At 40.7% G+C, this 288358-nt stretch overlaps 2 protein-coding genes across 3 annotated transcripts; one reads left to right on the top strand and one right to left on the bottom strand.

Moving 5' to 3' along the window:
* Window positions 1-82294: 82294 nt before the first annotated feature.
* Window positions 82295-225187, bottom strand: tbc1d22a (TBC1 domain family, member 22a). Of its 2 annotated transcripts, none has more exons than XM_079582775.1 (14): window positions 224984-225187; window positions 224485-224541; window positions 221804-221981; window positions 218860-219103; window positions 212077-212259; window positions 194299-194369; window positions 182534-182662; window positions 180657-180719; window positions 172461-172575; window positions 150226-150332; window positions 132908-132983; window positions 121695-121822; window positions 104834-104929; window positions 82295-83330 (listed from the first exon to the last, which is right to left on the bottom strand). In XM_079582775.1, the coding sequence occupies exons 1-14, from the start codon at window positions 225037-225039 to the stop codon at window positions 83202-83204; spliced, it is 1632 nt and encodes a 543-aa protein (XP_079438901.1). In that variant the 5' UTR covers window positions 225040-225187; the 3' UTR covers window positions 82295-83201. The 2 variants fall into 2 exon arrangements, with proteins under 2 accessions (XP_079438901.1, XP_079438900.1); XM_079582774.1 differs by lacking the exon at window positions 180657-180719 and adding an exon at window positions 180154-180219.
* A 1903-nt stretch (window positions 225188-227090) lies between these two features.
* cerk (ceramide kinase) lies at window positions 227091-278474 on the top strand. Its single transcript, XM_079582773.1, has 13 exons — window positions 227091-227292; window positions 238089-238217; window positions 241204-241326; window positions 243165-243290; window positions 243576-243642; window positions 244685-244830; window positions 249473-249547; window positions 251880-252032; window positions 252863-252968; window positions 254248-254321; window positions 258288-258493; window positions 267080-267294; window positions 278166-278474. Exons 1-13 carry the CDS (start codon window positions 227136-227138, stop codon window positions 278251-278253), a joined length of 1665 nt encoding a protein of 554 aa, XP_079438899.1. The 5' UTR covers window positions 227091-227135; the 3' UTR covers window positions 278254-278474.
* Window positions 278475-288358: the final 9884 nt, after the last annotated feature.

Below are 288358 nucleotides of genomic sequence, written 5' to 3'. Positions count from 1 at the left end.
AATGACATTGCATAAACCAGTTATTCTCAGACTGTGGTACATGTGCCACTAGATACTTGGGCAGATAGATGGTTCTCACATGGTCATTAGAGATAATAGCATTTATGCTTCAAAATGCTTTTAACTTATCAGTAGGTGTTTTTGTTTTTCTGGTTTAGACATGGTTTACACCCAGTTTAGACTTCATGCGGTGGTAGTCAAGCTAAAGAACCACTGGCATATACCAACCGCTTGCCAAAAACACGATGAAACACATGGTGCATAGAAAAAAAAACAGGTTAATTTTAACCTCCCCACTCCGGTGACCTCATTACAAGGCACCTGTGGGTTTTAACAAGCTCTCTGGAATTGTGAAGCATTGAGTGTCAAACTGAAATGGAAATAACTAGAAAGAGATGTTTGAAGAAAAGTTTTCCGAGCAGAGGTTCTATCAAAAAGAAAAATGTAACAAGCCATGTTCTGTAAGTATTTGTTGTGATTCTACTCTGAACGCACACATGTGACAGAGAAAGGTAACACATGGGCACAGGCCTGTTTGGCATAATGAAGCTTGAGGGAAATAAAAGCTGACATGCACATTACTACACCACGCAGACTCAAAGGCTACACCTTCCTGCTGAGTGCACGCCATTTTGCCCTGTACCAGCGATTGAGTCTGGTTAAAGTGTAGGGGAACATTCGGTATGCCACATGTGTCAAGGTCAAGGCCCTGGTTTAATGTGGCCTTTGAGGAGCATGAATTCCTGAGCATGTCAGAAAAAAAAAAGTCTCTAGCCCATTCCTGTGTGGAGTTATGGATTTTTTAATGAAATAACCAGTTTGCTTACTCCAGCCACTAGGGGGCAGACATAATAAGAGATCAGGATATAAACTGTACATTATAGCCACGTGATAAATTGTCAGTCGGGCAGCTGTGGCTACAATAGTAACTTACTGCCATCGAGTGGGATAAATAAAGTTTACTGAACTGAACTGAACTGAATGAATAATGAGTTTATGTAGCACTTTGAGAAACATGTGACACTGGTTGATAAAGCGCATAGTGTAAGCTGTTGTTATTTATAAGGCCACAGTCCTTTACAATACATGCGGCCCGTGACCCGCCATGGGGGCTGAATTTCGGCCCTCGACCCAAAAGAGTTCGACACCCCTGCAGTATGCAAGCAAATAGGAAGCGAAGTAAACCAATCAGCCAAGGGCGGGTGTCTCTCGTGGTTGCGGTGTTATTAGTGGTTCCATGTTAATATTCAAACAGGGTATCCGGAAAGTAATCACACCACTCCACTTTTTCCACAATTTGTTATGCTACAGCCTTATCTCAAAACACACAATACCCCATAATGACAAAGTGAAAACTAAATCCAGACATTTCTGCAAATGTATTAAAAATCAAAAACTGAAATATCACAAAAGTATTCACAACCTTTGCAATGACACTCAAACATCCTGTTTCCACAGATTGTCATTGAGATGTTTCTATAACTTAACAGGACAGTTCATGTCAGAGCAGAAACCATGCCATGACGTCAAAGGAATGGTCTGTATGTTTGTATCGAGACACAGACCTGGGTTAAGGTACAGAAAAATAGCTGCAGCATTGATGGTGACCTCCATCATTCGTAATGGAAGAAGTTCAGAACCACCAAGACTCTTCCTAAAGCTGGCTGTCCGTCCAAATGGAGCGATAGGGGGAGAATTGCATTGGCCAGGGAGGTGACCAAGAACTTGCAACGCTTCCCATCTAACCTGACAGAGCATGAGAGGATCTGCAGAAAACAAAATGGGAAAATTATGCTTGGCATACTTACAATGACTTGCAAAGTGTTTTTTTTTTTTTTTTTTTTTCACTTTGTCATTATGGGGTATTGTGTGTAAATTGATGAGGGACAAAAAGGCATCTTTATTTTTTTTTTGGAATAAGGCTGTCACATAACAAATTGTAATTACTAACCGGATGCACCGTAAACCACAATACTCACTTGCTGTTGATGTGTTTTTGGTCATTTGCCAGCAATTGGAAAAAAGCTCTCGCTCTCCCTTACGCCTCCCGTAGATTGTTATTGAGGGGACCTCTGCGTCTCAAGAGTGACTCTGCTCGCGGACAACAAGTGACCGCAAATAAATCTAATCTGATTGCACGGATCCGTTTGAGTTTGGCAGCAGCGGCAAAAGCGGGGGTCCTGCCCAGACTGATATCCCTGTGTATAAAACATACACAGAGGGGCATCTGGATTTGCAAGGCAACCTCCTGGCTGCATGCAGCAGTGAGCCATGAGGCAAATTCACACGCGCCCCCAGCAGGCTATAAGTCAGGATTTTTCCCCCCAAATATCCGGACTTTCGCAGAACTTTACTTGAGCCTGCATGTGTGAATTTGTCTCTAGTCGCCTCTTGCCCTGAGTAAGAGCCTTCTGCTGCCATGGGGATGAACTGACTGCTGCCTCAGTCCTTAAGCAGAGTGATGGAGAGAACTGGACACATGACCTGTAGGGTGATTCAAATATTTTTTTATTCTTTGAGCCCTGTATTTGTAATTATTTGGGTCTAAATTTGATGCTAATTAATTCATATGCAGAGTATTTTGTTGCACAAGAAGACTCTTGAAAGGTCTATATCTTATAACATAGCAGGCCAAACAAAAATCACTGATGGCTTGGCTCTTCAAAAACAGACAGAAACTTGCATCACATTTTTATTTAAAGTCCAGCAACCACTGTAGCGTCAGAAAATGTGTGCCTAAACCCCGGCCCCACCACTAAAATATAATCCATCCACTAATATATAAATAGAGCATCATAACGCTTTAGCGGAACCTCTGAACCTTCCTTTTCCATAATGTGGTGAACCATCAGCTTCTTCTGTTCTTGTGTCACATGTCTCATTATAATGATACGAGTGATTATTTCCCTCACTGTGACAGCTTCTTTCTAATCACTGCACTTGCGTAGATCCTGTGTATTTTTAGACACCAGATGCCTCACTCCCAGCTTCTGATTGCGACAGAGCCCTCGTCACTTCCTTTCTAAATCAACCTCAAATCTTGAGGTTCTCCATTTGTTTTGACTCTTCATCCCGCTGCCATTGTAACTTTCCCCTGTCCCTTATGTCATTTTTCACATGAATGCTTCCCACATTTTTTCTTTTTACACAGCTCCAGTCCAGTCCATGCGGGATATGTGCCCTCCCTACCTGCACTGTCTCCCAAAGTCATCCTAATTAGTGTTTAAATGCCCACTCCCCCACAGCGAGGTCGTCTGTGCCCCTAAGACAGAGGAGCAAGAGCCTTGCCACTGCCAACTCCAATAAAATGGGCCTAACTTGCCGCCATCACGTCCCAGCATGTGAGAGAGAGCGCTCAGACATTATTAACAGCATTAGGCCAATTACGCGCGGTGACAATGAGAACTTGTGGAGAGAAATGGAGACGGAGGAGGAGAGAGAGTAGTGCAGATATCGACAGAAGGGACTGAGGAAAGGAAGGAAGGACAGAGGAGACTTAAGAAGGTTAAGTGGTAAGGCCTCATTCATTTAGGTTTGGTCATGACTAAAGTTGGAGGATCAGCTTGTGCACGTTGCAGCAACCCAGACACAGGGAGCAAACAGAAAGGCCCCATGGACCAAGTATTGAACATGCTGTGCTAACCACTTAGCCATGTTGATTAAAAGAAAAGGCCGTCAGCTCTGCACACTCCCATTGAGCCTCAATGTCCATGCCAGTAACAATGGCAATGGTCCTCTTTCTACTTTTGCACTTTCTCCCCCCCCCCCCCCCCCCCATTTAAAGCTAAGCATGGTCTTTTTATTTCTCAGTAGATTTCCTCTGGGAGCGAGAAACCGAACAACAAAGGTCGAATAAAGAAGAGGCAGAAAGGAGGACATGATGGAGGTGGAGACAGCATTGGCCCACGGAGAAACGGCTACAATCAATAAAGTGAATCTACAGGGATCTGAACTGGAGCCCGGGGACAGTTTAGCAGCAGCACATCCGCCGCCAACCCCTGTGTGTGTCACCCATCGGAGCAAGGCCAGTCGGCGCTGCGCTAAAAAAAAGCAAAAAAAATCAATATTTCCTCTGCATCTTTGTCTGTGAGTAAGTGTGAGTGAGTCTGGCCACAAGATGGTATGTCAACAACAACAACACAGGGTTAGGTGAACAGATACGGGGAAATTGTGCAAGAAGACTTCTTTTTTTTTTGAACCAGTATGTAAATAAGGTGGGAAAATATTTGAATGGGCAATTTGAGCTGTAATATATTGACTATGTGGGTTTTTTTACATAGTGTAAACAATGGGCAGCACGGCGGCGCAGCTGTTAGCGCTCGAGCTTCATGTCAAGGAGGACCTGGGTTTGATATTCGGGGATTTCTCTGTGGATTGTCCATGTTCTGGCAAAGCCTGTTTCCTCCAGGTGCTCCAGCTTCCTCTACCACAAAAAAAAAAAAAAACATGTACATTAGGCCAGGAGGAGTGAGTGTGTTTGAGCGTGGTAGTGTGGGGCAACGGGTGGAAAATGCTCCTGCTACAAAGCGGTGTTTATATGTATGAGTCCCACGTGCTCATTAACATGCAACCAGAATAATAATCTACAACAATAAACTTGCTAGAACAATTTTGAAACCAAATTTGCAAAGGTCGTAGATTTAAATATGGCTTATTAGGTGAGACAAGGACAAGAATATAATTAAATACACACATTTAAAGGGTTTTCTCTATTAATACTTAGGCAGAAAGAAAGTTGAACTAATGAATAAAAAAGAGTCAATTGCCCTCCGTACAAATGTCCTCCTTACATGCCAATACTGCAAAATAAAAGTTGTTTATTGTTTTTAGATAATTTATTTAATAATAATAATAATAATATTATACAATGGACAAAAAAAAATGCAATACTGTTTATTTTCTATTTAGTTTGAATTTTTTTAGCCAACACTTTGTACAATTTGTAAACACAGCCCCAATAAAGAATGACAGATTAAAATGTCATTGTAATAGCATTTTGGTGAGCCAGCAGTAAACCACACACAAAAGCTCCGCACACTGTACTCTCTTATGCAGATCTATTCTGTGTTCATTCAACAACACTCAATTACCATACAGTACTTGAGGCAACAGCTGTGCTCCATACTCGAGCACACTGCAAACACGTGTCCTGTGCTGTTGTTTGCCAGTCACGCTCATTATTACCGTAAAGCAAAAGAGCAAGACTCAGGGCACTACATACGCGACACAAATCAGCACAAGCAATTAGCATTTACAGTTCTGTTATTGGCCTGTAACATTAACAAAGGGTGGAACGGTGGAGGATGCCGCTATACCAACGATTGGTAAGTATGTTTGGCCTTTCTGGACACTCAATGACACTTTACATTGCATTATTCATTCACTCCATACTTGGTGGTGGTAAGCTTGAAATGAACAAGCACTTTGGAGCAGGGAGTGACCGAGTGATGGAACTATACAGGAAAGTAATGCACAATGATGGACTGTTATGTACGACCTGGCAGCTCACTGTGGAGATGGACAATAGGAGGGCGACATCTTGGCAGGAAGAGGGATGAACTGTGAAGGAACTACCCGCTCTGGAGAACTGAACTTATGCTGAGACCAAGAGAAAAAAGCAAATTTATTATAAATTGATGAACTAATACTGGAATAATTCTTTTCCTCCTGAGAGGAGATTGAAGCAGCTGGACCTCATATCTCTCCTACACCGTCAGCATTCCCCACTCGAGGTCAAGTCACGGAGCTAAACCAGATATGGACTGACGCTTCTGCGACTATATTTACAAACATTCACTCACAACATTCATTTCAAGGACATGCAAATAAGTGCACACACATCCCCTCCCTAACCACACCCCAAATCCCTCTGTGTCTGTGTTCACAAACTTTTTTTTCAACTCCCCCTCCCCCACCAAACCAAAAATTCCAGCGCCTGCCCAGGTGTACTGTGTGTTTCCCCATGTCTTGATGTTTTTATTTATGTGCTTTGCCTTAACTTAACCTGATTGTAATTTCGCATATCTTCTTTTGTAAGGCGCATTGAGTTGCCTTGTGTATGAAATGCACGGTATAAATAAAGTTGCCTTGCCTTGCCTTGCCTTGCCTGCTATTGTAGCCACAGCTGCCCAGGGGTAGACTGACGGAAGCAAGGCAACCAGTCTGTGTCATCTTAGCTTCTAAGATCTGACGGGATCAGGAAGCACAAAGGCGGTATGTACTCTCTATGTCAATTTTTAGTCTCTTCATGATCAAGTTTCCATCGCACATTGCAGCACTTTGTGTTTGACTCAATAATTTCTGAAGTTCCCAACTAGTTTGACATCAGGACTCACCATCTCCCAAATATGAATGACAACCTATAGAATATTATGCAGTTTTTAAATGTGTTTTTTTCTGCAAATTACTGTTGAATTAAGCCTAAACCTAGAAGGCTAAAATGGTCCCAAAAAAAAAGGTTTTCTAGGAAAGGCTTGCAACACACGGACACATTATCCCAATAGTTGAGAACCACTGCTTTAAACTTTACTAAGTAAGGGAAATATTTATAGTGTTTTGAATGATTCCAGTTGACTCTCACCTGGGACAGAGCCGATGGAGTGCTGTGGACACACATCGCCGCTGATTCACCTCCCACTGTCCACTGGCCTATAGGTTGTAAGCTCCAGTCGAGAAGCTTTTATGATTTGGGTAAAACTGAACTGGAGGAAAAATATGCTCGAATGATGTAGGGGTTAAGAGTTAATAATCTTATAGAGTACATCAGCAGTCACATCCTGGCAAATGGCCTGGGCTAGCGAAACTAACTGTTGCAGCGAAGGTGCAGTTATGACTGTAATGCGGTCACTATCTCTCCTTCAAAGAATGCTACATGGACGCACAGGTGGTGGCTGTTTGTATGAACTCTCCTGTTCAAAATCATTCTCACTCACCCAATCACCCACATTCATTTGTACAAACGGATATCACACTCACCCCACACCCGCACACACATCCACTAAAGGACATGAGGCTGAGTACAGATGAACCAGGTAAGGAAACAGCCTAAGAAAAGCCGTCTGCAGTGGGAGCGGCACCTCAGCCACAATCACCGGGGCATCAAGCCAGGGCGCCCAAATGAGGTGTAGCGGAGACATCGAGCCCCCACCCAGGCACCAGCCAGAAGGCATCCCAACAGCCACAGCCAATCACTTCTCCTGAGGCAGAGGGAAACTGTTAAGCAATTTCTGAAGGAATAAGGATATAAATGGCAGGGCCTAATTGGCTGGAAATTATGGTAAACCACCACTTTCGAAGATTTGGAAACTCAGCCATCGTAATTCCAGAGTCTGCATGGATGTACTCTGAATGTGTGACACGGGCTTCAACTAGAAATTGAAAATCAGTCGGCTAATGCAAGAACCAAACTCACAATGGTTTGTCCTCAGTAACTACTGTTAGAGGATCAAATTAAATCGCTGTATATCATTCTGGGTCAAGCTACAGTCGTAATATCCTTGTGGGTCAAACTGTACTATCTCTGTTGTATCAGTATGACGCTCCCAGAGGGTATTTATCTCTCTTCTGTGGAAGCATGGACAGACTTGAATGGTAGGACGAGTGCAATGTCTCGAGTTCATGTCTCCGGGTCCCGCACCGATGGTAAATAAACTTCTCCTGCATAAGACATCCTGACTGCTGCCTATTCTTCATCTATCCTCTCGAACACCCTTGTTATTTCTCTAACAACTACAAGACGAGCAATTGCTCCTTGTGTAAGGGCAATATTGGCAGACTTAAAGGGCCAGATCTTGTGCCCTGTTGTCTAGTGATATCATATTTTCCGAGAGGCGGAGTTGCGCAGAGAGTATTGAGGTGTGATTTATTACAAGCGGCACTGACAGCGGAGCTCTGATGTCAGCCTCTCATTCATTTCCACATTTACATCACGCTGCCTTGTGTTCTTCCTAGCATTAAAGGCTCTCACAGGTCAAACTAAAAACTTTATTAACCCCCATCGTGAGCTAAACAATGTTCCTGTCTCAAGAGAAAGAGACAGCCTTTGCCAGTCCCACTGTGGCGCGGATCTTTCTTGGCCATAAATGCAAACAAAACAATTGCACATGTTAATGAGTCTGGTTGGAGGAAAAAGGCTCTTGTACACAACTCTGCCATTGGCTATGAGTGTTTCTCCACTCCACGTACTTCCCACTTAAATGTGCTGAGTCTGGAGTGGCAATATCTGAAAGTGCGCTCCTAGTAAGTGCAAAATGTTAAGCTGTAGTCTGCGTTTTGAAACACAAGATCAGGCCCTTAATCTCTAAAAGAGATAGATTTACCAGTGTTGTTATCTGACCAGTGCAGTGTGGATCTCTTTTTTATGATGCTAATTATAACTGTTATTTATTGCATTCCAATGGGTCCTTATGACAGCATTTCTTCTCTTTTATGAGCGGATCAATGCGTAACTGTAGATACAGGAGCCATCTTGTCACCCATGGAGACATTTCCTTTGGATTTACCATCACCCACCGACATTAAGTGCCTTAAGGTAAGTGTAAAGTGCTTTGCTCATCTCCTCCTTGGATGAAGTAGGGGAGAGACACGCTTTCTTGGTGGCATTGACGGTTGGTTCATTTAGCTGAGTAGGACAAAATGGAATTTAACCACGCATGTGTGCCAAATGGTTTCTGATGCATCTGTTTCCTTTACTTTTTTTAATAATCCATCAAAATCTGAGACATTTTATTTACAGTATATCCATTTATATACAGTGCATCTCAAAATGAAAATTATATTAGAAAAATTTTAATATGGTCTAAAACGTCAATATTCACTCTAGAGTTTAACAGTGACCAAAAGGGTTGCACATGTGACTATTTCATAGAGTGCAAATAATTTGTTTACGCAAAGATTTTTTTGATAAATCACTATTTTTGTCAGTCATGAACTGGTGTGAACCCAAATCTTTTTTTTTGGTAATAAATGCAATGATGGGTCTGACAGAAAAAGCTCAGAATGTGACAGCATTGAGGGCTCATCAACTGCATCAATTTCAGTGCATATGACACATGAGACACCGCCTAAAACATAGTGAAAAAACATTTACCCAGCTTTCTGACAGTTTGGCATTTTATGTGTGTGTTCATCGTTTCTCTTCCTTATTGGACATTGACAGGAAGTGACATAGATAGAGGCAAATGGTTTTAAACTGTTGCCATGCCAACCATGTTATGTCAATGAAAAATGTGTGAGTCAAACTTTACCTCTATCAGTGTCACTTCCTGTCATCAGCTTAGAAAAAGTCATCACTTGCAGCAGATGTTATCCATCTAAATAAGCCGTACCTCCAAGAGCATTGGTGCTGATTATTGCAGTCTCTTTTATGTTTGTTGTGTTCTTGGCACACTATTTTCTTGAATAAATGAAATGAGGGTTAATTTATACACCAAATTTAAAATGCAGTCAACTCTGCCCAAAGTGCTGCACAGATCTGAGACAAGTCAATGACTATAATAAAGCAGAAGTAATAGTATAAATGATAGTAATTAACAAAAACAAACAATGGGGTTACACAAAATGTGTTTTAGCCAAAAATGATTTCACTCAGTAGAGGAAATGCCCTGTCACCTCTAGTTAGTCTGTGCCATCAGCCCCTCCGACCACCACTCACCACTCACTCTCTACAGTCACCCAGGCTTCCTGGTGTTTCCCATCCAAGTACCGGCCAGGCCCTTCCCTGCTTAGCTTTAGGGGTCTGACGGGATCAGGCATAGCAAAGGTGCTATGGTCATTCACATGAATAAAGCAATAGTATTTGAAATTAAATTTTAATAGACACAGGGAGCCAATGAAGTGACTGCCACCCAGGAGTGATGTAATCACAATGCCGTTTCCTTGTTAGGAGGCGTTCAGCTGCATTTGTTCCAGTTGTAAGTGACGAATGGAAGCACCAAGACTGTTATACAAAGAGGTAAAGGCCTGAGAGCCTTTAGTATGTTTCATACAAACAAACTATAGGAAAGGAGGGCACATAATCGTTCAAACATTTATCTACATGCATATATTTTCCTCCTCTTTGGCAAGCATGGTCTGATAAAGATCATCGGTTTCCTCACGGGACCTACAATAGGTGAGCGTGTGTGAAAGTGTGTTTGAGAGAGTGAGTGCAGGACAACAGATAGAAATTAGCCCATGGTTACAATCTGGATCTAAACCAATGGATAAATAAATAAGAACATGCCTCAGAGCCTTTGAGGAAAGACCCACACATAAAAGTCATGATGAATAAAGGACAAATGTCCATGATTATAATTATTACTTTACTGAAGAACAAATAATTATTATTATAGCAAATCAATCTTCTTATCTGAGTCTTTGGCTTTGAAGAAATAGCCCAGTGCCTGTATTTTAAGCCTGTCTCCTTTAAATACTCCATAAATATCCTTTAAATACACACAAGCTTATTGGATTATGTTTATCTGTGATTGTCTTTAATTAAACTACATGGGACTTTGTCAATTCTCTCTTATTACTTTGACCAAAACACACACATTATTCATTTGTTTCATCACAAAACGTAGCCTTATGAAAGTTTATATCCAATACAATCTCATAATGTCCCATAAGATCCTTTTTGCACAGGGTTACATTCTTCAACTGTCATACAATGTTCAAATTACTGCTGCAAGCATTGGGTTTATTTAAAACCTCAATATGGTTGAATAATCTTAAATGACCACCTCCAGGCATTTACATATTTGTAATGTATTTGTAAAACTTGTCCTCTGTAGAAGCTCTGAAGCTGTGGGCTTTTCTACTATAAGTAGAATCACTTTGTTCTTCTCCTTGGAATGGGATTAATCGCCTCTTTATGTGCTGTGTGGACAGTGATCAGTATTAAAACAAGCTCAGCTTGCGTCTGTAGCAGTCTTAAAATTATCAATTAATATATTTTGTCTAGTGTTGGTTGAATAAATATTTGTCCGTGTATTCATCCATCCAGACTTACTGTACCTATACAAGCCCACTTCTTCAGCTCTTCTGGGGGGTCAAAGACCACGTGACAGATAGAGTCCCATCAGTGTGTCCTGGATCCTGGTTTAAATCAGATTTGTTCCGCAGTAATTTGTCAGTAAAATGTTTTGTGTGCATATTTCAAAGTGCAGCGCATGCGCTTCATAATATGTTCAATGTCCCTGTAAAGAATGGAGATGCTACAGTTTTGACTGTAAAGTTAGGAATGGGTTTGGATCACAACATTGTCAAGTGAAGTGAGATTCTTACACAGCAAAAAATATGAAGGGCTGTTGTGAACATACTATGTGTGTGTGATATGGTTGCTCTGTAAATAGATAGTTTTAGCCACATTAGCTACAGTTTGCCTCGGTTTCCAGATGGTCCTGTTTTGTGTTGGGGGACTGGCACGGCACAGTCCATAAGGCTGCCGTCTCTCGGACCCATGTACTAATCCTCATGTGTGGACTTGAATTTTTTTTTACAGGAAATTTATATTGTCTGCAACAGGCACAGCTGTCCCACAGTATGAATAATAGACAATAGAGAAGCAGTGAGTTGGGAGAATGCATTTGTATTTGTGTTACGTCTTATGAATAATGCCCAGGCCTTATGTAATAACAATGGGGAAATGAATTATAAAACAAGGTTGAACACAAAGGAAGATCCTTGTACATATAATCAACTTTTACAGTAAGTAAAGGTTAGGCTGTTACACACATGCATGCATCTATATTATTTAAGGATTCACAGTTTTAAACATGTGTACATCGGAGGCAAAGACTTCTCACAACTGTTCCCAACAAAACATCCTGTAATTTGAACAAATTGTAATAGATAAAAACGATATTGGACACTCATTTTGTGATAATTAGCAGCTTTTATGCAGAGCTGCATAAAATCTTTCAGATTTCTGTCTGCCTGACGTCATCCATATGTTAGCTCTGGTTTGCAGTGCAGAATAAATAATTTACATTTAGGGCCTTATTAACCAAGCCAGGTGCTAAACTGTGAGTAGCACCTAAAATTAACCATTGCTCTTTTGTGGGCGTGTTGCACCTGATTAGAAAATGTGCATATTATTAGAGATGCAAATGAGATATGTAAATGAGTTTACTACATGAGCAGAGGATGTGCAAAACGGCTGCTTCTCTTTACAGGGCAAGGCGGTGGCACAGTGGTTAGCCCTTGTACTTCACAACTAGAAGGTCCCAAGTTGGATCCCTAGCCTTTCTGTGTGGAGTTTGCATGGTCTCCCCATGTCTGCATAGGTTTCCTCTCGGGACCTCAAAAGTGTGTTTGAGAGAGTGAGTGCGGGACAACGGAGAGAAATTAGCCCATGGTTACAATCTGGCATCCCATAAACATGCACTGGCATCCCATAAACATGCACCAAATAAACCAATAATAAAAAAAGACATGCCTTAGAGCCTTTGAGGAAAGAGCCACATATAAAAGTCATGATGGATAAAGGACAAATGAAGCTTCTGCGCAAGTTCAACCTGGAAGACCTACCAGCTGCATTCATTCATCGCCCCATCACCGGCAGCACTCTCCTATCATCCAATCACAGTCCCAGCTCAAGCCACACCTTCACGTCAGCCAATCACCGCAGCTGCTCGTCCCTGCACAGGATCCCCTTCTTAAGCTCCCCGGACAATCACTGACCTGTTCCCAGCTGTGCTACGACCCTCCTCCACCCCTTCCTCCGCCTTGCCTCTCCTCAGCTCTGCTCGTCGTCGACTGGCCACTAAGGTCCTCTCTTCTACCACCACCAGTGTCTAGGCTCCAGGGGAAGATTCTGACAGTAATTCATCAACGCCGTGCATTTCATATATCGTTAATTCAATCTCTGAGTCTGAGCCCTAAATCATGAATCAAGTTCAATAAAACTCTCGTAACGCCATTCTGTGTCTGTGAGTCTTTTCAGGTTTAAATGTCCATTGATATTAAATATTACTTTATTAAAGAACAAATCATATTATTTTAGCAAATCAACCTTCATATCTGAGTCTTTGGCTTTAAAGAAATAGCCCAGTGCCTGTGATTTGAGTCTGTCTCCTTTAAACATTCAACCCATGTTCACACCGCACAGATAGTACATGTTTAGGCGCAGAAGAAAAACAAAACATACCCTCCACACTTATCCAGCTGTAGATAGCCGCCGGTTCTAGGGGCATCTCTCAGGTAGCCTGGCATCCCCAATGATACCACTCTGTATATATTATATACACGGAGATATCAATTGCTGCGAAACTCAAACGGAATCGTGCAATCAGATTTGTTTATTTGCTGCCCCGTGTTGTTAGCAAGCCGCATCACTCGTGGGAGTCCGGAAGTCGCCTCAATAACAATCTAAAGTATCAATATCATTTGCATTGTCTACACCTCATATTTTGCTCATTGTGGAAAAATTGCCCCGTTCTGCACATTCATTAGGTCCCATGCGCTAAATTTGCGGAGCGGCCTTGTAGTGTTTATTAGACGTGAAAATAATAGTATTTGCTTTTCCCTCCGCTTTAGTACGCACTATTGTGTTTGCCCTTAGAGCACAAACTGACAATTAATGTAAGTGGAAAAGTAGTGGATAATGTCTTTCAGTATAAAAATATGATAATGTTGTTCAGCTTAGCAAGTTATATCACTGTTAAAGGGGGGGGCCTCTTTTGACAGGGTTAATAGTGGGTGAGAAATGTGTTTAGTGCTGAATCACACATAATCTCCCTGCATGTTTTCACCTCTGGACACCGGCCCTTTAGCGAAAGCGAGCATCAGTGAAAGGCAGCGCACAAATTGGGGACATCGAACGTAAACTTCAGTATTTAGTGAAACGGCAGATCACAGTGAAGTGTATGGAGCAGGGAGGTAATTGTTATCGACATCTTGGTTAGGCTTTGCTCTTTCTTACTTTACTCCGTTTAACTGCCTTTGCCCTCCTTCTACCTCGTTTCTATTCAGAGGTCCCACTTTCAGAAGTAAGTAACTTTTCGGCTTTATTTTCTTAACTATTGGGCAAAATGTTGGCCCGAGTTGTTTCACAAATTTAGCAGAAGAAGACGCCTAACTAAAGGGGACCAGCGTTTTCTTTGGGCTCCCTCCCTCTGATGAAATTGCTATGGGGCAAAGCAGTAGAAAAGACAGATATAGCACATTTTGAAAAGCATTTGGACTTTAATGTTACCGTTCATTTATCACAATTCTCTCTATTGCCCACCTGTGATCATCCATCTCCTCCATGTCTGCTCGCCTCACTCTCTCTCCATCCATCTGTCCATCCCAGGCCCCTCCTCTAAGGCCCCACTGCTCTGACCTGTATCTGTCTGGCATGGGCTGGTCCCTGGTTCACTCTAAACGCCCCAATTATTCTCCTGAATTATGATGTCCTGCTCGGGGCCGTCTCTGTGGCGCGCTTATGAACGCTGGCAAGGTGCAACACAACCATTAACAAAGGCCAAATTAAGGGCAGACCGACGTGCGCGCCGCTCCCAGAGCTCCATGTGGAGGAACAGAGGTGGTCAGTGGAAAAATAGACACGTAGAGACTCTGACCTGCTCATGTCTACGGCGGCTGTTCTCTGACATAATGCTGTACAAACCAGGCTAATGTTAAAATCGATACTCTGGTAAGTGAATGTTTGACTGTGAAATGCAAGGCTGTGATATTTCAAAAGTGACAAAACTATAATGGAGAATAAAATTATACATGATGCAATTTCCCACACTGTAGATCGATTATCTATCTGCATACCGAGACACACGCCGAGAGTATTATTAAAACTATATATTTTTGAAAACTTTATTAAATAAGCAATGAGAAAAACTATGTTTCCATTTGCTCTGATATGTTAAAAAAAAAAAAAAACAAAAAAAAAAAGTCCAATAATAGCGGTAATAACATTTATATGGGCAATAAAAAAATTAGTTTGGTGGAAATTCCAATTCCATTTGGTCGTTCCAATCCAAAAAGTCAATGAGACCCTTGTCATATTGTTCATGGAGTTACTGTAGCGACGACCAGAACTCCCCATTTACTCGAATGGGAAAAATAATTGATCAATTTTACCAAATGACAAGGGCAAACGGAAACACTGTTTTTCTCATCGCTTATACCATAAGGTTTCCAAAGAATATATAGTTCTCATACCTTCCACGAAAAATCTAAACATAGTGAACTGGACTACATCCACTCCTCTCACACTGCTCATTTACCATGCCATGTCTCATTTGTCCCAAACCTCTCCTCTTTGGTTGTCCTCAAGGCCCTGAGTCTGGCATCTGTAATTAAAGCATAGCACCTCATCACTACACTCATCTCAATTTCATCCATAAAAAATGTTGTCTTGACCCGATCCATCCGCCTAACGTGAACATTTTGACAGAGCAATTCAAATTTTGAATTGTCACTTTAGTTGAAGCAGAGGGAGACTGAACTACGTATTTTGGTCAGCAAGAGGCTTCAGTTTGGATACTCACTCTCCTCCACTCTTATATTCCTTAGCCATTGGAGCGTAAGGACACTCCTGAGTATTAGCCACTACTTTAGTGAATACAAATCTATCCTGGCAACAAACGCGGCATTTCACTGTGACTTTTTCCAATGACTTTAGTGCCCAAACATAAAACCCTCCTCATTCTGAGCTCACACTTGGTTAAACCCAGAATAGCCTTACACTCCCATCTCTACAGGACGACTGTGTAATCCACTGGTTATAATCATAAAATTAACCTTGTCAGAATCAAGACCGCTTTTTCAAACTTTTGCTATAAATTAGATGGACTTTTTGGTCATTTTTATATTCAAGAGATTGATAGACTTTTATCTTACTTTTTTATTTGTATTGTGAGACATATATGTTGATATTTATCAGTCTACCCTCGTCCCAATAAGATTTCCTGGTGATGGTGGCTTTTGTAAGCTCTCACAGCTCTAAAGTAAAAGCACTGTGAGTTAAACACTGTCTGTGTCCGCTGTCCCGAGAGAAAGAGATGTACAACCAATCCCGCCGTGGTGCAGGTCTATGCACAGGTTGATCTGAAATAAGCGGGTGCCTGTGGTCACCTGTGGTTGCCCTTGGTTACGAGTCATCCAAAAATATTTTTGGTATGATATTCTGGTTGCGGTCAGTCGGGTTGATTGAAATAAAGATGCCAATTAAACCTTTGTCATTTATTTACTACTAGTCTAGTATAACAAAATGCGGGCCAGGAAAAATATTTCTTTTTCTTTTTTTTTTGGTCCGAGTTGCAGGCGTGTTAGTTGAAAACGTCGGTCCCAGGCAGAAAAACTTTACGCCATAGTCAGCATTTAGAAACACAAGATCAGGCCCATTGTGTTTTTATTGCTACATTGTATTGTTGGATTATTTGGTTGGGACAGTGCGTGTTAGTCTAATGAACTCACCACACCGGATTGTAGCTATGAGCTAATTTCCATTTGTTGTCCCACACTCTCACTCTCAAGCACTCTCTCTTTCATCCTGGCCTATTTTACGTGTTCTTTGTGGTGGGGGAAACCGGAGTACCCGGAGGAAACACGCAGACTCAGGGAGAACATGCAAACTCCACACAGAAAGGTGGGAATCACATCCAGGACCTTCTTGCTGCACCATGATGAATGTTACTTGTTGGTGTCATTAGTCTGAGACAGAAGAGATGTCGTGTGCCAGATTATAGCAAAAATGCTATTTTCCACCCGCAGTCCCTGATGTTATACTTACAAAAGTTCATAAAATATACACAGAATAATACATAGAAGCTAACATCATGAAAGCACTTGATACAGTATGTTTTTTTAAAAGCCACTTTCTCAAAAAACACTTGTATGGAGTGGTATTTTAGTTCGCTCGAATAGTTTTGTATAATCCTACTGCTGAATAGATATAAAATAAGATCTTCACAGGGAACCAACATAGCGGCATAAAAGGAATAGATGGAGGAATAGGAATAGGTATAAGGAACAAAAAGGGGCCAAATGCACTCAGCAAGTACAGGGGTTAAACCTAAACGCGGCAGAGTAAATCCACCCACTGCAAGGACCATGCAATATGTGACTAGAATATTAGAAACAATACTAGAATTGTAACGTAAACAGCTTGCATTTGCTCAGGTATCTGAAATGAGCTGCTTGACCAATGGAACATGTATTTAGATCTATTGTACCACATTTCTGTTCAGCCTTTTGGTTTACAAACCCTGTAAGGTCCATCAAGTGTGGTAAGAGTGGTTTGGGAATGCTTTGATGGAATTGTGGTCAAAGAGCTGTTACCCAAGGGCGCCCTGGGAGTTGGTTGCCTTTTTCACCTTGATACAAGTTTCAGAAAGAGAATGGGAGAGGGGAGTGAAGGGGAGGGAGAGAGGCACTGGGGGCAGTGGGCTATTCCAGACTCTCCCTGTCAACATTGCGCTGCATTGGAGTTGACTGGTGTTTTGGCGGGAAGGGTAAGCTCGTGGTCAAAGACACCGCTCACTAACTGGGACATCTAAACACTGCCACAGCTCTGAAATATCTCTTTATTTAGAGGAGCTGGCAGTCGTGTCCTAAAGCCAGCAATGTGCCAGGCATCTCAACTGTTTTCTTTTTCCTGTCAACAGTGGTACCCATCTTGTGAGCTGCAGCCAGAACAGTGAGAAATATGTTGCATGAGTCACTGTACTTGTGTTTCTACAGAAAGGATCTGAAAATATGTTGAAGCCACGACAGGTACAAACTCTCTCCACCTGCCCAAAGTCAACATGCTGGAATGACCTCATTTGCTGTATAAAGGAAAGAATCCTCTCTATATTCTGTTTGCATTGCGCGGCTGACATCTTCACCTCATGAGATTACCCAAATTTTGTCTTGATTAATAAATTCTTCCTCATATCACTCATTTGTGCATGTTTAATTATTTCCAAATAAATTCGCTTTCAGTGGTACTTTACAACTCGCTGCTCTTTTCTCTCACATTCTTGCTCACAAAATAAAGTCACCTTCAAGATCAAATTATTAAGATCTTATGGAGAATGCTTATTCAAATTACCAAAAGATATGTGTCTGTGCATAGATGAGTTGGCACAAGGCTCCTGCTACGGATTGAGAAGTCCGAAAAGTGGAAAGTGAACTGAGAAACTTCCACAGCAGACATGCCAGGAGCTGGGGGTCCAGTCCTGGAGGACCTGAAAGGTCAGGTTGGCATGTAGATTGAAATTTTGAGCTCAAACATTATGGCTATACTCCTGCTGCTGGTGAGCTGACAGCTTCGCCTGCCTCGCCAGTGAACTCTTAACTCGGCCACATTCCTGCACTTACAGTACTGTACTTGTCCCTGCATACTCTTTAATTGTATGGTACAGACAGGAGCCCTCCCCTCAACACGGGCTCATTATTTTCTGCTCCTTTCTTCGGCTGCTCATGTTGTCACGGAGACCCAGTGTCGCTGGCAGTGGCACTGTAGGATACTAATTGTACAGGGCTGTTCACTTTCTTTCTTATGTGTAACAATTAGAAAATTATACATGAATTCTTGTCAGTCTGCAAATTGTTATATGTCATGTATACTTGCCGAACATAAAGCATTTACAACTTTTTAAAACTTTTCTTAGAATGCCATTAATTTGCTGCAACAGAAACAAGGGCATGTGTGGACTATTAATGCTGCAGTCAATGTCAGCTTCGCAATATAGCTTTTACCTCAATAGTTCCCACTATACAAGTTTTTTCAAGAGAACTGAATCCTAAAATGTGGAGATAGGTTTCAACAAAAAAAAAAAAATGCATTCCACTTTTTTCCCCCATTGTTATGACAGTGCAACAAATACAAATGATTTCACTACGCAGATGGTAAAAAAAACAACAACAACAGTGTGGGTATACTTATGATCTCATAAACAATGTTACAAATCGGTTATAGAGTTAGCTGTTAGCTCTTGTTGTCATTTCCCCGTGGTGGATGTTAGCAATAATAGTATCGCACAGCAAAACAGCGCCGTGTAATGGTAAATGGTTAAGAACACAAGGAATATAAAAATATTGTAGCGTGATGTTTTTTACATACTTATTTGTAAAAAGATCCACGTTGGAAATACGGGCTTGGTGGGAGTTGAAATTTCGGTATCGCAGAAGTATTAATAAGGCACTAATAAGCATTAATAATATGCTTGTAAATTATTAACACACTGCTTATTGTACTTTTATCTGTTAACATAGATACAGACGGCATCTCTGGAATCGCCCATATATGGTCATGTTTGAAAACAGTTAAGGGGGAAAACAATTTTGAAAAAATCTAAACTTTCTCTAATTATTCAAAAACGACTTTAACAAATGCAGAATTATTAATATAGTTTTCTACTAAATAAAGATACAAAGACATGGAGAGGAGCAAAGTAGTTCAACAGCCCATAAATACATCATGTTAGCAACGGTTAGCTAGCACTAGCTACAACTGCCATTTTTGTCACTTCTACAGAACAATCTGCTGTGAGAAAATATCCATATGGACCCGATTTACACTTGACTTTATTTGTATGTGATAAATAAGTTCATATTCCACCAGAAAAATGGCTAAAAAGAGTGAAAAATTGTGTTTCCCAAAATATTCTATTTTCCCCCTTGGCGAGGCCACGCCCCCTTCTATGGCGAGATGCCGTCTGTATCTATAGGCTATTAATAGTCAGCTTATTCATAGCCAGCCCTAAACCTAACACTAACCTTAAACCTTAAAATGATTAGTAATGCTTATTAATACTTAATGAATACCTTAATCTAAAACGATACCAAAATTTCCTGTTCGTAGCTCGGAAATTTTGACTTCCGAGGTTAACTGGCACGCAGAAATAGCGCCGCTGTTTATTTTCAAAGCCCACCATCAATGAGCTTTTAATTTCAGATAACGTAATAGACTTCAAAGGTAAAGCAGCTTTTACACTTTGCAGTGAGGACAAGATGTTACTTTTTGTATTGAACTCTATGATTTAATTTTGGGGGGAGTTAGTGCAAGTGGTGTGTGGCTGGACACATGGCTGCTGTTCTTGGCTGCAGACATGCACTAGAGCCAATGAGCAGAGAGGCAGAGAAACAGAGAATGATAATGAAAAGACCATCAGAACGCTTTCTTACTTTGAGTCTAATCAATGATGAAAATTGCACAACAGAATTCCCTTTTCTCTAATAGGAATAATACAATGTAGTTCTGAATAAAGAACATATTTACTACTTGGATGCTGCTGTCGTAGGAACACTATTATACAGAGACCGCACTGTACATGGGGTGCATTACCGGGACATTATGTGCAGATTAGAGCGGAGCACCTTCATTACTGCTGGCATTTAGCAGCTGGAACCTAGTCCCTTCTCCAGACAAACGCCCGTGTGTGATGCTGAGAGCCACCTTTTATTCCCTGACACGTGTGGAAAGGTTAATGCAGCCTTTAAGTGAGGAAGGGCCCAGCTGCTCAGGACAGTCCACATTTATTAGACCATGTACTGCACTGCCACAAAGAAAAAAACGATCCACAGTGAATAACCTGCCTTTATCTAACCCTACGCTCTGCATCCTCTTCTCTCACACCGACTCATTTATTCTCTTGAAAGGCATTTCTACAAAAGATTGACTTCAATTCAAATTGCTTGAGTGACACATTTGTACTTACATCTAAAGGTAATAAACTTCAAAGAATGCATGGATGTATTGAGCGATACATAAAGCATTTGCTTAAAGGAACAGGCCACCGTTTTTACATACTGAGATATGTCCTTACCTGAGCTTAGAAATGTTGATGCATAACTGTCTGGTCTTTGTGTGTGCCCGTGGAAGAGCGTGGTAGCTTCCAGGAATACATTGGGAGAGGCCAAATGCTAACAACATCTTTGGTCGTTTTGCGTGACTGAAGACCAGACAGGTACGCATCAACTCGTCTAAGCTCAGGCAACATATGTATTTAACATATGTCAGTATGTTAAAATGGTGGCCTGGTCCTTTAAAGCAGCAGTAACTGAAACACATTCACACACTCTGAATTCTTCAACAAATGCTGTTGAAGAATTCAGATCTGAAACTTCAGTAAGTCCTACTTCCTCACTCAGATCTATTAAAGCAGTACTAAGTAACTCTTCCCCCTAAAGGCCATAAGCGCAACTGCAGGTGTAGTAGCAAGTTACGATTTTTTAATTTATTAATTGTCTTGGAGAGTAGACAGGAAAGGCAAAGGGAGAGAGGGTTACTGTGCATCCAATTATACAATAGAAATATTTTTTTTCACTCAAACTTGGCTGTAAATACTGTTTAAAGTGACGTTAGCCCGCAGTTAGCTTTGCCCGTTAGCATGTTAGCTTCTTCTTCGTAATTCCATTAGTGTGTATTGCTTTCTCCGCACCGGGGGCAGTCAAGTTGCAAACATGGTTTTCTGGCCAGAGACACCAGGGGGAGATGAAAGACCCTCCAATCATCCCATAAACACTTATATTACCCCCACAGGGACTACGAAAAGGATTTATTAAGGTAAATAAGTTACTTAGTACTGCTTTAAAACACTAGTATTTAGAGGACTAAAGGTCATCTCTTCAGGATAAAAGCACTCTCTGCACTTTCTGTACATAACCAATCACATCAAAAGCTAAAAACAGGTCAGGTCAGTTAAGATGATTTTTGATTCTTTGTAAAAATCTGTGTTGTAGCAATTTTAAATCTATGGTCTAGAAAGGTTGATACATTGATATTCTCACAGACATAATTCAAGCCCCTTTTTTTACTCCAAGTGTAGAGAAAGTGCAGTGTATTCCCTATAGTTTTAACTACCACCATGTCTCAGGCTAATTACGATATAAGGGAACACCTTTCACTGTTGAAAATGTCAAATGCAAATTTTTATAACCAGCTCCTAATAATTCAAAATGCGTGATCATCATAGAGAGAATGTACTATCCAAACCAATTCACTTTATTTTTATCGCCCAGTTCATAAACAAGTTTCCGATGTGCTGGCCAGAACTGATATAAAACAACTGAAGAATATTTAAGCATTAATTTACATAGATATGAGGGAGCCTTCTGCCTCGGGAGTGGTGATCGGTTGTGTTTGTGTGGGTGCTGTCCTGTGGGTGTCTCACCTACACCTCCTCTGGTCGCCCTGTGTCGGTGCCCGGGCAGCTCCAGCCGATGTGCTGCTCCTGTGTGTGTGTTCATTGTCATTTACTATTCACCTAATTCCACCTTGCCCACTTTTGCCCCATTTTGCCACGGATCGGCACTTCCGTTGCATTGACACTTCGGTAGAGCGCAAAGTCCGTTCATTAAGTGGCGAACGAGGGAAAAATAGGATGTAAAGTAGATTGATTTGCATAAAATGTCCAATGTTCATTTGCACCAACAAGTCAACACTGCTCCGTTTCTGTGGGCGGCCTGTAAGCGGTTTTGTGTCCGTGCAGTAACGGATTTGCTGTTGATGTCTGCAGTCCTATGTAAACTAATAGGGTTTGTTCCAATTCAATAGTATCAGTATTATAGATAGAACTGAAACAAATGTGATAACTGTTCTCTGCTTGTTAATAAGGTTGGCAGTTACTGGACATACTCCAGAAAGTGCAAGCAGGGTGTCACTGAAAAACAATTAAATTTAACAACGTAAAAATCACAGGACCACACAACAGTGTAACAAACCAGGCTTTAGACGAGCCTTAAAACTCTCTCTCCCTCTCTCTCTTCTCTTGGGAGAACAGCGGCACCCGAACCCTCTTGTTCTGTCTTTCTTCCTCTTTTTCAAAAACAGTGTCTTTGGTGTTTCAACAGAACTGGAAATCAAAGAAAGCATGTCAGCTGGCAACACATTAAATTACGGTGTTTTAGCTGGAGCCAGAGGGTACATCGCTCCAAGAGAGAGTGCTTCTGGGAAACTCATTCAAATGGGCACATAATGGCTTTGATCATCCTCTATTTGAAAAGAAGTGATTAATACTTGAGGTAAAAGAGTAACCTTGGTGTCACCACGTATAAAGAGGTTGTAAAAATAGCTTTTTGTTAAGTAACTTGTTTACCATAATAAATTCTTTTCGTAGTCCCTCTGGGGGTAATGCAAGTGCTAATGGTATGATTGGGGGGGCTTGGTGTCTCTGGCCAGAAGACCACAATTGCAACTTGACTGCCACCGGACTGGAGCCACCAATACACACTAATGGTATCACGAAGAAGAAGCTAACAGACTAATGGGCAAAGCTAACTGCGAGCTAGCACCACTTAAACAGTATTTACAGCCAAGTTTGAGTGAAAAAAATTATTTCCATTGTGTAATTGTATGTACAATATCCCGCTCTCCCTTTGTCTTTTCTGTCAGCGTAGTATTTACTCTCACGGACAATTAATAAGCTTTATACCATGGTCTGGGTGAATACTCGATTCTGATTGGCTGGTGGGTGCTAACAAGCGTGCATTATTTTCATATAAGCGCACACGTAGTCCGGTAGTTAAATCACTGGGATATCACTCCGCTGTGGTGGGCATCGCTATAGCAACGCATGACACAGCTGAATCAGATAAACACGTAATTAGTGACTGACAGGAACGTATGAGATGGATTTTGTTTAATTTCAACGTTTTTGGCCAAAACAAAATGTTTGATAAATGGGAAGTGGAGGAGAGTGAGAAGCTAGGTTAGCTACTGTTAATAAAATATGAGCTTTCCATTTCTATTGAAAACGGTTAAGGCACTATTCATGATTTTCAGGCGTACATAAAATGATCCTGCATTTAAACATATTTGTCTGGATTAGTAAAGTCAATCATAAAAGTTTCAGTTCGTGGGGCCCGGGTGTAAGCGGACTCCACCACAGCTGTTTCCATAAACAGTTGAGCTCGTTGAGCTAGCTAGCTAGCTTCAGGTTAAACAGCGTAAAAGTGAAATAACTCCTGCCCATGAGTGCCGCATATCGGTGTTTACTTCCACGGAAAAGTGCCGGGTTAGTCCTGTTGTGTTGTGATTCTGGCGATGCAGCGTGTGCTTATGTTGTTTGGTTGCGCCTGACTGAGATCCTCGTAATAGCTGCGGAGAATGACTCGCTCTGAGACGAGCCTTCAGTGACTGGCTAATAACCCACATAAAATAGTCCCGGTGGTCTGGCATATTTAGGAGTTTAGTAAATGAAACAAATACTTATTATAAATGTTACGTTTGTGGGACCATGGTATAAGCGGATTAAACAACGAGGAGCCGTGCTTTAGACGGTTATAATGCACGACGCGGAGTCAAGAACACCACGACGCGCAGCGGAGTGGTGTACCATGGTCTGGGTGAAAACTCGATTCTGATTGGCTGGTGGGTGCTAACAAGCGTGCATTATTTTCGTATAACCGCACACGTAGTCTGGTAGTTAAATCACTGGGATATCACTCCGCTGTGGGCATCGCCATAGCAACGCATGACACAGCTGAATCAGATGTGGTTAATTTCAACGTTTTTGGCCAAAGCAAAACCTTTGATAAATGGGAAGTAGAGAAGAGCAAGCAGCTAGGTTAGCCTACTGTTAAAAAAATGTGAGCTTTCCATTTCTATTGAAAACGGTTAAGGCACTATTCATTATTTTCAGGCATACATAAAATGATCCTGGATTAGTAAAGTCAAACGAAAAGTTTCAGTTCGTGGGGCCCAGGTGTAAGCGGACTCCACCGCAGCTGTTTTCATACAGTTTGTTGAGCTAGCTAGCTAGCTTCAGGTTAAACAGCGCAAAAGTGAAATAACTCCTGCCAACGAATGCCACACATCAGTGTTTACTTCCACGGAAAAGTGCCGGGTTAGTCCTGTTGTGTTGTGACTGTGGCGATGCAGTGTGTGCTGATGTTGTTGCGCCTGACGGAGATCCTTGTAGCAGCGGAGAATGGCTCGCTCTGGCGCGTCGTGGTGTTCTTGACTCCGCGTCGTGCATTAAAACCGTCTTATGCACGGCTCCTCGTTGTTTAATCCTCACATAGTATTATAGCTGTATTATAACTCTATTGTGTGGGCTTCTCTTGTTGACATTGACATTGACATTGACATAAAATCGCAACTTGCTACAACACCTGCAGTTGCACTTATGGCCTCTAGGGGCAAGAGTTACTTAGTACTGCTTTAAAGCAGTACTAAGTAACTTATTTACCTTAATAAATCCTTTTCGTAGTCCCTGTGGGGGTAATACAAGTGTTTATGGGATGATTGGAGGGTCTTTCATCTCCCCCTGGTATCTCTGGCCAGAAAACCATGTTTGCAACTTGACTGCCCCCGGTGCGGAGAAAGCAATACACACTAATGTAATCACGAAGAAGAAGCTAACATGCTAACGGGCAAAGCTAACTGCGGGCTAACGTCACTTTAAACAGTATTTACAGCCAAGTTTGAGTGAAAAAAAATATTTCTATTGTATAATTGGATGCACAGTAACCCTCTCTCCCTTCGCCTTTCCTGTCTACTCTCCAAGACAATTAATAAATTAAAAAATCGTAACTTGCTACTACACCTGCAGTTGCGCTTATGGCCTCTAGGGGGAAGAGTTACTTAGTACTGCTTTAAAGGGGGCCTATTATGCAAAATCGACTTTTTCAAGCTTTACATCATGTTATTAAGTCATTCCCTCATTAAAACCATGCCTGAAGTGTTGCCTTGGCACATTCACGTATTTTCGAGTAATCTGTAGAAACTCTGATGGCAGCCATTTTAGGGATAAAACGCCTGATTCCTTCAGGAAACGCCCTCGACCTCCAGGATACGCCTCCGACCTTTCGTCACCAGCCGAGTAACCAACCACCGCTCCTCAGCAGAACCCCCTCCCCGCAGTGTCTAGCCCTAAGATGTAAACAGAGTCATCATGGATGATTAGCTTCATGTGTTGTGAACCGGAGCCACAGCAGACTTTTACAAAGACACACATCAGTGTTTCTGTTACCGAAACACCCAGGATTAAAACCGGTGACAAGAACACTTATTTCAGTGTCTGGTTCTGCGCTGGGCCTTGATGATGCACAGAGCCTCCGGAGAAAGCTAATGCTAAGCTAAACCTCGAGTCATCACGTGAAAACGAGAAATATGCACAAATAAAGTCAATAAAACCACCACACACATAAAGAACCGTTTAACAATGATCACACACGGAGCCAGGCTTGTTGATTTGGAAGTTTATTGCTCACATTTCATCTACAATGGGTCATAGCCGAGTGGTTTTCTCCCGGAGCTAACAAGCTAGCCGCGACAAGCTAACGGGAAAATTCACTGAATACAAGCATATTATGCATTGAAAACGTCACTAAAACAGGCAACTGCTTGAAGCAGCCTTTATGATGATCACACACGGAGCCTGGCTTGTTGATTGTGTAGTTTATTGCTCACATTTCATCTACAGTGAGTCGTAGCCGAGTGGTTTCTCTCGGAGCTAAGGCACTATTAGCCGCGACAAGCTAACAACCTTCACCTTCACAACATTCATTGAAAACAGGCAGCATATTATGCACAAATAACGTCAATAAAGCAGGCAACTACTCGAAGCAGCCTTTACGATGATCACACAATGAGCCTGGCTTTACACATTTGTGGTTTATTACAGACTTTTCATCAACAATGAGCTGTAGTCGATTATAACAAGCTAACGGGTAACCTCGAAAAACCATTGTCCACTTGCACAGATAATGTCCGTCTTTGAATCGTATGGGCTCCTGCAGATCCTGGTGTCGTCCATGGGGGTATAGTTAGAGATCCATAGGGCATGGCAGATGCAAAGAGATAGCCTCCAAACAGCAGTTATTTTTCAGGCAAGAGCCCCTTCCAAGCGTCCGGTGTGGAAGGTTTGTTTCCAAATAATATCCTGTGTGGCCATTGTTCACAAAGTGATAAACAGTAGGTCCTTTCCAACAATAAAAATTAAAATGCACCGATCGTAGTTTCAATACTTGAGACAACGAGCGGAGTGTTGTTGTGATGCCACAGACAGCGTGTGGAGGGGGCGTGTCGGAAAGGGTCAGAGGTTCTTAAAGAGACAGGGGCCTATTTCAAGTCATTTGCTAACGCCATTTTGAAAGAGCAATTTTATACAAGGCAGTTATTCTAATTTACTGCATTGACAGACCAACAGAAGGTTTCGTCATCATTGTAGTGTCCTATAGACTGGTGCTATGTGGCTGAAAAAAGCATAATACCCCCTCTTTAATGTTCCTCCAAGTTAACTTACAGTACATTTTTGTAAATAAAATAAAAACAGATTTACTTTGATGTTCTTCCATGATGCCATCATAATAAGGACACTCACGCTATTGTACACTGAAGAAATTGACTGAGAATGTATATGTCAATTAAAAGTTCTGGCGTCTTGTGAACCTCGCCAGTATTGCATCTCAAATATCCAAAGAAGTATTAATAAGGCACTAATAAGCATTAATAATATGCTTGTAAATTATTAACACACTGCTTATTATACTTTTATCTGTTAACATAGATACAGACGGCATCTCTGGAATCGCCCATATATGGTCATGTTTGAAAACAGTTAAGGGGGAAAACAATTTTGAAAAAATCTAAACTTTCTCTAATTATTCAAAAACGACTTTAACAAATGCAGAATTATGGCTATAGTTTTCTACTAAATAAAGATACAAAGACATGGATAGGAGCAAAGTAGTTCAACAGCCCATAACTACATCATGTTAGCAACGGTTAGCTAGCACTAGCTACAACTGCCATTTTTGTCACTTCTACAGAACAATCTGCTGTGAGAAAATATCCATATGGACCTGATTTACACTTGACCTTATTTGTATGTGATAAATAAGTTCATATTCCACCAGAAAAATGGCTAAAAAGAGTGAAAAATTGTGTTTCCCAAAAGATTCAATTTCCCCCTTGGCGAGGCCACGCCCCCTTCTATGACAAGATGCCATCTGTATCTATAGGCTATTAATAGTCAGCTTATTCATAGCCAGCCCTAAACCTAACACTAACCTTAACCCTTAAAATGATTAGTAATGCTTGTGTAATTGTATGTACAATATCCCGCTCTCCCTTTGTCTTTTCTGTCAGCGTAGTATTTACTCTCACGGACAATTAATAAGCTTTATACCATGGTCTGGGTGAATACTCGATTCTGATTGGCTGGTGGGTGCTAACAAGCGTGCATTATTTTCATATAAGCGCACACGTAGTCCGGTAGTTAAATCACTGGGATATCACTCCGCTGTGGTGGGCATCGCTATAGCAACGCATGACACAGCTGAATCAGATAAACACGTAATTAGTGACTGACAGGAACGTATGAGATGGATTTTGTTTAATTTCAACGTTTTTGGCCAAAACAAAATGTTTGATAAATGGGAAGTGGAGGAGAGTGAGAAGCTAGGTTAGCTACTGTTAATAAAATATGAGCTTTCCATTTCTATTGAAAACGGTTAAGGCACTATTCATGATTTTCAGGCGTACATAAAATGATCCTGCATTTAAACATATTTGTCTGGATTAGTAAAGTCAATCATAAAAGTTTCAGTTCGTGGGGCCCGGGTGTAAGCGGACTCCACCACAGCTGTTTCCATAAACAGTTGAGCTCGTTGAGCTAGCTAGCTAGCTTCAGGTTAAACAGCGTAAAAGTGAAATAACTCCTGCCCATGAGTGCCGCATATCGGTGTTTACTTCCACGGAAAAGTGCCGGGTTAGTCCTGTTGTGTTGTGATTCTGGCGATGCAGCGTGTGCTTATGTTGTTTGGTTGCGCCTGACTGAGATCCTCGTAATAGCTGCGGAGAATGACTCGCTCTGAGACGAGCCTTCAGTGACTGGCTAATAACCCACATAAAATAGTCCCGGTGGTCTGGCATATTTAGGAGTTTAGTAAATGAAACAAATACTTATTATAAATGTTACGTTTGTGGGACCATGGTATAAGCGGATTAAACAACGAGGAGCCGTGCTTTAGACGGTTATAATGCACGACGCGGAGTCAAGAACACCACGACGCGCAGCGGAGTGGTGTACCATGGTCTGGGTGAAAACTCGATTCTGATTGGCTGGTGGGTGCTAACAAGCGTGCATTATTTTCGTATAACCGCACACGTAGTCTGGTAGTTAAATCACTGGGATATCACTCCGCTGTGGGCATCGCCATAGCAACGCATGACACAGCTGAATCAGATGTGGTTAATTTCAACGTTTTTGGCCAAAGCAAAACCTTTGATAAATGGGAAGTAGAGAAGAGCAAGCAGCTAGGTTAGCCTACTGTTAAAAAAATGTGAGCTTTCCATTTCTATTGAAAACGGTTAAGGCACTATTCATTATTTTCAGGCATACATAAAATGATCCTGGATTAGTAAAGTCAAACGAAAAGTTTCAGTTCGTGGGGCCCAGGTGTAAGCGGACTCCACCGCAGCTGTTTTCATACAGTTTGTTGAGCTAGCTAGCTAGCTTCAGGTTAAACAGCGCAAAAGTGAAATAACTCCTGCCAACGAATGCCACACATCAGTGTTTACTTCCACGGAAAAGTGCCGGGTTAGTCCTGTTGTGTTGTGACTGTGGCGATGCAGTGTGTGCTGATGTTGTTGCGCCTGACGGAGATCCTTGTAGCAGCGGAGAATGGCTCGCTCTGGCGCGTCGTGGTGTTCTTGACTCCGCGTCGTGCATTAAAACCGTCTTATGCACGGCTCCTCGTTGTTTAATCCTCACATAGTATTATAGCTGTATTATAACTCTATTGTGTGGGCTTCTCTTGTTGACATTGACATTGACATTGACATAAAATCGCAACTTGCTACAACACCTGCAGTTGCACTTATGGCCTCTAGGGGCAAGAGTTACTTAGTACTGCTTTAAAGCAGTACTAAGTAACTTATTTACCTTAATAAATCCTTTTCGTAGTCCCTGTGGGGGTAATACAAGTGTTTATGGGATGATTGGAGGGTCTTTCATCTCCCCCTGGTATCTCTGGCCAGAAAACCATGTTTGCAACTTGACTGCCCCCGGTGCGGAGAAAGCAATACACACTAATGTAATCACGAAGAAGAAGCTAACATGCTAACGGGCAAAGCTAACTGCGGGCTAACGTCACTTTAAACAGTATTTACAGCCAAGTTTGAGTGAAAAAAAATATTTCTATTGTATAATTGGATGCACAGTAACCCTCTCTCCCTTCGCCTTTCCTGTCTACTCTCCAAGACAATTAATAAATTAAAAAATCGTAACTTGCTACTACACCTGCAGTTGCGCTTATGGCCTCTAGGGGGAAGAGTTACTTAGTACTGCTTTAATGTTCCTCCAAGTTAACTTACAGTACATTTTTGTAAATAAAATAAAAACAGATTTACTTTGATGTTCTTCCATGATGCCATCATAATAAGGACACTCACGCTATTGTACACTGAAGAAATTGACTGAGAATGTATATGTCAATTAAAAGTTCTGGCGTCTTGTGAACCTCGCCAGTATTGCATCTCAAATATCCAAAGAGCTATGAATCAACTCTTCTGAGAAAGCAGAGACTTACAAACAATAACAAGTTGGAAACAGCTGGCGGCTTTGAATATGCACTTAAATCCCGTTAAAATGAAATAGCTCGCACTCAGCTCAGAGCGAGTTATCCTCGATCTACAGCCATCATTTTACTGGTCCAATTGAAATTCCGACTTGAGAGACGGACACATAATGATCAGGCTTTCACATAGACCGGCGTGGTGAACCCGATGACCCTGTGGCCTAAATCAGCAAGAGAATAAAGCAAAACACTTGAGGAGAAGTTTATGGTACTGCACTTCAGTGAGCAACGTGAAGAGAAAAATAAGTAGCAATTTTACGAGGGCTGCTAAATCACGACAGCTTTTGCCGGGACGACTTTATCGCTCAATCTGTCGGTGCGCTCTGGAGGTGTGTGTGTGTGGGGGGGGGTTAGACGATCGCCCGCCTCCCCGTAACAATAATCACAGAGCTAAACTGAAGCTCACGACCTGTAAATTGATTAAGGAGTGAGCAGCGACAGAAATATTTGGTATGATGGTCTTGGTGACGATGTGCGGTGAATTGGAAGGCTGTTATTAGATGGACAGTCTGTCTGAGCGTGCCCGGTGCAGAGTAGAGATGATGAAAGGGTGCAAAGGGCTAATGGGAAAACTCCAAACTCATCCACGCTGTTTATACGAGCTGTCTCCCACCAAGAACAGGCCATGGCCCGCTTTGTCCCCGCAATGAATAAAAAAATCATCTTCTGTCTTTTTCATTACACACAATCATTTCTCCCAAATCACAGCAGATAAATCATTTAGAGGAAAACGAGGCGAGGGCTGCACCCTCCACTGGAGATGTAAGACGTTTGTGGCTGCTCTCCTCCTGTGTGTGAGGGATATGTGTTGTTGCACACTTTCAGCTCAGAGTCAGAACAGCCGTGTGTGTTGTTATTTCTGACTCCTCCAAAGAAACAGCGTTTAGGCCCTTTTCAAACATCAGTGCTGTTATGCAACTTTTTACTTATTCAACGCATCCAGACACAAATCAGACAGGGCCCATCCAAAATTCACCACTCCTATGGAAACAGCAATAGATCATAACCCATTGTATAAACCATCTGACTGCATAATCCCCACAACATCGGAACAAGACGCCTCATTGATTCAATCTAATACAGATTTTTCTAATATATGACTGGAGAGGTGGTCCTTATCTATACTGTTAGGATCTCCTTAGTCCTACTTAGTTCTACTTAGTTGTGTCCTCAAAAAAAAAAAAAAATCTGACTGGATGACAATATAACGTTGTACAATAGACAATATTTTGAGCAAAAAGAAAAAGAAGGAAGAATAGCAACCACTTTGCTCTTGGGGATCCTACCCAATTGCAATTGTAACATTGTTAGCGCACCAATGATTTCTAGACACCATCCATATACCCATTTTCTTCTGCTTAATCCGGGGCCAGTCTCAGCAGAGATGCCCAGACATCCCGATCCACGTACACCTCCTCCAGGTGTTCTGGGGGGACCCCGAGGCGACACCAGGCCAGCTCGGATACATAGTCCCGACAGCATGTCCTGAGCCTTCCACGAGGCCTAAGCCCACTAGGACATGCCTGGAACACCTCCCGAGGGAGGCGGCCAGGAGGCATCCGAAACAGATGCCCTAGCCACTTCAGCTGGCTCCTTTCGATCACCCGATCTCGAAGGGTGCGCCCAGCTACCTTGCGAAGGAAACTCATTTCGGTTGCTTGTATCCACGATCTTGTCCTTTCGGTCATTACCCAAATCTCATGGCCATAGGTGAGGGTGGGAATGTAGATTGATCGGTAAATCGAGAGCTTTGCCCCCCGACTCAGCTTCCTCTTCACCACAACAGTCCAAAACAGCGACCGCATCACTGCTGAAGACGCTGAGGAGGCAGAGGAGAAGGAGAAGAAGAAGGAGGTGGAGGAGAAGGAGAAGAAGGAGGAGAACAACAAGGAGGAGACGAAGGAGAAGGATGAGAAGACATAACTTTAAATTATCTTTATTTTTTTCTCCTCCTTTATTTGTTTACTATTATTATCGGAAAACTCGGACATGGACTGTTTTGGACCAATGTGAATGAACGCTCTTTCAATCACAGTTCTCTATGTACTACTTTTACCAGTAAACTGTTTTGTCAGCCCTGGTTTCAAAGACCTGTATACTGTATGCTATATGTCTTGAGAATAGCATGGAAAAATTGGATATGAAACACCCGCTGTATGTGGGAATCCCATTGCATAACCTCACACGTTGCATAATCTAATGCATTCAGATCACAAATATCCTTTGGAGTCGTTTATGTCTTTATGTCTCCTGGGTCCATGTGATACCAGACGCTGACAATCAGTGAGAAAAAAAAAACATGTTTGGTACAGCTTTCACTCAGATCCCATGGCATCAACGCTCCGGATAATGATTTGCTCTTGACGTGATGAGAGTGCCAAGCAATTACAAACAACATGAAAAATGTAATGCACCATATCTGCATGTGGGCCAAAGGAAGACAGGCCTGGCCTATATTGGGGGATGGATAGTAGTGCTGATAAGAGGGCTTATAAAGATGTTCTGAGCAGGAAAAATGACAAATCAATCAAAAATAGGGAGTCCAATATTATAAAATCATTAAAAAGCAATACCATAAATTAATTTTAAGCACGGTGACTGAGTGGTGAACACTCTTGTCTTACAGCTAGAAGTTCCTGGCCCGTAACATTTTGCGCATAGTAGTAGCGCACTTTGGAGAAACACCCACGGCCAATGACGATGTTATGTACAGCCTTTGTCCTCCAACCAGACTCGGCTGGGAAGGGGCGAGGGGGAGGGAGAGGAGTTGTGGTGGTAAACATTTAGTTTTGGTCATGTTAGCGCAATAACGGCCGAGCGAGTGCCGACCCGCACCACAGCAGGAGCGGGACAATCTGAATTGAATCAGAGGAGGCCAAATTGTTCTTCTGTGTTCTTGAGAATGTAACCATAGACCATGAATTAATGGACAGAGGGAAACATGTCTCCCTCCATAGTGTTCAGTGCAAGCTAACAGAAGCTCATTTCTGCTAGCTAGGCATGCTATATTTACTTAGAGTATGTAAACACTTCATATCATGTGTTTATTTCATAACAAAGCTTTGCCAGCATAGCAAGTGCTGTAGCATTGCTTCCATAGACCAACTGGCGACGGTGAGGGGGCTCTCAAGTGCAATACAGGGACCAGCACAGGGCTAATAAAACCCTGCGGACTCCACGGGAAATTGACTTTTTATGTTGTCTCATCAAATATAATTAAAAGCTGGCGTATACAGATGGGCGATGGTCAGAGTGAAGAAAATCCCTCATCTGCCATAAAGATGCAGAGGCACCTAAAGCTATTGTCTTTGCAGCAGATGATGGTTTTACATTTTACAATGACTTTCAGTATAGTGTTTCCCCTCTGAACCTTCTTTGCGCCAACATGATCATATGAACAATTGCTTTAGTGTTTTAGCCTGTATGTACCTGTAGTAAACATTGGTATGACCAATGCCATTATGAATCTGGTGGAAAGCAGTACTCAGTACTTCCCCTCCTGGAACTGCCACCTTTACGTGGTGGAGGGGTTTGAGCACCTGGATGATCCTGGAGCTCTGTTGTCGGGGGCTTCGTGCCCCTGGTAGGGTCTCCCATCGCAAACAGGTTCTAGGTGACGGGTCAGACAAAGAGCGGTTCAGAAGCCCCTTATGAGAGACCAACAGGCCCGGTCAGAACAATGAGGTCGTCCTTCTGTGGACCCACCACCTGCAGGATGAGCCATAAGGGGCTGGTGCAATGTGATTTGGGCAGCTCCAACAGCTGCCCCCACGACCCGGAAACGGAAAAGTGGAAGAAAATGTATGGATGGATGGATGGATACTCAGTACTTGTAACAAATACTGAAGATCAGAGAAAAAGTGTCATAACCAGACTCAGAGAGACTTATCCATGCATTTGTGTCCAGTGGGTTAGATTACTGTAACAGCCTACTCTCTGGCCTCTCTAAACAAGCTGCAGTACATCTAGAACACTGCTGCTCGAGTCCTGACAAGAACTAAGAAATACGACCATATTAGTCCAGTGCTCCGGCCACTGCAATGGCTTCCTGTCACTCAGAGAATAGAATAGGGGTGTCAAACTCATTTGGGTTGTGGGCCGAAATTCAGCTCCCTCGGCAGGTCGTGGGCGCATATAATGTAAACAGGGAAATACTAATTAATGAATAATAATGAGCTGCGATTTTAAAATAGTGCTGATTTGGTCAAAAGGACAACAGGACTGTAATGAATAATACTAATGGCTTACACCTATTATTGCGCTTTACAAGGCTGTGTCACAAGTTTCTCAAAATGCTACATTCATTATTCATTCTCTCCACAATCAGTGGTGGTAAGCTACTATTGTAGCCACAGCCGCCCAGGGCATGTACCAAAAGGCTATATCCTAATCTCTTATTGCATCAGTGCCCTCTGATGGACATGTGTGGATTTTTTTTCTTTTTTTAGATTTAAGTTGCCCCCTAGTGGCTGGAATGAGCATTCTGGTTATTTCCTTGAAATGTTTCAACACTGCACAGGAATGGGCTAGAGACTTACTTTTTTGACATATTCAAGAATTTATGCTCTACAGGTCAGGGGCCAGATCAAATCACCTTGCGGGCCATATTTGGTCCGCGGGCCTTGTGTTTGACTCATGTGAAATAGAATTTAAAACAGCTCTGCTTCATGGTTTAGCACCAAAGTACAAGTTAGAGTCATGAACCATCTGTCATGGTACTCCGGTTTCCCCTACCTCTAAAAACATGTGCAATAGGTGAATACTCCAGCCAGGTGTTTCTGACCACCAGCCTGGCTCCACATCTGGAGATGGGTCCCCGGGCGCAGCACTGCCGCTGCCCACTACTCCCGATGGGTCGTCCAGTGACGTCGAGGGATGGGTCAAATGCAGTGGACACTGGTTTATGACGGAGGAGAATAAGTTTTTCCGAGGAGCGAACGACATCGTAAGACGTTAGGAAAACGGTAAGTAAACAAATGTTATTTCATGACACGCTTTTCACTGGTAAAAATATCATGTTAAGTTATATATGTTTTTGACCTTTTTTTGCAATCAAAAGGTTTTTTTTTGCCTAGATATTGAAAATCCAGGTTGTCCGGAAAAAAAAAAAGAAGTATAACACTTGAAGGGTACATTGAAAGGGGGTGTTTTCACATGAATGGGAAAAAAACAGCTTGAGGCGAAAATGACCTAAAATACCAGTTAACACATACCAAAATTATGATAACACCTTTCGCCACCCCTACTTTCCACTAATATTGCTTCTCAACTAGTATCCTTTTTTCACCCCCTGGCATCGGTGCTAATAAATCCCATTTAGGGCATTCTTGTGACCCCTCAATCATGTCTGTGCCTAAAATAACACTGTGGGAACAGAGAGAAGCCCCAACGCTCGAGTTATTAATTGTTGAAAAGATGAATCTCCTTCTACAGGCAGCCTGAGCTGTGGCGATGGAGCGGAGGCTGTACAGTGATTTATGCTTTGTTCTGCCCATGCCTGATTAATTGTGAAGTGCGAGTGGGCGTTTAATCAAGACCGCACGTGATTTGATCAATTATAGGTGAAGACAGCGAGAGGTGGTGATTACTGCACCTTTTAGAGAATTTAGAACATATGTCAGCAAGGTTTCAGTGTGGTAATAATACTGTCGTAAGTGAGACTGAACTACCTCTGCTGTGTTAATAGTTCATCTGGTATAAGGCAAACTGCCAAAGCGGAGAGGAAATGCTTTTCCTCCGTGTTACTTGGTAATTTCATTGACTAATATTACATTTTAATTTTTTGGGTGTAAAATGTAATATTTCATTTCCATTCTGCAGACGTTATAATTCCTCTCAGACTCTCTAAGGCCCTCCTCCTCTCACTCCTCAGCACACTCATGTGTGATTTTACTTTTTTTCAAGGTCGGGCATGAACAACACTGAAAACTCAACACTTCTCTTTACTAATTTGCCGTCCAGTATGATGAAAGTAACTTGTTGGGGGACCAAACAATTAATGAGTCACTGAGTAAGAATAAGCCTGTTTTTTTCCTATGTCACAAAATCTACTCAGAGTTTAATTTTAGTCTCTCAACCAGGGTTCAGAAGCCCCTTATGAGAGACCGACAGGCCTGTTAGAACCATGTGACCGTCCTCCTGTGGACTCACCACCTGCAGGAGTAGCCATAGGGGCTGGTGCAATGCTCCAACAGCTGCCCCACGACCCGGCAACGGACAAGTGGAAGAAAATGGATGGATGGATGGATGAATGAATGAATGAATGGATGGATGAATGAATGGATGGATGGATGGATGGATGGATGGATGGATGGATGGATGGATGGATGGATGGATGGATGGATGGATGGATGGATGGATGGATGGATGGATGGACAACCAGGAGCTCAGCCAACCAGTACACAACAATATGATAAACTCAATTCTATCCAACAGATGCAATAGATAAAAGTGTTTTCTTTGTCTAAATCTTCATGAGCGTTTGATTTTGAAGTGCAACTGTATGAAAGATTTTAGGACATCAACAGCCTTTATAGTAGAGGTCGACTGATATATCGTCCGGCCGATGTAGTATATGGGAATTTTTCGATACCTGAGTTAGTTTTAGCCTCTGCAAAACCCCGCCCCAAAATGGTAACTGTCGATTCATACATCCAAGCAACTATTACTATGAAGCTAGGTAAACCTCTAATGCAAAACAATGGGGACATACCAGCACTGAGCAGATGCACTTTTTTTGCGGACAACCACCAAAAACCTACCAGACGAAAAAGAAGAAGAATGCTGCAAAATGGTGAAGCGATATGCCTATGGAGTATGTAAAGCGGACACTAGGTACAACTGGAGCACTGCCAGCACTGTCTACAATGGATCAAACAATGTGGATGGCCCAACGCCCAGCTAAATGTCTCGAAAATATACAAGCATGCGTCGGCTCTAAGGTAAGGTAAGGCTAGGCTATACCATAGCATGCTAGCATCTAGGTACTGACAGTCACATAATGTTACACAAAGTAGAGCTTTCACTTTAATCGGTCACACAGTTTTTATGATAAAAGATGCTGTGCTTTTTCTCACGATCTTGATAACTGGCACCAATTATCACTTTAGCGAACAAAAGGAATGCTCATATTTTTAACAACTACAAAAATAAGACAGTGCTTACCAGGCAGTGCAAGAACGAACTGGGGCTTTTGCCAAAGGTCAATTGTATTTTTAATCACCGCGCAATGATGTGGCTAGCAACAGCATGCTAATGCTAGTGGCAGGATGCTATTGCTAACGGTAAATAATCAAGACTGGGACAGAAACTCTAATTGGATCACTTAAATAAAATAGGCCTATACTGCTGCAGTGACCAAGTGTTTGTATTAGAGTTTCACTGATCTAACATAACAATGATCAGATCACTTTATGTAAATTGCTAATATTAATGCAACCCAAAAGCCAGTCACGTAGCCAAGAATATAGAAAAGTGATCCTTGTATAATGTTTTTACATTAGTATATTAATAGATGTACTAATTGATAAATGATCTGTAACATCTAGTTTGCAAGAACAAATTGAGACTGTATTGATGTCACACTGGAGAAAAAAGGACCATTCATTTTTTCACTCAGAGAAAGCCAGGACAGGGATGGTTTTAATGAATCAGTCTTATGCCCCTATAAAAAAGCCCTCTGCTGTCACAGTTCACTTTTTACAGTTTAGAATAATCAGCCAAAAATATCGATCAAAAATATTGGCCGTGCATATCGGCATCGGCCAATTAAAATCTTCAAAAATCGTCTTTGGCCAGAGATAAACTCATATCAGTCGACCTCTACTTTATAGTCAGCAATGGAATCCAACTATACCATCCTCCATAAGTTGCTTAACTACGAGGAAAGAGAGAAGAAGCCATTTCTGTCCGAACTGCCAGGCTGTCCATTATTCATACCCTGTGGATGTGAATGCTTGTGCCAGCTGGCGTGAGACCCCAACAATAAACAAACTCAACACTGTCTGGCTTGAACTAACAACCCTCCGTTTTCCCTGAGCCAACCTTTCCTCTTGCTGCCATGAATATTCACCATCCTTGCGGCCATAAATTTCTACCTTTGGGGCTGTGGCAGGTTTTCTTGGCGATTGATAAAGCTGGAAGGGGGGTTGTTCAGTGCATAATACAGCTATCGCTCAGTTTGTTGTGTCGACGAGGCTGCTGTGGATACAGATATCAACCACTGGCTGTGAGACAGAGGCTCTATTTATGAACACTGGGGGCAAAGATATGGCATTAATCACTTAAGCGCCAGACTTTATGAACCGCATGTCCAATGGTTAGAAGTTTGGGGTATTTGATATTTAAGGTAAAGGTTAGCAAAGGTACAAGGGCAGCAGTGGCATACTGTAGTGGTTAGAGCGGTCATCCACAAACGAAGGCTACGTTCAGACTGCAGACTAATGTGACCCAAATCCAATTTTTGGCCCGTTATTGGATATTTTTACTGTCTGAACAACACATCAGTTTGTTTGTTTGTTTTTTCGAATGCTACCCACTTTAGTGTGCAGTCCTAAATCTGATCCAAATGTGCGCCTTGTCCACACTTAGCAGGGCATTTATAAATCTGCCCTCCATCTAGGCAGTGACGGTCGGCCGCCCCGAAACTCTGGTTATTTTTGTCCACACTCAAAAGCTTGCCTGGCCTGCCAAACTACATGCTTTTTCATAGATATTTCAAAGACATATAGCCTGGGAGCAAGAATGGTCTCAACAATTTCCTGGTGGGCGTGATTGACAGACGGCATCAACCAATCAGAGCAACGCTACATACGTCGCAGCAACAAGCGGCAGGAAGCCTTTCCGAAAACGTCCTTATTTACGAGAAGCACTTTGAACGCTGTTTCTTGCTCCGGTTTTAGGGATTTTTTTTTTTTCAAATGATATAAAACACGAAAGAGCAGAAGAAAACATTGTATCACTAGCCGCGCAAGCCATATCTATTGTTTTGGTAGAGTGTGGTGACGGCTTCCGCCTCTTGAAGGAATGAAGTCCCGCCTCTCGGTGCGTGATTGGACCGATGTGGGTAAAATCGTGAAATGATAGGCTGCGAGGAGCTGTCCAGACGGTTCTTCTTTTGAACAGAAAGGAGGAGTGTCTGGCAGGCCAGGCAACCAACTCAAAAGCACGACTGGAGTTTTCCTAAATCTTCACTTTGGCCGGAGGTTTTGAGGGACAGATATCTGCGGTTTGGTGTGGATAACAGGTCAAATCCCAGGAAAGGGAAAAAACCTGGCTCTCTTCTTTCTTAAAATAAGATGCCGTAAATGTTTTGGTTCCAATGGCTTCACGCAACTTTAATTACCTTACCAGATCTGTAGTGCCAACAGACAATGTTTACTTTCACACTGTGTGTGAAGTTGTGTCCACAACTATGTGTTGAAAATAAGAACGACCTTGCAAAACCATTGGATTTCCCAAAAAGTCTTAAAGGAGAATCAAGCCCTTCAGTATGAATGTAATTCATGTTTCCAAAATCAATGAGGTGCGACAGAGAGAGTGACTGTTTTTTTTGGGTTACCTGGCATAGTGCATGTGTCTCAATTCCTTACATCAACAGGGCAGACAGGTAGAAAAACAAATCAGAGAAATGCATACCATACCATAAATAGGTGGAAATGAAACAAACATCACATGGGGAGTGGGAGGGGTGTGAAGGCGGCCGACCTCAAGCTAGTTACGCTTTCATTCTTCTTTATTGAGCAAAGAAAAGACTTATTTTGAATGAATACACGCTACATGACAGGACGTTAGGATTACGTCTTATTAGGGAAAAGGGATCAGCTTTATATTATCAAAGTATGTCTCTCTTCTGCCCCTCTCGCAGCCTGCTGCTGCGCTGTAAACCTTTCCTGTCTATGTGCCGATTAAGTCCTCGGTCTTGCACATCAGCCTCACTGTTTTCAACCAACAGAGAGAAACGATCACCGCGTGACATGTCGCGGCATTGACAAGGCTCTGATTGCTTCACATGGGAATAAGTTTGGCGAACAGCTGATCGTTGTCGCATGGCTGATGTCATTATGGACTGAACTATACTACTTTGAATAAATACAATTAAAACTAGAGCAGCCTCCAACAAAGCACTCCAACATGTGTGAAAAAGCCCTTAGAAACACTTCCACTTCCTTCTTCCAAATCAACAGGCAAATAACTCAACTCTGTAATTACAGGTGAAAGAAGTTATACTTTTCTGATGATACAGGATTTGAGAGTGCTCTGCATTTGAGTGACACGCTACAAACAAATAGCGGAAAAAATGTACTGTCAAAAAATGGGACAGTGGCCATCATACGCCGTGAGCAGGCTCCTGCGTTTGAACAGAAATTAGGAGTTGCTGGCTGGCTAGCCTGTTGGAGTCACAGACTGGCAGCTATATTTATATTCAGTCTAGCTGGGACATAATATGTGGTATAGTGACCAGTTTTATGACAGTTTATTGAAAAGTAGTGCAATTGATCTCAATAGAGGCCACAGACATAACTTACACAAAATAGGCTTTATATGTGCTTTATATGTATATAGTTAAACAGCTCACAGCAAATGATTGTAAAGTCTACTCATACTGCAACTTCAAAACTCTTTTACATTAGGCTATTTAGTTACTTGGTGCCCCTATGCATTTGGTAGTGAGTAACAGGTCTCCATGGTAGCGCTGACTTTCCTTTGGTGCAAACTATATGAAGGACAAAAACGGTTTTCAGCGCACTCCCTCTGAGCATATGCGTGTGGCACAGCTGTCCGATAGCGCTGCCCTGACGCAGGCCCCGCAGCCTGAGAGCAATAGCAGCTGACCAGAGCGCGGGCCTTCTAGCGAGGCCGTCTCAAGTCTAATAAGAAAATCTCATAGAGAGAGAATTTCAGAGAATCATGGAGAGGCAAAGGCGTGCTGACAACCTGTTGGGGGCAAAGGAAGACCACTGAGCTTCAGAAGAGGACCCTGCAGACCTGTAACCAATATCTGAGCAGCTAAAGATTTTGCCATCTTTAAAATAGTCAACCAAATATTCACTCTCACACTCCATCACAAGGTGTAATCCGCCCTTTCATTTCACTTGCTGAACTTGTTAACCTTTGGAAATAACAAACAGCGAGATGTCGTCCCCATCGATACATCACTGCCAAACACTTCCTTCATGCGTAAGTCGCCCCCAACAGAGACACTGTGGCCCCTGAGTGCCGATGCTCTTGAGCTATTTACCATTGAATCCCAGCGTGTTTGCTCCGCTCTGCTCCATCTGGTGCTAATGAGCTGTGTCCGAGCCCCGCTGTGTGTTGGTGACTCGTGAGCCTAAATGCAACACTCTGAGGTCTTCGCGTGATCGCCATGTGAGATAACAGTGTACAGGAGTGGCTCGGCACTGTGGAGAGAGAGAAACGTCCACACACAACACTAAATACAGAAGACAACACTCAAACACTTCAAAGAGTAGAACACCATTGGGGTTATTTTAGTTGAAATAATACACATTGCAAGAATGGACGTTTATATGAGTAAAGACTCGACTTAAGGAGGATTTGTGTAACTGTATTAAAAGCAGCATGGTGTTCAATAGGTTGCGTTCACATCACAACATTCTAAAGAGCCTATAGATACAGACGGCATCTCTGGAATCGGCCATAATATGGTCATGTTTAAAAACAGTTAAGCGGAAAATCATTTGGATAAAAATCTAAACTTTCTTTAATTATTAAAAAAATGACTTTAGCAAATGCAGAATTATGAACATAGTTTTCTACTAAATAAAGATACAAAGACATGGAGGGGAGCAAAGCGGTTCAACAGGACATAAATACATTACTGAGAATGCTAACATCATGCTTCATGTTAGCATCGTGCTAATGCTAATGATAGCTAGCGCTAGCTACGACTGCCGTGAAAAACAATCTGTTGTGAAAAAATATCCATGAACCCGATTGAGACTTGACTTTATTTAAGTGTGATAAATAAGTTTAAATTCCTCCAGAAAATGGCTAAAAAGAGTTTCCCAGAAGATTCTATTTTCCCCCTCGGTGAAGCCACACACCCTTCTATGACGCAATGCTGTCTGTATAGTTTAAAATTGAGGTAGAGGGCAACTGAAAATACCATTGTGGTAACTATGGTAACTGTGGTAACTGTGGTAACTGGCGAATTGCAGATTTTTTTGTCTTTTGGTAATAATCTCAGTCATCACTGGAAGAATCCACATGAAACAAAAACTGTTTCAGAGTTCATTGTCTCCTATGTCAACACATATAAACCAATGTCCAATTATTTTCCTCATTAAGGCGTTAAAAAGTGGAGACAATATTCAAAAACATGAGCGTGATGTTGGCCAATAGGAAGGACTTTCAGACATAAAAATAATGTGACAGGTTTGTGTATCTCATCACTGTCAAGTACTGATGAGGAAAATCAATTGTTAATTTTCGTTTTGGAGATTTCTTACAAAAACTGTCACTGTTTCTCCAATAGAGTTATATTGGCGCCTGCCCGACATTATGACATCATCACATTCTAAATCGTGAACGCCACCTATTGTGAATTTCTTTGCATGCCCGTTAGGTGGCTACATGGTGGCATCACAGCATAAAATCCCGAGTTTGAGACCAAGTGAGTTCTTTCTGGGGTATACATGCGTTTCCAATCACATCACACATAGTTCCGGCGGCCATTTTGAAAACCAAAGTAGCATTATGCAGTACTACAACATGTTAAAGTTAAGTTAAAAAACAGCCGCAGAGACGCACGTTTAATTGATATAACCAGCAAATGTCTGTCGAGCTACAGCAGGATTTACTAAAGACCTGCTTCACTCCTCAGACTAAATTAACACATCAAAGAGGAAACAGAAAACCAGATTTTTACAGTTTGTCATTTCAACAGTCTCAGTCTGAGTCAGTGTTTAAGCTGCTCAAGACGTTAGCATGCTACCGGTTAGCATTGACAGTTGATTCAATCAACTATCAATGTTTTCAACACGATAAACATGTGTGGCTCACATCTATGAACACTGAGGAAACACTAACAGTTGTTGTATCTATGGCTAGATGTTTGGAGGTCAGAGCTGAAGCGAAATGCTAACCGGTATCATGCTAGCATCTTGAGGAGCTTAAACACTGACTCACTGGTTTCTTCACATAAATGTCCGTCCCTGGGCTGTGTTTTTACTGTTATCTTCTTGAGCAATGATTACGAGTAAATAAAAATGGTATTGTCGATCAGTTGTCTCTCATTTTCATTCATGTTGTAGTAATGCATAATTCTATTTCGGTATTCAAAACAAAAGTCACATGACTGAAAAGCATGTATACTGTATCAGTTTTCTGGTGATCTGTAAATGGAAAAATGAATCAACATGTTTGGTTTGTTCATGCTAGAGAGAGAAATATTATTCTGGTCTTCATCATTAGTTGTTATTAAATGTACAGATTTATGTTTGGTATACTCATATACTTCATTCATTCATTCATTCATTCATTCATTCATTCATTCATTCATTCATTCATTTATTATATATTTATATACAGTGGGGAAAAAAAGTATTTGGTCAGTTTCACATAGACATTCTATTGGATTTTGGCCAAATACTTTTTTTCCCCACTGTACATATACTGAGGCAAGTTTTTATTAATAGATGATCAACATATTGCAACCATGAAATATTCAGTGTGTCCTGAGCAGCTACAGCTGGACTAGAAAGTAGACAGTTTTGATCTTACACTCGCAGTATTTATAATAGACTACAGCAACTACAGCAATTTTACTTCAGGAAGTTGAGGCCCAAAGAATACTTTAATGCTGAAACTGTTCAGACGTAAAGAAAGTGACAGATGATAGTCAGCAAATTTATGAATTGTATCTGTGTATTGTGCCCCCACCCGAGATTACCCGGCAAGTGATTTGAGTTTTATCGGCCCTGTGCAAGTCCAATAGGGCCTCCCATCCTCACACTGCATTCATAATGTAGCTGATGTCCCTTAACGATGAACATACAGATGTAATGTAGCACAGCGAGGACTTGCTCCAGATAAATATTTAACCGCATATTAGACGTAATGGCTGACTGGCTGATGAGCCACTGGAACAGGCGCATAACGAGCCCACTCCTCCCGCTCTGATCTCACAGACTAAAGCATTACATTATGCATGAAAGGGTGCATTGAGAAGCAGCAAATTGCCCCAAAACAGACATGTTGCTTTGCTAATGGCGGGATTTATGACACCTAATGGTCCCTGTGCAATCAGTAGCCACTCAGAATGGCCAATATGTAAAAATAAAAGTGGAGGAAACAATGTGTGGAGATGAAATGGCTCTATCATTTCCATCTTGAGTTAAGAGCATTTACAGTGATGGTAAAACACAACTGACAGTGAAAGCTTTAGTTTCGCCCTGGCAGATCACACACACAAAAGCTCAGTAAAAGTAACAGGATATTTGCCACCAAGCAAGTATCTTTACAGATACTTAATGAACTAATTGATTTTTAATTATTCCACATTCTTTTGTCGGGACTAAATTTAAATGGTGTCCTACATCTCAGTTTCTGCCTGAGTTGAGGTGTCGTGGTTGTGGGACGAAGTTTCTACAGTTTTACTCTCTGGCAAATTGGTGTCCTGAATTGTATGGGGTGGTGAAAGGTTTATGAGTCAGGCTTGGTGGAAAAGGTCTACCAGCATGACCAACACGGGCACTACCCGTGCACGTGCCATTTATACTACTGAGCTGATGCCACTGGGAATTCATAACAATGTCACACTGGTGTCTGCATGCTTATGAATCAGCTTCTATAATGTGCTTCTCCAGAATTGTAGTCTGACAAATTTGACAATGTCAGACACATTAAGTGGGGGGTGAGGATAAGGTTTGGATCCCCCCAAGAAATGTAGAGTGTCTTTATTTATCTGCATTTTTTCCCTGTAACTTTCACAATGCATCACATTATTTTAGCACTAAAGACGTTTCTGAGCAACACAGGCTCCATGTAGAGCAGGGATTGCAAAGGCACATAAATAAGACCAGGCTCCTTCATGCTCAGTGAGTGGACGTGTGTTGTACTCACACAGAGGGCAGATCCGGGTGCATTTGGTCACACTGAGAGGAAATCCCAGTGGAAGACCCCGGCAGCTCAGGGGTCAAATGGCAAGGCCACTTTTGGACTGGACATCCCTGTGGTACCATTGTACCATTGTACAATGTATAGTAGCACAAAGACATCTTATGTACCGTATTCATTCATTTCTATAGGCATCACAGCAGTATCACCAGCGCTGCCCATCACTGTCTTTCTTCTAAAACTCTGTCTGATTTGGGTCTGTCCGACGGTCAGCAGGGACTTGTTGGAGGACACTCTACCCAAATGTTACATCTGTATCTCATGGACTTGACATACATCTCCTGCAAATGTTTTGCAAATCCATGCTAATGAACTTTAATTGTAACAAATAAATTATATTTAACTAATGGAACATTTGTGCCCTTTGTCAATGGAACTTACCTGTGTGTCTTAAAACTTTAAAACTCTTAAAACTCTTTATCACTATCTTATACCTTGTTGGTTAGAAAATGTCTTATTGATCAAAAGCAGCTTTAACTAAATATTCTGTAGTTTCACTTCCTGATTTTCACATGGTCTTCCCAGAAGCCTCTCTCAACACACTTCCTCTTGCTCCCCTTTGCTACACAGCTGCTTCAATAAAGTGAGTAAAAGAAATAGATCACTGACTCGTGTTTCTGTAATGAAGCAATGATGGGTGATTTTACTTTGTGCTAAAAGTTTTGAGGAAAGCATTTCCTGGGACAACCGGAGGAGCTTTCTGGAGCTGTCACCATGCTGTCAAGAATAGCCCTGGTGAAGATCCTAAAACTACAGTCACAGCACCACACACAGGTCTGGCAGATAAATCGGAGCTGTTTTACACACAGGAGTGGCTCCATGTGGACATACACATTGACTGAGCTGGCTCCGTGTTCATAGAGAACGTTTTTGAAATTATACATGTTTTATTTTCGTGTGGATAAAGCCTTTCATCATTCAAATAGGCTAATAAAGTTTAATGGGGCAAAACCAATGACAAGGAATGGGAAAGCTTTGGATACACAAAATATGTAAAGGGAGACGGTGGCGCAGGTGGTAGATCGATCGGTAAATCGAGAGCTTTGCTCCTGACTCAGCTCCCCTTTTCACCACAACAGTCCGATACAGCGACCGCATCACTGCTGACGCCGCACCGATCTGTCTATCAATCTCAAGCTCCATCCGTCCCTCACTCGTGAACGCGACCCCGATATACTTGAACTTGAGGCAAGGACTCTCCACCGTCCCGAAGAGGGGAAGCCATCTTTTTCCGATGGAGAACCATGGCCTCTGATTTAGAGGTGCTGATCCTCATCCCGGCAGCTTCACACCCGCCTGCAAACTGCCCCAGAGCAACTGAAGGTCCTGATTTGATAAAGCCCAGAGGACCTTCATGAGGAAATGGAAATGAGACCAAAAAATGTGGAGTAAAGCTTTAATTGAGCGGGTCGTCTCATGATCAGAAGGCCATGGGTTCGAATCCCACTTCCCGCCGTTGTGTCCTTGTGTAATGGCCGGTGGGCAGTTTTACTTATTGGTTCAGTCAAGTCACTTCCAAACAACGCCACCCTGGAGTAGACTAGTGCCAGGGACACTTATAGGTACAAATAAGGCTCGCGCAGATAAGAGAGAGAGTGGACCAGTAGACCAAAATATAGAAAATATACAGTTTATTTTGTAAATGTTAAAAAAAGGGAGACAAACAAAATAGTGCAAACAGATAAAATTCAGTAGACTACTTTCTCGTTTTCAATTAAAATGACCAAGTGAACACAAGTATTGCACAGATTCCCTCAACACAGCAGCCCCAAAGTGTTCTTATGCCCGGAGGCCCTACCCGTGATGCGCGTGGGTCCACGGGCGCAGTTTCAGAACCGCCTTTTGCGGCCGCGGTCCAGCCGGCGGCGGCGTCAGTGAACTAGACCCGAGGGTCCAGCTACAGTTTATTTTGTTGTTTTCGTTGTTGTGCGTAACTAAAACGCTGAAGGAAGACTCAAATGGGCAACGGAGGCAACGGTGGGGGAGGATAGGAGAGGAGAGAAGAGACCCGCGAGTGTCCCAATCCTAGAGGTGAAATTTGGGGAATTAATATCCTGTAAGAATGTCCATAACCATACGTAGCATGAGAGGCCAAACACCAAAAAAACCTACCAAGCGCACGCAGCGCGCAGCGCGCAGCGCGTAGCCTATAGATGGCAATCCAAGAGGTGGCCGTATCCAATGTGCCACGCTACAAAAAAAATACAAAAATGAGCTAATGTAATCTACAAATTTCGTTCCGTTTGGAGGGTTAGGGTGCTTACCAGAAGTTTCTTTCAGACGAGGCACCGCACAAGAGGGGAATTACCCTACTTCGACTTGTGCGTAAAAGCCGCTTGACGCCACCACTAAAGACAGCGGGAGGTTAGAAGATGTTGACCTTAAATCAATGTTTATTTGGAAACGAGGTGGCTTACCGAAGCTTTGACTATGCCGAGCATGTAGCACGGGCCGTAGGTGTAAAGGTGGAGCGGAACCTTGTGCGCGTGCGATGCGCCACCGCAACGCAGTCAGCACGCACTCTGGATCCCAGTGTCCAAAAAGGAGTTTAGTTGTAATACGTTTTAACGTTAAAAGGATCAATCCCGTAGAACAAGGCTCCACTCCTCGTGCTCCGTGCTCAGCTCCCAAACGGCGGGTGACGTCAGAGGCGACCAAGGGGGCCGGCAGGTGAGGATACCTCCTCTTAAAGGTTCAGGTGGCACGTAATAGGCTGCCGGTGGATGTGAGGGCCTACTGCCACATTCTACCCCTCCTCCATGAATCGTCGCCCCGACGATGACTTGACAACTTGGTCCACAAAAGCCAATAACACAGTTTTAGGTTCCCAATGCTGAACGGGGCAAGTTATGAGGATTCGGGTGGCGACCAGCGGTGGTGCGCATTGTCCGACGCATACTACCATTTCCAGCGTTAACTGGGGAAGATTGCCCTGAGCTCCCTGTGGGGGTTTCCAATAGGGGGACCGCCAACCCAGGGGAGACAGGATTGGTGACCAGTTGACCTCCAAAGGTTTGATCGGGAAACCAAGGCTGCGGGGTTTCAGAAACAACCCACAAGTCCAGATCAGTAGAATCCTCTTCCGCGAAGCGGGGAGTAGCCCCCAATTGGCCCTCATCTGGACTCGGTTCAGATGGACCACCCCCAACCAAGACCTTTAACAAAGACCGATGGACTGTCTTGACCCTAGTGTGGTCATGGATAGGGGCAATGGTGTACACAGCCCCTCCGTCGTGGACTTTCAAGACAACATAAGGCAAGGAAACCCACATGTCTTGTGTTTTACGGCGGCCTCTAACACCCGTATTTCGCAACAAAACCTTCTCGCCTTCTTTCAAGATGTGCTCGCGAATATGTTGATCATGTCGCACCTTCCTGTGTCCTGCAGCTGTTCTCAAGTGTTCCTTGGCTCCTTCGAAAGCAAGCTGGAGCCGGGTCTGATGTTCCAAGATCCACTCATGGTGGTCTCCCGCAACAGGACAAACTACCTGGCCAAGCAAGAAGTCCACCGGGAGCCTAGGATCCTGGCCGAACATCAAGAAAAATGGGGACGCCCCAGTGGAGGGGTGAGGTGTGGTGTTGTAAGCGTAGAGGATTTGAGGCAGGCAAGAGCACCAATCTCGTTTGCGGGATGTGGGCAAAGTACGAAGCAAGTTGTGCAAAGTGCGATTAAATCGCTCACACTGCCCATTCCCGGCAGGGTGATAAGGTGTAGTCCGCGATTTTGCAATGTTGTAAAGGTTGCACAGCTGTTGAATCAACAAGTTCTCAAAACTGCGCCCCTGGTCAGAATGAATCCTTGCTGGCACACCGAACTTTGAAAACCACTCTGAAACCAAGATTTTTGCAACGGTCAACGCTCGCTGGTCGCGAGTTGGGAATGCCTGCGTATATTTGCTAAACACGTCGGTGACGACCAGGACGTTTTCAAATCCCCCCGACGATGGTTCCAGCAGTGTAAAATCCAAGGCGATGATTTCATTAGGCCGTGATGCTAAAAGGTGACCCATAGGAGCCCGAGCAGGAGGCCTGGTGTCTTTAGCCACCTGACAACGTAGACATTGCTGACACCACTCACGCACCGCCTTCGACATACCGGGCCAATAACACCGTGCCCACAGAAGTGCCAGCGTCCTCTCAATCCCTTGATGGCCATGTTCGTTGTGTAGTTGGGTCAGGACCTCCTCGATCATGGCGGCGGGCAAAAGGAGCTGATACACAGCCTCACCGCCGTCAGAGCGAAAGACTTTACGGTACAACAAAGAGTCACGTTCGACCAGCCGGTCCCATTGGCGAAGCAGTACCATCGCCGAGGGAGACAAACATTTCCGCTCCTCAAAGTTTGGTTTTTGCTTTTGCCTCCAGAAGACTGCCACTTCCTGGATAACAGGATCTAAGCCCTGAAGGGCCCGGATGCCTGCAGAGGAGTGACCCGGCAAAGCGGACACAACAGCCTGGGTTACTTCAACTAATGGCGGGTGGAGAACTTGCTGCAAAGGATGAGGCACGATGGTACCAGGAGCAATTGCATCCAGGTTCAAGGGGCCGTGGTCTTGTTGACGAGACAAGGCGTCCGCGTTGCGGTTACTCCGACCTGATCTATACCGTATGTCAAAATCGAAACATGCCAGCTGCGCCGCCCAACGCTGCTCGACAGCGCCAAGGTTTGCAGTGGAAAGGTAGCTCAGAGGGTTATTATCTGTGAACACGACGCACCTATGTCCCAAAAGATATTCTCTAAATTTCTCGGTCATAGCCCACTTCAGGCCAAGAAGTTCGAGTTTCATTGAGCTATAATTTGACATGTTCCGCTCTGTGGCTCGTAGCCCTCGACTGGCATAGGCTACGGGCCTCACCTTGCCACCTTGCTCCTGAGAGAGAACCGCACCCAAGCCGCAATGGCTGGCATCCACCTCCAAGATGAAGGGTAATGTGAAGTCGGCATACGCCAGCACTGGCGCGCTGGTCAACCGCTCCTTCAAGCCATCAAAGCTACTCTGACACTCTTTGTCCCATTTCTCCATGCTGAGCCTAACTGACCTCCCCTTGGACTTGCTAGTCAACTCCGCCACTTTGCGATGTAGTGGGGCGGCCAGCTTCGCGAAACCCTCCACAAACCTGCGGTAATAACTCGCAAAGCCAATGAATGAACGCAGCTCGGACACAGTGGTGGGCACGGGCCAACCTGCAACAGCCCGAATCTTCTCAGGGTCCGTTGCCACCCCTTTATCCGAGATGACGTGCCCCAAATAGTGCACCTCACGCTGAAAGAAACTGCATTTTTTCAATTTAACCTTAAGACCTTCAGAGTGGAGACGGCTCAAGACCCCGTCCAGCCTCTCTAGATGCTGGTCCAAGTTGGAAGAGAATACTATGATATCATCTAGATACAAAAGTAATGATTGACCCTGCTGACTACCGAAGATTCTTTGCATCAACCGCTGGAATGTACTTGGTGCATTGCAAAGGCCGAACGGCATTCTGTTCCATTCGAACAAACCAAAGGGCGTACAGAAAGCGGTTTTCGGACGATCCTCCTCAGAGACTGGAACTTGATTGTAACCACTTGCCAGATCTAAGGTTGAAAACCAACAAGCACCAGTGAGAGAGTCAAGAGATTCCTCTATGCGTGGAAGCGGGAAAGCATCCTTCCTAGTTACGGAATTCAACTTACGGTAATCGACACAGAGCCGTAAAGTGCCATCCTTCTTGCGGACAAGCACTATTGGCGAGGCATATGGACTTGAACTCTCACGGATGACTTGCGCCTCCAACAATTGGTTGATATGATCTTTCACAACCTCATACTCAGCGGGTGGAATACGCCGGTGTCGTTGTCTGATGGGAACATCGTCAATCAAAGGGATATCATGTGATATCAAGTTCGTACAGCCAAGGTCTTGATCAGTGGCAGAGAAGACTGAGGCATGCTGTCGAAGGAGAGACTGGGCAGCATCACGGTGTTCAGGAAGTAGACAGGACAAATCAATTGCCTCAATCTGGTCAAGGACAGGAGAAGTGGTACGCTGGCCAGCTACTTGAGCAGCCCTAGAGGAGACCTCAACAACACCGGTGGGTAAGCTGACAACCCGAGCACTGTCTAGTGTACCAATAACAGTACGGGGATAAAGAAGTACATCAGCTACACCCACGTTCACTACCGGAATGTAAGCTGTACCTCGCTTGACACGGACCAAAGCTGGTGAGGCCATGAGGCCTGCCGGTAAACCATTTTCTGGTGGTTCAAAGAGCACAGTCCCATTAGCAAACTGTTCAGAACAAGTGGCGGTAACTAGCTTCATTACACCACCCGGGATTCGACAAGCCCTCCTCCCGCGAACCCGAACACGACCTGGCTTAGGTGCTGACTGAACACTAGCAACATGGCACTTCTGCATTGCTTCTACCAGGATGGTAGGGAGTGAGCTGGACGACTTTCCAAACAAAGCAGACCCGTATTGACCAAATAGCTCAAGATAACACTTCCGGATAATGTTCATGCCAAGCACGCCTGGGACTTGAGGAGTTTGTCCAGGAGGATCCCTTACTACGAGAACACCACACTGGGGCATCAATTTCCCACTAAGGGTAACATCGAGCTCAAGGTAACCAACATATGGAATGGACAGACCATTGGCAGCTTTAAGCTCTAGCCAATGGCAAGCCTTTAGACGATCCTCTCCCCATGGCTCGAAGTTCTTCCGGAAGAAGCTCTCTGTAACTGTCGAAACCATCGACCCAGTATCCACAAGACAAGGTACGGTGGCACCACCCATACCAACATCGATGTGCGGGCAAGAGGAAATTAATTTGGAAGCGTCTTCAAGCCCTACCCAAGGATTATTTGAGCCAGTGTGTGCCCCACCCGAGCTGTGACTCGGCAACACGGTGGGCGCTAGTTTTCCGACGGCGTATGCAGCTGGGAGCCACCATGCCCCGAAGACTGTGGACGGAATGGAACCCGTTGCCCATCACATTCCCTTGCAAAGTGGCCTGGTTGTTGACAGCGCAAGCAAATTACTGGGCCTGAACGGGGAGAACGGCCACGCTGGCGGGGCTGGGAGGTCTCTAAGCGGCAGATACTCCGTGTCAGCTTGTCCAGCTGTTCCTGCTGGCGTTTCAAAAGCTCCTTCATGTCGCTGACTTCACTAGATGGTGGGTGTTGGCCCGACCGCTGATAGCCACCCTGCACCGCGTACTGTATTCCAAAGGCGGAAGGGACAGAATTGCTTCGGCCCCGCATAACCCCCGGCAGCCCCTCACGTTCCCACCTGAGGGCCTCGCCTCTGACGTCAAGTAAGGTCGCATCAGGAGACCGACGCACGTATTGCTTTAAGTCACGCCTAAGATTGCCATCCAGAACCTGTTCAACAAACTGGTCGCGCAAGAGGATTTCTGAGTTTACAATATTGTTAGGAGCGCGCGCTTTAACTTTCTCCATTAACGACAAAAGGGCAAGGGAGTACTCCAACAAACTTTCCCCTTCCTGCTGTCGGCGCGAAAAAAAAGCCTCTTGCAATGCCACATACGACTCTGAACAGCCATACAGGTCCTGCAAAATCGCAGTGATTCTGTTTGGGTCGCTCCGTTCTTCAGCGGAGCGATATTTTATCTCCTCGCGGGCCTCTCCTTCCAAATGGTCAAATAAGAAAAATGCTTCATCAGCTAAAGACAAATGTCGAGCTCTTATACACGCCTGGGCCTCTTCTAACCACTCGCTTAAACCAATGCCCGTTCTACCTCGGAACATGGGGCATTTGCGATCCCGGGGCACAAAAACAAGTCGATCTCCACCAGGATAGACTCGTGCTGGAGGCGTGGGTGGTTCAATAGCCTGACTAGATGACCCGGCGCCAGTTTCTAGATTGATTCGAGACTGTTCCTGACGCAGCTTTTCATTATCCGTTTTTAATTGTTTCACTAATTCCTGCAATTCACGCAGTTGTTCTTCCATGATTTATTTTTTTCGATTTATTAGTATTTTTGCCCAAAATAGGATACGATTTAGAACAAAGATGGGACAATGCTGCTGCTGTATTGTTCACACAGTACACCAAAGACAAGAAACACGCTGAGGTACAATAGCGTTAATGGAAATGAGCAATTCAGATAGAATCAAGGTAGCTCTAATGGTTGTAGTTAGAAGGTGCAAACAAATGAAAAGCAATCACATTTCAAAATAACCACAGCAAAAGCAAGACATGCAACATGAAAATAAACACTGCAATTCAAAACAAGCCATGCATAATTAAACAATTGACCTTTAAACCAAATGCATTTTGCGCCCTTAAATCCCAGAATAGCAGCATTCACAATGAGCTAAATGCACAACAGTCTATGCTCTAGTCTAGTCAAAATAATATGGATTAGTACAAGTTCTATAATGGTCTTGGTCACACTCAATCGAATCCTGCCAACAACGCCAAAACTGTAATGGCCGGTGGGCAGTTTTACTTATTGGTTCAGTCAAGTCACTTCCAAACAACGCCACCCTGGAGTAGACTAGTGCCAGGGACACTTATAGGTACAAATAAGGCTCGCGCAGATAAGAGAGAGAGTGGACCAGTAGACCAAAATATAGAAAATATACAGTTTATTTTGTAAATGTTAAAAAAAGGGAGACAAACAAAATAGTGCAAACAGATAAAATTCAGTAGACTACTTTCTCGTTTTCAATTAAAATGACCAAGTGAACACAAGTATTGCACAGATTCCCTCAACACAGCAGCCCCAAAGTGTTCTTATGCCCGGAGGCCCTACCCGTGATGCGCGTGGGTCCACGGGCGCAGTTTCAGAACCGCCTTTTGCGGCCGCGGTCCAGCCGGCGGCGGCGTCAGTGAACTAGACCCTAGGGTCCAGCTACAGTTTATTTTGTTGTTTTCGTTGTTGTGCGTAACTAAAACGCTGAAGGAAGACTCAAATGGGCAACGGAGGCAACGGTGGGGGAGGATAGGAGAGGAGAGAAGAGACCCGCGAGTGTCCCAATCCTAGAGGTGAAATTTGGGGAATTAATATCCTGTAAGAATGTCCATAACCATACGTAGCATGAGAGGCCAAACACCAAAAAAACCTACCAAGCGCACGCAGCGCGCAGCGCGCAGCGCGTAGCCTATAGATGGCAATCCAAGAGGTGGCCGTATCCAATGTGCCACGCTACAAAAAAATACAAAAATGAGCTAATGTAATCTACAAATTTCGTTCCGTTTGGAGGGTTAGGGTGCTTACCAGAAGTTTCTTTCAGACGAGGCACCGCACAAGAGGGGAATTACCCTACTTCGACTTGTGCGTAAAAGCCGCTTGACGCCACCACTAAAGACAGCGGGAGGTTAGAAGATGTTGACCTTAAATCAATGTTTATTTGGAAACGAGGTGGCTTACCGAAGCTTTGACTATGCCGAGCATGTAGCACGGGCCGTAGGTGTAAAGGTGGAGCGGAACCTTGTGCGCGTGCGATGCGCCACCGCAACGCAGTCAGCACGCACTCTGGATCCCAGTGTCCAAAAAGGAGTTTAGTTGTAATACGTTTTAACGTTAAAAGGATCAATCCCGTAGAACAAGGCTCCACTCCTCGTGCTCCGTGCTCAGCTCCCAAACGGCGGGTGACGTCAGAGGCGACCAAGGGGGCCGGCAGGTGAGGATACCTCCTCTTAAAGGTTCAGGTGGCACGTAATAGGCTGCCGGTGGATGTGAGGGCCTACTGCCACATTCGGGCAAGACACACTTCACCCTACTTGCCTCCAGTGTCTGCGTGCATTGGTGTATGAATGAGAGAGTGTGTGGGTAACTGGTTCCTTACTGTAAAACGCTTTGGGCCTGATAAAGGTAGAAAAGTGCTATAATTTACCAAATAATAGGCATGGAGAGAAAATGACATTTGAGGTGCATGGGGCAAAAGGGGCAGGGGTTCAAATGCCACCTCCTGTAAACTCTTTGGTGGATTATAAGTCATTTGCGTCATTGTTTTCATTCCAGAAAGTGTACTACAGTGTATGCACTAATCCACTCTTTTGTGCTATTTTGGAAGGCGCTGTGGTGCCACACACAGGCCTCGCACATTTAACACAGCGTATTCAGACATATGACTGAATTCATGCACATACTGTATTTACTAAACTTGCTTCATGTTTATAGAGAACATTTTTAAAATTATAAACGTTTATCTTTGTGTGAATATATCCTTAATGTTCCCATCTGGGCAGTAAAACATCCTAAAATTGGCTGCAATAATCTCCATCTGTTTGGTTGGAATATGCAGACGAGAGTTTACTTTTACTTTGCACAAATACGAAGAAACATAGAAAACATTTTTGATGAACTTAAAATATTTCTTCATTTCAGAAATTGAATCAAAGCTTTATTCATCTAACATAATGGAATACAATTTGTGAGGGTTTTTTCTATGCAGTTGCCACATTATCACTGTAAAAAGAGTGTGCAATCATCAATAAATACAAGACCAGCTTTATCTCCACTTTCTGAGGAGACTGAGGTCCTTTGGAGTGAGAAAGCCTCTGCTCAGGACTTTCTATGACTCTGTGGAAGCCTCTGCTATCCACTACGCAGCTCTGTGCTGGGCCCCGGGCAGCACAGAGCGGGACAATAACAGGCTGAACAAGCTGGTCAGGAGGGCAGGCTCTGTCCTGGGCTGCCCCCTGGACTCTGGGAGGACGTGAGGGACAGTGTGAATACCTGACAGAAGATGACACTGAATCCACATTTTTGCAAATTTGGCCTTTTTAAAGGCACGTGGGATTAAACTTAACGTTTATTTCATTCTATTTGCAGCTTTCAATTAAAGCTTTACTCCACACTTTTTCGGTCTCATTTCCATTTCCTTTTCCTCCTCAGTCTCCTCAGGCTTGATCAAATCTGGACCGTCGGTTGCGCAGAGGCCATGGTTCTCTACCGGAAAAAGGTGGCTCCCCCTCTTCAGGTCGGTGAGGTGTCCTTGCCTCAAGTTCAAGTATCTCGGGGTCATGTTCGCGAGTGAGGGACAGATGGAGCGTGAGATCAATAGACAGATCGGTGCGGCGTCAGCAGTGATGCGGTCGCTGTATCGGACTGTTGTGGTGAAGAGGGAGCTGAGTCGGGGGACAAAGCTCTCGATTTACCGATCGATCTACGTTCCCCCCCCTCACCTATGGCCATGAGAGCTGGGTAATGACTGAAAGGACAAGATCGCTGAAACAAGAGGCTGAAATGAGTTTCCTTCGCAGGGTGGCTGGGGACACCCTTCACGAAGAGCTTAGCTACCCGGGAGGAGCTCGGAGCAGAGTCGCTGCTTCTTCACGTCGAAAGGAGCCAGCTGAGTCTGGTCGCCTCCCTCGGGAGGTGTTACAGGCATGTCCTATTGGGAGGAGGCCTCGAGGAAGACTCAGGACACGCTGGAGGGACTATGTCTCTGAGCTGGCCTGGTGTCGCCTCGGGGTCCCCCCAGAACAGCTGCACTGTAATAAATAATATAGCAATTTAAGGGGAGACACTACAGGCAAAAAAAAAAAATCAGTTTTCAGGTTTTGGGCCAAATTGGTCTCTGAACATATAAGCTTTCACCCAGGTTCACCAAAAATATACCTAATCTTCACAATAACATGTTTAAATATTGCGCTGATTCAATGTTTGCCCAAGGGCCTTTTTCTCAAAACACACATTTCTGTCATTGTGGCGACACTATGTCCACGTCAGTCGGACCTAAAGACTTCAAATTTTCCAGCCTTGGACTGAACAATATTTGGAAGATTTTTTCAGAGGGATTTTTTATTATCTAATCTAGCCCCATAGAGTTTTGAATGTCAAAAAATAAGGCGAAAATTAAATTTTTACAAATGTTTCCACTAAAAAACAGCTTATTTTAAAACTAAACAAGAAATCCAAAATCCCCTCTGAAAAAGTCTTGGTAACACATTTATCAATAAAATGAAACCATAAATTTGAATGTAGCTCTATCCATTATTCAGATTTCGTTGCCAAAAAGATGGGAAATTTGGGGCATTTTTAGGCAAAAAAAATGCCCCAGTATGTCTTCATCAGCATTTTTTTGCCTAAAAAACAAGGTGTTTTTTAGGCAAAAAAAACACCTTGTTCTTATATGAAAAGATAAAATGACAGAAAACTTGCAATGTATTTTTTTCTCACATTTATGCCAGTGATCGACAGCAAAAGTTTCAAATTGATTTCTGTAAATATAATTTTTTTTCCCTATTCACCTGCAGTGTCTCGCCTTAATTTAAAATTCTATGTTAAATTTCTGCCATAAAGATTTGAGCTCATTGAAGGTACCAATATTGTTTCAATCAAGTAAAACCAGTAAGTTATAAATGGTCCATAAAGCATTGCTATAAATTGTTTCAACTTAACAGTTTCAGTTTTAACTAACCAACATGTTTTGTTGTGCCAACCATAAACTTGTATTGCTTCTTCATATTAACGCAAGTGTGTGTGTTTTTTAAACTCACGAGGCTAAGTTAAAAAACATCTTTGACTTATAATTGAATGTCAAAAGAAAACAATGTTTTGAGCTCTATGAACATATCAGGTTAAGTTATGAACAGATTTCAACTCATTCACTGCAGTTGAATGAAACCAAATATATTTGCTACTATAACACAAAATACTACTTTTTTAAATAATGGTACCACTTACAGTCTAATGTTAAAAGAACTCAGATGTTTATGGCAGAAATTGCACAAACACTAGTAAGTTAACAGAACATCTACTTGTAATTCCTGTTAACACAGATACAAGTGGCAAGAGACAGTTATAGTCAAGGCATTTTAATTTTCCAGTAAAAATATATACAAGTGCTTATAAAGTTACAAATGTTAAAATCTGATGAAACTTACAAATTTTTTTACACATTTAAGCAAATATATGTATATTTTTTGTATGCTCTTGTGTAGGCCTGTCACAAAAGTTCATATATATATATCAACTTATTGTTTTGAATAATTTTGCATTTTACCTAAGTAAATGTTAATTGCAACTCGTGTTATTGAAGATCTTAACACGTACTTTTAGAACAACTGCTTTCTGAGATTTTGTTTTAGTCGCATCAAATGGTCCACAATATCATTCATGGCAGTATTTTTTTTTCAATATAATGAATTTAATTGTGTGATTGTGACAGGCCTACACTTGTGTTGTAGACAAAGGGTTACACGATCCCACCTCCTGAAAGTGCACACTGTCGTTGTGTCCTTGGGCAAGACACATTGCCCCCAGTGTCTGCGTACATCGGTGTGTGAATGAGAGTATGATCCTTGCTGTAAAGCGCTTTGAGCGCCTAATGTAAGTGGAAAAGCGCTTTACAAGTTGAGACCATTTACAATTTTCAGTTTTAGCCACGTTGGTGTAATGTACCATGACCTTTGACCTGGGAAAGTGGAATCTACCTTGTAACCTAGCAACAGGTCATATTCCAAAATGTGTCATGACACATTCCTTCCTGCTCCATATGGAATGCTGTGTGTGTTGCTATGGTGAGTCCAGGTCATTTCTGCCAAACTGCTGGTTTAGTTCACATTGCGACACCGTCTTAGCAAACGCTCAGCACTTTCTCACAGTTTTGATCGACTTTTACAAACATTTCTGACATTAGCAAAATGGAAAACGCCCAAGACACTTCTGACAGTGTTACAGAAGGAGCTGAAGCGTTTTCTGAAAAAGACAAACTCAAACAAAAGATCCAGGAGCTCCATGACAGAGAGCGTCAGTGGAGAGAGGAGAGATCAGGTCTCCTTCAGAGAGACAGGAGCGTGACAGGCTCTGGCTGTCGTTCTTTCATGCCAGAGAACGACAGTGGTCAGAGACGCAATTTGAGAATGAAAGACGTTGGTGTGAAAGTCACAGTTACAAGACTTTGAAAGTGCCGCACGAGAGTCTGCAGTACGTGAGGAGCTTCTCTTAAACGTGTTAAAAGAGGATGAAAGGCATCTCATCATCGAAACTGAAAGAACATCAGAAATATTAATCCCTCAGACGACGAACACACAGGGTTCAGGAGCAGAAAACGTCCAGCAAACATTTGAGCCAGCGAACAGCACCAACATGAGCGAAGGCCACAATAACCACGCTTTGCTCACATTTGGGGATTTTCCTCCAGAACAAGAACAATTTCTGAACGATCCTTCAGTGACAGTTGTAGAAATGGTGCCACTAAGACCAAAGCATCTACAAATTAAAATGTAAATAGGTCAAAATTACTTAAACTCAAAACTTTACTATAACTTTTACTATTAAGTCAAAATATGAATATATTCTTCTCAGGGATAAACACACATCTCAGCTCCCGTTGGTTTCCTCCGCAGGCCGGAGCACTGAGGCACCAGGCGGCCGTCCCAGGAGGAGAGCGCCCCCTACAGGAGACCAGGGCCCAGATAACGTTGAGCTGAGGAAACAGCTTAATGCAGGTGCAAGGACGATGCTGCTCGAACGACAGCGGGCCACAGGGCGAGGACCTGCAACTGCGTCTGGAAGCCTCTGACCCCGAGGTCCCGCACAGTGGGGTGGGAGGGGCCTCTGCGGCGAGCGGACCCTACGAAAAGCTGATTAGTCGTCAGGGAGGTAAATTTTCTGCCATTGGTGTGACAGGGCCGGTGTTAGGACAGGTCGGTGGTTGTAGGACTTGAGGGCGGGGGGAGGATTAGGACAGGATGGTGGTCACAGGAGTAGGGGGAGGGGGGAGGTTTAGGACAGGACGGTGGTTACAGGAGTAGGGGGGGGGGGGATTAGGACAGGATGGTGGTTACAGGAGTAGGGGGGGGGGATTAGGACAGGATGGTGGTTACAGGAGTAGGGGGGGGGGGTTTAGGACAGGATGGTGGTTACAGGAGTAGGAGGGGGGGGTTTAGGACAGGATGGTGGTTACAGGAGTAGGAGGGGGCGGTTCTCTCACATCAATGGCATAAAATTTGCTTTTACTGAGCTCAGTTTGGTAGAGATTTGATAGTCCAGGGTGGGACGGCATGGGGTAAATTAGCGAGGGGTAGGACATTGCGCGAGGGGTAGGACATCGCGCGGGGCATTAGTGAGGTGTAGGAATCGCGCGGGGCACTACCGAGGGCTAGGACATTACGCGGCCTTTAGCGAGGGCTAGGACATCGCGAAAGAGGATAGGGCGTGACAGTATGGGCCGTGAGGGTACTGCGTGTAACTGGACTGGGCAGCGACAAGATAGCTTTTCTGAGTTCAGCTCTGGGACAGATGAGTCACCAAACCCCCCCATGTGCAGGACCCGGGGCAGGGCTCCACGCAGCTGCAGTGGACCTCGTTCTGTGGCTGCTGTCGCGGGCAGCATCGCTTTGTACCTGCATTTAGGTTGTTTCTTCAGCTCAACGTTGTCTGGGCCCTGGTCTCCTGTAGGGGGCGCTCTCCTCCTGGGACGGCCACTTGTTGCCTCAGAGCTCAGGCCTGCAGAGGGAAATAATGGGAACAGCTGGTGTGAGTTTAATCACTCCTTCCCTCTTGAACTCTGTACAGTTTGGGTAAGAGAGTAAGAATGTATGACAAATGTTTAGAGGTGATCAGGAACTGTCTGTTTTTGAAGTTACAAAGATGCTTTTACTCAAGTAAAGTGCTTGAACTTATTTTGATAGTAAAAGTTGTTCGGTCAAATGAAAACTGTGTCTTCTAAAACATGAATATATTCTTCTCAGGGATAAACACACATCTCAGCTCCCGTTGGTTTCCTCCGCAGGCCGGAGCACTGAGGCACCAGGCGGCCATCCCAGGAGGAGAGCGCCCCCTACAGGAGACCAGGGCCCAGATAACGTTGAGCTGAGGAAACAGCTTAATGCAGGTGCAAGGACGATGCTGCTCGAACGACAGCGGACCACAGAGCGAGGACCTGCAGCTGCGTCTGGAAGCCTCTGACCCCGAGGTCCCGCACAGTGGGGTGGGAGGGGCCTCTGCGGCGAGCGGACCCTACGAAAAGCTGATTAGTCGTCAGGGAGGTAAATTTGCTGCCATTGGTGTGACAGGGCCGGTGTTAGGACAGGTCGGTGGTTGTAGGACTTGAGGCCGGGGGGAGGATTAGGACAGGATGGTGGTCACAGGAGTAGGGGGAGGGGGGAGGTTTAGGACAGGACGGTGGTTACAGGAGTAGGGGGAGGGGGGAGGTTTAGGACAGGACGGTGGTTACAGGAGTAGGGGGGGGGAGGTTTAGGACAGGACGGTGGTTACAGGAGTAGGGAGGGGGGGAGGTTTAGGACAGGACGGTGGTTACAGGAGTAGGGGGGCGGTTCTCTCACATCAATGGCATAAAATTTGCTTTTACTGAGCTCAGTTTGGTAGAGATTTGATAGTCCAGGATGGGACGGCATGGGGTAAATTAGCGAGGGGTAGGACATCGCGCGGGGCATTAGTGAGGGGTAGGACATCGCGCGGGGCATTAGTGAGGGGTAGGACATCGCGCGGGGCATTAGTGAGGGGTAGGACATCGCGCGGGGCATTAGTGAGGGGTAGGACATCGCGCGGGACATTAGCGAGGGGTAGGACATTGCGCGAGGGGTAGGACATCGCGCAGGGCATTAGTGAGGTGTAGGAATCGCGCGGGGCACTACCGAGGGCTAGGACATTGCGCGGCCTTTAGCGAGGGCTAGGACATCGCGCGGGGCACTACTGAGGGCTAGGACATTGCGCGGCCTTTAGCGAGGGCTAGGACATCGCGAGAGAGGATAGGGCATGACGTTATGAGGCGTGAGGGTTCTGCGTGTAACCAGACTGAGCAGCGACAAGATAGCTTTTCTGAGTTCAGCTCTGGGACAGATGAGTCACCAAACCCCCCCATGTGCAGGACCCGGGGCAGGGCTCCACGCAGCTGCAGTGGACCTCGTTCTGTGGCTGCTGTCGCGGGCAGCATCGCTTTGTACCTGCATTTAGGTTGTTTCTTCAGCTCAACGTTGTCTGGGCCCTGGTCTCCTGTGTTGGGACACTCTCCTCCTGGGACGGCCACGTGTTGCCTCAGAGCTCAGGCCTGCAGAGGGAAATAAGGGGAACAGCTGGTGTGAGTTTATTCACTCCTTCCCTCTTACCCAAACTGTACAGAGTTTAAGACTGTATGACAAATGCTTAGAGGTGATCCGGAAGTGGGTCGTTTTCAGAAGTTTACCGTCATATTTTTGAAGTTACAAAGATGCTTTTACTCAAGTAATGACATAGCATAATTAATTCTTTGGGACTGAACTTAGAATTAAACTCCTAGGATCTAATCAACAAGATGGATGACTTCCATCCTCTCCAGATTGGCACTCCTTTGTTTCTCCTTTTGCCAGAAGCAAGACCCCCACTGGGATGGCAAGGAACCCGCCAAAGGTAAAAACAGGAACTGACACTAATGTTAAAACTCATTCACAAAGATGAAACTTCCTTGAGCTTTTAACATCTGCTGAAAAGCCACACTCCTCTGGATTCAGGATTGAAACCAACATCTTGGCCTTGTGTTTGAGGTCAGACAAAGTTCCCCCCACAGACAGTGGATTTCCATGCAAAGACTGTCCTATCACAAAGATTTGTTTCTTTTATGACACTCATGAAACAAGTCTGAAGCTGCTGCTGGCCATGGACCCTCTGGATGAGACCAAAGACTCTTTACTGACAATGTGACTAATGTACATATTAACTGCCTCACTATGTGTGTCACACAAATGTTTGACTCTTTGTTCAATATTTATCAGTAATTGATGGAGTATTAATGTTGCCTTCAAAATTAGAGGTACGGCCTGATCTCGCTGTCTTATAAAACTTCTCTTTGTTGTGGTGACCATCCTCGTGGTCACGCTCGTCTTCCCTCCATTTCAAACCTCGTGTTTCTCATTTATTTTTCTTTAAAAATATATACATTTTTGAGCTCAGTATAATCGTATACGCTCCTTTTAAGTCGACAATTTACCATTTGGAGCAAATCCTGGTAAAAAAAATAGCTTTACAAATTTAATTTTGTCTTTAATTTTGTAATTAATTAATTAATTGTTTTATTTAGTCGGGACAGTGCGTGTTAATTAACATACATGGGTCTCGTGCATGTAAACATGCCACACTGGATTGCAGCCTTGGGCAAATTCCATCCGTTTTTCGTGGTTGGGGAAACTGTTTTTTGATCACAATTGTTAAAAGCACTTTTTGCAACATAATGAAGCCCTGGACGGGCTCGACCAAGCGCCGGCCGCAGTAGCTTTAAAGAGCAGCTCAGCGCGGCTCCACGAGAGTACCCGCGCTGGGCCTGAGCGAGTATACTGGAGAGCCTCTGGGGACCCACACAAGGAGAGAAGTGGTCAAACCAGGCGCACCTGGCTCCTCTCGGGCGCCACCAGGCTGACCACCACGGTGCCAAACCCGTCCTCCAAAACAAGTGCTGTCCACCTCCATGGCCTCCAGGTGAAAGATCGCCTCCATCCTGCGGTGTCTGTCGGCTTGGTGTTGAGCGCAGGCTACTCCAGCTCTGACCAATGTCCCCTTTGACCTCGCCATCGCCATCTGTAACTCCGGCCAATGATTATGTCCCTACATGTTTCGTGTGGGTCTGATCTCAGTGGCCGCGTTACATCGGTTGATTTTCAACCTACCAATCAGCGAGCAGGGGAGGCGGGGCTTGTAGGTGTAGCATTTGATCGCTCTCTTCACTCACTCGGGCGCATTACATCGCCTACGTGAAATCAGATCCAATCGTCTCAAACTATAAAAGGAGTTCACCCCTACCACCGGAAAATGGAGCTCAATTGTGAAGATCCAGACCCTCTGTATGAAATGAGTATGAGGTAAGACCAGGCTACCTTTGACAATTTTTATTACATTACTTTTGAAAACCCTTTGTAAATCGATCAGGCCAAACCGTATTAAAGATAATTAGACCAATGTAACAAAGATACTCCATTCACTACTGTAATTGTCATTCACCCCATTTAAGACCTGTTATACATTAAACCTTAATAATGTTGATGCTGAAGTGTGTGTGTGACCTCAAATTTTGAATAAATATTCACATTTGCATTTAAAGTTTGGATTTCTACGTGTTATTGTGCTTTGATTTCGTCAGTATAGTTAAAAGATTCAAGATTTCATTCCTTCAGATATGTGTTAATAGATTTATATAAGACTTTCTTCCTGAATGTCCATATTACTCTGTGAAAGAACAGAGTTTGAGCGATCAACAGCTGGTGACTTCAGAGAAAGAGAAGTCCAGACCTTGTATCTCCTTTTATCCCAGTCTTGCTCCTCTGTGCTGAGAGGGTGACTGTCTATCTGTGAGTCAGTTGTTTGTGTCTATGTGTTTGCAGATTATCTGTACTTTACGTTATGTTCACAATGGTCACGTTGAAACCTCCGTACGGAGCACGGGGCTTTTACCAGCCCAGTGACCGAGACGGGTCTGTGCAGCCAGATACACTTGCAGTGACCGCAGAGCGTGGCCTGTTCTTGGGCTTGAACTGCGCTAGCTTAGCTTAGCTTAGCACCCCTGCTAGCTTAGCTTAGCACTGCCGATCCACTAAGCAGAAAAAAGTGGCGCGCAGCGTTGCACAACACAAATAATAACATAATGCGGAAATGATCGGCAGCAAAGTCATTGCTTGAGCGGTTAAAGTACTTGCTAAACAGTTAAATGACAGCTTTAGTACTAGTTTACCTTTGCACAGACACGAACTCAGATGAAACCTGTGGCCTGGCTAGCCCAGTAGCTCCCCCCTCTTCCTTGTCTCTCTCCTTTCTGGGAGACTGGCCTGGACTTCGCCTGCTGTGTTACACGAGAAAATATTACCACGAAGAAGCTTTTAGAGCAAATTAAAAACCCCACTCTAAGACAACTTTCTTCAAATAGCCCACCCCTTTTGAAGCTAGCTTTGGCACCGCATGGCTTACTTTACAAAAATATATATCCATATGTATATATATGGGCAAGACATGGCTTAGGGTGATATTGAACATATATTTTATTAGGCTAAAACACAAGTGAAAGATTGTTTCCTTACTTTAGCGCGATCCTCAGCGAAGAAATGTTCACTCCATTTGAAAACAAAACTGTTGAAATGTACCGTAGGACGGACTGATGTGGATCATTTTCTTCCGCCAGTTTTGTCCACATTGATTTTTACCAACAACATTTCTTAAGCTGTTACAGTAAGAGTTATTATTAAAAATAAGTATTCACTCTCAAAAAAGCTGAATATTATTTTATATTATTTTCTAGCACTATATGTGTGGCGCAGTAATATGGTTGTGGGGTTACAAGATCCGGTCTCTTTCTAAAACTTACCAAACTAAGTCAAGTTCATATTTAAATGCTACCCCAACACACCTCAAAGAGTTTTTCACATTTGAACTTACTGACATAAGTTAAACATTTAAAACGATCATTGTCATGTGAAGACAAACTACACTCTTACGATACAATAACAAAATGGGCATACGACGTTTAACAGTGTGGAGGAGCTGTGCGTGGATCGGGAAGTCTAGGCATCTCTGTTCAGACTGCTGCCTCCGCGACCTGGCCCCGGATAAAGCAGAAGAAAATGGATAAATGCCATTTCTTGTTGCATATGAAAGTTATATGAAGTTGATCCAACCATTTTTCAACTGGTCTTAAACGTTTAATACTATATACTGTATATATGGCCCTATCTGCACTTTCCTGGAGACTGTTGCCGTGTAAACAGCGCCTTAGTCACTTGCCTGCACAGCTGGCCTGAACGTCTACCCCCCTCTGTTCAGCTCATTTCAACTTTAAATCTGGCCTGAGAGAGCAACTGTGTGTCCTCAGTGGGGTGCCCCAAGCTTAAGACTGATTAGAATCCTGTTTCTTCTCTCTGCCCGCCCTTTTCTCTGCCATCAGCCGCTACAGCTCTCCAATGGTAATTAACAGATATGAATGTAAACATACAGCATCTGTGTGACCTCCTGCTGAGAACAGAGCAAACCCATGGCACTAGTCTAACATGTAAAGCCATTCTGACTGCAATGCAATCATAATTCACCCATATGGTGCATTTGTTATTATTCATATTACATCAAGTCTGCTGCTACATGACATAACATAGTGTTACATTCTGAGTGATTTTATCCTCCTGCAGAGGGATGATAGATAAGGCCGTGTCAGGTAGTGCTCCTGGTTGGATTAGAGCTGCCAGTGCGGGGTACATCCTGCTGTGTGGAATAAGACTCCAGGCTAAAGTCTGTCATGTGCTCAAAAGTAATGGAAAGTAATGCAGCACATTAGACTGTATTATCCTATTCCTCCAAGCTAAGGCTTATCTGAGATATATGGAAGGGGTGCAGAAACATACCTCCTCTGTTGAAATTCTGCCCAGACATAGTTACTCAAGCATATTCTAAACTGAGCCCACCTGACTATACTCAAGAGCAATTATTTTGTCCAAATTCCGTACCAGAAAAATAGAGGGCCAGACATAAGGGTTAGCCTGTGTTATACATATAATTTAGTTGTATTTTGTATAAAGCAGAGTGGCGAAGCAGTCAGCGCATGTGCTTCACAGGAGGTCCCAGGTTCAATCCCTGGATGGACTTTCTGTGTGGAGTTTGCATGTTCTCCCCGTATCTGTGTCAGTTTCCTCCAGGTATTCCGATTTCCCCTACCACAAACATGTACAATAGACCGGGTGAGAGTGAGAGTGTGTTTGTGAGTGGAAATTAAAATGGCTAAATGGATATTAGCCAATGGCTGCAATCGGGTGTGGCTTGTTTACATGCATGTGTCCGATGTATGTTCATTAACATGTTCTGTCCCCGAAATAGACAAATAAATCCAACATAAAATAAAGCTTTTTTTTTTTTCAATTTGAGTTTTTCATTTGATGGTGGGTATTATTTATTTCAAGCTTATTCAAAGTAATAACTTACATTCAAGTAATAACTTGACATTTTACTTTTTCAGTTTGATACAAGTCATACATGTGTCCACCCCCTTTCATATTCATGAAACGGCTTGAAAAGGAGTGGGAAGAAGAAAACTTTATTGGTGAAAGGTGTGAAACCCAAGCCGAAGGAATTTAAAAACATGTATTAAAAATATGAGACTCTAATAGGAAAATGGCTTGCAGCCAATAAAAGCATTTAAATAAACATTTTACCACATGGCATACAGTGAAAGGATTTGAACAGATGTCACATTTTACATTTGATGAAATCAATAGATTAAAAAAATCACTTTACTTAAAGGGACTATAGTGAGTTTAAAAATGTTAATATTATATGTTTGCCTCCACCTACATGTTCCAGCCATGTCCTAATGTGTAGGAAGACCTCAGACCTGTTCACCACAACTGCCTCTAAAATCCTGCACTGTCACTCAAAAAGGTGTCACTTCGGTCCCAAGTGCCATCATGCATGAGCTTAATATAGAAGGTGCAGTTACACGTATGGCCTGAGGTGGCAGTAGTGAGTATAAAATGGCAAACTTGCATCCAGCCCCTTTAAAGCCACACCGCGTAGAATTTTACCCAAAAAATAAAATTGAAATACAAGCTTTTGTTTTATGACATTTATGTTTATTTATGATATTGTCAGCATTGAAAAATATCTCAAACAAACATGTCATTTTGCTGTGAGCGGCCTCAGCTCACCCAAAGACGTGACATAACTTTACCGGGAGTGGGTACGTCTCCAGCTCGTTTCCATGGAGATGTGACAAAAGTCAGCAGAATTTGAGATTTAAACAGGTATGGTCCTCATCCAAATCCATTCTTTGATTTCCACTGCAGAAATGGCATTTTCTGTGTCGAGCTGGTCATTAGAAAAATGTTTTGTACTGATGGCAACAGTATAGTCTAAAATGCTACGCAGTGTGCCTTTAATGTCTTGTGATTTATGTGTCCTGCAGAGAAGAAACCCATGTGAATTCCCTGTATTTCTCCTCAGTGTTCATATAATGCTCCTGGGAGAGAGAGGACATACAGTCCATACAGTAGCTTGGGTTTACTGTATGTAGTACAGTTCTCTGTGTTTGATCAAATAAATCCAACAGAATGTCTACTAATGTGTGGTTTCTTTATCTTCATAGATGTTATAGTTATTCAAAGTTATTACTCTGTTTGTATCTGGTCATTCTTTATCCTTCCTCTAAATCTCTAAATCTCCAGCATTAGCCATCCGAGGCCTAAAATGCACGAAGCATTTTGGAGTTAAAATGATCCGTTAATACCATGGCCAAGACTCGCTGTAATTACCAGAAGCAAAGTGGTGCTCTAGAACGGTTTGATCTGAACTTTGTCATTTTACAGCAATACAATTATCACTTGTCGGCAAATGGTGGGGAATTATGGAGTTTAAACAACTAAAGCCATTGCCAAGAGTCCTAACGGCGTGAAGAAGCTTATGCATTATCGCCACGAAACCTTTTACAACACCCTGCGCATTTCAATGGTGGATGGTGCTGATGCCTGTTAGACACAAGGTTGAGGGTTCCACCCCATGAGGAGTCACATCAAAATCAAATCAAAGCCCATTGTTTTTGTGCAGCCCAGTAAATTGCCTCACAGTGCTTTACGGCAATTGCCGATTTAATCAAACAGAAGAACAGTTCAACATATGCTAAAATATCAAACAGTGAAACAGACAAACAAATGTAGTGTCCAAATGAACAGTCAGCAGTACAGCAGCAGATGGATAGCTGCCCCCAAACTTAGCCTTACCTTCACAGCAAATACAAACAATGACAGGACCTGGAGCAGAGTTCTGTGGCAGTGACTCTTACTCTCAAAAACATGCATGTTTGGGAGCAGTTCATGAAAAGGATGTCTCTCTAACTAACAAACCATCATACAAGGTATTGAACATAGTGCCCATAGTAGTTGGAACCCAAATTCCCAAAAGAAATAAAAATAACCATCTCATCAGTGTTTCCACCATTCTTCGCAAATGGCCAATTTCCACTTGTAAAAAATAAAATAGATAAGTGATAAGTGAAACTTTCAAGAGGGCACACTGGATGTTCAGTAAAACAAATAATATTTTTGGCCAAGCCCACTGAAAAAATAATGAATAGATGCGCTAAATCAATTGCGTGTTTTAATGATTCATGGTGATGTATCCTCAATCAAAAGTAAATTAGAGTGAGTCTTTTAATGACCGAATTAATAGTTTTGTGGTGCGTAAAGTGCTTTTTCATTAATTACAGTGTTTTACAGTTTTTCTCTCAAAGCCCACTCATGAGTTCCACAAAAATAATGTGCGTGGGTCTTTTAGTTAAGGGCAATTACTACGCACTCGCAAATTTCACTTCTTTGGTTTCTTGGCCATTTCGTACTGTTTAGAATCAAGTATGGGCAAACTTTTTCGGTGTAATGGCCATATGTGGTTGTTGAATTTACTCTATTTTAATACAATTCTCTTGCTTCAACACAAAAAAAAACTGCAGTTATGCGTCTTCATGACAATGGAAATATAGGCGTTGTTGATCATGTTCACCTTTAAGACAGCCAATCACTGCATTTGCTCATCCCTGCTCCAGCCATCGCTCAGGATCCTCTTTTCAAGCTCCCTGGTCAATAATTTAGCCGTTTCCTTGCCGTGCTACGACCCTCCTCCACCCCTTTTTCTGCCTGGCCTCTCCTTGGCACTGCTTGTCATCAACTGCCCAACCCAGGTCTCCTCTTCTACCACCGCCAGGGTCCAGGCTCCTCTGGCAATCATTCATCAATGCCGTGCATTTCATATCGTTCATTCAATCTTCCGCCAGAGTCTGAGCCCCAGTAATGATTCATGTTCGTTAATTAAACACTCATACCGCCATTCTGTCTCTGTGAGTCCTTTCAGGTTAAAATAATTCTGAAAATTCTAATTGACCTAAAAAAGTAAACGTTAATTCTGGTTTCATGTCAGACAGTGAGAAAAAAAAATGCATAGGTGTCTTTTCATAAAGTGTACGTAAACATCAGATTCCCACTGTAACAAGTTGTAGGATCCTATTCACATTTTTTAAGTGGTCTTTGGTGTGAAAAGTCCTCATGTGTGGGATGTGTCAGTGAGCAGAAAGATTACTTAGACATAATAAGCAAGTTCGACTGGCTGCTGAAGGACCTTGAGTTGCCAAAAAGCTGTGGAGAAGCCATTCAATGTCTATACTGGCTAGGAAAAATAGACTGTTTACTCCCTTCCCATTCTGTACTACACATACTCAAGAGCGTGGGTGTATTATGTTCAAATGCACATCTCGGAAGTAAAAAAAACAGCATCACACACTCAAGTAGCCGATGTCCAGTTTTTTATCAGGATGATCACGTTTCAGCATAGCCTTCATCAGATCATTCTTTTTTCTTTTCTTTTTCCTCTTAGTACCACAGTGTGTGAAATGCACATCTCAGGCAGTTTCATATTTCACCTGTTGCCATGGAGCAGATCCTGTATAGCATCATGCTTTATTCTTGGCCTCTTTATATTCAAAGGGGGGTCGCTGCATAGGCAACCACCTACTTGATTAACTAAAAGCATGCTGTTGTGGATTTTCTTGCTTAATAAAGCTTAAGAGATGTTTGTCTAGTCAACATGTGAAGTTTATTACACAATGCATTGCAGAGAGGGTTACACATATGGTAAGCTCTGCACCACAGACAAAGCAGCAGGACAGGGGTCATACACAACAAAGGGAAGCCCAGAAGCACATAGAAATGGTAATACCGTTGGGGATGTCACTGCAGGCAACCAAGAAGGTGCTGTACATGGTAATGCATCATGGTGGCGTTTGGAGGCAGGAGGAGATCTTTGTCATGTTGGGGAGATGGGCCATGTGGGCCCTATTGTCTCGAAGTGTGAGGGGCTCGTCTGGGGCACAGGAAGAAACCGGTCTGGTCACATAACAGGGGGCCAGGCCCGCATGGCGTTAACTTAGTTACCTGGCTTAACTTTAACCAAATTTGTCACAACAATGCTTTGTATAATGTACTGTCTTCTCTGACAAAGTCTGGAAACATTTCTTATGTTTTAACTTTTTTAAATGTTCAACACCCCTAAATTCTTCAAAATTGCCACCCTTTATTCTTGGCATTTTCTCAATGAGCTTCATCATTTGAAATGGTTTTGAACAGTCTCTGAAGTAAGATAAGATAAGATGATACTTTATTGATCTCACAGATGGAGAAATTGCATTCGATGAGAGAGCATCCGGCAGCAGCACCCATTCAGTGCGCACCACTCTTTTTTTTCTTTGGTGAAAGATCGTTGTGTCGCGGCCGCCATCTTCACTGTTTTGGTCACGTGTTTGGTCAAGTGAAAAATATTTCTACCAGAAAAGCATCAGAACATTTTTTTTTAATTAATACCTTCAATGAGAATCTACAATGACAAAAAGCAAACATTTAAACTTTCAGAGTGCTAAAATTCCTAAAGTTTTCAAAAGTCTAAAAGAGTCTATGAGTGATGTCACGGTGATGAACATCTCATAGGTTTTCTGTGACGCAGTAGGACAGATGTGAGAAAATCATTGCATGCATGTACAGTATAACAGGGCGGCCCGATGGGACAGATCCCTCCTGATAAAACAAAAACAACTTCAGTTTACATTTTTACACTCATTTTTGACTTGACTTTTACGTTTAAGGTTTCTGTCAAAATGTTTGGTCTCTTTTACTTCTTAGTTTCATTGTTTACTTCAAAGGTGCTGTCAGAAGGTCTGGTTTCAATTGAGAAACAGATAGCAACGGTTTTCTTTACATCTAAGGTTAGGTCGATCCATTTAGGGATGTTTACATTATACAACAACTTTTGACCTCTGCATTTGACCCATCCTTCAATGCTGTTAGGGAGCAGTGGGCGACCGTAGTGCAGCGCCCTGGTACCCATCTCCAGATGTCACAGCAGGCTGATGTGATGGTTAAAGTGAGGGGTGCTTAGTTGAGCCAGCTCTGTGAGATGACAAGAGGTTTGTCATGGGTCTCAGAGGGCTGACGTCCCACTTCCGGTCAGGTAGACTTGACGAGGCCATTTGGTCATGATACCAGTCTCGGATGAAGCTGCTGTGGTCTCCGAGGTGGTCCCCTCAGAGCTGGTGCAGGCAGAAGTGGGGCTCTGTCCCCGATTTGGTTGAGTACTGATGAGTCCAATAAGCTGCACCCCAGCTGATACTTGGAGAGAAAAAAAAATAAAAAATAAATCTTTGTTGGGATAAACCCATCCACCATCCATTTTCTTCTGCTTTATTTTTTATTTATTTAATTTTTTTCTGCTTTATCTGGGGCTGGGCCGCGGAGGCAGCAGTCTGAGCAGAGATGCCCAGACTTCCCGATCCACGCACAAATTAAAGCCAATTAAAGTTAGAATCACATCAAACAACACATTTGGAGCATAACTTGTAATTGTCTCAATTTTATTTTAACATCCTAACATATACATTATTTTACTTGCGTATTGATTCGTGGGTCACTCTTGCATTAAATGTTTCATCGCTATGTCATGGTCTCTTTGTAGGGCTGGACAATAAAAATCATTTTTTTATACATTTTAAGGTATTGATCGATTTTTGATCAGATTGTATTATTCATAATGGAAATACATTTATATAACTAGGTCTGTCTTGATCACTTCTATAGCGACTCATCGTTCAATAAATGACAACAATAAACATAAAACAACATATATTTGGGCTCAATATGAATCATTTGTACATGTATTTACATTATTTATCTTATCCCCCCCCCACTTTTCTAATGCAATACTTTATTTTTTACCCAAAGTAAGTTGTGTCTCATTGTATTTCATGTTCATGTGGGACTGAGAACCGACACTGGGATATTTTAAGATTAAGAACTTTTCGAACAGAGCTTTAAAGGGACTATACGGAGTTTAAAAATGTTAAAATTATATATTTTCCTCCCCCTACATGTTCCAGGCCATGTCCTAATGTATAGAATGAGCCCAGACCTGTTCACCACAGTTGCCTCTAAAATCCTGCACTGTCACTCAAAATAGGTATTAATTTGGGTCCGAAGCGCCGTCATGCACAAGGTTTAAGGTTTTTCCATACTGAGATATGTTCTTACCTGAGCTTTGACGGGTTGATACGTACCTGTCTAGTCTGTGTGTGTGCCCGTGGAAGAGCGTGGTAGCTTCCAACTTCACCCCCGTTTGGAGCTACAACATCTTTGGTTGTTTTTTTGTGACTGAGGACACGCACAAAGACCAGATAAGTACGTATCAACTCATCTAAGCTCAGGTAAGAACATGTCTCCGTATGGAAAAACAGTGGCCAATTCCTATAATATAGAAACTGCAGTTACACGTAAGACCTGAGGTGGCAGTAGTGAGTATAAAATTACCGACTTGGATCTAGCCCCTTTAACCTTTAGTTTCAGTGGCATTGTAAGGCCTTCAATAATATCCACAGTTTCCTTTCATTTCATATATTATTTATTGCTCTTCACCATATACGTGGTATGGAGCACAAACCGCTTCAATATATTGAACTGTAGATTTTGTTACAGTGACTTTCCTACATAGAGCTCATTCGTGTACTTAGACATGCCTTTTATACAAACCTAGGCTGAAACAAAAACAAATGCTTTCATCCATTTTGTGTCATGCAAAACTAGCTGTAAGCCTGATGATTATATGGTCCTATGGGGATTATTGAGACAGACCAAAGTAGAGATTGTGATTTCGATTGAATTTCGATCAAATTGCCCAGCAGTATCTCTTTGGTTAGATTGCTTTAAAAATGAGTCTCTGAAAAGGTTGCTCTTAGAAAACAAAACCTGTTTCCTACAACCTCAGTGTGATGATTGTCGGGGTTGCTTCTTTACATTTGGCGAGAAATGTTCACATGTGAGAGACAATACGCAAACAAGACTGAGTGGGATCAAAACGCATCGACTCAAACACAATAATGCTTTTAAAAAGGAAGTGAGCAAGGCTGCGAGGCTGAAAATTAGCAATGGAAATCTACTCCGCACAAGCTGCAGAGGAGAAGTGTCAAGGTAGATGCATCACTTCAATTAGCTGCAAAATGACTGCACTGGGACACGAGGAGCTCTCTCACTACATGCTTTGAGATCTGATTCTTGGCTAATATGGACAAATGGTGATACACATTTGGGTCTTGGGCCTTCTTATCTTTCAGAGCTGCTTTTACCCTATGAACGTTCGCGGCCCCTTCGCTCCTCTGGCAGGGGGTATTCCCAAAGTCAGTGCACAAACGGCGAGGCCTCTTCCCAGTACAGCCTTTGAAACATTTACCTCCATGAAAGCACAATTTCTCTCCAAACCTGCCTCACATATATGATTTGATATAATACTGTATGTTAGGGTTAGGGCCCATAGGGGTCAGTCAGTCTGGTTATTCATGCCTTTCAGTCATGTGACCTTTGTTGTTATGGCGGCCATTTTGAATACCGAAGTAGCATTACCTAGTACTACCACATGTAATCTCTTCTCTACAATGAAAATAAAACACAACTGATTGGCAGTGACATTTTTATGTACTCGTAATCATTGCTCAAGAAGATAACATGGCCCCAGAGACACACATTTATGTGAAGAAACCAGTGAGTCAGTATTTAAGATGTTAGCATTGTACCATTTAGCATTTAGCTCCAACAGCTCAGCTCCAACCTCTCCAAGAGAAAGCCCTGAACCACACTCCAAACCTTTGCTATAACTTGTGACAGAGCTCAGAGCTGAGCTGTTCTCCAGTGTTCATAGATGTGAGCCACACATGTGTTTATCATGTTGAAGCCATTGACAGTTGATTGAATCAACTGTCAATGGTTAACAGCTGCTAACCGGTAGCATGCTAATGTCTTGAGCAGCTTAAACACTGACTCAGACTGAGACTCTGTTGACATGACAAACTGTAAAAATCACAGAAAAAGGTTTTCTGTTTCCTCTTCGATGAGTTAGTTTAGCCTGCATGACGCTACTTCGGTATTCAAAATGGCCGCCGGAACTTTAACATTTGTTTTTTTTATTGCAAAGTCAAATGACAATGTATCCGTAATCAAAAAAGGCCATACAAATGACTGCTGTGCATGAAAATCTAAGCAGCATAAAAAAATAAACCAAAAAAATAAACATTTGTTACAAAAACATCAGGGCATTAGCTCATATATACAGATAATTTTTCACATAGTTTTAAGGCACTTTTACATTCTAGAATTTTAAGAGACTTATACAAGGACATCAGTTCATTTTTAAAAGGAACAAAATTGGGATTTACATTCAGAAATCTACATCTATGTAAATAAAATGTACTCAGAATTATCAAATTATTATACATATATTCTATCTTTTTGTCTTTCATAAATACTCCAAATTTGACACAATTATAATCCAACATGGGTACATTGTTCTTTACCGTCAACCAATTGTATAACTCAGCCCAAAATTTCTTCACATTGCTACATTCATAAAATAAATGTTCTTGAGATTCGATATCAATGTCATTGAAAAAGCATGTATAGCTTTTTACAGTCTGTAAGATGTACCAAACCTTACACAAAGCACCGAGAGATCTAGAATATGGACACACGCAATCCAGTATCTTTCAATATATATATCATATGAAGTAAGGGTTGTGAAGGACTTCCTCTTCAAACTTTTAAAGAAATTCTTTGAGTGGATTTGGAGTGAATGGTCAGTGACCCTATGCTGCCCACTGTGTTCAGAAATGTGGCCAGTGCTCTGAAGGGGAACTTTAAATAACTACCACATCTCACTTCAGAACGGACTGTGCGCACTGCTGTAACATACACACTATTTTCAGTGTTGGGGGCTACTTAGTAACAGTAGATTAGAGTAGATGACATTCACAGAGTAACAAGTGAAGTAACAAGTTAGTTTTGCATTTGCAGGTAATCTAGTACTAGTTTCTCTTTCAATTCAGTAAGGCGTTAGTTTAGTCCTGATTTCTCCCTCGGCTCATTCCGTCTGCAGCTGCAGTGCTGCTCAGACTGACAGCGCATTAAGTCAGTGCTAGTGTGTAAGACTGTGTCCTCCAAAACTTCACATCAGGTCAGCAACATGGCAGAGTTTTTCAGAGAGCGCGTTCACATCATGGAAGTACTTACATTATTTTGAACTTACTGGCGAAAAGAAAAATACAGACAATACAGCCAAACAGGAAAACCATGATGGAGCTGCCCTCGGCTCCCAAACAAGAATGCTTAGCTTTGGACAGTATTGGTCTTTCAATGTAATCAACAAACTTGTAGCTTATGTGGTTGAGGGAATGCTGTACAATCAGTCTTCATCAAGGTGAGTATATTGTATATTTATTATTACCCATTCAATGCACTTTGTAATGTGCAAGAGCTCTTTTACAGATGTCCTTTTTGTTGAATAACTGGCACCATTTTTGACTGGGCCAAACTGTTTACATATAGCGAAAGCTAAGCTTTTGTATGTGAAAATTAAAGGTTTCAGCTTACGAGTCACATTGTTTAAAAAACCCTCTGGCTATTGGGAAGGGGGTGCACAAGGATCATGGGGGACCCCTCACACCCCTCAAATGAACAGTCTGTCCCTCTTCCCTCTGGCAGAAGACTGAAGAGTAATAAAGCAAACACTTCTCACCTACAGTCCAGCTTCTTTCCTGAGGCCGTGAGATTAGTGAACAGTGAACAAGCCACACTAAATGTACTATTTCCCATTACTTCGAACATTTTTATGGTTTTGTGGTTTTGAAGCAGCACAACGTAAAGTACATGTCTTTGAATGAGAATTTAGCATGCACATATACATATAAATATATATACTGTATATATATATTCATACACACGCACACACCTACACACACACTATATATATAATTAAGTTACAGCAGTGTGAATAGCACAACGTCCATTTAAAAAACATAGTCTTTTGTTAGTACTTTCCTGTGTGTCTCCATCACCAGCTCGCGACTAATGGTGTGTTTTTATGTTTGTTCGCACATGCACATCTGCGAGCTCCTCGCGGGCCACATTGTTGGGTTTAATGTATTTTTAATTTCCCTAGAAGTGACTGGAGTCTTTGGTGACCAGTGCGACATAATTGGCTGTGTTCGTGAACATCACTCAGACTAACGAGGGAGTGGAGGAGCTGGGACCAAATCCACAACCACCAAATATCCTCCCCTCAATGACAACACATTCAAAGGCTTTTCCCCAACTGGAAAACCTCTGTAGGAAAACCGCCTGATTTAGAATAAAGAAGCCAGTAAATTATTATACTTTAAGGGAGCTTACAATATTGGTTCATTAAAGGTGCATTATGTAACTTTTTTTGGTGAAATAGGAGTTGATATTTGTGAGTATTTCACTTTGAAGTGACCCAGCGGCTGTATGAGTGGTCAGCATGGCGCCTTTACTTTCGATCACAGTGTTCTCTACAAAGCTCCAGGATCAATTGTTTTGTTGGTTTTCTGGGAGGAGGGTCTGTCAGCAGTGAAAACCTTCCAAACAATTGATCAATTTGAACAATTTTCGGTCGACTGAAGCACAGTTTTTCCACCAGGCTATCAGGAAGCTGAACTCCCTCCCTTCCCTGTGCTCTCACCCCTCGTTATCCAAAAACATACAATGATAATGGCACTTACCCCCCGCCCCCAATCTAAATGTCATTAATGGTTTGTAAGAGTGTGTAAAATAAAATATGCCAACAGATACAAAAAAAATAAGAGTAGAAAGAATTTAGAAAGAATTCATCATTGTTATATATAGGATTTATTTACACTTTGTATTTACAATTTCAAAAACTTCTCTGTACAGGTTTCATTTTCAAGGTTCTCTGCTCAGCCACACACGCGAGACTGCAAGACAGTTATTCAGCTTTTTTTGTTTGTCTTTGTAAACCACGTGAAAAAAAGTCAAAGTCAATAGAGAGAAAGAAAAAAAAGGAAGGAAAGGGTAGATGAATATTTTGGCTTGTGATTTTGTCCAAACATTGAAAAGTGAGCTCCAGCCAAAATGCTTTTGGGCCTTCATCGCTATGGAGACGGATGACAGTGCAGAGACAGGTTTCGCTCCCACAAATGCTCTGTGTTTGTTTACCAAAGAAAAAAGAAAAAATGGGTCGCCAATGTTGTTTTGAACTGATGTCACACTGTAGCAACACTGGAGAAACATTCAGAAATCAAAAATTGTGTTGTGACTTCCACGCTCAGAAACATTTTCACCACTCATTAAAGTCCCAGTTTAGATATTGTGAAATAATAATTATGTTCTAAGTACTGTGGGAAATCTCATCGGCCCGTCTTTGCCCGGCTTACAGACATTGACACTTTATACAGAAGTTGTTGTCAGCCTCCAGCAGTAATTGTTTCTCTATCTAAGCATATCTGCTTACTCTTTGAGACACAATGATGATTATATGTTCAATAAGGCAACACAGCTTTGGGGGAAGTAAATGCTCTGGATAATGCTGGGAAAGAGTTTCTACTTACACTTCCTTTGGGTATGGCTTTATATTTCATACCTACTGTATGCCTTGCTTATGCTACCCATAAAATATATGTTCTCAGGTCTAATGGATGGAATAATCCCCAATTTATCTCACAAAACTTTCCCAAATCTTATTTAAATAGCCTAGGGAAAAAAAAGGATTCTTCTGGTAATATGTGGTAAGCCTGGCATACAGTTAGTACCGTATTTTCTGGACTATAAGTCACACTTTTTTCATAGTTTGGCTTATATATCAAATTATATAATTTCACATGTTTGTTATTTTCACACTTAAGGAACTCTAGTAGCTGCCAAGGCTGGTGCGACTTATACTCCGGGAGGCCTAATATGTTTTTTTGTTCTTCATTATGCATTTTTGGCTGGTGCGACTCATAGCCCGGGGGGACTTATATATGTTTTTTTTCTTCTTCATTATGTATTTTTTGGCTGGTGTGACTTATATTTTGGTGCGACTTATACTCCGGAAAATACGGTATGTCTGTATAACAAAGGAGCAGGTTAGTGGGCTCACTTCAAAGCAAGAGTGTCCAGGGTTTGATCCTGGACTGGGTGGGGCCTTTCTGTGTGGAGCTTGCATGTTCTTCGGTTTGCCCTACCACTAAAACCTAGTGCCCGGTGATTCTGACCATTAGCCTGGCACATCTGGAGACGGGCCCGTTCTCTAATCACTCACTGAAAGCACACACATCTGTTCACTCATTATGATTTATCAAATAATTTTGGCTCATTGAAACACATTTCCCCAAATCTTGATCATAATTAAAACAATCCATAACATCGTGGTAACAGGAATGGGCAAAGGGAACAGTGATACTCGGTAATACAGAGTAAATTCTCTTCCACACAATTTCTAAAGTCATTGTTGTGAAGTTGATTTAAGGTCACACTATATCAGAGTGTCTTACGTCTCCAAAGTCAGGCACAACTTAATAGGCTTGTCACATCAAGAAAACCAAATAACAGAGGGAACAGTTGACAAATGCTGACAAAGAAAATACAAAATAAGGCATTACATAGTTTGTGCCTTGCTGGGAGTGCATCGCATGACAGTGGTCTGTGAAACTGAAAGAAGGGTCAGAGGGGCAGCAGCCTGTGGCACTGACTTAAAAGTCGATACAGGAGCCTATCTCTGATGACAACTAAGTCATATGGTCTCCAATCTATGCTGCTTTTACACTTTTGACACATGAGCATTACTGTTTCACTTCATGGAACTTAAAATTGGGTGATGGTGAAGTATGGTGAACATTCAGTTGGCAACGGTTTGGAGTCTGACGCAGTTTACTGTATTTTGCCGCTGAAAATGGACACCTAAGGTAAAGTTCGGGCTACAAGGTACTTTCATTAATTAAAAGCTGTATTTTGTTTTACATTATGTACTTTGCAAAGTTAATATAATTTGTAATAACTTGCACGTACAATAGCTGTGCATTGAGTGTTTTGCTCTGGCTGGTCTATACACAGCCACAGCATGTCCAATCTAATCTAATAACAGGTAAAATATTGTTAAGTTTCGGCATTAGTAGGCATTGTTTTATATTAGTAGCATAGATTTTAGTGTTGGTGCTTTAAGAAAGAAAAAAAAAAAAGCAGCAGCATAGACATGATTGTGTGGGCCACAATAAAGAAACCAGTTTGACCTTCTTATATTGAAAAGTATACTCCATACAGCACATTGTCAAAGGAATATCAAAGCACATTACACTTACCGTCCAAATGATGGGTAATTTCTAAAGTATATTGGATGTTGCAATGTAACAGCTTTTCAGACATTTTGGATGCTTTATAATTAACCACTCGACGCTGATTAGAGTCATTGCGTGAGTCAGACTAAATCAACCATTTGGTGTTCTTCTGTTACAGTGTCTTAATTAAAGCAAGTGGCTGGCAGTTTAACTAACCACTTGTACGTAACCACTCAATGCCTCATTTTACATAAATTTGCAAACGCCATTTATTTCCCCCCCAAACCACTGAATGTACTGACCCCTGTAAACAATATTGGATTATAAACAGATAAAATACACAGAAAGCATCAAATTTAACTGTCGATTTGAAATTTCCATTTGCCTGACAGTGTGCAACCCGAAAAACAGGCAACAAGACAAGTACTGCATTAGCGAGTACCGTATTTTCCGGACAATAAGTCGCCCCTTTCTTTCATAGTTTGGCTGACTTGTATATCAAAATATATAATTTCACATGTTTGCTATTTTCACACTGACAGCCGCTAGAGGGCGCTTTAGGCTTGTGTACTCCTGTACCACAAGAGATTTAAAAAACGGTAATCAAGCAGAAGAAAGAAGCGGAGGTTACTCTCACTGTAATGAAGAAAACCAAAAAAGCTAATCGCGGCCTAAAAGCTAGATGTCCACAGCTAGAGGAACGAGTTTGCAAATGAGAGCTTGTACAACGTGATGCCGGGAGAGGCTTATAAATGGTGCAGTTATGCCTCCGTGCCCAGGTAGTTGCCAATGGTGAGACTTATACTCCGACATATATGTTTTTTTCTTCTTCATTATGCATTTTTTGGCTGGTTTGACTTATACTCCGGAGCGACATTTGTTTTTTTCTTCTTCATCATGCATTTCTTGGCTGGTGCGACTTGTACTCCGGAGCGACATATAGTCCAGAAAATACGGTAGATTGGAAAACAAACAGAATTTTAAAGTTCACAGTGCACATGTTAAATTCATCAGGCATCAACTTTTAAGAGAAGAAATTAAACGTCTAAACTACAGGGTGAGAAGATTTTGTATAAAATAAGACTCAACAGAGGGAACATGTTTCTTTGGCCCGTTGTGAATTGCTAATTGCGACCATTAGAATGGCATTTTCCATTTGATTGTGATACCCTTTTCACGGAGCATGATGTTTTTCGATGAACAATCACTGAACAGATTTTACAGTGGAGACTAAATGTTCACAAAGTTAAGTGAGTTTGATTTAAAGCTTAAAGGGATATTTCAGGATTTTTGACATAGGGCCTCATTTCCTAGCTATCCAGAGTGTTGCTGGTACCTGGAGATATTTTTTTTTGTAATTCATGCAGTTCTTAGGTGCTCAGGTGCACTGTGGAGTGCGCAAGACTGTTTTTAATGCAGGCTAGCTGACATCGTAGAAATGCGCTAGCCTTGCATTAGCCTAGCGCCATGAAACTCTTCAAACATAAGAACTGCATGACTTACAAAATAAATATCTCCAGGTACCAGCAACTCTCTGGATAACTAGGAAATGAGGCCCTATGTCAAAAATCCTGAAATATCCCTTTGAGACTGTGCCACTGTTTTTAAAGTTTGCATTAGCTGTTGTGCATCATCAGTAACATGTTGCCCAACACTAAACGTTGGGTAGCAGTTCAAAAATAAGTCCATTTGTATTTTTGTTGCTTTAAACCAGAACCTTATCCTTTTAAATATTGATTGGTTTGCAATCGCCTCTATAGGAATACAATGCTGCAGGAAGACGCCCCCCCTGGCGTGTTGAATAAAACAGAGCCAATCTCATGCTTCGTGAAAAGAGCTGATTAATTTTGCAGCACAATTATCCCAGCACAACTTTGAGACAATAATAATATGGTCTAAAAATGTCTAAATCTGTGCATACATAATTTAACCAACTTTTCATTTTAAGGCCATTGGCAAAGACGTAGCATCTTGGGCATCGACTTTAATCACAAAGCAAAAAAAAACATGATAATTAACATAATGTATGTACCAAAAACATTGGCGTTCTCTCAGGTGGTGACCAGGAGAGAGCTCAGATATGTAAGCTGGAGATTTGCCCTTTCGCAGTCATGCTTTGTCTTCCTGCACTGAAAAAAAGGTCACATTTTTGCCTGAAGGGGAAAGGAGAAAACAATGTATTGTCATGGTGTCGGGATCACAATAGGCAAAGAAGAGCGTTTTCTCAGAGCGTGACAGAAACCCCCCAGGTGATGTCATGCCACAGTCCAGCTTTTACACCTGGGGTTGTATCAAAGCCTTAGCATTTCTGACATCCAAGTCTGAGTCTATGCGCCAAAGCTGATGGGAGCGATATAATTTAAAAAGATGCTAAACGTGTCCTTCACAGTCACTGGCTGATTCAATTGTGGACGGCCCAAAGCAGAAAGGATTTTAAACAAGAGGCAGTCCTTCCAGTAAACCTCTAGTTTCACAGAGAGGAGTGAGTCCGCGGCACAAGGAGCAAAAAGGCCTATCATCTCTTGTAGTGGTTAGGAGCATCAGCAAAGGCAAACTTCAACCGGTAGGCTTCAGCTAGTAGGACGCTGACTTCCTCGTTGCCCCAGTGCATGGTGGGAAGGTTTTGCAGAAGAATCATCAGTCCCTGTGGATGAGAGAAATAGAAGGCGGAATCAGAGAACTGTTTGGCAAAGCACTAATATTGAAAACGGCACGACCGAAGTGATTGCAATATTGAGCAAAGTTGACCTTTGAAACCTTTAGGTAAAGCTCGGCACAAACACAACAGAGAATGTTTGCATCTGCAATAGATTTATGACACATTTATTTGAGATCCCAACAACAAAATAAATATCTAAATGCAATTACATGCTGTGGCGAAGCAAACAGTGTTTACATTTGGGAAAGATATTCTGAGCACTCTTCTTTGTTTATCGATGACAGTGGAGGGAAAAAAAAAAGAAAAAATCTAATTTACATTCTATTCTTGTGACATTTTTCAAAGGCTAGCCACAAATTCCCTTTTTCACGGTAAGTGCAGCTTGGCGGAAAAGGTAAGAAAAACTAAAATAAACAGACATTTCGGAGAATGGATAATGTCGATTGTAAAAGCCGCAATAAATCAGCAGATGTTCACAGAGAATGACAGGAGATGGTGAAGGCAGACGGTGGTTTATTATACTCTAAAGAATAATGTCACAGAAAACGGCCTGACAAGCTCATTTTTAAATATAGCTTGAGGATAAAATCATGCTTTTATGCAAATGCTTTCATTACAGTTAATTACCAGTATACCTCTGCTGTATTTGTGTAATAAAAAAAGACATCTATCATTTCAGCAGGTGACAGGGCGTCAGTCACTAGAGAAAATTGTTTGAATTTCTAATTCACCTTAGCTATAAAAACAACTTAATTACACCCAGCGATGTGACAGGCATATGCAAAAATTATTACAAAACCCTATTTAAAATGTTTGCTTTGCTTCAATATTGCTGATTAGTCAAATGTCTATTTTATGGTGTCACAGTGATCAGCTCTACTGCTCGTGGGGCCACTGGAAAATATGGTTGATAAAGTATGCTGCCATTTTTATAAATATGTCCAAAACTCACTACAGCAGGGTTGTTTATATTTTAATGTCACTTCGAATTAAATTATTAACATTAAAAAAATTAAAGTGAAAAATATAGAGCTATTTCAGCGCACTCTGGCAGGGGATAGGTAATGGTGTCTGTGATACACCGCTATGAGTTTTGGCACGGAAAAAGCTGAGGAAAAAGTATAAATTGGGGAAAAAGTTGAGGGTTGGACAAAATTGCTTTAGCACTTCCATTTGAGAGAGAACTGAAATAAGATGAGAGCAGCTATAATATTAAAGCATGTTTGTCTAAAGTACAGGGTTAGCAAACAGTCTATTACCTATGTCAATGCAGTCTGTCATTAGATAATTTAGATTTTCATGATTGTTATGTAGACTGCATTCCTACTAAAAAGAAAAGAACATGCCGGGATTTCTTGTGAGCCCTATAATATATATACTTCAGGACCAGATGCACTTGGGTAAAACCAATACACATTTAACAAACGTTGAATCTAGAGGAAATCGGCAGAGAAAGAATAAAATGTCAAGTACAATCCAGCCGGGCTCAGGTCTATCCCCAGACCCTTGTTTTGTACATTAGAGAGTAAGTAAAAGGAAAGACAGCATGGGCCCGCAGTCCAATCACGGTCAATAACACTCTCCTTCAGAGGGAATGAGGCGGGTTAGCAGGCTCCAAATGTATGTGGCTGTCACTGCAGCGACAGCAGGGTTTACGACCAATCACCTTCTTTGATTATCACGTGGAAGGACCAATCACATCAAGGCAAATGGATGTGCACACTCCATGTCAGCTCGCAGCAGTGAGGAGATTTCCGTGCAAAGCCAAGGACGTGCAAATGACTGAACTGAGGATTGAACTACCGTCTCAACAAAGAGCTGATGTGATGCTGGGAAATGCTCCTGCATCATAATTGTTATGCTTTGAATAAAATAATAAGAATTTTACTGTACTAAGGTCAATGAATAAATTAGAAGAGCCCCTAAACACGTTATACATATATTCATGATTTTGTTTTCAAAGTTTAAAAAGTTTCATTTCATGCAGTTCTCTGTTCAGTGCATCTTTATCACAGTTTGTAAGTTGTTCATAATATTGCTGAATTATGTTCCATTTTTGGCAACTCTAGTTGCTTTCTTGTTCCAAGCACTAGTCTTCAGGGCACAACTATTGTAAAAACTCATTTCATAATGCAAATGAATGCTCTGGTTCGTTGGCACTTCTTTTTGCCAAAACAAAGAAAGGCCATTTGGTTGGACCGGGTCTGTTAGCCTTCAAACCAGAAAATTTAAAAAATGTTGGTTAAACAGCCGGTAAGTTATAAAAGGATCCTTTCTTTTTATAACTACTGTGAAAGTCATAGTACACAAAAGTTTAGGTGGAAGTACTGTATTTACTACAGCCGTGGCAGTGTGCAGTGTTCCCCTCCCACGTATTAAATTAGAGGTGTTTGGTGTCATTAATTTTTTTTCCTTCCTGGTCCATTTTAATGAGTCAGTGAAACGACCCCAGTGACTTTTCAACAAAATGCATTTGTATTCCGCGAGAGGGTGAAAAAGTGCAACTTTTCTTCGAACTAATTAGGCTCAAAGCTGCCATAAGGGCTAGCTTTGCAATAAAACGACTAACTGTGCTTCTGTAAAGTAAACATAGCTTTGGCATTTATCACAATTTTAACCCAAGGCAGACTGATGATCATTTTGTTTAGTTTAGTTTGGAAATATATAAGGTCTGGCAGCGGTCCCGAGCAGGATAAAGGTTGGGGAGCACTGAGCTACACGGTGAAAGAAGAAAACATCATAATATTGTGACTCAGTGGGTGAGCGTTTATCAAATTAAGGTCTGGCCACATTGCGACATTATACTCACCATTGCAGGTCAGGACCGAATGCCATAGTACAGGTCTGGGCTGCAGTGTTTGTATTTTATATATTATATATTTTCATCACAAATGCTCAATTGAAAAGATCATGACCTTGACTTTGACAGTTGCTTTAAAGCATCAGTCTGCACAGTGTGAGGTGGGGCCGTATCATCTGTATTCTGCGAACCGCTTTCTCATCTGTATTCAATGCAGGCCCCCTCTCAACTCTCCCCTTTCATTGCTGAGCCTTTGCTATTCACTTACATTTCAAATTCAGCAGCACACTACGAGCAGCAGGGTTATGTTTGTCTCATCACGTGAAAACAATCAGAAACCTGAATATAAAATTACTTATAAAGGGTTTGAACTATTGGTGTCCTGCAGAGCATCTGTTAGAAGCCATAGGGCGAATACAAATCAGCCGTGGCTAATAGTGTGTTTGAAAAAGAACAAAGTCAAGACAAAAAAGGGTCAAAACAAACAGATGGATTTGTACAGAGTATAGGTGTGCGTTTAGGGAACAGTTTATGAGGATCAACACTTGTTTGTGTAAATATGTATGCTGAGAGTACAGGGAACTGGTTTGGACTGCCCAAGGCTCTACAAGACCCTACTGTATCCACTGCCCCAGGCAACAACAACAACAACAAAAATACAACTACCACTGGAAACCAGCGGCAAATCTTAGAAGCTCACAGCTACAATGAACTTTTTTTTTTTTTTTTTAAATAACAACAAACTTTGAAACATTTTGGAAATATCGAGCACCAATAAGAGAAATCCCAGCACAGTGCCGAACTTGCACAAGTAGCTTGTATTATTTTGCAAGTTAGGCAGTGTGCAGGAGTTTCTTTTATCGGTGAACATTGGGTTGTTCACTCATCCCTCATACACAGACCTGCCCTAAATACTTGATGTGTGGAGTCTTGTTCTCTATGTTGTGAAAGAGCGTCGAACAGAAGACAAAATAAATCGACTAGTACAAAAGTTTATTGAAACTGTTCTGCGATATTTGAGAGTGGTCATAGAATTGTTTTAGATATATTAATAATAATGATAATGCAATCAGGCTGCAGTAAAACAATTGGATTCATGAATGGTGCACACATCAATTGAATTTGAATAATGTTTTTTCTTACAGCAATATAAAATAAAGCTGAAAAAATTAAGTAAGCCTGGTATGAAGCAAGAAAATTAAGAAATGAGCGCGGGAATGTATCGTATTATCCAGACTATAAGTTGCTTCGGAGTATAGGTCGCACCAGCTTGGGCAACTACCTGTGCATGGAGGCGTAACTGCACCGTTTACAAGCCTCTCCCGGCATCACGTTGTTCAAGCTCTCATTTGTGAACTCGTCCCTCTAGCTGTGGACATCTAGCTTTTTGCCCACAGTTAGCTTTTTTGTTTTCACCATTGCCGTAAGAGAAACCTCCGCTTTCCCTCACAAGTTTCTTGCTCACTCCAAACTTTCTTTCTGCTGCTCGATTACCATTTTTTTTTAAATCTTCAGTGGCACAGGAGAAGCAGATACTGGTACACAAGCCGATAACGCCCTCTCACGGCTTTCAGTGTGAAAATAACAAACTTGTGAAATTATATATTTTGATATAAGTCGCACCCCCAGCTGAACTATGAAAAAATATGTGACTAATAGCCCGGAAAATACGGCATTTCCTTTAATATAAGTAAAGTAACTGTATTCTATTCATCCTCAAGTGAAAGCATAACTGTGACATAATACAGTTACAGTACACAAAAGTTAGTAAAGAAGACATGAGGTATTCTGTCAGTGTCACACTACAGCTATTTGACAAGTTCAGCTCGATAATTCCTGTTCTGATACTCTTCTGGGAGTTTGATTTATTGCAGCAGTATAAAAACATTAGAAAGACCCAACTGTCACACCTCTGATTAATTATGTGTTGTTTGTGCAAGACAAGACTGAACACAAAACATAAATATGTGTAAACAAACAACAGAAACTTTTCATATTCACAGAGTGCAAAAGGCAAAACAATAATTAACCCAAACTTTGAGCCACATGTGTACTTAGTTTTTGAGAAACTAAAAATACAAAATCAGTCAATCTACTAAATCCAATACAGCTACTAAAACTAAACACTAAGCACAAAACCTTTGGGCCTTTTCCAAACTGTATGGGCATTTTAATGTGATCAAAATATTAAGGATTTTTAAAAGCGCAACATTAAAAGTACGGTTTGGCCCAACTAACAGTTTGGGAACCACCGTGATGGATGCTACAGTATTCATTTCATTCAGACGGGAACACAAAGAGGAAACCTACACACACAGAGAGAACATGTAATCTATTCAACACACATACAATACAGGTGCTTTCTTTTGTTTGGTAATTTCCATGGCTTCTGGTTCAAAACACACATTATCAGTTCCATAAGCTCCAGAGTAAACAAAGCATGTTTACCCAATGCTTCCTGTGGGGCTGTGCACTGCCTGTAAGATGAACGCATGAAATTATTTTGAATTCAGCATAACAGGAGCACGCTATTAAAAACCGCTAAGAACTTCTGGTCTCTTAGAAAATTACTCTCGTCACGGCCTTAACAGAAATCAGGGCAAGAAAAACAAAACAAAACATGTGGCTATCTAGAAATTGACAATAGGAAGAAATTACTATGCAAGGAGATGGAGCGACCATGGTCTAATCAAGCACTGCAGTTGAGCGTTACAGCTGTTAGCCACCACACAAGCCAAACCGCTCTATTGAGGGGTTTCATTAAGAGCATATTTCAGCGCAGTAACCATCTGTTGGCTATCACTTGTGTCGGGCTAATGACTTTAATATGGTTTAATTGCATACATCTCGCCGTCAGGGGGGAATGCTGCTCGCTCCACTCTACACAGGTGGCACCACTCCAATGTGAGAGGCCCAAACCGTGATAATGAAAAGAGAGAAAATTCTCCAGCACAATCAGAAGGAACAATAATTGGGATTTAAAGACCAAGCAAGCGCTCAGTACATGTATTATTATTGTTATTTAACAGTGACTAGGTTTACAGAAAATACGATTACTGGTGGAAATCAGATAAAGCATTGACCAGATCTGATGCGTAAATATTCGCTTCATCCATCCATCCATCCATCCATCCATCCATCCATCCATCCATCCATCCATCCATCCATCCATCCATCCATCCATCCATCCATCCATCCATCCATCCATCCATCCATCCATCCATCCATCCATCCATCCATCCATCCATCCACACCGTTCAGTGGAGCAATGGAGCTTCAGACAGTGCAGGGGTGTCATACAGTTCTTGACCAAAAGATCCCATCATAAAGCAGTGTGACGTTGGTTTGTGAGAGAAAAAAAAATATGGAAACCAGTTTCAAAAAAATCTAAAAGGTTGCTCACAGCTAGAGGTGCACCGATCCAGATTTTTTGCTTCCGATACAAGGTTTGAGTATCTGCCGACTTCCATTATTAACCGATACCAAGAGACTTGGAGAAAATGGCTTTCTCTGAATGAAAAAGTGTCTTATTTTCATTGTGAGATCTATAAAGTATTTACTTGCCATGATGTTGCAGATCAATTATCAATTATATCTATTAATAAACTAATGGAAAAACATTTAATAAGGATCACTGGATTTTTGACACTATCAGACTATTTTACAATAACAGCTCACATGAAGTCATCTGATCATTACAAATATCTTATATCAGTTCATCTTTAACAGCATTTCATAAAATACAAGCACTTGGCCGCTCCAGCAGTGGCCGATTTATTTTATAAGGCCACTTTAGGTATTTCTATCATAGTTTCTGACCGAGAATGATTAGCTGCCGTTAGCTCCTCTCATGGGAGGAGACATCGATGCATCCTTTATAGATCTATCACATCTAATTAGTAATCCTATTTGTTACTACTAATGTAGAAAACAAGCTTTTGTAAATGTTTCTTCTTACATGTTTCTAATAAGGCTGCTATGATTGGCATTGAGTCTGAGCAACAGCCTTTTATTGCAGTTGATTTTGAAGTGAAAAAGCACTTGTACCTATTCAGCCATGTATATCCATTTGTCCTGCAATGCTAACTAACCCATTGATTCACCATTACTGTACACGCTACACTATACCGAGAGGCAATTAGCTGCCATCTCCTACACTTGGCAGGATTTAAACTGGTTAATGGCCATTGATACTGAGAGGCAGATTGTCAATATAGGCTCAGTGCAAAGGCTTCTTTTTTTAAGAATCTGATTAGAAAAGCACTGGGCATGGAAGCTGTGAATTCTATACAGTATACTGTTAACCTCCCAAATGACCGAAATCAATTGTTTCAAAGTAGTTGGAATATCACTGACAATGTGCCTATTAAATAATAATTTTCCGAGTAACCACCGACACAATATGAAGATAACATTACAGGAGTGATCGCCATGCCGTCATGTCCGAGGCCACTGCAACTACAAAATGTATTTAAAAGAACAGGCCACCGTTTTTCCATACTGAGATAGGTTCTTACCTGAGCTTAGAAGAGTTTATTCGTACCTGTCTGGTCTTTGTGCGTGCGCTCAGGGACGCAAAACGATCAAAGATGTTGTTTGCATTTGGCCTCTCCCACTGTATTCCAAGAGCTCCAAACGGGGTGAAGATAGAAGCGAACAAGCTCTTCCACAGGCACGTACAAAGACCAGACAGGTACGTATCAACTCATCTAAGCTCAGATAAGAACATATCTCAATATGGAAAAATGGTGGCCTGTTCCTTTAATAGAAAGCATTAGTTCTATGGTGGGTCAAAACAATGTTCACAAACAGAGCATTGCTTCCCCCTTGCGTTGTAAAAGATCAGTGATTTAAATAAACTGCTCTGCACACCTGGATAAATCAGCTGTTTACCCACCACTCACCAAAACATCCGGTGAAAATCACAAACAACAACGATCCTCTCTTGTTTATTCAACAGCGTTTCTTTTTTTAAGCAGAACTAAGTAACTCATGCCCCTAGAGGCCATAAGTGCCACTGCAGGTGTTGTAGCTTGTTGTGTTTTTTTACTCATTAATTGTCATTAATTAAGAGTAAATACTACACTGACATAAAAGACAAAGGGAGAGAGGGATATTGTGCATCCAATTACACAATAAAGAATTTTTCTTTCATTCAAACTTGGCTGTAAATACTGCTAAAGTGGCGCCAGCCCGCAGTTAGCTTTGCCCGTTAGCTTCCTCTTCGTGATTCCATTAGTGTGTATTGGTGCTTTGGTCAGAGCAGGGAAAGTTGCAAGCATGGTTTTCTGGCCAGAGACACCAGGGGAGATGAAAGGAGAGGTCAAAGGATAAATAAAAAATTAAATAATGGTAAAACATTTTTGTTTCTTTGAACTCGGAATCACATTCATGGATTACTGTCACATACTTATTTTTACTTTCTAGGTTTAATACGCAGTACAAAAAAACAAAACAATATAAATGAAACAAATGACAAGCCATAATTCAACAGGAAATGTTTCCACTCTTGGCATTGGAAGCATTCTACAACATAAATATTTGTTATGAGCAGTGCAGACTTAAAGAGAAATCATCCGTCCTTCAGCTGCTATTAATACAGTCAAGTGTTACCTGTGCAATAGCTCATAAAAAAACACACAGTCTGAGATCACAGCCAGCTCAGCCGTAAACCAAATATGCTGGCAAGAATGAGCGAAGTGAAGTGGATAGAACACTATGAGGTGCGCTTTGCTGGCTTTATACAATATATTCAGCAGTGATTGACTAAAGCCTTAAAGCAATGAAGTTGTCTTAGTGTGATGTCACAAACCATGTGGATGAAATGGAATGGTATTAGGTAGTGGACGTGATAATTGGTAGCTGGGCAACTCTACTACTTTCTTTTCGAATGCAGGAGTGGCCAGAACTCTACCTCGAGCACATGATTTCCCCTTTCCGATTTTTGAACGTTCTGATCACTGTTGTTAATTTGCAATTCATCAGTCAACTGCGGTAGAAGATATTTCCTTCCAATAATCCAATATCATTTAGAGCCACCTTCAGTAGTTCTCTCACCTCCAATTGCAGCGCTTACTGTCGACTTGGCAGAAGACGGTTTCGCTTTTCAAGCCTCTCTGATTTATTCCTTCAGTCTTTTTTGCTTGTGTGAGCCGTTATAGTACAAACGGACCATGACGTTTTCTGAACTATAATCTATAATAATATATCAATCAATACCAATCATGGGCATCTGAATTGAGGTGGATAAGACAAGGCCCCACACTATATTCTGTGAACAAGACCATTAGTTTGACCATTAGTTCAAGTCGCAGTTGTCCCAGGTTTGTCATTTTTTGCTGTGGTTTAGAACTGCTGCTTGCTGTATTTAGATTCCTATATTACTCTTTGTTACACAGGTGCTCGTCGTATAATTAGAATATAATGAAAAAGTTCATTTATTTCTGTAATTCAACTTAAAATGGGAAACTAATATATGGTGTAGACTCATTACATGTAAAATGACACATATCAAGTGTTTCTTTGCTATAAGTTTGATGATTACGGCTTACAGTCCATTTTCAAAATATTCTAACTTTATGATTTTTAATTTGGGGATTTTACAAGCTGTGAGCCATAATAATCAAAATCATAACAAATAAAGACTATACATATCTAGCTTTGCATGTAATGAGTCAATATCATATATTAGTTTCACAGTGTAAGTTGAATAACAGAAGTAAATGTACTTTTTCCTGACGTTCTAATTGAGCACCTGCATTAATGGGTTTACTACTTCAAAGCTCAAAAGAGTCGCACCAGAGGCTTTACAGAGGTGCATATGGCTCTTGAGATAGGGGTTACCTACTCCGAGATAGGACATCCCCAAATTTAGACATAATTTAGTCCTTTATAAATGGCACTTGCAAAAAGCCTAATGTTTTCTAATGAGGTGCTTGGGAAGGTGCTGCGCTGTCTCACTACTGTGGTTGACAGAATCACCCTGTGGCAGTGAGTGGCCAGGACCCAGCAAAAATTAATGGGGAAGAGATGACGGGTGTTTTTTTTGCTCAATCAACAAAACACTCTCAACAAACGGCCATCATGGGACAGAACTTTTCTTTGGCAGGCATTTTTCTCATGCCTCTATCAACACATGTACATGAACACACCAACCGACCATCACCTACATGCAGGTCCATCGCGGCTGCTCCTGCCATTCGTAATGGTGTTTTGCAGCACCCTGAGGTGTAATGGGCCCGGGCGCCGCTCTGTCAGGGCCATTAGCTTGCTGTAGTTTGTATAATTACACAAAATAGGCACTCTGGCAAACAGTGGGTGCTAATGCAGGAGCGGGTGGAGGTAAGAGCCGAAGAGCAGAGCCAAACTGCCTCTGCTTAAGAGGGCCTACTGGTTACTGCTGGTAAAGAAGCAAATGGGATGTGCTAAATTAGTTTGGATTGAAAATATTTTTTAATGCATCAACTGTTTTCCCATAGCAAGACATAATTGCATCATTTCATTGAACAGTAAACTATTAACTGATAAGTGTTCACTTTTAAACAACTGCACCTCTCCATAAAAAGGTTTTCTTAAGTCTGTATAAGATCTATACTTCTCAAACTTGCATAATTGGAAATTACACAATATGATAAAAGCCATTTCAAGTGTGAATTTGCCAAATGACAAGGTCTTGACTAAGCAGGTTGTAGCACCAGGATGGGAAAGTGTGTGGGAAAAGGTAGCTTGGTGAGTGAAGGGTCCATTGGTGCAGATTGGTGCACTTCTGCAGCTGTGTCTCCGTATGTAGCTTTGCTTACCTATATTCTCCTCCCGCTTCCTTAAAAGCTCAACTAGTCTCTTCAGTGTCATGAGCATGGGCTGTTAATGAAATAATAATTATAAAAATAATGCACTAGTTATATATAGCATTTTTCCAGATTCATAAAGCCACGTAAGAAATTGGTGCATTATTCATTCGCTCCACACTCGGTGGTGGGCAGTCCCGTGGTAGACGGGCAGAAGCGAGGCTGCTATTCTGCACCAGCAACCACTCACTCATACACCTCACAGTGTCCCATTCGTCATGACTTCATCATGTATTCATCATGAAATAACATGAGTTCATCATGCTTCATGAGTAAATGCTCATAAACTATAACAGTTAATTAAGAACCCCATAACGATCATGAGTCATTGTAAACAGTCATTTTTTTGTGCGCTGAAAGTGGACCAAGCTTTAGACCAAGCATGGTTTCTGCTCCTTTTCATTCATATGTTAAATGCTGTTGTCACTTTTTAAATGAATCAAATAAATAATAAAACAAAAACTGAAGCAAAAGCTGTCTTTTTCTGGGAACCGAGTGGGACAGGCCACTTGAGAGAAGTTCGATTTGGGTTTCAATGCTTTTAGGGAAAACAGTCCACAACTCAATCTGGAGTCGCAGATGGGTGGCGCTATGGGGGGTGCCGATAGGGAAGTATTTCCTGTTTATTGCCAACTTTTCAAATTTATTTCACCTCTCTACATCTCTGATAAACATTTAAACAATTTTAACAACTTGCTTTGTTTTGCCAAACATTAAGCTCAGCATTAACTCACAGAATCCGATAAAATGGTTTTCAGTGGATTTTGTCACCAACATGTTACACATCTGGTGAGCTCTGAGGGTATACTACGAAGCTGGATTAGAGGGCTAGCGGGGTAAATTCAGGTTTAACCCTGGTTTGTACTATAAAGCTGGATAACTTTCCAGCAGGTTAGATCTCCATGGAAACATGCCATTAGCGCATAACCTGCTCTGGACCAAGTGTAGTTCCCAGCTTAGATAAGATGACGGCTCTTTGACCAATCAGAGGAGAGAATCCTCCACTTTGTCACCCAAACTCTGCGGCAAAAGTATACTCCCCTTCCTGATTTCTTATTTGTTTATGTTCATCACACTTAAATGTTTTTGATCAGGTTAGTTTTCATACCACACAGATATTACCAGTGAATACAAAATGCAGTTTCCAATTGATTATCACATTTCTTAAGGGAAAGACAAATCCAAACCTCTGTGGTAAATGCCCCCCTGAACTTAATAACTGGTTGGGCCGCCCTTTCCATCAATAACTGAGGTCAAGCGTTTGCGATAGCTGATGATGAGTCTCTCACATCGCTCGGGATTTGCTGGTTTGGAATCCTTGAGAACTTGAGCTTGATTTGAACTGATGGCCGGACGTTCTCCTCCAGGAGTTCCTGGTAGGAATTTGTCCACGTCCTGAAGCAGCAAAGCAGATCCAGACCGCCGCACTGCCACCTCCATGTATGACTTTTGGCATGGCATTCTTTTTATCAAATGTTGCGTTGCTTTTACGCATGTATTATTGTTATTATTGTTTAATGTTTTGTATATCGTAATATTGTCTTTTTACTCGTTAATTGCACTTTATAATGTTTGTCGTACAGCACTTTGGGCAGATGTAGCTGTTTTTAAATGTGCTAGATAAATAAAGTTGACACTGACATTTTACGCCAGATTCAACGAGTCGCAGACATGACAAAAAGTTAAACTTTCGTCTCGTCAATCCACAGACCATTTCTCTAAAAGTCTTGAGAATCATCCAGATGTTTTTTGGCAAATGAGAGACGAGCTGTTGCCTTCTTATTTGTCAGCAGTGGTTTTCGCCTTGGAATGATCTGTGGACGCCATTTTTGCTCAGTGTTTATCTTATAGTTGAGTCACGAACACGGACTTTGACTGAGCCCAGTGAAGCTGCAGATCTTCAGATGTCTTGGAGTCATTTCGTGGCGTTATAGGTTTTCTTATGAGATTTTGTAGCTTCCTATATTTGTCTGACCGGGCTAAATGTGATATTTCCTTGTTTCAACAAATGAAACTGAACACAGCTTTTCAAAAAGCCTGGATCACAGAGGGGACATTTACTTTTTCACACAGGGCCAGAGAGGTTTGGATCTTTCCCTTAGTAAATGTGATAATCATTTAAAAATTCATCAATGTCTTTGTATGATATAAACATTGGATTGATGATTGGAAACATTTAAGAGTGGTATAAAAAAAAAGAAATGTAAGAAATCAGGAAGGGGGCAAATACTTTCTCACAGCATAGAAGTCGAAAAGTACTTTACATGAGGCAATTTTATAGTCAGAAGTGCGACTGCACACATCTGCGCCAACAGTCCCTCTGACCACCACCATTCTTTGACGCACGCATCATTGATCCTGGCCTATTGCACATGTTTTTAGAGGAGCAGAGAGGGAAGAGGAGGAAGCACCTTGAGCAGCGGCCGACATGTCCTTTATGTTAAAGTGCGCATGGACAGTAGTGACATCATGTTGAAACTTTTACGACACATGCGGCTGATGCAGATTTGAGATGAAAAGGCTTACTTCTCATCCACATAATAGAACGAGTATTGCATTTCAGGTGTAATAAAGATTGTTAACAAATGAGAACAAACTCCTTATGTGCTGCTTGTTTAAGACACGTATTGTTCGTAGCGCTGTATAATATATTTGCTCCATGTCTGGGTTTGTCAACCCGGTTTAGAAGAACTAAGGACATGTTCAACCTGCTTCATATTATAGCCTCAGGTGCTTTAGTAGCTCCATTATCAAGGTCTAATTGTATGAGGAGAACAGTTTTATTTAGATCTTCATTCGCATGGAATCAAAGGAACTTAAAGGAACACAGTTTTTCCATACTGAGATATGTTCTTACCTGAGCTTAGACGAGTTGATACGTACCTGTCTGGTCTTTGTGCGTGCCCGTGGAAGAAGCCCGCTTCCAACATAACCCCTATTTGGAGCTATAGGAATACACTGGGAGAGGTCAAATGCTAACAACATCTTTGGTCGTTTTGCGTGACTGAGGGCAGGCACTAAGACCAGACAGGTACGTATCAACCCGTCTAAGCTCAGGTAAGAACATATTTCAGTATGTGGCCTGTTCCTTTAAGCATAAGGCAAAAATATCTAAAACATACGTTAATGAACGAGAGCAAACCTTATAGCATTTATCATGACTATTACAGGTGTTGGTATCGTAGTTAATAGGTAGGGATGCACCAATACCAGAATCGGGTATCAGGCTGATACCATATGCTTGTACTCGTACTCGTATTCATACATGAGGTCCCAATACCAGAAATCGATATCACTTAACGTGTGGCCAGTGCTCGTGTGGGTCGCAGCTCTCCGCTGAGGAGAGAAAATAGCAACAAACTTGAGAATTCTTTAGTGGAAATACAACATCCCACATAGAGCTGACTGCATTACAGACTACACTCCCTAAATCAGAGTCTGTGCTGGATTTAACCAGAGCTAAATGTTGTTAGTGCTGCTGGAGTCTGCAATGTTTACAAGATAGTCTAATATTGCTAAACTAGCCGCTAACTCGCAGCTAACAGTTCTGGTGATTGTTATGCTGTTTTATGCCAAGGGGTTTATTCATCTGAAAAACAAACCTGCCGACTAAAAAGTACTCCGAAAATCTAAATTAAAAAGATACAGCATGTCCATATTCAGCGAAAATGAGCTGCAGCAAAACAATCAAAAGTGTTGTAGGCTAAGTTGCTATAAACACATGAGAAAATCTACACGGAGCTGTAGTAAAGGTTAAAAGAGACCTTTTAGCTGCAGCAATAAGTAACCATCTCAATACTATTGTTAAATAAAAATAGATAAATGAATAAAGCACAGGCATTGAGGAGCTTTTGGACATGAGCTGTTCGGTCTGTTAACAGAGTTCAATTCTGATATAACTTCTATTAAAAGTGTAGACTACGCAAGGAAATGTAAATGAGTAAATTAACTAAATACTAACCAGTGTGCTATGAAAAAGTCAGTCTATGAACCGTCTATTCACTTCAAAAAGTAAGAAAATGCCTTGTACTCCTATCGGTATTAGAAAGTACTTCAATCAAAGTACTCGTAGCGGTTTTAGAAATAGTGGTATTGGTGCATCCCTATTAATAAGCATGAATATAATTTACACTGATGTATGTATGCAATTGTACACATGTTTTAAGCTGTGTTATGGGCCCCAGGAAGACTATAGCGACCACTTTAATGAAGAACGCTCCTAGTATTGTTGCACCATCATTCACACTTTGTCAGTTCCATGCCAAACTATGACCGATGGCCACTCACTTCCAGAGCAGCTTTGGTCATCAAAATAGTACAGTGCAATAATTCAAGCCCCTTTGCGAGTTGGCCTCACAATGAACCCTTGTTGTCAGTGATGGAGGACATATAGGTGGATACGTGCAGCCAAAGAGTGAAGTCATGCTGACAAAAACTAGAATGAAACCGAGGTGCAGATAATTACTTTCACACTATTAAGCCCTTCTGTTTTGTTCTGATTTTCTTGATTTCTGAGTTGTTTTGGCACCAAAGATTCATGTGCCACATCCGGTGCAGCGCTCAATCAAAACGATGATTATTAAAAGTTGTTTACCGGAGGTGGCCTTGTCTCACTTTGAACACTATTGACTACAACACAATCCATCAGAGCAGAGAGGGTATAAGTTAGGTAGAGGCCAAGTTTGGGAAGAAAGTTTGGCGGTACAAAATGAGGTGGCCTGGTCTTGATAAATGGGTAAAAGGACAAAATTAATCAAAGGAGGAACTAAGCTCTTTAAAAAGAAATTGCAAGGTGGTGATGTGAAAAAATGGCCCATCGCTCAAGCATTCCAGAGATACAAAATGAATTAACCACAAGTGTAAAGTACATCACTGTGTTTTTAATAGAGATCATCATGGTTTGGATACTTTTAACTGTAGGGCTGCACTGGGAAAGTACAGAGAGGGACCAGATGTCCCTATTAAACTACAAGGGACCAGCAATTTTCATACAATTTGGTGCTGGCACTATGACAGAGACACACTTTGTTTCTCATAATTATACCAGACGGTAAGTCAGTTCAACTCCAAATAAACAAATACAAAAACATAACAAATATATCAATACATGAAATATGGAGAACCAAACTTAAAGCAAAACTAAGTAACTTGTTTACCTTAATAGATCCTTTTCATAGTCCCTCTGGGGGTAATACAAGTGTTAATGGGATGATTGGGGGGTCTTTCATCTCCCCCTTGTATCTCTGGCCAGAAAATCACGCTTGCAGCTTTCCCTGCTCCGACCCGGAGGCGCAATACACACTAATGGAATCACGCAGAAGAAGCTAACAGGCAAACGGGCAAAGCTAACTGCAGGCTATCACCACTTTAGCAGTATTTAAGCAGTGGCACTTATGGCCTCTAGAGGCACAAGCTACAGATTTATGAATGAATGTGTGCATTAACTTTTGTGTATTATGATGTCACAAAAAATACAAAGTGGTAAATCAGGCATTTTAAAGAACGTCTAGTTATTCATATTCTATAGAAAATGCCGAGTCATTCTATAGAATGCCGAGGCAAAGTAGATCATGAAATATAGAATGTCTATATACTTTCCCTCTAACATCTATTGGCCAACTTTTGTATGTTTTGTTCCCCACACATTTTAAAACATTAAATTTGACATCCACTGATTTGATATGCTGCAGTGGCATATAGGGCTTTACTCAAATGCAAAAAAACACACACCAAACACAAACAAGAACTTTAATTAATTGCAGCTTGATTAACATTTAAATATGTTCACAGAGAATTAATAGCGGTAATAATTTTGAGCAAAGTTGTGCTGCTGCTCATGGCGGTGACTGAGTAGTGCTGACATTTCCAACTCCTCTGAGCTTCTCTAGGGGACTCCCCTTTGCTTCACTGCCAACAGCAGTCTAACCTAAAACACCTCGCTCACAGTTATGATCAGAGGACACACGCTGGCATTTACAAAGGTCTGCACTTTTCATAGAGCAGTAATTAAAGTGGATACAAGTCCCTGTCTATCCCCTCTATCTCATCACACTGCAGCATTGACTAGTATAAAAACATAATATGGATTGCATTATTACAGCCTTAACTTAATCATTACTCTGAACATTTCTATTGATGTATTCTTATTGTTAAAATTGAATGAAATGGTGGTCAGAGGGACCATTGGCGCACATGTACAGACTTCTGTCAGTCTACCCCAGTGGAAACTGAAGCTACTAAAACATGAAGACTGTGAACAAAACGTATTTCTCATTATAAGTCAATGACATTTGACAGCACATCTGTGCAAGCGTCACCTACAATTCATGAGTGTGCATTATTAGGCTTTTAAAGTTAAAACACATTGAACACAATGAACCAATTTAATGCTTTACCTTAGAGCCTTGATATAAATGTACTGGAGTAGAAAGTATTATATCTATCTTCCAAATGTAAAGGAGTAATTCAAGAAGTATGTTCAGAAGCAGACTACAGACCCTTGTGCCATTAGACTGCCAAGATATTTGATATGATGTACTGTTGTTACATTTTATGCTGTACATTAATGACTAAATCCATCCATCCATCCCTCTCCCTCTCAATATCTAAAGTACAGGTATGTTTGCTGAATTCTTGCAGTATACAGTAATTTCTTCTCTGGCACTTTGCATTTTCCGGCATTAAAAGCAGTGTCCAACAACATATCCCGTGTGCATATATCAGAGTATGCGTAAAGCTATCCTTGCAGACCAGGCCCACATTAAGAGCTGTGGTGCGGGCGCTGAGGTGGAACAGAGAAAGCCAGATTGCTAGGGGAGCAACGTCCTCATTTCGCAGCAGAACCAATCCAATCCCACCAAAACAAGCCGATCCTATGCACACATTACACTCTCTGTTCTATGTTGATAACAACGCATGTGATCCTCTTGAAATGACTGCTTTTTTTAAATTAAAACTGAAGTCAATCAGTCAATGGCATTGGCCTTTGAGGACACCAAGCATGTAATAGTGCAATCTTTGAGAGTCACCGCTATCACACGCTGGGACTAAAGTCAAGTGAGAATAGTTGGGAACAATATATATATTGTTAAAATTGTGGCAAGAAAATAATGTGTCTTCATTAAAATAAATAAACACACTGCAAAATAATTTACTACATGTTGATGGTCGTTGTATTGTGATGTATTACGGTATTACACCCGATAGCTCACAGCTGATACTGTGTAACTGTCAATTTATTGATTTTGACAACTGTAAGAATCACAACTGTAAGAATAAGATCCTTGTAAAATGCAGACCAGGAATCAGTCAAAACTCTAAAAGCACAGCCATAACTCACAATGTAAATGCCATTAAAGGTGAGGTAAGTGGCAGGTAACAAGTCTCCGTCTCCTTCAGGCTTGAGGGGTGCAGCTCAGTGTAATAATGAGTAGATTGATGAGAACAGGTTGCAAACCTTTATTAAATTGCTCGGAGCCTGAATGTGAGAGTGCGTGACTTCAGAGGAAGGAATTACGGCTAAACAGATGTGGTTATTACAGCAATAATGCATAGATTTGCACCAATTTGAATTGTTTTTGCAAGATGTTACTGCACTGTCTCTTTAAGATGTGCTAAAATGAGACTTCTGGATATAAAGGTTTTTTAAACCCCCAAACCCTGCTCATAATGTCAGTGATGAAGTGCCCAGTGCCAGAAAAAGAAGAGGAGAAAGTGCAAGTAATTAAATAATGAGCTAGTGCCAAAAAAGCTCAAAACTTTGACATCACTTATATTTCACTTTGGTCCCTATCTATTAGAAATAATTGAAATGAAAGATAATGTCTTGCTTTAACCTTTGCCTTTTACTTTGTTTTAAAAAATAATGGAAGAAAGAGTAAAATCACAATTACAAAACTAAAACTCTGCAAACTCTGATCCAGGCACAGTATGTTGAGAAAACGGAAATGTGCATGAAATAACCTGCACCTACTGTACACAGACCTTGAACTAAAATGACTGTGCTGTATCTGCATCAATAGCATTTGCTTTATAAATGAACATAAGCCCAGTATTACTTTGAGCATGTTAAGGTTTAACAAATAACAAAGTTTGACTTATCATCCCTTTTATATGTGAGTTGATGTATTTATAAAGAGATGCATTTTGGGATTGTGAAACTGAGCAAAGATTTGCAGATTTTATATTGAAATAGAACGGGGAATAGTAGGTGTGATTATATTGTATGTCTAGTCTAGTCTCGTCAGCAGGAAGAATAAGAACAAAGACAACATATTATGGGACAGCACCGGGTTGAAGGATGTTGCAGTGCCTTAAACAAGCTGCTTGTCCTGGCTTGAACTCTGAGGATCAGCAGATCACCAGAAGAAATCTTTAGGAATTAGACAGTGAAAAGCTAAAAGGAAATTAACTTTCCCTCCACAACTTCCCATTTAATCTGTGTCAAATGAATCACACTCAAATGCTGTGATATGCCTTGCAACAACTCGACTCAAATTGACTCAAGGGCACAATATCAAACATTGTTCAATAATTTGTACCTAAAAGACAGTTTTGAAACACTTCCTCCATGTGTTTTCTGGTGTCAAAGGTGAAGATGTTGAGGTTCTCTTACTTGACAAGTAAGGATTGGATTTGAGAGAAAACCAGTGAGGTCAGGCTGAAATGGTGTGGTCATGCATGTACAGAAGAAGGAAAATGAATAAGGATAGTGACAGACCAAAGGCCCAGACAAAGGGCAAAAAAGTCAGGGATACAGGGAAAGAGATTGATTTGAGAGGTAATATGCCATTTCTTCCCTCAGAAAGACTGGATGATGTTATTTGTTGCTCATTTTAACCTCCGTTTTTGTCTCCAAATGCTTAAAGTTTGTCTGTAGAACATTTCAAAGGTCAGTTTGTAGAGAGAGAGAACATCTGTCCAACTGTTAATCCTGCAGGTGGATCCATCATCCTTTGGGGTTGTATCGTAGCCAAGGCAGCCAATTGTTCCCTGTAGCCAGTGGCACAGGGAACAATTTTAGGTAGAACAAAGAGAAGATGAAATCAATGTCCTCCAGATTCTGAACGTGAATGTAACTCCATTTGTGAAAAAGCTGAAGTGAACAAGCAAATGGCTTCAACAAATGGGTAATGATCGTAAACACACCTCAAAATCCACAATGGATTACATAAAGAGGTGCAGTCTGAAGGCTTTACCTTGGCCTTCACAATCTCCTGACCTAAACAATATTGAAGATCTGAGGATAAACTTCAGTGCATGACAGACAGCCCAGATATCTTTGCTCAGGAAGACTTTTGGTCTTACCATACCCTCGCACTCATTTCGTACAGAGGGTCTGGATCTTCACAACTGAGCTCTGTTTTCAGGTGAGAGGGGTGAACACCTTTGGATCTAATTTTACCCAATCGCTAGCGTTTGATCATGACGTATGTAATGCGCCCGAGTGAGTGAAGCAGTCATAACTCTTGGGGACAGTAGCCTTCAATTTCAATTTCTGGATATTTGGGAGCCGAGCCAGAATGGATTGAAGATCTTCCATGACTTTCGTATCCGCCGCCATTGCCAAACTACAACCAGCAAATCCGGCGCAAATGCTTGACGGCACCTACAGCACCCGCTACCCCCACTCGCTGAATAGTAGGCTGAAATTCAACCGATGTAACGCGGCCATCAGACCCGGATGTAACATGTAGGGAAATTATAATTAACCAGAGTTTACGGATGGCTAAGGCCTTTTGTCAGGAAGAAAAGGCAAAAATTTAGTTTCAGCTGTTTTAGATCAATATTGAATTTTCTAACCTACAAAGCATAAGACAGTGATGTCTTCAACGTTAGAATTAAATGCCAGGAAGAAGCATAATAGCCCCTCATTAAAAAAGTAATAGCTGCAAAATGGACTGTAGCAAGAAATGAATGTCAATCATTTGAGCTGTAAGGTTTTAAACGTTCTTGTCAAAATTCTGCCATTGTTGTAGTACAGCTTAAAGCTTTGCTCTTATTCTCATCAGACACTTATCTGTCAGTGCAGTAGCTCAATAAGTCAGTAAAACTGTTCAATACTGCTGGAGAAGGTCAACTTTTATGTATGAAGGAGTGGGGGTTTATGAAGGGAACCAGAATGTGCTTATTACACAGTATACTGTATATGTACTTGCTAAATGCACGTGAACATAACACGGGCAATGATGAGAGTTTATCTTGTTTACTTGGTACATATAACTCCAACACACAACTATAAGCACGTTGGATTATGATTTTTCAAGTTCAAATGTTTTTGTTTAGAATCTCCTGTCATTTTGGAAACACTTCTCTAACTAGTCATTGAACAATTTCAAATAAATACATAGAGTGCCAAGCCAAGAAACATTTCATGAATTGATGCCAGATTTGAAAAGGCCATAAATGAAACCCGGCAAAGGCAGAAGTGGTGTTTGTCGATGTGCAGATGTAGCGAGTATTGCTCCTGTTAAGAGGCCAAGTCCCCCAGTGAGTTGGCAGCCAAAGTCACCTTCTGGCAGCTGTGTACTGTCATCTCCTAATGCACTCACAATGACTTTTAAACCCACAGTTAATGACCAGGGAGGCAATGGAGAGGGATGTAGGCCAGTGCGGGACACTCTTTCAGCTGGGTCCGGTCTGAACACAACCGGGACGCATTAGATTAATCTGCATGGACAGTACAGCGCTGTATATCAGCATCATTGTCAGCAGTCTTCTACATGTATGTGAAAATGCCTGTGTCCCACTTAACGTACATGTAAGCATAGGTACACTGCTTTTCATTTGTTATCTCCTTCAGGCAATAAAGGAGATCAGCAGAAGAGGTGTGTTGGTCTTACCTGAAAGTCTTTCTCTTCTAGGATCTCTTTCCGCCATCGTACCAGGAAAGCCGCACAGACATAGAGGTGGAAGTGGGAGAAGCCCTCTGGTTCAGCCTGATAATAAAAACAACAACAACAAAAAAACATGGTTAGAAGGACGATTTAGGCAATTTTCACACATTTTGGAGCGCCTTGTGGGTCGAGCTGTGACCGGACTGATTCACACTGAACTAAAAGTGCTGCTCTCGTGTCGAAAGCCCCTTTAGGTCGACCTAACTAGAGCTTGTGTGAAAACGCCCTTAGAGAGAGTGAGCCTGGAAATACAGAACTAGAAATAAGAAGAGAACCCACAAAACAAGTAATGTTATCCCCATCTTTGTGTTAACAGTATTTTGTTGTTCCTTTTTCTTTATCTTTTCTTCTAAATGTCTCGCGTGCATATAAGAAAGTACTCATGTATAAAGCCAGTCAATGACGGAATGGTAAGAGGAGCAAAACAGAAAGAGACAAAGTAGAGACAAGTTGGTATAAAGTTAAGACTCATTTACATTGATAGAGTATCAATCTACTTTGCCACAAAGTAGTCTTTTCAAAGGTAAGACTTGTTTTCTGTTTGATCAACCAACATTTTTTGTGATGCCTGGCGAAGCAACTCTGTTGTGATATTGGGCTGTACAGAATTAAAAAGAAACTCATCATAATACTGTACTGTTTTTATGCAAGGCATCTACAAATCCTTTCCTCTAGTTCAGGCTTTTCTCGTGCAGAGAAAAAATGTCCTGTGTTCACTGTCCTGTGTTTTTCCTTTATCCAGGACCAGATGGGACAATTACTAGTGTCTTTAACTTATTCAAAGACGAGAGAATGAACTATTTCGATTCATTGTGAAATAAATTGACCAAAAAAAATCTTTGAATCTTGAATCTTTGAATTTTATCAGTGTTCCTTCCAATGCACCCCGTACAAGCATAGAATATGGAATTGAATCTTATATGGGACGGTCAAAGATACAAACTCATATGGAAACAAATTCATTATTATGTCAATTCTGATGAGGTTTAAGGAAACCTTTTCTATAATAAGATGGGAGTAGAAAAGAAACAACTGTCTAGTCAAAAGGGCCTATACAGTATACTGCGAAATCAACTTCAACCATGTGTGTCAATGCCTCATCCAAAACATACCTGGAGGTGTTTTGTTTTATTCGCGCATGTTTCAGTAATCCTGTGGAGTCAGTCTGTCTCCCTCTTCCGCACTAAAAACGGTGTCCCCACCACCAGACCCGTCTGGAGATGAGTACTCGGGCGCTGCAATGCAATCGCCCACTGCTGCTTACGGGTCGCCTCAGCGGCATCGAAGGATGGGTCAAATGCAAAGGACAAATTTCCCGAGGAGGACAATAAAGTATACCTTAACCTTAACCGAGTGTTAAGACTCAACGGCACAGGAATGAACTGTGACTTAGAAGATGGGCATGAGTTCAGTATTCATGTCCTCCTACTCCTATTGAGGATATGAAAGGGAGTTTTTTGAGCCACCTTGCCTGGTGTTGCATATTGCATTACGTTATTCTAAGTCAGGGGTCCTCAAACTACGGCCCGCGGGCCGACTACGGCCCGCCACGTCCCTTTGACCGGCCCCCCACCCCCTCTGCCCCCCACCATGTAAACCGGCCCGATGAGGCCATTCGCAAAATTGGTCAAACATTTTTTTTATAAAATTAGATTCACCCTCTGTTCGCGGAGTTCGCAGCGGAGCGTGTCCTGTCGTGATGCGTCGTGGCGCTTCGTAATTCAACGTGAGAGCATTCGTACAGCATTGGTGCAGCATTCGTAGAGCAGAATCACTGTTTTCACGCACAAAATTGATGGAAACACACGCTACGCCGGGACAGCAGCTGCAGGTGCTGAAGTTGCTCCGCCGGCTTTTCCTCCTCCTGCGGTCGTTCCTCCTGATGTTTGAGAGCCAGTTCCTGCCACCCCTATTGCCCCCCCGCTGGAGAACCCCACTGTTATATATTTGTCACGATTTTCCCCGCGTTTGTGGGGAAAAAGGGACAGTAAGAAGTGCGCATCTCCCACACTGCCTCGCACCAAAACAACAGCGCGTGGTTACAGCAGCTACACCACAGATAAGTTAAGGCTTATTTACAACCTTAGACACGTAAAGCAAGCGGCGATGGGCGCGGGGCAGGTGAAGACACGCCTGTTTTTGTGGATTATAAAGTTTTGCCAACTGGAGCTGAGGACTGACCAGACGAGTGAGAATCATGGATAAAGAGGTTTAAGAGCAGCAAGTTCTACGACGGATCCCCAGAAGATCGAGTGCACAGTGAGTGTAGTGCTTTTATGCTTATTCTGTGGAGTAAAGTCAGCCCAAATTGTGCAGCTGTTGCACTGACTTATCTGACATGAAGCGCGTGCGTTTGTTGATGCGTTTGTCTTGATGCGTTTGCCCGTGTTACACGTTGACAGGAGCGGGGTTGAACTGGGGACTGTCCCATAGACTGAAAAACTATTGCTATTCTTCAGCAGGCCTATATGGACAGGCTGAGCTGGTCTATTTGCTTTTTGTTTAACCCGATTTGGCAAGAGCCCAACGAGTCAGGGGTGCACGGCGGAGCGAGACGTCCCTGCTCCGCCTCCAACCCGGTGTGCGCGGCAGGCGATCTTGTCCACATTCGCCCAATTCTTGACAGATTTTTGACAGAACGCGACAATTCCCAATAACTCGCAGCAGCTCGCAACAGCCCGCAGCAGCTCGCAGCAGCGCGGGAGCATATTCGTGACCGTGCGTAATAATTCGTGCCATTAATAGTAACACGCAGTAACAGGTCGCAACAGTTCGTGGCGGCGCGTGAAACCTCTACCCCCAATCACTCACATTCGTGATCCTCGGCCTCTGATCCGAATGCCTGGGCTCGGGGAAGGCATTTTAAAACCATAGGCTGCTTGACATAAAGATTTCATCTTTTCCGTTTCACTTGTCTCTCTTTGATGTACTAGCCTAGGGGTTGTTATGTTGGTCCAAATTCAGATGATCAATACATTTTTCGTGAATGTGCGTTTTCCCTCCGCACACCGCGCTCACGCCGCTCTGAACAGCTGACGCGCGTTGATTCCCACCGCTCTTCCGCTCTGCCTTCTCGGTCCTGATCCAACGCACATTGCTGCACTTTGTATGAAAAGCGCTTTATTAGTAAAGATGAAAGAAAGAAATAATACTGTTGTTCCATTTTTGCTGCAATTCGGGACACTACAGATCATCCAAGCACACACAGCATTGATTCAAAAGAGTTACTTCAGGATATGTTTGATTGTAATTTTTGTGACATGATAGTGAGGTATTGTAGCTGCCAACAGAAACGGGCCAGGCTAGGGGGTGCGCCAAAGGGAACTCTGGTCCCTTTGGCGCACCCAAAAATAAAAATAAATGGATTACCTGTGGTATTTCAACTTAAAACAAAGTGTGAAGACTTGATTATTGCACTATATTTTTGCAAAGCACTACAGCTAAACAAATATGTGCCTGGAATCAAGTGTTGATCTTGTGGAAATAGTAGTAGTGATGATTGTGCCAGGCGAGTAATCTCTACTTCACAGTGAGGCCTTTTGGTTTGGGTCATACAATTCTATGTTATAGTCGACCCGGCCCGGCCCCCCATCACTGTCAGGAACGATAATGTGGCCCCCAGAGAAAAAAGTTTGAGGACCCCTGTTCAAAGTTGTTGATGTTGCTGCTCAGTAAACAAACTAAACTGTTTGTTTGAGTTGTATGTTTCTCTGTGTTTTACATTCTAGTCAACAAAGTGGTTCTGATTCTGTCCGTGGCCAAATTGTTCTCCTTGTGTTGAGTTGCATGTTAGCTAGAGAGGAGGTATAAAGCTTAAAAATTGCATGGCATAGGCCTGAATGTTGAAGCATATTACACGAAGTAAGTCTCCCAAAAAGCAAGTACACATGTTTGTTGCAATCTATTACTCATCCTATTCATTCGCACTCCAAATTTAACTTCAGAGAAAAAAATAAAGTCATAGTTCTCTCACATTCTCATTTGATTCTCACAGCAAGATGGACACAATAACTCCACAGGAATCAGCATAAACTGCCTCACTACTGCGATAATTGAATATGCCTCCACGGTGGCGACGTAAACAGATTAACAATAAAAAAAAGAAGAAGAGAGAATTAACAAAAAGCCGTTGTTAAGACATTAATCACAAAGAATATTAACTTTGCTTTTGTTGTTTGGAAGACAGATTGAGCTGGCTTACTTCACCTACGGCTTATGCATGTGCATCAATTTAGAAAATACTTTATTGGAGCGAGTGTGAGATTAATAATTAAAGTGAGAGGGGAGGTGATGCGGAGATTGGGGTGCTTGTTTGTGAACAGTGGAGCGTGGCGGGATGCGAGTTGTAAACTGGCAGGTGATTGGCTTGTTGGTCTAACCTTGCAGCTTCAGTGAAAACAGCTAAAGCAAGCAAATACACACAGTTCCAATGCAGGCAAACACGAGGGAGAGGTATGACTGGCATATGGAGGTTCATTATCCCCAAAAACAAGAATTTTAGCAGAGCCAAGCCAATTTATTTGTATAGCACATTAAAAACAACTGAGTTGAACAAAAAATGCTTTATAATAGACCAACACTTTATGCATTGCATTTACCAACACGATAAGATACTGAGAGAACCCTCCCAGGCCTCTGGTACAGGACCCAAGCTTGGATGACACTGCCTGCGGGGGTGAGAAGGGCACTATTTAATCTTATACCTTTATAAATTGTTATTCTATATTTTGATATTTGAAATAATCTTCCTCCTCTTCTTCTTCTCCTTTTCCTCCTATTCATTTACTACTTCTGTGATCTCAATGTAAATACTTTTGTAATGTAAACAGCATAATTGTTGCATTTTCTCCGAGACTACTGCTGCGTAAACAAGGCCTTAGATTAAAGGCTCAAAGTCTGAACATTTTTGACTTGAATGTATTTGACTAGAATATTCTTTGAGAGCAGCAAATGTGTTCACCGGCCTGCCCTCAAACTACACTTGGAAATGAACACTTGTGCTATAAGCTGGCATAATGCATCTCTCCAGCTTGAGGCACAATATACAGTATTGTCCCCGTTTCAAATAAATAAACTAAATAAAACTAAACAAAAAATTCCCTGGCAATGTGATTTTATAGCATGAATTTTAGCTTTTTTCTTTCTTTCTTTTGTTTGTTTGTTACTTTAGACCAAAACTAACAGAGTAACAAAATAATAAAGTGAGTGCTTCAATGGGTCGGCAGACGTGATATAAAGTCAGGTGCTCTTCAAAGATCCATGCAAAACGGCAAACATGAAAAAAGAGAGTGGTGGTTCCTGGACCTTCACTCTCTTTTATTTTTATTTTCTAACATTAACTTGCTGTTTAAAAGGGGGAATGTATTATCTCACTGTTAGTGATTTTATGTGGACTCAATTTGAAAGTCTTAAATCAACTTTAATCAGCGCATAAACGAGGGACGGTTTCCTCACGAATTTTAAAGTGTTCTGGTGTATCCCCAACACCTTGTTCTACCACCAAACATAAAATACCACACTCATATATTCTCTTATTATAGTTTGGCCCTTACTGATCCCGTCAGCCATCGAATCTCTTAAAAACAGGCCCTGCTCAGTGTACTCCATAGTGTTTGTTCTCTGTTGTTCTGTCTGTCCTTTGTCAAACATACATTGTGTAAATAAAAAAGAATTTCCCCCTGGGGACAATAAAGTCCAAAGTCTAAAGTCGACTTGGCCCTCTTCACAAACCATATTTGTACAAAGCTATTTTCTATATTTGAGTCAAAACAAAGCTGCTGCAATGGTATGTAGCTTTCTGTGAATCATTTCACCTGTCCCCAGTTGTATCCCGCCCCCGCTGCTGCCCCCTACCTCCGGGGCTCACGTCATTATGATTTGCAAAATAAATTTTGTCACGGAAGTGAAGGTGACACACAGTCAAACCTGTCTGACTCCTCTCAGTTCTGTCCTCTAGCCCCGTGTGTCGCAGCAGCCATATTGGTTCAGATAAGCAATGCCCTGAATGACAAGCAGCATGGACCAAAGTGGGATGTGGGAGGGGCAAAAGGCAGGGGGTAAAAAGTGTGGCCACTTTGCAAATAGGAAGTAAAAGCTGAATGTTAAAGATTAACTCACTGCACCCCAAATACTCGAAAACGTCTAGTTTTATTCTTTACCGACCCCTAAGGACTCACTCTCAAACTTTCCCTCAACATCAACAATCACGTATTTTGCCAACAACTAGGCCTGGGCAATTAATAACATTTTAATCTAATCATAAAATCTATCGATCGCTGTATTTGGACCATGTGGATTATTCTTGAGACTGCAGCCGTGGATTAGCTGGACTTCGATGTATGTATGTCTTTTTGTACATAGTAAGTTGCTAGTGCTAAACTCTGTGAAGTCGTGGCCTTGTGCTGCGTGGGCAGGTGAAGTGACATGGGGATGTTGTACGGTGAGGCTAGAAGTTTGGAGTTTGTCTTTGCTACTGCCCGACAGAGTTCGCCGCAGATTTCAGTCTGGCAGCAGCATCTGTTCACTTGCTAGTCCAGGAAAGGCCACATTTATTGTTTTTACCAATAAAACAAAAAATATCGAATCGAAAATCGAGATCGATCAATATGAGGAAAATAATACCAACTACCAACCAAACATGTTGTCAACAAAACAGCTCTCAACAGAGTAAAACTAAACTGTAATAGTTTACTTATCAATAAAAACACACACTACATACTCATAGGCTATATGCACAGAGTCCCCACGTGACGTCTTCCTGGACAGTCAGCCAGACGCTGGACTTCCTGTCGCCGATCGTTTGCATTCACAACTAGCAGGGTCCCACACAAATATAGATAGCTCAGGATTTGGTTATGGACAACGAGTTACTGATGGACAGTCACAGCAAAGTATTACAAACATCATGTTCGCTGTGAATCCAGCACCCAAAGGAAACGCCAGCTGTCGTAAGGTAGGAGCTTTTATCTTAGAGCTAAAGACTAGTGTTGAAAAATGATAATAAAACATGTACACAAGTAAATATTATAATAATAATAATAATAACTACTAACAGGACGATTCTTTTTTGCGCAGGCTCGTTAAAAACTTTGCGCTAGTTTTATTTTTTATTTTGTTACCCGCGTTAGCCTCAAGACAAAAACATCCACCGTTATGAACACGGAGGTTTCCTCCAGTGAAGTCCTTACGTCTCATGCAATATTTTTTAACCTGCTCCAGTCACATCTTAACTTTTACTCGCTGTCCTTTACCAAATTTTAAGCTATTGCTTCATTTCTGTGGCACCTGCTAATTTTTAATGGGAAGAGATAACGGACAGGAAGGACAGCGTCTGGCTGACTGTCCAGGCGGAAATCACGTGGGGTCACTGTGCATATAGCCCATTGCTTTATTATAGTTGAATAAAGCAAAAATTGCACTTAGAGTGCTTTACAGCGTCTTAGTGTGAGCGTTTTTCCTTTTAATTTTTCTTTTTCATTCTATTCAACACAATGTCTTCATTCTTCATTCCAAATACTCCATTTTCATCTGTTTCTCTGACTGCGTGTATGATGGTTCTACTCACTTTGAATATCCTTGATTTATCTCATCTCTCCAAAGCGACGCCACCTTTTACCCGGGTCACCTTTGCAGTCAAACATCAGGATCTGTGTTTCATTGGGATGGCAGGTTTTGACTAGTCAGACAGCCAGCGCAGCAGTTTAAGTGGCTCTGACAAAGCTTCACCCCTCCCCGCTTGGTGTTGTTTAACATGGTGCATAATAAAAGTCATTTTTGATAGTTTCCAGACGCAATAAAAATAACCAGGACGACGCAGCAGCCTTGAACGTGGAAAGTTGATTAAATTGCGAGTCAAAGGTTATGCACAGTATTCTTGTACTAGCCTCCCGTCGACTGTGACAAGCACGAAATAACAGAGTAGCTTTAACCTCTTCACCTCCACCTGAAACAAGCACTTTTTCTCCAGTTCGACTTGGATGAGAAAACAGCGAAATAAGCAGCAAAACAGGCGACAAAAAAGTGGTAAAAAGCTACAAAAATGTGATAATATAGGTGGCAAACAGCGACAACAAACACACAGCAAAACAAGTGATGAAAAAGCAACAAAAACAATAAAAACACAGCAAAACAGGTGACAAAAAGCAATTAAAATGCAACAGGTGACAAAACAGACGACAAAACAGGCAACAAAAAGCAACAAACAGATGACAAAACAGGCGACAAAAAGCAACATAAATGCAAAAACAGGCGACAAAACAGATGACAAAACAGGCAACAAAAAACAACTAAAATGCAACAAACAGGTGACAAAACAGACGACAAGTCAGGCGACAAAAAGCAACATAAATGCAACAAACAGGCGACAAACAGACGACAAAACAGGCGACAAAACAGGCAACAAAAAGCAATATAAATGCAACAAACAGGCGACAAAACAGGTGACAAAAAGCAATTATAATGCAACAAACAGGTGTCAAAACAGGCCACAAAACAGGTAACAAAAAGCAACATAAATGCAACAAACAGGCGACAAACAGACGACAAAACAGGCGACAAAACAGGCAACAAAAAGCAATATAAATGCAAAAAAACGGCGACAAAACAGATGACAAAACAGGCAACAAAAAGCAATATAAATGCAAAAAACAGGCGACAAAACAGATGACAAAACAGGCAACAAAAAGCAATATAAATGCAACAAACAGGCGACAAAACAGGTGACAAAAAGCAATTATAATGCAACAAACAGGTGTCAAAATAGGCGACAAAACAGGCAACAAAAAGCAATATAAATGCAACAAAACAGGCGACAAAAAGCAACAAACAGATGACAAAACAGGCAACAAAAAGCAATTATAATGCAACAAACAGGTGTCAAAACAGACGACAAAACAGGCGACAAAACAGACGACAAAACAGTTGACAAAAAGCAACAAAAATGCAACAAACATGTGACAAAACAGGCAAAAAAAGCAACAAAAATGCAACAAACCGACGACAAAACAGACGACAAAGTAACACAAATTAGACAAACAGCAAAACAGATGACCAAAAAAACACCAAAGGTGCAACAAAAAAGTGATGACAATGTGAGAAAAAATCTTAGATCAGTTCTGTAGGTCTTAGCTTTCAAATCCCTAAAGGCTGTAAGCTCCAGTCGAAAAGCTTTTTCATTTGGGTAAAGCTGAACTTGAGAAGAAAAGTGCTTGGTTAAGGCGGGTGGAAAGAGGTAACGTAATGAGACTAACTTTAAAATATGTAAAATGTACATGAAAGTCACTGAGGGTTAGTGCAAGCGGGTACTATGACCGTTTAATATCAATGCTGGCACAATGGAATAACCAAAAACACCACATATTCTTGACGAACCTCAACATCTGAAGGGTCCCCAGGCCACTAACTGTGGTCACTTACTGCTCGCGAAAGGTGGCTCCAGTGGCCCGCAAGGATGGTTATGGACTCAAGACAAATTCTCCCCAAGAGGACAATTAAGCCTGTGTAAACCATCCCCAATAGCTGGAGAAATACCTCTGAACAGTGTGCTGGCGATAGACACAGGGGAAATACATATATGTGAAGGCAATTCATTGTATGCCAACAACAGAAACACAGCAATGAGGAATTGAGAAGCAATATTAATTAATATCGGTACATTAGGTCTGTGATGGATGTTTACTTTGTGCAAGTTTTATTGTTTATTTCCCACTGAGATTAAATGAAAAAAAAAGCAAAGGCAGAGAAATGGGGGGGAAAGGGACGTGTAAAATATGATTAACTTAGCAATGAGATCATGATCTAATGCATTGGTCAATTAAAAGTTGACTTCTGTGGATAATATTTGAACTAATAGAAATTCCTCACAGGGCTTATAGAGCGAATAAAAATTCTGTGCCTATACCACATATCTGAGATCCACTGAGTTATCATATCCACACCTTTTCTGAAGAAATGCCCTTTAAAAATGACTTGCTACCCCTTCGTGTAAATTCTTTAAATCTATTCAGACTGGGAGGTGGCCTGGTCCAGACTGCAGGGATTGTGGGTATTGTCTGCGATGACCAGGGGCCAGCCATTACCAGAGACAGGAGACAGGAGAGGCAGACAGAGTGAGAGGGGCCACTTCCCCAAAGACGACTGCTTTTCTTATTCAGCAGCACTCGCACTCGAGTCAAGTCACTTTGGGTTTGACTTCACAGCAACATTCACCCGCTTGATTTTACAAAGCTGTCAAAGAATCGAAGCTCAAAGAATACAACTGTCTGCAACAATACCTTTACATGGCACTCCATCTCAATAAGTGTGTTATGTAACAGTGTTGTTCTATACAGCAGATCAAACAAGGCAAGGCGCAGGCTCAAGTCTATGGACATTTTTGCATATCTGTTGCTATGGACGACTAATTTCCACCACAGCATGTCAACGCAATCGATGGAGTCTTAAACATACAAGCCTGTTAACAACGGAGAACAGCTCTTTGCCTGGTCAGTCTTACAGTCTGCATCGAAATCTACCATGTTTCTTAGTCTGGAAATGTCACAGGAACCCGTTAACAGGCGCGCTAATGCCGCTGCACAGAGCTACGGCTAATTTCATGCTCCACGCTTCAGGGATAATTTGGTCCCTGTCTGACAGCACGGAGGTGTGTATATGTGTGCTTGGGTGTATGTGTAAAGGGAAGGTTTCTGCACTGTTACTATGGTTTGGCTCAATTTTTGGATTGGAGGATTTAGGGTTTTGCTCTGGATATTAAATGCTAGCAGAACATATGAATAGTAGCTTATTAGCGGTTCCTTCAAACTGCAAAAATAAACAAAAACATTTTTGTGTAGGTTTTCCATCATACAGAAGGTTTATTTACAGTGGTCGCCATCAGAACAGATGACACTGTATAGCCAGCGTACACCAGTTGTGGCATGGCAACACAGACCTGTGCATCACGGCACTTTGACTTGGCTCTTATTTTACTTGTTAGTAGCGAGTTGCGAAAGAGAGAAGGTCCCCTGCTCAGAGTCCTGACAATGGCTTCTGGATTCAGCAGCTTCAAATAGTGGCGCGGGGTGGAGCGTCAGAGTGCGCAACCCTGGTGTGCTTTCATTCATAGACTATAACAGAGCCGGCTTTTTTGCCACACATCAAAGTATCTCTGTGTGTGTGTCGTCCTTTAAACATTGTCTATTAAAGCTTTGTATAACAATGATTTGCACAAACTAGTCACATTAATAACTGTGAAAATAATTCACCAGGTCAAAACTAACTTAACAATACAATTTAATACCGAAAACAGGATTCAGCCTTGACTTCAGCGTGCCATAAAGGGCCCAAAGGGTGAGACGGCAGATATGCATCTTCATTGACATCCACTTCTGAGTGCAATAATTTTCTCAATGTCCCGCTCTCCTCTTCAACCCCTCTTATGCCATGCTGAGAAAAAAAAAAAACCTGCAGGGTAAAGGTGAAGTTAAAAAGTGACTGCCTGTAGAGGTACCAGACTTACCACAGTTTGAGAAAAGGCTGGTCTGTTTCAAGCTGTTACCTCTCACAAGATCGATCATGCAGGCCATCTTAAAACCTTTTCTAAAATATCATAAATGTGGGTTTTATTTTCTATTTATTTATGTTCAGAGTGAATTGGTGAGGCAGAGGGAGAGCTGTCTCGTGTTCGAGGGACTGAACAGATGGCAGCGCCGCAGAGAGAAGCCCACAGCGGAGACTTACAACACTCAGGTTAAAATGCCCAGAGGAAGCAGACACACATCCACACAGGCTCAGAGCAAGAGGCCAAGAACTTCCCGTTTATAACCACCAAGACAGTCTGTTCAATCTGTTCAACTTGCAAAACAAGGTCAGATCACTGTATTAAGTCCCAAACAAATATGCAATTGTCTATTTAAATGTGCATCAGATTTGATACACATACATTTTCTGACATTTATCATGAATCTTCTTGGATGGAGGCTGCATGCTGCATGCCTCGGACCACTTCACTGTTCTGCTAATGCGAGGAGACAGGCCACTGGTGAGAGTCACTAACCGGTTTAGTGACTCTCACCGGTGGCCTGTGTGGCCTGTGAAACAGATTTGAGTTTGGGGTAAAGGAGATATATTTTCAAACAGGCTGCCACTCACATCTATATCCCTGACCGCAGTTTGCAGTGGCCGTCACAGCTAACATCACCAACTGCATGAATTCACAGACACTAGACCATCATTTACCGGGTACACAAGAAACCATGGTATAAAGGCGAGATCTTCGGTCCCTTGAGGGTCCCGCAGGCTGCCTTCACAGCTGGTGATGACAATAGAAGCTAAATCATTGTTTCAGTGGAAACAGACACACTTTGAGCCTGTGGAAAGGAATCCAGACTACACTACATGCACAATGTGTCAGCAAAATCTCAAAAACCATCACACTTGGGGCAGCAGTGGCGCAGAGAGTAGAGCGGGTCGTCTTATGATCGGAGTGTCGACAATTCGAATCCCGTAGGTGAACATTGTCATTGTGTCCTTGGGCAAGACATTTCACCCACCTTGTCTCCAGTGTCTGCGCACACTGGTGTATGAGTCAGAGTGTGAATGGGTGACTAGTTCCTTGATGTAAAGCGCTTTAAGTGCCTAATGGCGGATGTACACTGTGCGATTTTGGCCGTCCGCGACGTACGATTACTAGTCGTGAGAAAAATCTTAGGTCGAAGCTGAAAATTGCAGGTCTTAGGTCGTACAGTGAGACAGGGACAAAGATTATAAATAGAACAGTCATACAACCAAAGACAAGCTTGGACCAACATCAAGCAATGTCTGATATTTTGGAACACTAGTCGTAGAGTGAGCCATCCTCTCGCTGCAGAGAGGAACTCTATGAAGTGTCTCAACAACACATCAGCGCACACCGCCAGAGTCACAGGCAACAGAGGCCAGGCATAAACAAGTAAGACTCCACAGTTTACGGGACTTTCTGTGGACTTTTCCGTGGAAATAAACCCCACGAGCATGTTGCGCTCGCCTCAACTAAAGACACGCTTTCAGAAGCCTGAAACTGCTACGACAGAACTTTGATTGTAGCTATGATTGTCTCTTTGAGCTGCACACAGTGGAGGCGAGTGCAGCTCACGATTTTACCATCCCCACGTCATGCAATGTGACGTCTAAAAATCTCATACGAATGAGAGCCCAATCCTGTTTAGTCTGCCATCTTACTATCACCTTCTACTAGCCTCTTACTAATGTATTATTGTTGTATTATCAACTTTATGGATGACACAATTGCGGTGGGCAGGTGATCCCCAACCCTCCATCATCAATCTGCTGCTTTAAGGTGAAGATTGAGTACAAAATACACAATCTAAGGGGGTTTATCAAAACAAGTGCTAAAAATAAAATATGCTATTTTGTTAGCATGTTATTTTACCATTTGATTACCTGTATTACAACATTAAGGCCCCAAACCTGATATGTGAATAAGGCAATGCCGTGAGTAAAAAATGCATAAATTACCCCGTTTGTGTTCAAAAGGCAAAGTCATTGGAAGTAATTTTCTCAGCCATTTTACTCAATGAAAGCCAACAAATCTACAAGATCCTTTTCCAGGCAATATGTCATGTACTTCTCCCGCCAGCCCACAATTGGAACAGACATACAGACCTGGAGGAACAGCCCAGTGGTTAATTGCAATGATTTAGTGACAATCTTTCACAAGCTTTTAATTCAATTTGGTAATTATGGAAGGGTTTGAACACACAAGTGTTGAAGAGTCGAGAGCTGCGGAGAGACACTGCAGTTCTCACAAGTTACTGAGGGAGAGCACATTTGGCTGGGAGTAAGAATAACTTTAAATGCACATCTATCAGCATACATTCTAAAGCACCTAAAAAAGGAGAGAAAGAATGACATGATAACACTTTACTTTAAGTTGGAGATTGAAGAAAACAACAATTTCTACAGATATTTAAAAGTTGATTGATTGCAAAATTGTAAACAGTGCAACAATATACTGTATTATGATGTGTCAACTGGAGTAACTTCATTTTGAAAACATCTATTTTTGCTGTTGTCACTGACTGGGTTCATGATGTTACACTCATGCAGAATTAAGTATCTAATTAACTCCAGAAAGAAGTGAAAAAGTCAGAAACTCTACTGGAGTTTAAAAAACACATAAAAGCCACAATGTTAAAAAAGTATGAAGTACTTGGACACGAATAATGTGGGATATTTGATTTGAACAAGCATGAATACGACGGTTTGTTTCTTTTTGACCATTTGTAAACATTCAAGAATACGAAGGTTCTGTATTTTATATATTGAAAAACTGAATATAGAATATAAAACATCTGTTAATACTGTGAATATACATATGTATATACATAAGACTGTAAATATATGTATGTAGACATACCACAACAATGTGAAGTGTAAAGTGTGAAGTAACAAAAGGGGCAGATATTATAAGACTTGTTCTTCTCCTCTGCTCCGTTTCATTCATACTGTGTTGGCTTGGCGGTTTTATTGTGATTGTGAACATCACTTTTGAATGAAATAAATAAATAAAAAATAAAGAAGAAAGATGATTATCATGTGATAGATACCTATGTTATTACGTTCAAGTAACTTTTATTGGTGTCACTTAAAATGTTCTTAACCTGTTGCAACATTGTCAAATTGAGTTACTTTTGGATGTAGCGAACTGGGATTTGACATTTGACAAGACCCCTTATATTTCAAACATGGCTGAACTGTTTGGTCAATGGCCAGTGCAGCCCTGATTAGGAATGATAGATGCTTAACAATGTCATCATTCATATATGAGGTCTTCTTGTGTGTGAACGTGATGTGAATTTAATGTTTTACAATTTTCCGTTTATAAAGTTGTCCCTGTGCATTTGAAAAAGGTCAAACCTTGGCAGTCAAATGCAATATGTGAACGGTAGGGATACCAATTTAGGCTATGCGTAAAATATATCACAATTGACTGTATGTTTGCAATAATGAATCGTTGAAAATTGGGTAACACTTTATAATAACTACACCTTATTTAGCCCAAATAAATTATGAATTGACAATAAATTAGTTAAGTGTGACTAACAGTTAATGACTCCTTAACTACTACAGTTAATGCCTAACTCATAATGAATAGCACTTCACCTATTGTGAATTGTTAAAGGAACAGGCCACCGTTTTTCCATACTGAGACATGTTCTTACCTGAGCATAGGCGAGTTGATACGTACCTGTTTGGTCTTTGTGCGTGCCCGTGGAAGAGCTTGGTCACTTCTATCTTCACCCCGTTTTGGAGCTATAGGAATATGCAGGGTGAGGCCAAATGCTAACAACAATTTTAGTCGTTTTGCATGACTGAGGGCACACACAAAGACCAGACAGGTATGCATCAACTCGTCTAAACTCAGGTGAGAACATATTTCAATATGTTAAAACGGTGGCCTGTTCCTTTAGGTAGTAATTAAGTCACACTTAACTAATGAATTACTCATGATAAACTAAGTGTTAACTCATAATTTATTAAGTCTAAATAAGGTGTAGTTATTATAAAGTGTTATCCAGCATTATGCAGTGTCTGTTATGAGCATTGCCATTGAAATAAGTTAAGTGTTAACCATGAAAAAATGTCATGAATACGTGTAGTGCCCATAATGTACTACTCCATAGTTAATCAATTATGACATTCAGTAAACACCAGATTACATCGAGGAAACAACAATAAAATCATCGAATGACGGTTGAATGATTATCAACATGTAAGATTTCTATCACTTTTAGTAATTAAGTCTACATATAGATAAGTAGATCCGTCCGTCTTGCAGTTACAGACTTTGTAGCTACTGCCACTATTATCATTAACATTACTCTTTCTATTGGAATTAATGTGTAGAAATATTGCGGTTAAAGAATGTATGTAAATGTAGTGCTTTTGGTATAAAATGGGGAATGATCAACACTCAATAATAGGCTAGTTCCATCAGTCACCGTTTTAAATAGCACCGTTTCTCTACATGGAACCCTCCACCCGCTTTTCCCACACACCTTCTCAAATGCAAAAACAGCCCTCACTGACCTCTGCAGTCATCCAATATACTTTACTCTGGCCTCACAGACAGAGCTTTTGCACACACGCTGTTCGATCAATAGCAGGCATTAGAAGTTATTGATGAAACCGACGGAGGTTAACTATGCAGTGTAAGTGTCTGTCAGCCTATTAAACTCTGGTTACTTGTAAAAGACCAGGTAAAGATATAACTACAATGCTTCAGAACATCAACAGCACAAAAGGAGACCTTAGAATAAGCAAAGCACAAGCAAAAGTGCATTAGCTATAGTTCAATAGAGATGGGTCAGAAGAAGAAGAATTGTCTGACAACAACAGATCTAATTTTCAGAGGCACAAAAAATAAATTACTTGTCTTTTGGTTAACCTCTTGTGGCTGGTATTTGGACAAACACACTAATGTTTTCCTTCCTTTCAAAATTAGACTAATCAAAACTATTGTGACTTATGTGAATACTAATACTGAACTAACTGTCAAACGATTACAAATGTGTGACAATCAGTTTTTAGGCGCTTTATTTAATTCCCTTTGATTACTTTTTAAATATATCTGCTTTGAGAGAACTTCGCTTGGCTGGAGTCAAACACTGGGAACTACAGAAGCGCTTTGAGAGGTAATCATTGATGTCATTATCAGAGAACATCTCCATTGTGAGCAACCTCACGCAGAGAGACAGGCACGTTGTAGAAAGCAGGCACTTTCTCAGCGGTAGCTACACTCTTAGTGACAATGTGCTGAATGAGCTCGTACCTGGTAGGTGTCCCATAGTCTGATAGTGCAGCGCAGAGGCAGCTCTCTCATCAGGAGGTTGTTCATCCAGCGAAAGGCAAACTGTAGGTACTCCACCTCATATTGGTGCATGTGGCGGTGCACGGATTCTGCCAAAAAATTACATCTGTATTAGTAACAATTATCTTCAAATGCAGTTAAAGTAGTGATGTTATTGTGTATCAGTTTTGATTTATTCAAAAGATATTCTGGTTGGTGGGGCAAAATGTCTGTTATATTTCAAACAATGAGTGGCAAATTACCATGACTCAATTAAATATGCTGTTTTTTACATTGAAGTTTTCAAGATTGTTTGACAGTTTTTCCATTAGAAAGTTGTTCTTTATTACCAACATATATGCATAAATCAAGAAAACAAGATACTTGGTGGCATACTGTATGTTTGACAAGGGGGAAACAAAAAATTGTAGAAAAATTATTTAATGGCACAAGAATTAAAAGAAAGAAAAGCATCTTCCGATGTGTTTTCTTCTTCTGCTCATTCCACTCGTTGAGCAACAGATAATTATGATCCTTGTGGGAAAAACAGGAAAAAAAACAATCACCGTTAAATGCTTAAAGCAGAACTAAGTAACTCATGCCAGTAGAGGCCATAATCGCCACTGCAGGTGTCATAGCATGTTGCGGTTTTATACTCATTAATTATCCGTGAAAGTAAATACTACACTGACAGAAAAGACAACGGGAGAGAAGGATATTGTACATCCAATTACACAATGGAAATATTTTTTTTCACTTAAACTTGGCTGTAAATACTGTTTAAGTGGCGCTAGCCCGCAGTTAGCTTAGCCCCTTAGCTACTTCTTTGTGATTCCATTAGTATGTATTGGTGACTCTGACCCGGTGCAGCAAAGTTGCAATTGTGGTTTTCTGGCCAGAGACACCAGGAGGAGATGAAAGACCCCCCAATAATCCCACAATGACACTTATATTACCCCTAGAGGTAATACAAAGGATTTATTAGTACTGCTTTAAATTCACTTACATATCTATTAATAAGTAATATTCCTGGTTAAATAAAAGCTAATTTCAAATACACCACTCTGCAATATGTTTCATCATCACATTATTATCAATATTAATCAGGAGTATCAAATAAAAACGTAAACAAACATCTTCTAAATAAATTGTGCTTTACTCATTTTTCCAATTCCCTGATGTTTTAAGAATATGGCGCACAGTTAGAAAATCTAACCCTGTAACACCATTGTTCTCTATTGTGTCTACTGCTCTTGATATATATATATATATATATATATATAAAAAATCACATTATTGCTCAATACAGTGGCTTCCAATTTCGCAGTCATCAACCCTCTGACACTCATGCATAGTCAGAGACGCAATAACAACACAGGCATAATTATGGACCTGTCAGAGGAGCCTGTTAGGAGGCGACCCTAGAATCCTATTCTGACAGTCCTTTTTCCCTCTGACTGACAAGCTCAGCCAATGCATTAATACACTGATACACTGAACTGAAAAATGTGTAACATCATTGGCAAACATTTGAGACAGGAGAGACTTGACCCAGCATAGTCTGTGTGGTGAGTAACAGATTCTATTTTCATGGCACAAATAAGCTACACATCCAGTCATCATTTTGTTTAGAAAAGTTTATGGACAAGAAGCAATGCGAGTTGTTAGGCTGAAAGAAGGATTGTGGGTATAAATAACAACTGCAATTGATTTATCAGATTATTTTGATGAGAAGATTCGTTTCATTTTTATAATCTTTGGTTCACAGTGCATTGCAGGTTAACTAGGTTTCATACAATATAAAACCCCAATGGAGACCAGATATTAAGTGGACAGCATAATAAAGACTTTTTAAACTGTGTCTTTGATTTGATTGTAAATAATCTTGCAGCGCTATATCCTGAGCAATGTGGCTGGTCTGACTGGTTTCAATGCTTTGACAGTCAATTTTTCCATACGGGAGCTGCAATATCAGGGAACTAATCAAACTCTTAAAATTGACTGAGTATTTTCATCACATACTGTGTGTATGCTGTATGCAATGAACCAAAGTAATTTACATTTACACTCTTTCCTTTCCAAAGTTTAATTGTCACATAATTGAGTAAATGCAAGAAGCTAGTTAGCAGGGAATGCCTCCCAGTGAAGTACTGCAGAGAATTCTAGATTAGACTAATGAGGCTGTGCATACTGCCGACTATTAGCATCTTGGACACATATGTAGAGAAAGAGGTTTGTGATAGAAACTGTGGGGAAGAGAACAAAGATGGTTTGTCATGATGAATAATAAGCACTGTAGGAACAAGGAGACAAGAAAAGTGGAGTTCCAACTGCTTTGTGCACACCCTGCTAAGACGTCAGATCAAGCAATAAGCAAAATGTCAAAAAATGTTGGTAGCATTTTAGGTATACATTGTACCTAACTGATGTCATCTGCTTTGTAACAACCTGCAATAACATGTACCTATGTAGTTTATACACAATGGAATAATGTGTATTTGCTAAGACTGCATAGTAGAGATACTGGAATGAAGGAACCACAGGAGAAACCCTTACCACCCCATGCCCAAAGTAACAACTGAAAGGTGGACCTGATGAGCCGGCCAAACAGAAACAAATATAATCTAAACCCAAATCAAAAGAAACGAAAACAGGACAGGCGGTCCTACCAGGCCAAGACGGAACAAAAAGCTACAAAAAGCTAAGGACGGAGGAAGCACTCCAAAAACAAAATAAATTAGCAAAAAATACTATTAAAAACAGGACAATACGTCATAAGCCATGAGATACAATTGATACGACTGGCTATGGATACGTGCAGACACATATGATAGACATTCATAGCGCCCAAAAAACGGCTATGAACGACTGTAAACCACACCTCTCCTATTAGAAAATGAACTTGTGATGTTTTGTCTGGCAATAGCAAGCTAAGAAAAAGTGGAAAGAAGAAAACATGTACAATGTATCAGTGGTAGTGTAAAATGTCTAAAATTACTTCTCTCTATACTTCTCCCGCTCCCAGGCACGACATATAAAGAACCAATGTAATAGTGATTTATTTTTCATAATTTCACCTTTTTCTAGTACGACTGCTTCTAATTCATACCTTTTTTAAGCATCATTGCAAACAAAAATTACAGTACAATTATTGAGCACATTTGTTCTAAGTAAGTCGGCGTCTAAATAAATACTTAAAGTCTAGGAAGGAATACAGAGTGCCCCGATCCTTTTTATTTTATTAAAGTATGTTCCGGCCCTTTGATCTCGATGAGCAGCTGTTTTTCCTGTCAACCAGTGGTGATCTAGCGAGCACTCACAGCAACTTTCTCAATTGGTCTATAGAAAACATAAACAATTAGTAAAATTGTGAATTTGATCCTATTCATTTAATGTTCAACACCTTGTGTAGGTCTGTAGAGGTACTACTGTGCAAGTATAACAAGTACAACTACAAGCACTAAAACGCTAGACTTCTTCACCCTTGGCTTGAGTCCAGTCTCAGGGGCTGACACGGGCATTTTTCACGATTGGGCAATTGCTCAAGTATTTTCCAGGTTTTTCCATGATGCGTGGGAACACCAAAGAACTGCAATAAGTACAAGCTTTAAGACGTACGCCCTTTTCACCTCTGCCTGGCTCATATCCAGCTGAATGAAGAATCAAGATGGCTGACGCGGAGAGAACATGCTGGTAAACTCATGAAGGCTGAGCACAGACTATACCACTGTTTCAGTCTTAAAAGATTTTGTAAAGAATTGGGGGTCCGCACTACACTACAGAATTTTGCATAGTCATTGAACGACTGGGAGTTTTGGCCGTTGTAGGCCACACATTCCTGAGTGTGTCAAAAAACAAAGTAAGTCTCTAGCCCATTCCTGTGCGGAGTTATGATTTTTTATAAGAAATAACCAGAATGCTTACTGCAGCCACAAAGGGGAAGCTTAAAGGAAAGGAAAGAATCCTACACGTGTCCAGCAGAGGGCACTGACTAAATAAGAGATCAGGATATAAACAACACATATAGCCACGTGGTAAATGATCAGCTTGCCACAGGGCAGCTGTGCCGACAATAGCAGCTAACCACCAAGTGTGGAGTGAATGAATAATGGCTACAGTAAAGCAGAATCTTGTGAACCGCAGGGTTGTAAACTATACAAGTGTAAGCAGTTTTTATGAGGCTACTGTCCTCTCAGGCTCATTATTATTCATTTGTTGTAAAGGGTTTCCGAAGATAAGATAAGCCTTCATTGATCTCACAATGGATTTGCATTTCAGATGTCCATCAGCGACAACAACAACAACTTGGCCATCTTTTGGACACCTAAAGAGGTCCTACACTGCTGACTTCAATCGTTTTTTTGGGTGGATACAGCGCCCTTCTGCCTTGCTTAACTATCGGTGAGTTTGCGCGCTGGTTGAAGCATGAAGCAGCCAGTACGTTAGCATGAACATTTTCAGCAGTAAACCGGGGCTTCTAAAATTCTTACAGTTAACCCACCGCGTCCTTTTATAATCGTGGTAATCATAAACCCGGCACATATCATTCATTACATTACTCATTGTGATCATTCATAATTAATAACCATTCAGCCGCTATGTCTGTAGGATGTCCAGCGCACATGGATTAAAGCTGCTGTGTAGCCCGTTTGTGCGTATCATTTTCCACCAAGACTTAAAGTTTTACAGTTTTTTGCCATCTGCTCTTAATTGCGTTTCATCACAGAGAGATAGGCCTAAACTCTCTTTTTCAAACACGGATGAGCCATTCCTCTGAAGACCCAGAGATTCACCGTTTTAGCTTCTCCACTGATGTGCTAAATGGGCCCTACAAAGGAAGACTCCCCTGTTCAATAGTGCTTTCTACACATGTGAGGATAGTGCTCCATACAACAGCTTCTCTTATTTGCATAAATCCCCCTCTGGGCTATTTGCATGTTGATGAACTTGCGCTAATGCCCCCATATGCAACAAAAACAGAGACAGAGATGAGATAAAGAGATCAATGAATGATGAAAGCTTTTTGTCCTTTGAGCAGATACAACAGAAATATCAAGAAAAGCTAGGAGTTAAGGGTGCACCCTTTTACAGGCAGGAGGGTCCAAGGAAGGGACGAGTTGAAGTCTCTCAACAATGCCAGAGGAATTATTCAAAGTATAAGGAAGAAGGAAAAGCTTTAGTCCTTTACAAAAAGTGCACATGGCTAATTTTTGGGAGCTGTATTTCCCTGTGCTGTGTCAGTACTTCAGGTTTTTGTATAGGGAATAGAATTTCAAAAATTATCTTTGAACAAGAGGGACACATGCGTTTGTCCAATCAAATCAAAGCGTTTTCCTTTTTTAAAGGCTTTAAAGGCTTTATTAGACAGGACATTTCAGGACCCCAGGGTGTAATTGCCATATGCGTCATTTTACAGTTCAAGCAACAGGACTGCTAGGGTCTGAATAAGTCTTTACCATCTGAAAAAAAAAGAGAGGGGCCAGTGTGCGGATTTTTCCGACCGATAGGGGACTTTGTTTTGCAACACGAGAGCAGTGAGGCAAGCGGCCATCTTGTTCACCTCATCTATCGTGTAAACAATTCAGTTTTTTGTTGATTTGCAGCGGCACAAGAAATCATCACAGTAACACAGCAACATCCCACTTAGCCTACAGTATATGTTGTCTTTGCATTAAACGAGAACTTAAACTATTCTCATGTGTCGCTACTGGATGCAGTTTGAAAGTAACAAATAAAGGAGGGGTGGAGCCAGAACACAGCCCGGCTCCAGACCAGTGTCTGATGAAAAGCAGCAGAATTATGCTTCTTTGAGGCAAGCGCCACGTTCAACCCTACCCCTTCACACCAACAGACACAGCACAAAATACATTTCCTTTTAAAAGCAATTCAAAACAAAAGTCAGTTTCTTTTAATGGCTTTATATTTCATGAGATCTTTTTTTTATATATCTTTTCTCCCAAACATGCTTAAATTGTTAAAATGTGGAAAACACGTCTCAATAATGGTTAAACGTTTATTTTTTATTAGATGTGTGCTGCATTCACCAACAGCGCTTTCAAGTGTGTCGAGGAGGGGGTATGTGACTTGTCACCCAAAGCCTCGGGGGGTAAAGGGCTTTAAAAAATGTGTGAACCACTGCACTAGGGTGAAGTGCAGCAGTGCCAGGCTGATGTGCAGCCAAAAGCCTTGTTATCGACGACACATCAAACTGTATTTATAAAGCACTTTTCATGAGTAAAATTGCAACACAAAGTGATTTACATGATAAACAACTCATATATAACATCCTTGTATCAAGTTGAGAAAAGGGATGATATTGTATTTACATCGTTAATGCTGAAGACATTGTTCACCCATTTAAATAACTGAACTGACCGTGCAATCTCGGAATGAATGAAACAATGCAAACGGTAATATGAACAAAACAACACAAAAATGCCCTGATACAAAAGCAGTGAGTAAACCTGTGTTCAAACCTCCTGCGATATTCTGGTAATGTGTTTAAACATGTGGATTACCTTAGTGCATGTGTTATAGTCTAAAGCCGTCCTTATGTCACTGCAGCATGAAGGTGACAGACAGGGACAGACCCACTGCAGTGTCCTCGTCCCGCTGCTGCACCAAAACATAATACAATGAAACTGTGGGTCAACAAAAATCTGAACCCTGTGACCGCCCCATCCTGCCCTCGTAGGTTCAGCTCCCCGTTGCCTGAACAAATAGCCTTGTCTGCCTCAGTCTTTACTAGCAAAGTCCTAACGCTAGATACACAACTGATACAAGGCAGAGACAAAGGACTGCCTTCAGCTATTCGGAGCACTGTTTACACTTTTAAAAGGGTAAAATAAATGTGGCTTTCCTTCCATAAAACTTTTCGCTCGTTGGCTTTATTGGATCAGAGCATCAGTGATGGAGGATGACTGAGAGAACTTAAACAAATTAAAACTTAACGTATATTGCAGGTTGTATAGAGAATTTTTTTTTTTTATCTTAAAAGGTAGAAATGCTGTCAACAGTGAAAGACCCACTGAAATCTACAGTGTGCAGAGTAATATCCTTCCGGGAAACCATCAAAACAAAATTGCAGTCTTTAAGAGAAAAATACACAGTAATACTGCATATCATAGCAGATGATAGGTAATTCAAGGAAGGAGTGATAGACCATTGTCCTCAAAACAGATGGTATGTCAACAGCCGAGCGAAAAACAATCCTGCAACACAAGATAAAGGCAATGTGTGACATCATTATGAAGGTGGTAATGCTCTGGAAATGGCTCTGCCCCAACTGCGATGACAGGGCACTTACCCAATAAAACACACATCCATTATAAAGGATTTTGGGAGGAGAAAATGTGATGTAAGCAGACAGTATTTTAAAATCAGAAATTGAAAAACATGTTAAGTAATATTAGTTTGAAAGGTGCAATTTCAGTTCAGGTGAAAACTAAATACAAAATGGTAACGGTCGAACTGACATGAGCCGGATGGGACACAAATGAGGATGTAACCCCCACGGTAAACTACAAACAGCACTATATAATGTTTTTCTTTTCTTCCAACACACTGGGGCAAATTATGATGACATGATGATTTTTTGGAGTAATACTTAAACAAACGATTAAAGTGTTTTAGCCAATACATCTTATCAAACTTATATCTGAAAAAGCGGTGTTGTCATTCTGAGCACGCTCCAGGCACATTGTGTATGTACTTTGAGTTGATCACAAACACATGACTTTGTTTGACATTCACTCACTCATGTATGAGCTGAGCATGAGTCCATTTGAATGCAGGGAGCAGCTCCCCTCCCTCTGGCTGAGTGAGCGGGTGACAAGACGGGCCGGCAGCCCCAAGGTTAGTCCTCAAACATGACCATTGCACCAAATCCTGCTTTGATAGGACCTTATTCATCAGCAAGAGTCACTGTGCCAATACAGAATGACACATTTTTAAAAGCTCAATAGCAATCGGGAAAGACTGGCTTTGAAGCGATTGCTTGATCCCGCTTGTGCACGATGGACGTTGAATAAAGAAAAAATACTTTTCCAATAAGATAATATGGTAGAGACAAATTACCGTCGACCTGTTCTCCAAATCCCACTTTAGGACCCACTGTGCTATAGGAATGTCAAACCTGCCAACTGTTTGGAGGGAGCAGGAAATATACTGCTTAATTTTCTACCCCTACCGCTTCCCCTTGCCCCTTCCCTACACCTTGAATCCGAGGGCAAAGGGTGAAGGTTGAAAAGACCGTCTTAAGAAATGGGACACCCCTCCATTTCACTGCATTTACAACTAACACAGATAATTAAGGTTATGTGAGTTTGGAATGGAATCTTATTTGTATATATATATTTATCATATTTTTATTAGAACACATTTATGAAAGAAAATGTAAGAAAGCAAGCCTCTCCTGTATGTTTCTACTGAACCAGTTTATCAACTTGTAACAGACTGATGCTCGCCTAAACAACAGGACTCAGTCTCAGCCCAAACCCTACAGATTTTCATCTATTTCTGCACCATCCGGCGCTACATTCTCCTTACCCCTGTCTGTGTGTTGCTGCTTCTACTGCCGGGTCGCTGTGGCTGCAGCCTGTGAGCCAGAGCTGCGGGAGATCAGCCGATCGGCTCATATAGCGCGCTCATAGCAGGGACAGGCCTCTGCGCGGAGGCTGCCGAGGTGCGCTCAGACCGGGTCAGACTCGGACCCGGGCTCAGAGCACAGCGACTCGGGGAGACAGCGGGCGCAGCAGCGAGGCACTGAACCCCATGTGTCATGTCAATAGCGACGTATCAAAAGTTTGGAAAGAAACTCCAAAGTCAACCAAGACAGTGCAATAAACGGAGCGTTCGCAGCAGCAAAGCGAAATCGTAGAATTGACACGTTTATAGCAATGGACTTGGAACAGTCCATGCACAAAGCGAATAAAGTCACGCACGAAGAGTTCTGCAACTTTATGAATGTTGTAAGAGTGCTTATTGATGATGTTCGTGAATTTATTTCACAGCTAATTTCCGTGTTTTGTCAAACTTCTCCTACCCCTTCGTCTGTAGTGAGCATCTGAAAAACCCTCACTTTGAGGGCTATGTGGCTCTCTCCCTAACCCCTAGCCCTCGCCGCAAAATAGAATTGGGACACCCCTTCGTGTCTCGTGAATGCACAAAAGGAGGGAAAGGGCTAAGCAGAGGGCTAAGGGATAGAATTGAGATTGGGCCAGTGCCACCACAAGTGCCAACCCTTACTCAAGCTTGAGCAATACAAATCTCTTAACCATTTACCACAACTAATATTTTGGTGCGAGCGGTCAGTGTTGGAAGTAAAACGCAAATAATAAGAACCAAGTTTGTTGAGCTGAATGAGAATTGCAGTAGCCTCAATCAATTCTGGTGTCTTGTCATGACAAACTCAACTCTAAACTCTGGAAAGAATAGAGACAGAAAAACAAACGCTACATCCTGCCGTGTGCTCCACCTGACACCACAGTTTAAAGCAATCAAAGCCAGCGCTAAGCTAACGAGCACACAGAGTCAAAGTTAAGGGAAGGTTAGTCAACAAAATTACTTTCCTTTGTTCCTTTGGCAGTTTCTTTGGTTTTGTGTGGCAGGAAAATGATCAAAACAGTGGTGGCCAAACAGCAGTGTCCACAACAGACAGACATTTTTAGCGAGACATGTCAAGACCCAGTGTAATAATGGAGGTATAAAAAAAAAAATGCAACTTCAATATTGGAAAAGTGGGGCCCACTGCAGTGAACAAAGGGAGAATGCAATGAATCACGGTCATGAAATATTCATTCATGCATAGTGGGCAAAATCGTATTTTTGGATCACGCATTCAGAATTTACACTTTTATTTTCTACAAAGCAGCAAGAAATGTCTTTTATGAACTTTGAAGGAGTTGAAAAATCAGATGACACCAACTCTACAGAGCTAGAAAATTCATGTACATTTTATAGAAATGGAAGAGCTGTGAACACTATTAAGTATTTTCAAACTTAACACTCAAGAGATGCTTCAGGTGTAAAAAAAAAAAAAAAGGAAAAGGAAATGTTAAAGGAAAGGAAGTAAAAGGAAAAGTACTCTATTGCTGATGAGCCCAGATGAGTAGTTAGAGACGTGAATGAGTCATGCATTAGCAGCAGGATGTTACGCTCAGGGGCACATTGTAACTTAAAAATGCACCACAGTGATGTTTCCAACGATTAATTATTGTATATAGATATTGAATGCCCAGTGCAAACAATACTAACTAGTAAAAATCCGGATGGATGAAAAAAAAATGCAATGTCCAAGGCACTCTGATGGTATAGATAAGTCCTAACGTGTTTCGACCTGGTGAACACTTCATCAGGGCAAGTTAGGCTACTAAACAGAAATCTATCCAGGGATTTAAGTTAGACATACATTAATATCAACTTAGCACATTCCACAGGAGATTTAAACCAGCGATATTGAATGTGACACCTTCATAGTTTTTCGGTCTGAGTATACACTGTATAATCGTCGTCTTGCAAAGCTGTAGTACGAAATCAATAGCTTTCCTGAGCAGTAGGGATGGGAATCAAGAACCGGTTCTGCTTGAGCAATCCATCGGAAACCGTATGTGTCCTTTATTACCTCTTACTGATGCTGTTTTGCGCCACTGCCTCTTTATGTTATAAACCTGCAGCCCGGAGCCGCTTCCAATCCACGACAGCAAATCCACACATCTTTATTGTAAAAAAAAACGTAGTGCCTGAAGGTATTTACGGCTGGGTTCTTGAATTTTAAAACATAATATCAAATTCACTTAATTCACATAATTTTATTTTAAAACTTTCACTTCAGCACCATTTTAGGATCTACACGGATGTTGTGTATAGTCTGTTTGAGAGAAATTGTTGAAATATACAGCGACAAGAAGCATGCACATTCAAATAGCCTATTTTAATCTATTTGGAATCAATATGAGAATCGATAAAGAACCGGATCGATAAGATAAATGTTTAGTGGCCTTGATATCGATAAAAACAAATCAATTCCCATCCATACTGAGCAGTAGTGTGTAAGTGGATTGAATATTCCCCCACACACCGACCTGCTCACACTGATGTAAGGTGCTTTTCGACCTTGATGGAAGTAGAACATTGCTGTAGAATTATGAGCATAAAGCATTTTATTTATGGTTGCCTGCCTGAAGAATAGAACTCACCGTCAATCCTGCTGACCAGTTCTTCCAGTGCTTTAACTTTTCTCTGAATTCCAGGCTGTGCAAATGTGTAGTTGTCCTGCATAAAAGAGAGAAAGAAAACATGTGAATAAAGTACAGCAAGACCAAAAACCTTCAGGAAGTGTTTTATGGCTGAAGAGTGAGATATTTTGCAATCTTTCACAGCCTGAGCAACGCAGAAGCAGACAAGGCGCCATACAGTAAATGCTGCAACCAGGAAATTCCTGAGGAACAACAGGAATATGAATGCTTTCTGTGGAGTAACTCTGATAGTAGGACGTCGACTATCGGAAAGCAGTCACAAATGAGTAAACAGCGGGTAATTGGTCTACGGATATTTGGCTCTTTTCTTGTACAATTTCTCAGACAAGCTGTGAAATGGATGTCTTTGAGGGAAAAAATAGGAAGGAAGGAAGGAAGGAAGGAACGAAGGAAGGAACGAAGGAAGAGGAGGAACAGGAGAAGAACAGGAGGAGGAAGGAGGAAGAAGAGGAGGAAGAAGGAAGAAGAAGAAGAGGAAGAAGAAGAGGAAGAAGAGGAGGAAGAAGAAGAGGAAGATACTGCAATACACAAAAGTTTATGTTACAAAAAATCTTTTCTTGACTCTCATCCACATCAAGACGTTTATTTGTTTATTCTTTTAAATGACATTCAATTTAAAATTATACCAAAAATATAGAACATGTTATAGAAGCCTAAACTACTGAGTTAATGCATTAAATACTCAAAAAGCTGGAATGGAGACAGGATAGTTCTGACACCATTTCCCCACCTCTGATCCGATAACAATGCTTGGGCTAAGAGTAGTAGCAGCTACCGAGTACCAGCCCAATACCACAGCGAGTGAATAAAAAGCCAGTGAAACAAACTCCAAGACCCAGAGCACATGGCTCATTACACTAAGTCTGTGGGCAGTTACAAAGCTTTACTCTGAGCTAAGAGGGCAAAAAAAGGTAACACAAATGTATATGCTGTAGGGGTTGGAAACCATCTCAAGAGACTGGATTACAAGAGGAACATGGTACAATTCAGAAACTACACATCGTATTGTCATTGCATTGCAGCTGCTGAAGCTTTGCTGTGGCCTGTGAAGCAAGACTCGGTCTGTGAGTTATAAAAATGATACTCCTTTTGTAATCATTAAATAACTGCGTTAACCTAATTGCAAAAATAGTTTTACTTTGTATCCCTACAGGTTTTAGTGGCTGCAGAGTCAGAAACTCACAATTGGGTATTGGTTAGGTTTTGTTTCAGGTACTCGCCGATACGGATATAGTGAGAGAAAAATGTATGTGAACGCTTTGGAATATCTCACTTTTTTGCCTAAATTGGTCATAAAATGTGGTCTGATCTTCCTCAAAATCATAAGAATGAATAAACAGTGTCTGCTTAAACTAATACCACAGAAACAATTACCACAGAAGCTAACTTAACGAGTAACCCAACACTGTGCATGTCATATCTTTGTTTTTTTGTAATGTCTGTTGCGACTTTGTTTCTTTCCGTGTTCCAGTAAAGTCTTGACATTTTTCACATTTTTGTCTAAAGAGATGTATAGGGACTAAGCAGGGCAGTGACAACCCCAACTGCAGCTAAAATGATGAGGAGGATTGGACAAGAGTTGACCTGAGCAGAATACAATCTGAGTGAGAACAACACATAAGCATTTTAGGGACTTTGTGTGTAATCACTCAAACGCACACATAACAAGGATTAGGTTTCCTTGAGGGGTCATTTCAGAGTGGCTCCAGAACAGCTGAGGTGGCAAACTGTATCCAACAGATGGAGAGAGTGGCAGAGAAAATGAGAAGGAAAAAAGGGAAAGAAAAAGTGGGTGGGAGGAGTAATTTAACGGTAAACAGTCCGGGCTTGTCCTTCAGGATCAGCACAACCAGGAGGGCAAAGAGTCCGCACAGTGGCTGTGACTTGGGTCCAACAGTGGCAAGTTGGAAAGCCCCCTAAAAGGCCTTTTCCACTTTTACCTGCTTGGCTCTACACTTTTCTACTTTTGCAGATTTCCACTCAGTGCCTATACTTTGGACCAAATACTGTAGTACCACCTTCCTCCCTGAGCCAAAGCGAGCCAGTGGGTACTAAACATAACATCAACAGTCTACTGGCTGATGATTTGCCAGATGAGACACAAGCCCTCTGAAATACAAAGCCTTTTAATATTCTTCATTGTATATTTGTTTAGCTGTAACATCTTTTAACGCATGTAGGGCCCAATCTTTAGTTTCTAAACGCAGACTATAGTGTAGCCTTTTGCGCTTAGTAGAAATGCCCTGTGAGATCTGGCAGTTTCAGACCTGGCATTTCTGGCAGTGTGTGGGCAGGACTGATACCCATGGCCAACGGCGATGTTATATTGAACAACTTTTTTCCTCAAACCAGATTCCAAAGCCAGGAAGGGGCGAAGGGCAAGGGAGAGGGGTTATGGGGTGAACACGTGCTTTTATTTGTGTCGCATTAACGCAATTAGCAGTGTGCAAACCCGCACAACAGAGGGACCGGCTGTAAATCTCTTTTTCTCTGGACACTGGACACGGACAGTGTTTGACTCACAATGGCATAAATACATTTGTTGTTTGACCTGACATAGCTTATAAAAACCTATAATGCTGAAGGAAGGAAATAAAGCAGCACAATATAAAAGAGGGAAAGAAAGTAAGGCCAAAGGGGAGCAGCACTGTCGGTACGGCTTGTAATAATTTTTTTGTAACCTTAATTTAAGCATGAAGTCCCTTGAGATAAATCGTTTTTTTGAGGGAGAACCTGCTAAGAGGCACCGGTGACATGTATAAAACAACTAACAAATAATGCAACCATGCTTCAGGAACCTCTTTATTTATAAACACCACCCTCTCACCAGTGGCGCAGTCAAATAGAGCAACAGCTGCACACACGCCAGATGACTGTTGCTTTTGGAGCAATGCTGTCCTTGTGCCAGATGGAAGATCTGGCTCGCAATGTATTGTAGTAACTGTTAGCTTGCCGTAATGAGATGCAAGATGGTATTCTCCCTGTTCAGTAGTTTATGCACTGAGGTTCATCAGTCAGCTCAGCGCTGCTGTCATTCACCTTAGTCTCTTGCTAAGGCACAATCTGAAACAACTGTTTGCAGTTCAACAACCTGACCATGTTTAAAATGAGACCGAAAGAATCAAGGGCTAAATTACAAATAGAGGTGCCAATAAGCTTATTTTTGAAAAGAGCTTCAACAAAGTAGCTATTCAAAATTTGCATCTAATTCCATCTCAGCAGACATTGCAAACAACTATGATTGTGTCAAGCCAAATCGGCCACATCCATCAAGTAATCCTTCAATATGACAATAATTGAAATGCAGAAATTTCGAATCAGGACAGTGTCCAATCAGTGATTTCTTTCAATTCCTTCATTCTTGCCTCTTGCTCACATAAATTGCAAAGCAGTTTATTATTGTTTTGCCTTTTCTCTACTTGGATTTCCAGCCCCTTTGGCATTGTTGTCTCTGGCTCTATCTGCCCAGTGTTAATGTGGTTAGGTCCAATGCAAGTGTACGGCTCAGTGCCAGTAATTACATTTGCATTATTGAAGCTGCTGGCTCTAATCAACTAACCTTCGCCATGATTCTTCCCAGTTGCTCTCAACAACTTTCCTAACTGCAGTACTTCCTTTGTACGCACAGAGTCCAGGTTGAGACCCATTTTAAACCTTCATATATCTTTGCTTGGTGTTGATTTAGCCTATATGTACATATTGTATAACTTCTCAATTTTTTTCTGTTTGTGTGCCTCTCGAAAGTACTAATACACCTTGAACTTTTGCACATTTTGTCATGTTTACAACCATAAACAAAGATTTTGTTATGATTTTTTACTGAAAGTTCACACACAATGCAACCAAGTGCCCCAAGATAACTCTGGAGGAGCTGCGAAGTACTGTCGCTGAGCTGCGGGAATCTGTACATGGGACAACTATAAGTCGTAATCTACACAAATCTGGCCTTCATGGACGAGTGGCAAGAAGAAAAATGTCAGTCTCTAGATGTGCAAATCTTATAGAGTCATACCCCAAAAGACTTGCTGCTGTTATTGCAGCAAAAGGGGGTTCCACAAAGAAATAATTCATGCTGTATAGATACTTGTGCACGCCCGACTTTTAAGTTTTCTATTTTTTGAAAAATAACATCATGTATCATTATGCTTTCACTTCACAGTTGTCTGTTACTTGTGTGTGAACTTTCAGTAAAAAATTCAAACCAAATCTTTATGCTTATGGTTGTAAACATGACAAAATATGCAAAAGTTCAAGGTGTATTAGTACTTTCAAGAGGTATTGTAAACTCAGACAAATCTGAGGTTGGCACCCATGGCAAAAACGAGAACACCATCTCTAGGGTAATGTACTGTATTGGCGACTTAAAATCAAACGTCAGTAACTCTATCAGGGATGTAGGTGCTATCTTTGATGATTCATTACATTTTAAAGATCACATTCTTTGAATGAGCCGAACTTATATTTTATATTTTCCACCTGCTCCCCTACTTGCCCAAACCCATGTGAACCCGGGACATTTGTTGTTGTTTTTTTTTGGGGGGGGCATCCGACATTTTCCCCTGAGCCGATCAGTGACCAGCCTGGGCCGATTGAAATCAGATTGGTGTAGCATGTAACCGCTGAGTTGAATCAAGGCACATTAGATTATCACAAAGTAACAGTGCATGCTGTCTGTGCCACTGATTGATCATATGAAAAAATAAATAAGCCACTCAAACCATCAGCTACATTTAAAGCGGCTTTAAAAGCTGTGCTGCCCTTAAAGAATGCATAGTTTATTACACAATTCTCATCAACAGAGACGCATAGCACATTGTAGCTTAGCATCATATTGGTCAAATTAAGACACGTGACCAATGACTCAGCTGGAGGTCTCCATTTCGGCTGCATGTCATATGATACCTGTCAATCCTTGTGTTGATTGGTTTGCAGCATGGAGAGAAGGAAATCATTGCACCACATTGAGCTGAGATCTAGGCTAACTGGCTCAACCTGCCCTGGATGGCATCATTTCCACCTAGGAAACCTATAGAAATGTAGGTTTTGGTGTATTTTTTTGTCCGAACTGCTATACTTTTCGTGCAACAACCATTTTCTTACAACATACGCTTCTGTTTCACGTATATGTAAATAATCACTGTTTTAGTTAAAAGAACTTGTGTCACTTCATACTTTTAAATCACTATAGTCCTTACATGTAGCTGTTTTATCTGAGTGTATTATCATGATTTAATTATGCACTGTTTATTTGTGAATATGTGTGTATGATTGTAACTTGTGTGTAAACTTGTTCCCTTGCATCTTGGCCAGGACAGATTTTTAATGTCAATGTGTTTCATCCTGGATAAATAAAGGACAAATAAAAAATAAAAACTCAGCGTCCCACCAAGAAGAACACATTTGATGACGTCTACCGTCCACAATGGCGCGCTCCTGAATGCTGAATGCAACGTCACAATTTTTTGACTGATTACATTAGTCCTCAGCTAGCCGCTACCTGCTAACCACAGGTGCTAATCAGCATTTGTTTAATGAATTTTAGATGGATTTGAGCTTAAACACTGGGGGAGTCACTGGCGTTGACCATGTTAGTTAAAGAGCCGCAGTCCATCATGACCAAAGTGAGAGTCTGAGACTTGTTTGGCAAAGAGATCTGAGTTTGGACATAGATAAAGACACGTGGCTTACAATAATTTCCTCTATGGGATGGTTTACAAAAGAAGCTCGAGGAAAGCTCACTCATTATAAGATACTTCATCGTTTTTATTACACACCTACAAGACTTTTTAAAATGGGCATCCGTCACAAAGGCACATTTTTTCACGCTATGTGGGCTTGTCCAGTGGTTCAGCCATTTTGTAGAGCAATCATTTTAACAATACTGAGATGGCTAGGTACACCTATCCCTGAATCTGCTCAACTTTGCCTGTTAGGTGACAGATCCTGTTTACCTAATATATCTAAGAGTAAATTTGCGCTGGTCCTAACAGGTTTCATCTTAGCTGCGAGAGTTATTCTCCGTAAATGGAAAAATCCAGAAGCTCCTCCCTATAGGGAATGGGTTAAATCCATGACAGATATTACATCTTATGAGCTATTAGTTGCCAAGTTACAGAATCGGAAGGAGTCTTATTTTCAAGTCTGGGATGTGTTTATGTCTTATTTGAAAGGTCAGACACTATAAAGTCTGCATTTATTTTTGTGATGTATACTTTTGCTGTTTTGTTTAGTCTGTGCCGTTTTTGTTTTGTTGTATGTTTTGATTACGTCAAAAATCAAATAAATACTTAAATAACAAAAAAAAAGAGCCCCAGGCCATCACAATTAACTCCGGAGCAGCAGTCCGGTCTAACTGTTTGCTAACAACATGGCAGCCATCATTTCCGGATGACCTTAGGCTGCTATGCTGTTGTTAGCAAATGTTAGCCCCCAAAGAACTACTTTGATTACGGTTCAACATACAAGAAAATCTATGTACATTCTGCAATATTAATATTGAAACAACTGACCATCTATGTTTGTATTGTGACTCTGTTCAGTCATTCTGGAAAGATTTACAAAGATGGGTAAAAAAATGTGTTGCCTTGTGAGCCTTGCTCTGTGAAAGATGCTCAACAAACAAACAAAAATATATTATATTATACTTGACTTCATCAAATCGTTATTCTCGCACTATTTTACTTTTTTGTAACTCTGATTCAATGTCCCTTCTATACCACTCAACCCACCAACATGCCCCGCTTTTCCATTCACTCCTGTCGTTTCATATCAATCACTATTGCCACTGCTCGGCATAAAAAACATACTAGAAGAATGCCAGAAGTCATCATTTTACCCCCCCAAATGACATCAAAGGAGTGTGTATGGAAGGCTAAAGATATGCTGTTGCATATACCAATTTTAGTTATATATTAAAAGATATTTATAAACACTGTCTTTAACCTCAAAAAGAACATAGGTTACCTTTGGGGCATTTTATTTTAGTATTTATGGATATTACCAAAAGATAACTGAAAGGAATTCTTGTTCTGCAAGTTCAGCAGCTCCGTATCAACACAAATACAAGGACACTATGCAGACACAGAACAATTCACAAAGACATAAAAAACAATTGGCTACTCGTCACTACACACTTTGATTTTATGAGTTAAGCTCCTCATTTAGTTTCAGGATGGAGTGGTGAACAAAGGAGTTCCACAGTGCCAACGCCCAGCACATATTCTGTGGTCAGGTCAAAAGATGTACACCAGCAAATCTGATATGTGTTTACTCCCTGATGGGAGAGTTTGGAAATCAAACAACTGTCGGGTTGTGTTGTGTTGAAGGCAAGTTCTGTGCGCTCCGTGCACTTTGGGGTCACTGCAATACAATTTTAAGCCCTGATGGCGCTTGGGTCGAATACTAATAGAGCAGAGAATACTATTGACAGCAAGGCTGATGGATATGAACTGTAGTGTGGGTGACTGGCTTTTAGTGTCCGGTTGCCAACATCACGCTCTAATGTGTGTGGCTTTGGTGATAGTTAAAATAAATGAAAATAGATTAACTATAGAGGCCATATTTGCATTTATATGCTTTAGTTTGTTGGCTCTATTTATTTCTGTTGCTGATATACAGTATGATCTATGAGCAATATAATCCAGTGGTGATGCTATACATTTATTATTTGTTTCTATATTTTCTTCGCGATAAATAGAGATGATGAGGGCAATATTACATTTGTTTGGGATGTCTATTTGTGTGGTTTCTCCTAGAAGACACAGAGAAGGCCCATTCTGCAGCCCAAGATGGCGAACAGTTTGTCAATGATAGATATCCAAAAGGTATGAACCAGTTGACAATCCCAAGTAGCATGTAATTAAGTGTCTGTGCTACCTAAAGTCCGATGCTTTTTATATTTTTCCCTCCTTTTTCAATCTTTCTTTCCCTCATTGACGGCCTTTCTTTGTCGAATCCAATATGTCAGATCTTTGATCAGCTGAGGTAACAGAAGGAAATCTCCCCCTGCTTCATTATTCATACCTACATTTTCTGCCATCTGCCCATCCACTGCACCTGACCCAGTCACTACATTTAAACTTACCGTCATTTTATTGAGCGCACCTGAATATAAGCCGCACCAACAAAATGTATAAAGATTTTTATTTTTACATATATCAAATATATCATATATGTGCCCTATAAGCTATAGGTGTCCAAGCTGTTGAAGCACCATCAATGCACTAGAAATACAGGACATTTCTCTTAGTGCGTGGTCAAATATTTCAAGAAAGTGGTGCCCTTTTACATATACTTTTATTGATGTGTGTTAAGAACTTATAAATTTGATTATATTATTCTTTAACCCTGCGACACATGCGCACAGCGACTCCTTTCCGGGAGTAAAGAGCCTCAGTAGTATTTCAGCAGTAAGAGAATGAACGCATTTATTTCGCCCCCAAAGCCACGTTATGGCGCTGGAGGGCATCCTACAGCCCCGCTCCGCTGTGTAGTAAACACCACGAACAGAGGTAGAGGAAGACGGCTATAGGGTTTGCCACATGTCCAAGTTATGGTGCAGATGAGTGGAGTACGTCTAAAAGGAACTGTGTGAGCTCTCCATTGTCTCCACACGCACAACTTTATGCTTAGATTTGAAGCCGTTGTTGCATCTTTCCCACGTCGAAGTTCATTACAAATTGTCGAGTGTTTTTAGACCCACTCGTATTAAATGTAGGTGCATTGTTATTGATAACATGACACAATATTCAGTATGACCATAAAAATCTATAAATTATCTGCTTCGTTCTACAAGCCACAGTACTTCTTCTACAATGTCTTTTTTTCCTTTTCTTCAATGTCTCTGTCGGGGTTGGCGAAATAAAATCAAATTGGTACATCAATCAAGATCAGATCAATTTGGAGACTGTAATAGCAATAATGTATGACAATTTGTTATAACCCCAGACACTACTACAGCTTAAAGTAAGGGAACTCTTTGCTTAAAAATAAACAACTGCCTTTTGGTCCAAAAAGTGGAAATGCATTTTCTCATGCCTTTGGCCTTGGGGGCCTTCCTTTGGCCATCAGTTGAATCAATAGCTCCTCTTCACCTCTCTCTCCATTCTATTAGTGACAACAATAGCCCAATGGTGGACTAAGATTGCCTGCTATTGTGGCACCGGATGTCTATCAAGCACTAGGACATGGGTGCCAATGTTACGAGGCGAATGGGAGCAGTGTAAAGGTGGATGTGGGGTGGAGGGATAGAGACAGTGAAGAGTGGGATGAGATGACAGGGCAGATAAAGTCAGGATGATAATGGTGGCCCCACTGTTGTACAGGGCTCTGAAGGACGAGCCAATGATCTGGCTGTTCTAGCTGTGGGCCAATGTGAAGGGGTTAATATACGAGGGTGACAGACAGACGATAAGGTGAGGACAAAGGGAAAGCACAATCACAGGTGTTAAAACCCCCCAAAAAAGTGCAAGGAGGGAAAATGGGAGACAGTGCTTACGTCTAGATGTCTGCAGTAAGCCCAATTTGGGATTCTAATTAAAACTCTGCAGGGAGGTGATTGGATGCATGTACCAGAATTAAAAATGTATGGACTTTAAAAACAGTAGTGTGCCTTGAGAACGCAAAATTTGCCATGAACGAGTATATAATCTATCTACTACTACTTTCTTCATTAAAACATGTTTAACTCAATATCTTTAGACCAAAGTAAGGCCCATTTAGCTTCGTAAATTAAGCCCAATCCATACCTGACATTAGTTCTGAGAATAATTTCCACTAACTTTTATGCATTGGCTGAATAAAGTGAACATGATCAATGTTCTCACAGTCATAAAGACTGGTAATAAATGTTATTTTGTTGTTTCTGTGTGCAATTTTGGAGAACAAAATCTTCCACACTGCTATTGTGCCAACCTCCCTGACAAATGCAAAAACCTTGTGAATGCTCTAAACCAGTGGTTCCCAAAGGGCGGGGGTTTAAATGTTTTGCACCTAAAATGATCATAAATGCTAATTACATTTTACAGAAGGGGGTTTCGAGTAGTTGGTTGAGTGATTCTGGCGATCACAGCCAGAAAAGTTTGAGAACTTCTGTTCGAGACCAGTGCTTCTCCAGTGGTACACCAAGTACCACTTCATAAAGTATTTCAACTTCCAAGGACCACCAGGCCTACATCAAAATGATACTACTTTACTCTAAATAGAGTATAGAGGATCTAAAATACATCTAAAATATTATAGATTAAAAAAACATGACTTAAATAATAATTATTATCAATGGCCATTTGTCCTGTATCCATGAGGACCTTTTTCCTCAAAGGCGCTCAGGCGTGTAAAGAAAAGCTACAGTTTTACGATTCCTCTGCTCAACTCATTTACATATCACATTTGTGGCACTATAAATGCGCAGTGTCTAATGGTATATCAGGTGCAACATGCCCCCAAAATAGCAATGGCATATTTTAGGTACTACTCGTAATTTAACACCGGTCTTGGTAAATCAGGCCCTAAAAGTGGATTTTGGTACATTTTAAGTCACACATTTTAGTTTTTGTTTTATGTGGGCTGTGTTGGCAAAATAAACTTGTAAATCTCAGTTAGAAGGAAGAACTCAGTGATTTTTCCAATATGGATATTGTGCCACATGATATTGTGATTATGGTAATTTGGCATTATTTTGTAGGCAGCCCTAATCACATCGATCACACATTTTGTGGTGATCTTCATAGTAGAGAGTGGAAGTAAGGACATAAAAAGCACATATGTTAAAACATGTTGCTAGACATCTTTTACAAATGAACCAGCTGGACTTTTCTCTCTGTGTGGGGACTGAGCTGGTGGCACTGGAGTGACTGACAGCAGAAGGTGATGCTTAAAAACCCTTGGGAAGCAGGAACAGGACTAAACGTCTGCTTTGGTCTAGCTACCTTCTGCTTGACGTCTCTTCCCGGACCCCAGCACCCACTCCAGGGAGACCCCATCAATATCCAGAACCCTGCAAACAGATGGCTGCCTTGACAATGAGCAGACACACTTGGATTGGCTCGTAGAGTGGGCCTCCGACAAGAAGGCACAAGGGAGCAAAGATGTTTAGTTATTTTGTTGGCAACTGAACTACAGCACCTCATGAAGTAAGTGTGAGCAGAGCGGATGTTGCGAGTCTCAAGAGCATATTTCTTGGTCTCCAGATTTATTTATTTATTACTTTTGTTGTCAGAATGCCAAGACATGCATGTTTCATTGTTGTTTTTCCAACTTTAGAACAATCTATTGCTTTCAGTGAGAATAGGGAGGACTGATGGAATAGACCTCTATCACACATTAGCCAGAGGCCACTGCCTCACAGCTGGCATGGCTCATTTTAACCATAACGCCTTTTGACCCATTGTAAATAAGGAAATCCAACTCAAGATACATCTAACAATGTTTAGGCACAACTGTTAGCATTATTAGTTTCACACCAGTCACTGAAATGAGGCCTCCCTAGATTTTGCAATAATCCCAGTGAATTTAACCTCAAATGCTGATTTTGGCTCCTCCTGTTTGATGCAGAACACAAATGTATTACATGCGTCTATTAGACCATAAACTGGGGACAACTCACTGTTAAATATTAAAACTAAATATGAACAAAATCCAAATATCAATGGGGAAAATTAAATAATAGTAATGAACCAGTACATCAATCTAATAAATATGATATTGCCTACTCACTTTTTAAAACATAGTATTTTTGCCGATATGACTTCAATTCAATGCAGTTACTAAAATTGAATTAAATGTGTTACCGTATTTTCCATACAACACACTTTTAAGTTTAGATTTACTATCACACATTAAATTATGTATGCCTAAATTACTATCCAGTTGTCTTTAATCAACATCATTTTATAAAATCCTTTGAAGTTAATTGCTGCAAATGAAGAAGTGTGAAAACATTTATTTACCCTTAATGCTATTCTACACAATGAACAACTCATCTCTCTACAGGCCATTATGAACAAAAGATGCACGTCAGATATGTTCGACAAGTTCAGCTCTGACAACAAAATCAGTTCCGATCCTAGGGGTATATCAAACTGTTCAAAGTTTGCTTCTTTGCTGTGAAAATACTTTTAAGAGAGCCCCCACTGTTCAGGCCATATCTGCAGCATTAACATAAAGGCAGGTTTTCATCTGCTGCTCCTAAAACCAAGGGGCCTCAGGGGTGTGCTGGCAGAATAATGGACTTTTTAAACTTTTTGACTTCATTTCCCTCACTGACATTAGCTGTGAATGGACGCCACATATGCTTTTGATTGAATAATATGAGCTGAGAGCACTTGGGCCTGTCTATACCTGCAAAATTACAGGGGGGGGGAGAAAAAACTGACTGATGGCTTCATTGCTGGTGTTAATAATCCATTATACTTTATCTTTGGATTAACATGAAAAGCCTAAATCAACATTGCAGTATTTGGCAGAGTTGACAGTTCAATTTGAATTCATTAAAACAGCTGATAGGGGACCATTTTAATAAGTTAAATTAGTCCTGTTTGCCGGCGGCGCTGTCCAATTTAGAGCAGTGTATGACTAATTGGCTACTGAAGAAAAGGGGGTAGCATAAGGTCAATTTAACAAGAATGGTGTTGAAAAAGTGCCTCAGAGTAAGGTTCATTTTCCACTCATTTGTGTTTATAGCTCAAAGCTTTGTTACTGTAATAATAACGAAAAACTGTTGTGCTGGAAAGATACTTGATTTGTGAATGAAAACATAAAAACAACAAACCCAAATGACTAATTTTCAGGTAAAAGTTGTATCAAGCATCTGAATTTGAACTCCAGTATCAAGCATCTCAAGGTTTTTTTTTTTGTCAATAACGTGAGTTTTGCAAACCGCGTCAAATGGAAAGGTCAATCTAGAGTCTGGAGCATATGGAAAATGAATTAAAAGAGAAAGCTGCATTTGTAGGTGCCTCAGTGTTGATTGTGTGTGATGTTGGAGCTGGCCTGGGTCCTGCCTTTAATCGACTGATCTCACAAACCTCCATTTGGTCTGAGGGGAGGAGGGGAGCTGTCTGCGGTTCTGTTTTTTCCCAATTAGACTCGGAGCTCATTAAAAGGGGCTGCTTAAGAGCATTGACAACCCAAAACACCACTTAAACAATTTCAGCAAGACACTAAAAACAAAGGTAATGGCCAATTTACAGTATAATTATAGAAAACAACGGCTACAGGTTGTCCACAGAAATTCACGTAACTAAAATTGGGGGAATAAAACAAGTAAGGGCTGAGAGCAAGGGGAACTTTTACGCACAGCCCTTTTCCTCACAAGTAAAACTATACATTTAATAACTATGGTAACTTCTGGTGTAGATCTACAGGGTTCGTGGCTCTTAAGTGCTAGATTTGGTCAGCTTTAAAAATATGAGTTGCCATAACTCAACAAAAAATATATTAGCATGAGGTCAAACATGCAGTTATAGTGGTTGAATCAAAGACTTCTTAAACGTTAACTGCATTGTGACTTTTTCAAGTAGGCAACTAATCAGAGCTGTAGTAATTCAAAATATGTCAGATTTGTTTTGGTAAAAGGTGTGACATTTGGATGTTAGCTTAAAGCAGTACTAAGTAACTTGTTTATTTTAATACATCCTTTTCCTAGTCCTTCTAGGGTTAATGGGATGATTGGGGGGACTTTAATCTTCCGTTGGTGTCTCTGGCCAGAAAACCACAATTGCAGCCCGGAGGCCCCAATACACACTAATGGAATCACGAAGAAGAAGCTAACAGGCTAACGGGCAAAGCTAACTGCGGGCGGGCACCACTTAAACAGTATTTACATCCAAGTTTGAGAGAAAAAAAATATCTCCATTGTGCAATTGGATGTGCAATATCCCTCTGTCCCTTTGTCTTTTCTGTCAGCGTGGTATTTACTCTCACGGACAATTAATGAGTAAAAAAACGCAACATGCTAAAACACCTGCATTGGCGCTTATGGCCTCTTCTTTAAAGCTACTCTCCAGGAATTATGTCTGTTAGTAGGTGTCAGCAGTAAACCTTGTTTGGAGTTTGCAGATGTTTATATATTCACTATCTTCTGTAACCTTCTGTCATAATACTAAACTCTGTGTTAGCGCACTAACTGTTAATGCTTCAGCTGTAGCTCACCAGCACTCTCTAAGTAGCTCCCCAAAAGCTTTCTACATTTCTACTGTACGTACGCTTTAGAGGTCAAATTTTTTATGTATTTTCTTCTTGTTTTGAACGTGCCGAGCACATTCTCCAAACATTTAGGTAAATATAGGAAAGTATAGAAGAAGAAGAAGTTGAATTATCATCTTGGCTGCAGCTGAACTCCACCTAAGACGCATAGTTGCACGTTTTCCTTTTAAGAATGTGTAGCTCTCTGCCATTTTTGTTGCATAAAAGTAGCTCATGGGTCAAAAAAGGTTGGACTTTTTGAACAAACAGATCAATAGGCAGGCAATTACAGTGATCAGCTGTGTGTTCACCTGTTTACCCACAGGTTACAGTAGCTGTGATTAGAGGGGATGAGCCGGGCCAAGCTCAACTCCTCCTTGTGGTCTTTATCTGGGCTGCGGGCTAAGCTGAACCTTAGTTCAATGACGAAGCCTTTTAGATGAAGAGGCGAAACGTTCGAGACTTCAACTACAGAGTACAGAAGATGACTCAAGGACCTTCACTGAAGACACACAACTCCTGTGCGACTGAGAGCCTACACAGACAAACAAGCTTCTGTTGTTTTAACTGCACACTACCTTTCATTTATAATAAAGTTAATTGATAAGCACCATCTTTATCTACATTGCCCTGAACAAAATCCTTGTAACGAAAGCAGTGACACCTTTAGATTTTGTAACTCTACTACTAAAAGGAATGAAATTCAGTCAATATTTTGTACACTAGACTTATAGCAAACTGACAAACTCACACCTGCTCTAACAACCCACACCATCAAAACTAAGCAACTTGTCAACGCTATTTTGTTTCAAATACAGACTAACAATGAAAGTCAATAAACTACTTGTAAACTCTTCTCCCAGGCCAGCACCCCTTCCTCAGTTGAGAGTAACAGTGGCCAGTGTATGTGAGCGGGTCAAAGCAGGGATCACCAACTAATTACACAGCACAGGCACTCAGCCTGCGTCCGATTGTTTAGAAAGCATTAGGGGCGAAACATAGGCTTCCCCAGTGGATTGTACATAATTAGTTTGAAGCCAAGGTCGCGCGTAGACACACACACTCATGGACAAAATGCGAGGCATAAGAAAGCATACACAAGGCGGACAATGTATTCTTCTCCACAGTCCTCCCTTCAGCCTCTCTCAGGGCCACCACGCAGGCACTATTCATTTCTTAAATTAATAGCCCTGTGATTGAGAGTTATTTATGGTTATTCACACTTCATTTACAATGCACACTTATAGCTATTAATTACCTTTGCTTCAGACATAGTATTATGTATGCACCAGTAAATTGAAAGCCTTTGTGATGCTGCAATGTATTAAAAAGGCATTACAGAATATTTACTCCACAGTAAACCAAACCAGAGGACTTTGTGATAGTTCGGTAAAGATAATAATCACTGATTTGCATCACTTTTGTTGTATCATTTTTGAAAATTATTAGTACAAAATATATGTAAAATAAAATAAATCCCATTCGCTGCAAAATATGCAATTACATAAAAAAAAAAATATATAATATAAAATATATAATAATAATATGTAACCAAGATAGGGTCCAGTGGTTGTAAAACAGGCTCTTAAATATCATTAGGATGTTTCCCCCTCTTCAGCACTGATTTCCATAAAACAATAAGCATTTTGGGGGATCAATACAGATTTAAGCAGCAGTAGCCCAGTTAAGTGGTGCTTTAAATTAGGGCTATTGACCCTGCAGGTGGAGAAACTTGGCACACGCTTTGTTAATGGAGCCAGAAGGCCGTTACTGGAGAACCATCAATTCCCTGAGCCATACTGACTCGCAGATTAAAAGCCTTAAGTACTAGATATAACAAATCATCTGAAATCATGGATAAAATGTGTGGTCAATGTTGTGTTTTAGGGCTTTAAGAAGGACGTCCTGATTGGCCATTCATATTTTTTTTAGAACACTTAATTGTGGGGACAAACTAAGAGATATAGCTAGATTCAATTTAAATTTAACCAGAAGTACTGTATCTCACTTGAAAATTGTCATCTTCTGGCAAATCAACAGGCGAACGACTAACCTTTAATGGAGGGAAGTTATAAAGTTTGTTCTGAATAATACATCACTTGTCTTAGTGCAGCATTACATACAGTATTTGCATCTATGATTAGAGTCATATAAACCATGTCATGTACTGATAGGCTGCGAGCAGACCCCCCGACACTCTTGCTTTTGAACAGAAAACAGGAGCTGCTGGCTGGCCAGACTAAAAACAATTTATTGTGGGACAAAGTCACGGTTAAGTATAGCACAGAATTGTTGAATCTTGCAGGCGTGGGATTTTACAATTGACAGATGGCTGAACCGTGACCGCTGAGAGCAAGGTCGATTAGGAGAACGGGTGGGCTCGAGCTTTAGTAGGAAATGATGAAACTAAATGAAGTTTGGTGCCGCGGCCTGTGAGCAATTATCAGGTCTCCAGACACTCCACGGCTTCAGAATATGCAAGAGAATCCCATTCCTCAAACCCACACAGAAACATCGCCTCGGAGAAAAGCACCGCCCGGCACAATGTAATAAAGATTATTAATTCAATGGAGAGAAAACTGGACAACAGGCAATCCCATTCTTGTGGGAAACGTGGGCTTGTAATGATAAAAGGCATTCAAGACCGTACATTCGCACACAGAAAACAAAGTGCACCAAAAATAATGATAGTAAAAAGGCATTATCTGAAATGATCAATTTGATGTTCCACATGTTTTATGATTTCAATGCTCAGACAAAAAAATGCAGAATACTTTGCTGACTGAATGGGATGCTGTACTGCCTAAAATTAATTGTCTTTGCAACCATTCACATTGCAATTCTGATTTGATTCTGATTAATTGGCCAGCTTTAGTGTATTGTGTCATGCTTGGTTGGTTTTATGGCTGGTTAAGAAGTGGAATATGACGGAAGCATAGTTCTGCCTGTCTGCTGAAATATGCCAAGTGCATGCTCAAATATCTATAAAGATGTACGCATGTAGAGTAAACCACTCTGAAGGAATACATCTCGCTTGTGTATATTTTCTGACGAGCGGTACATGTGTTGGCGTGTACCTGTATGCCGTCCAGCAGCTTGCTCATGCACCAGAAGCTGTCGGCCTCGATGTTCCTCAGTGCCTCTTCCTCCAGACTGGACACGTCAAAATTTTCCACCTCCTCTTCTGCACAAGAACAAAGACAAAAAAGAACAAATGAAAGGAGATCAATGGAAAAAAGATGACAGTGGGGAAAAAAATGAATTAATACAAGGTAAACCAGAGCAGCACATGTCCCTTGTTTGTGATGAGAGAACAACATTGTAACATGCTTGAAAGCTCTAAAAAAAAAAAAAAAAAAGACAAATACAAAATTCTTAAATGTTTCCTTTTGCAGTGGGAATTTTGAATATCAAGGATTTTAAGCATCAACACATTTGACATCATTTAAACACACATTTTCTCTTCACAAGCATTGCTAATCTGAACACACAGGCACGATCCAGTTTGAAGTCTCCTCTGTGCGCTCCCTGTGCGCTCATGGATTCCTGTCTTCGGATCATAGTTAATCAGTCTTATCCCATCTACTCCCCGCTGGCTGTCAGGGGCTGTCAGAGACCCGTCAGAGCCATGCAGCTGTCACACCCTGCTGCCGTTAATGACATCTGATGACACCCATTGTGGAGTCACCCGCCGGAGATGACTGGGGACTCGATGTGCCTGATGCCTGCCTGGAAACAATATCTACTGTGCAACAAAGGAGTCTGCTCCAATCTGGGTGACACTGCTTCTAATTGCATAGTAACCATCAACTCACAGAATATTACTTTCAAAACTTTTGCTAGTGGTTTGGAAGCCTAAACCTAGGGCCAATTGTCCATATTAAAAAGAAAGAATTTGTGAATGTACAGCAAACATTAACGGGACTATACAGAGTTTAAAAAAGTCAAAACAAACTAAATAAAAGTATTTTCCTCCCCCTACATGTTTCAACAATGTCCTAATGTGTAGAAAGAGCCCAGACATATTCACCACAACTGCCTCTAAAATCCTGCACTGTCACTCAAAAAGGTGTTAATTCGGGTCCGAAGTGCCGTCATGCATAAGCTTAATATAGAAGGTGCAGCTACACGTATGACCTGAGGTGGCAGTAGTGAGTATAAAAAGGCTAACTTGTATCTAGCCCTTATAAGAAATTACATTGATACATTTCAAATTATGATAGTTACATACTAATATTAATGCCATGTTTTTTTAAGCCACCTTTACAGGCACCGAAAGCACTTTAAATTGCATTGTTTATTCACTCTTCACACTGTCTGGGTAAAATAAAGAAAAAACATATTTTACTCCTGCCTGTAATAAATGAATAATTCAGATTGGTCGTCCTTCTTTACACATCAAATTTTGATACTGACAATTTCAACTGTAAATAGCATTTTATAATTTTAGTCTGAAATATGTTTGTGTAACCTGTTACCCAAAAGACTTCCTCAGTCCATACGGTTCCACAGGATGACTAGCTCTAAGCACTCCTCCTGTGAGTTAGACCAACTAATGGCTCCTCCTGGTTCATATTCTAAGTAAGATTCCCTGGGGACTGCCGGGGTCCATAAATAAAAGCTCCAGTAAAATGTGTTTTAATTGGGAATATACTATTGAGGAAACTTTATTTTTCCATTTTTCCATAAATTAATAATAATGATCCTGGGACTGTAGCCTCATAAAAACAGTTTACACTTGTGTTGCACTTTACAAGCCTGTGTCACAAGTTTCTTCTACATTGTAGTTATTTTTTATTCACTCCACACTTGGTGGTGGTAAGCTACTATTGTAGCCACAGCCACCCTGGGGCAGACTGTCCCTTTACCACGTGGCTATAATGTGTTGTTTATATCTTGATCTCTTAACATGTCAGTGCCCTCTGCTGGACACATATGATATTCTTTCTTTTCATTTCCTTAAGCTGCCCCCTACTGGCTGCAGTGAGCATTCTGGTTATTTCTTTAAATATCATAACTCCGTACAGGAATGGGTTAGGGGTTAGGAATGTGCTCTGCACGAGCTGTTGAATACACCCTGTTAATGGCCTATGTGTGTGAATGGTTCGTGGAGGAGTGGTGTAATGGCAGTATACATACGCATACTGACACTGTGGCTGGTAAAATTAAAGGTTCCCAGACACGTGTTCCACTTAAAGAAACATATTTATTTGGCTCAATAACCCAATATCCATATCCACATGTGACACGGTCAAGAAGAATTGTCCCCAATTAAGCAGCACCTGGTTACATCAAACCACGCCTTACATAGGCCCAGGGAGGAAAATGAGACATAGTGCCATATAAAGGCAGCGGCAAAATCATAAAAGGCTCCTACAAGTGGTCCTGTCAGTCTACCCCAAATGCTAGCTGACCAACACTGAGTATGAAGCGACTGCAAACTGTCCCTTGTGAAGAACTTTGGGTGTAGTGTGAAAAGCACATAGAAACAACATTCTCTTCCCTCTAGTGTTCTGCTTGCAGAGACATATCACTCCATCTGAACGGGTACCTGCTCACTGGCTTTAGTGCTCTGGAGCTGGGGTGTATCTTAATTTCATTAGCATGATTATGCCCATGGCGTTGTGATTTCGGCTGAATGAGGCTACTGTCAATAGACGGTAAATCAAATCTTCAGCGTTCATTGTGTCATTTGAAATATCCCAATATTTTTTGCAATGTTAAACATGCACATTAAATATGGCATTTTCCCCTTATATCACGCAGGCCTAAATTAGTTTTCTTAGAAATCTTGTCTTTTCCTCTGAGCTTTATGTGTGTGTGTTTTTTTTATTTTTTTAAAGATACCCTGACAGACTCTCCTCTTTGTGTTGTACATTTGAAGTCAGCTGAGAGAGGTGAAGAAAAGAGTATCCGGACCAAGACCTTTCATCCTATCACACCAGACCTGACGTAGGTGTCCACATCCTCACGCACACAGACAGACACTTCTATTCTCGTAGCATTGGACAACCCATCAGATAATGGCAAAAGATATGGCCGTACCGCGCGCCTGCAGGATGATTAGATGTCAGAGTAGTTCATTTTAAACACCACGCTCACATCACTGTGGAAGCAAAATGCAACAGCCAGGGGATAGAAAATAATGGACATCAGCCGTGCCAAAATGAAGAGATAAAAATCAATGGGATGGGAGCTAAAACAACCCGCACCAATCATCAAGAAGATATTACTACAGACATTTCATGGGAATAAACTACAAAAACTGGCAGGGTGTCTCAAGCACACAGAAAAAAAGACACCTATTGAATTTTCCCAAATAAGCTCTACATTGAGATTCATTACTGGCCTTGCACTTGTTTAAAAATGCAACATCTCTTCTTCCTCAAGACGTGTCCATCCAGCCAGAGCAACTGAGAGCTTTGGGTCTAAACTAGTGGAAGATGAGCTTTTACAGACCGTACAACAGCAAAATGGAGCAATGAATTTTCTCTCACATCCACACTGTCTACAATAAAAGAAAAGTGTCTACGGACTGGAAAACAGTAATGCAAATACTACATGGAATCAAAGGGCCCTATATATGTATGATAGTCGAAGTCCATTAGGTCACCCACATGCTGCAAATTTGCAATCAATGGGCAACTGGGCAAACACCACAGCGCAGTGACCCACAATATGGGTAAACTCGATGCAAAAAAAGAAAAGAAAAAAAAAACACTGGATGAGGTAACGATTCCAAATCTCTGATTGTGAATGAGTACCACTTCTGGCTTAAAACAAAACTTTCAGCAACTTGACCCCATTGAAATTGGACCTTGTAAAAATTCAGTTATTGATTGAATTTTACAGTTTGACTGCGCATTTTAGATTGCTGAGTAAAATACAGAAGTTAGCAGCTCTAAAATAGCATTGCGAATGTCGACAATGCTGTCTTTAAAGGGGCTAGATGCAAGCCCGCCATTTTATACTCACTACTGCCACCTCAGGTCATACGTGTAACTGCACCTTATATATTAAGCTCGTGCATGACGGCAAATCGGACCCGAAGTAATACGTTATTGAGTGACAGTGCAGGATTTTAGAGGCAGTTGTGGTGAACAGGTCTGGGCTCATTCTACACATTAGGACATTGTTGGAATATGTAGGGGGGGAAAATAAATCATTTCAACATTTTTAAACTCTGTATAGTCCCTTTAAATAAGGTAGGTTTGGAAGTTATGATGGTGTAGCGGTTTAGGGCTAGAAGGACTGGAAGTAGATTCGGTCACGGAGCCAGGGTGTGAGAATAAAACACAATACAAAACAAAAAGGCTTTGCAGAAGGCAATGTCCAAAGAAGTTTTTTTTCGCTTTGTTTTTCACTTCAGTTCAGTTTGTTATGGGTTGTTCCATAACATTTGTTAGAGTTCAGAAAAAGGTTCGAGTTCTCCTACCGCATAGGCAGGTCAATAGCTCGCCATCATGAGGAGAGTTGAAAGGGTGCAGTTGTTTGAAGGGCTTGATTCAATCCAACAACCTGACCGTTGAAGACGATTCATTCATTACACATGGGGTAGAAGTGGTTCTAGTCCGAGTAGTGGAAGGTTTAGGGCTCAGGCACAGGTAGCACGAGCGCAATGCCGTGATCGGAGTTTCCAAGAGTGTGGATTAAGGCGAAATCAGCGCTTTAGATGCTGAAGACGCACGCCACCAGCCACAGTCACAGGGAGCAGGGGACGAGGGGGCAGAGGAAGTGACTTGGGAATAACCTCGCAGGTAAATGCAAAATTAAGACTGCTTCAGGAAATGCGGGTCACAATGGAGTCACTGATGTAATAGAGCAGGGGTGGCCAACCCGCGGCTCTCGAGCCGCATGCGGCTCTTGGCCAATCAGAGTGCGGCTCTTTGCATGATTGGAGATGTTTAATACAATGCGGCTCTTTGCAAAATAATTGGTAAATATTTCCCATAAACTGTAACAGTCTTTGACCAAAAATCCAACCATCGTCCTACAGACCCTGTTTCCATCTCTACACATGAATGAGAGTCTGAATCTCTCTCCTTTTCGAGGCAGCGTGTAAAAGGTGCCCGTGCGGCAGCCTCAGTCAAAGCGGGATGTAGGTTAAACAACAGGCAGGCAGATCGTGGCACTAGGATTAGCTTCTGTGCTTTTCAGGTTTCTGATCAGCTACTCTTTATTTGATGCAATTTGGCCACATATTCACAGAAAAAGATCAAAATTAGGAAATGGAAAAAAGCGGAGCTCTTTTGAAGCGTATGATGCGAAGCGCGACATCGTAACGCGGAAATACGCAAAGTCATGACTTTTCTTTCACATGTGACAGTAGCTGTAACAGATGCAACTTAAAACACAATCTCAGATCCTCCAGAGGCTCCTGGTTAAAGTTTATGAACTTTGTGCAGCCTAGAGTGCGTTCTCTGCACACTCCAGTCAGGACGAAGCTGCAGGCACAGAGCGCACAGGCCAGGGGCGAATCAGAGAAGAGGGCTCAGTGGGCAGGGCCCCACATACAAACACACCCCAGCATTAAAAAAAATTAAATAATATAATAATCTAATTCTGTCTCAGTCAGAACAGGAAACACAAAATGTCATTTAATATACATGTATTTCAATCTTGTTGAGGAGTAAAACCATTCAATCTAACACAATTATTAAAAAAAGAAAGAAAAAGGCATAAAGTTATAGTTTACTGTGATTAAATAAAACGGTCACATTCTATTTAATTACAATAAACTACCGCCCTGGAATCTCGCTAATGGTCGGTGCCTTTGTGGCTCTTCACAGGATCAAGGTTGAAAATTTCGGCTCTTGGTCTCTGACTGGTTGGCCACCCCTGTAATAGAGAAATGCTTAGTGGGTATGGTTGAAGGTCTATGTATATGCTTTATTTTATTAATCAGATCATGATCAGAAAAGAAGAACATTTAACTGCTTTGTTTTTCTTTTATCATTGTGACGTGTGTGAAGTTTCTTTGAGTGTCTAGAAAAGAGCTATACAAAAGGAAAAAATAGTATTAACATCATCATGGTGTCAGTGTGGTTATGTTTATCGAATAATTATCCCTCCCTCACTGCAAACCAATACAAGGACAACAAATTATCCACTACTGTTGAGGAAAGTCTCCTGATATTGGTTTGTATGCGTTATTGGAAGATACACGAACCCCAAGGCAGATACTATTGAAAAAAAAAAAAAAAAAACAACAGCCGTATTGGTGCATCTCTAGAGTAAACAGATTCTATATTCTCCCTGTGTTATTGCTTAGTCATGCATATGAAAATGCATTTGAAAAAAAGATTAAAAGAAAGGGGGGATAAAACGTATTCACAATCTTATTATTAAATGGCAGTTTACATATTCAGCAGCCAAGCCTCATCCCTAAAGACTAACATGTCCTTCTTTAAATCAAAGCCATAACATTGAAACAAATTACATTAACAATATACAGGCCAAAGAGAGAATCATTGTGCATCAGTATTTACATTGAACAGCTCATTTGTAGTGGGCCACACAACAATGAGACTGACTTCCTCTTTGGGATGCACCGGCTCTGGGCAACAGCGATGGCATTAAAAATTATAATTGAAAAGACTAATTGCCAATAGACCATCTGGCAATTGGCAGTACGTCGGTGCTGATTAACAGTGTGGTGAAGTGCCATTGCTTGGGTGTTTCGAAAGACCCTCTCGGAGCGTCCCATAGTCTCAAATCAGTCTTTGTGGCTGTGGCTGGACAGGGAGACCTTGAGCTGCGAAGTATAGGGAGCGTTTGCAGGAGACCATTGGTGGTTACTGGAAATACGCATAGCTCATCACAAGAACAAGGACACGCAGGGGTAAGGGCTAAGAGCAGGGAGACTACAGCAAGTCAGGGAAGTGAGTGTGTACATTTGACAAAGCAACAGTGCCCTCTCTGGTCACTCTGAATGCAAACAGTGCCAATAAAACGTGTAATGTGATTACAAATTAAAAGATGCAACAATTCTTGGAACTCTTTGCGTTTATGTGTGGAAGGGGTTCTTTCAGGTGCTGCAGTTATCCTTTGTATTAATACTGATATAATTTCTCAGGAACATAATTACATTTTTGATATTTACAAGTTTAAGTTTCAATACATTATGTGGTGCATAATGATTGCCAATAGCAGGGCTTACAGTGAAAAAGCCTGAACTTTCTGTGGCTCAACCAGGACTTTAATCAATACTCCTTATTGATCCAGTACTTTAACAGTACTCTTATCGGTACTTTCAAAGGAAAATAAAAATGTTAAATAGAGGCTACTGTATATATACACTTTTTACTACACATTTACTCTACGTTTAAACCTAATTCATTTCCAATTTGTGCAAACACTTAATATGGGAGGTAAAATACAAGTATAGACCAAAATATAAAGTTAATATTTGATCTGACAGATCTGCACAGATCCGACGCAGCAAATGAATTCATGAAAGCGACAGAGCCTTTTAGTGCCTATTTTAGCACGGGTTAAAAGGGCGCCAACGCAGCGACCGCATTAGCCCGACTGTACTCCACAGAATAAGTATATAAACTCTACACTCACTCGTCTGATCAGTCATTGCATCCATTTGGCAAAACCTCTTTTGTATAATCCACAACAACAGGCCTGTCTTAAGTAGTAAATAAGCCATAGACACTAGCTGCAGCATCCGTGTAGTCATTGTTTTGGTTTCCGAGAGAAGCACGTTAGAGCGAGACTGCGTGAGAGATGCATTTAGGGACCATAAGAAGTGCGGCAAAAAGGCAAGTATTTTTTCACAAATGCGTGGAAAATCGGGACAAATATATAACAGTCGAGTTCTCCAGCGGGCGGCAATAGTGGTGACAGGTAGGTTGAAGGGGATCAGCGTGTTATTCAAGTCAGATTAAAGTGCCTCCGAATATAATTTGCAGCCTGATAAATACATTTTGTTTGCACTGGAGGCTGCCAATAGTGTAATTATATCCAAACTCTTGATAAATCAAATAAACAATAATTCTCGCTAAAAACATAAGTACTGGCCCCAAGGTGTACCAAGATTTAATCAATAAAATAACATACACAATAAATGTTCCAAGGACAATGATCAGCCTCTCTTAGTGAGTGAAGGCGTAGGACCGTTTCATTGTTCTCGATAATGAATGCACAAAAGGTACCAAAAAAAAGTACCCCAAACATAAACCAAGTACCATTAAAGTGTCCCCCTCCCCCCACGCTCCCCTCTCTTCTTCACGGAGCTTCCCACTGGCACTGCAGTCAAACCATTTCCTGTGAGCTTCAAGGCTTACTTCCTGTTTGCCCTGGCATACAGGGGTGACTTTTCCACGGAGAGACTTGCTTGGTAACTGCCAGCTGTGACCGCTTGGCACAGCTTGGCTCACAGCGATAGGGTTAGACCTCGGGAGACCAGGGTTTGCACTGCGACACAAACTACACAAGTTCTACACAATGTGGTGCCAACGCTGCCATCTGCCCTCGACAACTCTGGGCCACAAGGAAAGGTGATGTAAGATGATAAACGAGCTACTTTAGCCCGATGTAATGATCAAGGGTGTGTTCTGAAAACCGCATTCAATTCTAAATGAAATACTAAGGACAGTGATTAGCCCAAACATTTAATTTTAAGCTAACCTAAATGACCAGTTGTCAACGAGCACCTGAAAGAGAGATTTTACATCTGTGGTCACATTAAACTAAGCCGCCATAGATACAGACAGCATCGCGTCATAAGGGGGCGTGGCCTTGTCGAGAGGGAAAACAGAATCTTTTGGGAAACACAATTTTTCACTCTTTTTACCCCTTTTCTAGCGAAATATAAACGTACTTCGTCTAAATTGGGTCCATACGGATGTTTATTCACAGCAGATTGTTCAGTAGCAAATAACGGCAGTTGTAGCTAGCACTAGCTAGCGTTGGCACTAGCTAGCGTTGGCACCAACTAGCGTTGGCACATGACGCATCATGTTAGCATTCTCCGTTATTTATATATTTATGTTGAACCACTTTTCTCCTCCCCATGTCTTTGTATCTTTATTTAGTAGAAAACTATATCCATAATTCAGCATTTGTTAAAGTTGTTTTTGAATAATTAGAGAAAATGTAGCTTTTTCTCCAAATTGTTTTCCCCCTTAACTGTTTTCAAACATGACCATATATGGGCGATTCCAGAAATGCTGTCTGTGTCTTTTATTTTCTGAGAGGATTAAACAAATATGCTTCAAAGCACTACAGATCCAACTCAAACCTTGAAACTTGTGACAGATGTATAAGGCACATTTATGAATATGAATTGTTGAGTATAAGAAATGTAATTAGAAAAAAGAAAATTGACAATCTGTTGCTTTAACGTTCTGCAATAAACTCTACACACTAAAGCAAAGCAAAAGTATAACAAGAAACGAAACCAATAAATTTACTTTATAACCACCACCATAAAGTGAAATAACAATAACAGAAGTGAATTGCAATGCCTTGAAGGAGCATTACCTTTTACAGATGCTGCACGCTCTGCTGAAACAAGAAGACCTGAGGGACATATTACACTCTCCACTAGGGCTGGATACCGTTAATTTCCTCTTTTCAATACCGGGACTTTAACGATACTTGGTTTACGACACTGATACCTGAACAATACTTTAAATACTAAAATATTTGTTGTTGTGTACCAAGTGTCTACAGAATCGCGAAAACAGCTCCATATCCAGACACTAAGTTGTCTGCATGGACACAGAGGAGAACTGTCCAAGTGTCACATGGTTCATCTCATACTCCAGGCGTCTGTAAATAACTCTGGGCCATATCGATGTCTGCTCTCTAGCTCCATCTGTGGTGTCCTTCGGCGCCTATAACAATGCTTCAGGTGTGAGATGAATGCAATTAAAGCTCTCACCGCTGAAATATCATTGAGACAAAGCGCAGCGTGGGGTAAATTCACCAAAAATGAGCCAAGAGCGATTAATCACGGCCACCAGATAAGGCACATTCACTGAGCTTTGAGGGACACAGGGACAAACTCTGCAGTCTCTCTCACACACACACAAACTCACATTCATACGGATGGTGGGTGAAGTGTCTTGCACAAGGACGCAACTACAATCTGCGCCTGTACACAAATAAGCTGTTCTTCTAGCATGAAACCGCCTGGGAGCCATCTGAATCTGCATATAAAAGGCTCTTACAGGCTCATACAACTCTACTCACACCTCACATGACTTCTGCAGAGGAAAACATAAGTTCACACCACGGCAAAAGTGACATAAAAACATTGCTGTTAATGAGAGACAAACATTTCAGAGAGGTGGCATCACAACTGTTGGAGAATCAACACCAGAATCATCCTGGCATTAAGGGTGTCAGTATAGCACACGCACACACACACACACATCAGAGTGAATGACAATAGAAATATAACGTGAGAAAAACAAGAAGTGAAAGTATGAAAATAGACAGGTGGAGGTGTGATGAGAGAGACGGGGGCACAGATGCTAAACAAAGAACTGCAAAGAACTGAGTTTAGGAGAATGTTTGCACACCCAACCAAAGTCAGTCAATGGAAGGTCATCAAGAGCAGTCAGATTCTCACTTAACGGACACCAGTAAGCTTTCCCATTCAACAGAACAGACCCTTAACATAACAGTGATATAGAGCATGTAAGGCTATAAAATCTATACAATCACTGCAGCAATGTTCTCATCTTCCCGCTATCTGCAATAAAAGCTGTGCGTCCATACATCAGACAGGGGGCGCACAGCTGTTGGCGAGACAATGACTATTTGACATCAATTGAATAGTGCTATTAATACAGTAGTGCCTACATAATGATTTGAAGCCCGAGGTACTCTGTTGGCTTGTATGTGTGAGGTGTACAGTGTTGAGTAAGAGTAAAGTAACACATTAACTGATGCCAAAGCTGTCAATATGTGTATTCACAAGAGCCCTTGGACTACGTGACTCATGGCCTCAAGTATACACCATTTGGCATAGCTACAGGCTAACCTAGAGGCATGCAGCTATATCGCATTGGCCTTCATTTATCAACATTGCGCACAAAAAATGTGTATATTTTGGTGTATTTGCAACATATGCACACATAGGTCGCGTGGCATTAATGAACCAGTGCTTACCGCACCAATCCTGCAGCTGATGAGAAAAAAACAAAACAAAATTTCGCATGAATAAAACGCCGAGGTTTGCGCGCCCGAATGATCCTGGGGGCTCTGTTGTCGGGGACTTCGTGCCCCTGGTAGGGTCTCCCATGGCAAACTGGTCCTAGGTGATGGGTCAGACAAAGAGCGGTTCAGAAGCCTCTAATGAGAGACCAACAGGTCCCGTTAGAACCGTACAATGCTTCAGTCAGACCAGAGTCTGGACCATCATCTGAAACAGTGAAAAGTGGCTCTGGTCTGCTCGGGCGGACTCAGCGCTGGAACCGGGCAAGACTTCCTGTCTCTCAGCCTGAGCAGAGCATTCCTCCAGGAGGGAATAGGTGCGTGTAGAGCTGGCAGTCGACCAGAACCTAACGAATCTGTCCGGACCGAAGAAAGCCGTGCTACGGGACGTGGTTCGATCATTCCCCTGACGAGAGGAGAGCGCACGGTCAGCAGACACCTATGCACGGCACTCAAAGCGCAGTTACGAACCCTTTCGGACCGAGGAAAACTGTGGTGCTGTCGAAGGATGCCCGGGGTACACGCGAGCATGGAGGACGGTCCACATACACGGCGTTCAAACCAGTTGAGTCCCGGTACATGGCAGTAGCAGGGCACATGTGAGGCGGGGAGGCCATGCACACAAAGTACAGCTACAACAGTCTTTTGTGTAAAAAAGAAAAAAAAAATGTTTTCCTATTCTGTGGAAAGAAAGTTATTATGGAAACAATCCCACCCAATCTAACCCACCAAATCATAATGGCTGTTGCAGTTCCATCTTCCATAAAATACCAGAAGAAGCTAAAACAACCCATATACAAGACTTTTGATATAGTAGTAAAATCTAAACTATTCACGTAAATGTATTAGCATACTCTTTTCCTCTTTTAGTGTATTGTGATACTGTGCGCTGTATGATTGAGCACATTGTTCTGATGCAATTTGCAAACAACACGCACCACCATCACAGCACACAGTACGATGACGGTTTCAATTGCCTCCAATTGCATCAGGTCAAGCAGAACGCATCTCATTGTCACAGAATGATAAAACACTTTTTTTTCCTATTTTACTCACCCCAATCACACGGCTGACACAGAAATAGAGTATGGGGTTTTGGAGAGATCTGAGGCGCTTCAGGCTGAGGAGATCTTCAATTTATGGCTTTTTATAGTCAAGTAATTAACTTAATCTAAAAATATTCAATAACTCCAGCGATTATTCACAGACGATAAATCATTTTCTGACAGAACTATTTCTCTGGATCATTTCAAAGCCCTATTGCTTTTTATCAGGGTGACAAGCCGACTCTCTGGAAATAACATCAACCCAATGCAGATTATAATAGATGCCTTTTGAATGTAAGATACAGTACATGTATAGGCTACACTTTCAACAGCTGGCGGGGATAGGTCAAACAGGACGAGCGCATAATGCCGATCTTGTGTTTCTAAACGCAGACTGTAGACTAGACGCTTGCACAGACGGGTGCATCGTCAGCTTCATACCTAGCGCAGTAAGTGGGCAGGGCAGGGGCTGGTCGGACACCTTTTTGCAGTTCTACCATGATGTTGGAATCAAATACTCTTCTTCCTTAATTAGCAAATTGCGTAAGTCCAAAAGAGAACATCAAAACGTAACCACATCGATTTAATACATCAACCTGATTATTTTTGTTATTACATGGCAGCAGTTATTTCATTATCAGGGTTAACAGAATAATAGGTCATCTAACATTTTCGAGAAAACTGCACAAAATCAGCCGTTATTATGTCATTGGCTTATTACATTTTGAAATTGGCCAAATTTGTTGCTTTATCGGTTCCAACAAGTTCTTTAAATGCATGCTTTAAATGTGTTTACCGCTCCTCTGAAATAAACACTTATGCTGCTAATCCTGTTTCTCTAATAATAATTTAGGGCTGCTCGATTATAGAAAAATAATGTATCACGATTATTTTAGTCATAATTGGAATCACTATTATCCAAACGATTATTTGTTGCCTTAAAAAGTCTCTCTTTATTTTAATTATTTATTAATAAAAAGAAAAATATGCTAAATATTTTCTTGAACAGTTACAAAAGTACAAATGGTATCAAGTATGCCTCGATTGAGGAGAGGTCCCTGTTTCACACCTGCCCCCTGCTGGACTGCCTTCACACCTGCATGCAGCCTGATGACAATGTTTTTATGTCAAACCATGGCACATGAAATGTGAAGGGAAAATAATCCCAGCGGCATGAAATAATGCAAGTTTGCTTTGAGTGAGATCTGCTCCACACAACCAGAGATGCTTCAAAACTTACATTGCTTTCTTTCTAGGCTCCTGTTGAGCTCTGCTTTCAGCAAAAGACCGCGTATTGGTGGAGCTACCTATAAAGATGATTTAATTATTTTACCGCGACAAATGCAAAAGTTCAGATGCGCTCACATAAACAAACCGTGCAGGCGGGACTTCCCGCGCTTCAGATGGACAAGCGGGAGGGCATCCTTAATAATGTTTTTTTTTCTTTCTCGATTATGCTATTTTTGTAATCGTTTAATGGAATAATCGATATCGTGATTGAATTCTGATAAATTGCACAGTCCTAAAATCATTACAGTATTATCTTTAATAGATTATAATAACTTGTGTCATTTATTAGCCTTGTTCAAATGCAAAACTATACATGCATTGCACACATATAATTTTCATTATGGGTCTTCTGGAGGCACATGATTTTTGGCGTTGCTGGAGGTTGCCATTTTGATGATAAGCCATGTGGCAAGACAAAATAAATTTGTGGAATTACCGTATTTTTAACAATTAACATTTCACATTTTTCCAATATTATGTTTCCTATTATTTTACGTTAACTCTTCTTAGATAAAAGATAAAACTGCAAGGATACTTGGTGAAAGATGTTTCTCGTGAGAGATGAACAAAATGTAAAATGTAAAAGGCAACCAAAAGAAGTATTAAGGCCAAGAACATATTTCTGGAGAATAAGAGACACTTATAGAGAAAAGGTGGACATAGACAGAGACTCAGGGTCAAAACCACAAGGCCAATTCAATTTCTCCACTCCAAAGGCTATTACTTAACCCCAGAAACACTGTGATTGCATTCTGAGAGACAGAGAGAGACACAGAGAGAAAAAGAGACACAGAGAAAGAGACAGAGAAGAGAGACAGGGGGAGAAAGAGTGAGAGAGTGACTAATCCTACTGATCTGATCTACGCAATTTTGTTGTACAACTGTATAATGCAGGGACACCTGGTATCAATGTGCTAGGTGGGTGTGCTGTCATTTTTTTTAACACGAAACTGTGTTTTTCATTTTTTATTGTTAATTTCACATCATAAATAATTCCCTAATGTCATCAATGTGTATATCCATTGTCGTTTCATGCATCTGATTTTGATTTTTGCCATATAGGAACAGAAAATGGATTAGCACAAACACACACATTTGGACCCGACTGGGACTGAGTCCCAGAGCACGCACAGCACGCACAGAGGCCCCTCATTATACGAATATTCTTTGTTTTTTAAACGACTCTTTGCAACTTCACTAGCGGAGTTTGTGGAGTTTCAAAGAGGGTAAACAGACGTAAGGACACTAGGCTCCTCAATGCTACTGTCGTGAGTCCATAAGGGCGATCGCGATGTCGTCACATCTGTTGGCCGTGGTAGGCATTTTGCATTTTCATATTGGATAAAAATGTTATTAAAATCCTATGATCGGCAAAAACAATGTCCATAAACAAGGCATTGCTTCTCTTGCGCTTTAACAGATCTATAATTTTATAAAACTGAGTTAGAGACCTGGATGCATCAGCTGTTGCCTACCATTCCCCAAAACATCCGGCGAAAAATACGGAAGCCAACAATAACAGTGATCGCTCGTATTGGTTTACCGTTTACTCCGCGGTTCACATCTGTCTGTGCTGCACCGCTGTTAACTTTTAGCAGGCCATAAACGACTCATTTATGCTATCATCTGTGGTTTGAGCAACCATTTACAAAGTGGTTTGAGCTACTTGCAAAATGTGTTGAGTCTAAGTGAACTCTGGTGATAGCTGTACTTTTGCTTGTCTCATTCTAAAGTATGCAAAGAATAAAAGGTGTAGTAAAAAAAGTCAAATAAAAAAAGGATAATCAAAAAATATAGCAAAATACAGGCAGTATGGGCACATATTCTCACTGCTCTCTTCTTCTAAAGCTGGTGGTATTTCAGAAATCTTACTAAAAGGCCTTGCATAAATTGTAAATGCACCCAAGGCACTCAGTAGTTTCTCAAAATAAGCAGATGCTTAAGAGCATATCTTCTGCATTTTGAGGGCTTGTTGAGAAAAGGCATGTGTCTGGGGATGACAAATCTGTAGATGTTTTTAAAGGGAAATTCACACTGCACTTACACGCACTCTGGCTGCTCTGTCATAGGGGATATCACAGCACTCACTTCTTATCCCCTCCATCTTCTTCCCTAATACCTACAAGGACACATCTCTGAAAGCCACAACTTTGCAGATAGCCGCACTCTGACAACGTTTCACTTGCTTCCTTTGACTTCCTGCTTGGTGAAATGAGCCGTGTTATCCATTTGCTAAAATTACAAAGACATTTACATTTAACAGGATGTCAATGTAAGTTTTCTTGCAGGGTTAAACTACGTTAGAACTATGTACTTTCCGTTACCTATTATATCTAACACATTATTACACGTTATGTATTAAAATATCAGAAAACCATTGCAAAAATATTGAGTTAAAGGCAGCTTGATGTCTCAAGGTCTTTCAGTTCAAGAAAGGTGATGTCTTCTACATGCTAATGAATGTACGGTTTGAACCGTAGAGTTAAAAAGTCACTAATTGGATTCATAACCGAGCTTGTACTGACCCCACAACAAGGTACAATGTGACCCATGACTTGCAACACCTGTGCTACAATGTAGTTCTTCCAATACAAATGATCGCACAGGATATCATCAGGACAGAGGTGATGTTAGCAGTTTTCTCAGCATCACAACAGGTACTGCTGGCTTCAAAGCAGTGGGTGGATCAGCAGTGGTGAACACTGACCCATTCACCTGCTCATTGATAGGGGGATGGCTGGTCTGTCTGCAATGTTTCCATCCAGAATGGGGCAACTTTCTCTGCTTCATTTTCTTCTTCCTGAAATTCTTCTTTTGTTGCCTTGTGTTGTTTGTTCTCCGCAGTCAGACTCCATGCCCTCTCCCTTTCTTTTATTTAAGCTTGCAAAAAGACATCCTCAGCCTCCTGTTACTTTCCACTGCCTTCCCTTCAGTATAATGCACCTATTGTCTTTGAGCACGGACCAAACTTATTAAACTAAGAAAACAAATCCCTTATGTACCCAAAACTACCATTGCAGGCTTCAGTCGGGTTTATTTGTTTTTAAAGCTTTGTAAGCGAAGGTTAAAGATTTATTTTATTTTATAAAGTCCCTCCCTGGGAAATCGCTTTGACCAATCAGACAAGCCTTCCTGTGAACCGGCCTGTCAGGTCCAACCAGGAGGGCAGGGGAGGAACTCGATTGTTTACTTTCAAATTCACTCTCTTTGACTATCACTTTCAGGTATCGTCCCTTACCACCTGTTGATTTGGTAATATTTTTAGTAACAATAGAAATTCAGTTAATTCTTAGAAGATGGTTATTTAAGTGGCACCCCTCTGCTTTGATTGGTCTTAAAATACAGGTGTCCTTGATTCTTCTTCATAAAGAACTCAGTGCAAGGAAGATCCCACAGAAGCCATCAGCATGCAGCTAAAGTGGTGTATAGACATTACCAGTGCTTAGTTTGATCCCCCACCTTTCCGCTTTTCTGGGTAAAGGATCTGGGAACTATTTAAGAGGATCCGGCAAATATTTGATCTGATATAATGGTGTTTAATGAGAGTGTTCCGGCAACTGTTTTGGCCTGTTCCCCGAATCCATCACAACAGTCCAAGCGTGCTCCTGAAACTGCTAATTTACAAATTAAGCACTGGACATTACTGTATTTGAATCATTGATTCAGTGTTTGTAAAACATTTCATTGAGGTTAAGGCATACTTTATTGATCCCCTTAGGGAGATTAGTTCATTTGACCCGTAGGAGCATTGGGCAGCCACAGTGCAGCGCCTGGGGACCCATCTCCAGATATCGAGCCAGGCTGATGGTCAGAATCACCTGGCTGGAGGATTAACCTATTAACCTAGATGCTTTTCTCTCAGACTATAAAATCGGGCTACTAAATATTGTAAAAATGTCTAAACTAGGAGGTGAAAAGGTGAAAAGCTAGTTTATTGGTTGTTTAAAAAAAGTGACATTTCATTTGTAAATGTAGGTTTAAGGCGCCTTTCATCTAAAAACTATTTTCAAACTACACACTATTCACAACTGAAGATAAGTTGAGCCACTGTCCTTTGAGCTTTTCCGTTTTGTTTTTCTTTTCAAATCCCTGGATCCATAATTACTGCCACAGGATTTGATGTAGTTATCTCAATTAAAAAGTTGGTAATTGAAAATAGATTTAATCAAAATCCGGTACACATTTGGCCCAGCAAATATTTTCCACTAAACAAAGAGGCTCTACATGGAAAAGGACAATAAGAAAAAAAGCTAAACAATTATACAAGTGTGCAGAAAAACAGATGAGCTTATCCATTCAATTTGAACTTCACAGATAACTTAAATGACTGCTAACGCAATCTGTAAAGAAAAATGCCACCCTGCAATGGCTGAAAAGGTCGAGCCATCGCCAAGTAGTATTGCATCATGGAAACAGAGCAAACAGGGATAAAAGCTGTACAGTAACTGCAGCGTCAACCCACGGCTGTTCTGTGGCAAAAGACGACAGGCATGAGGAAGGAAACAAAGACGACAACGGGAGATCGAAGTAATATGACAAGAAAACAAAGGCAAGCAACATGAGGCTGGAAATATGTGAATCTCAGGAGTGTAAAGGCCTAAAAAGGGCACAAAAGTATTTCGCAACATGCTCATTCCTGAACAGCGCAAAAAGGATCAAAACAAGTAATGTGAGAAAGCAATAAAAAATATATTGTCTAACATAGCATAGTGTGCACAGTGGAGTGAAATCCAAAGTCAAATCCCCGCTGTGATTGGCGGACAGCGGCTGGACAGCGACTATAAGACAAACAATGAACATAAGCTAACGTGGCTAATGTTATGCTAGTAATGCTAACAATCAGCAGGCTGTGAAAATCCTTCTTTGTGCTGTAAGATATTACATTGCGAATGACATCCGGCCTGTTTCAGAGGGTTACAAGCCCTTTCAGCACTGAAAATACAATTTCTTTTTGTACATGGTCAAATATTTCAAGAACGGTGGCCAACAGGTACATTTACATTTACAAAAGTGTGTAAAAGCTGCCCTAAGTGATGTCTTTTTTTTTTTTTTTTTTCGTCAGTAGGTGGAGTAGTGAACTGTGCTCTGCTCCACCACCACCCTCCTCCCCTCACCTGGTTCTCCCCCTCACTCCCAGGCCCCTCACTCCCCTCCACACCATAGACCACACGCTGCTCTGATTGCATTCAATGAGATATGGAAATCTCAACAATCTTCTAAATAAGACATGTAACAAAGTAAACATTTTGAGACTTACATTTATTTGCTAAACTGCAACTTTCATGAAACTGTCTTTGTTTTCTGGCATTTGGAACATACTTCCATTTAGAACTAAGTTTTCAGCACAGAACTTTTTTCCCCGCAACCCTTGCCTCTGGTGCTGCTTTGCTTTGTGAGCTGCATCAGAGCAGGCCTTTCAGATCTCAGTTGTTTATGTCATAATGCTAAAGTGCTAGCCGCTAACTGTTGCTGCGTCTGCTTCTTCAAACATTTGCTGCAATCTCTTGTTGACGAGTTTATGTTTACATGGCGCGGGGGGCATGTGGAGGTGAGGGGTGTGTTGGGGGATGCGCTGTGATGTGTGGGAGATGAGGTGCCGGTCTCCTTCTGCAGCACAAAGTCTGCTGCTGTTTGCGAGTATGTCGCATCTAGCGATTCAGTATGGGAAAGCAACGATGTCGGACTGGCAAAACTTGGTCGCTTAGAGTAGCTTTAAGAACTTAAATGTCTATAAATTCAATGATATCATTCTGTAAAACCATGTGTTCAGTCAAACTGAAACGCTGCCAGCACAGTGGCTCTGCCCTGGGGGTGTGGCCGTTTAGAGAAACCTTCCTCGGCCTGTCTACGCACATGGCCTTGGGAGGTTCCTGATGTTCGAGGCTGTAAGGCTCGAAGTGTGTGAATAAAGTACCGGCTTATAGTGCTGACGTAAAATGGCAAAAATATAACACCTTACTAATTCATTCCTACATGTGTCAAAGGCCAAATACATTTTTCCTTCTTAAAAACTGTGAAATTCAGACTTAAAGGGGGGGTATTATGCAAAATCGACTTTTTCAAGCTTTACATCATGTTATGTCATTCCCTCATTAAAAACATGCCTGAAGAGTTGCCTTGGTACATTCACGTATTTTTGAGTAATCTGTAAAAACTCTGATGGCAGCCTTCTTAGGGATAGGTTTGCCTGAGTCCTCCTAGGAACGCCCCCACCTCCTGGAGACGCCTCTGAGCTTTCGTCACCAGCCGAGTAACCAACCACTGCTCCTCAGCAGAACCCCCTCCCCACTGATGCCACAGACAGCGTGTGGAGGGGGCGTGTTGGAAAGGGACAGAGGTTCTTAAAGAGACAGAGGCCTATTTCAAGACATTTGCTACAGCCATTTTGAGAGAGCAATTTTATACATGGCAGTTATTTTTATTTACTGCATTTACAGACCAATAGAAGGTTTCGTCATCATTGACTGGTGCTATGTGATTGAAAAAAGCATAAAAAATTAAAGAGGGGGCTCTTTAATGCCTATTCTCAAACCATCCTCAACCCTGAAATGAGCGGTTTCAGTTTATCCCATCTTCAATAATGCAGCCTATTATTACATTCATCCAAGCATGCTTTTCAAAAACAAGTTTGACGTCTCCTTACTGTTTCAACTCATTCGCAGCCTATGTACACCTTCAAACTTGGATATCTGACCTCACAAATCTGCTCAAAAGCGTCTATTTTAAGCTATCTTTGACAGAGGTTACATGTCGCTCGGAGATGCAATAGGTTTTACATGAAATGGTTCTTTAAAAATATGAATCCTGACTTGTGGAGGAGGCCGCTTTCAGATTGCATTCAGCTCACTTACAAAAGCAGAGCACGGCTAACTGGAGAGGTGGTTGAAGCGTAAGGTAATAGAAGAAAGAAGAACGGCATGGGGGCAAGAGAGGCAGATGGGAGAGGGCAGTGAGCATATGGGTTTATATCTCGCAAATGGCAGACTGGAACCAGACGGTTACACTATTTCGAAGGGGCTGCTTGATATCAAAGAATTTGCAGCAATGATTGAGCGGATCATTTTAGACAACAATGTTCCAATGCATAATCAAAAAAAATGTGAAGATATTGTTATTAGCCACGAAATTGGCAAAACATGCGGCTTCCTAATTGCACCCTATACTGAGTAAGACCAACTGGAATTGTTCATTACAGAAGTGAAATTTCACCCAGACTCAGACCATTCTTGCACAATCAATCACAGCCAAGGGGGAATATTTCTGTGTCATATACTGTAGAGCGCCATTTTTTTTTTTCTTCTATATAAAAAAAAAAGTGCACCAACACCCATCTGCCACTTAACAGTAATTCACATCTGAAGGGCTGTCGGCAGAGCACATTTTTCAGAAACTCATCAGTGCCCTGAAAAAAGGAGATACAGAGCATGAGGTGACGCTTTGAAGATGAGACAAGAGCGTGAGTCGTCCACCGAGGAAGACAAAGAAAGCAGAAAAAACAGTGACAGGGTTTAAAGGGATGAAGAAAGGAGGGGATGCCAATGAAAAAGAATACAAATACACAACACGATATATGAAAAGCAAACTACAAGTGGAGACAGTGGATAATAAAAAAAAATATATATCTTTGTAATGAAAGATAATAAAAACATTTTGTCAAATTGTCTTCTTAAAAAAATCTTCTGTCATTCATTTTAACCTCTTAACCCCCACCCGAACCAAGCAAATTGTTACCCAAATCTATAAAAGCTTCTTGAAAAATGAGGAAAAAATGAGACACAAGAGTGACGAAAATGCACTAAAAACACAACAAAAAAGTGTCGAAGAAAGCAACAAAGTAGCAACAAAAGAGACAAAAACGTGGTGGAAAAGCAACAATGACACAACAGAAAATCAACCAAAGAGCGACAAAAGTGACAAAAACATGACAATAAGGCGACGAAAACATGGCTCAAAAGCGTGAAAAACATGACAAAAAAGTGACAAAAAAGCTAGAAAAACATGACAAAAAAGCTAGAAAAACATGACAAAAAAGCAACAAAAACATGACAAAAACATGACAAAAAAGCAGCAAAAAAGCAACAAAAACATGACAAAAACGTGACAAAAAAGCAACAAAAACATGACAAAAAAGCAAAAAAAGTGACAAAAAAGTGACAAAAAGCAGCAAAAACATGACCAAAACATGACAAAAAAGCAGCAAAAACATGACAAAAAAGCGACAAAAACATGACAAAAAAGTGACGAAAAAGTGACAAAGAAGTGACAAAGAAACAAAAACATGACAAAAACATGACAAAAAAAGCAGCAAAAACATGACAAAAAAGCAGCAAAAACATGACGAAAAAGTGACGAAAAAGTGACGAAAAAGTGACGAAAAAGTGACGAAAAAGTGACGAAAAAGTGACGAAAAAGTGACGAAAAAGTGACGAAAAAGTGACGAAAAAGTGACGAAAATGCGCCAAAAACGAGAAAATGCACTCGGGTTAAGGCGGGAGGTAAGAGGTTAAAATCTTAACCACAAAATCTCACTTGCACTGAAGAAAGTTCTCAAACCTACAATCAATTCTTGCATTGTCAGAGTTTTCTGCCCACAGTGAAAATGGGAATCTTTAATTGCATATTGGTGACCACATTCGTTCTTCCTGAGAGCTTTGTGGATTACACTCATTAAGCAGTACTGAAAACAGTCTATAAGCTGAAGTTTTAAACAGAACTACAGACTGATTTTGTGTGACATTCCGCTGGTTTAATCACTACCTAAAGCATTCAAACACGTATGTTAAAAGGTCAAAAACACTTACCGATGTATTCAAATACGAAGACTACGAAGAAAGGCGTGACCAGGTCGTTGATCCCCTGAACGTATCCACTGGCCGGATGTCGAATTGCCCAGATAAACAATATCCTCTCAAAAATCTTACAGACACAGAAAAGAAATTCAGATTAGTTCAGGCATAAATTACACTACATCTTAAGCAGCTTGTAAAAAAAAAAGAAGGAAACATCTGTGAAGCTTTTGTGATAATGCACTGTGCAAGTAATGTTGAAGCTAATTTCCTGTAGGGTTACAACTATGTCCTGTTCCGGTTTAAAGTTAAATTCTAAATAAAACACATTCTAGAAAATAAATTAAATTGAAACGAAAGTTAAGATTGTTTTTCAAGAAATTTAGTTCAGATTATCGAGCTATATATTGTGCTGGGGGGCTCTGTAAAACCCAAACCCATTAAGCATCAAATTAATATTAGCCTTCAGTTTTGAGCCTAAAACACCTACATTTAAAAACAGTCGCCTGCAGTAAATTATTTTAATCACAGGTAAAGGTTTTAACATGTAGTAACTAGTCATCATCTTCCATCTGCAGCGAGACACAGCTCTTCCTATAGGAATAAAACATATACATGGAGCAACATTTCATGCACAGTCTATTTCACATATGGCTTTGAAATAATGTGGTGTTTTGCTCCCTGTGTCTGGTTAAGGTTAAGCTCAAGGCAGGGATGGTTAAGGTTAGCTTTGTTATGATTATCAAATGATCAGCTACCAATGCTTTAGTGTGAAGAAACGTTTTCCTTTGCACAACCTTCATGCAAAGCCAAGTTGCCTATCCACTGTGATTTTCTTTTTTGTTTGTTTTATTTTAAGCTCTGTTCTTTTTTTACACTCAAGATGCATCAACACTCAAGAGTTAATTTATGCTCTCAGCGTGCTGGTTTGAACAACACAAACTTTCAATGTAGATGTGTGCATTTTAGAGTGACTGAGGTGTGGAAATCAGTGGTACAAATTGCAGTAAATCGAGCCATGCCAAGCTGGTGCAGGAAAAAAGCAGAAAAAACAAAACAAAAACAAACATTTGCAGCCATGCTTGTGTAGAGAAAGCTTGTTAATATTTGTGCTTGGATTTGCCTTGAAAACTTTGCATTTCTTTAAATAAATCAAAGACAGTGCAACACAAACTAGTTATGTTATGTGCAAATTAGAGTCTTATTTTCTGTCCTGGGATTGCTTCTCCAACCTCGAGACTCAAGCAATGTGTCACAACACCCATACTACACCTATAACACAAATGCCTTTTCTCCAGGGAAAAAAGTGTGGGGTTTGGGTTTATGTTACAGTCAAAAAGGGCAATGAACAACAAAAACAAAACCCAGAATACATTGAATGCTTTTCCACATTTGCGCATTACTCTCTCTGGTAAACTCAACTGTCAACATTAATTCATGCTTAAAGCTGGTTACTTTAAACTGTGGTATGCATTTGCTCAAAATATTTACTTATTTTCCCAGTGAAATACAGTCTTAAGGGCACAATCTACACTTAACCCTAAAGATAAACTTTTTTGTTCACAGTAAAAATCTACTACCTCAGTATCTAGCGCCTCATCTCAGCCTCTATGCTGTTTTTTTTTTTTTTTTTTATGTGCACAAAAAAGAGCCCTTTGAACTTTGTTTTTTTGCTTTGGTGCTGGTCTCCTGCATCTACTTGTCTTTTTTTTCCCATTCGAGTTTGTCTGTGTAGTGCCCTCAAAGTCATCTCTCTCTCTCCCTCTCTCTCTTTGTGTGCAACATCTGCTATATACAGATATACAGTATTGAGCAACATCATTATGTCTGGTCATGAGATACAGTTTGCCAATTTTTTTTTCTGCTTCTACACATCAATTTTAAAGATAAAAAATCACTCCCGGATGTTAACTGGTTCCAGCAGAACTATCAATTTGTCGGAGTAAAGGATATGGGAACTTTTATGGAGAACTGGGACTGAATTATAGTGTTCAGTTGAGTGTTTCGGCAACTGTTTTGGCTTGTTCCATCACACCATTCCAAAGTGCCCCTGTAATTACTGATTTACAAATTAAGCCCCGACTTCTGTAGCACCCCTCTTTTTTTTTTTTTTAATCATCAGTTTTAACTTTCTGTCACACCGTAAACTAGTGCTGGTGGCGGCTGGAGCCTGGCCAGAGAGCAAGAGATACACTACTGAATGATAAAGGTGTGAAGAAAAAACACTAACTTTTTGTCTATGCTGCATTTAAAGCTGTACTAAGTAACTCATGCCCCTAGAGGCCATAAGCGTCACTGCAGGTGTCGTAGCATGTTACGAATCTTTACTCATTACTGTCCGTGAGAGTAAATACTACGCTGAAAGAAAAGACAAAGGGAGAGAGGCATTTTTTCACTCAAGGTTGGCTGTAAATACTGTTTGTGGCGCTAGCCCGCAGTTAGCTTTGATCGTTAGCATGTTAGCTTCGTGATTCCACTAGTGTGTATTGTGCCTCCGGGGCGGCACAGGGAAAGCTGCAAGTGTGGTTTTCTGGCCAGAGACACCAGGAGAAGATGAAAGACCCCCCAATCATTTTATCAACACTTGTATTACCCCCAGAGGGACTACGAAAAGGATTTATTAAGGTAAACAAGCTACTTAGTACTGCTTTAAATCCACTGGCCATTATTTTTGTGTTTGGGTGCATTTGTGGGAACTGCGTTTTTGAACTGGGGAGCTAGACCTGAGACAAACAAGGGAAAGAACCACATCCTAAAACTACATTATTGATTCTATGTACAGAGAAGTAAGAGAAACCAGGATGTTGTTTTCAAAAGGGGGATTGATGCAACCAAATAATTTGTATAGAAACCAATTCAATCAATGTTAGCAGAAGGCACACGATGGCTAAAAAGTGATTCATCGTGGCTCACCCTTACGCTTGTGTTTTACCTCCCGCCACATCTCACACCTCTTCTTTCCTTATCAAAGCCCTATCCATCAAACACACAGAGCTGCTGGTGCTGCGGGGAGGCCGGCTAATGGGACCTTTTTTTTTCTATTCAAGGCTTGAAAAGCAGACATGAATATTTCACACAGGCACCTGCACACATCAGCCACACGTAGAAAAATCCCACCCAACGCCTACTTTTGTTTTGGACTGCTGCAGACTTGAACAAACTTCTACTATTGCCACGGTGACAAATACTACTATTGAAATACAATTGGTTCAAATGGCCAGAAGAAATTGAGATTAACTTTGGTCAACGATGGTTGTCATGAAGAAAGCATTGATTTAATCATTAAAGTAGAATTAAGTAACTCGTGCCCCTAGAGGCCAGTGGCGTAACATGTTTCGTTTTGTTTCACCCATTAACTGTCCGTGAGAGTAAATACTATGCTGACAGAAAAGACAAAGGGAGAGAGGGATCATTGTGCCACAACCCAATTACGCAATGGAGATAATGTTTTCACTCAAACTTGGCTGTAAATACTGCTAAAGTGGCGCTAGCCCATAATTAGCTTTGCCCGTTAGCCTGTTAGCTTCTTCTCCATCATTTCATTAGTGTGTATTGGGCCTCCGGGTTGGACCAGGGAATCATCCCATCAACACTTGTATTACCCCCAGAGGGACGACGAAAAGAATTTATTAAAGCAGAACTAAGTAACTCGTGCGCCAAGAGGCCATAAGCGCCACTGCAGGTGTCGTAACATGTTATGTTTTTTTACTCATTAATTGTCTGTGAGAGTAAATACTACGCTGACAAAGGGAGTGAGGGAAATTGTTCATCCAATTACACAATGGAAATATTTTTTTTCACTCAAACTTGGCTGTAAATACTGTTTAAGTGACGCTAGCCCACAGTTAGCTTTGCCCGTTAGCCTGTTAGCTTCTTCTTTGTGATTCCATTAGTGTGTAATGGGGCTTCCGGGTCGGAGCATGGAACGTTGCAAGTGTGGTTTTCTGGTCAGAGACACCAGGGGGAGATGAAAGACAATCATCCCATTAACACTTGTATTACCCCCAGAGGGACTACAAAAAGGATAATCAAGGTAATCAAGTTACTTAGTACTGCTTTAAATGTAATACGAATCAATTGACAGAAACTAACTACTATAAACTGTTTAAAAAACCTTTGGTAAAAATAATTAACAATAACGTTTGCTTAGAACAATAATTCTGCTTTGACCACTGCTCGCAGAGCTGTTGGTAGTTGTCGTGTAAATTCTCGTAATCTTGGGCTAATTTCATGTTCTTCTCATAATGTGTTCCGTGGCACAGGCAGGAAATCTGTTTTACCACGTCTCTAGAGTCATAATACTCTGGTTCAGTTCCATTAATCCCAGGCCCTCAGGATCCCAATAAAGTCTGCATCGCAGCTTTGAAGCAAATTCAATACAGCAAAATGGTTTTCGTGTCATCTTAAGACAAAGTGTGACTTACTCCATTAGTCTTTGCTCTCAGAGGGAGTACTTTGTTACTTTGTCATAAGTTTCTTTCATTGATTAGCAAAGCCTGCAATAATATTGTTTGCACAACCGCTGTCCAAGTAATCTGTGTGACTGCTAATTATGCACTATGACTACACAATAACATCCCGAAAAAGTCCAATTTGTAGCTAAGCCAATCGTCTTGTGTTTCTTCTGTATGGAATTACAACTAAAAGTGGTTTCCCATTTGGCTCTCAAACTTATAATTGGATGATTATCAAAAGGCTCCAAAACAGTATTGTTCAAAAATATATAAGACACCACTTAGGAAATAACTGCAAAATTGCATCAGCGTTCCTCTATTTTGAGAAAGGAGAAGACTGTTGACTGGCTTCCATCTGCACAATCTTTCCGAACCCCCTGAGTGCGGCGCCGAGACAAACAATTGAATGTAATGAAGCAGAGGTGATTTTCAGGTGGTGGCGCAGCAAGCATAACCATATAAAAAGGCAGAGAGAGTGTGCCTTTGGAGTCTGTTGCATAGCAAAATATACGCCGAGCACACAGCCTGAATATTGAATGGAGGATGGAACTTGTCTGTGTGCACGCAAAGAGGGCAGAGTCGGTGAGAGGGAAGGAAACATGACTTTTGAGAGTATGAAACAGGGGACAAGGGGTAAAAGGGTGTCTTACAATAAACATAACAGTACAAGTGCTTCAGTATTACAAGAATGAAAAGTGGTATTTGTATAATAATAATAATTTAACGGCCGTCGCTCCACTGGCATTGTTAACCCGTATCTTTTGATTGGATCTGATAGTTGTAAGCCAGGGTTATGCAGGCTGGAAGGGCACAACTATGGACTTTTGCACAGTCATAACAGAAAGCTGACAGTATTTTGATTGGTAAGATTGACTGGCAAGCTGATAAAAGCTTGTATGCACGAGGAGAGAAGATGTTAAACAGTGCCACTTAAAAAAAAGGGAGGGGGGGGTAAGCGGATGAAACATCTATTAAAAGCTGAGAAAATAAACCTGATGTGAATGAGAATTAAACAAAGCTGCTTTTCCGACCAGTGTGTTCAGATGCCCAATAAGTTTTAAAAAAGGAAACAAAAAATAGCGGGGCAAAACAAACTGGTTTTCTGGTTTGTTCAACTGTGCAGACTCTATGAAGAGTTAGGATTTTAAATTAGAATATTTAAAGGTGCTTTACAGAACTTTTATGCGGAAAAAACTTGAACGTTATCAACCTTTTTTTTGATCCGATGGCTGTGTGGGTGGTCAGCATGGAGCCTTTACTTTCAATCACAGTGGCATCTGCAATCCTCCACAGTCAAGTGTTTTGAAGATTTTCTGTTTCTCAGTGGGGACAATAAAAAACACTGCACCATCATAGAGACCGCTGTGATTGAAAGTAAAGGCACCATGCTAACCATTCATACAGCCATTGGGTCAAGAAGATCAAATACACTCAAAGTGAAAGGTCAAAGTCTATTAATAGCAACTAAAACTTCTCTGCATGTGTGCATGTATGTACAATTTTTACTTTTCAGTCACACACTGCATCCCGCACAAGACTTGGCCAAAATGAGATCGCATGGCCTGGAACACTATATGGCTGAGGTGGTCAACAGCAATATCCCAGTCTTGAGAGGATTAATAAATGTTAGAGGACTTTTCTATTGTTTGCACTCTGTAACATTTCCAGCCCCATATTGCAGCATAGGTGTATGTGTACCACACTGTTGTCGGCATGCACCTCGTTACGGAAACTGGACTTCCAGATCACAGCTTCTGACAGTATATGGCACAATCTTCCTCAATGCAGTTTCAACCAAATCCCTCTAGAGCGACATGGAATCAACTTAATTTAGGTGAAAAGTCATAATAGGTCACTGTCCCTTACTGCATCCTCGCACTGCAGTAGTAACTTATATTAGAGGACTTGAATAAGCCGAATGCCCATCTCGACTGCGCATGTGTGGGTCAATCAGGCTCCTATATTTCGGCTACCAAACAAACCACTCCGCTATTGAAATGTGTGAGGAAGTTCAGGTAGCAGAGTGTGAACACTGAAGTGTATTGAGCCATAATCGTGAATTGTAAGGCTTACGGGCATTGGTTTAAAGACTATAAATCTCAAGTGACATTTCTTGCAAATATTTATGTTGTCAACAATATCTTATATCTAAAGCGAGGGAAAGTAGGACCATAGCGGACAGGGGAATGACAGGACCTGGGATCAGCCCGACACTGACACCGTCACTTTTTAAATCCTTAAAATTCGTCTTGGAATCACAGGGAAAAGTTTCAAAACAGTGTTGATGTTAAATATAGTGGGTAAATTTCCGACTGTCAAATGAGTGATCGATTAGGTTTGTTGTTCACCATCAGATCACTCGTAAAAAAACAAACAAATAAAGCAAATTTAGATGGCACAGCCTATGTGCGCAGCCTATGAGTTCGTTCCATTTCTGTCTATCTCCGTACGTAGCCGTGGTTGCAAAAATAGACTTTAAGCTAATATTGTAACAAGCCCCAAGGCGACGACAAAAACGCTTTAAATCATCAACTTTTCAGTGGTTAAAACGGTCCAAATCATAGCTTTCTTTGTTGCTTTACACTAACTATAAATATTGTTTGGTAGCCAAAAGAAATTCCATTACCCATAATGCAACAGGCGACTCGGGATGGGCATTTGGCTTATTGAACAAATGTAAAGCCATATCAGGAAGTTGAAAGTCTAAGCTTTCAACTTATAGCTCGTTGATTCTAAAAAGCTAAAATGTATCACTCAAACTTCGTGGGACATTTACCATTGTAATATAATAGGTGCACTTGAGCTTCATATATACCACAGGACAACTAGTCTATATAGAAACTTTTTTCACAATAGTACAGTATACAGTTTATGATGTCTTTTTAGTATTAATTGAAATAAAAAATATAACAATATATAAACATACAATAATAGTTCTTCGGAATAATATCAATAATTAATTTGGACAAGCAGGTTAAAAAATGCAAATCCGATGTTTAGTATGTGTGCTTAGGAGCGGTGCATGCATGGTTAACTTGTACTGCAGAGATGGTTTTCCCCCATTTAAAAGACATTTGAGAAACCTTATAGAAAAAAAGAACAATTCCTAGTATCTGTTGTATTTGTATTGCTTTGAATACAGTGAAACAAATAAACTACAATAGAGGTGTGTCAGAATAGTTAATTTTAATTTGCTGAGGCGAGTGGGTGTGTGTAATGGCAGGGGGCTGCAGTGGTTTGGTTTGGAGTCTCACCTCTTGAACAGAAGCTTGTTGAAAAAGAGGAATAAGAGGATTAGTTCTCGGTATGTCAATGTGAATCTGCAGGGAGAGAAAGAGAAAAAAAGACAAACACTGAAGCAACGGGCAGCTTTAGGTTAGCACAGATTCGTACAGCCATTACATGGAGAGATAATAAGGCGGCTACAGTTAGTGCACTGGTTTCTGATTGGACTTCAGGCAAGTGGAGGCAGGTTTAGCTCTGTCTGAAATGGATTGCTGCAGTGATCCTCCTTGTGCCTCCCAATGACAGCACATGATGGAGAGTGTGGGAGTTAGACCACCTTGACACCATTTCAGACTCCGAGCCCCATATATAAATGGTATGACAGGAGACAGTTTTGTCCAAAAGATTCAGACGGATGCAGGACAGCGACTGGGAGTCAAGCCAAACTCAAAAGTCCTGTTGTAAGAGTTTTTGAGAGTTCCCCCTATTAGTGAGGGGCCATAGTTAAATGAAACCACTATGGCCGCCTTACCTCTGTCACCTTTGGTTGCATCACCAAATGCTCTGGACTCATCCTAGGAATGTCTATGTGGATCTGACATGAAAAAAAAAGCAAGTTATGTTTAAAAAATAAAAATAAAAACACCACCCTAAACCAGGTCTTTTTGTTTACTTCAATAGATACAGTTTAGCTTTTTCCCATTATATAAAATTTAACAAATCTAAGAAATAACATTCGGTTGTTTAAAAGCTTTTGCTCTAGAAGTTTCCCTGCACAGACTGAAGCTTGAGTCCTCTCGTCCCTCATGACAAAGTTCACAGTGGCCTCGTTGTCCGTCACAGGCCAGTTGTCCAAAAACCTTTCCTCCGCTTCGCCATGTCTGAATTCAGCAAATCCGAGTCGTGGCGCAGGGTCGAGTGTCGCAGTGCATCGTTACATACAACCCCGGTGTGTGTTCTCTCATAGAAAATAATAGAGGCAGCTTTTTTTCTGTGCTTCAAAGCGACTCGTGTGCGTTGGCCTTAAGTCACTTCCTTTCAATTTTGTTTAGACTTTCATTCTACTAATCATTGGCATGAAACCCATTACTTTCATTCTAAAGAGCTACAATTTCTCACTCAAACCTCGTGGGATAAATGCCATTGTTAAGCAAGTTTAAGCCACCAGTCTGTGTCTTAATTTAGCTTTCACTAATTATACATACGTATACGACATGTATTAAAATAACTGTATGAACACAAATGTGTCACTATGAAAACTTCTCTCGTAGGACTTAGTGAAAATCCCTTCTTTAATCAATCAGTCCCTTATGTGCCCTATGTGATGTTCCATATGTATATAAACAATCAAGCTGTTCTGGGCACATTCCCAAAAAACATAAACAAATATGTAATTAAACTAAGAAACAGATGGACAAGCACAAGCTTCAAAGACAGAAGGAGAGATCGGGCAGATGACAGATCTTCATACAGACATGATAAAACATTGTAGTGCAGCGGCTATCAAACGGTGGCACTTGATCTTGAGTTTTCACTTCACAGAAAACTTTTCCCATTCCTAGTTAGTTAATTAAAGGTTTTTATGATTAACACTTGGGAAAGATGATCTTTTCATGAAATTCTGTGCCTTTTCTGCTCCAAACAATTCTGGCCATTAGGTTCTATTTTAACCTCTGTTTTTTTGTTATGCCTAAATTTTTGTATCCCACTGTAGAAAATGTTGGTCTCTCGATATGGTCCTGTTTCATTGACGACAGTTTATATGATTAACAGTTGTTTTCAGGTACATTGAACCCATTTCTCTTAATAAAAAAAAAACATAACTGAATAACTGATACAGGACTTACTGAAAACCGTCCTCTGGTGTCAGTGGCACCACATTTAAATTACATTTAACTAACCCTGTTTCCAAAGTAAATACAAGAACAAGTTAATCTTATTAATCAAAAAGTCATGTATTTGCGTGATAGTGTCTGATCCTAGTGCTGCCCTCTACTGTTCTGACTGACTTCCTGACCATTATTGGCCTCAATTGACTGAAAGCAGTGGAGCTCTGCAGCCTGATTAATATGCATGACGTCTTCATTAATATGCTTTGCGTCATTAGAAGTATTGATATCGAAAATAAAAAAGTATTGGCATCATATTATGCCGTAAAACTTTGCGATGTAGCGCAAAATCAATATATTGTCAAAACCCTAGTTATTTTTATCACACAACTGAGATTTCGCCAGATGCCAATGAGTTTTAAACCATGCATGTTCATAGAGCTTAAGCTGCACTTACGGAAAGTAGATGTAAATGTAATGATGACTTTAGTAAAACAAAGCTCAAATACTACGATTATTGTGAGCAGCAATACATTCGTAACAGGAGGAAGCTGTTGCATATGGAAATGAGTGGATGTACCTGTCTGTATGTGTCCTGGTGGTGCTCGTCGTTGCGGGAGTCGTAATATTGCTGGATGAAGCCAAAATATTCTTGTCTTTTCCGTTGCAGTACATTCTCTCTTCTCTCTGCGTTGGCTGGCAGGTAACCCTATAAAGATAAAGCAATTCATATAAAATCATGAAGTTAATTGTCTGTGCAACAAGATCTTCAGATGTTTCCAAAGAGAGGAGATTGTGGGATAAAAAACACACACAAAAAAAACATGTTTTAGAAAGCTGCAACAAAGATGACAGCTGATACTCTGGTGCACTCTTCACACCAGAACCAGCAGCAAAGTTTTAATATTTTTTGACTCTACACTCACAGATTCAAAACTGTCCATTGATTCTTTTGATGCAAACTGACCAAGGTTGAACATTTAATTCCAATCAAAATCACAATTTAATAAGCAAATTAGAAATGGATTGCAGGCAATAAAATATTCAACCCACTAAAAGCACTATCCAAATATCTTCCATTATGATTACGATTATATCATTAACTGCACTGTGAAATGGCACACTTGAAAGCTCTTATTAAAATAACTATTCCTTTCCGATCTGCTTCTTTCCTCTGTGAACCCTGGCACACTGTAGTCTAGTACCCCTGTCTGATAACACACCGACATCAGCATACTACTCACTCACATGGGACTCATTAATGTAGCACCGTAGATATTAACTAGCCTTCCAGATGTGCCAAGTTCAAGGCATTTAACAGCACTTACACCTTCTTTATCCCGTCAGTGTGTCCGACCTAACAAGCCTTTCTACACGCAAATTCCTCACAAACTGATCACAAGTCAAAATATGTGGTGAACTGGAGCCAAGCTTCTCTGATCTCTGATGTATCGAACATAAATAAGTCCCTCTTTTAATTAGAGCTGTCTGCTCATTTTCAAAACTCAATTCAAGCCGATCCGATAAATTTCAGGACATTTTCAATTAGCACTTAGCTCGGATATTCAGGGAATTTTCAACAATGAAAAAAACGCTTAGACAAACAGTATATGATTGGCGCGACATGAAAACAGGAAGTGACCTCCCTCTCTCCTGGTGCAGCTGAATTGTTTGCCTTTTTCTGCGAGAGGCATTTGTGATTTCTGCTCCGCGTTGTTTTTCTGGATACTTTTGTACGTCCACCAAACCGATTTGTTTACTGTGAGACTCCAAAATGGTCCTGAAGAAAGCAGCTTTTGAAGGTAAACCAAATGCTAGCTTATCAGCTAAACCCATTTGAGATCTAATTTCTTCTTCTGAGACAGGGGGAGCTGTGCAGGAGGAGGTGGAGCTGACCAGTGCAGGACACCACGCTCTGAGACAAGCCCAGGAGGCGGTGCACCGTTTCAGAGGATCAGAGGAGACAGAGAGCAGCCAGGTTTCTTGCTGGTGCTACAATTTCCCCGTCAGGTTGACGAACAGTGGCTCAGCCGTAGCAGCTCAGGACCGACACCTGAACACTATTTCGTTGTACACTTGAACAATGACAATAAAGCACATACTTACTTATTTTTTATTTTTCATTTGGTAAACAATTACTGAGCTATTAGTTACCCAATCATTACGTTCTTGAACCATAAAACATGCATTTGACATGCACCCCGACCCATACAACAGGTGTAACTTTAACATAACACAACTTTCCTTTCCTAAACCAAAATGTTGCTGGTGCTCGAATAAACGGCACAGTTTTAAAGCAGTACTAAGTAGCGCATGCCCCTAGAGGCCATATGCGCCACTGCAGGTGTCACCACGTGTTGTGTTTTTTTTTTACTCATTAATTGTCCGTGAGAGTACATACTAGGGTGACAAAAAAAGGGAGAGTGGGATATTGTACATCCAATTACATAATGGAGATGTCTTTCATTTAAACTTGGCTGCAAATACTGTTTAAGTGGCGCTAGCCTGCAGTTAGCTTTGCCCGTTAGCCTGCAAGTTTCTTCTACATGATTCCATTAGTGTGTATTGGTGGCTCCGAACCGATGCAGGGAATGTTGCAATTGTGGTTTTCTAGCCAGAGACACCAGGGGGAGAGGAAAGACCCCTCAATCATCCCATTATTCATAGTCCCTCTGGATTGATTAGGGTAAACAAGTTACTTAGTTTAGCTTTATGATGCCTGTCTGTAACTCATCATGACCATGATCATGACGAACGGTGAGGAGTGGGTAGGGTCTGTGTCTAAGCATAGCTGCATTAAACAGAATAGACCCAAACTAAAGAACAATCTATAAAGACTGACACATGGCACAGACTCTTAAAATATAACTGCCTACACTTTGTAGACAAGATTCCATTCACAAAAGTTTGTATTGGCCACACACTTAAAACACTGTCCTTTTCAAACTCAGTGTCAGACATGGAGATGATGATTTCTTTGAGACTTCATCTCTGCTGTGACAGATTTATTTCTGTGTAAAACAATCAAATCAGATTCTTACACTGCAGTTCATATCTGTCTGTAAAGAACCTTCACTGTCAGTTCTATTTATTCCCTGTTTATATTCCAGTTACTTCCCATAAATTCACATAAATTCCCATGGAAAGATATTTTGCAACCCTACCACGACACAGAGCTAGGGGCTGAAACACTTCACCATACAGCGGAAACTTCTGCTCCTTGACCGAATGATGTGGCTCTAAGGGAAAACTACCACTTCTTAATTTGTGTTGTTGCACTGACGTACTGTTTGTACAAGTTGGTGAAAGTGAATCTGATGTTCGGTCAAGCTTACGCAATGAGGAGAAAGTAAACTTTGTGACGCCAGTGAACAAATGTAAAGACTATTAAAAGCAGGAAGTGCAACCACAGGTGCTGAAATATTCACAGACTTGGAGCTTTCAGAAGATGACTCAGACATTGGTGTAAAAATTTAAAGACTTGTTTTGACTGAACGCTATAGAGTTTATAAATTCATGCTGTTTTAGCAGATGCATCAAGAGCAGCTGTCCACAGTGAGGATGGAATTGTAAAGCGAGTGGAATAGCCCTTATGTAGCCAATTACAAACAAATGTAATAATGTGTTTTTATGCAGGAGGTGGGCGCACATAAGTTTTTTGCTTCGGCCCACTCCTTTTGAGCAGATTGTTAACTGCTCAAATAAACACTAAAACTAAACTAAACAATGTGATACACATACCTTTTTCAATTATAAAAATGATGTACATGTTACTATGTTCATTCATGATAAAAAACAAAACAACAATAGAAAGGAAGCTTGAAGTGCCATTTTATATTGTCAAGGTTTTGTGTATATCAACTTCGTATTAGGTTACTCTAGAGCAAAATCATGAAATGATCATGACCCACGCAGGGAAAGGCCATGTTTTAAAAATAGAAAGCATCTTACATACGGCTAGAAACAATGTATCCAGAAAACAACTAATATTTCATAAATTAATATTCGATATTGCCAAAGGTAAAGTATTAACATAGCCACACCTAGTTGCCTTTGTAAGGTGTAAAATAACATGATATAGGTCAAGTAACCATTCTTCTACTGTACACTGTAATCTGTAAGCCACCATTTGTGTGTTGAAAAATTGAGAGTGTAGCATCAGTAAGGCTGTTTTGAGTAAAAATGCAAATTTGTATGCCCACATAGATGAAGATAATTGACTGTGGCACTCCAAGACGGAAGAGAATATAACCTACAGCCAGGCTTCTTGTGACGAAGCTTCTCCGATTACAGGCGAAACATCCTCAATTCAAACTACCCAAAATCCAGTTGACTTTGAAAACCTCTAACTTGTTTCATTTCATTTTCTTGGAAGGTCATAATACAATGCCATATTTGTCTATTTTCTATAACCTTCTTTCTACTTTTTCGAAAGCTTGTTTGGTAACCCTGAGCAATATTCCCAGAGGTCACCTAAGAGCAGAGCAGAGCAGAGCAGAGAGGGCTTTCAGTAAACAGAGATGTTATAGCACTCTCCATTAATCCTCCTTCTCCACTTTTATTTGTCACCACTCTGAACTTAAAGCCAGCATTTGTCTGGGGGAAAATCTAGCTGCTGTTCAGTCACATGTGAAAGCAGCTCAGTCTTGGACAAGTTTAAGTGAAATGGACATCAAACCAATGCGTGCATTACGAGGAAAGCGGACAAAAGCATTGGATTTTGACCATTGCTGCCATTACCAGGACAGCTAGCAAGCACCAAATACTTACAACGCATAATTTTCAGGTGTTATTCCAAGGGGAAAAGAGATTTGGGGTAAATACAAAAGATGCAAGATGGGCCTACAGGGCCTTTCTGTGTGGAGTTTGCATGTTCTCCCTGTGTTGGTGTAGGTTTTCTCCGAGTTCTCCGGTTTCCCGTCCCACTAAAAACATGTGATGATTCTGACCATCAGTCTGGCTCCACATCTGGAGATGGGTCCCCGGGCGCTGCACAGGTAGTCGCTCACTGCTCCTTACAGGTCATGCCAGTGGTGTCGAAGGTAGGGTCAAATGCAAAGTCAAAATGTGTTGTTCATTTGTTGTACATGACAATTAAAAAGCACATTTGCCAAGGCACAACCATTTAAATTTAGTATACAAGTGAATGACATTTCACCTACTAGGTCTATTCATTGTTATATAATGTACTGTATCTATTTATTTCCAAAACAATTTGTATGTATATATGTCAGTGGCTAGTGGTTGGTTCATCGCACCAAGAGACGGAAGTCATTGCCATTTCCAAAACAGTAACGACGGCGCTGCGGCGACTGATATACTTTTTTCTTCTGCTCTTTCGTCTCTTTTTTAAATAATTTGGAAAATTTTAAATCCCGAAAACCTGAACAAGAAACAGCGTTGGAAGTGTTCCTCATGAAAAGGGTAGTTTTAACCTCAATTTTTAGTTATTTAGATTTAAAGGGGCTAGATGCAAGATCGCCATTTTATATTCTCTATCTATGTCATACGTGTAACTGCAGCTTCTATATTAAGCATGTGCATGACGGCACTTTAGACCCGAATGAACACCTTTTTGAGTGACAGTGCAGGATTTTAGAGGCAGTTGTGGTGAACAGGTCTGAGCTCATTCTACACATTAGGACATTGCTGGAACATGTAGGGGGAGGAAAATACTTAATTTTAACATTTTTAAACTCTGTATAGTCCCTTTATTAGTCTACATTTTTTAGGACTGCCTGTAAGAGCTTTTTAATTTTAATATATTTGTTGGACAACGAGGGGTTGTCGCCGCAATGCTGCAGTGCCTGTCAGGTCAAGCCCAGGGAAACACTCGGACAAAAAAACAGGAAGGCACAAGTGACAGCAAAAGGAAAGGATCTGGTGAATTTAAGTGAAAAATCAGCTACAAACTTGCCTGGGCAAAACAGAAACAAGCAAGGAGCCATCAGAGGATCAGGACACGTGCATGCAGACGAAAAGTTTACCTTCTAAGGGGAAAACTCTCAATCCTTCAAGGGAATTGGACCACGTGGATTTTTTTTAGTTGGATTAGCAAGACTTCTGACAGTGAAGTTTCTTGCGGCTCCTTTGCAGATGTGCAGTTTTCAGTCCTGCCGCAGAATTGATTTACTTGCTAGTCCAGGAAAAGGCCACGCATATTGTTTTATCATTACAACAAGATTGTCTTTCCATCTCTCCTCTGTATGGTATGTCACAAATGTGTTTGACATCAGCTCCAGTTAATGCCATGTTGAGTATGTGAATTTTAATCAGTCAGTGCTTATCACTTTCTCACTGACTCGATAGAAAAAGATGATAAATCAATCAAATTCCCACATAAAACCAACAAGGGGCACTACACTAAAAGCATATCTGAATAAAACTGTCTTCCGTCATATTTTACATTTTCAGCAAGGTCACAATCATGGCCAATGAAGGACAGTCAGTGGCTGTGCGAAATCTGAGGACAAGTTCACCAATAGCTCAAACTTCATATCATGGGCAAAACCACCAAATTCGAAAAAGAAACTGTGAATTACTGCTGCTGCGAAAGACATGACAAAGACAGTCCCAGTGTGACATGGTGGGCAGAGCGAATGAAGGAGATGAAGATTTGTGAGTGGTGAAGGTTAATGGACGTTTTAGTAGAGGTCAGTCAGTGCCGCAGCTGCACTCACTCCACAGGATCCACTCAAGGGGACTCTGAAAGGACTATTAAATAGCTCCTAAATTAGACTAAGAATAATTCATTAACTAACTGCTACAAATTAGCTTGCATAACAGTTAAGTAATAAGTTAACATGTCTACCATGATAACTAGGATAATGTGTGCATGTGGAAAATTGTTGGCTTTGCTAATTCAAGGTAAACTGCTATGTACTGGTCCCTTAATGTACATGTTTGCATTATATAAATCTGCCTTTGTGTACTTCACTATGAAACATCTGAAAGGTAATTCCTTTTCAGCTTATGCTGCAAAGATAGAATGGACTCAGGAGATCTATATAGTCCCCAATATGCGTCAGTGTTTGAACAAAGTACAAATAGCCGCATCTAATCCAGTCAACCATCCGATAATGACTCAAATTACTTTGCAGTTTGAACTTGGGACGCACTTTTCCACTTCACTTTTGTTCCGGGTCTAAAAAGTCGGAGCCGAGGTCCTAATGCCACAGAGAGATGGAGCGATGCCGCTTGTGCTGCTGATGCACAACAGCGTTCTGTGACCTGATGGAGAAAAATATGCCCATAACACTCTTCCTCCTCTGCTGCCTGCTGCCTCTGCTAATCAGTCTACATAAAATCTCCCTCTTCATCCTCCCAATCCTTCACCACTCTAATGCAACTCTCACTCCACTCAAACGCGCTCCAAAAGCAGGAAAAATACGCTCTGGGAATCCATTTGGGGACTTCAAATGAAATACTTTCTTTTAGCAAGACGCCTTACAATCCTAAATAGATTTGTACTTAGCAGCAGCACCATCTTTGAACTAGACTGGAAACAAAGTGTCCTGAGACCAGACGCTCTGAACCAGACAAAAGTTAAACTAAACTTTGTTCTTGTCACTTCTTGTTACACTGCCCTTTTTTTTTTCTTTTTCGGCAATTGCTTGCTATTTGGTTGGTGCGAAACCAGTCACGTGGTGATTTGTCAGATACCCTTCTTCGTTGCAACAGCCACAATTTGTGAGAGCGGCGGGAGAGTGGTGAAGTATGCCTTGAGAAAGGATTAAATGGACAAACCCCGGCTCTGAAGGCAAATCCTTACGTTATGCACCATGTATGCCTTTTTTATTATCATTACTATTGAAGAGTATCAGACTTTATGCAGAACATTAAGATCTACAATAGTGTGTTTGATTTTTAAGTTCAAGGTATTGAAAATGGGTGAGATACAGAAAGCTAGTTTGTGAGCGTGACTCATACTCATTTTTGAAGATGATTCATCTGGAGAAAACTGGCTCACGTCTGCATATTCCCACAGATATATAAACCAAATACATCATTCAACGCCAAGTCTCCAGAGCTGTTCACAAGAAGTCATTTGTAGGGAGCTGACAACTGAATCTGTGCATAACTACTTCACATCATAACAACGCCGCCCAAGAAGTGACCTCCTGTTTCGATACAGCACACCAAAATAAAAGCACCATCTTATTCATTATTCATTAGTTCACCTTTCTTTCTGCCTAACTATTAACAGACAAAACACTTCAAATGTGTGTATTTCATTAAATTCTTGTAATGTTGCAAGTACCTGCAGAACTAATCAATGAGTCGAGCTGTGTGCTTTTATTTTGGCGTGCTGGATCGAAGCAGGAAGTCACTTCTTGGGCGACGTTGTTCTGATTTGAACTTATGCACAGAGTCAATTGTGACATCAAAGAGGTAAATAAAACAAAAATCACAAACGAAGACCAGCACGACAAACCAAATGAGTATCTGGAGAAACCAATCGACTCTACTTCGGTTCACTGATACCATTTGCAAATATTATGTTATTTCTCCAATTTTATCCAGTTTGAGCCACGTCAACTGACAGTAGTACCCCTTCCTGAGGCCTTTTAATGACGTGTCCTTGTGTAGGCTACGGGTTTCAATCAGACACTTTCTAAATTAATCACTGTGCGTCTCATTTTATCCTTAAGCTTATCGATATTTCTACACCCAGTTAGTTTTCGCACTTTACATTTAACAGCCACACTTCATTAGCGAATGTACATATTGCCACAGGCCAACACTCTCTTACAAAGCAGAAAAGTCATTTAATTTCTTCCTCTCTCCTCAAGGCCTGGACAGCAAGTGCTCTTTAAACAAATGGTTTTATTATTCGGAATTGTTCGGATGCTAGAGGCAATGTTTGGTCACATATCAAAAGAGACAAAGCAGCCATCCACAGAGAATAAAGAAATCCTTGCAGCTCTATTATTTTCCCAACACGGAACTGAATAGATTTTCAGAAAGCCTAAACCACACTGCAGCCAAGACAACCGTCCAACCTTGCAATAAAGATAATAAGGATGACTAGAGTGAAACTTAATGCCCTTATTTTCGCAAAAGCTAATACCACAGGAGACAGATATGATTTTTGCTTGTAGATCATTAAAGGCCTGTTGGGAAAGCTTTACTGAGCTCTGACCGCAAAGGGAAAAGTTTTCTTGTGGTCTTTGTCAGGTAAAAAGACAAGAGACAGCAGAAGCATGCCTGCTGGAGGGGAGAAAGAAATCAAATAAGTTGGTGCAGGCGGGTGAGCAGCAGAAGGGCACAAGGGACATCACCGGAGTGAAGTTTTATTAGGTGCCTCTGCCAAGTTTATGGAATACTGCGAGAGATTTTGTGTGTGTGTGGGTGTTTGGTGGGGGGGTATATGGGAGATTCCTCCTGTTTCTCTATGGATCAAGCACCAAAGACAGGAGGCATAAGTGTGCAAGGCATCTCTGACGATATGACACCGACAGTGACACTCTTGTATCTTTAATCCGACAAAAGGATTTTACCTTGGACTGAACCTATCCAGCAGGTATAAAGATGAAGTAAGTAATCTACGTGGTAGCACTGGTCTGACATTCACAAGGAGAAGAAGGAGATCATTGGGATTAGAATTCTCTAGGTTTTGCAAAATAATAGAGCATTATTTTACAAAACCTAAAGGGAATTCTTCATTGTAAAAAAGAAAAACAACGCAACTTAATGGTACAGCAATACATGTGACAGCTTAAATCAGGGGTGTCTAACTTGTTTGGGTCGTGGGCCAAAATTTAGCCCTCACAGATGGTCGTGGGCCACATATATTGTGGCGGTAAGTTACTACTGTAGCCACAGCCACTCTGGGGCAGACTGACCATTTACCACATGGCTATAATGTGTTGTTTATATCCTGATCTCTTATTATGTCAGTGCCCTCTGCTGGACACGTGTGGATTTATTTCCTTTTTTAGTTTAACTCCTCCAGTGGCTGGAGTGAGCATTCTGGCTATTTCTTTAAAATCCATAAATCCGTAATGGGCTAGGGACTGATTTTTTTTTGACATATGAAATTCATGCTCTACAAAGGCCCACATTAAATCATCTCCTTGTGGCCTTGTGTTTGACACATGCGGCTTAAATGGTCTGAGTTAGGTTAGACTTCAGCAGCTGCTAATGAGAAATTGCAAATAGAAGTGTCCAAAATTAAAATAAACGTATGCCGTTTTATTTGGCTTGATTTCCCTTCTACTCTACTGAATATCGGCGCAACATATGTAGAAACGTTGCAGTAACTCAAATTTCTTATGCATGAGCAGCAGAGAGCCGAGTTAGTGGGTGATGCTGCTACACTTGTGTCTTCGAGTTCCATCTGCAACAATTTGCCAAATCTTCTCCCGGCTTACACCCTGTGCTGTCCAGTCGAATAATGCGTAGGGCCCCAAAAATCCTTTAAGGTGTAAAATTTCACATCCACAAAAGTTTCTGGATGTCCAAAAAGAATTCTCTTTTCTCTTTTTCTTTTTTTTTTTTCACTTTTATTAAGAAGAAAATGCTTGACCAGTTTCCGACCGGAATAAATCATGAGCATGTAGCAATAAAAATTCTGATCTGGGACAAGTATGCGCACAAATTTACATTAATTACTTAAGTACTTTATCAGTGACCTATTATCAAAAGGGTTAAGCTTAGCATTTGTAGAAAGAGTCTGACACCGAGTTCCAGTGGGAAGGATTGGACACAGACAGGTTTAATGTTGCTTTATGCTTGATTCACAGTTCAGACATCGTTTTCAAATTTACAAATGGTTTATCTGATTGACGAAAATGCCCTCAGACTAAAATGTTTTCAATTTCAGCCAGTTGTAAGTGCCTGTTAGCACCATAAAGTAGAAAGCGGATTTAAAGTGTCCAGCTGATAACCTCTCAACAAAATGCCAGCACACCTTTAATGGCGTTTTTTTTTTTTCCTGCACCGCATTAGCTACAGTGCTGTAATTAATGGGACAGTCACGCCGTTCAAAAAGCCGTTCTTCTCTCGGCTGTACGCAACAACAAAAGCTTAATGAGTAAACACATTGCGCGTTTCATGAATAAATTATTGGTGTCTCCTAATTAATTCTCCCCATTGAAGAAGCAAAAAACGACGACACTACAAGTCTTCATAAATCAAATATGGGGGAAAAGAGACAGTGATGGTTTGTGTAAAAAAAGTATGCGGTGTTTATTGTTTATAAAGTGTATTATCACTTTGTTTCATTTAAAGAAAGGATATGAGGCCAAAGAGTCTTTTCTATTTGTATTAAGTAATTGCGGTGTAATTGAGGACAGAGGAGGATGCGGTTCTCTAAGGAGGATTATTCCTTTGTCAATGTATCATCATAAACAACAGCATTTTCCCAATTACAAACCCACTTAGATGAATTTAAAACCACGATAAAAAGCATACGTCTATTAAAGTCATGCAAAAGAGCCAGAGGCATTGCGAGTGTGATTTAGCTTGGTTTAGGATATTTCGAGGATTTAATACAAAAGACAAACAATGATCAAATACAGACAACTCATAGCTGCTCCCCCTCTTCCGTAAGTGTTAGTGCATTAGATTACTCAAAGACGCATTACATGGCATTATTCATTCTATCCATACTTGGTGGTGTTAAGCTATTATTGTAGCCACAGCTGCCCAGGGGTAGACTGACAGATTCTGCGCCATCGGCCCCTCCGACCACCACCAACCACTCACTCACTCACTACATTCACTAGGCTTCCTGGTGTTACCAAACGGTCTCCCATCCAAGTATCGACCAGGCCCTTCCCTGCTTAGCTTCCAAGGTCTGACAGGATCGAGCAGAGCAAAGGCGGTATGGCCACGATGCCATGTTTATTTAGTACGTAAGTAAGTGCTTTATTTGTCATTGTTCAACAGTACAACAAAATTGTGTTCAGGTGTTAGTCCTGAGCCGCTGCGACTGAGCCGCGCCACCACAGTGAGCCAACCTGCTGCATGCATGTTTTTGGAGGTAAGGAAAAGCGTAGTACCCGGAGGAAACTTGGCTGGCTGCCTTGAGTGCTCCTCGGTGCAGCGCTCCCTGTGTTTGTTCCCGTTTCAGAGCGTGGTGTTCTGCACCAGTGAACGTCCATTGGCCAGAACAATATAGGGAGAAGAAGGCATGTGTGGCTTAGCTGTGAGTCTTGCCCGGATACCTTCTCCTTTGTCCCTTTTTTGTTTCCTGTAGCGCCTCTTGTGACGCCTCCACAGTGCTGCAGGTGTAGGGGGCTCTTGGTGCCTCTTCAGTGTTTCAGAAGAAGAAATTTGTAGCTCTCAAATGTCTTTAGCACATAAGCTAGCTGTTTGAGTATATGTATATGTAAAACTTACTGATAATAACTTCCATGTTATTGGTCGGACTTGTCTAGGGATTCCAGACCAACTCAGTTTCCGTAGCTCTTCTGCAAGACAAGAAAAAGGAGACAAAACATTAAGAGATAATAATAATAATAATAATAATAATACATTTTATTTAAAAGCGCCTTTCAGAACACCCAAGGACACTGTACAATGGACACATTAAAAACAAGAGCAGCAAAATAAAACAGAGATTGACAAACGATTGAGAAGGTGAGCGCATAGCTAGGTGGTGTAGGACTGTCAGGTGAGTTTTGAGTTTGGATTTGAAGAGTGGCAGAGAGTCTATGGTACGGAGGTCAGAGGGGAGAGAGTTCCAGAGCTGGGGAGCAGAGCGGCTGAATGCTCTGTGCCCCATGGTGATGAGTTTGGCCGGTGGGACAGAGAGTTTGAGAGTGGAGGAGGAATAATAACAACAACAAACACAACAGCAACAAAAAATAAAAGCTAATTACTCCAAAAAGGTAATGAGTTGGGTTCTTCAATCAAACTTTGATGCATCATTATCCTCATTCAAGGACATTCATCCATCATTCAGTTCTATGTAGAGTTTAGATCTTATGCCTGAGGCCAGCACCGGGACCATCGCTATATGCTCTTTCTCTCAGGAGAGTGTTTGACTCACTGGGCTAAATTACTAGTTTGGTTCCTGTTAGTGCATTGAATAGCCTATTGTCAATGAGTCCACAAAGAGGCGGGACACTTGCCAGTGTGGTTGCATGTTCGTGTGTCGGGCGCGTAACCAGTCCAACACCAGACACACCTCTCACCCTGCCTGTGGTGCAGCAGTGTGTTTGCAGTGTTGCTTTCTGCTTGTGCTTGTATTGTAACCTTTTCCGCATAGCCTGTACTGGTGCAGCTGAATGTGACCACCAGCTGCCTGTTGAGTGCACTGCTCAGAGCGCACACTGACCATGTCCTAATACTTTAAATTAAAGATAAAAAATGAAAATAATATGGATTTTTGGGCCCTGATCTAAACTCTAGTTCTATGAGCAAAGTACTGTCAAAGTATCTGAAGGGAGAGAGCTTTAGATTATTAATAAATTCTCTCATGGCCAAAGGGAAGCACCAGCTATAATGTGAAGTTGGATCGAGAGGTCCAAATTGAACTTTTAAATTGGTTGAAAGCTATTCCCTTTGGGCCTAAACTGAGAAAGAAAATGGCATAATGCAAGCCGACCACATCAACAGAAGGAGAGTGTTCAAGAGAAAAGCTTCGTCTTGGTTTTCTAGTGTTGTATTTTATACTATTTTTATTCACTCTCAAATAACTACACTATAATAAAGTAATAATAAAGGTGTGCAGAATCTCATTTCCTTGGCATTGACCTGCTGTTTCAGATTAAAGCTTCTCGAATGTGACCTGAAAAGTAATATCCCTGTGTCAGAAATTAATAATATTTTTTTTAAAAGCAAGGAGCAAGCCACATCAGTTTTGCTCGCTGGTCAAAGATAACATAACAGAAAAGGAAGCTTCAATCAGTTGAACTATCACGAGCCAAGTCCCTTTGGCCACATTGACTGAAATGCAATGGGGCTTCTTCAACTGAAAGCAGAGGCTATTTATTTGTACCAGCTCTTGTGCATCTTCCACTTAATATTTCCCCCTCACCCTTGTCCCTTCTGAATTTAATTATAAAGAAATTCAATACAGTGATCTAGTGCACGGCATGGCTCAGTTGGTTAGCAGATGGCCAAGGCACTGGAGAAGAGGAAGTTTCGATTACCCCAAGGATGTGCAACAGCATTTAAAAACATAGATTTAGAAAAAAAAGAAAATAAAAGATCTCTCCAAGACATGGCAAAAAAGAATAGAAGTAACAAAATAAAGCTTTTGTTTGGGAGCAGATTTATTCTTTCTTTGGAGGAAAAAGTATTGCAAAATTAAGACAAAAGATCACAAGAGAGGAATCTGAGCTCAGATCTAGACCTGCTTTGTAATGTACATATTGACGCATACTCATATTCATTTTCGCAGCTTAAGAGAGACTTGATGAGGTGGCACAGTTTGTAGAACGAGTCGCCTGGTGATCAGATGGTCATGGGTTCAAATCCCAGCTCCTGCAAATTCATGATTTTAATGCATTTTGTAATTGCATTGTCTGTTGTGTTTATACCTTTCAATTTTTTTCTGTGAAGCCCTTGGTTTTGTGTTGCTGAAAAGAAACACTAAAATTTGACTCTAACGGATTGATCACCATATTTTAGATATAACAGTTTGTTTAAGAGATTATAGATAATAATTTATTAACATGTGTGTTACGCAGGCCTGTCAAATTTGAAGTTTATTGAAGTTTATTGAGGCAGGAAAGTATTGCGATAAACATGATTATTGACAATAACGATACTAGATACTGTCAACTCTCAGGCATAAAAATGACAGTAAACCTTTGTTCTAAAAGTGCATCATCATATCCTAAAATACCACACAAGCTGCAATAAGCATGAATTATATTGAAACTCAATTTGCTTCAGTGAAAAGACGATAAATATCGAGCCCAAAAATATCATTTATCTGTTTTTTATTGAACAATAAGTCGATATAGTAATTATCGCAACATTCTAACTTCTTCTGTCATATGTAATGTGTCATTGGTATCATGAGGATGTATTTCAGATTTTCTGTCTGTAACATAGGTTGCATTAACCAAAACTTCTCCGTCATTGACAGAATTTTTTTTTAAGCTTTAACGGAACATTTTTTAGGATGTCCACATCATTTTGACGGATTGACAAAAAAATCCATAATTATAGTCCAAACGCAGCACTGCTCGATCTCTGACCATGTGGCCGTCATGGCTCTTTGCGATATCACTGTGGGTCGCCACGTGGTTTCGCTTTGCAATTTTTTGCAACAAAACAGCCTTTCAGTGCTGCAATGGTTCCAACATGATACACGTTCACATTGGAGCTGAGACGCATCGACTTGGATAAAAATGTGGACAGAGGGAGGAAAGAATGGACGAGTTGCGGTGCATGAAGGCATGAGGACACGTGTAGGGCAGGCTTCAAAGACACATGATGTGAAATGCTGAATACTTCCCCCAGCCCCCGTTCGCTCACTGTTATTAGCGAAATCTATAAGGTACGTTCACACCTAACCAAACGTATCTCGCTGCCACTTCTATTTGGTAGTGTTGGCACCTTTAGGCTCTCGTAATACATCAAGGCGAGACCACAACCTCTCCCAGAAGGGCCTAGTCTTGCTATTTGATTTTGCATTTTGTTGATTAGAAAATACTATATTGACCTAAAACGGGTCGGCTTAATCAAAGTCCCACTTAGTTCTACTTGTTTAATGTGCATTTCAAATCACCCCTGCTCCCAATAGAACAAACTTTGTTGCCTCTGTCTTGTGGTCGTAATTTACTGGCACATCATTGTAGAGCAGTTAAGCAACAGTGTACGTTTTTGCCTCTGCTAAGGAGCATAACTAATGACTGAGATACTTTGTGTTCGTATAATGTTTCTGCACATAACTCCTTCCACATGGTCACAAACATACCCAGAACCCCAATTACCTTTGCAATATTTTCACACCTTTTTCTCTTGGCTGTCGCTCGCTGTAAATGTGCTCATTCATATGAGATGTTAAAACCCCATTAAACCTTTGCTGAAGTCTTCCTCTCATTACACACGTGGAGAAAGACGGCCAGGGTGCTGCTATGTGCAAATCTTTTTTTCTTTAAGGGTGAAATCGTTATCTACAGCTTCATTCATTAGACCTCGTCAAGGGTGGCTCTTACCTTGCACCCTTTGAACCTTCATTTGCACTGTCAGACAAAGAAATGAGTCCATGAATCTTGTGTGCTCTGGCTTAATTAAACTATGTTACACTTGTCTCACCTGGCATTAATCTCACCATAGGGGGTAAAGAGAGGAGGAGTAATGAAGGGGACAAGTTAGATAATACTCTTTACATTCCAATGCCGCAGTGACACCTAAAATACGCTGAATCCGTATTTCGTCAAGTACTAACGAGCTCAGTGATTCTTTAACTTTCCAAGACATCGCACCACCAAATACTTTTTATGTTAAAACATGATTTTAATAATGAAGGAAACCCCTAAACTAGGTCTTACAATGACGAAGAACTAAATATTAACAACAATAATATGTTACAAAATGAATGCATATTAAACGCTTTCGGTTTTCTCATTAGCACAAGGGAGGGCAAGGGGCACATATTTATTTGGCACCATGCAGCCAGTAGGACAAGATGATGTGCCCAAAAGACCCATTCATTATGTACGGAAAGCGCTAACACAGCCTTGAAGTAGAGCCACTGCGGTCTCCAAATTACAGCGCGCCCGAAGTGAGTCTGGATGACTTATGGACACTCAGCACGACTGTCAGGGCACTAATGCACTATATCGGGCTGGTTTAAGGGGGACAATAGTAAATTTTAGTGGAAACACTTAAAAGTTCCTGGTTTCATTCTATAATTGAATTACTTTTAGGGTAAGGGTAAAGGTTGCCTCGAAAAGAATCTTGTGTCCTTCAAAACAGTGATTTCACTTAAAATATAAAATGTTATCTGGGTGGTTCTCTTTTCTAGGGATTGGATTAACACTTTTTAAACACATTTACCATATTGTAATAATGCTAGTAAGAATGAAACTGTGTCGTTTCATCCACATTGGAGTAACTCTGTGTTGGCAGGTACGGCCTAACTGTAAGCTCCAAAAAGCTTGTTTCTCCTGTCAAGCACTTAGGCGCAGTTTACCTAGCAACAAAACAGCAGTACGTTGGATTGGATGCATATCGACGTGTCGCCTGACAGCCGGCTTCACAACTCTGAAGGAGGTAGTTTTATGTCTCAGCGAGCGGCCGTCCTCAACAACAGGAAGAATGAACAGGAGAATACAAGGACGAACGCAGAGCCCTATCTGACCACTGATTGGCTAAACTCACTATTGTCTTGTGTTTACATAATACATCGGTTTGCACTTTTAAATCGATTTGTATTTCGTTCAGCAAAAGGCAATATTCACTTTTATATATTATTACAAATTATGTCAAAATCTGGTCTCGTCTCGTGGAATATGTGTCACGGCCCCCCCCTAACATTCAGCCAAATGCAGCCTGTAAAAAAATGTTAATAACTTACTTTAGAAAGCACCAGAGTTACCTTAAAAAGCCACAACATCCAGGGAACTAGAAACAGATTGTTTTCTGTGTACTCACGGCAAAAGCGTGCGTTAAGGTGGATTCAAACTAATTCAACGGCCCGTCTCTGTTTGGAGGGACATGGCGACTATTTGTCTGCGCAGGTTTCCTCTCACCTGCTAAGAGCAACATCTACATGGCAGCGACCCAAAGCGGACAACACAAATAACTTATGGCAACAGAAGAAAACGGCGATTTGATGAATGTGGTCCAACATTTGGGAACACTGTCCTCCGCAGGGAACTGAAACAAATGAAAAAAATGCAATGCATGCATGTCCAAGTATGAAATATAATCACAGTGAGCTCATGGATAAGCAGAACAACTTGGAGCTTTTCGAAATAAATTCTGAATACCTGAAAATACATGCATGTTTAGAAATCTCTTGTATCATACCATGTCAAGGCAAAAGAACAGCGGATTGCTTACCAATTTGTTTGTTATAAAAATAAAAAAAACAATAAACGGAAAATTGACTAAAAGACAAAATTAACACAATCGAGCCACGCATTTTGGCAAATAATAAGGAATATGCTCAAACTAATCTCAGTTTTACCAAGAAATTGAATTGATCAAGGAACCACAAAAAAAACAATGCCATTATCTAATTTTTTCTTTGAGATAAGTGCAGTTTGCTGTTCATCATGCAGGCTGGCACAACACTTTGGGGACTGCCCTACAGAGACTAACTTAACCCTGGAGGAAGTTGTGTTCCTCACTGGCATTCAAAAACACACCTGTAACACCATCAACTCAAGGGCAACTGCCTCTATGGACTCCCCCGGGCGTTTCGGCCCACTGTATTCCATTATGCATGAACTTGCCTGAGTGCACTTTGTCTTGGCTGAAGTTAAGCAAGGGGACCACAGGGGGTGATTAGAACACCATGTACCCTGATTTGAACACACACAACAGCTGCTCCGGCACAGAGTAATGCATGTACAAAGACTCTTGTAACATTCAAAGAGTAACACGCAACAAAATAAACATGTCAATATAGCCAAATGTTCTTGGCTTTTGGGACTTAAGGTTGGCACAAAAGTGAACTCGGGCTCGGCGCACTCACTCAAGTAGACATGGAGAAACAGACTGGACGATGTCACAAAAACACATCTTACTGTGTGCAGAGTGTGTCTTATTCACCTCAATGGCCTAGATTCTCACTAAACTCGATGGGATTTCAATTTGGGTCAGAGGAGCTTCTCTTCAACTTTATTGCAACAAATTCACTTCATTGGCTGAAGTAGAGTCTTCATGCACTTCAAACAAGGTGCAAAAAGTATATGTTCAAGTTTATTTCTACAGTCAGATTTATTTATTTTTTTATCTTTTTTCAAATTTCTCTAATGAAATGCTTGTACCATTTCAAACATATTTCAAGGTAGTCCAAACTTATTCAAAATAAACATAAATTATATTGACTCAAGCAATTTTTGCATGACCGAAGGACTTCTGTCTTTGTGTCTTTGGTATGTACTTAAAAAAAGGAAAATAACTAGTCACAATTATTACATTTAGTGACTATTTAACACCACAGTTGAAATTGGTCTCTATTCATATAGCACTTTTCCACCTACTTAGGCACTCTGAAGTCGTTTGTTCCACACATTGTCACGTATCGACTCAACCCAGTACACGCTTTTGTTTCTACTACACGACACAACCGCAGTGGTTGTGGGCCGCGCCCCCACAGATGAGTCACAGATCATCATTTCTGTAAGCCGCGATGAGAATAAATGTGGACAAATGCTGCCTTTTGGTGAGGGATATGGAATCATTCAGAGGTGCCAAGGCAAATAAAAGAGAAAAGAAACAGCTAAAATACGAACTGTGAAGGTAAGCAACATGCATAATATGCTAACAACAGCTAAAGTTGCGCTAACAGTGGCTAAATGCTAATAACGGCAAAATCCCCTTTTCGAGCAGCAGTATGATGTCGTGAAATATTAAATCCATGTGACCTGCATGTTAATAGTGAGGGCTGTCCACTCTCTCGTCTCCCTTCCTATCAGAGGCCAGCAGTCTGTTCACGTCACCATAGTCATGGCTTTGGCCACAGCCAGAGGTCGGACCCAAAACGTAAACCTGGTCAGACCGGTTTGGCCCTTGTCTCAGCAGTCGAAAAGCTCGCCGAACTGGGTTGACCAGGCTTTACGTCAAGGAAACACTCACATTCACAGTCTCATTCATACACCAATTTGTACACAGACACTGGAGGCAAGGTAGGAGAAGTGACCCATGTGTTGTATCGTACACACATTGACTGTATCACAAAATAACTTGTATTCTTTATGGTTAAAGGGTCAAACAGAAGAAGCATGGGGCAGTTCTAAAATGTAGAAAGTAAAAAAATAAAAGAAATAGGGGCGGGTGCACAGTGTTTGAAGTGTGCATTATGGGTTCACACCGGCCCACCTGTCTGTCAGTGAGTGGCCTGTGTGTGCGGCTCATTGTGAAGAGCAGAGGAAGAGCTGTCAGTCAGTGCTGCCTGAGCTGAGAGCTGATGGGAGGCTGCAGGGAGACGGTTGGCGGGCTGAAGCCATGCACTATTCAGGTATCATCCACTCGGAGCGCGACCAGTGGGGCAAAACACCACTAGCTACCACACACCTGCCAAAATACAGGGGCTGAACTGTGCACCGGCTTCTGCCTCCGGTAAAAGACAAGACCCACCAGAGCCGTGCTACACCAGAATTTCACTGGAGCAGCACAGGTTGAAGTAGAATTGCACCCACAGACCAAATCAATATAGAGTATCTTTCTCATAGGCAACTTTAACATCTTGGGTTTAAAATAATACCATAAAAAAGCAATACTAATCTTGATAGTGTAGTAATAAAAACAAACCTTACTGAAAATGATGTAATTTTGTCTTTTTTTTATTTTTTATATCTAAGCATGAATCTAGTAAACTGCAATAGTCATTAAAAAGTCTACTGTAGGCTATAATGTGTATAAGATTTCCTTGATTTGCTTTGAGAAACGAAAAATTAGTTTGTTAGTTCTTTTCTCGGCCTTTCGACTCCACTATAAATTGGAGCTTTTTATCATATTCATCTTTTCACATTTAGGCTGTTTAATGCTCGGAGTGATGCGCTATGCCTGAAAGCGGTGTTCAGCAGAGGTGAGCGATCCAATCCAAATCCAGCAGAACATCCATGCCCTAGCTTCTTGCTGAGCGGTGAGAGGTCAGCAAGTGAGCAACTGTTGGTACAATGCATATAAAGAGATACCCTGGAATGAGGGAAGTTTTCAGCTTGAGCTTTGAGTTTTCTCCTCGTGGTGTTAGAGGAGAAGAGGTGCAGAGGACGATCAATCAAGAAGTATCGGTGCCGGCTCAAACAAGTAGCATCTTGACAAATATTTTGTATCATTTGGGTATCAATTTCTCAACCCTACTGCCAAGTGGAAATTGTGTTTATATCCAGATGATGCATAACACAATGTCAGGTACAAGACTATAATAGGAAAAGTTATCTCCAGCTAAAGTAATAGGTAAAAGGTTCACATCAAGTAAATAAGTAAGGGCTTTATTTGTCATTGGACAAGCGTACTATGAAATAGTGTGCAGGTGTTTGTCCTGAGCCGCTGCCATTGTGGTCCGACTTGACCAGGAGGTCGGGAAAACTGTAACTCCCGGAGGAAACCTGGCTGGCTGCCTTCAGTTTCCTCTGATCCTCTGAAACGGTGCAGCACCTCCTGGGTTTGTCCCTGTTTCAGAGGGTGGTGTCCTGTACTGGTCAGCTCTGCCTACTCCTGCGCAGCTCCCTCTGCTCCACAACAGACTTTCACCATCTTCAATCTGTTTTATTCAGTGAAAATCCATTAGCCAGAACGCTAGTAAAGATAGAAGGCATGTGTGGCTTAGCTGTGAGTCTCGCCCGGATACTTCCTTGCTTGTCTCTTTTTTATTTCCTGTGACGCCTCCACTGTGCTGCAGGTGCAGGGGGCTCTTGGTGCCGCTTCAGTGTCTCAGAAGAAAAAATTTGTAGGTCTCAAATGTCTTTAGCTCATAACCTAGCGTTTTGTGCACTTCTACAAAGCTGTTTCTTTCAGGACATTATAGACTCTTTGCAGAAAACAAAATCCACCGAACCTCACAAAAACACGGCAAAAACATACACAATTATCCAGTAAAACAATGTGGAGCACAGAATGGTCTCAACTTATATAGCACTTTTCCACCTACATTAGGCACTCAAAGCACTTTAAAGCAAGGATCCACTCACCCATCCATACTCTCATTCATACACCAATGTACGCAGACACTGGGGGCAATGTGGGTTAAGTGTCTTGCCCAAGGACACGACGACAGTGTGCACCTTCAGGAGGTGGGACAGAAACCACAAATGCAGCTCGCAGACAAAGGCAAAAAAAAAAGTGCAGCTGAAGCAAGATTACTATTCTAGCTTTACACTGAAATGTCACCAGATTTAACTTTCACTTGCGACAGTTGCGCAGATGGTAGAGCAGGTCGTCTCATGATCGGAAAGGTCAGGGGTTCGATTCCTACCTCCTGAAAGTGTACACTGTCGTTGTGTCCTTAGGCAAGACACTTTACCCACATTGCCCCCAGTGTCTGCGTACATTGGTGTATGAATAAGAGTATGAATGGGTGAGTGGATCCTTGCTGTAAAGCGCTTTGAGTGCCTAATGTAGGTGGAAAAGCGCTATAGAAGTTGAGACCATTAACCATTACTTGACATTCAGTAGGCCTTATTGTCTCAGCTTCATTAAAAGGTTCATATGCTAAGCGTGCCAAGTTATTTTATACCATAAAATACTGCATTGTGCTGAGACCAAAAATGTTACAACGTTTAACCTTCACGGACTTTTGCATCAAATTAAGTTGAGGAGGTCAATAAACTACGGTAGACACCTTTAACATCAAAAAGTTAAGCTCTTGTCCTATAAACCTTGAATGGTGTTGGAGAGTTACTGAACACATCTAAAGGACACAGTGATGGCGCCAGGGAGCAGACGGCTCGTAAACTAATGGGACTCTTGTAAAGAGATCCTCCCCCCTGGATTATACCTGCTCCGAAGGCCTGATGGATGGCCCAGATGGCGAGGACAGGACACAGAGATGGGCGTACAGGTGTGGGAATGAGTGCAGCGCCTTGTGCAATAGGGATGCTATGCTTCAGTCCCTGAGGCTCAACATGTACTGGGAATAATCTGAAGAGGATTCTCATATTCCCAAAGTGCGGCAGAATAGTTGACTGTGCAGATTGGAGACGATCAGAAGGGCAGGAGTTCTCATACAATTTTTTTGAAAGTCCTCAAAAGGAAGAGAATAGATTTCAGACATTGCATGAATATTCATGATTATCTAATCACAAAACCAGTTTAAACACTGTGTAAAATTTACACAATGTAATAAAATACAAGCCTTTACTTTATCACAGGGGTGTTTTTTTTATGGTGCAATCTTTCAAAAACATTGGCCCTCACTGTGGGTTCATCTCTCCTTACTTCTGACTTAGAACTTTGGTGACAGTGGGACATCACAAGTGTGTTCTTCCAGAGAGCAGCATTAGGAGTAGTTTAAAGCAGACCAGATTAAGTTTTGAGTTATATAACACTTCCGTTGCTCTTGTGAAGCAGCTACATATAACCTGAAATGATCCCCAGTGTGGCTATAACTTAAAATAAGTGCACGATCAAGGAGTTAGTAACCTTAAGCCAATGGCGGCCATTTCCTTGTGCTCCCTCAGGACAGTTTTGATTCAGACATAATGAAATTACTACCTTATCAGGTTAAGCATTTTTCCGGGGTAAATGTTCTTTTAATCCTTGGAAATGGTCAAATATTAAATGAGTAATGAGAAGATAAAACTAAAGCATAGCTATTGGCAAAGAGCATCTCTTCCCTCGCATATAAATAATCCCTCAGTATCCCAATGGCCAGAAAACAGGTGTGAAGGCGAAGCGTGGGTTGTGCAGTCAAGCTTCCCCTTAAAAACGAAAAGCATGAAAAATTCACTTGGAAGACCACATAGCGTAACACATGAATAAACTAAGCCCGACAATCTGAGAGATACTGACACAGGAGACAGCTGGTGGTCGGACCAAGCTTATTAAATCAGGTGTTTTGCCTGGGGAGGTGCTCAGAGGCAGAGTATGTGTATGTATGTAACTGGTGACTGGGGACATTCTAAGAAATGCAGCAGTGAGGAGGATGTGCTGGCTTTAAACATGATGAGAATTTTCACCATTTAGGAAAGAAAATAAAAGCCTCTCATTACGTTTCCCATTCACACTACAGTATTCTAAAATGAGCAGGATACACCAGGCTCCACTGGGATAGGATTATGTTCCTTGTCTGTTGTACAAATTGTGTGTCGGTCAAAAAGTCAAGGTCGAAAATTCCATTTGACAAGAGTCTACTGTGCAGGCAAAATGTTAAAAACTGGTGCCAATTTTGATTTGCAACCACTTAGCTTTTGTAAGTTTGACCAACTTCTTGCGCTGCTCAACAGCTGTGTTAACATAGAAGTCCTCCGTAGACAGAGGCATTCATTATTGTAGCATCTAAAACAAACATTTGGGAAAAAGCTTGAACTGTCTTCACATATTGTTGCAAAAACGTCATAATGCAACAACAATATAGACATTTGTGACTATATTATTTGTGGCCAGTACCAATTTGCAAAAAATGGTAAAACTATTGCAGCTAGAAAAAGACATTTAATTGCACCCGCTTGCATCTATTGACTGTCGATCTCAATACATTGCACTACCTAATCTTTGGACACACAGTAATGTAAGTGTCAGGCGCTGACATGACTTTCTAAAGAAATAGGACCTAGTTAAATTGAAATACTCTATGACCACTTCTCACTTTTTATAGTAGCTATTAACTTTGCCATTAACAGCGCTTTGGTGGATAGTCAATGCCTATCATATGTTGTCACTCGTATTTAAGGAACAGTGAATTGCTTGCAGCGTGCAGGAGCATGAGTCTTGCCTCATGAGAAATGCTGCTTTCAAAGTGATAAGAGCGGAAGAGACGCAGAGTTAGAGCACCACCAACAGAGTAACGCATGAACCGACAACTACAGAAAGGAGGCTCAGTCGATTCGAATGTATATGATGTGTTTTCTTCCTGATTAGTGGTTTACATACTCATGTCATTTACTTAGTTCAGTTGGCAAAAGCATGTTGAGCGTAGGCCTGTGTGGGAGAGCATATCATGACCACAAAAGAGCACAAGGAAAAAAAGGAAAGTGCAACAAACTGAAAGGAGCTGATGAAAAGGAAAATAAAAGAGTGAGCAGAAATTGGCAGAAAATGAGTTGGATTATAGCCATAGCGACACCAGTATTTCTTTTAAATAATGAGTAAATGTAATGGTGGAAGCAACCGCTTTGGGTTTCTATACAGTGTATTAAAGGAATGGAAAGGAAATGAAATGATGTGTTTGGAAATTAGAAGAGCAATAAACTATAATGTATAAAACTGCATGACTTGTTAGTTACAGTGGGTTGCATAAGTATCCCTTTAATTTTTCTACATTTTGCCATACCATGAACATAAATATATTTAATTAAAATTTTATGTGAAAGACACATAAGTGACACACAATCGTGAAGTGAAATGAAATGTATACATGATTTGTTTTTGTTGAAAAGTGGGATGTGCATACCGGCCCCCCTTTCCTTTTAGTGCAGGGGTGTCGAATTCATTTTGGATCGTGGGCCGAAATTCAGCTCCCACGGCAGGTCGCGGGCCGGATATAATAGAGAAAAAAATTCCAATAAATAAATAATAATAAGCTGTGATTTGGTCAAAGCCCAAACTTGACTGTAGCTTTACTGATCCGCCCCTGCGGGCCGCATGTTTGACACCACTGTTTTAGTGCAAACAATTGCCTTCTGAAGTTCCCTGATGATTTCTGAATGATCATACGTGACCCATTGACTAAATAGAGTCTACCTGTGTGTAATCTAATCTCACTTCAAATACAGCTGCTCTATGAAGGTCTCATAGGACCAAGACCCGGCCGTCCTCCTAAACTTACTGACCAAACAAGGACAGCACTGACCAGAGCTGTTACCAAGAAGCCTATGATGACCCTGGATGAAGTGCAGAGAGCTACAGCTAAGGTGGGGGAAACTGTACACAGGACAACTAGTCATACACTGCATAAATATGGCCTTTACGGAAGGGTGGCTAGATGAAGCCATTTTTGAAAGAAAATCATAAGAAGTCCTATTTGCTGTTTGCCAGAAGCTTCAAAATCATGTATTCATTTTATTTCACTTCACAATTATGTGTCATTTAGTGTGTGTCTTTGACATACATTTTCAATTAAATATATTTATGTTTATGGTCCATAACGTGACAAAATGTAGAAAAGTTAAAGGGGGGCCGACACTTATGCAACCCACTGTACATTTAAAATGCTGGGCAAGGGGAGTTGTAGTGAGAAACATGCTCATCAAATGAAAAAAAAAGTTCTGCATCGCAGTATTTCTGAAATGAAAAGTGTTTATAGTGATTAAGTGATGGTGCTGCACATACAGTGGTCTCTCTCTGTGTTTATGTTGGCACGCAGCCTCGCCTCAGGATATGAGCAATAATTAGCACAGTCAAAGCTGACATCCGTCACCTGGCCCAGATTATCACCACCTCTGTGACCTTCTATGTTAAACAGACAGCTGTCACCACCCATCACACAAACCGTAGGGCAACCACAGGTAAAGACAAAGCCAATAGCCCAGACAGCATCAGGAGAGAGACAGGTATGAACAGTTGGAGCACAGTGATGCTGCTATTATTACATTATCGTAAGAGAATGGCAGTAGAGAGGTTTCATGTTGAAAGCAGACACAGCATTTAATAATTCTAAGAAAAAAGGTTTAGTGGTTTGGTTATGTTAGAATCCAGCTTGCACAAAAAAGTTGAACTTCGTCTGTGGCCTGTACTGCACCTCAGGATGAGGTTAGTGAGGATGAAGTGAGCAGTGGAGCGGGTCCATCGATTTTACAAATACCAGACACATACAGGGCTAGACAGATGAGCCCACCTGCTAACAGCACAGATCGGCAGCTCTAACTTGTCATCAAGCAGGCTCCAAAAAGAAGAAAGATTCAAGCCAATGGCTGCTATTAATTACATTATTCATGTGAGAAACTGCAGTGGATGAATGAGTGCGGGCCCCCTCCAGTGAACTCAAGGACAGCCGGTCACAGAGCTTTTAACCAAGTGGGCATCAACTGCACTGGCAAACTATCACTCAGGCATCAGAGGGATATGATTTATTATCAAGTCCATTCAGATAGCTTGGTACAACTAGACTTGAGAAATCTTCCATTCTATTGAGAACATTTGATCTAGTCATCCCGTTCTCTGCTGGTTCACAGGGCTTCATGAGTATTCACCTTCTGATCTCATTGTTTTTGATGCTGGATGTTAAATTAACACTTTGGTGGACAACTATGCTTGAAATAAATCTGATTAATATATCCATTAACTTTTAAAAGAACCATGCTTCAGTAAAGCAAAGTGTATGTTGAAATTTCAGTGTTATCCGATGACATCACTGGAGGAAGGCCCGGACATGATCTGGTGCCAATCCATGTGCGAGGCATGCAGGTGCGCGACAGATGGAGACATGTCTGTTGAGGGTATGGCGCACTGATCTCTCATACACGAGTTCTCCTGTGTTAAAAAAAACTCCTGGATGTGAGGAAGGAGAAGATCATTTTGTGCCTTGAACACCATTACTAACTTATTAAGGTCAACAAGATCATGGATTTTCAATAGATTTAGCCCCACAAAAATAGGGTTTGTTGGTGCATTGAAATCCGCTTTAGTGACGATTCTTATCGCCTTTTTTGGAGTAGGAAAATAGGATGAGTATTGGATTTGTAATTAGTTCCCCATATTTCCAAACCATAATTTAGGTAAGGAAGAATGAGGAAGTTATATATTAAGAGAAGAGAGTTTTTTATCAACTACAGTTTTCATTTTTCCAATTACAGCATGTTTTTTGTTCATTTTGTTTTTAATATTCTTATATGTGATTTCTATGCAAGTTCACCATTAATGGTAACTACCAAAAAACAATGATGAGCAAAAAAAACTATTTTTTTTATTTCCAAAAATAAAATATTTTGTTTTACTCAGATTCTTTGAACGTTTGTTTAGATCAAACAATTTTCTCAAGACTGTGAGCTCGCCTTTAACTATAGCAAGGAGCCATTTCAGGTCCTTTCCTGAGCAGTACCGGCTGGTATAATCCGCATATACTATAACATACATTTTAAATCAAAACATCACAAACATAATTGAAACAGTTTGGGGCACAATATAGAGCCTTGTGGAACCCCATGTGTGATTAGCTTTACAGAATACAATAAAACATAAGGTTTCATGACACATAGTGCAGTAAACCCAGCCTTGAAAAGTCCTGTTTTATTTCATGCAATCGTCCGAATGACTTTGAGGCTACAGCATGTACTTAAGACCCTCATGGGACCCCGGTGAGTCTAAATGTGATATAAAATGAGATTCTCACGCTCCAAACAACAACTAAATGTCTCTCTGTGTCTTATTACTGTAGGCAAGTGCTGATATTATTTTCCATTTCCCACAAGTATTTTGTTACATTAGGTTTAAAGTCCCTCAGAGCGTGTGTAGATACTTTTGAGCTCATCTATCCTATTCTTCGCTGCAGCGATGACCCATTTTTGCCTGTGGGGATCATTAAAGTTTCATCTGATCTGATCTGATCTGCCCCGATCCTTCTCTGGGTCCTGATCACCCTCTGCCCCCCTCGCCTTATCCTTCACTTAATTATGTCCCATGAATGAAGTTCATCATTCATTCTGCCAGCAGCCGGCAGCATGGCTCGTCCTAATGGAGGCGCAGAGACCAAACTAAATTTAGACAGGAGGCTGTTGATGCCTGGCAGGGTTTTAATGGGGCCCGACGTCTAAGACAGCAAGCTGATGTAAAGGATACACTCATCAGTCCACAACCACTTTGTGTTGAAAAGTTTTCAAGGAGATCACACACAGAGGTGAGGCTTGTTGCTGAGTAAGGCAATTCAAACATTTACATTTTAGGATCTTAGCCAGTGATCCGTCTGCCTGGACCTCCTCAAAATAATCTACATGTGTCTGTGAAGCGGTGACAAGGGCTTCTAAAAGTCCAACCCAATCAGTCATGTCTGCTGATATGATATGAAAGATGTCGGCAGAGTTCCTCTTGATAAGTCTCTTCTTTGTTTAATGCCTTTTATTATGTTTGCACAGATCTCTGGTTGAGGTCACATTCAAGACCATGTATTTTTAAACTGACAAGTATAAACCCAAATTCGGATAGCACACTGTATAAGTATATCTAACAAATGTGGCAGAATTTCTGTCTGCTTGTACTATACTTTTGAATAGGAGTGCCTCCTTCACACTCTCGAACTACATTATTTTATCCATTTTCACAAGATTTCAAAGGTCCTGCCCTCCGCGAGCCTCTCTTACCCACACCACGATGAGCAGAGGCATCTCATTTTTAACAGATAGCACAGGTAAATGGAGTCATCTCATTGCAATTTAAGAAAGCCAGTGGGTTGTAGTCTCCTATAGATACCCAAATATGAATCAATGCTTTTCTAATAATTAAAAAGAACAATTACAGTCGGTTGGGTATGGATTCAAAGTAGTAGTATATTTAAAATATATGTGATTTCACACTCAGTTTGCGTGAGGTGTTGACAAACTTTGGGACCCCCCACTGTGATGCCTCTGAGGAACCCCAGGGAGCCCAGCACCCCACGTCGGAAACTAATGTATTAAGGAATTAAAAGTTTCCTTGGCGGAAACTAATCTTCTAAAGGCTTTAGTGCCACAGTAGGGATGACGGCAGAGGGATACATGGATCGGGCTGGCAGAGCAAAAATATGTCCGAGAAACAACACTTGCCATTACAAAGTGTGTATGGATCTTATTCTGGCTTTGGTTTGCTCTTACCCAGTCCTTGTGCCAATGAGAAAATGTGTAGATTATAATATGATGCAAGGAGAAGGGAGGCGGATGTGTGATAAAAACATAATGCTTAATGAGCTGAAATTTTTCTGTATGTCCCCATTCTATTACCAACTTGACCCACACAAAAGTTAACACACAAGATAATGAATAAAGTAGTACCAAAAAAGTATTCTTCAAGTACTGGTATTGTAAGCTTAGTAACGCTGAAGTACTTTAACGACAAAAATTGAAAGGTACCGGGTCCTATCCATAACTCAAAATTTCACAGGTTGATTTGAAGTACAAAAAATAAAAAATAAGGGTCATACCAGACAGCTGGATAAACAATACAGTCTTTTGCACAATAAACATTCATCATTTGTTTTTGTTGTGTTGTTGACCAGATGGCTGCACAACTTAATATCTCACTGCATCATTAAAGTAACCCAACAACCGAGTGGCCAAGCATAACACCTATTCAAAGCCAAAAAATGTCAGCGGCTGAAAATGGCAAGGATGCATTGACATTTCGATAACCTCTCAAGAAAAACTGTTTCTCTTGTTCAAAAGATGATATATAATACTGTTAACTATAGTATCCTACCCAAGTCTGTGTTGGGCCCAGCCAGTATCTGTCGGAACTTGTCCAGTCGAGAGGCCTCTCTCTCAGTCATGGCGGGGGTCCCGGAGGTGTTCTGGTCACCAAATCGTGCCACTAGCGGGATGACGGGGGGCCGGTGAGGCAGGGAGCGCTGTCGGTGGAGGGCAGCTCGCTCACTCTCTGCATCTAGGAAAACACACAAAAAGTTACTAAAAGCTCTGTTAATGTAAAAGACTAATCTAACCAGATTAGGACACAAAGTTAGGCTTAAAAAAGTAGTTGTTTTTTGATCAATTGTGAACAGTGTCAGAGCATCACAGGACTGTTGAAAACCATTTCAGATAAAGCTCATTGAGAAAATGCCAAGAATACTGTTGCATGCATAAAAAAGGGGGCATTATTCAGTTACACCGATGCAATGATTGTCTGCTCATACAACAATAAGACATTTGTCGGCCCAATCCAAATCCGGACAAAAAAAATATATACGGTTCAACAAATGTAGATTTAACACTTTAACATGGGTAAAACAAGGTTAAAAATATAAATTTAGACAACAGTCCACAGTATACATACTTTGGACAAGATTTTATCCTTTCTAACTATTTTCAGAATAACCTTTTGCCCCACAATGTACTTTTCATATTGCACAATGTCTGTTTTCTAATTGAGATGGAAATAAATGTACAGCATTAATCAGAAGTTGCATCTCGAGTGGAAAAACTTGCAGAGGTTGTGAACCTTGTATTAGAGAGTGATAAGCCGCCGCATGCTTCCCTAGTTGTGCTAAAGAAAAAGGCCAAAGTGAGTGAATAAAAGAAAAACTGGAACACAGACAAGATGCCGAGGTCGAGACTTGTATGAAGGATGCTCCTTCTGCTAGTAAGACAACTTTGTAAAGGAAATCTTGTCAAACATGCTACCAACTTCTCAAAGAGCAAACTTTCACACATTTAAAACTACAAACTTCATAACAATTACAGTGCTTTTGGGTGTAATCCATCCATCCATCTTCTTCCACTTGTCCGTTGCCGGGTTGTGGGGGCAACTGTTCGAGCTGCCCAAATCACATTGCACCTGCCCCCTATGGCTCCTCCTGCAGGTGGTGTGTCCACGATTCTAACCGGGGCTGTTGGTCTCTCATAAGGGGCTTCTGAACCAGTCTGCGCCATCAGCCACTAACTCACGACATTCGCCAAATTGAATGTATGACAGTGTCTGTTTTACATATGTCAATGTATGTACCCAGCTCCCTTAGTGCCTGACTGTGCACGTTGTATTTCTTTATCAGTTTATGCTCCTGTGCAAAACACTCACTAAGGATGCACATCGCGTCACCTGCATATCCCTGTATCCATGCGTCACACACTGAAGCAGCCAGGCGTCTAAGGAGATAAGAGGAAGCGCCTGGAGGCAAAGTACTGCTGCTTATGCTATCACTATCTACAATGCGCAGCAACAGCCTACACAGCAGACAGGCAAGCAGGCAGACACAGAACTGAAGGCTTAATATGGCTTTCCTCCACAGTGAAGCGTACTGACGTATTAGCATAAGACCACAGAGGCGAATGCAACAGATAATCTCATCACATTGGTATTTATCAGGCCGTCTCTGAACAAAATAAAGTAATAAAAAACAATGCATTAGTAGTGGAACAACAGGTAAGCTTAAATATTTAAATATGTCATACAACAGCCAAACTGCAGCAGCTGTCATGTCCGAGAAAACAATTGGAGAAGTTGGTTATGCGTATGAAAACACACCATAGCAGTGTATAAACAATTGTACAAGACAGTATTAGAGTTGTCATACATAGGGGAAATCGGGGTGGGTTGTGTCGCATAAGAAATTTCTTAGCTATACATTTTGCCAAGGGACTAACACACTCTCCAGAGCAATGAGTAGATACCTCTGAGAAGCCCTTACTCCAACAGAAACATAAAAGGCCAGATTGGAGTTTGAAAATGCAAACAAGGATAGAGACTTTAATTTTTGGAGACATATCAAGTCTGGAAAAAAAAAAATATTGATTGGCCATAATGACCATCATCACATTTGGGAGAATCTTGCAAGCCTGAGAACACCATCCCAACTGTGATATGCAGGGGTGGCAGCATCATGCTGTGGGGTTGTTTTGCTGCGCGAGGAACTGGTGCTCTTCACAAAATAGATGACATATGGAAGACTGAACACTATGTGGAAATATTGGTGCAACGTCTCAAGACATCACCCAGGAAGTTAAAGCTTGGGCGCAGATGGGTCTTCCAAATGGACAATGACCCAAAGCAAACTGCCAAACTGGTTACAAAGTGGCTTAAGGAGAACAAAGTCAATGTTTTGAAGTGGCCATCACAAAGTCCTGATCTCAACCCAGCTGAAAAGGTATGTGCACTAGGTGCACAGGTGGCTACAAATGTGGCTCAGTTACACCAGGTCTGTTTGGAGGATTGGACCAAAATTCCTGCCAATTATTGTGAGAATCTTGTGGAAAGAAATCCAAAACATTTCACCCGTTATACAATTTAAAGGCAATGCTACCAAATATTAATGAAATGTATAACGGCGGCAGGCGGCACGGTGGCGCAGCAGTTAGCGCTTACGCCTCACAGCAAGAAGGTCCTGGGTTCTTCTGTGTGGAGTTTGCATGTTCTCCCTGTGTCTGCATAGGTTTCCTCCGGGTACTCCGGTTTCACCTACCACTAAAAACATGTACAATAGATTCCCCTCTGGGGCCAGGACTCCCCTGAAAAAGAGATTATTAATCTCAGTGGGACTATCCTGGTTAAATAAAGGTCAATAAATAATAAATAAAATAACTTTTGGCATTGAAAATTTGAATTGATCTAAAAAAATAATAATTCTGGTTTGAGGTCAGACAGTGAGGAAAAAAATGCATACGTGTCTTTTTATAAAGTGTATGTAAACATCTGGTTCCTACTGTATCTATGACAGGATGACATCTTATGGAATTTGTATTGCTTATTTGGGAAAAGGTAGAATATACAAACTCCAGTAAACCGTAGTGTTTGTCATCACTGAACATAAATAACTGAATTTGGTAACTACTAAGATCTACAGGAATAACAACAGATGGAGCAGACCTGTCAGTACCTCCTACACATAAAGGGGAACAGCATGAGAACAACAGTCTCTGGCTTAATAAATTCTTTGTTTTCCTTGTCTGGGGAAGCAAACAAAACAGAAGATTCACAATAACAGAGTATCCATCACTCCAGCAAAGAAAGTTTTTCTTCAATTGGGTACACGTCACCAAAACATGTTTACCAGGTGTCAAGGGTGAAAGGCTGGGAAATCAATGACTTCTGTGTGACCCAACCCTCCCTACTAAATTTGACCCAATGCTCCCCCCACTACGCCATTTTAGATTTTTTCACCTCCAGCCACACATAACATTTAGTCAACAATTAAGATGCCTACTTTGTCTTTAGATTATTCCTATTCATCATGGAAATTATGATAAATAAAAGTCAGTGACATCACAGTCTGTGACCATGACCTCTCAGTTTTGCCTTATTCGTTCTACAACACTACGAAACCCAACGAGACACAACCCTCCCCATAAATCAACCAGCTCTCCCCTACAATTGATCAGACCAACTAAAAAAATACAGTTTTCCAGTTTAAAGGGACTATATGAAGTTTAAAAATGTAAAAAGTAAGTATTTTCATCACCCTACATGTTCCAGCCATGTCCTAATGTGTAGAATGAGCCCAGACTTATCCACCACAACTGCCTCTAAAATCCTGCACTGTCACTCAAAAAGGTGTTAATTCGGGTCCGAAGTGCCGTCATGCACGAGGTTAATATACAAGCTGCAGTTACGCAAAAAACCTGAGGTGGCAGTAGTGAGTATAAAATGACTAACTTGCAACTAGCCCCTTTAAAGTTGTCACTGCAGGTTATTGCAGCGACATTTAAGGAGGAGTCTTGAAAAGTGTGGCCAAAAAAGCAGAGATTGTGGTGTTAAACCTCCTTAAAACCTGCAAGTTTTTTTCCGCTTGGGGCAACTTATGATTAATGCGTAAACATTTCTCAAATAGAAAACACACATTGTGCAATGTACACACACTGTGGGGCAAAAGGTTATTCTGACAATAGTGAGAAATGATCTTAATCTTATCCTTGATAAACAGTTAATAATACAGTCTGTGTATAAGCAATAGGCACAGAGTGAGAAGGATGGAAGCAGACCTTCAGCACACACTTTGTCAGGCAAACTTAAAGAATTGGCTTGTAGTTGTTTACCTATAAAGTAACAATATTACACAATCGAACTAAATACTAATTGTAATGAAACCAATTCCAGTGTTTAATGCAGATTTCTGAGAAACAATGGGGTGGAGCAAGCTGTGGATTTTCAAAATGGTGCTGTATTGATCTCAATGGCCTGTACTCATTGGTGCTTATTGCCGGAGAAATTGTTTGGTTTCACATTACTTCCCCGCTATTGGGTTGTTAAGTGTGATATCACACACAATAACTAAAGCTACTTCCGAAACTGCACAAAGCTCTACAGACAAATACAGCAAAATCATCAACTTTATCCCATCTTTGTGAAGAACAAATAAAAGGCCAAACACTGTTTTACACTTTACTAATACAAAAAAACTATTTATCCAGTCAAAATTAATAGAGTTACACTTAAAATAATAACTTTTGTGCATGGAAAAATAATAATTTGATTAATGTCCAGAAAATCCACAGTAAATGTAATATTTCTGTGCGATTAGTTGTTTAAAATTATCACTGTTCCGAGGCAGGTTGAAACTGACAAAATCCCATAATAGTGAATAGTACTTGAGTTCCATTGGACCCAGAAGTAAAGTGATGACATCACTTAATCTGTGGATTGGGCGCAAGAGCAGGCGCACGGTTGCACACACAAATGACTGCAGCAGGCCACCATAAACCACTGTTCTCACCAGCGCAATTGAGCGTAGGGACCCCCTACGCCGAGAATTTCGTCCCCCATGCTGCAATTTGGCCCTCTACGCTGTGTTTCAACCAACGTAGGGTTGTTTTTTCCTTTTTGAATCAATACTGTCGTGTTTAAGAAGGGTCCACATTTAAAAATTTCACAAAAGCACCGCTCACTGTGCGGCTATGCCTCACTTCAGCGCTACACTGGGAAAAAATCCTGGTGAGAAGGCTGAAGCTAATATATCAATGGGAAACCCTGAATTATTAGTTGCTTTAATGGCCCATAGAGTCAGAGAGTAAAATCTAGAATCCTTGGGTTATGACTAGGGTCCAACCGATGTGGATTTTTGGGGTCCGATTCCTATATGACTGGGTTGGTTATGGCCGATCGCTGGTATTTAGGCATTTAGGATATTTTTAGTAATTTAATTTGATGTAATTTTTTTCTCTCAAATAGCCTATAGATATATAAGACATTTATTATTATAGTGAAGGTTTCAATCAGAGAAATACATTGCCTCTCGAAAGTCCTAATGCACCTCAAACTTTTGTCATGTTTACAACAATAAACAAAGATTTTATTTAGAATTTTTTACTGAAAGTTCACACACAAGTAACAGACAACTGTGAAGTGAAAGGAAAATGAGACATGATTGTGCTACTTTTCAAAAAATAGAAAAACCAAAACGAAAAGTGGGGCCGTTGCACACCGGTACATTTTTGACTCCCAGTTGAAGTTCTATACTATACGTCAGACTAAAAAGATTTGCCCAGATATCAGCAAATACCCACAGAACTAATGTTATAGATAATTCTCAATTATTACACAGACACGAGCCTAAAGTTTTCACTATGAACGGCAGTCAAAAAGCTAACATAATTTAAAAGAGTTTACCAGTCTTACCAAGTGTGTGTGCGGGTGTGTGTGTGTTTATGTGCACTGGCACTTATCGGTTCCTGTGATGTTTCATGCTTGTATGTGCAAAGAGCTCGGGCCTAATAAAAACAAGTCCGTTTTCTGTTCTTTGCAGCAAAAACCCTGATCAGATGCAGATAATCACAAGCACATCGATGTAGTTCATACATCCAGACAGAGATACTCACATGGTTCTTTATTTGGTTGCAACATAGAGTAAACGCTAACGCGTTTCAGCATAAGCCTTCCTCAGAGCGTTTTTGAAGGCTTATCCTTTTTATTGGTTTATTTGGTTCTGACCGTGCATGTTAATGAACATACATGGGTCTTATGCATGTAAACACGCAACACCGGATTGTAGCTTTGAGCTAATTTCCATCCGTTGTCCCACACTTGCACTCTCAAACAGACTCTCATTCATCCTGGCTGATCGTACATGTTTTTAGTGGTAGGGGAAACCAGAGCTGCGTTAGCGTTTACTCTATGTTGTAACCAAATAAAGAACTATGTGAGTATCTCTGTCTGGACATATGAACTACATCGATGTGCTTCCCTTTACATTTCCTTCCAGGATTAGTTATTATATAAAATAAACTATTTTAATAGTTTGCCCACCTGGCCTATTGATACCAGCCATCCCGAATGATAATGTTAACTCAGAGGAAACTATATCAGATTGTTTAAAACACAATCCTTTCATAGTGCTTGCCTTTATTCATGTGAGTGAAAGAGTGAAATGTCTAATCAGAGCACAGTTTTATCCATGCTTCCTTTTGTGAATAAGCAGAGATTGTTTTTGTTTATTTCGATGTACGCCTATAACTGCAAAATCCAAAGTCCATCATAGGAGAAAGTTTGGACTTGCACATTCTTAGTATTCAACTCAGCAGCCAAACTTTCAAACACTGAGCGATGATGTCCACTAACCTTTAGGTGACCCAATTGGAGCCTCACTGTGGGACTTGACCAGGCGCACATCTGTGTAGGAGCTGGAGGTAAAGGACACCTCTGGACTATGCAGCTCCCCCTCCTGGGCTCGCTCCACCTCCTCCTCCCCCTCCACTTCCTGCTCCTCGGGGTCCTCCTCCGTGGGGTCTTCCTCTCGCTGCTCAACCTCCAAAGAGTCGTCCTGTCTCTGCAGCTCCTGCTGCCTGCTGTGGTTCTCTATCACCTGGACACAGCACAATGTAAAGAGGTGCGAGGTGGTAAACAGGGGTGCAATAGGTCTCATGAGTTGGTTCGATTCGCTTCGCATGTTTGATATAAGGAACATTTTCACCTAATTATTCCATATTGCGTAAACAAAAAAAACCTACAAGCATTTGGTTTCTGGCGTTCAATAAATTTCACTAGTAGCTGATTTGTGTGCCTCGGATCTCATTTTCTTTCACTATCTATCATCTGCCTACTCGGGATCCTGCAGAGCACCATATCGCTTACACTTCTGTTGGATCCGGCGAGCGCTCTCACAGATTTTTTGTAAGCATTTGGTTTTATTGTTTAGATACAGTGCCTCTCGAAAGCACTAATACACCTTGAACTTTTGCACATTTTGTCATGTTTACAACCATAAACATAAAGATTTTATTTTAAAATTTTTACTAAACGTTCACACACAAGTAACAGACAACTGTGAAGTGAAAGCAAAATGATACATGATTTTGTTATTTTTCAGAAAATAGAAAACCAAAAAGTGGAGCGTGTATAAGTATTCATACAGCATGAATTAATACTTTGTAGAACCCCCTTTTGCTGCAATAACAGCAGCAAGCCTTCTGGGGTTTGACTCAAGATTTGCACATGTAGAGACTGACATTTTAGCCCATTCCTCTTTACAAAACAACTCAAGCTCTGTCAAATTACAAGGAGGTTTGTGAACAGCAGTTTTCAGGCCTTTCCACAGATTTTCATTAGGATTTAGGTCAGGACTTTGACTGGGCCATTCTAACACATTAATATGTTTTATTTAAACCATTCCATTGTAGATTTATCTTTGTGTTTAGGGTCATTGTCCTGCTGAAGGTGAATCTCTGCCCCAATCTCAGTTCTCTTTCTGACTCCAGCAGGTTTTCCTCCAAAATGTCCCTGTATTTGGCTCCATCCATCTTCCCAACTATTCTTACAATCTCCCCAGTCCCCGCTGAGGAAAAGCAGCCCCACAGCATGATGCTCCCCCCGTATATCTGACACTGGGGATGGTGCACTCAGGATGATGAGCAGTATTAGGTTTGCACCATACATAATGTTTTGCATTTGGGCCAAAAAGTTACATTTTTGTCTAATCTGACCAAAGCACCTTCTTCCACATGGAGCTGTGTCCTCCATATGACTTCCAGCAAACTTCAAACGGGATTTCTTATGGCCTCCATTCAATAATTTCTTTCTTCTTGCCACTCATCCATGAAGGCCAGATTTGTGTAGATTATGAGTTAGAGTTGTCCCATGTACAGATTTCCCCAGCTCAACAGCAGGACTTCACAGCTCCTCCAGAGTAATCTTGGTTGCATTTCTTACAAGTGCTCTCCTTGTTCGGTTTGTTAGTTTACGTAAACTGTTATTTTATATATATATATATATATCAAACTCATCAACACATTTTCTCAGGCCTGAGGCCTAGGGAGTTGTGGGAGGACTCGTCTTAAAGCCCTGACTTTGCTCTTTCCAAGGCAAAAACGGGAAGTCTCGATTATTATCGGTCTCGGAAATATCGGCTTTTTTTGGCCGTAGATCGGCCGATAGCCGATATTGTAAAATCCCCAAATATTGGACCGATATATCGCCCACAAGATATGGGCCTCTAATAAAAATGTGAACGTAAGTACTAGGGCTGGGACTAAACATCGTATCGCAAAACGTTTTGCTGCCATACTCAATACTCAAGTACTGCAATACTTTCAATACTTGTGTTTGGAGGTATTTTTATCATAACCTCCTTTGGTTTTCCAGTAACAGTTACACAGGATATTTACATTACATTTTGTGTTCATACACTTTTCAATCTTAACAACTCAAATGTAAAATGCCATTTGGTTAAGAAACTTTGGACACATGACCGTTTTCTTTTTGCACATTTTAAGGTGAACATATTACTTATAATAATGACTTACTGTATCGCTATACGGATCGGCCCTTGAGTATCGTGATATGTATTGGAGTGTGTCAAAAGTGGATCGTCCCAGCCCTAGTAAGTATATGAACTCTTTAATACCAATTGTAATAAAACCCTCAATCTAAAATGCTGCAAGAAATATTCTTCTTTTTGACTAGAATCCACTGCTTTCTCTTCTTGAAAAGAGCACCTCCTGGCATTTAGGTTTTACAAGACCTTTTATAAGTGCAACATATTTCAGCGATAATTAAAGTACCATTGGTTCATTTTCATTAAGATTAAGCAGGAGGAAAAGAAACTGTGTGGACAATGGTGATAGTGTTTTAATTGGCTTAAAAAAGCAAAAATGAGTGACCAATGGACCAGACAATGAGTCAATTAAACTTAGTAACCAGTTGCAAATAATATCTATTTTTCTATCTATTAATGTTTTGTGGCGCTGTATAATGGCTAACTCTTAAGTATAAAATATTGATTACACTTATATTGATCAATTGCTACAGAAAGAGTTCTTACACAATACACACTAGTCCAGACCTCTTCCAATGTCCTAAACTAGCCCTAGTTGAGAAAGGAGTTTTGTCCTATAGTAGAATAATGATTAAACCTCTTATACCAGATTTCTCCCATTTTCGATCATTGACAGAGAAAAGAATATGAATTAAACAGATAGGAGCTTCCCCCACATGTTTCTAGCTCATAAAAGGCACATTTGAGCTCATTTAAAAACAGTAAAATAAAGTATTATGGTTGTTTATTTACCTTATTGGCTGTTTCCATGACCACCTCGATGTTCAGATTTTGGGCACCCATCGCCAATAGTTCATCGTCATCAACATCCCAAGCATCACTTGTCGTGCTCTCAAACTCCTGAAAAGTGGTCGCCTTTTTGGGTTTTCCAGGCGTGGTCGGGGGAGGCCTGTTCCCGGCTTTAATTAGACTGCAACACACAGGGCACATCATGAACATAGAAAATGATAAAGAAGTACATTTGGTTTCAGATAAATTAACGTGCAGAGAAATGGATCAAAACGAATAAAACAAATGGGGAGAAGGACAATAGAATGAAAGCACAGAGTGATAACGTAAATCACAATGGCCCTCATTTATCAAACTTGCGTATGTGAGGTGCAGGAAAAATCACCACCTGTTTTGGCATTTATCAATCGGGACGTGAGCGTCTGTGCGCTCAAATCCTACACCAAGTCAGGAGGTGGTGTAAACAATACACCAATTTTAACTGGTGTATCGACACTAAACCGCGCTGGAAAACTGTTTTTGACAGCATGAAGTGCATTGCCACATTGACGATTTAAACATGAAACTAGGCTACAGCGTTAAAGGGGCTGGATGCAAGTTGGCCATTTTATACTCACTACTGCCACTTCAGGTCATACGTGTAACTGCAGCTTCTATATTAAGCTTGTGCATGACGGCACTTTGGACCCGAAGTAACACCTTTTTGAGGGACAGAGCAGGATTTTAGAGGCAGTTGTGGTGAACAGGTCTGGGCTCATTCTACACATTAGGACATTGTTGGAACATGTAGGGGAAGAAAATGCATAATTTTAACATTTTTAAACTCTGTATAGTCCCTTTAATATTTATGGAGTGCAGAGGCTATTCCAGTCAGGACCACAGACATTAGAACAAGAAAAATCATATTAAAAACAATAAACCAATTACTTATCATTTCCTGGTTATAGGAATGTTCTTTTTTGCCGTTTTGCCGTTCATATTTTTGGCCGTTTCATTCAAATAACGCTGGTTTTCCGCCGCCGGATTTAGCACAGGTTCATAAATGCCACGCGCCCTCTGACGTATATCGCAAATACACAAAAACATACACCATTTCTGTGCGCAATATTGATAAATGAGGGCTAATGAGTGTAAAAGATACAGCAAGGCATTCGGGGAACACTTTGGATTTGAAGTAAACAATTTTCAGAACTAAATGTTGAGAAAAAAAGAAATGCCATTTATTTATTTAACTAGATGACAAATGGATTTTGAGGCTAAGGTTATTATTAGTGATGAGTAGGGATGGGACGATAATGAAATTTGGGGTCACAATTATCTTGGCCAAAATAAGTGAGATCAACGATATTATCACAATATTGGCCTATGGTTTTAAAAATCACTGAAACTACAGAAATGATGGTGACAGGCAAGGCAATTATTAAGTATTCCTCTTCATTGTCTGCCGTAAATGTCATATTGAGTGAGACATAAAGTAAGTATTTAAAGGCACACTGTGTAACATTTTGAACTTAACTGTGTCATCGATACAAAACATGCGGCTAATGAGCATCTCGACACAGAAAATCCTATTTCTGCAGTGGGTAATCAAAGAATGGATTTGGATGAGGAACTAGCCTACTGTCACTTCTCCATGGAGACGCACCCTCTCCCGGTAAAGCTACCGGCACTGGTTGTCTGATGAATTTACCAAATATCTTCTAGCACGATAATCAAAAATGTGGTGATTGATTAATTGCCGCAGGTTTTATCGCAATTCACGATATTATTGTTTATCGTCCCATCCCTAGTGATGAGCTAGTATAGCTGTATAAAGCATTGATGCTTTTTACAGCTTCAAAGTCCTGAAGTTCAAAATACTGTATTAAAGTGTATTAATTAAAGCTTCCATCTGGACAAGGTTATCGAGTCCTGCTCTGCTCTGGCTCCCTGTCGCTCAGAGAATAGAATTTAAAATAGCTCTGCTTCTGTATAAGTCCCTTCATGGTCGGGCACCAACGTATATAGCTGACATGTTACAGCTGTATGAACCACCTCGGGCCTGAAGATCCTCAGGGCGGGGTCTCCTGGTGGTTCCCAGAGTCACAACCCTCAACCCTGGCTATCTTGCTCTGTCCAGGGCTGTCCCCTGACCTCAGTGTGGAAGGTGCAGGACAGGAAGAACTTTTTTTTTTTTATGTACATTTAAAGTCTCGGTCACATAAAACTATTTGGACACTACAACATATTATTATGTATCTTTACGAGTATTGACCCAAAGATGTTCCACGACTAGTGTCTCCATTTTGTATATGTTTTTTAATTAATGTTAGTCTATTGATAATGTTTGGTAGTATCCAGATAGAAGCATGGCAGATAGTGATACCCGTGGTAACAGTGAATATTTAACATCCCATACTTGTTATTAAAATCACTTTTTTGTTTCCAAAGTCATGCAACACTAATTGAAAGTCTTAAGAAAGAGATGCACAAAGTTTTATGAATGGACCATCTGGTAATTATCCTGTTCTAAATTAATACAAGCTAAAATACTTATAATAAACAACTTAGTATTACTTAAAATATGCCGTATACTGTATATATCAAGTCAATATTCTGCACTGATACAGCAGCACTGCTTATAATCACTATAAACTCCATAATGACAACAGAATTCCTGCACTGACAGACTGGATTAAACTTACTTTGCATGAAGAAGAGGGTCAAAAGGGGGGTGCTGAGCGCCGTACACATGTTGGATGCTGAGAAAACCAAGATCAGAAAATGCTATTAATGAATGAGTCCTAGTGTCTCTCAACCTAGCTTCACTGGCTTCCTGATTTTCCCAAACTCTCATTCTGGATAGAAACATGTATAGTTTGTGATTGTGACAACGCAGTTGCAAAGCCAGCAGAAAAGATCATTATACATTTGTTGATATAAACACTTTCATGACAATAACCATTTTCCCCCCCGACAGAGTAGACTTATTAGCCGATGTTAGCAAGTTAGCTCTGTGATACCACTGCTCAAAGAGGGAGAAACAATGGCTATTCAGTTGATTAGCGGGTTGTACTAAAAGCAGATTCTTCACACTCTTTATGGCAAGGCTGATAAAGTTAAACTGTAAAAGATCAACAGTGCGGCATTTGATGAGAGCAGCTAGCCGTGCTAACTTAGCTCATCAGAGAACACGTCACTCACCTGCCAGGAACCTTCGCTGTGTTTCGCTTCCAAAACTTATTCCCGTCATTCGACATTTTTCCTCCGCTATCCCACGCGTCATGAAAAAAAAAAAGGTACCCGAGCGCTGTCGTTTTCAACACAGCCCGATGTGTGTGTGTGTTTATTTACAGTACACCCCTTCCTCTAAAACTCAGAAGGCTGCCATGTTGGTGTTGCCTGATCAGTGAGCAAGCGACGCTGTGATTGGCTACGGAGACAGTTCCTCTGCGCGGGCCAATCAGAAGTGAGATTAGATGCGAGGTGGCTGCAGGGGCGCTGAAGTCACGGGTCTGCGGTGGAGTGACAGAAAACAACGTGTCAATCAAAGAAGAGACCCCCCGCCTGCAGCATCAGCACCACAGCTGGGATTCAGAAGACTGACGCCAAATAGTGTGGGAACATTAACCTCTTATCCCCCGCCTGAACCGAGTGCATCCCCCCCCCGTTCGGTATTACTCAAATCTAAAAGCTTCTCAACCGGAGAGCAACAGTGTAATACCTCATTTGAAAGCTAAGAAGTACAAAAGTGATCATAACGTTCTTGTCACACATTTTTAAGCGTTTTCGTCCATTTTTGTTATCTTTTCAGTGCTATTTTTGTCACCTTTTTTTGTGTCTTTTTTGTGTCTTTTTCTTTGCTTTTATTAATTGCTTTTTATGTTATGTTTTTGTCACGTTTTGGTCATTTTTTTGTCGCTTTTTTGTTGCTTTTTCATTGCTTTTTTTAGAATCTATAGGCAATAATTTTTGGGGGCCAAATCTCTGAACATATTAACTTTCCCCTGGAAAAAAAAAAACCTTTTCTTCACAATAACATGTTTAAATATTGCACCGATAGAATGTTTCTTCATAGATTCATATGGAAAATCTTAAATTCAAGGGCCATTTCCTCAAAAGGCACTTTTCTCTCATCTTGATGTCAGTGGCTCCTATCCAACCTTGGATTTAACAATATTTTACAGATTTTTTCAGAGGGATTTTTTAATATCTAATTCCTAGTCTGATTTTTTGAGTTTTGACTGGTAAAAAGCAAGGTGAATTTTAAAATGCTTAACTAAAAAACTGTTAATTTTACAACTAAACAAGACATCCAAAATCCCCTCTTAAAAAGTCACTGTAGCTAATATATCAACAAAATAAAACTGTAAATTTGAATCTGGCTCAATCCATTATTCAGTTTTTGTCGCCGGAAAAAGGCATGTTTTAGGCAAAAAAACGCCTTATTTTTATATGAACACATAAAATTACAGAAAACTTGCAATACATTTATTCTTCATATTCATGCCAGTAATCTACAGCAGAAGTCTCAAATTGATATCTTTAAATGAAAAAAAAAAAATCCCTATTCACCTGCAGTGTCTCGCTTGCTTTTTTGTCATGTTTTCGTCTTGTTTTTATCACCTTTTTGCTGCTTTTTCGTCCTCGTTTTAATCACTATTTGATGCTTTTTATTATTATACTTTTTTCTTTTCTTTTTTTTTGTTTTTAGGTTTTGGTTAATTGTTCAGGTGGGGGTTAGGAGTTAAAGTATAGGCTTACATTATCTATGGGTCTTGGCTTCAAAATATAATAAATTGTCAGTCCAAGAATTGGGCTTGAATTACTTGACTACTTTCTGCAAACACTTTAGTTGTTGTGGTGCACAGACTCTGAGCAGGTTAAACTACTTTAAGTGCACATCATGTGATTTATTTTTAGGCAAGCCTTGTCAAAGCTTGTTGGCCACAGTAAGGAAGACAGAACTCCCTTTAGTAGAAGATCATTTTAGAAATACTGGCAAAAGCTTTTACAAACATGCAACATTGTATATTGATTAGGCCTACAGATTATTTAAACTAGGCTGAATGAGATCAAACAAACACTTTTAATCTCTTAATGCTTTCTTAAGTTACCGGTAAGTTTATTCGTGCGCGTGTGAGTGAACCATCTGTCGCAGAAAGGATCTTCGCTGTGAGTTTTCTGCATAGATCTAAATGATAGTTTTTTGTCAGCGCCGGGTTGTCCGTGCGCGCTTCCCAATCCGGTCCAACGCGCTTCTCACATGCGGGCCTTGAAGTTGATGAAGAAGACGATAAACAGACTGACACTCGTCGGACAGCCCCGTGGGTGAAACCTCGGAGCAGCGGCAAGCATGGACAAACAGCAGAAGTTAGGCTTACTGCTGTCATCGCGTCTTTTTCACAAACAAACCGACGTAGAAGTTGTGCTGAATCGCACTACACTGTCATGGAGAGAAATTCAGAGGAGCCCAAAACAAGACTGGGACATCGGCAACTCGCTGGACGCAGGTGAATAGAGGAAATATGTCCATGTGTTTCTTTCCATACTGTACTACTGCATTTAGATCATTAACCTTTTCAGTCTAATCCCTGTTGTTTTTGTGGACTTTGGTCATATATGGATTTTTGCATTTGTATAATAGAATCAAAAAGACATAGAAATGTGTGTTGGTTTTCTTGCCTATGTGTCCTTTGTTAAACATTAGCCTGTTATTTGATCTGTGTCTGGGACTAGTTATGAAAGTTGTTGACCTTTACGTGTCAGGGTTATGCACGTGCTGGAAGCTATAGCGCTGTTGTCACGCTGCGAGGGTATGGGCTTCTTCAGGTCATCAGAGAATAATCCTCGAAAACACTGTTACTGTAGGTTTTGATGATAAGAGAGCTCATAGAAAAGGAAAGGATACAATGCGATACTGCAAACAGGCTGTACCTCACTGTTTTTGTGTCCTTGGACAGGACACAAAGGGCAGGATGGGTCAAATGCAGAGGACAAATTTATCATATGGATCCAGTGTTAATTTCGTCGACTATAATATTTAGTCTTAATTTTAGTCAAAGTGATATTTTTGACGACTAAAATTGGACTAAAACTAAATTAAAAGTTTCTCATGAGACTAAAACCATGACTAAAATGTCAAAAAAATGTGTTTAGTCGACTAAAATAAGACTAAATAAAAATTAAAAGGAGAGACTAAAATCATCCAAACTTCTATTGACAGTTTGAAAGAGCCTTAGATCATGTAAATTCACTGCCAAAGGATCAGCTCTGAGCTTTATTCATTTGGGAGAAGCTCCATTAAGTCGAGGACCTTGATTAAATATGATTATAATGAATATTATAAATGCAAAGTCGACTAAATTAGTCGCAAGTTTAGTCGACTAAATTGACATGCAATTTTAGTTGACTAAAACTAGACTAAAATTGAAAAGTTTTTTTGGACTAAATCTCAACTAAAATTAAAGTTGTTGTCAAAATTTGTTGTCAAAATGAACACTGTATGGATCTATTCATGTGTCAGCCATTATGTCAGGAACTTCATTTGCAGAAGAAGTGCCTGTGCGGACCCAATTAAAGCAGCACATGTACAGACATACACCACAATCAACATGTACAAATGCTGCAATAAACAAATAAAAAGAAAACAAATGGCCAATCTTGCAATAATCAGAGATACATTCTATTTAGTAACTTATTATAAACCTGCCATAAAGATGTACAATTATTGAGTCAAAGATCAACACAGCCTCCCACTTTGTGATGGCAGTTCAGGGTAGTATTATGCTGCATCTGCAAGTACCTGAACCATAACCTCACTCTCCGATATTGTGTTTTTGTAAGAAGCAGCTGTTAACTATGACTAATGCTTACATGCTTACATTGCCATTTAATCTAAGGTAGCAGAACGTTGGTAGAATGCAGCAGTCACAGCATGATCCATGTGCTCTGAGCTCTGCTATTATCTGCTATTATTTTCATCCACACGTTTTGGTATCAGGCCGGTACGTATGTTATCCGCGACTACGCTGTGTCAAAGTAAGTGTCAGATCAGATTAGAAAAAATTGGAACAATGGCAAACTTCAGATGGATAGAAATTTTTAACACCTACAAAATAGACACTTAATCCTTGCTCACCTCAAGAAAGTTCAGTACCTGGATGAACTACATGCAATAAATGAGTGCCCTTTGCCCTGTTGCTTTGACAATAATTTGATAACATAAGATAATCCTTTATTGATCTCACAACGGAGAAGTTCACTTGTTACATTCGGCCTTCAATAAGATCACTCAGGTTGTGCAAAACAGACAGAAAACAGTTACATAGTAGAAAAAAAGAGGTATCTTATGTACAAGAAGTAAAAGCCAAAATCTTAAGGGGCAAAATTGTAACAATAAGGAAATAAGAATAAATAAAAATGGGATAAAAATGAGAACAGATATTAAAGTATGCCATGTTGGTGCTGCCTGATCACTTGGCACAAACAGAAATCCTCAGTCCCCACAGTTTTCAAATAAGATGAGTAGTGGTTATGCTTGTTTTCTTATTTTATTTTTGAAAATACAAACAAATATGTCACGGTCACAGAAAGGGTTTTGTTCTTAGGGTTAAATATGTAAAGTGTACTTCATTGTGGAACAAAAATCCGAGGCACGCCATTGTATAGCTACAGTTTCTCCTGGAGTTGACTGATAGAAGCATGGCTGTAGGAGCCACACAGAACCACAGCCATGGTGTCACATGGCTGGTTGCTGGGCAACGGTTCGGGGGCATCAGTCACTTGGACGTAGGCGGTGAATGCCATAGTTTTTAAAGATGGCAACTCACCGGCGCACAGGTAATGGCTAGAGAGGGAAACTGGGTAGCCATATTTTTCGTTGACTGTTTCGTTAGTTTGTGACTACGCATGCTGAACCGTGTACACGATTCAATTCAACTCGTAACCCATTTACACCACAAAGTCACTGTAAGTCAGTCGTGCCTCGTACAACAAACACAGCGCGTCATCTAAGGTACAGGACCCTTTCCCTTTCTATATTAGCGACATAGGCTTAGAGTCGCTACAGCAGCTGCTCACATCTGTCCACCATTCAATCACACACACAAACAGACATCATTCATCCTGGCCTATTCTACATGAGTTTAGTCGGGGAAACCAGAGTACCCACAGTTATAATAATATAACAAGCAAAGTAATCCAAAATGTTTAGATAGAAAGCCTTTATCAAGAAGGGAAGAAAGTAAAAATATAACAAATTCCAATATCAGTAATGTTCAATTAATCCAAAATGTTGAGTGAAATCATCTTGCTGTGTCATATTGTAGCCAAACTCAAGCTCTCTGTGTGCTAGGGCATGTTTTAGATATGTAACTTTAAAGTTGGACCAAGAAGACATGCACAGCCATTGAAGTAAAGCTTTAGAACTGGCAATGTTTGGGATGACGACACAAAGTAATGTGTCAATCACAGGCAAGCAGATTTCCTGCGACACACGGGGTTGAGCGGAGTGAGCAGGTTGTGGAATTGTTATCGGCAACAGGGCAGGCTCTCCCATCACATCGACTGCATTCATTTACTTGTTTTTGGGCTCAATGGGAATGAGGAGCATGACCTACAAAGCTCATTACACGTCAGTCAGAAGTCTCGACGATGACTTAAGTGAGTGACAGTCAAAGGTCTATTCCTCTCTGATGTCAAAAGCAGATTTTACTATGGGTACTTTGACTTACACAGTATACTGTTTGGTGGCTTCTATAGGGTTTAGTTCCTATTGTTATGATTTATTTAGTGTTATGCATCATACACATACCATAAAGGCTGTGTCAAATACCTAATGTGCCATGGCAAATGTTTTTACTTCTATTCTCTGCTAATTCCGTCTTGTGCAAACAAAGGCTGAAGTTGTTATGAAAGCGTTAATTATCTCACGGTTCACTCATTCGTACCCTCCAGCTAACAATGTCTTCGTTCCGTGGAAGTCGGGAAGTTTTTGACCTGTGACCTTTGTTCCTGTGAATTACACTTCTTCCTTGTTGCACGTGCATTTCTGGCAACTATGAAAGACGCTTCCTCCTTGGAGTCAAAACAATCTCTTAACAACAGTGAAATCTGTACCGCGTAAAGTGAGTGACTTCATCATATTAATCATTTGACTCTTTGTCCTTATGTTTTTTGTTGTTGTTTTTTTTGTTTTGAAGAGAAACATTAGGCAAATTTGAATAAGGATTGGTGAATTGATTGGATTGGATTGGATTGGAACCTCTCTAAAACCTATGTCATGCAGTCTTTTTGGTCTGCGTTTCTGCGTTTCGGGTTTACAACGCCTTGTTCATTCACATTTTTGCGTGTAGATTGTGTTTTCTTTTTTTGGGAGCGCATCAACAACATAGTTTTATAACTTCCAGACTCTCTGCCACGTCTTATCTGCTGTGGCACCTGCGCCCGCACCGCACTCCATATATGAAAAAATGCAAAGCAGGAGTTAAAACAGTAAGGAATAGTGTTGTAAGAGGCAGGAAGTGTAAGCGTTTCCTTCAGCTAGTGCCGACCTGTCATCTAACTCCAAACCGCGCATAGCCGCCAACAGCTCAGTGACAATAAAGGGATTACTCTGATCCGCTGTGTTCAGGGAGGGGCGTGTCGACAACAGCAGAATATAAATATGGTGACAGCTCGTTGTTGTCAGAGGACTACAATGAGGCGAACCCGGCGCAGCGCTGTCATAAGAAACCTATACAGCAACAAAACATGAAATCCTCCCAGTGTACAAATAAAAGTTTTTGGCAGGCATAGAAAGTAGTGTTAACTAGATGTGCTTTGGTAAATAGGCCTACTCATTTCATTTGAATTAGTCCATCTTTTGCACCTTATCTAGAGTCCATCGCTTTCTTGATCGTGGTCAGTACCTGTCCTCAGGGTTAAGAGTAAGGATTGACTCGCAGGTGGTCCCCAGACTACATATTACTGTTAGATCAGGACAAACTTCTCATAGCTCGCAGCCTCGTATTCTGGTTGTTGGGCTGGTGTTCTGCATCAAGGGCGTGTTGAGGAATTTTAAAACGTTAAATGAAGTATCTGGGATTTTTTTGTTTGGTCCTGTTTGGTGGGATGCCACAATGTGTTCTCATCGGTGTGTGTGTGTGTGAAGGCAGGTTGTTGAATCATACAAGCAAGTGAGCAGTGCCGATTCTTGCTACGTCGCCTTTTATTATCTTACATTCAAGATTTTACAGTTTAAAGGGATTAGATGCAAGTTGGCCATTTTATACTCACTACTTACTACTACTCACTACTCACTACCACTCTCAGGTCATACATGTAACTGCACCTTATATATTAAGCTCGTGCATGACGGCAATTCGGACCGAAGTAACAACTTTTAAAGTGACAGTGCAGGATTTTAGAGGCCGTTGTGGTGAAGTAGTCTGGGCTCATTCTACACCTTAGGGCATTGCTGGAACATGTAGGGGGATGAAAATACATAATTTTAACATTTCTAAACTCCGTATAGTCCCTTTAAACCATCAAGCTACATATTGTTCGACATTGAATATTATTATAGTAAATAATAATCACATGTGTGGCATGTCCCGCATGTCCCGCAAGATGGAAATTTGTAGACGTTAGTGGCGATTTCTGGAAAAGGCTCGTAGCACTTCTCAGGAAATGTACCACCTAGTTGCCTGATATTATCAGGGATGCACCGATCCGAAAATATGACATCGGGGATCGGCAACAAATATCCAATAGAGTTCGGGAAAATCCACTGTTACCATGGAGATCCGCCATCGTTGCAGCTGTTCGCATACATTTTCCATAGACTAACATTAGCTAAAAACAGTATAAAAAGTGGAGAAAAAAAGCCATGGAACAACTCCATTAGCAGTTGAGCTACTACTGTTAATACATTTATTACACTGTGGTGTCCAAGTGTTTTAATGTGAACAATAACTCCAGTATTTGACCTTTTAAAATCTCCATTAGTTTATTATTGCTGCTAATCCCATGATGCTTAGTGTGACATCACACTAAGCATCATGAGTTTTAGCAGTCACCAGTTTAAAAACTTTCACCAACTAAATCTAAGTGATGGTCATGCTATATGTCATTTTGAAAGGCAGAACCTGGTGAGTTCAATTGCTGAGTTGGTTTTAACCTCCAAACCGGGAGCTAATCAAGGCTGGGTCAGAAACAATGATAGATATCTGTACCTAAAGTAGCCAAATAAAATAAAATAGTCACTGCTGGAGTGGCCAAGTGTGTGCATTTTAGTTTGGGAAATGCTATTAAAGAATAACTGATCTGATATAATTGTAATGATTAGATCACTTTATGTGAGCTGTTTATGTTAATGTAGCCAAGGATATTTAGTGTAGAAAAGTCCAGTGTCCTTGTTAAATGTTTTTTCCATTAGTTTACTAATAGATACAAGTGATAATTGATCTGTAACATCATGACAAGAAAAGATAAGACTTTATTGATCTTAAAATGGAGAAAAGAGGACCATTCACTTTTTCACTCACAGCAGCCACTTTTAAGAAAGTCTTTTGGTATCGGTTAATCTATTGGCAGATGTTCAAACCCCCAGTATCGTATCGGAAGCTAAAAAGCTGGATCGGTGCATCTATTCTTTATATTATGTTTTCCATGGGTAATTTATTCAATCAAGGACTCAGAGAGAAGCATTTGGCAGGTAAATAAGAAACAATACTTCACTTTGACAGTACCTGCGCTCGGGCCAATCCTCCCAAACTTAAGCAGCCCTATACAATCCTCCTCATCAGATTAAAGACTTTAGCCCTGTGACCTGAGCATTTATTACTTCTTCGAGTGCTGCCCCCACTTGGTGCATTCAGGACAGATCCCATTTAAATGAATGACACTCTCTTATTCACACACCCTGCCCAAGTCAATGTAGTTTAGTCTGGGGAAAGTGTGGGCAAAAGTGAAGTTGCGTATGTTTGAAGTTGGGCATTGATAATGTCAGCAATAAATCATCCAGTTGATAGTGTAGTGTGTTTAAAATGGAATTTACCTTTTTCAATATGCTTACAATTTTATATTTTACATTTTGTTAATCACGATATCTTACATTACGGAAGGAGAATGACTTTCTGTCAGAGGGTTGAATAATTGACTGTCACTGACAATAGTCTATTAATCAGTAAGGCTTAAACGTACTGTTACACAGCTTCTTTGAGACTAATTACAGGCAAGCAGATTTTTGTGAAACTATTATGTAGTTATTGTTGCAGAATTAGCCTTACCTTTTGTTTTCGAAGCAAACCCTCTATCTGCATGCGGCTGAGTTGCCAACACACCACATGACACAACCATCAAAAGTTTACACAATAACATAAAAACAAAAAACAAAAAAACTAGTTAGTTGCATCTTTACATTTCAGGGAAAAGATAAGTAGCTTTGCACTGGATACCCTGAATATTTTGGGTTGTGCAACACACATTATGTCATATTATACAAGTAACAAGTAGTTACATGATAGTACCCACATACATGGCATTTCTTGAAGCCCAAGTTCTTATGTCATCAGCTAAAAAGCCATTTAACACCACACCCTTCTCTATTACACATAACCAGTTTAAGTGATGCTCCCATATTATGAAATGGCTCACAGCTCAAATGTGTGTTAAGTCTTACACCAGAATAAAATCTGTACCTATTTAACCACTGCCAACAGAGGAAAAGCACCAGATTTTATTATGCAAACTGAACTGAATATGGTGAATTCCAGGAAATTGCAGAATGCAGAATTACCATGGTGGAAGACACAGTATAAGTACAATTGCATAAGGTAAATTGCAGTTGTGATTAATTGTAAATAAATAACCTCTCCATTGATGTTTTGCATGCTTAATCTTTTTTTTTTTTTTTTTTGATAAGCCATCCACTTTCATTTTATGGCCTATTATTAATCTGCTTTCACTCGTGTGGTTTTATGGGTGCACTTTCCGGGCAAAGTCGACATTATTTTGTGCAATGCGTACAGGAGGGCAGATACAAGTGAATGTATGTTTTGCTCCAGTAGTTGAGTGAATGTTTTTACCTGAGCTCAACAAGAAAATAATTTGAATGAGCCTATAATAATAGTTAAAACTGTTAATTTTAAAATGCTTATTTTGACTGAATTATTATTATGGATTTTACTTTGGATACTTCTCATGAAAATACTAAATAAGCTTGTCACATATATAATCCAAAAGCCACCAGTTCCTGTTTCTTCAATTCCGTTTCTGAGCTTGTGGACAGATATGGACAGCAGCGCTGGTAGATAGCTGGCTGTATTTGCATAAACATTCCCTTTATTAAAAGTAATTTGAATGTCCACTGTCCCATGATGACACACTTTCATGTTCCCTTTCCACCCTGGTTGCAAAGAAAATATCCACATTCCTCTCTCTCCTTTTGCAGCACAGTTTGCAAACATTAAAAGAGGGCCATGCCCGAAGACAGCTCGAGTTTCTACAAATAGCAAACCTCAGTATCTTCCTGTATACCATTCAAAGCCTGTGGTATGAATAGGCGGTGCACTGTCTCTGGATGTCTGTTGGCGCTCAGATTATTTTCAAGCACAAAGAAAGTGTGTCAGAGCAGAGAGGATCCAGCTTGTATTGGCCAGAGGGTTTAGCACGTGGCTTAGGGACTGTACTGATCATTGCTGAAAGTGAGTTTTGGACTATTAAGTGGTGTGTGGTGGGGTCAGTGGAGTACTTTATACTATATGTTGGGTTTGCATAATATATTGTTATTGTCATACATACATTTTCTGCTTACACAACCTTAAGCACATGGTAACTTCTGTGTACAAGATTAGTTTTAGCTTATTGTGTATAGCTGTGTATAGATTTGTGCAATGTTCTCAGTTGACTTCGACGTCCAATGTAGAGGCCTCACCATTAGTAGTTTTGTAATGTTAACAAGCAGGCAATCATTTCAGGAGTGTAACAACAATATTTCTGAGGTTTAATCTGATTATCGAAAGGCACACGTATGTCGCAATTGCCGGCAATGCTCCTCATTCTGTTCAGCATAATTTAATCTTGTGTGCTTGAAATTACAATGAAAGAGACTATCAGTTCTCAGTGATCTTCTTGATGCCTTTACAAATTCTCATCAGTGCAATGCAATCTAAATCACTTGACTCCAGAACACAAGCTTGACAAAAGCTTCCTTTCCGTTGGATTTCTTCTTTGATAGACAGATTATACAAATTAGAACATTAGGCTAGGTTTAGAAAATGTAGAATCGTTTAGTGTAGACCCTTTCGCTGCTTACATCATCAGTGACATCAGCTGGAGGCAGGAAGTGATCAAGAGAATTACGATTAAACTAAAACTAGCGATTATAAGTGTACAACTACAACTAAAAATGTGGTCCTGTTGTGGCTTAAAGGGGGGGGTATTATGCAAAATCGACTTTTTCAAGCTTTACATCATGTTATTATGTCATTCCCTCATTAAAAACATGCCTGAAGTGTTGCCTTGGCACATTCACGTATTTTTGAGTAATCTGTAAAAACTCTGATGGCGGCCATTTTAGATCAGGTTTGCCTGAGTCCTCCTAGGAACGCCCCCACCTCCCGGAGACGCCTCCGAGCTTTCGTCACCAGCCGAGTAACCAATCAATGCTCCTCAGCAGAACCCCCTCCCCCCACTGATGCCACAGACAGCGTGTGGAGGGGGCGTGTCGGAAAGGGTCAGAGGTTCTTAAAGAGACAGAGGCCTATTTCAAGACATTCGCTACAGCCATTTTGAGAGAGCAATTTTATACAAGGCAGATATTCTAATTTACTGCATTTACAGACCAACAGAAGGTTTTTCATCATTGTAGTGTGCTATAGACTGGTGCTATGTGATTGAAAAAAGCATAATACCCCCTCTTTAAGGTGCAACAAGAGGAATGACATTTGAGATGATAACATTAATTATTACTTAATGCATTTTCAAACACTATGTAGGAAGTGAAGTCTTCAGTTACTCACCTGGTGAAAAATCTATTACCTGGAAGTAAGGTAGCTTTTCTTTGTGTGTATTTTGTTTTTTCTCAGTGACTTAAACATGTGTTCTATGCAGCCAGTTATAGCTGCAAGAAAGTTCACATTTTACTGTAAATTGACTATCTTTAATGTTGACTTTTCTCATTTCCAGTAGTTCAGCCTGTGCGATGACTCAGCATATACTGTTCAGAGCGCTCTCCCTTGACCCATTTTGATCTCAGTCTTTTATAACTAGTTGACTGTTCAAAGCTCCGACCCTCATAAGCCCCACTTGACCAGCTCCCTTCATGAACAAAGCTCATCCTGGCACACAAACCCCTTTTATACAGACGCCATGCTCAGCTCGTGGCCTAAATACATTTCCCATGGGAACATCAGAACAAGGAGAAGCCGATTCTTCCCAAAGCAACTTCATATCTCCAGGGACGTGTCTGTGTTTTCCTCCCATTGACTCCTCTGACAGTGAAGTCAATAGAGCTCTCTGCAGGGACTACATTCATGTCCTGTTTTACCACGGCATGTGCAAAGGCATTTGGGTCTACTGTGTGTTAATTGGCACTTGAATATCTAGCACCAAGGCAAAAGGCTCAGTTTCCCCTGTCCCAACTTTCTATAGGTTGTTGTGGCTTGACATTTTACTCTTTTACTCTCTCTCGCAACTGCATGAGAAAATGAAATATGGTACGTATATTCTAGGCCGAGTTATAACATGTTTTTGTTATATAATAATGGTAAATGGTCTCAACTTATATAGCGCTTTTCCACCTACATTAGGCACTCAAAGCGCTTTACAGCAAGGATCCACTCACCCATTCATACTCTCATTCATACACCAATGTACGCAGACATAGTGGTGGCAATATGGGTGAAGTGTCTTGCCCAAGGACACAACGACAGTGTGCACTTTCAGGAGGTGGGATATAATAATAATTTGGACACTTATCTTGAGCTTTAAAAACGTATTAGGCTTCTCAAAGCACTACACTTTGGTCTGTCTTTTATGCCACACCCTTTAACCACCACCAATCACTCACCCACGGGCAAAGTGGGTGAAGTGTTTTGCAAAAGGACACAATGGTAGTATTTAGAACCCACTCTACCATATGAACCACTGACGCTAAAAGAAAAAAGAAAAATTACATGCTTAGGCACATTTGAAAAAGACCAGACACATTGACCAGTCGGCGAAACAGTTAATGTCGAGCCCTGATAAACCGTGTGGAGCTCAAGCAGTTTTCAGGCACTTGCCTTTACCACAAATTGACATGAACTCACTTTGTGTTTTCCAGCAGTGAGCCAGGTGGTTCCAGTGAATGAAATTGTGTCCGTCCAAAAGACAGAGGAGCGGCACTCTGAGACCAGCAGGGCGCACAACAGAGCCCTGGAGCACAACCAGCTGTTTCTCTACGCATTCACAGGTACCACAGTGTTAATGAATAGAACCACATGTTCCAGACGAGGTGTGTTTAGTTTGAAACTTCAGATGTTGTGTGCATGTTAATTATCCTACTTCCAAGGTCTGGTCCCGGAAGTAGGATAAGTAAGCGACTTCTCTTCCTCGGATTTACCATTTCCTAGTCGCTTAACTCGTCGTTACTTGCCTTAAAGTGCCCCATGCATATCGCCTACCCCCCTGTACAAAGAAAATTCCCCCTAAACAGCCATTGAAGCATAATGAGCAGTAGGGCTGTGCAATTTATCAAAATTCAATTACGATTTTGATTATTACACTAATGGCATAATCGAGAGAAAGCGATTCTTAAAGATGCCCTTGCTTGTCCAACTGTTGTTTTTGTCGTGGAAATAATATGATAAAAATAAGAATAATTTGTTTACGTAACTCTTGAGATACTGATAAGTGCTCATCTTTTGCTGAAAGGAGAACAGAAGTTTAGAAGCCTCGACATACTTTGCCTGGCTGTTGCAGAAAAGTCTAAAACTCCTCTTCAGGGGCAGATATAGCAAACGCAGCTCAATGCAAATGGTCCAACATAAACAAACAGCGCTGTGTGATGATGTCATCAGGCCACGCAGTTTGGTTTGCTTGGGCAGGTGTGAGGGCTGGCCAGCAGGGGGCAGGTGAGCCAGGGATGTCTCTTATGGAGGATTAGTTTACAAACGGTAGCATATTTATTATAATCTGGACTTTTTTTTAACAATCCAAGGAAAGATTTTGCATTGTTTTTTTGTTGTTGTTTTTTTTCAAAGGCAACAAATAATCGTTTAAATAATCGTGATTTAAATTATTTCTAAAATAATCGTGATTATTGTTTTTTTCTATAATCGAGCAGCAGTGCAGGTTGGCCTGTACTCATTCACCAGCAGTTGTAGTGCTTAACAGTCGCATTTAGTGGAAATTGGGAATTTGCTTCTGCTCGATGTCATGTTTGTGAATATAATAGACTTCCAGAGTACATTGTGTTGACATCTTTTCCGTTTTTCTCCTAAAAGTTAGCGCTACCTCACAGTTTTGGCGAGCCTGATCTCTGGCAGTAATCCTACAGACAGTCTGCAGCTCTGTGTTAACTCGAGCATCCCTCTCTTTGGAACTTAATAGGGTTGAAGTTGGCACGAGGCCATTTCACTTCTTTTGAGCTTTTAGGTTATATCCTGAAGAGACAGACCTTATACTGTATTATTTATCCTGGCAAAATGTTTAAAATTGAATTTTTGATCTAAGTTTGTACTGGCACATTACTCTGTGGACTGACAGGGCTTAAATTCTCCCATTTATTTTACTAGGCCTGGAGTGCCATCTCTCACAGATTTTATAACTTATTGAAGGCAGGCTTTTTAAATGTTTCTCTATGCGCTAGAATGTGTGGTCACTTCAGTTTGAAAATTGTCCAGCGCGTAACTTTTCCATTTGATAAAAATGCTTAGTGGATAATTTGTTGCATGGGGAGAGAAATCTACTCTCAAAGTGCTTAACAAGTAATTTCTGGAACTCAAACGTAAATGTTTTATTAATGTTACAGACTCTTTGAATATTTGTCTAAGTACTATATCTTCATGGACTTTCTTTACTTAATTCTTTAAACAAATTTAATTTCTACAGTCTCTCCCTTACATTTTATGGGAACAGAATGATAAATGAACAAAGCTACAACAATCTGATTTGGGATCTCTTTAGCAATTCACCAAACCAACAGCCACCAGTGTCACAGTTGATGGAGATTTTAGGCTTGAAATGTCGTGGTTGCATCAGTTTTGATCATATTCAGCTCTTATCTCTTCTGGAATCAGCTTTATCAGTTTATCTCTACGTGTCTCGACTACAGTAATGCGCTGTACACTGATATTGGCCAAGCAAACCTTGCGTTTTTACAGTTAATCCAAAATTTGTCTGCGCATCTTTTGACCAGCACATGACATAGAGAGCACATCACGCTCATTTTATCCTCTCTGCGCTGGCTCATTTTAAGAGTTGAGTTTTTAAAAATGTGTTGGCACCTGTTCGCTGAGGTCTGAGAGCCAGCTTTAGCACGTCGTCCCACAGATAAGGCTTAGAATTAGGGGTGACAGGGCCATATCAGTTGTGAGCCCCATGCTTTACATTTTTAGTGCCAATTTGTATTGTGCCACAACTTGGTAACGCTGTGTTCGTAAAATGTGCTTTACAAATAAAAGTTGATTGGATTGCAAACAATGGAACAATTTTGCACAAGAACAGGTGTTAAAGATATGACATGTTTGTTCCTCAAGGCCTCCTAATGGGCGGTTTAACTTCTCAAATCTCTGTTTTTAATATGCAAACCTGAAAGACCCAATATCCCCCCCAGAACAATGATTTTGCTGCAGCTGTTGAAGTCTGCTACAGAGAGTGCCAAGTATGTTTTTCTTGTCACAAGTCCAGAAGTTTAATTTTATTTTTTGATCCATGGGATATTATTCTGTATGTTGTGCCAGAAACCAAATAGTAACGGCACCTCCAAAATAGAAAATTCTCAAAACTCACTTAGACATTTGGCCAAGATATATAATACTTCTCCACAGTGTATATAGACAATAGATCCTAATCCAATGACAGCAGTATTTGCTCCAAATCAACATGGTCTGACTTAATTTCTAACCAATGCAGTTTCTTTCATTCAATGGGTGAGAGAGTTAATGTAATGTTTACAGAAAGAGCATTTAAGATACAGTTTACAAAGGTCTCACTATAGATATTATAAAACATGGTCAGCCTTTATTGAATTTGTGGAGAAGTTGCCATTTACTGATGTATTACTTTGCATGGCCGACTGTTTTTAGCAGCCATAAAACTTGTGTCAATGCCTACAAGATACGTGTACACTGCAGCTTTTTTCAGAAGCTGCGATCGACTTCTGGGGTTCCCGAGAAAACTCTTTGGCAGGTTCAGTCACCCTGCATATCCACTTCTAACTTTCTTTATCTTTGCAGTCTCTTATGTGCTGAGGGCCAGCAAACACCAGTGGCGCTGCACTGATGTTGTGTTCCTGTGTCCTGACCTTATCGTATGTGAGCGGTGGATCAGAGCCATCAGTGATCAGCTCTCAATACTCAGTGCGTACCACGTCTTATTACCTAACTTTGGAGTAATCACACCCACAATCTGGTCATATTGATAAACATTGAGTGTATTTACAAGGGCTCGAGTTTTTGATATTCCGGTTTTGTCTTTGATCGTATAAACGCAGTTTCCCGATTAAAACAGAAAATAGCAGTTTCCCGGTTTTGAGAAACACAGATTTTGTGGCTGGGATTTTCCATCAGTAACCGTAATATAACTTAATGTAAACACTATTTTCCGGTTTTAAAGCAGTACTAAGTAACGTGTTTACCTTAATAAATCCTTTTCGTAGTCCCTGTGGGGGTAATACAAGTGTTTATGGGATGATTGGAGGGTCTTTCATCTCCCCCTGGTGTCTCTGGCCAGAAAACCATGTTTGCAACTTGACTGCCACCGGTCCGGAGAAAGCAATACACACTAGTGGAATCACGAAGAAGAAGCTAACATGCTAACGGGCAAAGCTAACTGCGGGCTAACGTCACTTTAAACAGTATTTACAGCCAAGTTTGAGTGAATTTTTTTTTTCCATTGTATAATTGGATGCACAGTAACCCTCTCTCTCTTCGCCTTTCCTGTCAGCGTAGTATTTACTCTCCAAGACAATAAAAAAGTTAAAAAATCGTAACTTGCTACTACACCTGCAGTTGCGCTTATGCCCTCTAGGGGGAAGAGTTACTTAGTACTGCTTTAAGAAATGGAAAGAAGCATCGTAATGTGGATTTATGCGAAACTATCAAGGCGGCTGGTTTTCCTCCGGACGCAGAGAGGAGTCGACCACAACTGAGAGATGAATAAAGTTTATCCTCCACTAACTACCGGTGAACTCCATCAGCTCCTCTCTCTCACACCCGCCCCGGGTTCAAACCTTCACCCAGTGCTCCCTGGTCTGCGTCGGTGGCTCAGACAGACCCAGGACGGGTAAAGGTAACGACTTATCCGCAATCTGCTGTCGTTGTCGTTTGCTGTAGCTCAGGACGTAGTGGATGAGCAAAACATTCAAAAGAACAATCAGCCACACATTTATGCTTTTAATATTTTCACCGTATTGTGCTTAAAAATATCATTGACCTTGAATACGAAAAGCCGGGTTTCCTTATTTTCTCAGTGACATATAAACACCATATCCCGAAAACTGCCATAACCAGAATTTCCAGCCCTTGTAAACGCACTCATTGACGAGATATGCAGTTATGTGTTTGGACAACCTATCAGCTAACTGAAGAAGGAAACATTTAAAAGTTACTCTCCCCATCTACACAGTAATCAGAATAAAGAAAATTATGATTATGGTCGAATACATATTTGGTCAGTCTGCACAACAAGTAAACAGCACGTAGCATTCACACACAGTTCTACTAACAAAGCCTGACCTTTCTTAGCCTCGAGATCAACTAGATCAGGCATCGTCAAAGTGGCATGGCTTTTTTTATGTATTTCTTCTTGTCGGCAAACAATATTTTTTACCTGTTTTTCTCCTGTCCTCAAATAATGTTTAGTCTGTGGGCTTTTTTGCTGTTCAGTTTGTTCCTCCTCTCTCCCTCTCAACACTGGCCTAAACCACAATCATAAACAAGCCATTTAGCATCCCCCCCATCTCAAGCTTTATCACCATATGATGCACCACTCTTGCATTAGCCGACACCCCGCTCATAGTCGCACCATTTATTTCTCACAGCTCTGTATTTTGCTGCTAGTCACTTTGACTGAGCATTTTGCGAAAGGTCTCTGCTTAATGAAAACTTCATCAAATGGCTGTCAGGAGCACATTTGTAAGGAAAAGAGGTTGAAAACATTGAATATTTTTAATCAACATCGTCTCTTGCTTGTGCAGCTAACCGACCGAAAAGTCTGCTTGTGTACATCAATCCGTTCGGGGGCAAGAGGCAAGGAAAGTGGATTTACGACCAAAAGGTAGCGCCGCTTTTTCACAAGGCTTGCATCTCGACTGATGTTATTGGTGAGTATATAAAATTAAGACCAGTTTTAAGGTTTCCATTTTGACTAGTGTTTTAGTTTCAAGTCTTAAAAGTACAACAAAAATATTCTGCAATATTGTCATATATTTATATTGTTCCAAATGGTATAAAAGCTTAATTGTTTACTTGATGCAAACAATATAGTATATTCTATAGGCAATTCCAAAAAGTTTTTCTCTTACTTGAGGCTTTTTCATACCAGGCTGAGAATATACTTTAAATGCATAATGCTAAAAACTTTGTTTTCTTTTTGTTTTTCTTCATAGTTACTGAGCAGCCCAATCATGCAAGAAATCACTTGGAAACAAAGGCCGATTTGGACAAATACGATGGGTGAGTGAGACCATTGCCAGTGAACAACGTAGTACTGGTTTGGTGATAATGATAATAATAATGTGTTACAAACTGAATTCCTTCAAAAGTTACAAAAAGTTACAAATGCAGATTGTAATGAATAAACGGTGAGAATTTGTTGCAGTTAAAGAGATTCTAGATCTAGTAGGTTATTCGAAAGTTACATTCGGCGAAGGAAAATAACTAAACCTAAAATATCTCCACGAGCTGCACCAGACTGCCACACACAAAAACATATACAGGCAGTGTTGCATTGTATCAATTTAATAGTGCAATTGCCCTTTGCTAACTCAACTTTCAAGCATGTATGGCTAAAATGCTGTTGATGAGGAGCATTTCTACTCCGTGCTCGTTCTTCTCCAGCTTGTATTCAGTCCTGTGAAGCGGACTTAGACTGATTAAACCAGGCCTCCAGACTTCTCATAAAGTAATTCATGGGTGCATTTGTGGTAGTCTTTGTGAAACAACGTTAATGCAGCTTGGCACAGTGTGATGTTCTTACGTATTGAAGGCTTTCACAGTCAGACTCACTGCCAACTCCTGTTATGCTCCAGGATTCTGTGGCGTAGCTTTTTCTTTATTTCTATATGAATCTTTGTTGTAAAAGGCTGAGCAAATGGGTAATCAATTTAACGCTTGCCATTGTTCATTTGTATCGCAGTTCATGAACCTGATCGTATTAAGAAATCACTCTCTACCATTGTGTGTTGAATCAGAGCAGCACGTACTGTAAAGAACGTCTCCTTCACAAACCTTGTATGTTTTCAATTATAATTATTTCTGCTAAAGATCATTTTTGTAACAGGATATACTGGCCATATATCATGTAATGGGTTATTGCACCGGTACCAAACACCAGAACATGAAGTTCCCTATAAGCGTTGTTATTTTATTATTGTATTTATCATACTTTATGCTGAATCTGGATATAAAATAAAAAAAAACACTTCATAATCATTTAAATGTAAGATCTTGTGCTAAGGTTTCTGTAACAAACAATTTGTTATATCTCTATTTGCAGGGTGGTGTGTGTAGGAGGAGATGGCATATTCAGTGAAATTGTTCATGGTTTAGTGACTCGGACCCAAGATGAAAACAAAGTGGATCTGAATGACTCTGAGGCTCAGCTGATGCCAAGCACTTTGAGGATCGGCATCATCCCAGCCGGTGAGATTTGGAACGAAAATGCTGGCTTTATTATTCATAATTTCATCCTGCCTCCTCAAGTTTGTAAGGGACGCCTCCTCAACAGTTACTTGAGCACAGTATACAGTGAACAGTTCTTGTTGCACAATGTGATTTTAAGTTATTGCAATAGTAAAATTGGGTAGGGCTGTTACTTCAAGGGATATTTCAGGATTTTTGACATAGGGCCTCATTTCCTAGTTATCCAGAGTGTTGTTGATTTCTGGAGTTTTTTAATTTATTTTTTATTCATGCAGTCCTGAAGGGTTTAGTGGTGCTAGGCTTGTGCTAGGCTAGCGCATGTCTAAGGGAACTAGTTGCCTGCATTAAAACCCTCTTCAAAATCATTGGGTAGTCCTCCAAACGGTGCCATATCTGATTTGTAGAAAGCTCCTTTGTGAATGTGTGGTAACGCCAGCCGCAGGTAAACTACTGTATATCCGGTAACCTAGCAGATCACTCCGCCGCTGCGTAGTTTACAACCAGGAAGCTGATGCTGCTCAAATATTATTTCTTTTAAGGCGAGACACTGCAGGTGAATAGGGAAAAAAAAAAATGTCGAGATTTTGCTGAACATTACAGATGTAAATATGAGAAAAAATTGCATTGCATTTTTTCTGTCATTTTATGTTTTCACAAAAAAATAAGGCATTTTGAGCATTAAAATGGCCAAAATTGCCTACATGTTGGGCAACGAAATCAAAATAATGAATTGAGCCAGATTAAATTTTATGTTTTTATTTTATTGACATATTAGTAACAAAGATTTTTTCAGAGGGGATTTTGGATATTTTGTTTAGTTTTTCAATAAACTAATCATCAGTGAAAAAATCTGTAAAAACTCAAATTTCGCCAGTTTTTTTGGTTTCAAAGCTGAATAAATCAGACTAGGAATTAGATATTAAAAAAACCCTCTGAAAAAACCTTCAAAATATTGTTAGGTCTCAGACTGGAAAGTTTGGAGTCTGTGGGAGCTTCTACAAGGGCTCAGGCTCTGCCCGTGTGCGGCTTTCTCTCATTCAGAGAAAACTGCGTGAAAAATCAATACTTTCACCTGCCGTGTCTCGCCTTAAATGCAAAATGGTTGTATTTCAAAAAATATTCAATCAACACAGACATTTATATTGGCAGTCTGGTGTTTTAAGTGATTTGCCTCAGGTGCACTGTGCTCTGGTTAGACTGTTTTTAATGCAGGCTACTAGTTACCATAGACATGCGCTAGCCTAGCACTAGCCTAGCACCACCCACTAAACTCTTCAAATATAAGGACTGCATGAATTAAAAAAAACTAAATAATATCTAAATAAAAAGCTGCACATGTTAATGTAAAAAATGGTGTAAAAAATGTATATATATATTGTACATTGAACTCGGAATAAACAATAAACAAACAAACAAACAAACAAATCTCCAGAAATCAACAACACTCTGGATAACAAGGAAATGAGACCTGAAAATATCCCTTTAAGCTTATACTAAGCCAATGATATCTCTGTGTAGCTGATTGCTCATTGCAATGTCCTGTACAGATCATTGTTTCACCTTCACAGACACACAGAAGCGTTGTGGGGGCAGGACATCGGTTTGGGGGTGTTATTACAGTCCATTCCCAGAAGGGGGTTCAAGCCGCTCTGACCTGGAGCCACCTGTGCAATGGGCTTTGGAGCAGTTCACTTGGGGGTTAACGCTTTGCTTGGATGAGGGAGAATGCACACTGGAGCAAATACGACATGGCTCAAAGCAGAAATAAATGTGCATTTGTCAAATTCTCACTTATACTGTGTGAGGGCAAAATAATGTAGAGCTATTTTTTGCCGTTGGTCACTTGCTTTCAGAATAAAAACAATGTAGTTCTTGTTTTGAGCCCATTTAGAAAGCATTTAACACTAACTAAGTTTATTGCAATCCATCGAATTGTGTGGTGTTAGAGGGTAGTGGCGAAGAAAAGTGAAATTAATGCAAAAAGTTTGAGATAAACAGCTGTTGTTGATCTCAGCCTACAGTGAAAAGACCAGTCACTCCCACAGGGATCTAGACTGGTTGGTGTGGGGAGAATCGTTCCACACCCATTGAAAAATATCCAATATGGTTCATCTCACTCCACTAGCAGAATAAAGATTGGACTAATTTGACTTTAAATGTATTTTTGTTTTAAGTGCCTGGTTGCTTTTCCATACTGTAAAAAAAATCGTATTATGTTTTAAACAAATCTACATAAAGGCACTGACAGCTGTTTGTTTAAGTAAGAAATACCATCAGCCTTCTGTTGCCAACAAATCATCGAATGCACTCTGGACCTGTCACCTGTGTTTCAGACTAATCTAATTCCCAGAGCATAACACAGCGCACAATGCAGGTCAATTAAAGACGGTGTTTGTAGCTGTATTCGTTCTATGCATCTGTGAGCCATAATGAAGTAACTATGAATAATTCTTTGCGTTAGATACACAGTGACAGGAACAACCGTCTAACAGAAGACTTTTTTTTTATCTTATACAATAAAACTTGCAAAAAGTCCTGCTGACTCCCGAACTATGCCATCAGATTTAAGTTGCTTGTTAATGGTAATGTTGCAACATATTGTACTAGACTTTAGACTTTATTGTTCCCAAAGGGAGATTATTTTTCACATACTCAGTGCATGTTTGACACAAAAACAGACATTCAGTCGAGTACAGTTAGTGTGATTTTAGCCGCAGTGTTTATTACCTTCCATTTTAAACAGGAAGCAGATAGAAAAAGCAGGTGGAACAGTACAAAAAAATAGACTGATATAACCATAATAGCACAGACGGAGCAACATATATATATATATTAATAGTTTCCTCATTATTGACAGTCACTAATGGCTTACTAATAGTCATTCCCTGTGTTGCAAAAGGTTCGCTCGCTGTGTGACATGTCTCGATAACTGTAATCACATGAGCATAGAGAGCTGGCGGAACAGTGCAAAACTATTGTTGGCATCAAAAGTGTGGCGTTTAGAAAAGACATTTGCCTTTATTATAGATCTGTGTAGTGTCGATTATGGTGCTTTAAGAGGTGACGCACTTCCCTTCCCCTCTATTAAAGGCTATTGAAAAGACTTCTGAACTACAGCATTACAAGCAGAAAGTTAATAAAGGCCTTTTGTGCTTTATTAGAAAGGATAAAGGATTATTTAAGTGTAATAAAAAAAATCACTTTGGTTTTCAACACACCCTGCGCACAATATTCACATTTAACCTCTCAACCCCCACCTGAACCAAGCACTTTTTCTCCAGTTTGGAGAAAATCTAAAAGCTTCTTGAAAACACCGGCAAAAAAAAGGCAACCAAAAAAAGCATCGAAAAGTGACCAAAAAAAGCCACAAAAGTAACAAAAAACGCAATGAAAGTACAGCAAAAAACAGAGAAAAAGGCACTAAAGAGCAAGTGGCAAGAGAGCAACAAAATGTGACAAGAACGCTACAAAAAAAGAGACAAAAACTCAACAAAAAGTGGCAAAATTGTGACGAAAAACAACAAGAACCGGCTAAATATGAGATGGAAAAGAACGTGATAAAAGTAGATCAGTTTCAAATGAGGCACTGGCCTATTAGGCAGTAAGCTCCAGTCAAGAAGCTTCTAGATTTGGGTAAAGCTGGGGAAAATGTGCTCGGTTCAGGCAGGGGGTAAGAGGCTAAGGTGGATGGTAAGAGGTTAATGATAAAGTCTTATGTGTGCCATGCCTGACGGTAGCGCCAAAAGAAGCCACTGGCTGCACCCCCACCACAGTTTGACAGTCTTTGTGGTTCGAGTTGATCTTCTTGTGAGTGTCCACAGAACGACATCTTCAAGCTCCTCTGTCACGCTTCTGTGAACTACGAGCCCATAACATCACGAATTAGATTCACTCATCTTCCCTCTCGCCCCTCTCCCTCCTTTCTGGTCTTCTTTTATCAGCAGCGCCTGGTCCATTTCACCACTCGAGCATGATCAAAGTGGAGCAGATAGGTCTGAAATTATGCCATGTGGCGCAGAAAAAGAGATAGGACCTTATTACCTTTCAAGTTGAAAGATTTAGCGTCAAACTTCACATTTCTCACCAAGCAGGGAGATGCCGCTTATCGTTCATTTGTTGGCCAAGGAGCTCTCATGAGCCGGGGGCACTCAGATGCGCGATTAGTTTTATGATTCTCAGAGCGGATCACTAATGAAATCATCCAGCTGAACTTTTCACACTTGGTTGCAGCTTTTACAAGATACAGAAGTACTGTGCTCATGTCCAAAAATGTTAGTCTCTCAGTTTTATTTATGGAGACACACAAAAGGCACCAAGGAAAAGTGTTTCTGTATCATAGCTGGTGTGTGTGGTGCCTCAAACTCTGGACTGGTCTTGTTGAGAGGCATCACCGTGCTACTCTCATCAAAAGGAATATCATTTATACAGGAAGAAAAACACTCTTCATTGGGGATGAACTACCCACAACGATACTGTGGAAATACAGCAAACCAAACCTGCTTTTTATCACCCCCCGTGATATTGACTAAACTGTTTTAAGTGGAGTGGTACCAGCCCTGGTGTATTGCATGCCTCCTTATGATGATAGATACTGTTTTCCCGTTTTCCCAACCATTGCCCTGTGCCTCCCTCTCTCAAACAGGCTCCACTGATTGTATCTGCTTCAGCACAGTGGGCACCAACGATCCGGTCACGTCTGCTTTACACATCATTGTGGGTGAGTAATTGAAAAGACACAAGCGCCTTTTATTTGAGGACCACTGCTGCGCCATGTTTTCTTTCTATTAGATATGATCAGCGCTGGCCTGTTGCTGAAAACCTCCGCCACCTTTGAACTCAAGTAATGGTTGTAATTTGAAGGGCATCAAAAATAAAAAATAAGCCGCTGCCGCCTGTAGTATCTTTGAGATTTGAGCTGCCTTTTAGATAGAATCTGCTTTGAAAAGTTTGTTTTATCTGGTAATGGTAAATACACCTTACCAGTGCTGGTGAAACAGTGGTAAATAAGATTAAAAAAAATATAATCAACCCTAAACCGAAGACAAAGGTGGATTGCTAATGTTAAAAAAATATAGAATGGAATGAGATTGGGTCTATATTAGGGGGTCTGTTTCCTAGAGGAGAAACACTATGCAACACCCCTTATTTTCTCTCCACAGTTTTAACATTCTGTGTTAAAACTGTGGATTTGTATTGTATGTTAAAACTATAACATAAGTTACGGAATGAACTGGTATCACAAATTGTACTTAGATCTGGGGCTGGGCGATATATCGATATTTAACATATATCGATATATTTTTAAATGAAATATGGAGTTAGACCATATAGAATATATCGGGATATTTCAAATTCAGATAAGAAATTCAGATAAAAGAAACTGGTAATCTCAATTTTTTTTTAAGTTTATCTCAAACTGAGCACTTTATTTTGTTATCTCTTTATATATAAATGCTGACCTCAGATAAAGATTGCCCTATTTTATTTTCTAGGCAATTTTTATTAAGATATTTTTTTAAGTCGGCACTCAAACTCACAAATATCAAATATGGATGTGCACCGGCAGTTCCTGAAACTGAACCCACGGAAGGCCCCCGGGCCTCGTGGCGTCTCTCCCTCCACCCTGAGACACTGCGTGGAACAGCTGGCTCCCGCCTTCACAGACATTTCTAACAACTCCTTGGAGTCGTGTCACCCATTCCAAAGTAAAGTGTAGGCATTCATGTGATATATTGTACCTCTACCACCATGGAGCACTATTTTTTGTGATAAATATAAGTATTTTCTGGAGGTATTTTTCAAAACCAGAAGACAGAACGTTTTGATTCAGTTAACTCCGTCCACTCTCTCCGCTCATACAACTTTTGCAGTAGTAGACATATAAATAGACAGCATTAAGTGAAGTTACTTCACGATGCAGTTATAAGGAGTTGACATCTGCAACACAGCTTCATAAATGGCTAACACACAAGCTAATGCGCGTTTGGATTGACTCACCGCTCTGGTCCATCGCAGTTTACGTTATGGGACTTGCGTTGGTTATAAAAGTTAATCCACTTTGGTTCTGGTGAAGGTTCACCAAACATCCATCAGAGACAGTCACAGGAAAACACTATTTTGGCTGATAGTGGCCGAATCCCGGAAAGAAATTCCAACTTCTGGCGCGCTTTTCTCTGACATTATCGTTAGGTAAGAAAAAAGAACAGGTGTCCAGAGTAGGTTAGCTCCTTCTTCACAGCTACATCTGTTCAGACGCTCAGGGGATGCGTTTGTTTTCTCCGCTGTTTTACAAATCAAAATCAGGCCGTAAGCATAGAATTAAGACATTACATTACAGACGTTGAGCACTTCCGTTCCGCTCTGACGACACAACAGAGCAAGTCAGTCGTTCACCAGGAGAGGGCGGAGCAGGACACGGACTCTTCACCCCTCTCCCCTCAGGCAGGAGGCTGCGGTCCATACAGACGCATACCACCCGCCACATGAACCACTTTTCCCCCTCCGCCATCAGATTAAGGAACAAGACACAAGACCCAATTACTCTGTATCAGACTCATGAACTCATAACCTGTTCCAGCCATTTGCACTGCTTTATTGCAGTGTTATGTCCACACTCATATCTGCTGCTAACACTAAATGCACCTGCACATCTGTGAATACACTCACTCTGTTGTTCTCAAATTGTTGTTGCCTATATCATAGTTTAATTTAATCGTTCTATGCACGCCCTTGTAGTCTTATAGTTTTTGTAGCTTATCATTTATCTAAGGTTATGTGTTATATGTTATATGTGTTATGCGTTTCATGTTGCACAATTGAACCGCAAAAAAATCCTTACTGTGAACCTGTTCATGACAATGGCAATAAAACATTCTGATTCTGACAGTAAACCCAGAACAATGGTAAACAAAATGCAGCTGCACCAACCTTACCCAACATATCAGGGTGCACTTTCCGCTACTTAAGTTGATATTTCAAACCAACAACATACTGTAAATGTATCACAAGTAACAAGTAACAAACATTTCATACATTATCTTTTTCTCCAGGTGACTCACAGCCGATGGACGTCTGCTCAGTCCATCACAACAGCTCCTTCCTCAGATTCTTCGTCTCGCTGCTAGGATACGGTTTCTACGGAGATGTGCTTACTGACAGTGAGAGGAAAAGATGGCTTGGTCCCACTCGTTACGACCTTGCAGGTATGTCACAGGACTAAACCATGATTAAGCCGGTGTGTAACCATGTTTGTTTAAGATCTCAGTCACAAGAGTTTTTCATCATCGCAAACTCCAGTGGGACCTAACCATGACTAAATCACTACTAAACAGGCTCTAAATCTGTGGTGACTCTTCATAATTACCGATCTTGAAAAAACCTTGCGCCCTCTACACGTACCAGCGCTCGATGCATTGTATGGTACTCAGAGCACAGTAATCCACTTTATAAAATGGAAGAACAAAGCAAATTAAATGGCACCCAGATGGAACATAATCATTTTATATGTGTTTTCACAAGGACACACTTTTAGAGATATTTAGAGGAAATGTAATTGGATTATTAAGTGCTTTCAGTAATATGCGCACATGTCTAAGGTTGAATGGATTGTAGTAATTGGAGTCTTTTAATTGGGTTAACAACTTGAATTTCATGAAAGTAAATTTGTTTGACATGCTCAGCTAATTTGGCAATATTTGTAAGACCATGGACATACTTAAAAATATGGCTCTTGCGTTGTTCTTTAATTTGACATCTGAACACAGCATTTATTTTGGGCCTGAACGTTTTAAATTACTTGTTTTTTGACACATTCTAGTAAATAGTTTCTGTTCACTTGAAAAGACAATCACATATAATAATGTAATGCCAGTCGGAATACAATTAGTTTCACATGCAGGTTTTAACAAACATAACTGTGCACTGGTATTTTGCTTGGATGCTATTTTAACATCTGTTAAATTACACACAACAAATGCTGAGACGGACCTTTGTGCCCCATTACACTGTTATTTTCTCTGTTTTGTTTTTTCAGGAGTAAAAACGTTTCTGAATCACAACTACTATGAAGGCACCATATCATTTTTACCTGCTGAGGACAACATGAGCAACCCCAGGGATAAACTACAGTGCCGGTCTGGGTAAATAGCAGCTCAGAGTGAACACTTTAGAGCAGGGTAGGCAAAGCCTGGCACAGGTGCCACTGTTGGCACTCAGAGGGATTTTGATATCACCTGTCACCTGATATTTTCTTTGCTTTAAGAAGTGTCAAATAAATGTTCTTATCTAGTACCCAATGTGAAAAGTCCACCTCTATTTTATCCGCAAAGCTTATAATATATCCAGGACAAAACTGAAATGTTAATCATCAGCCCTGAGGTCCAGAGAGAGAGACTTTTACCCAAACTACAGTCACTGTCTATTAATCCTTCCTCACAGGTGAAGAACCTGAGTGTGATCTTTGACTCTGAGCTGGCGTTAATTCCACACATTAAGAATATCACAAAGATAGGTTTTTACCATCTAAAGAACATGGCCAGAGTCCGCCCCATTCTCTCTCGGGCCAACACAGAGACGCTAATACATGCTTTTATCACCAGTCGTATCGACTACTGTAATGCCCTGCTTTCTGGTCTTCCCAAAAAGAGTCTCTCAGGTTTACAACTTTTACAGAATTCAGCAGCTCGTGTCCTGACAAAGACCAGGAGGCGGGACTACATTACACCAGTTTTAGAATTGCTGCATTGGATCCCCGTGTGTTTCAGGGTCGATTTTAAAGTTCTTTTAATGTTTTTTAAATGTCTTAATGGTCTTGGTCCTTCTTATCTTTCATAACTGCTTTTACCTTACGAACCTTCACGGCCCCTTCGCTCCTCCGGCAGGAGTCTCCTAGTTATTCCTAAAGTCAACAAAAAGACTCATGGTGAGGCGTCTTTCTAATATTACGGCCCTCGCCTCTGGAACGACCTGCCGGAGGAGCTCAGGGCTGCAGAGAACGTTCTTGTTTTTAAGAGCAGCTCAAGACCCTTTTTAGCTTAGCTTTTAACTGACTAATCTATTTATTTAATCCTATTATATAATATATATATATATGGGAGGTTGTGCCAGGCGTATTGTTTGAAATGTTGTAATCTGTAAAGCACTTTGTGATACCTTTCGGTATGAAAAGAGCTTTATATAAATAAAGTTTGATTGATTGATTGATATCAGATTCGGAACAGATACTATCGAAAACAGCAGTCACTTAAAGGTTGCCAATTTTTGTGACGTTAACAGAAGCGTTAACAGTAGTACCAGTACATACAGTATATGGACATGAACCAAGCGATAAAAACTGCAGAAACTGTAGACTTTAATGTTTAGCCTAAATTATAGCAGTATGCATTCAGTAACCAAAGATTACTCTTTACAATATTGCAGGTGCTGTGTATGTCAGCATAAGTCTTCATCAAAGGCAGGAGACATGATGGAGGAGAAGGAAAAGACTGTGAAAGGTAAAGCTTATTATTTTTATTTTCTATACATAATGAGTATTCTGCGATTTTTCTTTTTGGGCCTCATTATCTGTATTTGTTTCTACTTGAAAGCACACTATGAATAATGCACAGTACAAAGCAAAATAAGAACTGTCAGTAATTTTTGTCTGTATTTTTTTCTGGCTTAAACACGTTTTTCACCCAGCTAGACCTAATTTTGTCCATTTTAGGTTTAGTCCGGATTTTGATCTTGATTTTGATCTTGGTCTGGTGATACTTGGAAGGTGTAATATTTTATGAGGTGGAACTTGGTGTGACAAGTTTTAGTTGTAGTTTATGTATGTGCAGTCCAAGCTATTTTAGACAGTTCCACATAGAGGGTGGCATTTACCAAAGGTTTGCTCATGTGCAAAGCGAGTAGTGTTAGCATGTGCAAAAGTGGATCGGCAGCATTTATTAATTTATTGCCTTATTTACATATTACCCCTCCCGGAACTGCCACTTTTATGTGGTGGAGGGGTTTGAGCGCCCGAATGATCCTGGGAACTCTGTTGTCGGGGGCTTCGTGTCCCTGGTAGGGTCTCCCATGGCAAACTGGTCCTAGGAGGCCGTCCTCGTGTGGACCCAACACCTGCAGGAGGAGCCATAGGGGGCTGGTGCAATGTGATTTGGGCAACTCCAACAGCTGCCCCCACGACCCGACAACGGACAAGTGGAAGAAGATGGATGGATGGATGGATGGATGGATGGATGGATGGATGGATGGATGGATTTACATACTAGATTTGTGGGCCTGATACTGTAATGTGGGCAACATCAAAAGATAAACTAATTGCAATATGCAGACAAAGTAGCAGATTTTATTTTTCAGCTTGCACCTGCTATTTAGCACCTGCACTTGATAAATGGCCCGATAGTTTTTCTAAATAAGACAAAGATTAGAGATCATCATCTAATCATCTATCTCTACTTTTTCATAGGTTTTAATTCTCTTTATTCCAAAGCACAAAGTGCACAGCAGAAGATAGCATTTCGCACTGGCCATTATTTTTGTTTACTAGTTGTGATATGTTTGCTCTTGAACTTGCGCGCACCAGGGCGCTCTCATCTCTGTAACTATTGGTTCACCTCACTTCATTTGCTTAGCGATATTTGTTTGTTTTCCCTCGTCCTCTTTGTGGGGTAAGCCCATCCAACTGCTGAGCCAATGAGGTCTGACACACAAATGGCCCCCCTCTCTGAGAAAACAGTCATTTGGAGACATTCTCTAATGCAGTCCTCACACAGCTGCCTTTGTTTTGTTTTGTTTCTTCTCCTCAAATGTTGCTTTAATCACTATTTCACAAGTCCACATTTGCCTGTAGCCTCAGCGGGCTTGTTATCTCAGTGATCACCTCTGTAAGTTTGTTTTGCTAAATGGAGGGTAAAGGTAATGATTTTTTTTTGTACTCATTTCCCCCTGGAGACGCAGTAATGCTAATTTGAACGTGATTTTGTTGCACACTTGGTCGGTTATCGTAGCACTGACAGTTTCTTGATCCCGCGGGTGAATCGAGTCGTCTGATTGGCTCACGAACAGCGTCTAAATCTCCAAGGAGGACTCTTGGCACTTCTTGAAGTGCGACCATCGCGTCTGGTGTTGTGGAAATCCACGAAGCATGTCAAATCAGAAAAAAACAAACTGAATGCAATCATAATGAATCTATATGACTTCTTTTGATATTGTGAAGTGGTCCTTGGCCAAATTGAATTGCCTATAATATGGGTTGTGCAGAAAGGAAAGGAAATGAAAACTTTGACACGTCAACTTTTTTATTTCCTTCTGCTTGTGAGTCGTTTTTAGATGTGGATCTGGATCTTAATGAACTTTCATCTGTTGTGTAGTAGACTTAGATGCAAACATTTGGGCAAATAAAAGATTTTTTAATGTATTTTTTATTCAAGCAGTCCTTATATTTGAAGGGTTTAGTGGTGCTAGGCTAGTGCTAGGCTAGCGCATGTCTATGGTATCTAGTAGCCTGCATTAGAAACGTCTTCAAAATCATCGTGTAGACCTTCAAACGTTGCCATATCTGATTTGTAGAAAGCTCCTTTGTGAATTCCACATGTAGTAATGCCGGCTGCAGGTAAACAAACTACTGTAGATCCGCTAACCTATCAACCAGGATGCTGATGCTGCTCAAATATATATATATATATATATATATTCTTTTAAATGCAAAATGGATATATTTTAAAAATTATTCAGTCAACATAGACATTTATATCGGTAGTCTGGTGTTATAAGTGATTTGCCTCAGGTGCACTGTGCTTGGGTCAGACTGGTTTTAATGCAGGCTACTAGTTACCATAGACATGTGCTAGCCTAGCACTAGCCTAGCACCACTTAACTCTTCAGGACTGCATGAATTAGAAAAAAAAAATCTCCATAAATCAACAACACATTTAAAAGTACAGTACACTACATGTGTACTGTACATGTTCTTGTTCACGAGTGAGGGGCGGATGGAGCGTGAGATCGATAGACGGATCGGTGCGGCGTCAGCAGTGATGCGGTCGCTGTATCGGTCTGTCGTGGTGAAGAGGGAGCTGAGTCGGAGGGCAAAGCTCTCGATTTACCGATCGATCTACGTTCCCACTCTCACCTATGGTCATGAGATGTGGCTGGGCGCACCCTTCGAGATCGGGTGAGGAGCTCAGTTACCCGGGAGGAGCTCGGAGTAGAGTCGCTGCTCCTTCACGTCGAAAGGAGCCAGCTGAGGTGGCTCGGGCATCTGTTTCGGATGCCTCCTGGTCGCCTCCCGCGGGAGGTGTTCCAGGCATGTCCTAGTGGAACAAGGCCTCGTGGAAGACCCAGGACACGCTGGTGGGACTATGTCTCCGAGCTGGCCTGGTGTCGCCTCGGGGTCCCCCCAGAACAGCTGGAGGAGGTGTGTGTGGGCCGGGAAGTTTGGGCATCTCTGCTGAGACTGCTGCCCCCGCGACCCGGCCCCGGATAAAATGGAAGAAAATGGATGGAGGATGGAGTACACTACATGTATTATATCCAACCTGCTTCAATTGATGTGTACACTTGACCACACCTGCCTCTCGCCATTGCCCACTGGAAGACGTAATAATGCTTCCCTTGAACCAATCAATCAAGTTTTTTTTCTATAGCACTTCACACCTACACCTGGGCAGACCTACATAAAAACACAAAATAGAAAAACGTCTTTGCTTCAGTGTGACCACCGTGCGTGCAAATTAAATGAGACATTTTGTGTCCAAAGCAAGCACAGTTAAAGCTGGCTGGAGACTACAATCAAATTGAAATGCGAGGTATTTGCAAACTGAGTAGATCGCTCGTCTGTTCTCACACTATGCCAGTTTCAGATGGAGCTTAAAGACTGCAAAAAGAACTGGAGACTTCTATAAACAAAAGGAGTAAGTCTTTTGGCGTCATGGCATACAGACAGATTTAACATAGATTTGACATAATTATGGAGCGGTTCAGTACAGTTGGATTACTGTTCTAATCTCATGCCGCATTTGGAAAGTTTCGCAGAGCATCCAAGAACAAATGTGCTGAGGGACTTGGAAGTATTCTCGGTTTGAAGTCCATTGTGTTCTCTGTTATTGAAGACAGTTTTTTTTTTCATATATACAGTATATGTATAAAATACAGAGTCATTTTAGCAAAATAAAGTATGCATATGTCACTATACGCAGTACAACCTGGGCTTTCGGAAGGAAAGGCAAGGAAAGTTTATTTACAAAGAGCAATTTGCACATAAGGAAATTCAAAGCGCATCACAGTTACACAAAATTACATGAAGGCAGATAAAATCAACATAAATATACTTAATAATAATAATATAATTAATTGTTATTCCACTACTAAGAACTACTAGAGCCTTTAATGAATTTGTGCTAGACACTATCTTTACCCGTAGGAACAAAAGGAGCAAGAAGACTAATCCTATATATCTTGTTGTGGTTCAGACAGGCGAGAGGGCTGGACTGTGCTCAGTGGGAAGTTCATGGCCATCAACGCCGCCTGTATGAGCTGCGCCTGTCCCCGTAGTCCGCAAGGCCTGTCCCCCTCAGCGCACCTCGCAGACGGGACCATAGACCTCATCCTGGTCCGCAAATGCTCCCGGATCGACTTCCTCAGACACCTGTTCCGGCACACCAACAAGGACGACCAGGTGGGCGGAGACTTTACAGAGGTCACATGCTTACTGTGCACGAGTCATACCGGCGTGAAAGCAGCAAACTTGTAAAGCTCAACATAATATCTTTCATCTTGAGCTTTTTCACTTTTTATGCTAATCAAACCAGTGCGCTTAACAATTCACACGAGACATGAAACGGAAAAGAAATAGGAGAAATATAAACTTTTTTTTATATAATCTTATAAAAGACATCACAAACCTTTGAAAACAATAATAAATCAGTAATTTGTTTTTTTTGCCTTTATTCTTAGGTTGTTTATATTGAAATGTCTTTACAATGAGCTATGTCAGCTGAAATGTTTTTGTTATATTTTATATGATACCCCGAGAGTGGTAATATTTCTTATCATAGAAGAGCTTATATTGTTATATTGTCATGTTCAGTAGGGCTGAAACAGCTAATCAGTCGACAACTAATCGATTATTGAAATAGGTGACAATTATTTTTGTCAAATAAAGGGAAGGGAAAGGAAGAAAGAAAAAGAAAAAGAAAGAAAATGTATTGAAAATAAGAGAAAAAGAAGAGAGAGAAAAAAGAAGGAAAAAAACATTTACCATTTCAATACTCTATTCACAGCCAGTCAATTCGTTGTTTAAATAACTGATGGATTGATCGACTATCAAAATGACCGTTAGTTGCAGCCCTAATTTTCAGTGTATATGTGTTGTGTTTCGTGTTGTGTTTGTTCTTGCAACAGGAACACATAGTTTTACACTTAAAATTGCTAGTTTTTGTTAAATCTTATTTTCCTTGATCACTTCCTGCCTCCAGCTGATGTCACTGATGATGTAAGCAGCGAAGGGTTTATAGCAAACTCAAATAACTCTGCTACCCAAAGTTGTTTGGAAAATGCAGCAAATATCAAAAACAACTTGAATTTTCCCTCATAGCAACACTGTTCCTGACGCTGCGATTTCGCCTCTGTCTCTTTAAGAAACTCCTCGCCTGTCTGGCCCGCTCATGAGCACTCACGCTTCAGTACGTTGTTGTTGTCTTTTATACATTTCTTCTTTTTGTAGTGTGTATATCAATTAGTACAGACAACATAAGCAAAAGTATTTAAAATAGAAAAAGCTAAGTCTGCAGGGGCGGGTTCTGTTGGCTGGACTGAGGAAGAGAACATGGGAGGGGCCTCGTCCCATCCAGCAAAACAGCAGGAAATGGCTGCTGGCAGGAGATTCAAAGATTATTTGAATCAATCTGAGAAACACTGGAGGTATGTTTCTCAGGAGGGAGTGACACATTAAAAGGGCTAGAAGCTAGTTAGCCATTTTATACTCACTACTGCTACCTCAGGTCATACGTGTAGCTGCACCTTATATATTAAGCGCGTGCATGACGGCAATTCAGACCCGAACTGACACCTTTTTGAGTGACAGTGCAGGATTTTAGAGGCAGCTGTGGTGAACAGGTCTCTCATTCTACACTCTAGGTCATTGTTGGAACATTTAGGGGGAGGAAATTAGATAATTTTACAATTTTTAAACTCCTTATAGTCCCTTTATCATGATAAAAACCTTAAAAAAGTGATTTTTACGTAATACCTCCCCTTTAATTATTTTTAATTTACACTGTATGCTATGTCTTTATTAACCATGTTAGTACAAATAATACTGTAATGTTCATACCAAGTCACACCAAATAAATTTAAAAAGAAAAACATTTTCTATTTACATATGTAGGCCGCACTTGTCTATAAGCCGCAGGTGTCCATGTTATCAGCGCGCTGGAAATACAGGACTTTTCTCTCTGTGCACTGTCAAATATTTGAAGAAAATATTCTACAGCTTACAGGTAGCCTACATTTACTTTTGGAAAAGTGTGTCAAGAACTTAAATGTTTATGATTTCATTATTCTTTAAACCCGTTGTGTGTTCAGTCACTATTCCCGACCTGAACAGACAGTTTCCTGGTGTTTGAAGCCGCTCAGAGCGAGGCTGACTTTCGATGAATTTATCCCGTGGAAGACAGCGAGAGGCCACCTGTCCAAGTTATTGTGCTGATTAGTGGGTAAGGAAAGGAACCGCGTGACACCTGCAGCCCTCCTTCATCACAACTTCATTTTTGGATTATTATTACAATTATTGCCTGTTTCTCAAGTCAGAGTTCTTTTATTAGAAATATCCGAGTGTTTTTAGACCCAAGTGCATTGTTGTTGATACCACAACACAATGTTCAGAACAACCACAAAAATCTATAAATAAGCCGCATTGTTGTTAAAGCAGTACTAAGTTACGTGTTTACCTTAATAAATCCTTTTCGTAGTCCCTGTGGGGATAGTACAATGTTTATGGGATGATTGGAGGGTCTTTCATCTCCCCCTGGTGTCTCTGGACAGAAAACCATGTTTGCAACTTGACTGCCACCGGTCCGGAGAAAGCAATACACTAATGGAATCCCGAAGAAGAAGCTAACATGCTAACGGGCAAAGCTATCTGCGGGCTAACGTCACTTTAAACAGTATTTACAGCAAAGTTTGAGTGATTTTTTTTTTCCATTGTATAATTGAATGCACAGTAACCCTCTCTCCCTTCGCCTTTCCTGTCAGCGTAGTATTTACTCTCCAAGACAATTAATAAGTTAAAAAATCGTAACTTGCTACTACACCTGCAGTTGCGCTTATGGCCTCTAGGGGGAAGAGTTACTTAGTACTGCTTTAAAGCGTGTGAAAAAGGTAGCAGCGAATTACAGTACAAGCCATTGAGCAGCTTCAAATGTGATTGAAGGTTCAGTGTTATAAAAATGAAACCTGCCGTAAAAGTTATTATGGCTCGAATTGCATCCATCCAACAGTCAGTACGAATGCAACTCTCTGTACACTTTGAGAACGTCCACTTCTTTGCTCCATAGTCATCAATTTTAATTAACCTTTCCCTTACAGCTGTCTGCCCTGATAATGAAAACAGCAATATCCGATTCCCAGCCTGTCTTTTTTCCCCATTGAGCCTAATGTGGCTCACCGGGAGTTGCTCAACCTGTGCCTGGATAAATTGAGTGTGTTGTAGTGAGCGGCGGAGAGCAGAAGGCAGGAGTTAGCTCACTGCTGTGCTAGCATCTCCATCTGCTGACTCGACTCATTTCACCCACTACAGTTTACTTTGGTTCAGAAGCCTTCGCCCCGATGCCTGCCCACGTTTCATAAATAACCTGTAGTTCGGTCCAGAGAGGAGGAAGGTAATTGCTGGATCGGGGTTATTGTAAAATGAATGGGAGAAAGAGGCTGAACTGGTCCAATGCTCTTTGGGATCACACAAGCATCGCCGGAGGTCTGGTAGTAATACATAATCATTGCCTTGGGGTTTGCCGTGGGACAGTTTATCCAGTTCAGGGAGATCTAGTTTTATCTGCAATAGCGATCCTCCTACGCTGATTTTGAGAATATGATTCAGAATGTGATTCTTTTGCCCTCTGAATAATAATCTCCTTGTTTACTGCACAGCTGGCGGTGAACATGGCAAACAGGGTCCCTGCTTAAGACTGCGTTAAAACAGTCTCAAACTATGGGCCTACGCTAAAATAATGTGTAGGTTATTATGTGCACATGATGGTCATAATTTTTCGATTAGGTTTAGATTTGAAAAAAGCCTTTAGAATAATCATGGCAATGGTTACTTTATTTATAATGCACTTTAAAACAACTAAGTAGACCAAAGTGCTACAAAGTGTTAAAGGGGCTAGATGCAAGTTCGTCATTTTATACTCACTAGTGCCACCTCAGGTCATATGTGTAACTGCACCTTCTATATTAAAGGGGGGGTATTATGCAAAATCGACTTTTTCAAGCTTTACATCATGTTATTATATCATTCCCTCATAAAAAAAAAAAAACGTGTGTTCACGTATTTTTCAGTAATCTGTAAAAACTCTGATGGCAGCCATTTTAGGTGTAGCTTTGCCTGAGTCCTTTATGCAAAAAGCATAATACCCCCTCTTTAAAGGGACTATACAGAGTTTAAAAATGTTAAAAGTAAGTATTTTCCTCCCCCTACATGTTCCAACAATGTCCTAAGGTGTAGAATGAGCCCAGACCTGTTCACCACAACTGCCTCTAAAATCCTGCCCTGTCCCTCAAAAAGGTGTTAATTCGGTCCGAAGTGCCGTCATGCACGAGCTTAATATAGATGCTGCAGTTATAAATATGACCTGAGGTGGCAGTAGTGAGCATAAAATGGCTAACTTGCATGTAGCCCCTTTAAGCTTGTGCATGACAGCACTTCGGACCAGAAGTAACACCTTTTTGAGGGACAGGGCAGGATTTTAGAGGCAGTTGTGGTGAACAGGTCTGGGCCCATTCTACACCTTAGGACATTGTTGGAACATGTAGGGGGAGGAAAATACATAACATTTTTAAACTCCGTATAGCCCCTTTAACATAATCATGATAATCATTTTCAACATTGTGTGGAAAGGTTGATTTAAAATAGATACTATATTATATTTTATGCATGTGGTATGAACGCTGAAGATGCAGGAAAGGTCTGGTTATAACTTACCAAAGCCACCTCCTTTGTTCAAAATAACTGTTACTTTTTTTCATTATTTTTTATTTATTCTTTATTTAACAAGGAAAGTCGCACTGAGAGTAGGAATCTGATTTTCAGTGGAGTCCTGGCTTCAGAGGAGAATCTATTGTGCATAATCTATTGTGTGTAGGGGAAACCGTAGTACCTGGAGGAACATGCAAACTCCACACAGAAAGGTACTTTTGTCCTGCAGTTCAGAGTCTTCACTTTCCCATACAGAAATGCAAATAGGAAAAAAAGAATAGTCTATGCACATTTATTTTTCTGATTTGTGAGGAAAAAAATGACAAGTGTGCATCTATTGATATTTTAGATACAAATTGAGCCAGTAAATGATGTGTGGGTTGTATTTTTCACATTTTCACATTTTCACATTTGAATAATGTCCTCTATATGAGTTCAGAGTAGGCCTTTCACAATAACAAATTTGAAGTTCGATATATTGAGGCAGGAAAGTATCACGATAAACGATATTATTGAGCCTAACGATACTGGATGCTGTCAACTCTCAGGCATAAAAATGACAGTAAACATTTGTACTAATCATAATATCCTAAAATACTACACAAGCTCCAATAAACATGAAATACAATGTAGCTCACTTTGCAAATTTACAAAAAAAAATAGAGGGGAAATGCTAATAAATGCACAGACGATAAATATCGAACGGGGGATATTGTGGGATATCAAGATTAACTACTTTTCGAACAGATCTTTCCTACTGTGTGGACCTTGGAGTTTGGATGCTCTCCACACGTGTGAGTGGTTTTACTCCGAGTGTTCCAGTTTCCCCAATCAATCTAAAAGTTGCTTGATTGGCTGAATCCTCCTCAGCTCAAGAGCGAGAGAGGAGTGTTGAATTTTGCTCCAGTGTTTTTTTTTTGTTTTGTTTTCGTTTCTCCTTCATGCTGAAATCCAAGGCATCACATTTAATCCAGCTCGAACATAAAAACAACTGTATTGGAATGAGGGGAGAGAAAAAAATAACCGTTTAGCAGAAGGAAACGGGGGGATGCTGTTAGAGTGAGACAGATTTGGCCGCTCTGAGGCGTGAAGCATGTCTCTAGATTAACACACACCAAATCAGTCTTTCACCAAAAACAAGCAGCGTGCACAGCCAAGATTATATTACAGCATCATTCAAGCAGCGAGTGCAGAGAATGAGGGAGTGGGAAAGACAAAATATGTGCCAAGACGTTTTGGTTTTAATTACTTCTGTGCCGTGTACAATAAGCACAGCCAACAGTTCGAGCCGTAGTGTAAGAACAATATGGATCTTGTCTGCTCTCTTGTTAGCAATTATGTCTTTGTTAGAAAATACTGTAGTAGTTAATTTATTGACATGCTGTACAAAGTGTTGTAAATATGTTGAAGTATAATACACATTTCTAAATAGGGTTAACCCTTTGTAGCAGGGGTGGCCAACTAGTCAGACCAAGAGCCGAAATTTTCAACCTTGATCCAGTGAAGAGCCACAAAGGCACCGACCATTCGTGAGATCCAGGGGCGGTAGTTTATTGTGATTAAATATAATGTGACCATTATATTGAATCACAATTAACTACAACTTTATGTCTGGCCCTTTTGTTTTCTTTTCAATAAATGTATTCGATTTAGTGGTTTTACTCCTCACCAAGATTGAAATCAATTTATATTAAATAAACTGACATTTTGTGCTGTTCTGCTCTGACTGGGACAGAATTAGAGTGTGTTTGTATGTGGGGCCCTGCCCGCTGAGCCCCCTCCTCTGACTCGCCCCAGGCCTGTGCGCTCAGTGCCTGCAGCTTGATCCTGAGTGGACTGTGCAGAGAACACACTCTAGGCTGCACAAAGTTCATAAACTTTAATCAGGAGCCTCTGGAGGACGTCTGAGATTCTGTTTTATGTTGCATTTGTTACAGTTACAGTCACATGTCAAAGAAAAGTCAATGACTTTGCGTGTTTCCGCGTTACGATGTCGCGCTTCGCATCATATGCTTCATTAGAGCTCCGCTTTTTTCCCTTTCCTAATTTTGATCTTTTTCTGTGAACATGAGGCCAACTTTCATCAAATAAAGAGGAGGCTCATCAGAAATTTGAAAAGCACAGGAGCCGATCCCAGTGCCACAATCTGCCTGACTGTTGTTTAACCTACATCACCTTTGAGTGAGGCTGCTGCACCTTTTACATGCCCCCTTTCAAAGGAGGGAGATACGGACTCTCATTCATAAGTGTAGAGATGGGAAACAGGGTCTGTAGGACTATGGTTGCATTTTTGGTCAAGATTCTTAAAGACTGTTACAGATTATGGGAAATATGTACCAACTCTTTTGCAAAGAGCTGCATTGTATTTAACATATCCAGTCATGCAGAGACCCGCACTCTGATTGGCCGAGAGATGCCTGTTCGCCACCCCTGCTTTATAGGGCACTAATTGCAATTCTTTTAAATAAATAATTTCAACTTAAGTGTGTTAATGGGGGCAAAAGACAAGTTTATTTCTGTTTTTCATTATGCAGAAAATCAATGTGAGTGAAGGGTTTAAGTCAGGGGTGTCCAAAGTGCAGCCTGGGGGCCAAATGCGGCCCTCAGACCAATTTATGTTGGCCCTCGGCCCCTTGCTGTATCGGTACACATCACCAGAGATGGACCTTTTTATCTGAAAATGTAATAATTCTACAACAACTGGCATGAAGGTTTTAAGCTTAAATAGAGGTATGGGGCACAATTTAAACCTCTGCTAGTCGAAGGTTTTGCGGCACTAACTACCGATCTACGGCCCTTCACCCCGTGTACGCTTCAATATGCGGCCCCCCATGAAAAAAGTTTGGACACCCCTGGTTTAAGTGAACAGGGCGTATGATCAAATATGGTGCCTGCCTTTTTCATGCTGTAATATCACTTATTGCTCTACGTCCTCCAAAACCAACACATATATCATCACTTAGCACAATTATTCACCAGTAAACTGTGTGAGTTTCATTGACCTACCATGGTTAGTTTTCAAGTTATGTAAAGATATGTATCATGAATTCAGCCAGACGTGGGTCTTTTTCAGACTCCAGAGAAAACAGGAAGTTGAAAGCGCGACCGGCCTCTGCTGATTGGTCAAATGCCACAGATACAGACGGCATCTGAGTGAGGACGACATGCTTCTTTACCTTACTGATGTGCAGCAGGGAGGCCAAAAGTAACCAAAAGTAGTCACTTGCCCTGTAAAGAGTTAAAGACAACAACAACAGGATATTGGGAATATTACAAGTTCAAGAGAAGAGTCTAAAGTATTGCTAATCCAGGCCTTCAAAAATTCTACTCTACATTCAACCCCAATCAAGACCAGGATTCAAACAGGAAAATATTATAATAAAATGACACATAAAAGTATCACCAGCTGATCCCATACCTCATTTTGAGAACCGCTACTTGTCTATATATCCAGCTTTACTTGGCATTTACTGAGCTGAAGAGTGTAGTATGAGTGATAAGGGCCGAGTGACTTTGCATCTCAGTTCACTTAATATCAGCCTCAGTGTCCAGCCGAGCGAGGAGAAACAGGAGTGAGGCAGCTCTAAGCGTATTCATGGCCTTGTCAGAAAGCCTTTTAGGCCTAGCGTCCCGCGTGAATGCAAAGAGCACGCTCATAAAGTGGCTCTGATGTGAAATAAATGGTTGTCAGTGGGGGTTTTTTTGGACAGGGGGGTGAGATAGACAGTGGATGGGCAGAAGAGTAAAGAGTGAGGAAGTGGCACTGTGTAAAGAGCCAAAAAACATGAAATTGACGAATATCTGACTTCACCTGCAGTGTTATAATATGTGTAATTTAAAAGATAGAAGAAAACTGTGCATGCTTTCTTTCTTTCATTCTTTCTTCCCTCTTTCAAAGCCACTGGGACAACCTGTCTGGCACAATGCGGCACCAATGGACAAATTAGTATTGTTTCATCAGTAAAACACCTGAATGTGGCATTGTGTTTCTGTTTCCATTGTTTTTCTTGAATCAGTTTCTTGGAGTTTACTCATTGGTTTCCTGTTTTTTTCTGCCTTTAACCCTCTCAGTTTGACCACCTGTTTGTTGAGGTCCACCGCGTGAAGAAGTTTCATTTCCAGCCGCGTCACACTGAAGCGTCGTCTTTGGAGGACCTCAGCGAGATTCCCAAGAAGAGCACCTTCCGGCCAACATGCTCGGCCCCCTCGAGGTGTAACAGCGCCTCCGCCCACAGCAGCTGGACCTGTGACGGCGAGATCCTGCCCCATAATGCAATTCAAGTCAGGTACCGAGAAAACACACTCGAATACTGTAATAAATCAAATATAAACTACGTGAGTTTGGTCAATTGGTGGAGTTGAACAGTATATGGCGATTTTTTGTTTCCATAACCTCTTAAATCCCGCCTTAAAGGAATAGGCCACCGTTTTTACATACTAAAATATGTTCTTACCTCACTTTAGTCGAGTTAATATATCCCCGTCTGGTCTTTGTCCGTGCGCTCTGCCAGGCAAACGGAGCACATACGCAGCCTCTCCCACATGTCACATAGCTCCGAAAAAGCTCACGATAGAAGCTACCAAGCTCTTCCACGTGTTCCCTATTTAAATAAAGTTACGTGAAGTGTTTTCATGCGAAGTATATTTACACAGAAATGTAACATGTCGATTTTATAAGCAAATAAAAAGGGGGACTATGTTGTGAGGCGTAATGATACGAGGAGTAAAACGTCCGCGCAGTAACTCCTAAAGACTTCCCCCGCTCACTTCCGTCAATAACCTTTAGGAGTTACTGCGCGGACGTTTTACTCCTCGTATCATTACGCCTCACAACATAGTCCCCCTTTTTATTTGCTTATAAAATCGACATGTTACATTTCTGTGTAAATATACTTCGCATGAAAACACTTCACGTAACTTTATTTAAATAGGGAACATGTGGAAGAGCTTGGTAGCTTCTATCGTGAGCTTTTTCGGAGCTATGTGACATGTGGGAGAGGCTGCGTATGTGCTCCGTTTGCCTGGCAGAGCGCACGGACAAAGACCAGACGGGGATATATTAACACGTCTAAAGTGAGGTAAGAACATATCTTAGTATGTAAAAACGGTGGCCTATTCCTTTAAAGGAATAGGCCACCGTTTTTACATACTGACATATGTTCTTACCTTAGCTTTGACGAGTTCTTTAGGACCTGTCTGGTCTTCCCCCGTGCCTTCAGTCACGTAAACACAGCGCAGACGGCGTTAGCATTTAGCCTCTCGCCCTCTCCTCTATAGCTCCAAAACAGGTGAAGATAGAAGCTACTAAGCTCTTCCACGTTTTCCCTATTTAAATATGGTTACGTGAAGTGTTACACTACAAAGTATAATTACACAAAATTAAACAATGTGGATTTTCTAAGCGGATAAAAGGGGGAACTATATTGTAGTTACAGTTAAAGAACATTCTATATCAGTGTGGCAACAGTTAAAGAACATTCTATATCACTGTGGCAACAGTTAAAGAACATTCTATATCACTGTGGCAACAGTTAAAGAACATTCTATATCACTCTGGCAACAGTTAAAGAACATTCTATATCACTGCGACAACAGTTAATGAACATTCTATATCACTGTGGCAACAGTGAAAGAACATTCTATATCACTGTGGCAACAGTTAAAGAACATTCTATATCACAGTGGCAACAGTTAAAGAACATTCTATATCACTCTGGCAACAGTTAAAGAACATTCTATATCACTGCGACAACAGTTAAAGAACATTCTATATCACTGTGACAACAGTTAAAAAACATTCTATATCACTGTGGCAACAGTTAATGAACATTCTATATCACTGTGGCAACAGTTAAAGAACATTCTATATCACTGTGGCAACAGTTAAAGAACATTCTATATCACTGTGGCAACAGTTAAAGAACATTCTATATCACTGTGGCAACAGTTAATGAACATTCTATATCACTGTGGCAACAGTTAAAGAACATTCTATATCACTTTGGCAACAGTTAAAGAACATTCTATATCACTGTGACAACAGTTAAAGAACATTCTATATCACTCTGACAACAGTTAAAAAACATTCTATATCACTGTGGCAACAGTTAAAGAACATTCTATATCACTGTGGCAACAGTTAATGAACATTCTATATCACTGTGACAACAGTTAAGAACATTCTATATCACTGTGACAACAGTTAAAGAACATTCTATATCACTTTGGCAACAGTTAAAAAACATTCTATATCACTGTGGCAACAGTTAAAGAACATTCTATATCACTGTGGCAACGGTTAAAGAACATTCTATATCACTGTGGCAACAGTTAAAGAACATTCTATATCACTGTGACAACAGTTAAAAAACATTCTATATCACTGTGGCAACAGTTAAAGAACATTCTATATCACTGTGACAACAGTTAAAAAACATTCTATATCACTGTGGCAACAGTTAAAGAACATTCTATATCACTGTGGCAACAGTTAAAGAACATTCTATATCACTGTGGAAACAGTTAAAGAACATTCTATATCACTGTGGCAACAGTTAAAGAACATTCTATATCACTGTGGCAACAGTTAAAGAACATTCTATATCACTGTGGCAACGGTTAAAGAACATTCTATATCACTGTGGCAACGGTTAAAGAACATTCTATATCACTGTGACAACAGTTAAAGAACATTCTATATCACTGTGGCAACAGTTAAAGAACATTCTATATCACTGTGGAAACAGTTAAAGAACATTCTATATCACTGTGACAACAGTTAAAGAACATTCTATATCACTGTGGCAACAGTTAAAGAACATTCTATATCACTGTGGAAACAGTTAAAGAACATTCTATATCACTGTGGCAACAGTTAAAGAACATTCTATATCACTGTGGCAACAGTTAAAGAACATTCTATATCACTGTGGCAACAGTTAAAGAACATTCTATATCACAGTGACAACAGTTAAAGAACATTCTATATCACTGTGGCAACAGTTAAAGAACATTCTATATCACTGTGGCAACAGTTAAAGAACATTCTATATCACTGTGGCAACAGTTAAAGAACATTATATATCACTGACAACAGTTAAAGAACATTCTATATCACTGTGGCAACAGGTAAAGAACATTCTATATCACTGTGGCAACAGTTAAAGAACATTCTATATCACTCTGACAACAGTTAAAGAACATTCTATATCACTCTGGCAACAGTTAAAGAACATTCTTTATCACTCTGGCAACAGTTAAAGAACATTCTATATCACTGTGACAACAGTTAAAGAACATTCTATATCACTCTGGCAACAGTTAAAGAACATTCTATATCACTCTGGCAACAGTTAAAGAACATTCTATATCACTCTGGCAACAGTTAAAGAACATTCTATATCACTCTGGCAACAATTAAAGAACATTCTATATCACTCTGGCAACAGTTAAAGAACATTCTTTATCACTGTAACAACAGTTAATGAACATTCTATATCACTGTGACAACAGTTAAAGAACATTCTATATCACTGTGACAACAGTTAAAGAACATTCTATATCACTCTGACAACAGTTAAGAACATTCTATATCACTGTGACAACAGTTAAAGAACATTCTATATCACTGTGGAAACAGTTAAAGAACATTCTATATCACTGTGGCAACAGTTAAAGAACATTCTATATCACTGTGACAACAGTTAAAGAACATTCTATATCACTGTGGAAACAGTTAAAGAACATTCTATATCACTGTGGCAACAGGTAAAGAACATTCTATATCACTGTGACAACAGTTAAAGAACATTCTATATCACTGTGGCAACAGGTAAAGAACATTCTATATCACTGTGACAACAGTTAAAGAACATTCTATATCACTGTGACAACAGTTAAAGAACATTCTATATCACTGTGACAACAGTTAAAGAACATTCTATATCACTCTGGCAACAGTTAAAGAACATTCTATATCACTCTGGCAACAGTTAAAGAACATTCTATATCACTGTGGCAACAGTTAAAGAACATTCTATATCACTGTGGCAACAGTTAAAGAACATTCTATATCACTGTGGCAACAGTTAAAGAACATTCTATATCACTGTGGCAACAGTTAAAGAACATTCTATATCACTCTGACAACAGTTAAAGAACATTCTATATCACTGTGGCAACAGTTAAAGAACATTCTATATCACTCTGGCAACAGTTAAAGAACATTCTATATCACTGTGGCAACAGTTAAAGAACATTCTATATCACTCTGGCAACAGTTAAAGAACATTCTATATCACTGTGGCAACAGTTAAAGAACATTCTTTATCACTCTGGCAACAGTTAAAGAACATTCTATATCACTGTGACAACAGTTAAAGAACATTCTATATCACTCTGGCAACAGTTAAAGAACATTCTATATCACTCTGGCAACAGTTAAAGAACATTCTTTATCACTCTGGCAACAGTTAAAGAACATTCTATATCACTCTGACAACAGTTAAAGAACATTCTTTATCACTGTGACAACAGTTAAAGAACATTCTATATCACTCTGACAACAGTTAAAGAACATTCTATATCACTCTGGCAACAGTTAAAGAACATTCTATATCACTCTGACAACAGTTAAAGAACATTCTATATCACTCTGGCAACAGTTAAAGAACATTCTATATCACTGTGACAACAGTTAAAGAACATTCTATATCACTGTGACAACAGTTAAAGAACATTCTATATCACTGTGGCAACAGTGAAAGAACATTCTATATCACTGTGGCAACAGTTAAAGAACATTCTATATCACTGTGGCAACAGTTAAAGAACATTCTATATCACTGTGACAACAGTTAATGAACATTCTATATCACTGTGGCAACAGTGAAAGAACATTCTATATCACTGTGGCAACAGTTAAAGAACATTCTATATCACTGTGGCAACAGTGAAAGAACATTCTATATCACTCTGGCAACAGTTAAAGAACATTCTATATCACTGTGGCAACAGTTAAAGAACATTCTATATCACTGTGACAACAGTTAATGAACATTCTATATCACTGTGACAACAGTTAAAGAACATTCTATATCACTGTGACAACAGATAAAGAACATTCTATATCACTGTGACAACAGATAAAGAACATTCTATATCACTCTGGCAACAGTTATACCAGGAGTAGTTTGGCATCCGCACAGTAAAGTGAAGATTACTGCGCGGATTTCGAACTACTCCTGGTATTATTACGCCTTACAATATAGTTCCCCCTTTTATCCACTTAGAAAATCCACATTGTTTAATTTTGTGTAATTATACTTTGTAGTGTAACACTTCACGTAACCATATTTAAATAGGGAAAACGTGGAAGAGCTTGGTAACTTCTATCTTGATCTGTTTTGGAGCTATAGAGGAGAGAGGGGGAGAGGCTAAATGCTAATGCCGTCTGCACTGAGTTTACGTGACTGAAGGCACGGGGGAAGACCAGACAGGTCCTAAAGAACTCGCCAAAGCTAAGGTAAGAACATATCTCAGTATGTAAAAACGGTGGCCTATTCCTTTAACCGAGCACATTTTCCCCAGATCTAAAAGCTTGAAAAAAGCGTCAAAACAGCAACAAAGCTTTCAAATGAGGCACAACACTGACCTATAATCTGTAAGCTCCAGTCGAGAAGCTTTTAGATTTGGGTATTAGAGGTTAAGTAAAGCTATCATGTATTTTTCTCATAGAAAATATTTAAATAATATATATATAAAGTCACAATATAGGCTAATCATCTCTGGGGTATCACAAGAACACAGAAAATATAAAAAATTTAACTTTTTATAGCACAACTACTTGTTTACCATAATAAATCCTTTTCGTAGTCCGTCTGGGGATAATACAAGTGTTTATGGGGTGATTGGGGGCGTCTTTCATCTCCCCCTGGTGTCTCTGGCCAGAAAACCACACTTGCAACTTCCCCTGCTCCAATCCGGAGGCGCAATACACACTAATGGAATCACGAAGAAGAAGCTAACAGGCTAACGGGCAAAGCTAACTGCAGGCTAGTGGTTAACAGTATTTACAGCCAAGTTTGAGTTAAAAAAAATATCCATTTTTTCATTGGGTTGTGGCACAATGCACAATATCCCTCTTCTATCTATCTCTTCCTTTGTCTTTTCTGTCAGCGTTGTATTTACTCTCACAGAAACTTAATTCAGTAAAAACCACAACATGCTACGACACCCGCAGTGGTGCTTATGACCTCTCGGGAATGAGGTACTTAGTTCTGCTTTAATCTGAATTTTCATGAACTTGTCAATAATGGAAAGCTGCAGACCCGGAGCCGAGACAAATCTACCGTGATAAGCGAATCCACCGTGATAGTGCGCCCTCTGCTGGCAAAGACAGATATATGACGGTATTTAGCTCATGTTTTACAGTTGTATCGTTGGGATTATTTTGTGTAATTTAGAATGTGTTGACATGTAACTTAGTTTAGGCTACATGTACTATTTAGGGTTGTACTAGGGTTATTTTATGAAATTAAAACTGTATGTTTTACTGCTTTCATTGTATTTTGTAGGACAGTGCCTCCATTTGTTCATTTGTTCAATAAGGGACAGAGACAATATTTTGGAACAAAATCATTTTTTTATTGTGGTTACAGCTCATTGCTGTAATCAGTAAAGAAAGGAGAGAAATCAGGTTAATAATGTTAGCTTGCAGATGCAAAACAAAGTAAAAAACAACATACCGTCAGGGTCTTCCCTGTTTCCTAAATTCAGCAACTTCACTAAAACAAAAGATCAACACAGATGTCAATAATGTGTAAAAATCAAATGTTGTAATTCTGGGTTTATAATAATAATAATAATAATAATAATAATAATAATAATAATAATAATAATAATAATAATAATAATAATAATAATGATAATAATAATAATAATAATAATAATAATAATAATAATAATACGGTCAAAACTAGTCTAGAATGACATATACATGCAACAATATGCCATTAATAATGGTGCCATAACTTTTTTTTCCTTTTATTTGTCCTTTATTTATCCAGGATAAAACTCGTTGAGAATAAAAATCTCAAGAGTGTCTAGGCCAAGATTCTTTAAAATTAAAATATGCAATAATTTTTACAGCCTGCAATTGCATTTTTTGGGTGTCATGTAATTGGGATTATTTATTGTTTTTACTAATTTACAACTAGCATAAACGCTATCTTAAGCAGAAAATTAATGTGTCATCTTATCTTTATCAAACAACAGAAGCATCTACAATTTCAAAATTGGTTCATAAGAAATCAAAAAATGAAATAACTCGGTTAAAGTCTCGTTCGTTGAGTTGATCAAATCAATCTTCCCAAGACCTAATAGCGTCGTGTATCCGTCTTTACCAGGAGAGGGCGCACTATCACGGTGGATTCGCTTCACGGTATTTCTGTCTCGGCTCCGGGTCTGCAGCTTTCCCCTACTCGAACTTGTAGATGAACAAGTGATTGTCATCTATGAAATGTTTTCAGCTTGCATGTTGGACTAAACTGGTGCTACCCAGATATACTATGCATTAAAAAATGTACATGTATAGGGCACTGTGACAAGGATAACAATGGTATTTTCTCTGGGCATTAGTTTAGCAATAGTGCCTTACAAAACCAATCCCACATTTTTTGCTCTGCTGCGCTGCTGCTGTGTTCTTCCCCTATACTCTGGTATACGTCCCTATGCCACAGCTGGACACATCATTTATTTCATGCTCCGTTGTACTTAGCCAATGATGCATGGCTCTGTAATGTTGCCAATTTAACGGCCCTCCCCATGTTAAAAGGCTACTCCCCTTTAATTAAAGCATGAGTCTGTTCCTTTATTGCTTCTTCCCTGCGCTAATCGCTTTCACAGTGAGCTGGTCTGAGTGCTGTGTCCATAATTAATGCCTTTAGTTCAGGCGAAACAGAAAAAAAGTGGAAAGAAATAGAAAAACAAGCTGTGAGTTTGGATGAAGAGGGATGATGGAAAAGAATTTTGTTGGGAGGACTGAACTACAAACAAGCGCCATGCTATTTTACTTATGTAAAAGTATAAAAAAGTATTCACTTTCCAATGTACTTTGTGTTAAAAACTAAAGGTATTTTACTCAATTTATCTGACGTTATTGTTGTGATGTTTCTGAGCTGAGAAACTTTTTGCAGCTTTCGATTCATAAACTTTTTAATTCAGTCCAAAAGTGACATAGAAAGTGCAGATGCTATCTCTGAAATGTTATAGAAGAAATCTGGTTTTCTGGTATGCCCATTTGACATCATGTGCGTGTCAAATGGAGTAAGACAAGGCAGCATTTTGTCTACCAGTATATATATAGAGGACTCGTCAAGGCTTTTAAATGATTGTGGAATAGGTTGTAGGATAGGCAACAGTACCATTAAAGCAGTACTAAGTAACTCATGCCCCTAGAGGCCATAAGCGCCACTGCAGGTGTCGTAGCATGTTGCGTTTTTTTTACTCATTAAGTGTCCGTGAGAGTAAATACTACGCTGACAGAAAAGACAAAGGGAGAGAGGGATATTGTACATCCAATTACACAATGGAGATCATTTTTTTTCACTCAAACTTGGCTGTAAATACTGCTAACCACTAGCCCGCAGTTAGCTTTGCCCGTTTGCCTGTTAGCCCCTTCTTTGTGATTCCATTAGTGCATATTGGTGGCTCCGACCCGGAGGCAGTGAAGTTGGGCCAGAGACACCAGGGGGAAATGAAAGACCCCCCAATCATCCCATTAAGACTTGTATTACACCTAGAGGGATAGGAAAAGGATTTATTAAGGTAATCAAGTTACGTAGTACTGCTTTAACCACCTAATGTATGCTGATGACCTTATTTTTTGTCCATATAGCGCTGGGTTACAAGAGCTGTTGCATGTGTGCTCTCAGTATGGACCAGACTTTGATATTAAATATAATTCAAAGAAAAGTATTATCATGATAGCCCGGAGCAGAGACGACTCCAAACTGACATTTCCTGATTTCTTTTTTTTGGGCAACAATCTTGCGGTCACTGATGAATGTAAATATTTGGGGCACTATGGGACTGCGGACTTGTCTGATAACAGAGACATTTACAGACAGTGTCGCATACTTTATGGACAGGCCAACATGCTGATCCGCAGGTTTGAAATGTGTTTTGGTTCTCATCCAAATCCATTCTTTGATTACCCACTGCAGAAATACTGTGCCGAGCTGGAGCATGCTTTGTACTGATGGCAACAGTATAGTCCAAAATGTTACGCAGCGTGCCTTTAATGACCTTAGTTTTCTCAAGCTACCCAAGCTCTAAGTCATTGCTCCATGACAACTCTTTCTCTTTGTTCATATCTTTTTACTTCATTTCCCCAAGACAATTTGCAAACATATTCTGTAAACAGCGACGTCTGTGCTGCATTAATGAATGCCACAAAGCTGTAGCAGGACGGCAACTTAAAAGACTGCCTTTGAACTGCACACATCAGGTTCCACTGTACACATTGTTAAAGGGCACATTATCTTCTGTTTTGATCCGTGTCTTGGTCACTGCTTGCTTTACATCTACAGTGTTGACATTTTGTCGTCTTCATTTAGCCCTGGTTTAATCTGATAATAACCTGATTGTTCTGTTCTGTACATACCATATTTTTTGGGCTATAAGTCGCTCTGGAGTATAAGTCGCACCAGCCTTGGCAACTACCTGGGTATGGAGGTGTAACTGCACCATTGACAAGCCTCTCCCAGCAGCACATTGTTCAAGCTCTCATTTGCGAACTCGTTCCTCTAGCTGTGGCCATGTAGACTGTGATTAGCTTTTTTATTGAAGTAAGAGTAACCCTCGCCAGCCCCTCACAACTTTCTCGCTCACTCCAAACAATTTTTCTGCTGCTTGATTATCTTTTTTTTTTTTAATCTTTGGTGGTAACCATAGACTGTATATAAATGGACAGCTTCTCCTCACTCCTCCCCGTTTACCATAATGACTACGGTCGTGGGGGAATTCATGGCGGATTTACAGACTCCCCCTCCCCGGCTCTGACAAGGCATGTTCCTAAAAAGGGCATACGGGCGGGATCTTCACTGTAGACTCGGCCCTTGTGCGACGTGTAGCTCGCGCTGCTCCAATACTTACAGTCCAACCCTCATTAAAGCAGTACTAAGTAACTCTTCCCCCTAGAGGCCATATGTGCAACTGCAGGTGTAGTAGCAAGTTACGATTTGTTTTAACATATTAATTGTCTTGGAGAGTAAATACTACGCTGACAGAAAAGGCGAATGGGGAGAGTGTTACTGTGCATCCAATTATACAATGGAAATATTTTTTTTCACTCAAACTTGGCTGTAAATACTGTTTAAAGTGACGTTAGCCCGCAGTTAGCTTTGCTCGCTAGCATGTTAGCTTCTTCTTCGTGATTCCATTAGTGTGTATTGCTTTCTCCGGACCGGTGGCAGTCAAGTTACAAACATGGTTTTCTGGCCAGAGACACCAGGGGGAGATGAAAGACCCTCCAATCATCCCATAAACACTTGTATTACCCCCACAGGGACTACGGAAAGGATTTATTAAGGTAAACACGTTACTTAGTACTGCCTTAAGTACGAGATTTCTAAAATTCTTCTTACGAAAACCAGTCTGGTTTCTTAAATTGTGACTAACCCAGCGTTATCTCAGGAGGAATATCTAGCCTAGTCTAGTGTTGAAAAACTTGAAACCAGGCGTTAAAGTTAAGGTGTCTAAACTCCAATGCTTTTCAATGGGGCACTTGTGGCGGTATGGAGGTACTACAGCAATGGCGGAGCAATGGCGGCCCCTAGTGTTGTGGGCATAAAGCGGAGCAGCCAGCGGCCATTGGTGGTAACAGACGCTGGTACACAAGCCGAGACCGCCCTCTAGCGGCTGTCAGTGTGAAACTAGCAAACATGTGAAATTATATATTTTGATATAAGGGGGTGCGACTTATAAGATATAAGTCGCACCCCCAGCCAAACTATGAAAAAAGTGCAAATTACAGTACAGAAACTACGGTGGTTATGTTTATTTTATTCTGTCTTTAGCTACATTGTTTTTAATCATTGGCTCATGGAGTTTTATATCACATTATTTTAAATGTTGTGTCTTGTGTGTTTCTTTGTAGTGTCCAGTGCCAGTTGATTCATCTGTTCGCGCGCGGCATTGAAGAGACTCACCAACAGCAGCAGCAGTTTGTGTTTGAGGACTTCTGAGAGCAGTGCACCTGTTTTTTTGTGGGAAATAGAATTTGGAGATTCTATAAAAGTGTTGTTTACTTGCAAATGGCTGAGTTGATCTCGGCGAGAAGAAGATAAAACGTATCTGGTGCCATTTAAAGTTTCAGAGTTTGGAATGCTTTTTGCTTTGTGATATAGACCTTTTCTTTTGCTTTGTGGAAAAGTGTACTATCTCAATGCTGCTGAATGCTTGTACAGAAGAACAAAGCTTCACACTGGACTTGAGCTGGTTTGAACCAAAAATCTGCTCAACCATTTATTATTTTATTTGTTTTGCCTTTGTGCCATGAAGGACATTTGTAATGGAATTTTCCTATTCAACAAACTCTGGGAGACATTTGAGTTTTGGAAGTCGGCGCACACCAAAGATAAATTCAAAGTCACAGAAGAACAGAGCACTTTTTTTTCTTTTTGTAGTTTTTTAGTAACAGTTTGCCAGGCTAAGCTGATACTAACCAGGGACAATGATGAAAAGCTGAATACCGCGCTAATACTCTAACAGGGCTCCAGTGGATTGTGGGTAATGAGACGGAGTGGTGAGTAAGTGGTTTGGGGGTGTCTCTGCACCACTGTGTTGCACCTGTGGCTCCAAGATCTAATCGTCATTGGCGAGAGAAAAAAAAAAGAAAAGAAAACACTGCGGGATTGTCACCTGAGATCATTCGCAATTACAGCACTAGGAGCAATGATCAGCCAATGTTAGCACCTTTTATTGTGGACTTTTGACAGAGAAAGGTATAGAGTGTTATCATCAGTCTCATTCTGTCATAGAAACATATTTTTGAAAGTGCGGATGGATTGCATTACCTAGGTCTATTGGAGCTGGCCTTCACATCATTTACCCTGTATTTCTTTTTGGCTACTTTTTATTATAATGTTTTGAGTTGTCCCACTAAAGACTTGTCATCTTTACATGTATGTAGGACTGTGAGCACCTGGAGTGTATAAACGTCTGGCTATAGCTTGCATTGTTGAGCACTGTAACTACGGTAAATGCACTTTCCTTATGAACTATTAAAATTCACATCGCTATTAAAGCAGTATCGTTTCTTTGTAGGTGTACTGCGAACTGTTTGATACTTAAAGGGACTATACAGAGTTTAAAAATGTTAAAATAATGTATTTTGCTCCCCCTATATGTTCCAGCCATGTCCTAATGTGTAGAATGAGCTCAGACCTGTTCAACACAATTGCCTCTAAAATCATTAACTGTCACTCAAAAAGGTTTTAATTCGGGTCCCAAGTGCCGTCATGCACGAGCTTAATATAGAAGGTGCAGTAACACGAATGACCTGAGATGGCAGTAGTGAGTATAAAATGGCAAACTTGCATCTAGCCCCTTTAATGAACTCAAATGGAACTGAATCATTCATTTTGACTATCGTTTTTTACCTTTTTTTTTAACAACAATAATTTACATCTACTGTATGATTATCTGTTTTTCACTTAACTTATACTGTGGTAATTTTTAAAATCTTTATATAAAACTACTTACAAAGCTTTGATGGCTCTGGCGCTGCACACACTTGTTCATTTCACGCTGTAAAAGTCTGCTCTCACTGAACGTGGTCCAACTCCTAATACAGGCCCATAATGTTTCACCTTCAGCTGTACCTTAGTGAACTTACAATGTGCTTATGGGTGCTTTTAAATCTCCTGAAATGTACAAAACACTGCAGAAGGCAGTATAAAATGTTTGGATAAAAGTTGGATATTCATGACTGAGAAGACAAATTGCTATGCCTGGTGGGTGTATGTGTAAGACTAATTTATTTGGTAATAAAATACTTTGAAATTACATTTTTTGGGGGTTAATTTCTATTAATTGGAATGATCAATGGAGATTTTTTACAATACAAGTCTGGCATTTCGATCCAGTTTAAACGATTGTAATTATTAAGTAAATCATTAAATCATACATTTAGTGGTTTCTGACTTTCTGCCTTTTCTTCTGCTTTTTCTCTTGAACATTTTCGATTGTTACTGAGTGATCACTGGCACACACATGCTGCAGTTTTGCTTAGATCCATTTAGAGCACATCAACTTTGAGGATAAATATTCCACACTGGTCATATGTAATTTTAATAAACCAAATATGCCCATTGCATTTTATGCTTGATTCACTCTCCAAACTCAGTAACAGTCAGCTCTTGTAGTCACAACTGCCCTTGGGTTGGGATTGACAGATGCATGACATGTCTGGTCCTACACCCAACCAACCACCACCACCAAGCATCACTGTCACTCACAAATCACAGTCAGAATGTAAGATACAATTATAAAAACAACAAAAGACACAACAAAAACACACGCTCACCTGAACAGCAACTGAGCGGCCAATCTTTGTTATTATGTGTGCGCTCACTGGTGTTGCCACAGAGATTACAGATCCCTACTACTTTAAAAAGTAATTTAGTTACTGATTACTTGATTTTAAAAGGTTAGAGATTAGATTACAAGTTACTTTATTACTTACATTAATCAGCTACCGACATCATCTCCTCCGCCTCAAAATGACAACTGGTTTTGCCAATACTCGCGTTATTGGAAGTGCTTTTTAACAAAGCTGCCGCAGATTCAGAACAGGGATGCATTTCCATTATTCTCCTCCTCTACTGTTGTCTACGTTTATGTCCTAAGTTGTCTTCATGCTGAAAATGTGACTTGTGACATATGTTATGTCACTCTGCGTCTTGTGGAGTGACGTAACATATGTCACAAGTCACATTTTCAGCAGGGGAAAGATATATATTTTTCCAAAGGAAAATGACAGAATAGTAACTCAAGGTGACTTTAATCTGATTACTGGTCTGGAAAAAGTAGTGCATTAGATTACTCATTACTGAAAGAAGTAGTCAGATTAGAGTAACTCTTTATTAAGTAAGTTGTTACTGGCGTCTCTGGCGCTCACCACCTCTCTAAGTTATTCACACAACAGTAAATCCAACCGTAATATTCTGCCCAGTCACAGCAGAGGGATTCTCCAGCCTCTGTTTTCAACAACGGCTCCAAATTGTTTTCCTCTCCCTATTGTCCCCTCTTTCTTCTTCATTTTCTGATTTTGCCACTTTCTCATTGATTTATCCTCCATCTGGCTGGGAGTGTGGCCTGCTGAGGACTGCTATCTCATTCCCCTGTCCCACCTGAGACACAAGGTGAGACTGAAAACGCACACACAGAGGCTGGGGCTGGCCTGGATTCACCTGAAGAAACATCTCCTAACGGAACACGACGTAGCGGGACGGCCCCCTGATACTCTCATTCACACCCCCATCCTGCTGTCACCTTCACACACTGAGAGGTTTGTCCCACATAAGAGAGCAAAACCTGCTTTAAAACATGCATTATAAGCTCAAAGCCTTGAGCATTTTACAAGGTTTCCATGACCACATGCCTTTGTGTTTTGCATTTATTTTGTTGTGTATTTTTATATTTTAGAAAATGCTGTAGTTGATGATGCATGAGTGTTATTATTGATATAATTACTTCCTTGTATTAAAGGTCAGGTGTGTGTGTATGTGGGGTTTAACTCAAAAATGGATTTACTGATTACAATTTTTGTGTTATTTCTTAATGACAAAAACATTGAAGGTTTTTGTTTATTCTCAAGGTGATTATCCATTAAGACAGTTGAATGAACCTCAGATCCTTTACTCTCCAACACAGTGGACCCTATAATGCTCCAGGATCTGTTGTTTTTAGGGTTTCTGATGGAACCATCACCATGGTTACGCATATATTACATCCATAAAACTGACCTGAAACCCTAAAAAACAATTGATCCTGGAGCGTTTTAGAGCCCATGGAGATGGAAAGCAAAGGTGTCATGCTGACCACCCATAAATTTGCATAAAAAGGTCCATAAATGCACCTTGAGCATTTCTCTGCAAATATTCTCCAGATGCTCGAGATCAGGAATGATTTGTGCTATTGCCATTAGAATCTTTTTTTTTTTTATCACATTCCATTTTTCCATTGTTGTTTTTTTCTTTTTCCCTGGCACAAGACATCAATGTGCACAGAGTTACAGCACATCTATGTTGTTTCCACAATTGCATCATAAAATTGAACACAAACATTAATGCGACCCGTAAAGGCTGTACATAAAAAAAAAAAAAGAGACTGGATGATGAGTTCGCCTGAGCGGTGGATGCTGCAGAGGTGGTGGTCGGCAGCTGATGCGCTCCTGCGTGTATTGATTGAATTGGTCTCCTTGAGAGAGAGTACGATCAATGAGGCCATAACAGTCCATCTTCACAGAGAGGAGCCTCTTATCTCCCACTGCCCACACAGCCTGCACAGTCTAACTCACCACCACCAACCTCTTACAGACTCACTTGCCTTCCACAACGCAAATGTAACATACACTTTCGATCATTGAAAAATAATTGCAGATCTTTGTTTGTTTTGTTTTATTAAGTGGGAGTGAGCAATTTGTCAAAGCAGGATTAAAGGATCACGCTCATGTGCAGTTAACCCATGCTTTATTGTCATGTTGTTGACATTGTTTGTGTTGTATTGAAAGTGCTTAGTAACAAGAACTCACAGTCTGTTGTCAGGGTTTCCGCAGGACATTAAAAAGCATTAAACGTCATTAAATGAATTTTGCCAAAATCAAGGCCTTAAATGCCATTAAAAAGCATTAGATCAGTTACAAACTGGCATTAGATCTAAAAACATAGTATCTAAAACACATTCAGTTGCAGTTTTTTCCCTCAAAAGCTGCCCTCTTTCCTCTGTTTACTGAAATGTTTGCAAATCTTAAGAAATTAAGTATGTGCGGATTTTTGTTTGCTTTTTGTTTGTGGAATTAAAATATAGACTTTGTGCATTAAAGCAGAACTAAGTAACTCATACCCTCAGAGGCCATAAGCACCACTGCATAATTGTCCGTGAGAGAAAATACTCCGCTGATAGTGAAGACAAAGGGAGAGAGGGATATTGTACATTGTGCCACAACTCAATGACACAATGGAGCTAGTTTTATCCCCTCAAACTTGGCTGTAAACACTGCTAAAGTGGCGCTAGCCCACAGTTAGCTTTGCCCGTTAGCCTGTTAGCCTCTTCTTCGTGATTCCATTAGTGTGTATTGCGCCTCCAGATCGGAGCAGGAAAAGTTGAACGTGTGGCTTTCTGGCCAGAGACACCGGGGGAGATGAAAGACCTCCCAATCAGTTACTTAATTCAGCAGTAAAAATGACACTAAAAAGTTAAGACCATTTACCATAGAATGCATTGTTTAGGCAATGCTTATGCCGTTTTTTTTTTTTCTTTTCCCAATGAAGATTGAAAAAAATATTGTCAAATACTGGTGTTTAAATTAATGTAATATGGTTAGCCTATTTGAATTATCATTTAATCAAGTTTGCAGACGACACCAGTGGTGGGTCTCATCGGGAACAGAGAAGAGTCAAACTACAGGAGTGAGGTGAGCAGTCTGGCCATGTGGTGCACACAGAACAACAGTGCTGCTGTGGAGAGGGCGACCAGCACTAAGTTCCTGGGTGTGCACATCACAGAGAACCTCTCCTGGACCATGAACACTACATCACTGGTCAAGAAAAGTGATCAGCGTCTCTACTTTCTCCGCAAGTTAAGAAGAGCCAGATTCCCAGCCTCCGTTTTGTGCAACTCCTACAGAGGGACTATAGAGAGCATCCTGACCAGCTCCATCACTGTGTGGCACGGCGCCAGCACTGCGTCCTGCCGAAGGAGCCTCCAGCGCGTCGTACAGTCTCTTCAAGGTAATACCTTCAGGGAGGAGACTGCGAGCTCCAGTCGACTGAAGAACAGTTTCATACACAAGGCCATCGGGAAGGAAGCTGAACTCCCTACCCTCCCTCCCACCCCTCTTCTCCCTCCACCCGCTCCACAATAAAGGATGAGAGAAATAATAATAGTATAATAATAAATCCTTTTCGTACTCCCTGGGGGTAATACTACTGTTAATAGGATGATTGGAGGGTCTTTCATCTCCCCCCGGTGTCTCTGGCCAGAAAACCACACTTGCAGCTTTCCCTGCATTGGGTCGGAGGTGCAATACACACGGAATCACAAAGAAGAAGCTAACTGTGGGCTAGCACCACTTAAACAGTATTTACAGCCAAGTTTGAGTAAAAAATAAAAAAAAATCTCCATTGTGTAATTGGATGTACAATATCCCTACCTCCCTTTGTCTTTTCTGTCACTCTCACGGACACCTGCAGTGGTGCATATGGCCTCTAGGGGCATGAGTTACTTGTTTTGCCATTTACTTTTATGTATGTGGTATTTACCCATAATTGTTATGATATTATAAATTCTAAAAAGTTCCTTCGGCAGGTTGTCATTCCCAAAAAGAATTTGTTCTAACTTTAATTGTGTAATTTTCTTCATTTTTGTTTTCAGCCAATTCATGACGTCTTGCCAGAAACTTTTTATCACTGGACAAGAGAAAAACAAATGTTCAATAGTTTCATCTTCCTGGGAACAGAACACACATGGCTCCACCTCAAAAACAAACCTTATTTTAAGCATTGCAGCAGCTGGATAATATCCATTTAAAATTTTGAATTGCATTTCTTTGATTTTAGGAGGAATTTCATGAATTTGATGTATTTATTTGTTATTTTGTCAAATCATGGTCAAAATCATGAAATAGTTTACATTTGAATATTTTACTAATATAATTATTGTTACACTTTTTGCTATTTAAAGGAGTCTGGTTTATTTGCAATTCAGGCAAATTGATTTGACTTTTAGAATAATGTAAATAGTTTTGTATCGTATTTAATAAGGCCATTGGTATTGCTTTACACACCTTATTATACTCTCTTATTGAACTTTGTATATTGAATTTTGTTTTAAAATCCTTAAATCTAAAAAAAAATTACCTTGTTCATCTTATATATCTGTGATAAAAATTATTCCTTTTTCCAACCAACTTCTGAAAAAAAGCGTTTTTCTACTTATTGTTATTACTCTGTTGTTCACATGAGTTACTTAGTACTGCTTTAAGTATATACTAATGTGTGCGAAATGGGTGAAATACATGATTAACAAATGAAATAATAAGTATGTCAAGGCACTTACTCATTCATTCACGGCTCAGCACGGTGTATCGTTTTTTTTGTAAATGAAAACGAGAGAACCTACACACTCAGTCTTTTTTCTTCCCCGTGCTTTCGCCTGCGCATTAAACCACCAGAATGTCCCCCGTAATTTGTTTGTTTGGTTTCTTTGACCAAACACCCTTCCTCTACACACTGTTAGGCCCTCGCTGATGCATGCCTAGTATTTTCTTGCAGCAGTACAAGAGAAGCAATTGCGAGCCCCTTCTGTCTAATGGACTCATTTGGAGGAAACAGTGTCGTGTGTGTGAGCTACTTTGGACACTGCATGCTGCGTTCTGCTGGAGAGGACAAGTCTCACTAACATTAGCCTGTAATTACTTCAAGCACCATTAGCGGCACAATGGCGTCTGTGGCTGGCTCAAAACAAAGTCTGTCCTGCTCAGTCGATGCGTTGGACATTTTGCCTCTTGGTGTTGCGCGTCTGAGCAAACTGCTCCTCCTCCACTGGTGTTTGACAAGTAATGAGTGGTGTTTGTGTGTGTGGAAGTGTTTGCAGATAGATAGTTGCGGTAATGACGTGTCACAGTAAAGCTTCCATGCACGGGGGATACAGGCTGGAAGAATGAAACAAATAAAAAGAAACCAATCATGCATTTTACAATTTCAGGCAATTTAAACTGCAGAGACTTGCTTTTGTTAGTCATACAACATTTCCAAACCCCATGGAGGTTATTTCCTCTGCCTGCACTATTTGCCCTCTCCCTCCTCCTGCCCATTGCGTATCCATTTTGGTGTCAGCGTTCTGTTTTCATGTTTGGCCGTTGTGATGATTGAGGTGTGCTGCCCAGTGTCAGCTCAGCTCCGGGGCAAACGCAGCGGGACATGGACCAACGAATGTGTCACCTTTGTAAAGAATGGTTTGGGCGACACACGCGCGCGCGGGGAACGAGAGCTTGGTGTGAATGTGTGAGAGAGTCTGTCCTTTTCCCAGGGGCAGACTTATCTCACGGCGTCTGAGGGGGGGTGGGAAACAAGCAATATGTCTGCGCTTCGATGATACCGATATAGAGATCATCTGATTTGGTTGTTTTGTCACAACTATAGGGAAGTCCACTGTATGAGCGATGAACCATGTCTGTTCAGAGCAATTTTAGAGATGCAGAGATGGTAGAGAGGACCTTTGTAGAAGGCGAGACTGCAGTAAGAACTGAAAATGCACAAATGTTGGTGAACGTATGACACAAAACTGGAATGGATAGGTAGGTAGGTAGGGAGGGATGGATGGATGGATGGATGGATGGATGGATGGATGGATGGATGGATGGATGGATGGATGGATGGATGGATGGATGGATGGATGGATGGATAGATAGATAGATAGATAGATAGATAGATAGATAGATAGATAGATAGATAGATAGATAGATAGATAGATAGATAGATAGATAGATAGATAGATAGATAGATAGATAGATAGATAGTCCAATCAACTCCAATGGTGGCCCATTTTACCTGAAAGGCATGGCCCAATTTACCTGATTCCATTTCAGGTAAAATGGGCCACCATCATCCATAAGAAAGCTAGTATTGGTTAAGGCAGCAATACCATGTGCTATATGTAATTTTAGTAGCTGTGCATTACAAACCTTATAATTTTCAGATCAGACTTGCCTGCCAATTTACTTTTCACACCCTTCTCCTCTGCAGGCAGAGGAGACAGACAGACAGACGATGGACATCCAGTCCAAACGCCATACACAGCACCAAAAAAAGAAAAAAAATCCAACAAATTAATAAGCCAAAAAAGTTACTAACATTAGTATTAAATAAGTAATTTTGCAGATTTGCCATATACAGCCTTATAGAGGCCAGGATCACGACCTCCTGATGGTCTCTCTTTGTCAAGGTACAATATGAGAGCCAATATGGGCTCTTTCATTAAGAAAATAGATGCTATACATAGCTCACTCACTTCTTTTTTCTAAAGAAGCTCTTTTCTTCATCATTAAAAGCTGTCTTTTTTGTCAATGGCAGATGTTCTGCGCACACTACTGTGCTGCTCCCTCCATCCAATAATTGGGGGAAAAAAATATGTTTTTAAACTACAATTTACGTCAGAGGCGGAGGTCAAGATTGTGCTTTTAAATAATTGCTCCAACCTGAAATCACTACAATGAAAGATAGTGTTTATGCAAACCTCACCGATAATTACTCTCACTCATCTCTCCAAAAGCGAATTTATTTTGAATTTTCAGAGGCTTGAAATACATTGTTATGGCCAGTCTTCTGCTGCCCCCTAAAGGTCTTTTGGTGTGCTGAATCCTCTCATTTTCTCCCCACTTCGACCCAAGGCAAAACCACTTTTTCAATACTGGGCGCGACAGTGTGATCATTTGCTGCTGAATCAGTAACAAAAACAAATCTCTTCTTCAGTGCCACTGATGTGAAGTGAAAGGCATTTTAAATATTCCAACAAAAATACATCAACAACTGTCTTACAGTCGTCTATGGAAGTAAGGGGGTCATGTGCAGGCAACTTTGATAAGAGACTGATGTCATGGGTAGACAAGATGTTTATATAAAAGCAGAGAATGGAGTAATTTATCTTATCACTAGGCTACCGAGCGTGCATTACCATTTGTTGAGCGCTACATCCATTATTCCTGATATAACATTACGTGTTGGCCAAAGCCTTGAAGACGAGTCTCGGCAGAGCTAACAGAAGGAGTCTGTTCAGTGGCAGCGGCCCACTGAACACACAGATGGGCCCAGGGGATATGCATATAAGTATTGAGATATAGGGAATCACACACTGAGAACAGGGTTGATATTTTTAAGCAGAGCTGTTTTATGGCAAAGGACAAAGGAGACAGAGGGAACTGAAGAGACTCCTGTGCATTGTGGAGTATGCATTTGCAAAAATCATCATCAAGAGGTATTCCTTTTGATTTTCCAAGTAACCCAATTTTATGTTAGACACATCTTTTTCCAACCTCCTATAAAAATAAACAAAACATAAACATAAAAG

Source organism: Gobius niger, assembly GCF_951799975.1.
Source record: "Gobius niger genome assembly, chromosome: 2".
NCBI lineage: Eukaryota > Metazoa > Chordata > Actinopteri > Gobiiformes > Gobiidae > Gobius > Gobius niger.
Note: the sequence above shows the minus strand (reverse complement) of the source record. Positions and strands in the feature narration are given on the sequence as shown.

What these genes read in the sequence shown, in the direction of transcription:
- tbc1d22a (XM_079582774.1), bottom strand. Translation starts at nt 225,039, where the DNA reads ATGTCGAATGACGGGAATAAGTTTTGGAAGCGAAACACAGCGAAGGTT. An exon ending in TCATGGAAACAGCCAATAAG is followed by an intron (nt 219,104 to 221,803) that starts GTAAATAAACAA and finishes TGCTGTGTCCAG; the next exon opens with GTGATAGAGAACCACAGCAG. An exon ending in ACTGGTCAGCAGGATTGACG is followed by an intron (nt 121,823 to 132,907) that starts GTGAGTTCTATT and finishes ATTTTTTGGCAG; the next exon opens with AATCCGTGCACCGCCACATG.
- cerk (XM_079582773.1), top strand. Translation starts at nt 227,136, where the DNA reads ATGGACAAACAGCAGAAGTTAGGCTTACTGCTGTCATCGCGTCTTTTT. An exon ending in GATTTGGACAAATACGATGG is followed by an intron (nt 243,643 to 244,684) that starts GTGAGTGAGACC and finishes CTCTATTTGCAG; the next exon opens with GGTGGTGTGTGTAGGAGGAG. An exon ending in CACTCGTTACGACCTTGCAG is followed by an intron (nt 252,033 to 252,862) that starts GTATGTCACAGG and finishes TTGTTTTTTCAG; the next exon opens with GAGTAAAAACGTTTCTGAAT.